Genomic DNA, 288,358 nt, shown 5'->3' with positions numbered 1-288,358 from the left:
ATTGATGGAACGTACCTCAAAATCATAAGAGCTATTTATGACAAACCCACAGCCAATATCATACTGAATGGGCAAAAACTGGAAAAATTCCCTTTGAAAACTGGCACAAGACAGGGATGCCCTCTCTCACCACTCTTATTCAACATAGTGTTGGAAGTTCTGGCTAGGGCAATCAGGCAAGAGAAAGAAATCAAGGGGATTCAGTTAGGAAAAGAAGAAGTCAAATTGTCCCTCTTTGCAGATGACATGATTGTATATTTAGAAAATCCCATTGTCTCAGCCCAAAATCTCCTTAAGCTGATAAGCAACTTCAGCAAAGTCTCAGGATACAAAATTAATGTGGAAAAATCACAAGCATTCGTATACACCAGTAACAGACAAACAGAGAGCCAAATCAGGAATGAACTTCCATTCACAATTGCTTCAAAGAGAATAAAATACCTAGGAATCCAACTTACAAGGGATGTGAAGGACCTCTTCAAGGAGAACTACAAACCACTGCTCAGTGAAATCAAAGAGGACACAAACAAATGGAAGAACATACCATGCTCATGGATAGGAAGAATCAATATCGTGAAAATGGCCATACTGCCCAAGGTTATTTATAGATTCAATGCCATCCCCATCAAGCTACCAATGAGTTTCTTCACAGAATTGGAAAAAACTGCTTTTAAGTTCATATGGAACCAAAAAAGAGCCTGCATCTCCAAGACAATCCTAAGTCAAAAGAACAAAGCTGGAGGCATCACGCTACCTGACTTCAAACTATACTACAAGGCTACAGTAACCAAAACAGCATGGTACTGGTACCAAAACAGAGATATAGATCAATGGAACAGAACAGAGTCCTCAGAAATAATACCACACATCTACAGCCATCTGATCTTTGACAAACCTGAGAGAAACAAGAAATGGGGAAAGGATTCCCTATTTAATAAATGGTGCTGGGAAAATTGGCTAGCCATAAGTAGAAAGCTGAAACTGGATCCTTTCCTTACTCCTTATACAAAAATTAATTCAAGATGGATTAGAGACTTAAATGTTAGACCTAATACCATAAAAACCCTAGAGGAAAACCTAGGTAGTACCCTTCAGGACATAGGCATGGGCAAAGACTTCATGTCTAAAACACCAAAAGCAATGGCAGCAAAAGCCAAAATTGACAAATGGGATCTCATTAAACTAAAGAGCTTCTGCACAGGAAAAGAAACTACCATCAGAGTGAACAGGCAACCTACAGAATGGGAGAAAATTTTTGCAATCTACTCATCTGACAAAGGGCTAATATCCAGAACCTACAAAGAACTCAAACAAATTTACAAGAAAAAAACAAACAACCCCATCAAAAAGTGGGCAAAGGATATGAACAGACATTTCTCAAAAGAAGACATGCATATAGCCAACAGACACATGAAAAAATGCTCATCATCACTGGCCGTCAGAGAAATGCAAATCAACACCACAATGAGGTACCATTTCACACCAGTTAGAATGGCGATCATTCAAAAGTCAGGAAACAACAGGTGCTGGAGAGGATGTGGAGAAATAGGAACACTTTTACACTGTTGGTGGAATTGTAAACTAGTTCAACCATTATGGAAAACAGTATGGCGATTCCTCAAGGATCTAGAACTACATGTACCATATGACCCAGCCATCCCATTACTGGGTATATACCCAAAGGATTCTAAATCATGCTGCTATAAAGACACATGCACACATATGTTTATTGCGGCACTATTCACAATAGCAAAGACTTGGAATCAACCCAAATGTCCATCAGTGACAGACTGGATTAAGAAAATGTGGCACATATACACCTTGGAATACTATGCAGCCATAAAAAAGGATGAGCTTGTGTCCTTTGTAGGGACATGGATGCAGCTGGAAACCATCATTCTTAGCAAACTATCACAAGAACAGAAAACCAAACACTGCATGTTCTCACTCATAGGTGGGAACTGAACAATGAGATCACTTGGACTCGGGAAGGGGAACATCACACACCGGGGCCTATCATGGGGAAGGGGGCGGGGGGAGGGGGGAGGGATTGCATTGGGAGTTATACCTGATGTAAATGACGAGTTGATGGGTGCTGACGAGTTGATGGGTGCAGCACAGCAACATGGCACAAGTATACATATGTAACAAACCTGCACGTTATGCACATGTACCCTAGAACTTAAAGTATAATAATAATAAAAATAAAAAAAAGAAAGAAACAAGAAGGGAAATGATTTCTTGGTTTGCATCTCACTCACCACTTCTCAAGCCCCCACGTTTCACGCCAAAATGTTGTGGTACTTTTCTTCAGTTCAGCTAAAGATAGGGTCCTTGTCACACAGCCGTGAAAGATTAGGCTTGCAGACAATTTGAAGGGTGAGAATAATTGGATATATTGGGCAAAAAGGCCAAAAACAGGGATCAGGAACTCAGCAGAGTGAGAGTTCTTCTAGTATAGGTTTCCCACCTCACAGATTGAATCCCAGGTACCACCCAAGAAGAGGAGGGGCCAGGCTCCTCCCCACTGCAAACGGCACAAACTTCTGTGGCTCCATCCCAGTGCACACTCCTCCCAGTGCGTAGGTCAACTGGAGTTTCTCTGGGTACTCCGTCCCACCTGGCAGTCTCACAACTACTCTGCTCCTGCCTGAACATTTTTCTGAAGAATATATCCCAGAAACAACCCACAGCTCCTCCATTATTGCAGCTGTAGCTGTGATGCCCCACACAATAGGGCTGAGGAAGGGATAAAGGACTTGATTGCTGTGCTTGCACCTGCAACACACTGCAGCCACCATATGGAGAGAGGACAGTCTCTTTTCTGTGAGCTCTCAACCCTCATTCTTCACCAAGAATGGTCCCCAGCTCGGGACCTTCAGCTAAGCATACTCACTGGCAGTGTCACTGCGTTTCTTTGGGAAGGATATTCCAAAGCCAACAAAAAGCCCCATCTCACTGCCATGTTTGTGGTTCCTCCACAGTTCCCTCCATCAGAGGGCGGAACAAAGAGCCTGAGGACTTCACCTGTACATCCACCATGCTAGAGTTGCCATATGGAGAGGAGCCCAGTCTCTCTGTGAGCCGTCAACCTCCTGCTCTTCAAAGATACAAAATCTATGACTAATTGGTGTCCTTGAAAGAGATGGGGAGAAAGCAAGCAACTTGGAACATTGAAACACATATTTCGGCTCTTATCTATAAAAACTTCCCCAACCTCACTAGAGAGGCCAACATACAAATTCAAGAAATGTAGGGAACTCCTGTAAAATACTACACAAGAAGACCATTCCCAAGACACATAATTCTCAGATTCTCCAAGCTTGATAAGAAAGAAAAAATGCTAACAGCAGCTCTAGAGAAGGGGCAGATCACCTAAAATATACACCCCATCAGGCTAAAAACAGACCTTTCAGTAGAAACCCTACAAGCCAAAAGAGACTAGAGGCCTATATTCAGAATACTTAAAGAAAATAATTTTCAACCAATGATTTTATAAACAGCCAAATTAAGCTTTATATGTGAAGAAAGAAATAAGATGTTTTTCAGACTAACAAAGGCTGAAGAAATTTGTAACCTCTAGTATAGCCATACAGGAGGTCCTGAAAGAAGTGCTTAACATGGAAAGGAAAGATGGTTACCAGCCACTAAAAAATCACACTTAAGTACATAGACCATTGTCACCATAAAGCAACCACAGGAACAAGTCTGTATAATAATCATCTAACAACATGATGACAGGATCAAATCCGCACATATACATATTAACCTTGAATGTAAATGGGCTAAATGCCCCAATTAAAAGGCTTTGCACAGAGTGACAAAGCAAGACCAAGTACAGGTATGCTGAATTTAGGAGACCCATCTTACATGCAATGACACCTATAACCTCAAAATAAAGAGATGTAGAAAATCTGCCAAGCAAAAAGATAAAAAGGTTGGGTCGTTATCTTAATTTCAGACAAAAAAGACTTTAAACCAGCAAAGATTAAAAAATATAAAGAAGGCCATTACATAGTGGTAAAGGGTTCAATTCAACAAGAAGACTTAACTATCCTAAATATGTACATACCCAATAGGGAAGTATTTAAATTCATAAAGCAAGTTCTTAGAGATCTATGGAGAATCTTAGATTTTCACATAATAATAGTGTGAGATTTTAACACCCAACTAACAGCACTAGACAGATCACTGAGGCAGAACATTAACAAGATATTCAAGATCTGAAGTTGACACTTGAACAAATGAACCTCATAGGCATCTATAGAACTTTCCACTCAAAAACAACAGAATACACATTCTTCTACTCAACACATGGTGAATACACTAAAATAGACCACATAATTGAACATAAAAAATTATAAACAAATTTTTAAAAACTGATATCACACCAACCACACTTTCAGAAAACAGCACAATAAAAATAAAGAACAATAATAGGGAAAGCACTCAAAACCATACAATTCCATGGAAATTAAACAACCTGCTCCTAAAGGCCTTTGGAGTAAATCATTTAATTAAGGCAGAAAACAAGAAAACCTTTGAAATGAATGAGAACAAAGATACAACATATTAGAATCTCTGGGACACAGATAAGTCAGTCTTAAGAGAAAAACTTATGGCACTAAATGTCCACAACAAAAAATCAGAATAATTGTAAATTAATAACATCATAAGACACATAAAGGAATTAGAGAAACAATAGTAAACCAACCCCCAAACTAGCAGAAGACCAGAAAGCAAAATCAGAGCTGAACTAAAAGACCAGAAAAAACATACAAAAAAAAAAAATACAAAAGATCCACACATCCAGGAATTGATTCTTTGAATGTATTATTAAGAAACATAGACTACTAGCTAGACTACTAAAAAAAGGGAGAAGATCCAAAAAAACTCAATCAGAAAGAAAAAAGAGGACATTACCATTGACCCCACAGGAATTAAAAAAAGAATACAACTCTCAGAGACTACTAAAAACACCTCAATGCACACAAACTTGAAAACCTAGAAGAAATGGGTAAATTTGTGGACACGTACAATCTCCAAAGACTGAACCAGGAAGATATGGAATTCCCGAACAGACCAATAACGAGTTTGAAAATTGAATCAGTAACCAAAAGGCTCCCAACCAAAAAAAGCCCAGGACCAGATGACTGAACAGCTGAATTCTACAAGATGTACAAAGAAGAGCTGGTATCATTCCCACTGAAACTATTCCAAAAAAATGGGGAGGAGGAACTCCTCCTTGACTCATACAATGAGCAAGCATCATCCCAATAACAAAACCTGGCAGAAACACAACAAAAAGAAAACTTCAGGCCAATATTCTTGATGAACATCAATGCAAAAAGAGTTTTAAAAATACTAGCCCACCGAATCAAACAGCACATCAAAAAGCTAATCCACCACAATTAAGTAGGCTTTATTCCTGGGATCCAAAGTGGGTTCAACACATGAAAATCAATAAATGTGTTTCATCACATAAACAAAACTAAAAAATGCAATTATCTAAATAGATGCAAAAAAGCCTTTTGCTAAAATCCAACATTCCTCCATGTTAAAAACCCCCAACCAATAGACATTAAAGGAAGATGCTTCAAAATATTAAGAGGCATCTATGCCAAACCTACAGCCAATATCATATTGAATGGAAAAAAGCTGGAATCATTCCTTTTGAAAACTAGAACAAGACAAAGATGCCATCTCTTACCACTCCTATTTAACATAGTACTTGAAGTCATGGTCAGAGCAATCAGGCAAGAAAAGACATAATAAGAATCCAGTTAAGAAGAGAGGAAGTTTAACTCTTCCTGTTTTCTGATGATATAACTTTATACCTAGAAAATCATATAGTATCTGCCCAAAAGCTCATTGATCTAGTAAATAACTTCAAAAAAGTTTCAGGATACAAAATCAGTGTACAAAAAATAGTAGTATTCCTATACACCAAAAACATCCAAGCTGAGAGCCAAATCAAAAATGCACTTCCATTCACAATTGCCACAAAAGAATAAAATACCTGTGAATACAGCTAATTAAGGAAGTAAAAGATATCTATAATGATAATTAGAAAACATTACTCAAAGAAATCAGAAATGATATAAACAAATAAAAAACATTTTATGATCATGGATAGAAAGAATCAATACTGTTAAAATGGCCATACTGCTCAAAGTAATTTACAGATTCAATGCCATTCCTATCAAACTACCAATGACACTCTTCACAGAATTAGCAAAAACCATGTTAAAATTCGTATGGAAACAATAAGGAGTCTAAATATCCAAGGCAATCCTATGCAAAAGAATAAATCTGTAGGCATCACATTACCTGACTTCAAACTATTCTACATGACTACAGTAACTAAAACAGCCTGGTATTGGTACAAAAACAGACATATAGACCCATGGAGTGAATAGAGAGCCCAGAAATAATATTACATACTTACAAGTATTCTATCTTTGACAAAATGAACAAAAACAAGCAATGGGAAAAGGACTGTAAATTCAATAAATGGTGCTGAGATAATTGACTAGTCACATGCAGAAGATTGAAACTGGATCCCTTTCTTACACTACATATGGAAATCAACTCATGATGAATTAAAGACTTAAAAGTGAAACCTAAAAGAATAAAAACCCTGGAAGATAACCTAGGAAATACCATTTGGTCATAGAACCTAGCAAAGATTTCATTATGAGACAGGAAAAGCAATTGCAATAAAAATAAAAATGGAAAAAATGAGACTTAATTAAACTAAAACTCTTCTGCACAGCAAAAGAAACTATCAACAGAGTAAACAAACAAACTACAGAATGGGAGTAAATATTTGCAAACTAGACATCTGTATCAGTCCATTCTCAAATTGCTATATAGACATACCTGAGACTGGGTAATTCATGAAGAAAGAAGTTCTAATTGACTTACAGTCCCACAGGCTGTACAGGAAGCATAGCTTGAGAAGCCTCAGGGAACTTACAACTATGGTGGAAGGCAAAAGGGAAGCAGGTACATCTTGACATGACAGAGAAGGAAAGGGAGAGTGAAGGGGGAAGTGTTACACACTTTTAAATAACCAGATCTCGTGAGAAATCACTCACTATCACAAGAAGGGCAAGGAGGAAGTTTACCCTCATGATCCACATGATCCAATCACCTTCCACCAGGCCTCTCCTCCAAAATTGAGGATTATAATTTTACATGAGATTTGGGTGGAGACACAGATCCAAACCACATTATTCTGCCTCTGATCCCACCCAAATCTCATGTTCTTCTCACATTTCAAAACACCATCATGCCTCCCTAACAGTCTCCCAAAGTCATAACTCATTCCAGCATTAACTCAAAAGTCCAAGTCCAAGCTCTCATCTGAGACAAAGCAAGTATCTTCTGTCTATGAGCCTGTAAAATAAAAAGAAGTTAGTTACTTCCAAGATACAATGGGGGTACAGGTGTTGGTTAAATATTCCCATTCTAAAAGGGAGCAATTGGCCAAAACACCAAAGCTACAGGCCCCTTGTATGTCCTAAACCCAGCAGGGCAGTCATTTAATCTTAAAACTCCAAAATAATATCTCTTGACTCCATGTCTCACAAAAAAGCCACACTGATGCAAAAGGTGGGCTCCCAAGGCGTTGGGCATTTCTGCCCTTGTGGCTGTACAGGGTACAGCACACTTGGCTGCTTTCATTGGTTGACATTAAGTGCCTGTGGCTTTTCCAGGTGCACCATGTGAGCTGTTTGGTGAATCTAACATTCCAGAAGCTGGAGGACAGTAGCCCTCTTCTCATAGCTCCACCAGACAGTGCCTAGGCAGTGGGATCTGTATGGGGGCTCCAACCCCACATTTCCCCTTCATGCTGCCCTAGTAGATATTTTCCATGAGGGCTCTGCCCCTGCAGTCCAGGTGTTTCTGTACATCTCCTGAAATCTAGGCAGAACCTCCCAAGCCTCAACTCTTGCCCTCTGTGCACCACAGACTTAACACCACTTGCAAGCCTTAGCTGCTTCTGGCTTGCACCTTTTGGAGCAGCAGCCTGAGACATGTCTGGGGCCCTTTTAGCCATGATTGGAGCAGGAGTGACGGGGATGCATAAAGCAATGTCCTGAGGTTGCACAGGACAGTGGGGCCCTGTGTGTGGCCCACAAAACCATACTTCCCTCCAAGGCCTCTGGGCCTGTGATGAGAGTGGTTGCTGCAAAGATCACTGAAATGTCTTGCAGGCATTTCCACCATTGTCTTGGCAATTAATATTCAACGTTACTTTTGCAAATTTCTGCAGCTGGCTTGAATTCCTCCCTTGGAAAATGGGATTTTCTTTTCTACCACATGGCCATCCTGCAAAATTTTCAAGCTTTTATGCTCTGCTTCCCTTTTCAACCTAAGTTTCAGTTTCAGATTATATTTTTGCTCACGAATGTAAGCATGTGCTGTTTGAAGCAGCCAGGTCACATCTTGAATGGTTTGCTGCTTAGAAATAGAAATTTCGTCCACCGGATACCCCAAATTATCTATCTCAAGTTCAAAGTTTCACAGATCTCTAGGACAGGCACAATACGTTGCCAGTCTCTTTGCTAAAGCATAGCAAGAGTGACCGTTACTGCAGTTCCCAATAAGTTTCTCATCTCCATCTGATACCACCTCAGCCTAGACTTCATTGATCATATTACTATCAGCATTTTGATCACAACAATTTAAGAAGTCTCTGGGAAGTTTTGAACTTTCCCACATCTTGCCTTGTTCTGAACTCCCCAAACTGTTCCAACCTCTACCCACTACCCAGGTCCAAATCTGGTTCCAGATTTTCAGGTATCCTTATAACAATGCTCCACTCCTGGTACCAGTTTTATGTATTAGTCTGTTCTTGCAATGCCAAAAAGACATACCTGAGACTTATGAAGAAAAGAGGGTTAATTGACTCACAGTTCTACAACCTGTATATGACACATGGCTGGGGAGGCCTCAGGAAAATTATAATCATGGTAGAAGGCAAAGGGGAAGCAGACACATCTTCACATTGTGGAGCAGGAGAGAGAGAGAAAAGAGGGAAAGTGATATACACTTTTAAATAACCAAATCTTGCGAGAACTCACTCACTGTCATGAGAACAGAAAGGAGGAAGTTTTCCCTCCTGATCCAATCACCTCCCATCAGGCCACTCTTCCAACACTGAAGATTACAACTTGACGTGAGATTTGGGTGGGGACACAGAGCCAAACTGTATCAGCATCTGACAAAGGTTAAATATCCAGAATCTATATTTGTAAATTAAACAAATTTGTAAATTTGTAAATTAAACACATTTGCAAGTAAAACACAACGTCTCTAAAAGGTGGACAAAAGGCATAAAAAAACACATTCGAAAAGAAGACATATGCACAGCCAACAAGCATATAAAAACTTACTCAACATGACTATTTATCAGAGAAATGCAAATCAAAATCACAATGAGATGCCATCTCACAATAGTCAGAATGGCTATTATTAAAAAGTAAAAATTTAACATATGCTTGTGAACTTGCAAAGAAAAATCAATACTTATACACTTTTGGTGACAGGGTCAATTAGTTCAACCATTGTGGAAAGCAGTGTGGCAATTCCTCAAAGAACTAAAGACAGAACTACCATTCAACCCAATAATCCCAATATTGGGTATATACCTAAAGGAATATAAGTTATTCTACCATAAAGATACATGTGTATTGATTTCAGTGCTATTCACAGTATCAAAAACATAGACTCAATGTAAATGCCCATCAGTGGTAGACTGGATTAAAAAATGTGGTACATATACATCATAGAATACCATGCACCCATTAAAAAGAAGAAAGAAATCATGTCCTTGCAGCAACATTGATATAGCTGGAGGTCAATATCCTAAGCAAACTAATGGAGGAACAGAAAACCAAATACCACACATTTTCACTCATAAGTGGGGGCTGAACAATGAGAACACATTGACACAGAAAAGGGAACAGACACAAGGACCTACTCGAGGGTGGAGGGTGGGAAGAGAAAGAGGTTCAAAAAACTACTTATCATGTACTATGGTTATTCCTTGTGTGATGACATAGTCTGTACATCAAACCCTTGTGGCACGCAGTTTACCTCTGTAACAGACCCACACATGTATCCCTGAACCTAGAAACAAAGTTTAAAAAATGCGATGAAAAAGATGATATCACAGCTGATGCCACACAAATACAATGGTTTGCTATAGACTAATATGAGTAACTATATGCCAATATGTTGGGAAACAAAAAAGAAATTGATAAATTATAGATGCATCCAACCAATCAAGATTGAACAATGAAGAAATCCAAAATTTGGAAAGACTAATAACAAGTAATGTGATCAAAGCCGTAATAAAAATTATTCCATCAAAGAAAAACTCAAGACCCAATGGCTTCACTGCCATATTTTACCAAACATATAAGGAGGAACTAATACCAATTGTGCTCAACCTATTCCAAAAATTAGAGGACTACGGAACACTTTCCATCTTATTCCATAGGCCAGGATTACTGTGATAGCAAAACAAAACAAAGACACACATTAACTACAGGTTAATATATCTGATGAATATTGATGCAAAAATTCTCAACAAAATATTAGCAAACCAAATTCAACAGTACATTAAAAAGATCATTCATCATGACCATGTGGGATTTTTTTCAAGGATACAAGGATGGCTCAATTTATGCAAATTAATGTAATACATCATATCAACAGAATGAAGAACAAAAACTATATGATCATTTTAATAAATGCTGAAAAAGCCTATGATAAAACTCAACATCACTTCCTGATAATAACCCTAAAAAAACTGAGTATACAGATATCATAAAACAACACAATAAAACCTATGTAGGATAGACCCACAGCTTGTATCATTTTGAAAGGGAAGCACTAAAAGCCTTTATTCTAAGATCTGGAACATGACAATAATGTCCACTTTAAACACTGTCATTCAACATTGTACCTTAATTTGTATCTAGAGAAAACGTATAATAGAAAGAAATAAAGAGCAGTCAAATTGTAAAGGAAGAATTCCAATTATCTTTGTTTGCAGGTGGTATGATTTTGTATTTGTTAAAACTTAAAGGCTCCACCAAAACACTGTTTAAGAATTGATAAACAAATTCACTGAAGCTAGCAACAAACCTTCTGAAATAGAAGTCAAGAAATATTTCCATTTACAATTGCTACAAATAAAATAAAAAACCTAGGAGTAAACTTAACCAAAAAATAGAAAAATCTCTACAATAAAAATTATAAAACATTGATGAAAGAAATTGAAGAGGACACAAAAAATGGAAAGATATTCCATGTGCATGAATTGGAATAATTAATATTGTTAAAATGTCTATACTACCCAAAATATTCTACAGATTCAGTGCAATCCATATCAAATACCAATGGCTTTCTTCATAAAAGAAGAGAAAATAATCTTAAAAAAAATATGGAACCACAAAAGACCAAAGATAGCTAAAGCCATACTGAGCAAAAAGAACAAAACCATAATATTAACATTACTAAACTTCCAATTTTAATACAGAGGTATAGTAACCAAAACAACATAAGACTGACATACAAACAGACACGTAGACCAATGGAACAAAATAGAGAACCCAGAAATAAATCAATACCTCTACAATAAATTCATTTTCAACAAATGTGTCAGGAACATACACTGGGAAAATGACCATCTCTTTAATAAATGAAACTGGGAAAACTGTGTATCCATATGCAGAAAAACAAAACTAGACCACTATTTCTCATCATATACAAAAGTAAAATGAAAATTGATTTAAAAATTTAACCTAAAGCAACAGACTATGAAAATACTAAAAGAAAACCTTTAGGATACTCTCCAGGACATTGACATGGGTAGATTTCTTGAGTAATACCACAAAAGCACAGCCAGCAAAAGCCAAAATAGGCAAATGAGATTACATCAAGTTAAAAAGCTTCTGCATAACAAAGAAAACAATCAGCAAAATGAAGAGAAAACCCACAGAATGTGAGAAAATATTTGTAAACTATTCATCTGACTAGGGATTAATAACCAGAGTATACACGGAGCACAAACCACTCTATAGAAAAATATCTAATAATCTGATTCAGAAATGGATTAAAGATTTGAACTGACATTCTTCTAAAGAGGACATACAAATGACCAACAGATGTTTAAAAGGGTACCCAAAATATTGATCAGCAGAGAAATGCAAATGAAAACTACAATGAGATATCATCTCACCCCAGTTAAAATGGCTTTTATTCAAAAGACAGGCAGTAAACAATACTAGTGAGGATGTACAGAAAGGGGAACCCTCATGCACTGTTGGTGAGAATATAAATTTGTAAAGCCAGTATAAACAAACATATGGAAGTTTTTCAAAATATAAAAATAGAATTCCCATATGATTTAGCAATTCTATTGCTAGATATGTACTCAAAAGAAAAGACATCAGTAAATTGAAGATATATCTACATTCCCATGTTTATTGCAACCCTATTCACAATAGGTAAGATTTGGAAGCAACCTAAGTGTCCATAAGCAGATGAATGGATAAGAAAAATGTTGTACATATACACAATAAAGTACTATTTAGCCATAAAATACGAGATCTTGTCATTTGCAACATAGATGGAGTTGGAGGTAATTATGTTAAGTTAAATAAGCCAGGCACATAAAGACGAACTTTGCGTGTTCTCACTTATTTGTGGGAGCTAAAAATTAAAACAAATGAACCCATGGATATAGAGAATAGTACGCTGTTTACTAGAAGCTGATATAAATAGTACAGGAGGGAATTTGGAGATGGCTAATGGATAGAAGTATAGCTAGATAGAATATATAAAATATAGCATGTGATAGCACAACAGAGTGACTTCAGTCAATAATAATTTACTGTTCATTTAAAAATAACAAAAATGATATAATTTGAATGCTCATAACACAAAAACTATTAAATTTTTGAGGTGATAGATATCCAATTTACATTGATGTGATTATTAAACATTGTATATCTGTATCAAAATATGAATTCCATAAATACATATACCTACTATGTTTCCATAAAAATTAAAAATAAATAAAACAAACTTTAAAAAAACCAAAAAACACAAATAACTATAAAATAGAATGTTAAATACCTTACTCTGCTTTGTGCTATTTCAAAATTCCAGAGTTGGTAATTTATAAAAAAGAGAAATCTACATTCTCACAGTTGTGGAGGCTGAGAATTTCAAGATCAAGCCCCCGGTATTTGTAGATGGTCTTCTTACTGTGTCCTTCCATAGCAGAAGGTGGGAGGGCAAGAGGAAATGAATGCTGTGTCTTCACATGGCAGAGGAGCAGAAGAGAGCAAATTCACTCCTGTAAGCCCTTCTTATAATGCCATTAACCAATTCATGAGAGTAGGGGCCTCGTGACCTAAACATTTTCCAAATGGTCCCACCTCTAACCACCTCCACAGTAGAAATCATGTTTCAAACACATGCCTTCTGAGGGACACATTCAAATCACAGCATTTTGCCCCTGACCCTCAAAATTTATGTCCTTCTGATCTGCAAAATACATTCATTTATTTCAATTGTCCCAAATATCTTAATTCATTCCAGCATCAACTTAAAATCTAAAGTTGAATCACATCTAAATATCAAATATGGGCGAGACTCAAGACATGCTTCATCCTTAGGCAAATTTCCTTACAGCATTTTGCCCATGAGATCAAACAAGTTACATACTTCCAAAAATACAATGATGGGGCAGGCACAAAACAGATATTTCTAGTCCAAAAAGAAGAAATAGGAAAAAAGGAAAGAGAAAGAGGTACCAAGTAAGTCCAAAACTCAACAGGGCAAACATTAAATCCTTTTTTTAAAGCTTTTATTTTAGGTTCAGGTGTACATATGCAGGTGTGTTATATAGGTAAACTGCATGTCATGAGACTTTGGTTTATCACCCAGGCCATACACATAATACATGATAGGTAGGTTTTTTTTTTTTAATCCTCTCCCACATTCCACCCTCTACCTCTCAAGTAGGTCCTAGTGTCTGTTGTTCCTCTCTGTTGTGTCCATGTATTCTCATTGTTAAGTTTCCACTTTAAGTGAGAACATATAGTATTTGATTTTCTGTTCCATTTTAGTTTGCTTAGGATGATAGACTCCAGTTTCATCCATGTTGCTGCAAAGCACATGATCTTATTTTTTATGGCTATATAGTATTATGTGATGTATATGTACCACATTTTTAAACATTCAGTCTACCATTGGTGGGCATTTACATTGATTCTGTCTTTGCTATTGTGAATAGTGCTGCAATGAACGTACACGTGCATGTGTCTTTATGGTAGAAAGATTTATATTCCTTTGGCTATATACTCAATATTGATATTGCTGGGTTGAATGATAATTCTGCTTTAAGTTCTTTGAGGAATTACCACACTGTTTTCCACAATGGCTGAACTAATTTACATCCCCACCTACAGTGTATAAGAATTCCCTTTTCTCTGTAACTTCCTAAGCATCTGTTATTTTTTGATGTTTTAATAATAGCCATTCTGACTATTGTGAGATGGTATCTCACTGTAGTTTTGATTTGCATTTCTCTAATGATTAGTAATGTTAAACAATTTTTCATGTGCTCGTTGGCCGTGTGTATGTCTTTTTTTCAAAAGTGTCTCTTATGTCCTTTGCCATCTTTTTAATGAGATTTTTTTTTTTTTTTTTTTTTTGCTCATAAATTTGTTTAATTTCCTTATGTAGCCTGGATATTAGACCTTGGTTGGATGCCTAATTTGCAAATATTTTCTCCCATTCTGTAGGTTATCTGTGTAGTCTGTTGATAGTTTCTTTTGCTGTGCAGAAACTTTCATTTAATTAGTCCCCGTTTATTAATTTTTGGTTTCATTGTAATATATTAAATCTTAAGGCTGAATAATTTTTTGACTCTATGCCTAACCTCCTTTAGGCACCTTGGTGTAAGGGTTGGGTCCTCAAGTCTTTTGCCAGCCCTGACCCCAGGGTTTCATCCCATGCTTTAGCACTCGCATATTGAAGTCACATGCCTGAAAGTTTCTCAGGCAGGCATTACAAGCTAGTGGCTCTACAAGTTTGGGGTCTTGGAGCCAGTCCTGCCCCCATGGCTACACTAACTATTGTTCTAGTTCTGCAGTGGCTCCTCTCCTATAGCAGATCCCTGCCTGGGTTCTAATTTTTTGAAATCCATGTGGAGGAAACCATGCTTCTACAGCTTGTGTACTCTGTGTTCCTGTAGAATTAGCACCATATGGAGGTTGCCAGCATTCACTGCTGTGACATGTAGAGTTGCAGCCGGGGCCATATGTGAGTCAAATTGAGCCATAGCTGGGGTAGGTAAGGAACACTGCACCATAATGTGGGGAGAAGAGATCCAAGGCAGCCAAGGGCAGGAAACACCTTCTGCCCCTAAGGCCCCAGCACTCCGGGCCTGTAATGAATATGACAGTCCTGAAGATCTCTGAAAAGCCTTTGAAGTCATTCTCCCATTGAATTGATGAATGACAGCTGGCTTCCTTCTAGCTGTACTAATCTCCTTATCAAGTGACTGATTGTCCACACCCTTGACTTTCTCCCCTAAACACACTTTTTTATTCTTTCACTGCTAGGCTGAGAATTTTCCAAATCTTTATTTTCTGTTTCTCTCTTGATTATAAATTTCATCTCTAAATCATTTCCCTTTTCTTACATTTTACTCTAAGCAATTAAGAGAAGCCACACAGCACTCTGAGCACTTTGCTGCTTAGAGATTTCTTCTGCCATATATTTTAGCTCATCAATCTTAAGTTCTGTCTTTCACAAAATTTTAGGGCAGGAACACAATTCATCCAAATTCTTATGCCACCTTGTAACAAGGATGACCTTTCCTCAATTTTCAATAAGATATTCCTCATTTCCATCTAAGACCTCATAAGAATGGCCTTTATTGTCCATATTTTTACCAACATTTTGTTAATAGCTATGTAAATAATTTCTAAGAAGACTCAGGCTTTCTCTACAGCTTTCCCCTTCTTCTGGACCCTCAGTGGAATCACCCTTAATAGCTCCATTCAAGGAAATTCAGGCTTTATCTAGCTTGTTCCTCCAGATTCTTCCAGCTTTTGCCTGTTACCCAGTTCCAAAACTTTTTCCACAATTTTAGTATTTGTTTTAAGAACACTCCACTTTTCCGGTACCTGTGAATGTTATCTTATTTGGAAACAGGTTATTTGCAGATGTAATGAAGCCTTTTAAGATGAGATGATGCTACAGTTAGGATGTGCCCTATATCCAGCAGTGTCCCTAGGTGAGACAGCAAAGAAGAAAACATAGAGACACAAGGGGGGAAAGGTCATGCAAAGATGAAGGCAGAGATTGGAATAATTCATTGACAAATTGAGGAACATTGAGGATTGTCTGCATTCACCAGAAGCTGGAAGGAAAATTCAAGAAATAAATTGTGCCCTAGAGCCTTTCGAACAAGCATAGTTGTATCAACACTTTGATTTCAGACTTCTAACCTCCAGAACCATGATAAAATACCTTTCGGTTGTTCTAAGCCACCTAGTTTGTGGAACTTTGTTAAAGCAACCCTAGAAAACGTACAGATTTTGGTTATTGGATGTTGTGCGGTATTGTAAAAAATACCCAAAAATGTGAAAGTGGCTTTGACATTGGATAATGGGTAGAGGCTAGAGAAATTTTGAGACACATAATACAACATGTCTAGATTACCCTGAAGAGATTTTTGGTACAAATAGACGTTAAAGAATATGAGATCACTTGGACTCGGGAAGGGGAACATCACACACCGGGGCCTATCACAGGGAGGGGGGAGGGGGGAGGGATTGCATTGGGAGTTATAACTGATGTAAATGACGAGTTGATGGGTGCAGCACACCAACATGGCACAAGTATACATATGTAACAAACCTGCACGTTATGCACATGTACCCTAGAACTTAAAGTATAATAATAATTATAATAATAAAAAGAATATTCAAGTGAGGGATCAGAAAGAAATGAGAAGTATAGAGAAAACTTCTGTCATCTTAAAAAATATATGTCATCATGAACCAAATGTTAGTATGAATGTTAAGGGTGCTTCTGGTGAGGTCTCAGAAGGAAATAAGGAATACATTATTGGAAACTGCAGGAAAGGTGATCCCTGTTATAAAGTGATACAAACATGATTGGATTGTATTCTATCGTTGGGTGGAAAGCAGAGCTTATAAGTGATGAACCTGGTTGTTTAGCTCAAGAGATTTTCAAGCAAAGTGTTTCAACAATAACCTGCTTTCTTCTTGCTGATTCTAGTGAAATGTGAGGAAAAAGAGACATAAATTGAGGAAGAAAGTGTTAAGCAAAAATAAATCAGCACTTGATGTTTTGGGAAATTCATAGGCTATCCAGATTGTGAAAGTTGCTGATATGAAAGGATGTTAGCCAGATGGCAGAATAGGAGTTTCTAGCCCTCAAATCCCCACAGGAACATTGATTTGAGACTCCCTGGTCAAGAAGCATGTGTTGGAAAGAAGGCCTAGAGTGTAGCTGAAACAGCTTTGCTTAAGAAATTATATATATGACACATAGACCCAATGAATACTCTCAACAGAAGCCAGGAGGAGTGATGGAGTTATCCAGGAAGGATCTATGAAGAACTGTCTCATCTAATAGGGTATACCCACTTCACATCCATGGGAGAATAATGAGGTTTTTCAGAAGGTTGTGTCAGCAAAAACTTTGCCAAATTGAACTAAAGAAAAAAGAGAGAAAGAACTAAGTGAAAGAGGGCAACAGGACATCTAAAATTCCTCAAGAAGGAAATGGGCTGACATAGCTGCTCTTCAAGAAAAAGGAAAAAATGACTGAGGACAGAGCCACAGATGCAGAGATAGAAGACAGAGAGGCAAGTTCAAGGACAAGGTGGAGGCAGAGGTTGACTGAGCCCTTTCTGTGGGCCCAGAAGTAGGGGTCAAAAGTGAAGCCACCAACTGGTCCAGAGAACAGAGTCATTACAGGCCCAGATAGTAGAGGACTGAAGTACAGGATTATTTTCAGGCATTGAGACTTGATATAATTTACCTTGCTAGATTTCATGTTTTCCTGTGGATAGTGATATTTTTATTTTTTTCATAACTTTCTTTTTTGGAATGGGAATATCCTTATATCTGCACTATCATTTTGTTCTGACAGTAAACAACTTGTTTTCAAGGTTCACAAGTCCACAGAGGGTGAGAAATTTTGAAAGGCCAAATTCATACTCTTGCCTATACCTGATATAGATTATGTAGAAGGTGATATTTGGGTGAGTTAGAATGTGATATTTAGACTCATTAAAATGTTATCAGCTCAGCTATTAGCTGAGATATTTAGATAAGTTTCGAATTAGAGTGGATGCTGTAGATGAGTTGAGAATTTCCAACATTGGAATTGATTGAACATATTTTGCATTTGCAATACACATAAATTTTAGGGGACAAGGGGGTGGACTATAGCAGATTGAATAGCGACTTCCAAAAGATATGTTCAAGTCCTAATTCCTGGTACTTTTAAACATGACATTATCTGAAAGTGGATATTTTGCAGATGTGATGAAGTTAATGATCTCTACATGAGACAATCCTGGATTCAGGATGAGCCCTATATCCAATCACAGTGTCCCCATAAGAAACAGAAAAGTAGAAGACAGAGACAAACAAGATGGGGAAACCCAAGTGAAGACAAAGGCAGAGACTGGAGTGGTGCATCTATAAGCCAAGAATTACCAATGAATGTTTGCATTATCAGAAGCTGAGTCAAGGACAGATTGTCTCTTAGAGCTTTCAGATAAAGTGGATTCCTGCCAACACTTTGATTTTAAACTTCTAGCCTCCAGAACTCTAAGAAAATGAGTTTCTCTTGCTGTAAGCCACCTAGTTTTTGGTAAGAAATTAATTGCTATGATTTGTGTGTTTGATTCTTCTATATCTCCTGTTGAAATTTGAACCCCAATGTTGGCGTTTGGGCCTAATTGGAGGTGTTTGGGTCATGAGAGCACATGTGGTTTGGGTCTTTGCAGAAATTAATTTAGTTCTTGCTCTATTAGTTCCTGCAAGAACTGATTGTTAAAAAGAGTCTGGCACCTATCTCCCCTCTCTTACTTCCTGCAATGTGATCTTTATGCAGCAGCTCTGCCCTGAGTGGAAGCAGCTTGTGGCTCTCACCAGATGCAGGTGCCAGCACTGTGCTTATTTTACAGCCTGAAAAACCGTGACCCAATTGAAACTTTTTTATTTATAAATTGCCCAGCCATAGGTATTACTTTATAGCAACACAAATGGACTAAGACACTAATAAAATACCTAATTAGCAGGTTTATTGTGGGGATTAAATGAGATAATATATGCAAAATATCTGTACAATAAGCATGTAATAAATAGCAGTGATTATTCCTAGCATGGGAAAATTGATTAATAAACCAAATTATTTATTTAAGTAAGACAATCAATATGATAATTATAAGAGGTGCTAAAAGCATCAGATAAAAGTTATCACTTGTTGCCAATAAAAATGAATATGCGTTAAGAATACAATAAACTTTCTTTACATGGTAAAGAATAACTATTTCCAAAGAAGAGCAGTGATATACTTAATATTGCTTATTTCATGTACAAGTAAGAGACTTGACCAGTGAAAAATAGGAAGATAATACTGTTATTTTAAAAAGTCATTTTCTGAAATATCTGAAATGCTTATTTCAGCAAGTCATGTTGTGTTATTTAACAAATAATTACACATGGGAAACATAGAACTCAAATATGAGGGATTAATTGGGTAATATCAATGATAGTAGTTCTCTGATATATTAGCATAATTCTTCTATCTGCATTGCACAGATGGATCTGCCAAAAGTTTCAAAAAATGACTGTGAGTTTCAGGTCACTTTTCTGTAGCTGAGCATTATTTGTTAGTGATTTGTATAATTTTGGCCAATATTGTGAGCCTTGAAGAAGTATATACATGAAAACGTATTTTTATAGAAGCAACTTGTATGTTTTTATTTGCTGATAGCTTGAATGAGTGACAGAATACCCAAAATAATTATCTAGAAAACTATGTCACTTTGTTATATGGTAACATACATATTCAGAAAATACCAATAAATTCCAACAAAATTTGTTTTAAAACACAATAATATTCTTCTTTACATTAAGTTAAATATGAGCATGTGAGACTTTAAGAGTCAGAAAACACTACAGCAACAGGGGAAATCAACTGCAGAAGATGTTGGACTATAGAAGACTATAGAAATTATATTAATAATTTCAGAGGAAAAGAGATTGTGTTGTCCTAAAAATTGACCTGATTTTATATTGTTTAAGTATGTATTAAAATAAGACATCTCAAAGTAATATACAAATAAATTATTTAATGAAGAGTTTTCAGATAATTGGATAGTATCTTTATGAAAAAAATTGATTTAAAAAATTCTGTTTAGACACATAATTTATATCAATTCCAAATAAAATCAAGAAGAATTAAGAAATTACACATTATGTTATGCCATAGAAAAGCTAGCAGAAAACAGAATAAGTTATATATAAACTCCTTAGATGTCTAAAAACCTTCTACAATTTGAAGTAATGAGAAAAATTTACAAAGGAAGATTGACATATTCAATTATATAAAATGTGAGACAGCTATTCAACAGAACATGAAATGAAAATAAAACAGAAAACTATATACTGGTATCAAGTATGACAGATCAAGGATTAACATTAATAATGAACAAAAAGAGGATCCTAATTCATAGGCATATAATTACTATGCCAATGAATGAAGGAAATGAACAGATGGTAAAATAGAAAATAATAAACAAAGAGAACATAAGAAAAATATTCAGCCTCACTAATAATAAAGCAATGTAACTTGAAACAATAATGAGATGCCATTTACATCTATTAAATTAGAAAAATTGACTGTACTCAAAAAAGGTAAGCCTGTGATTAAATTAGTACACTGTTGCCCTGGCACAGTGTAAACTATCACAACAAGTAAAGCAATTTGGCAATATATATCAAGAGATACAAAATTTTGACCACTTATTTTGCTCTTGGAAATGGAGCCTACGGAAATATTTGTTAGGGCATTATCTATATTAGCAAAGATTGGGAACCCAGATAAATGTCCTGAAATAGTTAAATAAGTAAATTATAGCATAGAAAGTAGGCATTAAATTATATTTGTAAATGTAACAGTATGGAAAACATGTTTGAGGCATTCCTAAGTAAAACTAAGATATCATTTAGAGAACAATAAATACATAAATAAAAATATGAAAGTACATATGTGAATTTAGCAATTATTTATTCTAACAATCTGAATTTTACTCTTGGGAGTTGTGCTTAGTATGCAACTACATATATTGACACTTGTAATCAAGGTATAAAACTAAACAACCAATATTTAGCTTTTAAAAAACTAATTGCATTAAACAGAAGGATAACATATTATCTAACATATCTTCCCTGACATAAGCCACTATTAGCTGTATGCCTAGGCAATGAACATTAGAAATATCTTGAAGAACATATCTAATTCCTTTTAAGCATTAGTGAAAATACTTGCGTAATTGATTTTTCATCATCTTCAACTTAGTGCCTCAACATTTTGTTTACTTTGGTAGTATTAATTAAAACATTATTTCTATGACTTGAAGAACGATTGTATAATCATTAATTGTCGATGTTAGCAATAGTTTAACATAGTTGTTACAATTTGAAATATGCAGTTCATTTAAAATATGTAAATAAGTCTTCACTTTTCTGTCTTTGGAGTATTGATTTCTAACTATGTAAATAAAGTTGGAAACTTAATCAATATGTGCAAAAAAATTCCCGTTAGTGTGGATATAAACACTTAATCTCAAACACAGTGTGGTATAACTTATTTAAAAGGAGACTGTGATAATGTCTAGATATACGCTCTAAGACAAAACATTCAATTGATTGATATGTTTAAACTTTCAAAGATATTAGTTTTCTTTATTTTTAAAATAGAACAACAGAAAAAGTGGCCCAGTTGTAGCTCTTAATCTATGACAACATTTGTGGCAGCTCTGTTACAGTTCTGTGTCAACTACTCTTAGCCTCACAATCTCAGTTGTCCTCAATCTTATTGCTGCAAGTAAAGATGGTGGCAGAGAAGTACATGAAGTAGTTTCAATGTAAGTCTCCTTCAGAGAATAAAGAAATAAGGAAGGTGAGACCATCTTGGCTAACAAGGTGAAACCTCATCTCTACTAAAAATACAAAAAATTAGCCGGGCATGGTGGCAGGCGCCTGTAGTCCCAGCTACTCGGGAGGCTGAGGCAAGAGAATGGCGTAAACCCGGGAGGTGGAGCTTGCAGCAACCGAGATTGCGCCACTGCACTCCAGCCTGGGCGATAGAGCAAGACTCTGCCTCAAAAAAAAAAAAAAAAAAAAAAAAAGGAAGGAAGGAAGGAAGGAAGAATAAGAAAAAAGGAAAGAAGGTAGGAGCATAATATACTCATTAAAGTTACAGATTCTAAAACTATGTTGCTGTAGTGCAAATATTATTTATTTAATTTTGTAGTAATTTACCCTGAGCAAGTTACTGTTTGCACCAATATTTTACAGATTCCATTAAAAAGGTTTCCTCTTTTGCTGCCTGCATCTTCTGCTGTTAGACCTCTTTCATTTTTCTTCTGTGTGAGCCTCAGTTACTTAATAAGCCATAAAAATGTTTGCTACTATCATTAAGGAAAAGTACCAATTCAGATGGATTCTACAATTTTCATAAAAATAATTTTTATTATACAGATATAATTATTTTTAAAATGCTTTTGTTGAGATACAATTGACATACAAAAAATTACAGATATTTAATATATACAACTTGGTGAGTTTGGAGATAAGTACACACCTATGACACCATCATCACAATCAATGCAAGAACCTTATCCATCATTCCAAAAGTGTCCTCCCACATCTTTGTATTTTTTAGTTTAGCTTAGTTTAGTTCTTCCCTTTTGTGGTAAGACCACTTAAAATAAGATCTATCCTTTTAGCAAAATGTTAAGTACACAGTATAGTAATCTTAATCATAGGCCCTATGCTGTATAGTAGATCTCCAAAAATAATTTGTTTTGCGTAATTGAAACTTTGTACCTTTTGACAAAGACCTTCCAGTTTTTGCCAACCTCCAACTTCTGGACACCATTATTTTACTTTATGCTTCTATGAGTTTTGCTATTTTCAATTCGATATATAAGTAAGTTCATGTGGCATTTGTTTTTCTGTGTCTGGCTTATTTCACTTAACATAATGTCTTCCAGGTCCATCTATGTTGTCCTAAATGATAGGATTTTCTTCTTTTTAAAGCCTGTTTTGTATTGTATGCATATATCATATATTTTATCCATTCATCTCTTGATGGTTATTTAGGTTGTTTCCGTATCTTGGCTATTGCGAATAATGCTGGAATCAAAAGGACTGCAGCTATTTCTATGAGATCCAGATTTCAATTACTTTGGATATATACTGACAAGTAGCATTCCTGAATCAAATGGTAAGCAAACTGAATACAACAACACATTAGGATCATATACCATGACCAAGTAGGATTTATCTTTGTGATGCAAGGATGGTTCAAGACACATAAATTAATCAATGTGATAACACCACATTAAAAGAATAAAAGATTACAATCATACAATCATATAATTAGAAGTCATTTGACAAAGTTCAATGCTCTTTCATACAAAAATTTCTCAACAACTTAGGTACAGAAGGAACTTCAACACAATAAAGACCACTTATGAAATCCTGCAGCAAGCATTTTACTTAACAGTGAAAAGCTGAAAGCTTTCACTCTAAGATCTGGAAAAACAGAAGTATGCCTTCTCTCACTTTTTCTGTTCAATATGTTACTGGGAGTTCTACCTAGAGTAGTTAGGCAATGAAAAAAAATAAAAGGAATTACATTATAAAAAGGAAAACACTCTCTGCTTGAAGATGACATAATCTTATATGTAGAAAACCCTAAAAACTCCACAAAGGAAAAAAACGGATAGAACTAATAAGCAAATTTAGTAAAGTCACAGCATACAAAAATCAACATACAAAAATGAGTTGTGTTTCTATACACTAACAATGACCTACTCAAGAAGAAAATTAAGAAAACAGTTTCATTTATAACAATATCAAAGAAGATAAGTTAATTAGGAATAAATTTAAGAAGTGAAAAACTTGTATACTGAGAACTATAACACTGATAAAAGAAATAAACACAAATAAATGGAAGGACATACCTTGGTAGAATAAATATTGATAAAATGTCCATAAATCCCAAAGCACAATCCCAATTTGTATACAGATTTAATGCAATTCTTATCAAAATCTCAATGGCATATTTTACAGAGATAGAAAAAACAATTCTAAAATATAGTTGTGACCACAAGAAAATCCCAGAAAGCCAAAGCAATTGGAAGCAAGAACGAAACTGGAGGTATTAAACTCCCTGATTTCAAAACACATTGCAAAGCTATAGTAAGCAAAAGTCTAATACTGGCATAAAAACAAACATATAGACCAATGTAACAGAATGCAGAGTCTGGAAATAAACCCACACATGTATGGTCACCTGGTCTTCAACAAGCTTGCCAAGAATATGCAATGGGAAAAAACTTGTCTATTCAATAAATGGTGTTGGGAAAATGGAATATCCATATTCAGAAGAAATAAATTGGATCCTTATCTCACACCATGTGTAAAAATCAATTCAAAATGGATTAAAGATTTAAACATAAAACTTCATAAAACTCTTAGAAGAAATCAAGGAACATGCTGCTGGACTTTGTTCTTGGCAATGATTTTATCAATATGAAAAAGCACAAGCAGCAAAAGCAATAATAAACAAGTGGGAATAGGTCAAACTATAGAGCTTCTGCACAACAAAAGGGGCTTTCAAAAAATAATAATAAACAGAAAAAAGTGAAGTCTTTGGTAGTTTCTATCCACTCAGATCCTGGAAGGCAGCAAGGTTTCGTGGATCTAGATTCATTGGGCATGTCTTCCTGTCAGCCAGGCCAAGATCCGGTCTTGCCAAGAGCAGAGGCCCTCCCAGCAACAAGGCTACCACCACTTTGAGGGCTTTGTGTACAGAGGTCTGGGCCAGAAACCTCATAGGCTGCAGAAATCTGGGGCAGCCACCATCAGGAAGCCCCTCTCAGGGGCCAGAACTCCTTTGCTAGCATGGGTTTCTCAAGTCGGAACTGCATAATTAAAGCAGTTGCAGTTTTATTTTTTTTTAACAGCTTTTTTCCCAAAAATGATTTGTAGTTGTGTGTGCAGCACTTTGCCCTGATATGCATGCTCTACAATGAAAACCACATCTAATATAAAAATGGAAGCAATTAAAAGAAAAAGGCAGTTTACAGTATGGGAGAAAATATTTGATGACCATACATCTGATAAGGGATTAATATTTAAAATATATAAGGAATGCCTACAACTCAATAGTAAAACAAACAAACAAACAAACAAAAAAAAAAACAAGAAGAAAAAACAAAATAACCCATTTTAAAAAGGGGTGAAAGACTTGAATGCTTGAATGGGCATTTTTCCGAAGAAGATACAAAAATGGGCAACAGATACACGAAAACATTCTCAAGATCACTAATCATCAAGGAAGTGTAAACCAAACCACAATGAGATATAATCACACACTTGTTAAAATGGCTATTATCAAAAAGACAAGAGATAAAAAGAATTAGTTATGGTTTAGACCACAGAGAACCCTTGTACAATTTTGGTGGAAATGTTAATTGCTATAGTTACAATTATTTTATATGTCTTATTATAAATTATTTTTGACTTTTAGAATTTTAGCAATGTGTTTTTAATTTACAAATGGGTAGTGTTTTGATTATTTCATTGAGATTATAGAACATGATTGTATGATAAAAATTATTTAAATGTTTTGAGATATGCTGTGTGAACTTCCATATGATCAATTTTCCCAAACATTTTATGCATATTTTAGAATATTATGTACTTGACAACTGTTAGAGGCAGGATTTTATATATGTACCTTCTTTTAAGTATGTTAATTGTGTTATTCAAATCTTCTATATAGTTACTATTTTAATTGTCTCTTGACGTATCAATATTTGAGAGAGGTATGATGATTTCTCCTATTATGGAGTAGAATTATTGATTTTTCTTTTAATTCTATCAATTACTACTTTATACATTGAAGGCTATATTATCAGGCACTACGTTTATTTTTATAGTTCTAACTTTATTTTATAATTGATACACTATAATTATACATATTTGTGAGGTACAATGTGTTTTTTTCAATGCATGTGTAAGTTGTATAATGTCCAAATCAAGATAATTAGCATACAGACCACTTTAAACAACGATCATTTCTTTGTGGTGATAGCATTCAAAATTCTCTCAGCTATCTTGAAATATGTAATTCATTGTTATTAGCCATAGTCACCCTATAGTGTCACAAGTTTAGATTTGTGATACTTTCCTGGTAAATAATCCCTTTTATTATGAGTGAATATTCATTAGCCCAAATGAGGTTTTCAACTTTCTATTTTTTGATATTAATATAGCTACCACAGCTCTCTTTTGGTTAGTATTTCCTAGTTTCAGCATTTGCACCCACGACATCCTCAGAATTCGTGTTCTGTTACTATTCATCTCTCAAATTTCAACTCACTGTTCTTTTATGTGTTGCTTGTTTTTGGTTTTGGCCCTTAGGGTTTCATTTAGTGGAGGTTCAAAAATCCATTTAAATAACTTGTGTTTTTATTTATTTAGTATCTAAATATAGTGTTTAGAATATCTTGTCTGCCATTCTACCAAAGTAGAAGTCCTTGCTAGACTTTTGATTCTAGTATTGATCTATATAAGCGATCTTATTTAAATCATATGACCATAGCAGGCATTTTAATCTAGTATGGTATGTATTTCCCTTAATGCTGAAAGCAGCCTAAAATTCCCTTCAGCATATAAATCCATCACCAATAAAATTTTTATTGCATTCTGAAGTATCCCATGGACTTCACGTGTGTTCTGCTTTCTCTTAGTGTGTTCTATACCTTGACTACAATATCCTATAACCTAGAGTGAAAGCAAAGGCCAAGAAAAATTGTATGGCACTCCTCCAAGAGAGCATGATCAAAGATGTACTCCTTGAAAACTATAACATATTTGAATAATTTTTGAACATCCTTAAACAATACTATGTTTTAAACATTTAAGCTATTTATTTAACATGTAACTAAATGTCATAATTTGATGTTGGTGTAGATTTGTGCTGGCTAGCAGCCACTAGCCACATTTGGTTATTGAACACTTGAAATGTGGCTAGTCTGAATTGACATGTGCTGTAATTATAAAATTTCTACCGGATTTTAAAGACGTACTACAATTAAAAGAATGTAAAATAGTCAGCATTAGTCATATTGATCAATATTTTAGATGTACTTCATCAAATAAAAGATATTATCAAAATTAATTTTATGTGTTTTATTTTACTCTTTAATTAATGTGTCTACTTGCTTTTTAAAAATTTTACTTTAAGTTCTGGGATACAAGTGTAGAATGTGTAGGTGTGTTACATAGGTATACATGTGCCATAATGGTTTGCTGCACCTATCAACCCATCATCTAGGTTTTAACCCCACATGTATTAGCTAAAATTACACGATTCACATTGTAGCTCAGATTATACTTTTATTGAACAGTGCTGGGCTAGACCAGAGGTTCTCTATAAAATAATATAAAAATTGGCAACAGTTTTATTAAAGTATAATTTATAACCCTAATATTTACCTGTTGTAAGCATGCAATTCAGTTACTTTTAGAAATAATTATAGAGTCATGAAACCATCACACATTTCAGGTTTATGATATTTCCTTCACCTAAAATTCATGTGCCCATTTGCAAATCAATACCCTACAGCAAATGTTATTGATCTGGGGCTCTTCAATCAGAAATTCCTTGATTTGGATGGGAACAAAATTAGTTCTGTATTTTAATTTACCTCTAAGTGAAACTTAGCATTATGAATGTAGGCCATAAACTGCTATAGTATTAACAGAACCAGTGATGTTGAGCAATAAAAATTAATGACATTTCTATATCATATTATAACTGTTACAAATATCTTGAAATATTTTTGTACTTATTATGAAATTGAAATTATGTCATTTATTATTCTGACTGCTAGATCTTATTATTTACTATATTAATGAATAAGCATATTGTATTAATGTATGACTCACAAATGTGAACCACATTGTATCTCAATTGGATAGAACTAGGCTAGAAAATCATAGCCAAAGTTTACTAGACTGTCTTTTACTTGGGATCAATGAATGGACTTTGGGAAGTCTGTAACCTTCTTTGAAATTCTATGCAAAACTGTGTAAGACTGTGCATATAATAATTTCTATTTCACCAAATATGCGAAGGATTTGAAGACCCACCATTCAACAACAGATTAAGAATAACTATCTTAGATGACAACACTTACTGATTTTGCATTGTCACATACTAAACCATATAATGTTGAAGTTCAAAAATAAATCTTGAAAATTGGTTATAGATTTAAAAAATTCATTCATCAATTTAATTAACATTTATTGCATGTGTACTAGAGTGGCAATGATTATTGTTGCCACTCACTCTAGTAACATATGATTTCATGGCACAAAAAGAACAAGGGGATATAGAAATGAATGGTGGTCAGATTCTGTGTTGTAGTAATAATATGGATATTTTAAGTTTATATATTCACATAATTCATGTTGATGTCATTCAGTCCAGCTGAAAAGTTATATAATATCTAAAAAAGAGAATTCTGCAGCGGTCAGTCTGAGAAGGCCATGGTGCTCAGAGCTTCAGGAATAAGATTCTGAGTTGCACTACCAGATAAGTCACTGAGATCAGCAGAGGTGCTGGCTGAGGATGAGGGGCAGAGGTGTCCTGGCGCTTGCTCACACCAGCAATTAAGAATTCAATTGTTAGTACCACTTCCCAACTCCCCATTCAGTGGTTTTAACTTGGGAGGTTGAATTAAGCCATGGTGGAAGCATTTATACCACAAAAAAATTAGAAAATGCTACAAACCAAGGTTATTAAAAAAATGGATGTTAAACATTGCCACTAAGATGTCCTTTAGTAGGTGAATGAATAAATAAACTGTAGTACACCCAGACAATGCAATATTAATAAGTGCTAAAAGTGAATGAACTATCCAGCCATGAAAAGGTATGCAGGAATTTTAAATGCATATTGCTAAGTGAAAGAAGCTAATATAAAAAGGTTACACTGTATGGTTCAAACTATATGACATTTTGGAAAAGGGAAAACTATGAAGAGAGTAAAAAAAAGAGTAGTGGTTGTTAGGAACTGGGGTTGGCAGGATGAATAGATTAGCAGAGGATTTTTAGGGCAGTGAAACTACTCTGTATAATACTATGGTGGTGGATACACGTCATTTTTCGTTTGTTCAAACTCATAGAATGTGCAACACCAAGAGTGAACCCTTAACATTAACTGTAGTCATTAGAGTATTATGATATATCAATGTAGGTTAATCAATTGTAACAAATGTATGTCTCTAGTGGGGCAAATCATAATGGGGCAGGCTGTGCATGTGTGGAGATATGGGGTATAAGGGAAAACTCTGTACCTTTCTCTCAATGTTACTACGAGCCTAAAATTGCTTTTAAAAATATTTTAGAAAATTACCAGTAGATCACTGATGAGAGAACCCTAAAATAGATAGTAGAAAAGGGTATTGTGTATCAGTTTTGTCCCTGAAACCAACTGTAAGAAAGGGGACAATAGTTCATTGCACTAACTTTTCTTTAAATTTGGAGGAAGTGATGCCCATAAGAATCCTAAAGGTGCTGCTTTAATATTTGACAAGGACGAAAATCTGAGGACTTCAGGGAATGGACTGTGGTGGACAATGTGACTCACTCCTTAGCATCCTCCTTAGAAATGGACTTTTACCCCAACTACTGAGAATGCTTCAAGTACACAGGCACCAGCTGTCATCCTCCAGTTAAGATTGTCTCAGCTGAAGACAGTTGCCTTAACTGAGGTCATGCATAACCCACATTCAGTGACAGATTGATGCAAGGGTATAAAATCCTGGCCCTCTTATTCTAACTTTGATCAACCTTAAAGAGTCATCCTATCCTTAGATTTCCCTTTAGGGTCAGTTGAAGCTTTAATTGAGACTACATTATGGCTCAATCTCTCCCTCTGTTCAATCTTACTTCTTTCCTCTCTTTTCCATAGGTGGTTAATTCGAAGAGCACACCTTTAAAAATTTCCTTGGGTTACTTGTCTGTCTCATAGTCTGCTTCCCAAAAATGTCAACCTGTGAGAGGAAGTTAAAGTAACTACAAATCAAGACATATAAAATAATATGCCCTTCCATTTAAAAAGAAAATGCAGCAGAGAAAAGTTAATACATTAAAACCTTCTTTATCAATTATCTCATGTAGTTTCTACAACCGTGTGAAAGAATAAGAAAAAATGTGTCAGTTTTATGAGAAATTTTGAAGTTTAAGAAGTGAATTTGATGTTCAAATTACATGATTTATCACAGAGATGATCTGGGGTAAAAGCTGATGAGGAACTGTTCTACTCCAACAGCATACTTAATGAGAAAAAGGTGAAAGCATTGCCTCGAATAATTGGAACAAGACAAGGATGTCCACCTTCAACGCTCTTATTCAATATAGTATTGGAAGTCCTCATCGGAGCAATCAGGAAAGAGAAAAAGAATAAAAGGTATCCAATAGGAAAATAGGAAGTGAAATTATCCCTATTATCTAAGAATATGATCCTATATCGAGAAAACCCTAAGCACTCCACCAAAAAGCTCTTAAATTTTATAAATGAATTCAGTAGTTTCAGGATGCAAAATTAAATGCAGAAATCAATAGCTTTACTGTACACCAACAAGGATCAAGCAGAGGAACAAATTAAGAAGGCAATCTTATTTAAAATAGTTACAAAAAATGAAATACTAAGGAATGTACTTAACCAAGGAGGTGAAAGATGTCAATAAGGATAACTACAAAACACTGATGAAACAAATCATATATGACACAAGTAAATGGAAAAATATGCTTATAGATTGAAAGAATCAATATCATGAAAATGACCATAGTGCCCAAAGCAATTTATAGATTCAACACAATTCCTATCAAATTACCAGTGTCACTTTTCATAGAATTAAGAAAACTAATTTGAACATTCATATGGAATCAAAAAAGAGCCCAATAGCCAAGGAAAACCTCAGCAGAAGGAACAAAGCTGGAGTCACAGCATTACCTGACTTAGGACTATACCATAAGTCTACAGTTACCAATATGGCATAGTACTGATACAAAACCAGACACATAGCCCATTGGAAGAGAGTACACAGAAATAAAACAACATACCTACAGCCAACTCATCTTTGACAAAGTAAACAAAAACATAAACTGGGAAAAAGGCACTCTATTAAATAAATGGTGCTGGGAAAACTGGCTAGCCATATACAGAAGAATGAAACTCGACTCCTACCTCTCACCATATGAAAATAATAGTTCAAGATGGATCAAAGACCTAAACATAAGACCTGGAACTATAAAATCTTAGAAGAAAACCTAGGAAACTCTGTTCTGGACATTGGATTAAGCAAACAAATTATGACCAAGTCCTCAAAAGCAAATGCAACAAATACAAAAATAGACAAATGAGACAATTAAACTAAAAAGCTTCAGCACAACAAAAGAAACAATCAACAGAGCAAACACACAACTCCCAGAATGGGAAGAATATTTGCAAACTATGTATCAGACAAAGGGCTCATATCCAGAATCTAGAAGGAACTCAACTCAGCTAGAGAAAACAAATAATCCTGTTAAAAATTGGGGAAAGGACAGGAGCAGATATTTTTCCAAAGAAGACATACAAGCAGCCAAAAACATATGAAAAAAATGCTCAACATCACTAATCATCAGATAAATGCAAATTATAACCACAATGAGATAGAATCTCACACCAGTCAGAATGACTATTATTAAAAAGTGCAAAAGCAACAGATGTTGGTGAAGTTGTGGAGAAAAGGGAACTCTTATACACTGTTGGTGGGAATGTAGATTAGTTCAACCCCTATAGAAAAGTATGGATAATTCTCAAATAACTAAAAATAGAATTACTATTTTATCCAGCAATCCCACTACTGTATATCTATCCCCCCAAAATAAATCATTATATTAAAAAAGATATTTGCATTCGTATGTTTATCACAGCACTATTCACAATAGTAAAGATTTGGAATCAACATGTGTCCATTGATGGTGGACTGGATAAACAAAATGTGGTATACATATATAGCATGGAATACTACTCAGCCTTAACAAAGAAATCATGTCTCTTGCAGCAACATGTATGAAACTGAAGGCCATTATTCCAAGTGAAATAACTCAGCAACAGAAAGTCAGATACTACATGTTCTCACTTATAAGTGGGAGATAAACAATGGGCACAAATGGATATATTTAGTGGAATAATAGACATTGGAGACTACAAAACGTGGGAGGAGGTGAGGGTTGAAAAATCATCTGTTGGGTACAATGTTTACCATTTGGATAATGGGTAAACTAAAAGCCCTGACTTCTCCACTAGGAAATATATGCATGTAAGAAATCTGCACTTGTACCTCTTAAATCTATAAAAACTGAAAAATTTAAAATTTAAAAAAAATGGAAAGAAAGCAGAAAACCAAACCAAAAACCAAAAATCAAAATCATTCTTGAGTGCCCTCTAAATTTCTGATAAATTTTATGGAAGATTAACATGATTTTCAATATTTTATAGATAAAGAGACAGATAAAGAGAGTAAGCAACTTAGTCAGATAACTAGTGATGAAAGATCAAACATCTAGTAAATTGTAGAGCTAGAAATTAAATTCAGGACTGTTTGACTCTGATCCAGTGCTGTTTCCACTAGCCCACAATTAGTTGCTCTCTTTTTGAAAAGAAATGCCTTTGAGATTGAATTTGTTGGCTTTTTAGTTTTATACATTGCTTTATTACAAATTCAATTAGCATTTTCAACATGTGTAACATATGAATTTTTCCTGGGATAACATTTCAACATTAATATTCAATACTATGACACAGTTTTGTGTTTGGTAAATTTAAAAGAACATTATTTTCATAAATGCTATAGAAAATAATGTTTGACACAATTTCCTTGTCTCCTGGAAATATAGAAAAAATACTGCAATGATTGTCTATATATGCATAAGGGGGATGGATATCAGAATTTTCTTTTTCTTTTTCTTTCTTTTTCTTTTTCTTTTCTTTTCTTTTCTTTTCTTTTTTCTTTTTTTTTAAGACAGACTCTCGTTCTGTCACCCAGGCTGGAGTTGGAGTGCAGTGGCATGATCTTGGCTCACTGCAACCTCTGCCTTCGCGGTTCAAGCAATTCTCCTGTCTCAGCCTCCAGAGTAGCTGGAACTACAGGGGCAGGACCACGCTTGGCTAATTTTTGCATTTTTGGTAGAGATGAGGTTTCACCATGTTGGCCAGGCTGGTCTTGAACTCGTAACCTCAGGTGATCCACCTGCCTTGACCTCCCAAAGTGCTTGGATTACAGATGTGAGCCATAGCTCCTGGCCCAGAATTTTCAAACAAAGTCATGAAACTTTATGTTTATTAAGAGAGCAAATGGCTTTCAAAACATTAAGGGATAATGCTCCATTTTAAATAATCTGGCACATCTCACGTGAAAATTTTAAAAGATAAAATTAAATACTGTGTGGACAATTAGTCAAGGTTATAAAATTGTATTTTGTATAACGTGAATTGCATATCTCCTTTACATTCAGATGTTAAATCACTCATTCATCAAATATTCATTTATTTAAGTGTCAGATCCTGGACTAAGTACTGGGGATGCATGAGTTAAGTGATCCATATTTCATGTCATCAAGTCTTCCCTGCACTATATGACACCAATTATGCCTTATATATAAAAATGTTTACAATTAACTTTGATAGTTCAGGGCTATGCTTTTGTCTTCTCTCATATTCCTTGTCTTGTAGTACAAAACCTTTAACTATTGCAACTCTTGGAATTTCCTGTCTCTAGGAATTACTCCATAATTTCTAGAGACAGGAAAGCAGGATTAAGACCTGAAACTAGAAAACTAGTAGAAGAAAGCATAGGGGAAATGCTTCAGCACATTAGCCTAGGCAAATATTTTGTGGGCAAGAATTTAAAAGCCCAGGCAACAAAAATAAAAATGGAAAAATGGTACTATATCAAAATAAAGAGCTTCTGTTGATTTGTTTGTAGGATGCATACTGTGCAAATATTTTCCCTCATTCTTTAGGTTTTCTGTTTATTCTGTTGATTGTTTATTTTGCTGTGCAGAAGCATTTTAGCTTAATTAAGCCTCTTTTATCTCATTTTTTATTGTTGCATTTGCTTTTAGATCTTAGTCATAAATTCTTTGTCTATGCCAACGTACAGAAGAGGTTTTCCTGGGGTTTCTTTTACAATTTTTCTAGTGATTAGGTGCTACATTTGAGTCTTTAATCTACCTTGAGTTAAATGTTGTATGTGGTTAGAAGTAGTAGTACAGTTTCATTCTTCTGCATATGGCTTGTCACTTCTCTCAGCACCATTTGTTGAATAGGGTATCCTTTCCCTATTGTTTATTTTTGTTGATTTTGTTGAAGATCAGTTGGGTGTAGGTATGTGGATTTATTTCTGGGCTCTCTAATCTGTTCCATTAATCTATATGTTTATTTTCTACTAGTGCTATGCTGTTTTAGTTACTGATATGGTTTGGCTCTGTGTCCCCACTCAAATCTCATTTCAAATTGTAATCCCCATAATCCCCATGTGTCAAGGGCAAGACCTGGTGGAAGGTGATTGGATCATGGAATCAGTTTCCCTCATGCTGTTCTTGAGATAGTGAGTGAGTTCTCACTGGATCTGACAGTTTTATAACTGCTTGACAGTTCCTCCTACACACACATTCTCTCTCTTGCTTGCCTCCATGTATGACATGCTTGCTTTGCCTTCCACCATGATTTTAAGTTTCCTGAGGCCTCCCCAGCCATGTTAAACTGTGAGTCAATTAAACCTCTTTCCTCTATAAATTTCCCAGTCTCAGTGGTATTCTTTATAGCAGTGTGAGAACAAACTAATACAGTAAATTGGTACCACAGAGAGTGGGGTACAGTTATGAAGATATTGAAAAATGTGCAAGTGACTTTGGAACTGGGTAACTGCAGAGGTTGATACAGTTTAGAGGACTCAGAAAAGGACAGGAAGATGTGGGAAAGTTTGGAGCATCCTATAGACTTGATGAATGAATTTGACCAAAAATGCTGATAGTGATGTGAACAATAAAGTCTAGGCCGAGGTATTCTCAGATGAAGATGAGGAACTTATTGAGAACTGGAGTAAAGGTCACTCATGCCATGCTTTACCAAAGAGACTGGGGGCATTTTACCCCTGCCGTAGAGATCTGTAGAACCTAGAACTTGAGAGACATGGTCTGAAATTGGAACTTATGTTTAAAATGGAAGAGGAGTATAAAAGTTTGAAAAATTTGCAGCCTGGTGATGACATAGAAAAGAAAAACCCATTTTGGGGGCAGATATTCAAACCAGCTGCAGAAATTTGCCCAAGTGATGAGGATCCAAATGTTAATTGCCAAGACAATGGGGAAAATGTCTCCCAGATATGTCAGAGTTTTTGACAGCAGCCCTTCCCATCACAGGCCCAGAGGCCTAGGAAGAAAAAACGGTTTCATGCTGGGCCCAGGGCCTTGCTGTTTTCTGCAGTCTCAGGACTTGGTACTTTGCATCCCAGCCATGGCTAAAAGTGGCCAATATACAGATCAGGCCATTGCTTCAGAGGGTTCAAGCCCCAAGCCAGTCAAGAATTGAGGTTTGAAAGCCTCCAACTAGATTTCAGAGGATGTATGAAATTGCCTGGATCTCCAGACAGAAGTCTGTTTCAGGGGTGAAGCCCTGATGGAGAACCTCTGCTAGGGTGATGCAAAGGAGAAATGTGGGGTTGGAGCCCCCACACAGAGTTCCCACTGTGGCACTGCCTAGTAGAGCTGTGAGAAGAGGGCCACTGTCCTCCAGACCCCAGAATGATAGATCCACCAACAGCTTGCACCATGGACCTGAAAAAGCTGCAGACACTCAATGCCAGTCCATGAAAGCAGCCAGGAGTGGGGCTGTACCCTGCAAAGCCACAGGGGCAGAACTACCCAAGACCATGGGAGCCCACAGCTTTCATCAGAATTACCTGGATATGAGACATGAAGTCAAAGCAGATTATTTAGGAGCTTTAATGTTTAATGACTACCCCACTGGCACTGGATTTTGAACTTGCATGGGGTGTGTAGCCCCTAAGTTTTGGCCAATTTCTTCCATTTGGAATGGAAGCATTTATCCAATTTCTGTAGCCCCATTGTATCCTGAAAGGAACTAACTCTTGTTTTATTATTTCACAGGCTCATAGGAGGGAGTTGCCTTGTCTCAGATGAACTTTTGGACTGTGGACATTTGAATTAATGGTGAAATAAGCTAAGATGTTGGGGGACTGTTGAGAAGGCATGATTCATTTTGAAATGTGAAACTTGCCACCATGTAAGACTTGTCTGCTTCACCTTCCACCATGATTGTAGTTTCCTGAGACCTCCCCAGTCATGCAGAACTGTGAGTCAATTAAACTTCATTCCTTTATAAATTATGCAGTCTTAGTGGTATTCTTTATAGCAGTGGGAGAACAGATTAATATAGTTACTATAGCCTTGTAATATAGTTTGGAGTCTGGTAATGTGATGCCTCCATCTATTTTTCAATTTGCTTAGGATTACTTTGGTTATTTGGGCTTTTTTTGTTCCACATGAATTTCAGAATTGTTTTCTAGAATTATTTGAAAAATTATGTTGGTAATTTGACAGAAAATAAGTTTAATTTGTAGATTGTTTTGTGAGGCATGGTCATTTTTTTTTTTTAACCCCATTAAAAAGTGATCAAAGAACATGAACAGACATTTCTCAAAAGAAGACATACAAGTGGCCAACAAACATACGAAAAAATGCTTAACATTACTAATTATCAGAGAAATGCAAATTGAAAGATACTGTCTCACACAAGTCTGAATGGCAATTATTAAAATGTCAAAAGTAACAGATGTTGGCAAAGACATAGAGAAAAGGGAATGCTTATTCATTGTTGGTGGGTATGTAAATTAATTCAACCCCTATGAAAAACAGTATCTATATCTCTCAATGAACTAAAAATAGAACTATAATTCATCACAGCAATGCCAGTACTGTGTATCTACCCCAAAGAAATCACTTTATCAGAAAGGCATCTGCACTTGTATGTTTATCACAATACTATTCACAATAGCAAAGTCATGGAATCAACCTGTGTCCCTCTAAGGTTGACTAAACAAAGAAAATGTAGCATATATTTATGTTGGAATACTATGCAGCCATAAGAGGAATGAAATTGAGATCATGTCCTCTGCAGCAACACGGATGGAGCTGGAGGCCATTATCCCAGGTGAAATAACTCAGAAACAGAAAATCAAACATTGCATGTTTTCACTTAGAATTTGGAGCTAAATATGGGTACATGTGGACATAAAGATGGAAACAATAGACACAAGGGCTCCAAAAGTGGGCAAGCTGGAAGTGAGGTGAAGTTGAAAAACTACTTATTGAGTACTATGTTCATTATTTGAGTAATAGTGTTCAATAGTGTTCAGTAGAAGCCCAATTCCTGGCATTACACAATGTAGTCATATAAGAAACTTGCACATGTATCCCCTGAATTTATAATAAAAATTAATTTAAAAAAATTCTGCATAGTAAAGGAAATAATCAAGAGCCTGAAGAGACAAGTTGTACAATGGGAGGAAATATTTGCAAACTATTCATCTGACAAGGGACTAATAATCAGAATATACAACAAACTCAACAGCAAAATCACCCAAATCATCTGATTTAAAATGGGCAGAAGATCTGAATATAAATTTCTCAAGAGAATACATATAAATGGCCAATATGTATATAAAAATGTTCAACATGACTACTTATCAGACAAATACAAATCAAAACCACAATGATATATTTTGTCATCCCACTTAGAATGGTTATTATCAAAAAGACGAAAAATAACTGGTGAAGATGCAGAGACAAGGGAATCCATACATTGTTAGTGGGAATATAAATTAGTATAGCCATTATGAAAAGCAGTGTATAGGGTTCTCTATAAACTGGAAATAGAACTACCATAAGACCCACCAATCCCACTACTGGGTATATATCCAAGAGAAAGAAAATCAATATAGGAAGAGATATCTGCACTCCTGTATTTATTATAGCCTTAGTCACATCAGCCAAGATATGGAATCAATCTAAATGCCCATCAATAAATGAATGGATAAAAAAATGTTCCACACACAAACACACACACACACACACACACACACACACAGAGTAATACTATTCAGACATAAAAAGGATTTTATGCTAAGTTAAATAAATCAGGCACAGAAAGACAAATTACCACATGTTCTCACCCATATGCAGGATATAAAAAAAAGTGAGCTCATTGAAGTGGAGTGTAATATCATGGTTATTAGAGGCTGGAAAGCATAGGGGGAAGGGAGGATGGAGGAGATGGTTTAAAGGACAAAATTCCTCTTAAATAAGAGTAATAAGTTCTAGTGTTCTACAACTCTGTAGAATAAATATAGTTAACAATAATTGATTGTATATTGAACATATACAGGCTAGAAAAGAGGATTTTAGATGGTCCAAACACAAAGAAATTATCAGTTTGAAGTGATGCATATGCTAATTACCCCAATTTGATCATTAAACATTTTATAAATGTATCAAAATATCATTTTGTACCCCATAAATGTGTACAATCATTACGAGTCAACTGAAAATAAAAAAAGAAAAGCAGGGTTAACCAAAATACAAGACAAAATTTTAAATTTTCTATTGCCAGCTAAAAACCCCAAAAAACAATAAAGTCAAACAGCAATGTTCATGGACATCAAGGAGCTGATCTAGAAACAAATTGAAATAAATTACTGAGATTAACAAAAATGGGTAATTACACATCTCTTTTCTGAATTATACATGACCAGTGAAATTACTATTGTTTGATGTAACATGTTAGAAGGTGCTCCTTTTGCTACCAAATAGACTATGAGAATTTTCTTGTATCTTTAAACAAAGATAGTTGTGCGTCCTGACACATAGGATTGGAGATAAAACAGTAATTTTACTACAAAATTGCCTAACTTCCTGTTTATTTTTGGAGTATTCAGAATACATATAATTAGATTTCTGAGCATAGAATTATGTCCAAGGGAGGATGGTAAAAAGATACCCTTCTGCTTTCAGTACATTTGAAGCAAGTATATACATATTGTCACAGAGTTGTGGAGTAGCTTCAGAATGGAAAATTATCTGACAAAAGAATGTGATTAGGCAGGTTGACTCCAGCCATGAATTTGCAGCAACTTGACAATCAGGTATAGCAGTCCTAAATTCAACTTGCAATTGTTCTTAGAGAAATTATTCATTATATCTCATCACGAAAATTTTTGATTCATGCTGGCCTTCATGATTCATGCTGGCCTTCCATGGCCTACTCTTCAATTAGACCATGTTCTAATATTTTTGCCCTCACAGAATATATGTTTAGAGGCTATGAAAATTACTGTTACCCTGTTACTTCTTGAGTTTTCCTAACCTACATTCACTGCCTTTACACTCTTTGACCTTTTGCACATCCTTCCCACACATGGTCAGATGCAATGTTACCAAAGAAACAGAGTAACATAACTTCATTGTACACTGGAGTCAAAGTTCTAACTTTGTCAATATTAACTAGTCAATTTTAATACTAAAATAACATTATATCTAATGTTGACTATGTAGAAAAATATGTTCAGTAATTGGCTCTAGAGATGTATTGGCACTTTGGAAGATTTGGGGTTATATTGAATTTAATTATATTGTAAATGTTTATCATTCATCTAGTTTAAATGCACTTAGATTGCATTTTAGGCTTCAATTGTAACTGATTCACACTTATATATTTTATAAATCTAAAGAGAGAAAGTATCATATACAATCAGTTGTATCATTTTCTCACTTTTTGTCTCTTGGGCTTTTTGTTTTCTGCTCATCTCAATCAAAATTTTACACACTCTCAAAAATTTTATTTTGAAAACACTCCACCCATTTAGGAGTACAGTGTTGAATATTGTCCTTATTTAAGGGAAGGGAACAGAAATAATCAAGAAACTTGAAAAAAAAAAAAAGGCATATAATGCCAGAGTATCAATTGAAGAAATGGCAAATATTTGGGTAGGACTCTAGCTAGGATAGTGGCTAAATGCTATAAAATTATTGGAGTTCAAAGTTAGCTAAGGAGTCAAAAGTTAAGGTTTTCTGGCTGAAACACCAATGAGTAAATGATTGGGTGTTTGGAACAGCCAAAATATTCAAAGACCAAAGTATCATATTTATTTTTTCATTTATTTAATTATTATTTTAAATTTTTGCCTTATAGCACACTTATCATGTACCATGTGCTGTTTTGAGTGCTTTGCAAATATTAACTCGGCAAGTTTTCATACTAATCTTATGAGATAGATATTACTTATCTAGGCACAGAGGTGGTAAGAAAATTGCTTAATTTCATATACCTAATAAGTACAGGAGCCTGGATTTAATTTCATGCTAGAATTAGATTTTCCTGAATGTACTTATTTTTAATTTTTTTTTAATTTTGGCACATGTAAATGTTTTACATATTTAAAATTTAAAAAATTTGTATATATTTTCTATTTTTGTTTATTGAAGTAGTCTAAAACAATATAAAAAATGTGGTCTAGATGGAGACCTCAAAATATTATTTTCTTGGAGAAATAAGGACAGGAAATGTATGAGAAGAGCCTGGGAAACTTTGTCATACCCCACGATTGGGGTGAGATAATATCTTATTGTAGTTTTTATTTGCATTTCCCTGCTGATCAATGATTTTGAGCACTGTTTTAAATAACTGTTGGCCATTTGTATGTACTCTTTGGAGGAATGTCAGTTGAAATATTTAATCCATTTCTGAATCAGGTTATTAGATGTTTCTCTATAGAGTGGTTTGTGCTTCTTGTATATTCTGATTATTAATCCCTAGTCAGATGAATAGTTTACAGTTTATTTAAACAGATCCTACCTGTTGTCAGTAAATAATGAAGTATTTAGAAATAAAGTGATGAGTCAAGCATTTTCTTTAAACACTTCAGAAATAAACAATCAAGCAACAGAATAAATGAATAAATAAATAGTAAAATTGAGTAAAAGTGGAAGAATGTAGAAGAAACAAAATGGACAAAATGTTGATAATCGTTAAACTGGGAAATGTACGTGAGATTTTATTTTACTTTTTGATTCACTTTCATCTATTTCAAAATTCCCATGACACAAATAATCTTCTAAATGTGCTATGAGAGTCAACAATTGTTGATTTGCCTCCTATAGGACTCTTATGCTAGAAAGCAAACATAAAGACCATTCCATTTTATCCTAATCCCATCCTCTATCCGGGCTCCATTTCTGAAGAAGTATGAAATCACAGATAATGAGAGGTAAGGAGGAATGAGAAAACATGAGAGACAAAACACAAACTCTTCTTCCATGGTGGGCTTCTAAACCTGAAAGATCAAGCTAGGGGAAGGAGAAATTTTTAATGTAGATGAAATGTGAAGTTCTGGTAACTCTTAACTAGAAAATTTTATTACTGAAATGATACATCCTGTTCTGAATGAAAGTGGCTGGAAAGGCTGTGGAATCTGCCCAACATTTCATTCATGAGTGTCTCAGGTAAGGTTCTCCACAAAGCAGACTCTAGATTTATTGTAAAGTTCTCTTGGGCACAACATCTCTGGGGGATGAGGAACAACAGAACAGTGGGTAGAGGAAGGATTCAAGTTGCAATGCAATAGTAAGAAAGACCTTAGCTATTCTGATATAAATTTATGAAATTTGGATGGCCCTTGGAAATTCTCCCAAATTGTGACAAGGCAGCTGAGCCTTTGTAACCAAAGCATCACTGATCACTAGACTCAACTGACCTTGGGAAAAGGGTGTGGTTTTGTTCAAGGCAATTCCTTCATTTGTACTTATCTATGAGTCACCAACAGCCTACACTCCTGTCATCTAAAGGAATGAGTACCTCCATCCAGAAGGGAGATTTGGAGAGTACATCACAACATTCTCCTCAAGGACTCAAGGGAAAAACAAGAACAAAAACACTTTTTTGAAAGATTACAGAATTCAGCTCATTTAAGATAATGACTATGTGAATGTACATACATACAATACATGTACATGCATATATCGTTACCTGAGCAGTGAGTACATAAAATAACCTAACCTGACTAAGCTTGGTTAAAACTTGACTCTGTTTTAATTAGTTATGTGAGATTTTCAGTTTCCCATCTAGAAAATTGGAAAGGCACACAGTGGTTTTCTACAAAAGTAGTTTTCAAGCTTTAGGGTGCATCAAATTTATCAGCAAAGCCTGTCAAAACACAGATGTCTTATTCAGCATTTCTGGAGGTGGAGCCTGGAAGTCTGCATTTTTATCATGTACCTCAAGAAAATTTTGAGAAACATTGCTGTAAGAGCCTTTCCAGTTTTGAGTTCATATTTCTATATTTCTGTTACTAATTTGGACCAATATTTAATATTCACTGTTCTGGAAAACACTTTGTAAGTGGTTAACAGAATATCAGAACATACCTCTTCCATTTCCAATACATATTTAAATGTGTGTTTTTTTCTGTCAGTGGTGAAGATAATAAATTAATCACCATAACATCTGTCATAGCAGAATTAACTAAAATAATTTCCATAAGAGCATCAACATACTGAAATTAAAACCCTCATGATACAATAATAATTGTGATATTAGAGACAAAAACTCATGAAGAGTATGTACATAACAGAAGCCATACTTGAATTAAAAGCAAATTATACATAATAAAACTAATACTGTTTCTAAAGATAAGAAAAAGGAATAGCAGGGACGTTTCTGGAAACTCTTTTCTGGATATGGGAAGACACTGAGACTGGGAAGAACAGAATAAAAATAAAAAATAAAAGTCAAAACAGTGTCCAAAACATCAGGTTGACTTTCACTCTTATGAGAGAAAATACCTTACAATAAACCATAAAATCTCAATTGAAAAATGAATAGCATATGTTTTCTGTCTTAAAGCTATGGATGATTGTTCTAAAATAGAAAGTATGTAGCACTGAAACTGATTACATGCATACACAAATTGCGCCAATAAGATATAATATTGCTGTTTTTAAAGTTACTGATTTTAAAAAGTGCTGGTGGTAGCCTAAATGGGCTTTTGATTCAGAGATACTAGAAATTTTTCATCTTGAGTTTTAACTATTATTTCTACCTAGACTACTTTAAAGATTCTTCACTGTTTCAGAAGCCCTTATGGCATTAAAGGGAATACCTTCTAAGTATATATCTCAAGAAACTTTATATCTCCTTCTCTGTCTACCCACCTCTCAGCACTTTTTGTCTGTAGACTAAAATCCCAAAGAAGTGTTTCGCTATGGCTAGTCAGTTGCAATATTCTCCCATACCTAATTCTGAAAGATACAAAATGGTTCAGTTCAAGTAAACCTGTTCTCTCTCTCTCTCTCTCTGTCTAGATAGATAGATAGATAGATAGATAGATAGATAGATAGATAGATAGGTAGATAGATAGATTTCTCACCTTAATATATTTCTCACTTTATATATGAAATATGTTTTTGAAAAGTTATCAAAATATTAGCTAATATTGAATATATAATTGTCCAGATAAATTATTTGACATTAACACACAGTAAGATAATGTTAAGAATACTATGAAACTTTCAAAGTAATACTATAGATGTTTTACTTAATATTTTTCCAATGTTGCATCAATAAATATTTACTGAACCAAAAACTTGAGTTTGGGTGGTAGTTGTTCCACATATTGCCTATGTAATTCTGGGAAGGCATTTAAGTCACTAAAATCATAAGTTTCTGCATGCATAAAATGCAATGAAAAAACCAAAGCCACTCTATTGTTTTAAAACTAAAATACTGTAATGTATATAAAGGCTCCTAGAAGAGAGCCTGGCATATAGCATATAATAAATAAATGCTATTCATTGATATAAATTGTTTAAATTACTAAACAAAAAAATCACAGAAGAATTTAGCTGAATGAAACACAGTAAGTTCAGTTATTCATTTTTTAAGTGTCTTTCCTCAATATTGTATAGCTGTACATATGAGAACTTTGGTTGCTTATTTTCTTAATTTTGTATAGTAGTTCTGGAATTAGCAATTAAAAAGATAAAAGAAAATGGAGGTACCTAGGTAATAGAAAGGACCATTCAATGTGATAATATCAATTATTATATTTTTACTTGAAAACAGTGTGTTATGAAGACATAGAAAAGATACCAAATTGGAATAGTATACAATATTTGGAGAATAGCTACTAAATTCATTAACATAGCACTTTCAAAAAGATCTTGATAACTAAACCAATTAGCCAAAATCAATAAGATCAACCTTTACAAGAATAAGCTTCGGCCAAGATAGCTGATTAGAAGCAGTTACAGTATGTGGAACTCATGGAGAGGAACAAAAGGGGCATGTAAATACAGAACTTTCATCTGAAACAACCAGGTACTCACTTGGGACTGAGCAGGGAAACAACTCAATCCACAGACAATGAAGAAAAGTAGGGCAGGGTGACTTCCCACCTGGGAGTGACATGAAGCCAATGGACCTCCCACCCTCAGCCAAGGGAAGCAATCAGTGATCATGTGAACCTAAGAAACCACACTTCTCCCATGGATTTTTGCTGCAGTCAGCTCAGGAGATCCCCTTGGGAACCCACTCGGCCAGGGCCTTGGGACTGACACACAAAGCTGTGTGGAGTCTTAGCAGAATAGCTGCTCGGGGATGCACAGAGACCCAGGAGATTTACATACCCTGGCCCCAGGATCTCCAGCAAAGGTGACTGTGACTCAGGCAAGGTTGGCAGTCTGTACATACCCCTAGGAAGGGGGCTGAATCCAAGGGCCTGAGCAGTGTTGGTCTGCTGGCTCCACTTTCATGGCATTTCACAAGTTAAAACCTACTGGCTTGGAATTCCAGTCAGTCACTAGCAACAGGGTAGTGCCTACCTGAGACAGAAAGGAGCTCCCAGGAGGAACGGTGGGCTGCCATCTTTGTTGTTTGAATGACTCAGTCATTCTAGCCTGTGGACTTTGTAGAGTCTAAACAGTTTGCACGAGAAAAGGATCCCCCAGGACAGAAAACCTGCTCTACCAAAATGTGGCTGGACTGCTTCTTTAAGTGGGAACCCCATCCATTCCTCCTCACTGAGTGGAACCTCCCAGCCAGGGCCTCCAGTCAACCTTTCCTGCATTCTACAAACAGAGTTCGGATTTCTCCCTGGGATGAAGTGTCCAGGGGAAGGGGCAGGCCACCACCTTTGCTCTTTGGACATCTCAGCTGTTCCAGCCTGTGGGCCTTGGAGAGCCCAAATTGATTGGGGCAGAGGCAGTACTTCAGCATGTCATGGCTGCTTTACTGAGGTGCGGCCAGACTGCATCTTGAAATGGGATCCTGATTCATTCGTCCTCACTGGGCAGGACCCCCCAGGCAGGGTCTCCAGGCAGGACCCCCCAGGCAGGGTCTCCAGCCATCCCTACCCATGTTCTGCGGCCAGCAGAGTTCTAATTTCTTTCTGGGATGGAGTGCCTGTGGGGTGGGGTGGGGCCTTTGCTATTTGGGCACCTCAGCTATTCCAACCTGTGGGCCTTGGAGAGTCCAAACTGATCAGGGCCAGATCGGCTCCCACAACACAGCATAGCTGCTCTACTGACTGTTACTTTAAGTGAGTCCCTGAACCCATTCCTCCTGACTGGGTGAGACCTACCAATTGGGGTCTCTAGCCACCTCCTACAGGTGCATTTGGGCCAGCAATAGGTCCATAAACCCCTGGGATGAAGCTCCCAGAAAAAGGGACAGGCTGCTATCTTTGCTCTTTTGTAGCCTTCACTGGTGATACCTCCAGGTGCTAGAAAATCTGAGGCAGCTAGGATCTGGAGTGGACTCCCAGCAAACTGCAGCAGCGTTACAGAACCAAAGAGAGCCCAAATAGCCAAGGAAATCCTAACCAAAAAGAAATCTGGTGGCATCATGCTGCCTGACTTCACACTCTACTACAGGACCGCAGTAACCAAAAGAGCATGGTACTAGTGCAAGAACAGACCCATAGACCAGTGGAACTGAATAGAGAACTGAGAAATAAGACCACACACCTACAACCATCTGATCTTTGACAAGGCTTACAAAAACAAGCAGTGGAGAAAGGATTTCATATTGAATAAATTCTGCTGGAAGAACTGGCTAGCTATATGCAGAAAATTGAAGCAGGATTCCTTCCTTATGCCATATACAAAAATCAACTCAAGAGGGATTAATGACTTAAATGTAAAACCCCAAATTATACAAACTTTAGAAGAAAACCTAGGCAATACCATTCAGGACATAGGCAAAGGCAAAGACTTCATGAAAATAACACCTAGGGCCGGGTGCGGTGGCTCAAGCCTGTAATCCCAGCACTTTGGGAGGCCGAGACGGGCGGATCACGAGGTCAGGAGATCGAGACCATCCTGGCTAACACAATGAAACCCCGTGTCTACTAAAAATACAAGAAAATTAGCCAGGCGTGGTGGCAGGCGCCTGTAGTCCCAGCTACTCGGGAGACTGAGGCAAGAGAATGGCGTAAACCCGGGAGGCGGAGCTTGCAGTGAGCCGAGATCGCGCCACTGCACTCCAGCCTGGGGCACACAGCAAGACTCCATCTCAAAAAAAAAAAAAAAAAGAAAAAAAAAGAAAATAACACCTAAAGTAATTGCAACCAAAGCAAACATTGACAAACGTGATCTAATTAAACTAAAGGGCTTCTTAATAGCGAAAGAAGCTGTTGACAGAATAAACAGACAACCTACAGAATAGGAGAAAAGTTTTGCAAATTACGCATCTAACAAGGGTTGAATATCCAGAGTCTATCAGGAACTTAAACAATTTTACAAGAAAAAACAAATAACCCCATTAAAAAGTGGGCAAAGGATATGAACAGACACTTTTTACAAAAAGACAAACATCATGACAACAATCATATGAAAAAAAGCTCAACATCACTGATCATTAGAAAAATGCAGATCAAAACCACAACAGGATACCATCTCATGCCAGTCAGAATTATTATTAATAAAAAGTCAAAAAATAATTTATTCTGGCATGATTGTTGAGAAAAGGAATGCTTTTACACTGTTGGTGGGAGTTTAAATCAGTTCAGCCATTGTGGAAGACAGTGTGGCAATTCCTCAAAAACCCACAGACAGAAATACCAACGTATATACCAAAAGGAATATAAATCATTCTATTATAAACATCACTCAACCCAGCAATGCCATTACTAAGTATATACCAAAAGGAATATAAACCATTATATTATAAAGGCACATGCATGCATTCATTGCAGCATTATTCACAATAGCAAAGGCATGGAATCAACATAAATGCTTATTAATCATAGACTAGATAAAGAAAATGTGGTACATATACATCATGGAATACTATGCAACCATAAAAGGAACAGGATCATATCCTTTGCAGGGACTTATGGAGCCGCAGGCCATCATCCTTAGCAGACTAATGCAGAAACAGTAAACCAAATACCACATGTTCTCACTTATAAGTGAAAGCTAAATGAGGAGAACTCCTGGACACATAGAGGAAAACACTGCACACTGGGGACTACCAGAGGGCAGAGGTTGGGAGGAGGGAGAGGATCAGAAAAAAATAACCAATACTAGGCTTAATACCTGGTTGATAAAATAATCTGTAAAGCGAACTCCCTTGACGCATGTTTACCAATGTAACAAGCCTGCACATTCTGCACATGTACTCCTGAACTTAAAATAAAAGTTTAAAAAAAGACAGAAAAACGTTACACTTACATTCAATTTTCAAAATAGCAATAGTGGATTTTTGCTATGGCATTGTCAGAGTAACTGATACCTAACTTGCACTCCTGACATAAACAACTATCGCACTGGGAAAATACATGAAATTACCAATTCCAGCATCAGATAAAAGGTTGTACATGAATGTGATCCCTATAATAAGGGAACTACATGAGTCGTGTGATTACCTCATCTTTTACTCACGTTCTTGACTGTAGCCCAGAGATTGAGAATCCATACAGAGCACAGCGATTTACTGAGTTGAAGAGACTGGGATCTGAGTACGGCAATACCTAGATGTTTGAAATATACTTGAAAGAGTAAAAGAGAGCAAGAAGCTACGTGAGAATAAGTTGTAGAAGTCTGTATGGGGGTTCTCTTGAGTTTTGGATTGAATGCTAAGCTGCACGTGCATGGATTGAAACTTCTTGAGACTGAACAAAGGAAAAACATGAAGAAAGTCACACCAAGGCATATTATAATCAAATTGTTTAAAACAAATGATAATGAGGCCAGGCACTGTGTCTCACACCTAAACTTCTAGTACTTTTGGAGCCTGAGGTGAAAGGATGACTTGAGACCAGGAGTTTGAGGCCAGCCTGTGTAACATTGTGAAACCCTATCTCTACAAAAATTAAAAATAAATTTTAAAAATAAAACAAATGATAATGAGAAAAATCTTAGAAGGTGCCAGAGAGGGAATAAAAGAACATATTACACATGGAGGAAAAAGATGAGAATGACTGCTGGAAGAATATCTTTAACATGCTGAAAGAGAAAACTACTTACCAAAATATCTATATTGGTGGAAATATATATTTTTTTAAATGAAGGTGAAACAATGACTTTTGAAAATGAACTAAGTTATAAAAAGTTGCAGCTCCCTTATCTCTGTAGAACACTGAGATAAAAAGAAGCATATATGATAAAGAGTAAAATGTTAGATAATTTACCTTTTAAGTTAAGAATATAATAATGTAAGTTTATGACATAGGTAGAAATAAAATGTATGAAAACAAAAGAATGGGAGAAAAAATAGAATATATTGTTACAAAACTTTATGTATGTGAAATAGTAAAATATAAAGTATAATGTAATAATTTGAAGAAGCATGCCATAAACTTTAAAATAGCCATTAAAAATTAAAATGAATTCTATTGATATACTAATACATTAGATAAAATAATATGGTACAAAATGCACAATATATTCAAAAGTATGAATTCAAAGATGATTAAATGAACAAAAAATTTTGAGACAAATAAAAATATAGCATTATGGTAGTTTAAATTCAAACATCACTAATTGCATTCAATATAAATAATTAAAAAAGAATGTTAAAGATTATCAGACTATTAAAAAGCAAAATACAACTATAAATTATGTTAAAAATACACATTAATGACATGGGTTAAAAGTAAAACATAGAAAATGCAGCCATGTAAAACCAATCAGAACAGAGCTGGAGTGGCTATGCTGATACGAGAAGGGATAACCTCAGAACAGAAGTCATGAGAGATTAAAAAAGACATTTTATGATAATAAAATGGTCACTTCATCAAAAAGCCATAAAGATCTTAAACAGAGTCATACGGTTTGAATCTGTGTCCTCATCCAAATCTCATGTTGACTTGAAATCCCCAGTGTTGAAGGCAGGGCCCAGTGGGAAGTTACTGCATCATCAGGGTGGTTTCTCTTGGTTTAATGCCCTCCCGCTTCGTGATGTGGCCACATTGAGTTATTGTGAGATCTGGCTGTTTAAAAGTGTGTAGTGGAGGTTGGCAAGATGGCCGAATAGGACCAGATTAGGTCTGCAGCTCCCAGTGAGACCAATGCAGAAGGCCGTTGATTTCTGCATTTCCAACTAAGTGGCATCTGGAACTCCAGCAAGATAGAACCATTCACTCCCCAGGAAAGGGGGCTGAAGCCAGAAAGCCAAGTGGTCTTGCTCAGTGGATCCCACTCCCACAGAGCCCAACAAGCTAAGATTCACTGGCTTGAAATTCTTGCTGCCAGCACAGCAGTCTGAAGTCAACCTGGGATGCTCAAGCTTGGTGAAGAGAGGGACGCCTGCCATTACTGAGGTTTGAGTAGGTGGTTTTCCCCTCATAATGTAAACAAAGCTGCCAGGAAGTTTGAACTGGGCGGAGCCCACCACAGCTCAGCAAAACTGTTGTAGCCAGACTGCCTCTCTAGACTCCTCCTCTCAAGGCAGGGCATCTCTGAAAGAAAGGCAGCAGCCTCAGTCAGAGGCTTATAGATAAAACTCCCATCTCCCTGGGACAGAGCACCTGAGGGAAGGGGTAGCTGTGGGCGCAGATTCAGCAGACTTAAACGTTCCTGCTTACCAGTTCTGAAGAGGGCAGCGGATCTCCCAGCACAGCACTGGAGCTCTGCTGAGGGACAGACTGCCTCTTCAAGTGGGTCCCTGACACCCCTGCCTCTTGACTGGGAGGTACCTCCCAGCAGGGGTCGATAGATACCTCATACAGGAGAGCTCTGACTGGTATCTTGCAAGTACCCCTCTTTGATAAAACTTCCAGAAGAAGGAGCAGGCAGCAGTCTTTGATGTTCTGCAGCCTCTGCTGGCGACACCTAGGTAAACAGGGTCTAGAGTAGACCTCCAGCAAACTCCAGCAAACCTGCAGAGGAGGGGCCTGAATGTTAGAAGGAAAACTAACAAGCAGAAAGCAATAGCATCAACATCAACAAAAAAGATGCCCACGCAAAAACCCAATTCAAAGGTAACCAATATCAAAGACCAAAGGTAGACAAATCCACGAAGATGATGAAAAACCAGCCCAAAAAGGCTGAAAATTCCAAAAACCAGAATGCCTCTTCTCCTCCAAAGGATAACAACTCCTCAAAAGCAAGGGAACAAAACTGGATAGAGAATGAGTTTGATGAATTGACAGAAGTAGGCTTCAGAAAGTGGGTAATAACAAACTCCTCTGAGCTAAAGGGGCATGTTCGAACCCAATGCAATGAAGTGAAGAATGTTCATAAAAAGTTATAGGAACTGTTAGCTAGAATAAGGAATTTAAAGAAGAAAAAAGAAAATGACCTGATGGAGCTTAAAAACACAATACGAGAACTTCATGAAGCATACACAAGTATCGCTAGCCAAATTAATCAAGTGGAAGAAAGGATATCCAAGATTGAAGAACAACCTAATGAAATAAAGCGTGAGGACAAGATTAGAGAACAAAGGATGAAAAGGAACGATCAAAGCCTCCAAGAAATATGGACTATGTGAAAAGACCAAACCTACATTTGATTGGTGTGCCTGAAACTGATGGGGAGAATGGAACCAAGCTGGAAAACACATTTCAGGAACCAAGCTGGAAAACACATTTCAGAATATTATCCAGGAGGAATACCCCAATGTAGCAAGACAGGCCAGCATTAAAATTTAGGAAATACAGAGAACACCACAAAGATACTCCTCGAGAAGAGCAACCCCAAGACTCATAATTGTAAGATTCACAAAGTTTGAAATGAAAGAAAAAATATGAAGGGCAGCCAGAGAGAAAGGTAAGATTACCCAGAAAGGGAAGCCCATCAGACTAACAGCAGATATTTCTGCAGAAACCCTACAAGCCAGAAGATAGTGGGGACCAATACTCAAGATCCTTAAAGAGAAGAATTTTCAACCCAGAATTTCATATCCAGTCAAACTAAGATTCAAAAGTTAAGGAGAAATAAAATCTTTTACAGACAAGCAAATGCTGAGGGATTTTGTTACCACCAGGTCTGCCTTACTAGAGCGCCTGAAGGAAACATTAAATATGGAAAGGAAAAACTGGTACCAGTCACTGAAAAAACATAAAACATAGTATTGAAAGTTCTGGCTAGGGCAATCAGGCAAGAGAAAGAAATAAAGATAATAAAATAGAAAGGGAAGAAGTCAGTTTGTCTCCGTTTGCAGATGACATGATTGTATATTTAGAAAACCCCATTGTCTCAGCCCAAAATCTCCTTAAGCTGATAAGCAACTTCAGCAAAGTCTCAGAATACAAAATCAATGTGCAAAAATCACAAGCATTCCTATACACCAATAACAGACAAACAGAGAGCCAAATCATGAGTGAACTCCCATTCACAATTGCTACTAAGAGAATAAAATACCTAGGAATACGACTTACAAGGGATGTCAAGGAGCTCTTCAAAGAGAGCTAGAAATCACTGCTCATGGAAATAAGAGAGGACACAAATAAATGGAAAAACATTCCATGCTCATGGATAGGAAGAATCAGTATCATGAAAATGGTCATACTGCCCAAAGTAATGTATAGATTCAATGCTATTCCCATCAAGCTACCATTGACTTTCTTCACAGAATTAGAAAGAAAACTACTTTAAATTTTATATGTAACCAAGAAAGAGCCCATATAGGCAAGACAATTCGAAGCAAAAAGAACAAAGCTGGAGTCATCATGTTACTTGACTTCAAACTATACTACAAGGTTACGGTAACCAAAACAGCATGGTACTGGTACCAAAACAGATATTTAGAACAATAGAACAGAACGGAGGCCTCAAAAATAATGCCACACATCTACAACCACCTGATCTTTGACAAACCTGACAAAAACAAGCAATGGGGAAAAGATTCTCTATTTAATAAATGGTGTTGGGAAAATTGGCTAGCCATATGCAGAAAACTGAAACTGGATCCCTTCCTTACACATGCAAAAATTAACTCAAGATGGATTAAATACTTAAATGTAAGACTTAAATTCATAAAAAAACCCTAGAAGAAAACCCAGGCAATACCATTCAGGACATAGGCATAGTCAAAGACTTCATGACTAAAACAACAAAAGTAATGACAATAAAGCCAAAATTGACAAATAGGATGTAATTAAACTAAAGAACTTCTGCACAGCAAAAAAATTATCATCAGAGTGAACAGACAACCCACAAAATGGGAGAAAATTTTTGCAATCTCTCCATCTGACAATGGGCTAATATCCAGAATCTACAAGAAACTTAAACAAATTTAAAAGAAAAAAACCACATCAAAAATTGGGCAAAGGACATGAACAGACACTTCTCAAAAAAAGACGTGTATGTAGCCAACAAACATATGAAATAAAACTCATCGTCACTTGTCATTAGAGAAATGCAAATCAAAACCACAATGAGATACCATCTCACACTCGTTAGAATGACGATCGTTAAAAAGTCAGGAAACAACAGATGCTGGAGAGGATGTGGAGAAACAGGAACACTTTTACACTGTTGGTGGGAGTGTAAATTAGTTCAACCATTGTGGAAGACAGTGTGGCAATTCCTCAAGGATCTAGAACCAAAAATACCATTTGACCCAGCAATCCCATTACTGGGTATATACCCAAAAGATTATAAATTATTTTACTATAAAGGTAGATGCACACGTATGTTTATTGCAGCACAATTAACAATAGTAAAGGCCTGAATCCAACCCAAATCCCCATCAATGATAGGCTGGATAAAGAAAATGTGGCACATATACACCATGGAATACTATGCAGCCATAAAAAAGGATGAGTTCATGTCCTTTGCAGGGACATGGATGAAGCTGGACACCATCATTCTCAGCAAACTAACACAAGAACACAAAACCAAACACTGCATTTTCTCACTCACAAGTGGGAGTTGAACAATAAGAACACATGGACACAGGGGGAGCATCACACACTGGGGCCTGTGAGGGATTGGGTGTCTGGGGGAGGGATAGCATAGGAGAAATACCTAATGTAGATGATGAGTTGATGTGGCAGCAAACCACCATGGCACGTGTATACCTATATAACAAACATGTACATTGTGCGCATGTACTCCAGAACTTAAAGTATAATAATAATAAGTCACAAATTTCTAGGAGTTACCATTATAACATGTGGTTGAGACTACTGGAAATAGATTTACATACCAGGTGTGTAAGAACAGTAAAATGTAGTGTATTCTTTCAGTAAAAGGTTATAAGAAGGCATGAAAATGTAAATTTTTGCCGAGGGTTAAAGGATTGTTTTAAATTACATAAGATAAAACTTAAAGTATAATTAAATTGAAATTAAAATGTTAAGTATAATTAACTTAAAGTATAATTTTTAAAAAGAAATAAAAAAGAAAAAAAGTGTGTAGTTTCTCCCACCTCTTCTATTTTCTCCTGCTCTGGCCATGTAAGATGTGTGTGCCTGCTCCCTTTCATCTTCCACCACGATTGTAAGTTTCCTGAGGCTTCCCCAACCATGCTTTCTGTACAACCTGTGGGACCATAAACCAATTAAGCCTCTTTTATTTATAAATTACCCAGTCTCAAGTATTTCTTTACAGTAATGTGAGAACAGACTGATACATATAGCTATACCTAATAACAGAAATTCAAAATATATAATGGAATAACTAACAGAAATAAAAAAGGTACAAATCCACAATTATTTTGGAGATCTTAGCACCTTTTTCTCAGTAATAGAATAACTAAACTTAAAAAAGATACAAAATTATAGATCTAAATGACATTTATAAAATATTGTATCAGAAAGGGCAGAATAAATATAATATTAAAGGAGACATGAACAATTAACCAAGACAAAGATATGCTAGACCAGAAAATCTTAATAAAGTTAAAATGATATAAATTATAGAGTATATGTCTGCTGACCACAGCAAAATTAAATTAGGAATTAGTAGCAGAAGGATATCTAAGATTTTTTTGAATACTTGTAAATAAAAAAAAAAACACCTTTTAAAATAATCCATGAGTCAAAGAATAATTCACACAGGAAATTTAAAAAATGATTGAAGTGAATGAAATTAAAAATAAAAACATATCAAAATTTATAAAAGGTAGATAACCCAATGCTTAGCAAAAAATTTATAGATTTAAGTGCATACATTTTTTGTTTTTTGTTTTTTGTTTTGAGACGGAGTCTCGCTCTGTCGCCCAGGCTGGAGTGCAGTGGCCGGATCTCAGCTCACTGCAAGCTCCACCTCCCGGGTTCACGCCATTCTCCTGCCTCAGCCTCCCGAGTAGCTGAGACTGCAGGCACCCGCCACCTCGCCTGGCTAGTTTTTTTTTGTATTTTTTTTTTAGTTGAGACAGGGTTTCACTGTGTTAGCCAGGATGGTCTCGATCTCCTGACCTCGTGATCCACCCGTCTCGGCCTCCCAAAGTGCTGGGATTACAGGCCATTTTTTGTTTCTTTTAAATTTTTTATTTTACTTTGAATTCAGAGAATAAATGTGCAGATTTGTTACATGGGCATATTGTGACATCGTTTGGTTTTATATCCCCACCCAAATTCCATCTCAAATTGTAATTCCCACATGTCAAGGAAGAGATCTGGCGGAAGGTAATTGGGTCATGGAGGTGGCTTCCCCCATGCTCTTCTCATGATGGTGTGTAAGTTCTTGCAAGTTCTGATGGTTTTATAAGAGGCTTTTCTTCCTTTGCTTACCACTCTCTTTCACCTGCTGCCATGGAAGATGTGCCTTTTTTCCTTCTTCCATGATTATAAGTTTTTTCAGTCCTCTGCTGCCCTGCAGAACTGTGAGTCAATCAAACTTCTTTTCTTTATAAATTACCTAATCTCAGGTATGTCTTTATAGCAGTGTGAAAAAAAACTAATACAATACATTATGGCATTTTATCCCATAAAAGGAATAAAATTGTCTCCTATTGCAGCAATATGGAAGAGGTTGGAGGCTATTATCCTAAGTGAAATATCTCAGAAAAAAGAAAATCCAGTACTGTATGTTCTTATTTATAAGTGGGAGCTAAACAATGGGTATATGTAAACATAAAGATGGCACTAGTAGACACAGGGAACTCTGAAAGGTGGGAAATTTAGAGGGAGGTGAGGGTTGGTTAGTGTTCACTATTTAAGTAATGCCTACACTAGAAGCCCACATCAGAAAGCTGGAAATATTTCAAATCAACACCATAACATCACAATGAAAGAAACTAGAGAAGCAAGAGCAAACAAACGGCAACGCTAGCAGGAGACAAGAACTAACCAAGATCAGAATGGAACTGAAGCAGATAGAGACATTAAAAGCCTTCAAAAAATCAGCAAATTCAGGAGCTGATTTTTAAACATTAATAAAATAGACCACTAGCTAAATATTGGAGTAAAGAGAGAAGAATGAAATAGATACAATGAAAAAGATAAAGGATATATCACCACTGATCTCACAGAAATACAAAAAACCATCAGAGAACATTATAAACAGCTATATGCACATAAACTAGAAAATCTAGAAAAAAAATAATAAATTGCTGGACACATAAACCCTCCTGAGACTGAACCAGAAAGAAGCTGAATCCCAGAATAGACCAAAAACAAGTTCTGAAGTTGAGACAGTAATAAATAGCTTACCAACCAAAAAAAAAAAAAAAAAAAAACCCTGCTCAGGACCAGATTGATTTACAGCTGAATTCTACTAGAGGTACAAAGAGGACCTGGTACCATTTCTTTCAAAACTCTTCCAAACAATTGACAATTGAAAAGGAAATACTCCTCATTTTATGAGGCCAGCATCATCCAGGTTTTGATACCAAAACCTGGGAGAGAGACAACAAAAAATAAAAACTTCGGACAAATTTTCCTTATTAACGTTAATGCAAAAATTCTCAAAAAAATACTGGCAAACTGAATCCAGCAGCACATCAAAAAGCTTATGTACCACAATCAAGTTGGCTTCATCCCTGGGATGCAAGGCTGGTTTAACATACGCAAATCAATAATTGAAATTCATGAAACATAAACAGATCTAAAGACAAAAACATGATTATCTCAATAGATGCAGAAAATGCCTTCAATAAAATTTAACATCCCTTATGTTAAAACCTCTCAATAAACTAGGTATTGATGGAACATACCTCAAAATAATAAGAGCCATTTATTACAAACCCACAGCCAATATCACATTAAATAGGCAAAAGATGGAAACATTTCCCTTGAAAATTGCCACAAGACAAAGATGCTCTCTCTTACCACTCTGATTCAACATAGTGTTGAAAGTTCTGCATGGGGAAATTGGGCAAGGAAAAACTAAAGTGTATTAAACAGGAAGAGAGGAAGTCAAAGTGTGTCTGTTTGCAGATGACATAATTCTATATCTAGAAAACCCAATCTCATTCAAAATGAGATTTACGTGAGGACATAGAGCAAAACCATATCATTCCATCCCTGTCCCCTCCAAATCTCATGCCCTCACATTTAAAAACCAATCATGTCTTCCCAACCGTCCCCCAAAGTCCTAACTCATTTTGGCATTAACCCAAAAGTCCACAGTCCAAAGTCTCATTTGACATTTGAGACAAAGCAAGTCCCTTTCACCTACAAGCTTGTAAAATCAGAAGCAAGCTAGTTACTTTGTAGGTACAATGAGGGTACAGGCATTGAGTTAACACAGCTGTTCGAAATGGGATAAATTGGCCAAAACACAGTGGTTATAGGGTTCATGCAAGTCCAAAATCCAGCATGGCACTCAAATTTTAAAGCTCCAAAATGATATCCTTTGACTCCAGTTCTCACATCCAGTTCACACTGATGTAAGAGGCAGGTTCCCATGGTCTTGGGCAGCTCCACCGCTGTGGCTTTGCAGGGCACAGCTTCTCTTCTGGATGCTTTCATGTGCTGACATTGAGTGTCTGCAGCTTTTCCAGGTGCACCGTTGAAGCTGCCAGTGAATCTACTATTCTGGGATCTGGAGGATGATGGCCCTCTTCTCACAGCTCCACTAGGTGGTGCCCCGTAGAGACTCTGTTTCGGGGCTCTGAGAAGAGCTTTGCAAGAGCACCATTGCTCCAGTTCCCAACAAGTTTCTCATTTCCATCTGAGACCACCTCAGCCTGGATTTCATTGTCCATATCATTATCAGCATTTTTTATCAAAGCCATTCGACAAATCTCTAGGGAGTTCCAAACTCTCCCAAGTTTTTCTGTCTTCTTCTGAGCCCTCCAAACTGTTCCAGCTTCTGCCTGTTACCCAGTTCCAAAGCTGTTTCCACATTTTCGAGTATATTTTGAGCAATGCCCCACTCTATTGATACCTATTTATTATATTAGTTCAATTTCACACTGTTGATAAAGACATACCTGAGACTGGGAAGAAAAAGCAGTTTAATTGGACTTACAGTTCCACATGGCTGGGGAAGCCTCAGAATCATGTTGGGAGGCAAAGGGCACTTCTTACCTGGTGGCAGCAAGAAAAAGTGAGGAAGATGCAAAAGTGGAAACCTCTGACAAAACCATCAGATCTCATGAGACATATTCACTACCATGAGAACAGTATGGGGGAAATCGGCACCATGACTCAAATTATGTATGGTATTCAGTGGTATTAAGTGCATTCATATTATTGTGTAACCATAATCATCATCAATCTCCAGGATCACTGTTTTCATCTTGCAAAACTGAAACTCTGTACCTAGTAAACAAGACCTCCCTCTTCTATCCTATGCTCCTGGAAGCAACTATTCTACTGTTTCTATAATTTTAACTGCTTTAAGTACCTCATAGAAGTGGAATTACCTAGTATTTGACCTTTTGTGATTGACTTATTTCACTTAATATAATGTTCTCAAGATTCACCCATGTAGCATATGTGATAGTTTTCTTCCTCTTTAAAACTGAATCATATTCTATCACATGTACATGCCACATTTTTATTCATTTATGTTTGGAAACTCAGATTAGTTCCAGATTTAAGCTATTATAAATTATACTGCTATGAACATGAGTGTACACATATCTCTTCAAGAACCTACTTTTAATTCTTTTAGGCATATATCAAGATATGGAATTGCTGCATTACACGGTAATGCTATTTTTTTCACAACTGCCATACTGTTTTTGAAATTGGATGCAACCTCAGGTGCACTTTCCCACCAACAGTGCACAAGGCTTCTAATCTCTCCACATCCTCATCTATATTTTTTATTTTATCACCCCCTTTTTTTGATGGTAGCCATCCTGTTGTATGTGAAGTGGTATCTCATTGTGGTTTTGATTTGCATTTCCCTAACAATTAGTGTTGTTAAGCATTTTTATGTGCATATTGACATATCTTCTTTGGCGAAATGTCTATTCAAATATTTTACCATTGCATTAGTTGGGAATCTGTAAAAAAAGTAATAAGGCAGAAAGCAAATTCAAACTTCCTCGTTATATTCAGGCCTTCAGTAAACCGAATGGTGCCTACGCAGATTGGAGACAGCTATCCGCTTTAGTCAGTTCACCAATTCAAATGTTAATCTTTTCTGGAAACATCCTTACTGACACCCAGAAATAATTTTTAACTAGATATCTGGGCATCCTGTGGTCAAGTCAGTTTGACACATTAAATTAGCCATCACACCCATTTTTGAATCAAGTTGTTGTTTTCTGTTATTGAGTTTCAAGGGCTCTTTATATATTTGAATATTAACTCCTTATCAGTTGTGGGGAAAAGAAAGAGAGAGCAGACTGTTACTGTGTCTATATAGAAAGAAGTAGACATAAGAGACTCCATTTTGTTCTGTATTTGAGATGCTGTTTATCTGCCACCCTACCCCCAACCCGGTCCTTGCAAGAGACATGTGCTGTGGTGACTCAAGGTTTAACGGATTTTGGGCTGTGCAGGATGTGCTTTGTTAAACAAGTGCCTGAAGGCAGCTTGCTGGTTAAAAGTCATCACCATTCTCTTAATCTCAAGTACCCAGGGATGCATACACTGCGGAAGGTCGCAGGGACTTCTGCCTAGGAAAGCTAGGTATTGTCCAAGGTTTCTCCCCATGTGATAGTCTGAAATATGGCCTCGTGGGAAGGGAAAGACTTAATCGTCCCCCAGCCTGACACCCGTGAAGGGTCTGTGCTGAGGAGGAGTAGTATAAGAGGAAAGAAGGCCTCTTGGCAGTTGAGATAGAGAAAAGCATCTGTCTCCTGCCCGTCCCTGGGCAATGGAATATCTCGGTGTAAAACCCGATTGTATGTTCTGTTTACTGAGAAAGGAGAAAATCGCCTTAGGGCTGAAGGTGGGATGTGCTAGCAGCAATGCTGCTCTTTATGCACTAAAAAGGTTTATGGAGATGTTTGCATATGCATATCAAGGCACAGCACTTTTCATTAAACTTATTCATGTCACAGAGATCTTTATTCATATGTCTTACTGCTGACCTTCCATGATCCTATTATCCTGCCACTTCCCTTTTTCTAAGATGGTAAAGATAATGATCAATAAACACTGAGGGAACTCAGAGACCAGTGCCAGCGCGGGTCCTCTGTATGCTGAGCGCTGGACCCCTAGGCCCACTTTTTCTTTCTCTATACTTTGTCTCTGTGTCTCATTTCTTTTCTCAAGTCTCTTGTTCCACATAACAAGAAATGCCCACAGGTGTGGAGGGGCAGGCCACCCCTTCAATCAGTTATACAGTTGGCAAGTATTTTCACCCATTTCATAGGCTGTCCTTTCACTTCTTGACAGTGTCCTTTGATGCATAGAAATTGTTAATTTCCATAAGTTCAATTTATTTATTTTTATTTTTGTTGCCTGTACTTTTGGTGTCATATTCATAAAATTATTGTTAAATCTAATGTGATGAAATTTTGCCTTATGTTTTCTTCTGTAAGTTACATAATTTTAGCTCTTATGTTTAGATATTTCATTCATTTAGAGTTAATATTTTTGCATGATGGCAGGTAAGGGCTCAATGTAATACTTTGGCACCGAGGCATCCAGTTTTCCCAGCATAATTTGTTGGAATTACTGTCCATTATTTATTGCATGGTCTTGACACGTTGTCAAAAATAATTTGACTATATATATAGTGATTTATTTCTGGGTTTTTATTTTTTCTATTCCATGGATCCATATGTCTGTCTTTATGCCAATACCATACAATTTTGATTACTGTGGCTTAGTAATACATTTTGTAATAAGGAATTGTAAGACCTACAACTTTGTCCTTTTTAAAGGTTGTTCTGGCTATTTTAGCCCCCTTGAGATTCCACGTAAGTTTCAGAATAGATTTTTCTATTGATAAAAAAGCATCATTGGCATTTGATAGAGTTTGCATTGAATCTGTAGATTACTTTGTGTTTTATTGACATGCTAACAATATTAAGTCTCTCAATCCATGAACATGAGTTTTCCCTCTATTTATTTATATCTTCTTTAATTTCTTTCAGCATTATTTTATAGTTTTTATTTATAATTGTTTCACCTCTTTCATTGATTCCTGAATATTTTATTCTTTTAGATGCTCTTATAAATGGAGTTGTTTTCTTAATTTTTTTTTGAAGAGCTTGTTATTAATGTATAGAATGCAACTGGTTTTTCAATATGAAAGTATTTTATTTCTTTTTCTAGCCTAATTGAACTTGCTAGGACCTTGGATACCACATTGAATAGAAGTGGCAAAAGTAGGCATCCCTGCATTGCTCCATAACATAGAGGAAAAGCTTGCAATATTTCATGTTTGACTATGATGTTTGCTGCGGGTTTTCTTATAAAGATTTTATTATGTTGAGGTAGTTTTCTTCTATGCATAGTTTGTGTAATGTTTTCATTATGAAAGTGTTGAATTTTGTTAAATGCTTTCTGCATCAATTGAGATGATCTTATGGTTTTTTCTTTTTCCACTCTCTTAATGTGGTGTATTACATTAATCAACTTTTAAATGCTGAACCATTTTGCATTTCAAGAATAAATCCTATTTGTTCATAGTGTGTAAACATTTTAATATGCTGTTGAATTCAGTTTGCTAGTTATTTTAATGATGATTTTTGCAGCGATAGTCATAATGAATGTTGATCTGTAGTTTTCTTTTCTTATTGTGCTGTTGTCTGGTTTTGGCGTCAGGGTAATGCTAACCCAATATAACGAGTTAACAAGCATTCTCTCCTTTCATTTTTGTTTTAGAAAAGTTGGAAGAAGATTGATGTCAATTTTTTTTTAATGATTGGGATAATTCACCAGTGAGGCTATGAAGTCCAGTACTCTTATTTTGGGAAATATTTTTTATTACTGATCCAATATCCTTCTATTCAGATTTTCTACTTTTTTCATAATTTAGACTTGATAACTCATGTTTCTAGGAATTTATACATTTAATTTAGGTTATTGAATTTGTTGGTGTACAATTGCTTGTACTACTTATAATTATTTTTGTTTCTGTAGAATTAATAATAACATACCCACTTTTGTTTCTGATTTTAGTAATTTCACTCTTCTCTCTTTTTTCTTTGTCAAGCTAGGTAATTTGTTAATTTTTGTGTGTGGTTAATATTGTGTCAAATTGATTCAGTTGAAGAATGCAAAGTATTGTTCCTGGGTGTGTTTGTAAGTGTGTTGCTGAAGGAGATTAACATTTGAGTCAGTGGGCTGGGAGAGGTAGAGCCACCCTAAATCTGGGTGGACACCATCTATTCAGCTGCAGGCATGGCTAGAATAAAGCAGGCAGAGGAAAATGGAGACAGCCGACTTACTGAGTCTTTCAGCCTTCATCTTTCTCCCATGCTGGATGCTTCTTGCCCTTGATCATTGGGCTCCAAGTGCTTCACCTTTTGGATTCTTGGACTTACACAAGTGGTTTGCCAGGGGCTCTCTGGCCTTTGGCCACAGATGGAAGGCTGCATTATTGGCTTCTTTATTTTGGGGGTTTTGGGACTCAAACTGGCTTTCTTGCTCCTTAGCTTGCAGATGGCCTATTATGGGAGTTCACCTAATGATCATGAGTCAATACTCCTTAATAAACTCACCTTCATCTAGACATCTATCTTATTAGTTCTGCCCCTCTAGAGAACCCTAACTAATACAATTTTTGAACATTTTTATTTTTAATTGTTATGGATACATAATAGTTGTACATGTTTGTCAGGTAAAGGTGACATTTTGATACAAGCATATAGCATGTAACGATCAAGTTGGAGTAATTGGAATATTTATCACCTCAAGCATTTATCATTTTTTTGTGGTAGGAACTTTCCAATTTTACTCTTTTATTTTATAACATGCAACAAATTATTGTTAACTCTAGTTACCCTGTTGTGAATTCAAATACTAGATCTTATTCTTTCTATCTAACTTTATTTTTGTACCCATTAACCATCCCCACTTTACTCTTTCCTCTTCACTAACCTTCCCAGCCTTGGGTAACCATCGTTCTACAACCATTATCTGAATGATGTAAATAAAACTGGAGGACATTATGTTAAGTGGAGTAAACCTAGCACAGAATGAAAAAAAAGCACATGTTCTTGCTCATATGTGGAAGCTAATAAAAACAAATTGAGTTCATGGAGACAGAGAGTAGAAGGTTTATTGCTTTTTTTTCAAAGAACCAACTTTTAGTTTTATTGATTTTCTCTACTGTTTTTCTGCTCTCTATTTTCTTTATCTCTGTTATATTATGTATAATTTCTTTCCTTTTGCTTGTTAATCATTTTGTTTATTTTTCTTTTTCTAGTTTGTTAAATCACAAAGTTTGGTTGTTGATTTGAGATCTTTCTTTTTTTTTTAATGCAAGTATGTATAGCTTTTAATTTCCCCCTTAACACTGTATTTGCTGCTTCTTATAAGTGTTAGTATGTTGTGTTTTCATTCTCATTCATCTCTGAGTATTTTCTAGTTTCTCTTGTAATTTCTTCTTTAGTTCACTGATTGTTTAACAGCATGTTGTTTAATTTCCACACATTTGTGATTTTCATTTTTTATTCTGTTACTGATTTTTAACTTCATCTCATTGCAGTTAAAAAAAGCTTTTTTGTTGTTTGAGATGTATTTTAAAAATTATTGAGACTTTGTTTGTGGCCTAACATATGGTGTCTTCTCAAAAATGTCCCTGTGCACTTGATAAGAATGTTCTGTTTTTGCTATTTCGTGTACTCTATACCTACTAGATTTAGCTGGTTTACTGTGTTGTAGGAATTATTGACAGTGGGATATTGACCTTTCTGACTATACCTGTAGAAATGTGTATTTCTCCCTCCAAGTCTGTCAATTTTTGCTTTATATATTTTGATGATATGTTATTAAGTATGCAAGTGATTATAAGCTTTATATTTTTTGTGTTGAAATAGGTGTTATTAATAGGTTATGAATAGGTGATATCCTTCTTTGTTGCTTATATATTATTTTTTAATTTAAAGCCCATTTTATCTGCTATTAGTACAGTTATCCCTGCTCTTTTTTGGTTACTCTTTGCCTGGAATATAATTTTCCATTTTTTCACTTTCAACCTGTTAATGTCTTTGAATCTAAAGTGAGTTTCTTTGAATCTAAACTGTTTCTTTTTCATATATATAAATTATTTTTTTAATCCATTGTGCTAATCTCTTTTTTTAATGGAAAGTTTTAATCCATTTACATTTAAGTAATTACTAATAAGAAAGGGCGAGACATCTGTCATTTTGCTATTTGTTTCCTATATGCCTCATAGTTATTCTGTCTCTAATTTCTTGCATTACTATTTCATGTATTTAGTTGACATTTTATAGTAAAACATTGTAATTTGCTCATTAATTTATTTTGTGGATATTCTGTAACTATTTTCTTAGTAGTTACCATCAGGATTACATTTAATATTCTAAAGTTATAACAATCTCATTTGAATTTATATTAGTTTACTTTCATTAACTTACACAAACTTGGCTTATTTTCAGCACGACCTCAGCCTGTTTTAGTTATTCATACCACAAAATTACACATTTGTACATTATGAATTCAAAAACTTAAACCAGTAATTATTTTTAATGCATTGTTCTCTTTTTTTAGCATTAAAAACAGATTCAGGACTGAGTGCAGTGGCTCATGCCTGTAATCCTAGAACTTTGGGAGGCTGAGGCAGGTGGATCACCTGAGGTCAGGAGTTCGAGACCAGCCTAGCCAACATGGTGAAATCTGGTTTCTACTAAAAATACAAAAAAATTATCCGGGCCTGGTGGCAGGCACCTATAATCCCAGCTACTGAGGAGGCTGAGACTGGAGAATCTCTTGAACCATGGAGGTGGAGGTTGCAGTGAGCCGAGATTGCACCAATGCACTCCAGCCTGGGTGACTACAATGAGACTCTGTCTCAAAAAAAAAAAAAAAAAAAAAAAAAAAATCACCAGATTCAGGGGTTACATGTGCTAGATTGTTACATGGGTATATTGTGAAAATAGTGAAAAAAAAAAAAAAAGGAAATATAATTGAATCTCTAAATTGCTTTGGACAGTGTGGCCATTTTGACAACATTAATTTTCCCTCTCCATGAGCATAAAATGTTTTTTTCATTTGTTTGTGTCATCTCTGATTTCTTCGAGCAGTGTTATGTCATTCTCATCGTAGAGATTTTCCACCTCCTTGGTAGCTGTATTCCTAGGGGTTTTATTCATTTTGTGGCTACTGTGAATTGGATTGTGTTCTTGATTTGGCTCTTAGTTTGGCTGTTGTTGGTGTATAGGAATGCTACTGATGTTTGTACATTGATTTTGTATCCTGAAACTTTAAATACGAAGTTATGTATCAGATCATGAAACCTTTGGGCAGAGAGTACAGGGTTTTCCAAGTATAGAATCGTGTTGTCTGCCAAGAGGGATAGTTTGACTTCCTGTCTGCCTATTTGGATGCCTTTTATTTATTTCTCTTGACTGATTGTTCTGGCCAGGATTTCCTTCTAGGGCTTCACTTTTATGTTGAATGAAACTTGTGTGAGAGAGCATCCTTGTCTTGCTCCTGTTGTCAAGGGGAATGCTTCCAGCTTTTGCCTATTCAGTATTATTTTTGCTATGTATTTTTCATAGATGGTTTTTATTATTTTGAAGTATGTCCCTTCAATGCCTAGTTTGTTGAGAATTTTTAACATGAAGTTATATTGAATTTTATCAAAAGACTTTTCTGCACCTATCGAGATGATCATGTAGTTTGTGTTTTTAGTTCTGTTTATGTGATGAATCACATTTGTTGATTTGTGTATGTTGAGTTAATTTTGCATCCCAGGGATAAAGCCTACTTGATTGTGGTGGATTATGTTTTTGACGTGCTGCTGGATTTTGTTTGCTTGTATTTTGTTGAATATTTTTGGCATTTATATTCATCAAGAATATTGGCCTAAAGTTTTCTTTTTTGTTGTGTCTCTGCCTGGTTTTGATATCAGAAGGATTCTGGTCTCATTGAATGAGTTAGAAAGTAGTCCCTCCTCCTCAATTGTTTGCAATAGTTTCAAGAGAATTGTACCAGCTTCTTCTTATACGTTTGGTAGAACTCAGCTCTCAATCTGTGTGGTCCTGGGGTTTTTCTAGTTGACTTTGGATTAATGATTTGATTTCAGAAATTGTTTTTAGTCTGTTTGGGGATTCAGTCTCTCCCTGGTTCAATCTTGGGAAGTTGTATGTTTCCAGGAATGTATCCATTTCTTCTAGGTTTTCTAGTTTGTGTTCATAGAGGTGTTCATAGTAGACCCTGAAGATTTTTGTATCTCTGTGGAGTCAGTGGTGTTATCCCTTCTGTCATTTCTGATTGTGTTTATTTGGATCTTCTCTCTTTTTTGACTTTATTAGTCTCAATGATGATCTATTTCATTAATTCCTTCAAATAACCAGCTCCTGGTTTCATTGATCTTCATATAGGTTTATTGCATCTCAGTTTCCTTCAGTTCAGCTCTGATTTTGATTATTTCTTATCTTCTGCTAGCTTCAGAGTTAGTTTGCTCTTGCTTCTCTATTTCCTCTAGATGTGATGTTAGGTTGTCAATTTGACATCTTTCTTACTTTTTGATGTGTGAATTTTTTGATGTGTGAACTTCCCTCTTAACATGTCTTTGGTTATGTCCCAGAGATTGTGTGATGTTGTATCTTTGTTCTCACTAGTTTCAAATAACTCATTGGTTTCTGCCTTAATTTCAATATTTACCTAGATGTCATTCAGGAGCAGGTTGTTTAATATTCATTTAATTGTATGACTTTGAGTGATTTTCTTAGCAGTGATTTCAATTTTTATTCTATTGTGGTTCAAAGATGTAGTAGGTATAATTATATTTTTTATGTTTGCTGAGGGTTGTTTTATGACCAATTATATAATCAATTTTAGAGTATGTGCTATGTGCAGATGAGAAGAATGTGTGTTCTTTTGTTTTGGGGTAGAGGTTCTATAGATGTCTATTAGGTTCATTTCATCAAGTGTTGAGTTAGAGTCCTGAATATATTATTTTAATTTTTTTCCTCAATGATCTGTCTAATGCTGTCATTGGGGTGTTAAAATCTCCTAGTATTATTGTGCAATTATCTAAATTTCTAGGTCTCTAAGAATTTGCTTTATGTATTGGGGTGCTTCTGTGTTGGGTGCGTATACATTTAGAATAGTTAGTTCTTCTTTGCGAATTGAGTCCTTTATCATTATGTAATGCTTTTCTTTGTCTTTTATGATCTTTGCTAGTTTAAAGGCTGTTTTCTCTGACATTAGAATTGCAACTCTTGCTGTTTTCTGTATTCTATTTGCTTGGTAGATTTCTCTCCATCTCTTTACATTGAGTCTATGTGTGTGAGATGGGTTTCTTTAAGATAACATATCATAGGGTTTGCTTCTTTATGCAACTTGCCACTATATGCCTTTTAATTGGGGCATTTAGCCCATTTATATTCATGGTTAGTATTCATATTTGTGTATTTGATCCTGTTATCGTGATGTCTGCTGGTTACTATGAAGACTTGCGTACGTGGTTCCTTTATAGTGTCACTGGTCTGTGTACTTACGTGTGTTTTTGTAATGGCTCATCATTAATGGTCTTTCTTTTCCATAATTAGCACTCTCTTCAGGGCCTCTTGTGAGGCAGGTCTGAGGTCCCACAGTGATTAATTCTTTTAGCATTTGTTTGTCTGAAAATGATCTTATATTTCCTTTGCTTATAAAGCTTAGTTTAGCTAGATATGAAATTCTTGGCTGAAAATTCTTTACTTTAACAATGCTGAATATAGGTCCCAAGTCTCTTCTGGCTTGTAGGGTTTCTGCTGAAAGATCCGCTGTTAGCCTAATGGAGTCCCCCCCTTTGCAGGTGACCTGTCCCTTTTCTTTAGCTGCCTTTAAAAGTTTTTCTTTCATTTCAACCTTGGAGAATCTGATGACTATGTGTTTTGGGGATTGTCTTCTTCTGTGGTATTTTTCAGGGGTACTCTACATTTCCTTAATTTGAATGTTGGCTTTGCTAGTGAGGTTGGGTAAATTTTTATGGACGATATCATGAAATATTTTTTCCAAGTTGCTTGATTTCTCTCCTTGTCTCTCAGGCACATCAATAAGTCATAGATTTGGTGTCTTTACATAATCCCATATTTTTTGGAGGTTTTGTTTATTCTTTTTTCTATATTTTTCTCTGACTGAGTTATTTTAGAAAGCCAGTGTTCAAGCTCTGAAGTTCTTCCCTCAGATTATCATTTCTACTGCTCATACTTGCTATTGCATTGTGAAATACTTGTAGAGTGTTTATCAGCTCTATCAGATAAGTTTTTCTTTTTCTTATAATGGCCATTTGTCTATCCTCTCCTGTTTGATTTTATTGGTAAACATTAGATTACTCATTTCTTCTTATTTTTTATTTCTTTGTTTTCTACTGTAACTATTTCTTAGGTAATCCTTAGATTGCTTGTATTGGGTTTCAACTATCTCCTGCATGTGAACGAACTTCGTTCCTATCCATATTCTGAATTCTACTTCTGTTACTTCAGCCATCTCAGCCTGGTTAGGAACCATTGCTGGGAATTAGTACAGTTGTTTGGAGGTAAGAAGACACTGGCTTTTTGGGTTGCCAGATTTCTTGCACTGGTTCTTTGTCATCTTTGTGGGCTGATATTCCTTTAATTACTGAAGTTGCTGACATTTGGGGTTTTAAAAATCCTGTTCGATTTCTTTGGGAGTGTTAATGTGGTATGATGTGGGTTCAGTCAACTGGATTCACTTCTGGAGGATTTAGGGGCCAAGGCTTAGCTCAGGACACCTGGATTGTGTACTATTAATCCAGGGGACTGATGTCAAGCCCGTGGCTTTGTTCTTTGGCCCCTAAAGGTTAGGAACCTGCCATGCTGGAGGGGTTGAATTGTTCCTGTACTGCTGGTTACAACATTCCAATAGGTGGTGTCAGCTACAGTGCTTAGCAGGGTGGTGGCCCTGGGATTCATAGATTCATCCTCATTTCCACATGATAGCAGCAGTGGCAGCATGACAGGGTGCGCAGTCACCAATTACAGCAAGATGCTGGCAGGTGCAGGCCTATTGGCCTCTTTGCAGGCATTTGCAGGCTGGTGGTGGCAGCATGGTATGGGGGTAAGGGGTTCGGCCAGTATCCATGTGCATTTGTGCCAGTGGTGGTGTTAACATGGGGACGGGGTGCCAGTGTGAGCAGACTATGTACATCCTTTTCATGCATGTTCACATAGGCAGAGGCTGCCACTGGGGTGTAGGTAGGTCCACTGTTCCCCTTGTGTAGTTTTGGGATGGCATCAGTGTTGATGTTGGGGCAATGAGCTGGTGGACATGAGACTGATGATGTTCATGCCTTTGAACGCTTTGACATCAATGGAGGCAGAATGGGTGGTTGATGGGGCAGTATGCACTCACATGGGGAGCTGTGAGGGCATGGCAGGTGCATACGCACATGTGCACTGTCAGGGAATAGGAGCCAAGTCTACCCGCACCCACACGTACAGACAAAGTGATGTGAAGGGTGGTCATGGGTGAGTGTGTGCAGACAAACCAGCTCCAGGGAGGCTGCTGTGAGTGGAGGGCAAGAGCGGGCTGGTGCACATCCATGGGGGTGCTCAAGTATGATCTGTCAGTGCAGGAGCTGTGATGTACCCCGCCTGGGCATCCAAGGGTACACTACAAACAGGCACAGCTAGGCTGGGACCTTGGGAGAGGCCAGAAGACCAAGGGTTGCTTAGGTCAGACTGGCCCTCTCTCATGGGAAATACCACCCATCACTGTCCAGGTCCAGCAGTTTCACTAAGGCTACAGTCTGCTAAGGGAGAAAGGTGAGCCTTGAAGGATAGGTATCCCTGGCTGTGCTCCATTACAGACACCTCCACACCAAACCCTCTTGGCTTCACACGGGCTGGAATTCTACCCCTACCACTTCTCTAAGAAGTTCTCCCTGCCAGCTTGAGCATCCATGGGTGTTGTGGAGTCTACTGCTGGTAGGTTTCCATAGGCTCCTGGAGAGGTGAGTTGCTCTTTGCCTGCTCAACTCACCCATTCCCAAGGAGTTATTTGCATCTAAGAACAAGTCCTGGTGTGTGGTAGCCCCACGCAGGGTTCTCAGCTTCTTCCTCATTCAGCCCAGCCTCTGTGTCTTGCCTCTGCCCACTCTCAATGCCTTCTCTCTGAAGATGTGCTAGGAGTGCACCAGTCTTCTCAATGTCCCGGTCCCTTGGTGAAGTTTCCCCGAGCTGTATCTAGGCAGCTATCTTGTTTCTGTTCTGATTCAATCTTGCTACTCATTATTGGTATGTTTGGTTTTCAATTTCTTCATGGTTCAGTCTTGGGAGGTTGTATGTTTCCAGAAATTTATCCAGTTCCTCTAAGTTTTCTACTTTGTGAGCATATAGCTGTTCATAATAGTCTCTGATGATCTTTTGTATTTCTGTGTTCAGTTGCTATGCCTTCTTTTTCATTTCTAACGGAGCTAATTTTAACACAGTTTCTATTAGATAAATGACTTTATGTAAACATTTTTAAATCTCTATTATAAAAAGTAGTGGTATAATTAAATGAGAAGGGTTTGCAAGTTGTAGATGTATTTAGAAAAAGGCATTTATATTAATTCTGATCATTATGTCAGTTAGTCTCCATAAGGAAGGTTGGAAGTGAAAGGCGTATTTCCCTTGTTTTAAGAGGGATCCTCAAGTATTTCAAAAATATCTGCTTTTTTCAAGCTATGCTTCCCTTGGATAGTCTGACACATACTTAATACTTCTCCCCTTGTTACTATGGGAACACTGTTCCAGTTACTGATGGGAATGGATCTATCCCGCATATGTGTTGGAACAGAAAGAAAAAAAAATGGCTATGAGTCACTGACCTATGATGATCACTTTTAAATGTTCTTTGGAAAGAAACAGATCTGTGTTTAAGTGATAACTGTGATGCTGTGGAAACTTAACTACATTACCTTCTCCAAAATTTGGTTTTCTTTTCTGTGAATGTAGGTCAATAATATTGATGTAATTTGCAAGATTATTGTGATAATTGAACTTTAAGTGAAATATTTTACACATATTAAGTGCTAAATAAATGCAGTTTTTATCAGCACCATCACCATCACTCAAGCTGCATTTCGTTATGAATGCTTGTTCAGAACCCTCCCACCAATGAAGGGATGAAACTACAAATCAAATTGTTACATGAGAATGTTTACTACTAGTACAAATTCATATGGAGGTTTTTGTGTGAATTTAGTTTTTTATTCATTTGGATGAACACTTAGGGTGATGTTTCTGGGTCTTATGGTAAGCTCATGTTTAGCCATACAAGAAATTTCTACTAGAAAAATGTTTTGAGATGCATTTAATGCATGATAGTTACAGTGGCTCCACATCCTTATATTTGGTATTATCAGATATTTTTTAAGCTATTAAGTTATAATATGTGTGTAGTAATATCTCATTATGGTTTTAACTTATATTTCTCTAATAGCTAATTATGTTAAACATAATTTTATATGTCTATTTTCCATATGTATATCTTATTTTGTAAAGTTTTTTTTTAATATCCTTTGCCCATTTTTGAAATTAGGTTGTTGGGGTTTTTTGTACTATTCAATCTTAAAGATTCTTAATAAATTCTGCATACAAGTTCTTTGTCAGATTTATGCCTTGAAAAGCATTTTCTCTTAGTCTTTCTATTCTTCTAACATTATATTTTGAAAAGTGTGCATTGCTAATTTTGATAAAGTCCAATGTGTCATTTTTTTCTTTCAATGATTGAGCTATCAATGTTGTATCTGATAAATTTTTGCCTAAGTCAAGTTCACAAAAGTTTCTCTTAGTTTTCTTCTATAATTCTATTTTAATTGTTTTTAATTAATTGGATTTTTTAAAAAATGATATATGTATATATATGCACATACATTATATATGTATATATACACACTTATACATGTGTATACACACAAACACATATATATAGATATGTATGAGGTGAATGTGGCCTGTGAGCTGCATTTAATTATCTGTGGTCTAGAGCCTAACCCAAAAACTATCAATAGAAAAAAGAACCCCCCTTATTCTAGGACAGTCAAATGGCACTATGAAAGACAAGTAATTTAAAAGTGGTATAAGTTTTTTTTTTTTTTTTTTTTGAGACAGAGTCTCGCTCTGTCCCCCAGGCTGGAGTGCAGTGGCGCGATCTCGGCTCACTGCAAGCTCCGCCTCCCGGGTTCACGCCATTCTCCTGCCTCAGCCTTCCGAGTAGCTGGGACTACAGGCGCCCGCCACTGCGCCCGGCTAATTTTTTTCTATTTTTTAGTAGAGACGGGGTTTCACCATGGTCTCGATCTCCTGACCTTGTGATCCGCCCGCCTCGGCCTCCCAAAGTGCTGGGATTACAGGCGTGAGCCACCGCGCCCGGCCGAAAGTGGTATAAGTTTTATTATTACCACGAACATTAAATATTTAACCATAAAAAGGATAGAATATGTACTTCTGTTTTACTAATTTGGCCATTGGAAAACAAACATTCAAAGTCAGTAAATATAAACTAAGCTAATTAAATATCAGAAAGCAAATTTATTTCAAATGTAGCTTTCTACTTCAGTTACTTTTCAATACTGTTCAAGTTTTAGTTTTTAATTAGCATTTTAACATGGATTTTGGTAACTTTCTGTGTATTCTCCAAAAAAATTTTAAAATGCAACACAGAGGCCTGGCACAGTGGCTCACGCCTATAATCCCAGCACTTTGGGAGGCCAAGGCAGGCGGATCATGAGGTCAGGACATTGAGACCATCCTGCCTAACACGGTGAAACCCCGTATCTACTAAAACTACAAAAAAAGTAGACAGGCGTGGTGGTAGGGGGCCTGTAGTCCCAGCTACTTGGGAGGCTCAGGCAGGAGAAAGGCGTGAACCTGGGAGGCAGAGCTTTCAGTGAGCCCAGATCGCGCTAGTGCACTCCAGCTTGAGCGACAGAGCCAGACTCCATCTCAAAAAAAAAAAAAAAAAAAAAAAATGCAAAACAGTGTACCCAATTTACATATGTAGGAATCTTCTTTTATGAAACAGATTTAAAAATAATTCACTGAAGGTATCAATCACTACAAAAGTACTGGAAATAATAACGTTTCTGATATTAGTTCTATACCTACATGTTAAACAGGTTTCAAGATTGTAACTACAATTAGGCAATAATTCCATTGTTCATGTTCCCTCCTATGGAGTTTATGACTAGCTTGAGGAGCCATGAAAAATAGAGAGTGAGCGATGTTTAATGATCCAAGTTATTAAATGACTAAAAAGGAACCACAATGTCAGGTATCATTGCCCTCATGAATGTCCACTGCTATAAGAATAACACTTGAAGTTTATTTTTTGCATACATTTTCAAATTAATATACTTTATCCTGTGGGAAAAAATAAAAAATTAATATTTTTGGAGTTCTGATCTGTCTGTTGGCATTTTTGTTCCTCACTTCTAATAAATGAACCAGTTTCACTAGGATTAAAGTGTCATTTTAATAATTAACCTTTAGGTGACACAGCAAAATCAGTAGTGAATTTGAGCCAGGAGAAACTCTACTTTCAAATGTTAGAGGACTAATAATTAATTTTAAATATGTTCCAGAAGTCTGAAAGATATATTTCATTTGAGAGGACAAATAATAAGAAGTTTAAAGTGTAGACATCACAACAGAGAGAGTAATGAATCAGATAGAGGTGGCCATCGAGTCATAATATATGAGTTATTTTCCTTGTCCAAACTTAAATTTTAAGACAGCCTTTACCCTAGGGGAATGAAAGAAACAGTTCTGCCTCAATTTAGACTAGATTTGGAAATGCATAAAAAAGGTAGTCCAGTGTGTTTTGAATGTGACATAATGATCAATATTGTACTTTATGGTTCCAAGAATGGAAAGCTGTGATCTAAATTAGAATCAATAACTTGCTAATATGCATTACATATCACCACTTATACATGAATATTAAAAAATGGCCATATCAAGCAATAGAGAAAGCACATTATATAAACTATATGCTTATTGCTTCCTTAAAAATCAGATCAACCATTGGTGTTATATTAGTTGGCATGGCATTGATTCATTTTACATAGCGTTCCTCTACTCTTATCTTATTTTCTTTTATTATTAAGATTCCATCTGTTTAACTAAAATACTTATAATTTGTAATATTTATTCGAAAAATGCAAGATGGATTTGGAGACAGATGGAGACTGCACAAAAAAACTATAAGGAGAATACATAGTTAATGGGGATGAGCTGACAAATCAAGACCATTCAAATTATTCAAATCAAGGCAAAGAATCAAAGGGATGAAAGTTCTACTTCTTCCTTTGCTAAAATACCTGTATATAATTTAAACATGTTGGATTAAAAATGTAATATTCTTCTTATTTTAAAAGTAGAGGTTACAAAATAATAACAGACTGAGATAATTTATTTTATTAAGGCATTACCAATACACTAAAGTATTTAGATTTGTTATAAACCAAAATAAAGTTATCTCAGAGGCTAAAATATAAAGTTGTGAAAAGTTAAAACATTTAAATATTTCAGGGGCAATCTAAAAACAATTATGAATAGAAAGAAAATTTTAACAATTATTATGTGTCGAGTTCTGTTGTTTATTGGCACTCTATTTATTTGTACAACCTTTAATCCTATAGGTTTTATTGTTCCAGAAATTTTTTTAATACGAAGAAAGTGAGGCTAGAAATGCTAAACAAATTCCTCAAGAGATCTTTTGACGGAAGCATTGGGTTGCAGCCTATATTGTGAGCCAGGTTGAAAACTGCTAAGTCCCCAGAGTGTGAGAGGAGGATTAACTGTCTCCAGGATATATACTCCCACTGGGGAACCTGGAAATCCAGGCCACAGGGGAAGGCCTTAACCCTAACCAGTGCTGGAGCTGATTTAGTGAGTAGTGGGGAGTATATGAGAAGCAGTGTCAGGATGGACTTCACATGCATTCCCAGTCTCCATCAGGGATGGAGGAAAGCCACTCCTGATCCTACCTTACAAGGACCTCATAGAAATTGGTGAGCTAACTTACATGGTGTTCATAGACAGAGAGAAGCTCCTAACTGAGATTTGTGATATGATCTAAAGCGGTGACAAACCTCCTCGGCCAGAACCAAGGGGAGAGTAGGAAGTATGCTGCAGCCATGGGCACAGGAGCTGGATGTTCCTGCCTTGCAACAGACCAGAAGGGTCATGACCTGAAAGCTGTGATGACTGTTTCATCAGGGAAAGCTAATGGCCTGGGGCAGTTTTGAGTTCTGAGTGCAGACTGCCTGGAACCTAGCAAGCTGCTGCTAGTGTAATACGGTGGGGACAAAATCTACCTTGCCAAGTGCATGGGAGCTATGTGGGTGGGTTTTACTGCCACCTGCTGCTCCCCAATACCTGCACAGACTCTTCTATGCAGCAGAGGAAGCTTCAATCCTCCCTGGAACATTACCCCTGTGGCAAGAGAATCACTCTTTCATCCGCACCAGGGCTGCTGATTTTGCCCACTTGTGGAGAAACAGAGCATGAACTTGCCTAACACAGCCCCCACCTGGATTTGCCCCTCCACACACACCGAGTTAGCTCGCTGATTTCTATGAGGTCCCTGTAAGGTAGAATCAGGAATGGCTTTCCTCCATCCCTGATGGAATCTGGGAATGCATGTGAAGTCCGTCCTGACACTGCTTCTCATATACTCCCCACCACTCACTAAATCTGCTTAACACAAGGAAGCTTAACACAAAGGACAGAAGCTTTTCAGAGCTCTATGACCCTCCTCATTGCCTGAGTCACCAGAGTACCTCCCCTGGGTTACATAAGGGCAAGCACAAATCCTAGTGCTACCATTGCAGCTGGTGCTCTTTTGCAAGCACCACCTTCTGGCTGGAGCCCAACTGACACGGTCCATTATAGCATCTGCAAGCACAATAATAGCATGCAGGAAGGAGACAACTTGTGCATGACCGCAGCTATCACCATTGCCTGCATCACCCTGGCTAACTATGAGGTCCTGAGTCTGTCCATGTGTCCAGTTCATTACTACTACAACTAGCGTTTAAAAAAGCCAACACACTAAGGTTGTTTATAACCAAATAATCTCACAGAATCCACATTGCTCCCCTAGCACCCCCATCAGAGCTGGTGTTGGTACCTGCAGCTGGGAGTCTTGAGGACAGGTCACATCATTAGATTTCTTGCAAACATTCTTTATTATTATTATTATTATTATTATACTTTAAGTTCTAGGGTACATGTGCACAATGTGCAGGTTTGTTACATATGTATACATGTGCAATGATGGTTAACATTCTCAAGCACCAGAATGGAGTGAGGCAGCCCCACTGGGTAGCTAGACCCAGAGGAGCAGAAGCACCCATAGTGGTCTGGTGCTTAGGGACTTCTACTCCTAGGGGAAGGGAGAGTGCACCACATCAAGGCATCACTCCATGGGCCAAAAAAGTTTATATGGCAGGCCTCGAGTCCCCCAAATTTCTTCTTGTGAGAAGTTTCTTTCAGCAGAGGTACAGGTGCAAAGCTGTGCTCAGTAGGGTAAGTATGAAGCTTCCCCCCAGCAGTCAGGCAGTCCTGGTGCTTGTGAAGGCTCTTGGAGAGAGATTTCCTCTGCCCCTCATCCACCTCTGCAGACCCAGCTGGGGCTTCTCCCATGAGAGCTCAGCACAGGTGCACCTGGAGGTAGCCCTTCTGGAATACTTCAGGTTACTGCATTCCCACAGGACAAGTGCCCTCTAGGTTCGGGCTTGAAGGAGGAGTAGTCACAATCACTCTCTGCATAAAACATTAGCATTTCTGCAAATGAAAAGAGGTAGGTTGCTAATCTGAACAGCAATTATACTGGATTAGGAGTGTGACTGGGAGGTGAATTGCTTTTCTGCTCTCCCAGCATGGGAGCTGAGGAGACTGCCTAATTTTCCCCTGAAAAGATGTCAGTGTGTTTCACTGAAAGCTTCCCCAGCCACCTCTGTCATGGTGGGACCTTTGCCCACCATTGAGTCCTAAATTTACCCACCTGCTTTAGCCACATCTGGTTTTTACTCGTGGACACCTTCCTTACAGGTATAAAGCCTGAATTGTTCAGACCAGTAAATAAAATACTGGGAATAAATAAACAAATAAGTAAATAAATAAATAAATTTACCTACTGAAGAATGAGATAAGCTTCAAGAGACCTCTGCCATTCCAACCACACATAAGACAGTGAAGTTGTTCATACATCAAGCACATTACTACTATAACCAACATCTGAGAAAGTCATACAAAGACTCTCTACAGCCAAGGAACTCATACAGAGTCCCAACCTTGCAAGCACTAAGAGTAGAATTAAGCTACAATAAACTGTACAAATTAAAACCACATCCTTTGCTGGGGGGGGGGGCAAATATACATTTAACAAAATTCAAAATAAAAAATACATTTAAGAATAATTAGAAGAAAGAGTACCTAAATGAGAAGGAACAAGAAAAATATTTCTGGCAATATGACAAAACAAGATTATATAACACTCCCGAAATATCACAATAATACTCCTGCAATGGATCTAAAACAAGATGAAACACTGGAAATATCAGATTAGGATTTCAAATGGTTGATTATTAAGTTACTCAAGGAAATACAAGGGAAAGGTGAAAACCAACATAAAGAAAAAAAAATTCAGGTTATAAATTTAAAAAAAATCTAAAGAGATAGAAATTTTAAAGAAAAATCAATTATAACTTCTGGAAATAAAAGACACATTTAGGGAATTACAAAATGCAGTGGAAAGTCTAACAATACACAAGACCAAGTAGAAGAAATATTTTGGGAGCTGAAAGACAGGCTTTTAAGTTAACCAAATCTGATAAAAATAAAGAAAAAAGAATTATAAGAAATAAACAACATCTCCAAAGAATATGAGATTATGTCAAATGGCCAATCCTAAGAATCATTGGTATTTCTGAGAAAGAAGCAGCAGCAGAAAGTTTAGAAAACTAATAATTGAGGAAAACTTGCCTGGCCTTGCTAGAGGTTTAGATGTCCTAATATAAGAAGCACAAAGAATCCTGAGGGATTCATTGCAAAAAGGAAATCCCCGAGGCATATATATCAGGGTATCTAAAGTCGATGTGAAGGAAAAAATTCCAAGAGCAGTGAGATAAAAGTGTCAGGTAACCTACAATTGAAAAGCTATCAGACTAATAGCAGACCTCTCAGTAGAAACCATACAAGCCAGATAAAAAAGAGGTCCTAGTCTTAACCTCCTCAAATAGAATAAATTATGGCCAAGAATTTTGTATTCAGCAAAATTGTTTTACAAATGGAGAAAAATAATTTTTTTAGACAAGCAAATGAAATGCTAAAGGAATTTCTCAATACCAGACCATCCCTACAAGAAATGCTAAAGCAGAGTTCTAAAGCTTGAAACAAAAGCTTCAAAATATTGTGGTGCATATTCATATGCACCAGAATAGAACTGCTTTAAAGCATAAAACTCATAGATTTATAAAATAATAACACAATGAAGACAACAAAATATCTAGGTAATGATCAACATGATGACTGCAACAGTACCTCACGTCTCAATATTAACATTGAATGTGAAGAGTCTTAATGCTCCACTGAAAAGAAACAGATTGGTGGAATGGATAAAATATCACAAACCAAATATCTACTGTCTTCAAGAGACTCAACTAATACGTAAGAATCCTTATAGTCTCAAGATCAAAGGGTATATGAAGATATTTCGTGCAAATGGAAGCCAAAGCAAGCAGGAGTAGCTATTCCTATATCAGATAAAGCAGACTTTAAAACAACAATAAAAAAAGACAAAGAAGGCCATTATGTAATGAAAAAAGGTCAATCCAACCAAGAAGACATTAAAATCCTAAATATATATGCACCTAATTCTTTTATATATTATATATTATATAATTTTTTATATATATTGTTTTATAATTCTGGAGCTCCCAGATTTATAAAACAATATTAACTAGGTTTAAGAAAAGAGATAGACAGCAACACAATAATAGTGGAAAACTTCAACACTCCACTGATAGTATTAGACACATCATGGAGGCAGAAAGTCAACAAAGAAACAGTGGACTTAAGCTTCTCTCTAAAACAAAAGGACCTAACAGATATTTACAGAACATTCTACCCCAAAACTACAGAACATATTTTCTTCTTATTAGCACATGGAACGTTCTTTTAGATAGACTAAGTCATGGGCCACAAAACAAATCTGAATAAATTCAAATAAATCAAAATTATATTAGGTATCTTCTAAGATCACAGTAGAATAAAACTATAAATCAACTCCAAAAAGAACTATACAAATACATGGAAATTAAACTATTTACTCCTGAATGCTTTTTGCATTAACAATGAAATCAAGATAGAAATTTAAAAAAATTTAAAGTATATGATTATAGTAACACAATAATGATTTCCCATGAGTAGATAGGCAGTAATGAGATTGCTGGAGCAAATGGTAGTTCTATTTTTAGTTCTTCGAGAAATCTCCATACTGTTTACCATAAATGTTGTACTAATATACATTCCCACCAACGGTGTAAAAGCTTACCCTTTCCTCCACATCCTCACAAATATCTTTTCTGTTTTTTTAATAGCAGCCATCAGAGCAGGGTGAGATGATATCTCTTTGTGGGTTTCATTTGCATTTCCCAGGTGATTAGTGATGGTGAACATTTTTTTCACATACTTATTTGTCATATGTATGTCTTATTTTAAAAAATATCTATTCATGTCCTTTGCCAACTTTTAATGGGATTATTATTTTTTTATTGAGTTGAGTTATTTGCATATTCTGAATATTAGTATCTGGTTAGGTGAATAATTTGCAAATATATTTTTTAATTCTGCACGTTGTCTGTTCACTTTGTTGATTATTTCTTTCTCTTTGCAGAATCCTTTTAGTTTAATTAAGTTTCGCTTGTCTGTTTTGGGGTTTTTTTGGTTGTGTTCTTGAGGTCTTAGCAGCAAATTATTTGCCTAGACAAATGTCCAGAATAGTATTGCCTAGGTTTTCTTGCAGGATTTTCATAGTCTCAGGTCCTATGTATAAGTTTCTAATCCATCTTGATTTTTGTATATGTTGAGGGATAGAAGTCCAGTTTCATTTTTCTGTATATGGTAATCCAATTTTCCCAGCACAATTTGTTGGAAAGGATGTCCTTTCCCCAATAAATATTCTGATAACTTTGTCAAAGATTAGTTGGCTGTTAATATGTAGCTTCACTTCTGGTTCTCTATTCTATTTTAATTATCTACATATCTATTTTTATACAAGCACCATGCTATTTTATCTACTGTACAAAATGGGAGTATAGATCTTTATTTTAGATCTTGATTGCACTTCTTTTGTATATATACCCTGAAGTTGGACTTCTGGATTATATAGTAGTTCTATTTTAAATATATCACCCTTGTAATATAACTTGAAGTCAGGTAATGTGATGTCTTTGGCTTTGCTCTTTTTGGGTAATATTGTTATGTTTATTTGGGTTTTTCTTGGTTCTGTGTGTATATTAGAACTGATTTTTTTCTAGTGCTGTGGAAAATGATGTTATTTTGGTAGAGATTGCATTTAATCTGTTGACTGCTTTTGGTGGTATGATCATATTAACAATATTAATTTTTCTGATTCATGAGAATGTGATATTATTTCATTTGTTTCTATCATCTAAAATTTTCTTTATCAGTGTTTTTTAGTTTCCCTTGTAGAGATTATTCATCTCTTTGGTTAAATTTATTCTTAGGTAATTTTGTTGTAGTTACTTTAAATGCAATTGCCTTCTTGATTTGGTTCCAGCAAAATTATTATTGATATATAGAAATGCTATTAATTTTTATATGTTGATTTTGTATCCTGAAACATTACTAAATTCATTTATCAAATGTAAGAGTTTTTTGGTGGAGTTTTTAGGTTTTACCAGGTATAAGATTATGTCATCAGCAAACAGTGATAATTTGACATCTCTTTTCCAGTTTTGATGCCTTTAATTAATTAATTAATTTATTTATTTATTTAGAGACAGAGTCTCGCTCTGTCACCCAGGCTGGAGTGCAGTGACACGATCTCAGCTCACTACAAGCTCTGCCTCTCAGGTTCACGCCATTCTCCTGCCTCAGCCTCCCAAGTAGCTGGGACTACAGGTGCCCGCCACCACGCCTGGCTACTTTTTTTGTATTTTTAGTAGAGATGGGGTTTCAACGTGTTAGCCAGGATGGTCTCGATCTCCTGACCTTGTGATCTGCCCATCTTGGCCTCCCAAAGTGCTGGGATTACAGGCATGGATGCCTTTTATTTTTCTATCTTGCCTGACTGCTCTGGCTAGGGCTTTCAGTAGTATCTTGAGTAGGAGTGGTGAAAATGGACATCATGGTCTTGTTCCAGTTCCAGGGCCACTTGCTGGCCCCTGAGGTCCAGTCCAGGCCTGGGGGCTTGGGATCCTATCCTGACATGGGTCCTATCCCCCACTAACAGCAGCCAGCACTCAGGGTGGTCCTTGCCAGGCAAGGACATGGAGGAAAGACTTTCACCTTTTACCTATTCAGTGTAATGTTGGCTGTGGGTTTGTCATGTATGGCCTTTATTATTTCGAAATGTGTTTCTTATATGCTGAGTTTGAGGGTTTTTTTTAAAATGAGGGATGCTGAATTCTATCAAATTATTCTTGTGTGTTTATTGAGATGATTATATGGGTTTTGTCCTAAATTTTGTTTATATGTTGAATCATAGTTACTGATTTGCATATGTTAAACCATCCTTGAATCCCTGGAATAAAATCCATATGATCCAATCACCTCCCATCAGGTCCTGCCATTGACATGTGGAGAGTACAATTTGACATGAGATTTGGGTGGACACAGAGCCAAATACTATCACTCACTGGCTCCTGTATTGGGGATTCACTTTTGGTTCCTAGCTGGTCCCAGACACATAAGTTGCACATTCTCCTTTTCCTTCCTAGATATTAGTGTTTTGTGTTGCTTTTCTGTCGATTTCCCTTGTTTTTTTTTTTTTTTTTTTGGATTAATATATTAAAAGTATGATTGTCTACATACTACTTTCGTCCTTCTAAGTGGATGAGGTATTGCTAAAATGCTGTCATCAGCCATCTTTAAAAAATCCTGTATTATTAACTATAGGAATTTATTATAAAGTAGAGCTCTAGAATGTATTAATCTTATATAATCAAAACTGTATATCTTTTCAACAAGTTCTCACCAACCCCTGACCACTACTATTCTTTTTTCTGTTTCTGTAAGATTGACTATTTTGGATGCTTCATATAAGTGAAATCATGTAGTATGTGTTCTTCTGTGATTGACTTACTTCATTTAGCATGTTGTTCTGAAGGTTCATCCACGTTATAGTGGGTGACAGAATTCCCTTTTTAAGGCTGAATAATATTCCCTTATATATACACACATATACGTAAATTTATACATAACACATTTATAGATATATAATACATAGGTGTGTGCATATATATAACATTTTCTTTATTCATTCACCTGTCAACAAACATTTTTGTTGCTTCAACATCTTTGCTATTTTGACTAAAGCTGCCATGAAGATGGGAGTGTAGATCTTTGTTTTAGATCCTGATTGCAGTTCCTTTGTGTATATACCCTGAAGTTGGATTTCCGGATTATATGCTAGTTGTATTTTAAATTTTTTGAAGAACCTTCATTTTGTTTTCTGTTGTGGCTACACCATTTCACATTCTCAACAATGGTGTGCAATTTTTCTCTTTTTTCCACATCCTCACCAACATTTGTCATCTTTGGTTTTATTGAATCATAGACATTGTAACAGGTGTGAGGTAGTATCTTATTGTGGTTTTGATTTGCATTTACCCAATGACTCACAATGTTGGGCACTCTTTCATATACCTATGGGTCATTTGCAAATTTTCTTTCAATAAAAGTCTATTTAAATTACTTGCCCATTTTAAAAATTTATGTTTGATACCCTATAATGGTACTGTTCAAAGGATATAACATGATGTTTTGATACATGTATGAGTTCTGTGATGAGAAAATTTGGGAAATTAACATATCCATTACCTTAAACATTTATCATTTATTTGTGAGGACAACATATAAAAACCTCTTTTAGCTATTTTGAAATATACAATACATTGTTATTAACACTAGTCATCCTACTATGCAATAGACCACAAGAACTTATTCCTTCTATCTAACCATAGCTTTGTATTTATTGACCAATCTTTCATCATCCTCCCCTTTCTCCTCCCCTCCCCATTCTCTGGTAACCACTATTCTACTCTGTTTTTCTATGAGAACAACTTGTAACATTTCATCTGAGTAAGACCATCATATGGTATTTGCAATATTTCTGCTCCTGTCTTTCTCTCATTTTTAATAAGGTTATTTTTTAAAATTTGTTTTTGTTATTATGCTTTTCCTTATATATTTTGGAAATTAACCCCTTATCAGACATACAGTTTGCAAATATTTTCTCCCATTTCCTATGTTGCTTTTCAGTGTGTCGATTGTTTCCTTTTCTGTACCAGAAGCTTCTCAGTTAATATAATCTCACTGTCTATATTTGCTTTTGTCACCTGTGCTTTTAGTGTCAGATTCAATAAATAATTTCAAAAACCAATATCAAGAAGATATTTTTATATATTTTTATCTAGGAGTTTTACAGTTTCAAATCTTATATTTAAGTTTTTAATCTTTTTTGAGTTGATTTTTGTGTATGGTTTAAGTTAAAGGTCCATTTTATTATTTTGTGTGTGACTATCCAGTCTTTTCAACACCATTTATTGAAGAGACTATACTTTCCCATTAAGTATTCTTGATAACTTTGTCAAAGATTTGTTGACTATATATTCATAGGTTTATTTCGGGTCTCCATAATATGTTTCATTGATCTATATGTGTGTCTTTATGCTAGTATCATACTGTTTTAATTACTGTTATGTAATATATTTGAAATCAGGAAATTTAATGCCTCAGCTTTGTTCTACTTTCTCAAGACCACTTTGGCTATTCTATATCTTTTGTTGTTCCATAGGAATTTTATATTATTTATATGTTTTTTTCTATTTCTATAAGAAATGCCATTGGTGTTTTGATGAGGATAACATTGACTCCATAGATTGTTTTGGGTAGTATAAACATTTAAAAAGTATTAATTCTTCCAATCCATGAAACAGGGATGTCTTTCCATTTATTTCTGTCTTTAATTTCTTTCATCGATGTCTTTTACTTTTTGTTGTACAAGTCTTTTACCTTCTTGGTTAAGTATATTCTTAGGTGTTTAATTTTCATTTTTGATACTATTACAAAATAATCTGTCTCTCAATCTCCTTTTAAGATAGTTCATTATTAGTATATAGAAAGAAGTTTTTGTATGTTTATTTTGTGCCCTGCAACTTTACTGACTTCATTTTTTAGTTCTAATTGTTGCTGTGTTTTTTGTGGAGTCTTTAGGATACACTATTTATAAGATCATGCCATCTGCATACAGAGATAATTTTAATTCTTCCTTTCCAATTTTGTTTTCTCTTTTCCTTGCCTAATTGCTCTGGTTAGGACTTCTGGTAGTATTTTTGATACAAGTGACAAGAGTTGCATTTTTTATCTTGTTCCTGATCTTAGAGGAAAAACCTTCATTGTTTCACCATTGAATATAATGTTAGGTGTGGATTTGTTGTATATGGTTTTTATTATGTTCAGGTAAATTTCTTTTATACCTAGTTTCTTGAGCCTTTTTACCATAAAACATAGTTGAATTTGGTCAAGTGCTTTTTCTGCAAATATTAAGATGATCATGTGGTTTTTATCTTTAAATATGTTAATGTGATGTGCCACATTTACTGATTTGCATATATTAGACTATTTTTGTATCCAGTGATAAATCCCACTTGGTCATGGTGTATGATCTTTTAACTATACCACTGAACTCAGTTTGCTAGTAAGGATTTTTGCATGTATGATCATCAGGAATATTGGCCTATAATAGGCTTTTTATGTTTTGTCTTTGTCTGGCTTTGGTATCAGGGAAATGCTGATCTCATACAATGAGTTTGGAAGAGTTTGTGAATGATGGGCATTATTTTTATTTAAATAGTTGGTTAGGTTCACCAGTGAAAGTGCCTGGTCCTGAGCTTTTCTTTGTTGGGAGGTTTTTGATTAGGGTTATTCAATATTCTTTTTTAAATTATTATTATTATACTTTAAGTTCTAGGGTACATGTGCATAATGTGCAGGTTTGTTACATATGTATACTTGTGCCACAATATTCTTACTCATTATTGTTTTTTTCTACTTTTCCATCATTCAGTCTTGCTAGTTCATATGTTTCTGGAGATGTTTTCCTTTCTTGTAGGTTATCCAGTTTTTGATGCATAATTGTTTATGGTAGTCTCTTATAAATTTTATTTTATTTCTGTGGCATCAATTGTAATGTTTCCTTTTTATTTCTAATTGTATTTGAATCTTTTCACTTTTTATTATGTTAGCTAAAAGTGTGTCAGTATTGTTTATCTAAACTTTTAGTCTCTATTTCATTTATTTGTGCTTTTATCTTTGTTATTACTTTCCTTCTGTTAACTTTGAGCTTAGTTTGTTCTTTTTGTCTAGTCCCTTAAATTGTAAAGTTCACTTACTTTATTGCCTTTCGTATTTTTAAATGTAGTTCTTTTTTTTTTTTTTTTTTTTGACACAGGGTCTCACTTTGTCACTGTGTCACCCAGGATGGACTGCTGTGGCATGATCTTGGCTCACCGCAACCTCTGCCTCTTGGGGTCAGGTGATCCTCCCACCTCAGCCTCCTTAGTAGCTGGGGCTACAGGTGCCTGCTACAACACCCAGCTAATTTTTTAAAAAAATAGTTTTGTAGAGACAGGGTTTCACCATGTTGTCCAGGCTAGCGTGCCACCATGTCAGGCTATTTATTTTGTACTTTTAGTAGAGACAAGGTTTTGCCATGTTGGCCAGGCTGGGAAACTCCTGGCTTCAAGTGATCTGCCTGCCTCGACCTCGCAAAGTGCTGAGATTACAGATGTGAGCCACCGCGCCTGGCCTCTTTGTTGATATTCTTAATTCTTTCCATTTTTCCTGATTTTTTTTAGTTGTCTATCTGTGTTCTCTTGTAGTTCACTGAGTTTCTTTAAGACTATTATTTTAAATTATTTGTTAAAAAATTCGTAGATCTCCATTTCTTTAGGATTCATTCCTGGATTTATATTTTATATAAATATAAAATATATATATATTTTTTTTTTGGTAGTGTGATATTTTCCTGATTCTCTGTATGCATTTGCTTTGTGTGTCTGAATATTTGAAGCCGCAATCACCTCTTCTATTCTCTCTAGACTGGCTTCAGCATGCAAAGAACTTCACCAATTATTTCAGTTGGAGATTCTGAGTGTGTCTCTCAAACCGTTTTAATAAATGTGCACATTCCACTTCTTTCCATTCCTTTTTAGGAGAAGTTTCAGGACTTTATGCCTCTTCCCAGTCCCTTGGAGTTTTGCCCAGAACTTAGAATTACTCCTCAGTTTTCCTTAGGGTAGTACACTGATATTTCTATGTCGAATATTATCTTTACTTCCCTTTCTTTCTCCTGAAGAAGAAAACTCTATATTGTGAACCTTCTTCCAATCCCATTGAGCTGCATTGAATACTAAGAGCTGCTCTTTCTTTTTAACCAGAGAAGAGCATTGGGTGACAGAACATTGCGAGTAAGTTCCATTTCTCTTTCCTCCTCTTGAAGGAGAAGTCCCAGAATTGTGTGCCTTCTCTCAGGCCCACAGAACTGGAGTAGCATTTGAGAAGTGCACCCTCTGCCAAGATTTGCACTGTGTGCTGAGATCCATATGTTCTGCTGAGAACCACAACAGCTACTTTGACTTATGCTAGATGTTGGTGGTCATGTTGGCTGTTTGAGGCTGTCCTGGTTCCTGGGGGTCATGTAACTGCTATAATCTGTGCCTGGCAGCTGAGATTAGCATTAGTATTTGCAATCTGCACTGGGTGTCTGGTGCTGTAGTTGCTGTGGTATATTTCAAATTGTGCAATAAATGTTAGCATGCAAATAATTGGAGGAACAAAATGAAAAAAAAATAGTGACAGCTAATCTGTAAATGGAAGTAATGTGAATAATTAACCATGGGGTATACACTTAGTACTATATAAAGTATAATTTGTCTAGACTTTCTACCCTGGTTCCCTTTCAACTTTCTGTCTCGTTGATCTGTCTAAATGACAGTGGGGTGTTAAAGTCTCCCATTATTATTGTGTGGGAGTCTAAGTCTCTTTGTAAGTCTCCATGGACTTGCTTTATGAATCTGGTTGCTCCTGTATTGGGTGCACATATATTTAGCATAGTTAGCTCTTCTTGTTGAATTGATCCCTTTACCATTATGTAATGGCCTTCTTTGTCTCTTTTGATCTTTGTTGGTTTAAAGTCTGTTTTATCAGAGACTAGAATTGCAACCCCTGCCTTTTTTTTGTTTTCCATTTGCTTGGTAGATCTTCCTCCATCTCTTTATTTTGAGCCTATGTGTGTCTCTTCACATGAGATGGTTCTCCTGGATACAGCAAATTGATGGGTCTTGACTGTTTATCCAATTTGTCAGTCTGGGTCTTTTAATTGGATCATTTATCCCATTTACATTTAAGGTTAATATTGTTATGTGTTAACTTGATCCTGTCAATATGATGTTAGCTGGTTATTTTGCTCGTTAGTTGATGTGGTTTCTTCCTAGCATCGATGGTCTTTACATTTTGTCATGTTTTTGCAGTGGCTGGTACCGGTCGTTCCTTTCCATGCTTAGTGCTTCCTTCAGGAGCTCTTGTAGGGCAGGTCTGGCGGTGATAAAATCTCTCAGCATTTGCTTGCCTGTGAAGGATTTTATTTCTCCTTCACTTATGAAACTTAGTTTGGCTGGATATGAAATTCTGGGTTGAAAATTCTTTTCTTTAAGAATGTTGAATATTGATCCCCACTCTCTTCTGGCTTGTAGAGTTTCTGCCAAGAGATCCGCTGTTAGTCTGATGGGCTTCCCTTTGTGGGTAACCCAACCTTTCTCTCTGACTGCCCTTAACATATTTTCCTTCATTTCAACTTTGGTGAATCTGACAATTATGTGTCTTGGAGCTGTGGTGGACTCCACCCAGTTCGAGCATCCGGGCCACTTTGTTTAGCTACTCAAGCCTCAGCAATGGTGGGCGCCCCTCCCCCAGCCTCAGTGCCTCCTTGCAGTTAGATCTTAGACTGCTGTGCTAGCAATGAAGGAGGCTCCATGGGCGTGAGACCCTCCGAGCCTAGTGCGGGATATAATATCCTGGTGTTCTGCTTGCTATGACTCTTGGTAAAGCACAGTATTAGGGTGGGAGTGACCCAATCTTCCAGGTGTTGTGTGTAACGGTTTTCCTTGGCTAGGAAAGGGAATTCCCTTCCCCCTTAAACTTCCTGGGTGAGGCAATTTCTTGCCCTGCTTTGGCTCTAGCTCTTTGGGCTGCACCCACTGTCCTGCAACCACTGTCTGACATGCCCCAGTGATATGAACCTGGTACCTCAGTTGGAAATGCAGAAATCACCCATCTTCTGTGTTGCTCACGCTGGGAGCCGGAGGCTGGAGCTGTTGCTATTCAGCCATCTTGGCACCCGATCCAACCATTTTCAAAAAGTAATTTTTCTTGTGCTTGCCTTTAATTGGGCTATTTACTTTTTACTGTTAAATTTAGAGAGTTTTAAAAAATATTTGGAATATAAGTCATTTGTCAAATATATGATTTGCAAATATTTTCTCCCTGTCTGTGATTTGGCTTTTCAATTATTTATTATTTATTATAATTTATAATTTACTATTATTATTTTAAAAAGAGACTGGTTCACACTATGTTGTCCAACCTGGTCTTGAACTGCTGGACTCAAGCAATCCTAATGCCTCAGCCTTCCAAAGTGCTGGGATTACAGGCTTGAGTCACTGCACCTCGTCAGATTTTTGTTTTTACGTCAATGTATTTCACGGAGCAAAAGTTTTTAATTAAAAATATATTTAAATGTCACTTAAAGTATTTCTTTCCAGTATGATTGTGCCACAACTTGATATTTAATTAGGTTCATTTGTTACTGTTTACTATTCACTTCATGATTTTCTGCTTTTTCATCTAATTTTGTTTTAATTTTGTAAAAATTCGTAGCCTAAAATCCAAACCTGATAAACAAGGGACATAAAGAGATATTTAGATTTTATCTTTCTGTCAAAGCTTCTTTCTACCTATCTCCCACTTTCCCTATATAAATGTATTTTAAAATCTTGTTGTATCATTCTGCACTTTTTAAAATACGTGTGTATTACTATATAATAGATATGAAAAATATATTATGTGCTCTGAAAAAATTAAAAATATTTTTATATTTAACAGCAATTTTAGGCTCACAGAAAAATTGAAAGGAAGGTACAGATATTTTTCATATACTCCTTCCCCATCACACATGCATAGCTTCCCCATTACCAAATTCCCCACCAGAGTGGTACATTTGTTACAATTTATAAAACTGCATTGACACATTAGCATCACTCAGAGTACATAGTTTACATAAGGGTTCACTTTTGCTCTTGCATGTTCTATGGGTTTAGACAAATGTATAATGGCATGTATCACCATTATAGCATCACACAGTGTAGTTTCACTGCTATAAACATTTTCTGTGCTCTGCTTGTTTACCCCCTTTCCCCTCAAATTCTTGAAGCCACTGAACTTTTTAATTCCTCCATAATTTTGCCGTTTACAGAATGTCGTGTAGTTGGAATGATACGGTATATATACTTTTGAGTATGTAGTTACATACATTATATTGCCTTTTCAGATTGACTTCTTTCACTTAGCAATACACCTTAAGTTTTCCCTATGTCTTTTCATAGCTTGATAGCTCATTTACTTTTAGTGCCAAACAATATTCCATTGTCTGGGGAGATCACAGTTTACTTATCCTTTTACGTACTAAGCAACATCTTAGTTATTTGTGAGTTTTGTCCATTATTAACAAAGCTGCTATAAGCATCCATGTGTAGGATTTGTGTGGGTATAAGTTTCCAAATCTTCTGAGTAGATACTAAGAAACTTTATTGCTGCTATAACCTATGTTAAGAGTATTTTAACCTATGTTTAACATTTTAACCTATGTTAAGAGTATTTTCAGTTTTATAAGCAACTGCCAAACTGTTTCCCAAAGTGGCTGTACCATTTTGCATTCCCACCAGCAGTGAATGAGAGTGTCTATGGTTCTACATCCTTACCAGCATTCGGTATTGTCAGTGCATTTTGGCCATTCTAAAAGATGTGTAGGGATATCTCATTTTAATTTTATTTCCCCTAATGACATAATGTGAAGCATCTCTTCACATGCTTATTGCCATCTTTACACCTTCTTTGGTGAGGTGTCTGTTATGCCCATTTGCCCATTATTTTATTGAGTTGTTTGTTTTCTTACTATTAAATTTTAAAGCGATCTTTCTATATTTTATTACAGTCCTGTATCAGATTTTTAAATTGTTTGACAAATAAAAGTGTATATATATTCATGTTTTATAACATGATGTTTTGATTTATGTATATATTGCAAAATGGCTAAATCAAGTTCATTAACATATGCATTACCTCACATACTTACAATTTGCGGTAAGAATACATAAAATCTATACTCTTAGCAATTTTCAAGTGTGCAATAAAGTGTTATTAACCATAGCCACTATGTTAGACAATATATCTCTTGAATTGATTCCTCCTATCCAACTGAAATTTTGTATCTTTTGATCAATATCTCCCAATTCTTCATCCTGTCCCCAGCCTCTGGTAATCACTATTCTACTCTCTGTTCCTATGATTTTTAAAAAAATTTTTTAGATTCCATAAGTAAATGAGACCATGGAGTATTACGTTTCTTTCTATGCCTAGTTTATTTCATGAGTACGACGTCATTCAGGTTCATTCATATTGTCACAAATGACAAGATTACCTCTTTTCATGACTGAATCATATGTGTGTGTATATGTACATATGTGTATGTGTGTGTGTATCACATATTTATTATTCATCCCTCAATGGACACAAGTTGATTATATGTCTTGGCTATTGTGACTAGTGCTACAATAAATAGGAGAGTACAGATATCTCTTCAACATACTGATTTTATTTCTTTTGGATATACACCCATCAGTATGATCACTGGATTATATGTGTATTAGTTTTTTCTCACACTGCTATAAAGAAATACCTGAGACTGGGTAATTTATAAAGAAAAGAGGTTTAATTGACTCACAGTTTCACATGGCCAGGGAGCCCTCAGGAAACTTTCAATCATGGTGGAAGTCACCTCTTTACAGGGTGGCCAGAGAGGGAATAAGTGCAAGCATGGTAAATACTAGATGCTTATAAAACCATCAGATCTCATGAGACTTACTCATTATCATGAGAACAGCATGGGGGAAACTACTCCCATAATTAAATTACCTCCCACTGTGTCCCTCCCATGACATGTGGATATTATGGCACCTACAATTCGAGATGAGATTTGCATGGAGACACACCCAAATTGTATCATTCTTCCCCTGGCCCCTCCCAAATCTCATGTCCTCACATTTCAAAATACAATCATGCTTTCCCAACAGTCCTTCAAAGTATTAACTCATTCCAGCATTAACTCAAAAGCCCAAGTTCAAAGTCTATCTGAAACAAGGCAAGTCTCTTCTGCCTATGAGCTGGTAAACTCAAACACAAGTTAGTTCCTTCCAAGATGCAATGGGGGTACCAGCTTTGGGTAAATACATCCATTTGAAGTGAGAGAAATTGGCCAAAACAAAGGGACTACAGGCCCCATGGAAGTCTGAAATTCAACAGGGCAATCATTAAATCTTAAAGCTCCAAAATGATATCCGTTAACTCCATGTCTCATGTCTAGTTCCCACTGATGCAAGAGGTGGGCTCCCAAGGACAGTTCTGACTCTGTGACTTTGCAGCATACAGCCCCGCTCTGGGCTGCTTTCATGGGCTAGCATTGAGTGGCTGCAGCTTTTCCAGACACACAGTGCTAGCTGTTGGTGAATCTACCATTCTGGTTTCTGCTTATTATAGCTCCACTAGGTAGTGCTCCAGTGGGGCCTCTGTGTAGGGGCTCCAACCCAATATTTCCCTTCTGCACTGCCCTAGCAGAAGTTCTCCATGAGAGCTTCCCACTTGCAGCAAACTTCTGCCTGGACATCCAGGCATTTCCATACATTCTCTAAAATCTAGGTGGTGGTTCCCCAACTTCATTTCTTGACTTCTGTGCACCTGCAAGTCCAACACCATGTGTAAGCTGCCAAGGCTTGGGGCTTGCACCCTCTGAAGTAATGGCCTGAGCTGTATCTTGGTCCGTTTTAGCCACAGCTGGAGCTGAAACAGCTGGGACACAGGGTACCATGTCCTGAGGCTGCATAGAGCCAGGGAGCCCTGGGTCCAGCCCATGAAACCATCTTTCCCTTCTAGGCCTCTGGGCCTGTGATTGGTGGGATGCTGTGAAGGTCTCTAACATGCCCTGGATACATTTTCACATTGTCTTGGTGATTAACATGTGGTTCCTTGTTACTTACACAAATATCTGAAGCAGGCTGGAATTTCTCCCCAGAAAATGGGTTTTTCTTTTCTATCGCATTATTAGGTTTCACATTTTCCAAACTTTTATGCTCTGCTTCCTCTTGAGTGCTTTGCTGCTTAGAAAGTTTTTCTGCCAGATACCTAAATCATTTCTCACAAGTTCAAAGTTCCAAAGACCTCTAGGGCAGGGGCAAAATGCCACCAGTCTCTTTGCTAAAGTGTAGCAAAAGTGACCCTTACTCCAGTTCCCAACAAGTTTCTTATCTCCATCTGAGACCATCTCAGTCTAGACTTCATTGTCCATATCACTATCAGCATTTTGATCAAAGCCATTCAATGAGTCTTTAGGAAGTTCCTAACTTATCCACATTTTCCTGTCTTCTGAGCCCTCTAAACTGTTTCAACCTCTGCCTGTTACCCAGTTCCAAAGTCACTTCCACATTTTCAGGTATCTTTAGAGCAGTACTCCACTATCTCAGTACCAAATTACTGTATTGGTTGGTTCTCACACTGCTATGGAGAAATACTTGAGACTGGGAAGTTTATCAAGAAAAGCAGTTTAACTGACTCACAGTTCCACATTGGCTGAAGAGGCCTCAGGAATCTTAGAATCATAGCAGAAGGCACCTCTTCACAGGATGGCAGGAGAGAGAATGAGTACAAGCAGGGGAAATGCCAGATGCTTATAAAACAATCATATCTTAACACACTCGCTCATTATCATGAGAACAGCATGAGGCAAACTGCCTCCATGATCCAATTACTTCCCACCAGGTTCCTCCCATGACACGTGGGGATAATGGGAACTGCAATTCAAGATGAGATTTGGGTAGGGACACAGCCAAATCCTATCAATATATGAGTTCTAGTTCTAATTTTTTGAGAAATTGCCACTTTGTTTTTCCATGATGACTGTACTAATTTGCATTGCTACCAACAGTGTACAGAGTATGCTTTTATCCACATCCTTGCCAACACACTCTCTTTTGTCATTGTGATAATAATGACTCTAACAGGTGTGAGGTGATACCCCATTGTGGTTTTGATTTGCATTACTGTGATGATTAGTAATGTTGAGGATTTTTTTCAAATGCCTGTTGATAATTTATATGTTTCTTTTGAGAAAAGTCTATTCAGATCATTTGCTCATTTTTTAAAAAAATTGGGTTATTTGTTTCCTTGCTATTGAGTTGTTTGAGTTTCTTAATATGTTGAATATTAACCCCTGATCAGATATATGGTCTGTCAATTTTTATCCCGTTTTGTAGGTTGTCTCTTCACTCTGTTGATTGTTTCATTTGCTGTGCAGAAACATTGTAGTTTGATAAAATCCAATTTGTTTATTTTTGCTTTTGTTGCCTGTACTTTTAGTATTGTATTCGAAAAATGCATTGCCCAGGCCAATGTTAAGATGCATTTTTCTATATTTTTTTCTAGTAGTTTTACAGTTTCAAGTTTTAAGTTTCAGTTTTTAATAGCTTTAAGTTGATTTTTGTTCTTGTGGGAGATAAGGGTCTTATTTCTTTTTTCCTATGTGGATATTCAGTTTCCTTGACACAACTTATTGAAAAGACTTTTCTTTCCTTATTGTGTTTTGGCACCTTTATTAAAGATCAAGTGACCATAAATATGCCGATTTATTTCTGGGCACTCTATTCTGCTTCATTGATCTTTATGTCTGCTGAGGCAGGCTGACCTGAAGCCTGGATCTGGATCCTGGGTCCATAGGTGCCAGCCTGGTGCTGGAGTCCATTGGGGTGGGCCTAGATCCTGGGTTCATGGGGGATGATTCAGTGCGAGGGTCTATAGAGTGGGCCTGGACCTTGGGTCTGCTGGTGTGGAACTGGATACTAGGTTTTCTGGAGCAGGCCTAGACCCTCGATCTAATGGAGCTCAGAATCACAGGGACAGACCTTGACATGGGGCCATGGGATTCAGCCTGGTGCTACAGCAGGCTTGGAGCCAGGATTTATTGGGGCAGACCTTGTGCTGAGGTTCATGATGAAGTCTGGTGCTCACTTCCTTCTTCTTTCTCTCTATGAGATATAATTCATATGCCGTAAATCCACCATTCTAAAGGGTACAACTCAGTCATTTTTAGTATATACACAAAATTGTGCAGCCATAAATACTATCTGGTTTCAGAACATTATCATCACTCTGAATAGAAACACTGTACCCATAGCAGTTACTCCTCATTAGCAACTCTTACCATTTTTTCGTCTCTTTATATCTGGGAAAACACTAATCTACTCTCTCTGCATATAAATTAATCTATTCTGAACATTTCAGAGAGTCTTTTGTGTCTGGATTTTTAAACTTTTATTACTTAGATAATACCTTTAGGGTTTATCCACCTTATAGTGCTGAAGAATAAAAGTGATGAACAGAATAATAGTTAAACTATTACTGACACTGTTATTTTGAAGCCAAATCTATTTTACAGTTTTAGTAGTGTCCTTTGCGGGTATGTTTATTGGGAGCTAGGATTCTTAAAGTCTAATTTTTAGCCCAGGTAACATTTCCTTCATACCAGTTATAGATTTTATGCTCAATCTTTATAATGTGTTAATCATGGATTATATTTGCCTCATGGAGGGAAGTAAATGAATGAAATGGGAAAAACACTATCATTTATTGAGGACATATTATTTCCAAGGACTTGTACATACATGATTGTATTTAATGTCATATAAATGCGAGATAGGTAGTAAGTGTATTTTTATTTTTATAAAACTATGCCCATTTTGCACAATAAGTAAATGGGGGTTTTAAATTCAAGTTTCCCAGAATACGTGCTGCATTCACTATAGCACACTTTAATCAGAATTGTTTAAAAGGAACAATGACATTACTGATAATAAGATTAAAATATAACAAACAGTAGCATAAATATAACACGAATAACAATATCATTAATAATATAAATTAATTCCCACATTTCTTGATAGTTTTCACTACTTAATTATGTATGTCAGTTATAAAATATTTATGCCTAGTTCATTTAAATAATTATAATATTAAATTCACCTAAGGCATGTGCTCTTGCAAAATATTAATAGTTAAATAAATCCTCTTATTCTTTGTATTCCTGTAAAGGATTTACTGCAAACACTCACATTTCCCAATGTAACTTCGAAACTTAGTTAAGACTTCTACATAACACCCTTGCTTATTCAGGGCATGGCCAGACAGATCATCCAAATTCTCAATTTTGCCACATACATTATTAACTGAACTGTTTGTCTCCACTGATTAATGGAAAAAAAATAATTTTTAACTTGTCTTGACCAAAATGTAAGCTTCTCTTCCCCTACCAGACTCTTAAGTTTGATGCATCCTTAGCCTAAGCCAACATTAAAATGTGAAATAGCTCCTTGTACTAGAGTTTTTCACAGGAACAGAATAAATAGGATGTTTGTATATATAGGAATAAAAGATTTATTTTAAAGAATTGGCTCATGCAATTATGGAAGTGGGAAAGTTCAAAATCTTCAGAGTGGGCCAGCAGACTAGAGATCTAGGGAAGAGCCAATGTTGTAGTTCAAGCCAAAAGGCACTCAGGCTGAAGACCAAAGAGAGTCAATGGTGAAGTTCAAGTCCAAAAGCCATTTGCTGGCAGAGCTAGATCTTTCTTGTATGAGGTCAGTCTTTTATTCTATTTAGCCCTTCAACTGATGAAATAAACCCAGCCACATTATCAAAGGCAATCTACTCAAAGTCCAATGACTTAAATGTTAATATCATCCTTAAACATCCTCACAGAAACATCCAGATTAATGTTTGACATAATATTTGGGCACTATGGCCCAGCTGGGAGAAAAGAAAAAGCAGTCTGAGTAATGTGAGGTATTAAAAATTTATCAGACCCAGGGAGACATGAGTATGGAACTTCAGTCACTCACTAATCCCCCTACACAACCAAGCCCAGGTGCAATTGTTTGAAAGCATTTTGTTTCTGAGTAGCTGCCTAATCCGTTATCTTCATGTTTCTGGAATTTGTGCATAAAAGAACAATGTACTACTAACCAATAGCTTATGTCACTTTAATGTGAATTATTGCTAAAGAACTTAGAAACTGCCTCTTCTTTTTTTCTTAAAAACCCACTTGTAACCGATGCTAATTGGAGTGTATATTTAGGGAATCTTGAATCTATGCTCCCAGGTGACCATGCTCAAGCTTTGGGCTCAAATAAACTTTGTCCTTAATCGTATTTTTGAATTCCGTTATTTAAGATTGACACTTTGGTGATGCCTGTGGGACCCAAAGTGGGGCTCCAGCAATCCCTATCACTTCACTGACAATTGAAGCCTTGGTACTATCATGAATGACTTTCATTGACCTGATCTCGCCAATGTCAACAGGGATCACTTGGCAGGCCCCTCTCAGGATCTGCATATTTCTAGCTTGGCTGAGAATTCAGACTTTATTTGGGCCATACACATTCCTAACTTGAGAAGTTTGGAATTGAAGTCTACTCTAAGGCATAAATTTTGTTTGTTATACTCTAGAGATTGCAGAGTTGTGATTTTCACTTTTCTCTGATGTTAAGGTTTTGTGTTGAATTACTCATTAGAGTTTGTATAACCTTTTCTCTCATTCAAATCTTGGTCAGGGAGAAAAATAGATTTTCTCCCTTAAAAGAAGAAGTGGATATTTGTCCTTAAGCAAAATTTGTAATCTTTAAAACTGGCCAGATTCTGAAACTTGAATCAATTGATGAATCTAAACTCTTTTGACTGACCAAAATTCCTCACTCTGGGTCTTTTTGGCCATTCAAAGGAATAATCTAAACTATGGTGAGTCATACTTCTCTAACTGGGACTTCTTCCTTAAAAAGAGATCCAGGGACAGAGCAAGATGGCAGAATAGAAGCCTACACTCCTCATTTCCACCCCCACCAGAGGAATACCAAATTTTAACAAGTATCTGCACATAGAAAAGCACTGTCACAAGAACCAAAATCAGGTGAGCCATCACAGTGCCTTGTTTTAACTTCATATTACTGAAGGAGAATTATTGAAGAGAATAGGAGAGAAAATCTGGATCACTTATGCAAGCACTTCCCTATTCCCCAGCAGCAGCCTTACAGCACAAAGAGAGCGTCTGTGTACCTGGGGAAGTGAGGGCGCAATGACTGGAGGACTTTACTTTGAACTCAGGGCTGCCCTGTAATAGCGAATAGAAAAGCTGTGCTGGACTCAGCCAGTGCCTCCGCAGGTAGGGAGTATTTGGACCAGCCCTAGCCAGAGGGGAATTGTCTATTCTAGTAATCAGAACCTGAGTTTCTTGGCGAGTCTTGCCACTGCTGAACAAAGTGCTCTGGTGTCCTAGGTAAACTTGAAAGCAGTCTAGGACACAAGGACGGCAATTCACAGGTAACTTGTAGTGCTGAGACGGGCTCAGAGCCAGGGGACTAGGGTGGTATGTGACCTACAGAGATATGAGACAGGGTGGCTCAGGGAGTGCTTACACCACTCCTCCCACAACCCCCCATTGCACAATCCACAGAAATGAAAGTAAATGCTTCCTTCTTAATGAGAAGAGAGTGAAATGTAAAGAGGTCTTTGTCTTATATCTTGGATACCAATGCAGCCACAGTAGAATAGGGCACCAGATGGAGTTGTGAGGTCCACATTCCAGGCCCTAGCTCAGAGACATGTCTAGACACACCTTTGGCCAAAAGGAAACCCTTACTTTGAAGGGAAGGACCCAGTCCTGGCAGGATTTGTCACCTGCAGACTGAAAAGCTCTTGGGCCCTGAATAACCAACAGCGATAACCAGGTAGCACACTATGGACCTTGGACTCTGAGACATACTGGCTTCAGAGAAAAACCAACACATTCCCAGCTGTGGTAGCTGTGGTGAAAGACTCCATCTGTCTGAGAAAAGCGGAGGGAAAACTAAAGGGGACTTTGTCTTGCACCTTAGGTATCAGCTTGGCCACAGTGAGGTAGAGCAACAAGAAGGCTCTTGGGGGGTCCCTGATTCTAGAAAGTGGCTCTTGAACAGCATTTGGCCCTCTTCCTTGTGCCAAAAGGAAGCCCACTGCCCTGAAAAGTGTGTCCCACACCTGGTAGCCTTCATCACAAACTGACAAAGAAAACTTGTACTTTAAGTGAACATTGGCAATATCCTAGCAGAACCCTCTATGGGCCAGTGGTGGTGATGGGCACAGGGAGATGCTCCTCTGCCTAGGAAAAGGGAGGGAAGAGCAAGAGGCACGTTGTATTGTGGTTTGAGTGCCAGCCTAGCTAAAGTAGAATTCAGCATCAGGCAAATTACTGATTTTAGCTCTAATCCTTGTCTCACAGACAGCATCTCTGGACACACCTGGGGCTTGGGGGAACTTATCACTCTGAAGAGAAGGAGAAGGACACGAATATGGTGGCTTCATCACCTGCTGATTATAGAGCCAGGAGGCATTGATTGAACATAGGGGTCCAGAGGAATTAGACAAGAGAAAAAATAAAGGACATCCAAATCAGTAAAGAGGATGTCAAACTGTCAGTGCTTGCTGATAATATGACTGCATACATAGAAAACCCTAAAGACTGTTCCGAAAAGCTCCTAGAACTGATAAATGAATTCAGCAAAATTTCAGGATATAGAGTTAATGTACACAAATCAGTAGCTCTGCTATACATCAACAGTGATCAACCTGATAATCAAGAACTCAACACCTTTTACAATAGCTGCAAAAAAATAAAAGATAAAATACTTAGGAATATACCTAACCAAAGAGGTGGAAGACCTGTAGAAGGAAAATTACAAAATGCTGCTGATAGAAATCATAGACAACACAAACAAATGGAAACACATCCCATGCTTATGGATGGGTAGAATCAATATTGTGATAATAACCATACTGCCAAAAGCAATCTACAAATTGTATGCACTTTTCATGAAAATATCAACATCATCCATCACAGAACTAGAAAAAACAATTCTAAAATTTATATGGAACAAAAAAAAGAGCCCACATAGCCAAAGCAAGACTAAGCCAAAAGAACAAATCTGGAGGCATCACATTACTTGACTTCAAACTATACTACCATGCTGTAGTCACCAAAAGTAGTATAAAATACTGGTATAAAAATATGCACATGGATGAAGGGTACAGAATAGAAAACCCAAAAATAAAACCAAATACTTACAGACAACTGATCTTTGACAAAAAAATGAAGGGAGAAAGGACACCCTATTCAACAAATGGTGCTGGGATAATTAGCAAGCCACGTGTAGAAAAATTCAAACTGGATCCTCATCTCTCATATTATACAAAAGTCAACTCAAGATGGATCAAAGACTTAAATCTAAGATCTGAAACCATGAGAAAATCAAAAAATAAAAAAAAATAGATGTTGGCATGGATGTGGTGAAAAGGAAAGACTTTTACATTGCTGGTGGGAATGTAAACTAGTAGAACCACTATGGAAAACAGTGTGGACATTTCTTAAAGAAGTAAACGTAGAACTACCATTTGATCCAGCAATTCTGTGACTGGGTATCTACCCAAAGGAAAAACAGTCATTATACAAAAAGATATGTGAGCATGCATGTTTATAGCAGCACAATGCACAATTGCAAAAATATGGAACCAGCCCAGATGCCCATCAGTCAATGAGTAGATAAATAAATTGTGGTATATATATACCATGGAACACTACTCAGCCCTAAAAAGGAATTAAATAATGGCATTTGCAGTAACCTGAATGATATTGGAGACCATTATTCTAAGTGAAGTAATTCAGGAATGGAAAACGAGATAGTGTATGCTATCACGTGGGAGCTAAGCTATGAGAATGCAAAGGCATATGAATAATACAATGGACTTCAGGGACTTGGGGAAAATGGTGGGAGGGGGCTGAGGGATAAAAGACCATGAATTGGGTACAGTGTATACTGCTCAGGTGATGGGTGCACCAAAATCTCAGAAATCACCACTAAAGAACTTATTTGTGTAACCAAACACCACCTGTTTCCCTAAAAACCTATTGAAATAAAATAAATACACGAATAAGAAAGTTTATTTTGCACGTCTGAGGATGTGTCCATGACACAGCCTCAGGACATCCTGAAGGCATGTGCTCAAGGTGGTCAGGACACAGTTTGGTTATATACATTTTAGGGAGACATGAATCATCAATCAATATATGTATAATGTACATTGGTTTGGTCCAGAAAGGTGGGACAACTGGAAGCCGGGAGAAGACTTCCAGGTCATAGGTAGATAAGAGATAAAGTGTTGCTTTTTTTTTTTTTTTTATAGTTTCTAATCAGCCTTTCACTAAATGCACAATTTACAGGAATAGGCACATGTCTTAGACTGGCTTAGTGAAACAATAGAGCAAAGAAAGCAATCAGATATGCATTTGTCTCCTGTGAGCAGAGGGATGACTTTGAGTTCTGCCTTTCCTTTGTCCACAAAGAATTTCCTTGTGGGCAAATTGAGAGAAAGGTAAGTAGCTTTTTTTTTTTTTTTAATCTTAGTAGCTATCTTATTTAGGAATAGAAAGGGAGGCAGGTTTGCTGGATACACTTCTTAGCTTCACTTTTCTCTTTGGCTTAGTGATGTTTGGGAGATTTATTTTCCTTTCACAAGTGGAATCCTTGATTTTTGAAGATCTAGATATGTCACCTTCCAGCTGTGACTACTTTTCACATATTAAATATTAGGCCCTGGCCCTGGAACATGCGAATGTGCTTTTTCCCCTATTCGTTAAAAGGCTCCACTCTGAAGTCAGTAAACTCATAACTACAAGTTAAATTGAAAAGACCAACTATCTACTCAGATAGGTCTCCAAAATATGCCTTTTGGACATTTAGCTGGCTGTTTTGAAATGCTTTGTAAAAGAAATTTATATCTATAAATTAAATCTCCATTTGTAAGGGTGTCTGCCTTACTGTAACTAAACTGCTAGAAACATTTAAGTTGAGGAACACATTGCGTAACAAACTTCACCTTTATTTAAGGTACTTTTCCTAGAAATCTTGTCTTGACTAGGCCTTTTCCTATGCCTTTCTTTGGCTCAGCAAATACTACTGTATAGATCTAAGTTCTGTGCCTTTGGGATGTAAATTTTCACCTAACATTCATGTCTTTGGAGGGGTGAATTTATGGCCACCTAGCTAACAATTGTTTATGGCTTGGTAGTCTAAAGAGAGAAGAGAAACTCTTTGAAAACTGGCCAATGAAGTACCTTATAAAGCTATCAAATCTTCTTCTGTCTGTGTGTCTGTATGTCTACATTGTCAATCAAGAAAAATGAACGAGACAAGTCTCAATCATTTTAGGTTTATTTGCCAAAGTTGAAGACGCATGCCCAGGAGATAGGTCTATGCCTTTCTACAAAGATGATTTTGAGGGTTTCTATATTTAAAGCGGAAAGTTTGAGATATTGAAAAGTACACAGTTTTCATGTTAGAGGGGGGTAGAAAAATTAGGCATTCATGCCTTTGTCTGGCTCAGTGAATCTGCATTTTGTTTTTTTTTTTTTGAGACTAGTCTCGCTCTATCGCCCAGGCTGGAGGTAGGTGGCGCGATTTCGGCTCACTGCAAGCTCCGCCTCCCCGGTTCACGCCATTCTCCTGCGTCAGCCTCCGGAGTAGCTGGGACTACAAGCACCCGCCACCAGGGCCCGGCTAATTTTTTGTAGTTTGAGTAGAGACGGGTTTTCACCGTGTTAGCCAGGATGGTCTCCATCTCCTGACCGCATGACCCACCCGCCTCGGCCTCCCAAAGTGCAGGGATTACAAGCGTGAGCCACCGCGCCCGGTCGTGAATCTGCATTTTTACACAACATAAGGAAGATAACAGGGCAGAGGAAACAGTCAGCTATGCATTCGTCTCAGGTGGGTGGAGGGATGACCTTGAGTCCTGTCGTATGTCCCTGCACCTGTAAAGATAAGCTATCAATTTACATTGCCATGGTGAACTTTAACAGAAATGCTTTATAGTAAAGATCTTGAGGCCCACAAAGAATTTCCTTGTGAGCAAAATGTGAGGGAAATACGTAACGTTTCATCTTTGTAGCCATCTTATTTGGGAACCAAAATGGGAGGCAGGTTTGTGTGACCCACTTCCCAGCTTGATTTTTCCCTTTGGCTTAGTGAGTTTGGGGTCCCAAGGTTTATTTTCCTTTCACAATATGTTTATATGAATCATGTGTATATTATATGTAACTACCAAATTATATGAGTCTAATTAACTGGCTTGAAGAAAAAGAAACCACATACATCAAATATTTTATTAGGAAAACAGAAACTAACTCAAATGCCATTTAGTTCACATGACTTGGGTGATCTTTCATAAATAAGACTTGTTTAATATTGCTGGTTTGATGAAAACAGTTATATATTCTGATCAGCAAAATACCCATGTATTTACCTATAGAGTTCTTGCTTAAATGGTAACTACCTATTAATAACATTCACATACTGTTAAAATGTTTATCAAAAAAACTTGAGATGAAGACTAGCTTAATTTAATGAACAATTAAGGTATAATTGTTAAGAATGAATGAACTAAACAAATATAAATGGAATAAATGTTTATAAATTGTCCATTGTTTAAAAATCATATTCGGTAACTTAATATTAAAGTCATATTATGTTAAATTAAATAATATGTAATCAAGTGTCTGAGTTGCTCATATGGTGTAGAAAAGAGAAACATTTATATTTCTTAATAAACAAAAAAGATTTTTCTAAAAATTTTGAAATAGTTTTTAACTACAAATACTTATATAAAACAGTTCCAAATTACTTATTTCCTAGATTTTTCCCAGAAAATTAGGGTTTATAATAGTTAAAATTATAGTTAATATGAACCCCCAAAATCTGAGACAGGTCTCAGTTAACTTAGAAAGTTTATTTTGCTAAGGTTGAGGACATGTGCCTGTGACACAGCCTTAGGGGGTCCTGCCAACATGTGCCCAAAGTGGAACAGGCACAGCTTGGTTTTATACATTTTAGGGAGATATGAGTCATTAATCAGTATGTGTAAGGTGTACTTTGGCACAGTCTGGAAAGGTGGGGCAACTCGAAGCAAGGAGGGAGCTTCCAGTTCACAGGTCGATGGGACGGTTGCATTCTTTTGAGTTTCTGATTAGCCTCTCCAAATGAGGCAATCAGTTATGCATTTATCTCAGTGAACAGAGGGGTGACTTTGAATAGCATGGGAGGCAGATTTGTCCTAAGCTGTTTCCAGCATGACTTTTCCCTTTAGCTTAGTGATTTGGGGGCTTCAAGATTTATTTTCCTTTCACATTTATATATGTAATTAAGACTAGTAGATGTATGAGATACAACTCAATATACAAGTTATGTGAAGAAAGTAAGATATATTTTTGGTAAAATAAGATGAAAGGCGATAGTAATTTTTGTGTGTGTTTGGCAGAAGAAAGACTTTGTGTGGTCAAACTGATAAGGGATAAAGGAAAGTACATTTTTATTCTATGATAGAATGACAATTTGTTTTAAAAAGGTGTAGGATAAAATTGGAGGTTAAAACCGGTTACATAAGGTTTGTGGAAAATTAAGCTCATGAAAGGAATTTTATCTGTGATTGAATGGGCTAAAATTAGAAGAAAATTATTTATAAGGTTTTTATAACAATTGAGCATTGATATAAAAAACACATTAATTTAAGGCCAGAGTCTGGGCCCCTGTGTCAGAGCAACAATTTTCTTAGAACATTGATCTGTTCCTTAATAGAAAATTGTAAGAGGTTATAAAACATTTATGGAAATCTTATCTTACATGGTCAAAGTTGACTGAGATTGGATGAATTTGGTATTAAGGTTTTATTAAAATTAGCTTTAGTATTGGTAATACAGTAATATAAAAGTAAATTTTCTTTTTTTCCTTTGAACAAGATTTTATGTAGTATTAATGAGAGATAGTATAAGATTTGTTTACCTCTTGAGTAAACTACAGAAAAAAAGGGAAGAGTTTACTTCATGCTGTCATTATTAGGTCTCTTGATTGGGAACTGAGTCTCCTCTCTATCAAAGAGTAAAATTTTTGCTATTTGAAGTAGTAATATTTGAATTATTATATTGGCTAAATAAATGACTATTATTTTACAGTGATGTGTTGTGGCAGGCCAGGTTTCACTAACAGTTGAACAGGCAGGCCTCCATGACAACTCTTTCAGCACTGATTGAATGGTTAAGTTAAATATTAGGAGCTGATAGAGCCAGTGCCCTTATACAAAGGCTGAAATGTAACAAAAGCCCACCAAGAGTTTTGCCTAGGCCTTTCCTGGGCCTTGAAGCATGATGAGATAATGAAGAAATTCTTAACAGGACCCGTTTAGGATTAAACAAGTAGTATTGGGGCTCTGAAGAAATTCCCCAGACTTCCACAAACAAATTTTATTGGGGATGTAAAGGAACTCCCCAAACCTCCATGATTTAGCAGGAGACAAGATAAGGGTAATCATCCCTGGCACCTGGACCCATCTAGATTAAGTAAATTTACTGAGGTGCCAGAGGAAGGTCTTCAGGACTCAGAACTTAGTTATAGATTAGAAGTTAATCACTTATGTCTTTAGATGAATGCACACTTACACTTAGACATATGGCTCCAAAGGTATATAAGCTCTGTACAACGTTGTAATTTTGAGCTGGCCTGGTGATATTTTCCTGGCCTTCTCCCTGTACCTAGTTACAGAAACAAACTCTCTTCTTTCCCAGTTCATCTGTGTCTCGTTATTTGGCAACGAGAATAAGCAGCACGACCGTCATTTCAGTCTGGGAACACTGTGATCCTAATTTACTATGTGTTTTAAACCTTGTTTATTTTAATATCAAGGTTTTTAAACTTTTAATGTTTGACATTCTTCAAATTACATTTTAAATTCTGAAGTTATCTTTCTGACCCAAACTGACGAAGATAATTAATAAAAACTGTGGAAATCCAAGAGAGACATATTAAACTTCTTTCATACAGAAAGAAATGTCAAATAAGAAATTGTGTTTAAGTTTCTTAGAGTTATATTTGTATAAATGTGTTATTAATGTGTGTTTCAAAATTGTAAAAGATGTCTAAAATTATATCTTGGAATACATTATCAGTCAAAATTATGATTATGTTAAACTGTTGTATACCACAAAAAATAGCCAATTTTTTGTCAATTGCGTATTCAACTATGATATGGTTGGGATGTGTGTCCACCCAAATCTTACCTGAATTATAGCTCCCATAATCCAGCCATGTCATGGGAGGGACCCAGTGGGAGATAATTGAATCATGGTGGTGGATCTTTCCCATGCTGTTCTCATGATAGTGAGTAAGTCGCAGGAGATCTGATGGTTTTATAAAGGGCAGTTCTCCTGCACATGCTCTTGCCTGACACCATGTAAGATTTGCCTCTGCTCCTCCTTCACCTTCAGCCATGATTGTGAGGCCTCCCCAGCCATGTGGAACTGTGAGTCAATTAAATCTTTTTTCTTTATAAATTACCCAGTCTTGGGTATTTCTTCATAGCAGTATAAAAACAGACTAATACAAACCATGACAACTCAACGCTTTTTGTCATTCATGGACAGTTATTGTTTTACTTTGATTCTTCTCGAAAAGTGGTTTATGATCAACTGCTGCCTAAAATTGGTTTCTTCTGAAAGGAAATTCATGGAAGAGGATCCTGACAAGTACTCTTGAGTACAGGTTTCTGATAACTTTAGAGATAATACCGTTGGACTAAGTAAAAACTTCTAGAACTCTAACAAAAACTGATGTATTCATGAAGATTGTCAACCCAACATTTTTGTTCCAATTTTTGTTTTAAGTTCAGGGGTACATGTGCAGGATGTGCAAGTTTGTTACATAGGTAAACATGTGCCATGTTGGTTTAGTGTACAAATCATTCCATCACCCAAGTATTAAGCCCAGCATCCATTACCTGTTCTTCCTGATGTTCTCCCTTTCCTCACACTCCTCCTCACAGCTGCCCAGTGTGTGTTGTTTTCTCCCATGTATCCATGTATTCTCATAAATCAGCTCCCACTTATAAGTGAGAACATGCAGTGTCTGGTTTTTCATTCCTGCGGTGAACCCAATGTTAAGCAGAAAAGTAACTACTTACATGGGACTAAGCAGATAGAGAACTAAAATTATTTTTATGGCATTTTTGTTTGAGCCATTGTTGATTCTTTTTAAATTTTGCTTTTCAGAGTTAAGGAAACAGGTTTTTTTTAGCCATTTATAGCTTACAGAAATTGGGTATAGTATAATTTTGTGAACAAAACTGAAACAGTTACCCTTCCTTCTATGTGGTTTCTCCAAAATTTGAAAACTATTCATGAGCATTCTTATTTTATGGCAATATAGTTTATTTCATAATTTCAATAAAAAGATGCTTTCTTTTCTAACAGAATACATTGGAGACATTGGTGATTTTACCAATGTTTTGTCTGGAATAGTATTATTTTCAGATATAACCAGTATGTTTTGAGAAATTAAAGCCACATGGAAAGAATGGCCTGGAACCTAGTTTACACAGTTTCCTTACAACGTTCCAGATCTTGTAGTAAATAATGAATATCACTTTCTGACAGGCTCAGGAAACTCAAGATATTTGGGGACTACAAGGAGAGAGAAATTCACTCAATTTGTACAGGTATTGTAAGTACCATTTTATGGTGACTCTTTGCCTTTGCTTCTTAGCCTTGAGATAATTTTAAAAGTCTAATATGAGTCTTCTAATGAAAAATTTCCAGGAACGCCAACTTAAAAGAGCCTGCATGACCAGTCCTATTCTTGTGAATATTTATGCAATAATCAGACCAAGTATAATACTAAAATTTATTTTACAATTAAATTGGTCCTACTACTATTTATCTTTGCTGGAAATGGAAAATTGGAGAGAGAAAAAAATATGATTCAGAAGAAAACTATAGCACACTTGTTATTAGATTCCAGCCCTGACTATTATTTTTGAGTTTTTATTATTTTCCTGTAACTCAGACTAAATTCTGAAGTATTTCCTGGCTACAAGACTCTAAAGAAAAACTGGGTGTTAATTTTTTTTTATTATGTTTTTAGTTGAGTCCTCAATAGAACAGTTGTTTTGTTGTTGTTGTTCTGGTACACAATTTTTAAAATTATAATCCTTATGTGTGTTATAATTCTGCTATGTATTTCCTGTTGTTTGACTTCTTTTAAGAAAACTAAACACATGATATTCTAAAGACTAAAGATGATTCAACAAGTGACAGCAGCTATGTAAATCAGTGACTTGACTGTTCTTATTTTGGTGAACCTATGAGGCCATCCCAATTTGGATTTTGATGCTCTTAGAATTCCTCAGTGAGACATATCCTCTCCCACCAACCATGTGAGATAGAGCCATCTGGGAATGAGCCTTACTAGCAATGCAGGACTGAGATTCTCAACATAAAAAGAGCCAAAAGCATTTGAGTTTATCTATGATGCTTTCTTCAAAAGATATTTATGAAAAGAGGGGAATGAGAAAAGAAAAATAGCTCAGGGCAGTGTCAGCTATGTAAGGTATGCAAAATTTATCAGGCCCAGGAAGACATGAGTATGGGACTTCAGTCATGCCCACCTCTGCTTCCCCATGCCCTGGGACAATTGTTTGCAGGTATTTTTGTTCCTGTCTTATTGCCTCATCCATTATCTTCATGTTCCTGGAATTTGTGAGGCAAAGAACAATGTATGGCCAATCGACACCTTATGTTATTTCATTATAAATTCTTGGTAAAGAACTTAGTAACTGCCTCTTCTTTTTTTCTTGAAAACCCAGTCATAACTGCTACTACTCAAGATTATATATTCAGGACAGCTTCTTTAATTTATGCTCCTGGTTGACCATCCTCAAGCTTCAGGTTCAAGTAAGCTCTATACTTAATAATATTTTCTGAATCTCATTACTTATGGTTGACACAGACAAGTTAATACATAAAATCAACCATCACACCTCTCCTTAAGTACCCCTCCTAAAAATTATCTGGCCACATAGAGAGATATTCCCTGAACAACTATTGAATCTCACTCCTTTCTAGCCTCTTTTTCTCCTCTTTAAATATCCTTTTCTGTCTGACCTTTGAGAAACTTACAGATCTTATGGTCAGAGCATTTTCCTTTATTATTACAATCCTCCTTTTCCTACTGCAAAAGTGTTTTTGAGTAAAGTCTCTCCTTACCTATGTCCACATTTGTTTATTTGATAGTTACATGTAGCACAGCAAAAGTGTGAGATTTAAATTAATAACATAATTGTGATTCTCTTTTACTTTGGTAATCTCTGAATATGCATCCAAAGTAGGTAGCCCTTTTATTGATTAAACACAATTGCAAAATAGTAGATGAGTGAGTAGAAGTCAAAAGTTGTAATGATTTTTTGAGCTGAGTTACAAATAACTTCTGACTAGACATGTACAATAAAGTTCTTTTTGAAATTCTGCTGATAGAAAAATGAATATAAACTAGAATTAGCAATTTTAAGACCTCTCCTGAGATTTATTCTTTGACAGTTGACAGAAATACTGAGAAATTAGCATTTTGGTAAAACCTTTATTTGTTTAAGATGCCATTTAGCCAAAGCGACTGTCTGTACAAAAGGATTAACCTATTGACAATAGCTTTCTAAATCCAAACCCATTGAATAACAAGTATTGAATGTGTTTACTCTTTTAATGCACCACAATTTACTATGTAGCTGGCTTTCTTGAAAAGGTCGAAATGTATGAAGGGCTGAATTTCAATAGGAAGGCATACAAAAATTTGAAGCTGAATAGAATCTGATTTGTTAAATATAAGTAGAAAGTAAATTATGTGAATGTGGTTTATCTAAATAAATGTCCCCCTCCCCCCCAAATAAAGAAAAACATGTCTTTTAGACTATTCTATTTATTTGGCAAGGCATTTGCTCACTGTCAAGCTTCTTACCTATCCTTTCAAATAAAATTACTATATATTGTCTGAAAGGTCTCAATAAATTTGTTGCTATTCTTGCAAACCAAGTTTTAAAACATCACTGTGTGAAAAGACCAATAGATCCTTTATTTATTGGTCATTTCCAGCTATATTCTGATATTCACTATAGAGCAATACTACTTTTTAACGGGTTGGCCAAGAAAAATAAAGATTGGTGAACTTGCAGAATTTGATTTTGGCTTTTTCTTGCACAACTCCTTTCCTTACCTGATTTCTGTGGCTCAGCTAAAACTGATTTTCAGTTTAGTTACAGACATACATTTTTGTTATAGTGCATTATGACTATTGATATAGTACATACAAATAGATGTTTATGAAGACTGGTCACTTAGGCACATAGTGGACATTTTAAAACTAGGAAAAGTGGGCAATTTTAAATTTCTGTAACCTGCTTCTGATATAAAAAGATTGGCTCTTCTTAGAAAAAAAAAGGCATTTCAGGAACAAATTTCTGTAACCTGTTTCTGATATAAAAAGATTGGCTCTTCTTAGGGAAAAAAAGGCATTTCAGGAACTATAAACATGTCTTATTCCTGTGATGGTTAAAAAGGCCTTGTAGTGCTTTTCCAACTCGGTGGTAACTGACATAGTGCTTACACAATAAGACCCAGATTTCTGTCTTTGGATAATAATTCATTAAAACTTTACAAAAATCAGACCCATTTTTCTCTCTTAATAGACTCAATTGTGGAACTATACTGTGAGTTGCATTATAGATCTAGTAAATGCAATTCTTTCTTCTCTATTGGATGCCTCATTTTGGATAGCACAGAGCTTATGTTCTAGTATATAAAATAAAAACAGTAGGCCGGGAGTGGTGGCTCACTCCTGTAATCCCAGCACTTTGGGAGGCCGAGGCGGGCAGATCACGAAGTCAAGAGATCAAGACCATCCTGGCCAACATGGTGAAACCTCATCTCTACTAAAAATACAAAAAAATTAGCTGGGCGTGGTGGCATGCTCCTGTCATCCCGGCTACTTGGGAGGCTGAGGCAGAAGAATCGCTTGAACCTGGGAGGCAGAGGATGCAGTGAGCCAAGATCGCGCCACTGCACTCCAGCCTGGGTGACAGAGTGAGACTCCGTCTCAAAATAAATAAATAAGTAACAAATATTAATAATAAAAATAAAAACAGTAAAACTAAAGACAATGAAGGTTATATGTCATATACTAATCAAGTTATATATACTGCCCATCACATATAGAAATAGTATTACTGAACCTCCATCACTAAAGTGTGCACTTTGAATTATTTTCCAAGTATGGAGATACGCTTACACAGAGCCTTCCTTTGTGAACATAACACATGATTTTGAACCAGCTTCATAGTATGAAGGGTGAAGTCTGTAATACTGGAACAGGAATTTCTTTTAATGTGAAAGCAAACCAGCTCACACAGAGAACAAGTGCAGAATCTTGGTTTATTTGACACTATGCTGGAGAAAGTTGAGTTAACTGTTTCAGACCATGATGATCAGGGACCAAAAAATCATCTTGTAGGCTTTTGTTTATGTGTTGGTATTTTAAAAAATTAACTGCCTTTCTAGGTATGCCTTACCAATATTCTATAGTTTTTTTTGCATTTTAATATTTTAAATGACATGACATCTTTTATAAATTATAAAATATGTATATGTGCTTTTCTAATTATTAAATCAGTGTTTCGTACTTCACACAATCATGCAACTTCAGAATTATCAATTGAATTTCAATGATAAACCATATTTAAGATATGCAATAATACACTAACACACTCACAAACAAAACCCAGTGTCTTAGGTTTTTTACCTGGTAAAATTGGCTAGTGGAGAACTGACTAATATAGTTACCTCTCAACTGTTCTCATGCATCCAACTCCAGCCAAGTGTTTTGTCCACATTGTGACCTATTGTGCTTAAAGGGGTAATAAATATGTAGTAATACAGTGCACAAACTTGTCCTTCTGTGGCTCATATTCTATAGAAGAATATGTAGCATTTCTTGCTGCATTGTTGAAGTCAGTGGCAGTTTTGCTGACAAATCATCAGACAACACCAGCAGCTTGTAAGTCTCTGACAGTATATCAAACATACATGAAATACACTATGTCAGTAAAACTTTTGCAAAAAAATAAAATATTCTTCATTTTAGCAATAAAGAAATAGACATATGTCAGGTAAAAATTGGCAGTCAAATTCCTTTTGACCTATTCATAATGACCTAAAAGTTATTTTTATACTTTCATGTATACATATATAAATATAATTTCTTAAATTAGATCATGTGGAATGATAATCACAGTTCTCTTTTTATTTTGAGCATGTAAATTTTCTGTTCATTTTGGTATTTTCTTATTATGGGCCAAGCGTGGTCACTCAAGCCTGTAATCCCGGCACTTTGGGAGGCCGAGGTGGGTGGATCACTTGATGTTAGGAGTCTGAGACCAGCCTGGGCAACATGGTGAAACCACGTCTCTACTAAAAATACAAAAATTACCTGGGTGTGGTGGCTTATGCCTGTGGTTACACCTACTCAGGAGGATGAGATGGGAGGATCGCTTGGACCTGAAAGGTGTAGGTTGCAGTGAGCCGAGATCATGCCACTGCACTGCAGCCTGGGTGACACAGTGAGACCCTGTCTCAAAAAAATAATAATAAAAATGAAAGATATGTTCTATTATGAAACACTGACCAGTCTGTCACATTGGTCTGGCTTATAATAACTATGTAAGTGCAAACTATTATAATATGAGATAAAACACTAAAATGCATGCAGTAGAAAATTTTAAAACTATTCTTTAAAATGCTAGAACATATAGGTGTAATCATAAGTCCTTTCAGCCCTCTTAAAACACTAGGAATTGTTATACCAGAAATAAGAAAACGATGTGCCGTAACACAAAATGTGCTGAACTTCAGATGGCAGGTATTTCAAAGCAAAATGCCATAGTTACTGCCCATTAGTTTAAGAGAACTATCTTTATCATCATTCCAACCAACACATTTATTTTAGAGTACAAAATTGATCTATTCAAGCTTAGTGGAAAAGGACTGGCACATGTGATTCCTTCAAGGTTATTAGATTCTAAGACACAATCATCTCTAAATGAATATTATCATCACAGTTATTTATAACCATAAATGATAGAATTTACCATTACACTCAAAACTATTTGTTGAATGACTTCTGTGGTTATGGGTCCAAATTTTGGCTCACTTTTGGCAGTCAGTTACTTTAGAATCTCTGCAAATTTTTTTCTTCGAGATAAATAATCTATTTGTGATAACAAAATTACATCAAAATTTTAAATTTAAAATTATTCATAGGCTAGTTGGTAACCTCTTGGCTCCAAGGTATAGCACACAAAAGGTGTAAAAAATGAATAAGAATTATTCAGTTATTAAATATCCAGCGTGACATTTAATAACAGGTGTATAACATGCTCAAAAGGAATATCATTTTTCTGTGACATGATAAAAAGGAAAGCTCACTGAGAGGCAGGGACCTCGGTCCTAGTCCTGTCCTACTATGTCCAACCTCCCTGGGAATTTTGTACCGAATCACTTATGTCTTTATCTTAAGAGTGATTCAGAGGCTGTGGCCAGCATGCACTTTTATAATTGATTGTTTCCATGTTAAATTTAATTAGACCCGAAAAGAAGGGCTCTTCTGGATTGCATGATATTCCATGTGATGTTCCCTATCTGAGGTACATCAGATAAGTTTTGTTAGAGAAATCCTCAAAAATAAAGTATGACCTTTTCGTTTTATTTTTTTCTCTTCCAAATTTACTTTAGTTTCAGGGGATACTTGTGCAGGTTTGTAACATGGATAAATTGTGGGTCCCTTGGGTTTGGTGTGCAAGAGATTTCATCACCTAGGTAGTAAGAATTGCACCCAATAGGTAGCTTTTTGACCCACATTTACCTTCCATACTCTACCTTCAAGTAACTCCCAATGTCTATTATTCTCCTCTTTGTGTTCATGTGTACTGAATGTTTAGCTCACACTTATGAGTGAGAACACATGGTATATTAGTCCATTTTCATACGCTATGAAGAAATACCTGAGACTAGGTAATTTATAAAGAAAAAGAGGTTTATTGGACTCAATTCCACATGGCTAGGGAGGCCTCGCAATCATGGCAGAAGGTAAAGGAGGAGCAAAGGCACATCTTACATGGTGGCATGCAAGAGAGCATGTGCAGGGGAACTCCCCTTTATAAAACCATCAGATCTCATGAGACTTATTCACTATCATGAGAACAGCATGGGAAAAACCTGCCCCCATGATCCAGTTACCTCTAACTGGGTCTGTACCATGACACGTGGAGATTATGGGAGCTAAAATTCAAGATGAGGCTTGGGTGAGGACACAGCCAAAGCATATCACACAGTGTTTGGTTTTCTGTTCCTGTGTTAATTTGCTTAGGTCTCCAGCTCCATCAAAGTTACTGCAAAAGACATGACTTTCTTTTCTTTTTTTAACTTTTATTTAAGTTCAGGCTTAAATGTGCAGGTCTGTTACAGATAAACTTGTGTCATGGGAGTTTGTTGTATAGATTATTTTATCACCCAGGTATTAAGCCTAGCACCCATTAGTTATTTTTCCTGACTCTTTCCCTCCTCCCACCATCCAGTCTCTAATAGGCCCCAGTGTGTGTTGTTCCCCTCTGTGTGTCCACATGTTCTTATGGTTTAGCTCCCACTTATATGTGAGAATAGGAGGTATTTAGTTTTCTTTTTCTGTGTTAGTTTGATAAGGATAATGTCCTCTAGCTCCATCCATGTTCCTGCAAAGAACATGTTCTCATTCTTTTCTGTGGCTGCACAGTATTCCATGATGTACATGCACCACATTTTCATTATCCAGTTTACCATTAATGGACATTTAGGTAATTCCATGTCTTTGCTATTGTGCGTAGTGCTGCAATGAGCATACACATGCTTGGGTCTTTACGATAGAATTATTTATATTCCTTTGGGTGTATACTTAGTAATGGAATTGTTGTGAGGGGGCAAGTAGTATTTCTGTCTTTAGATCTTTGAGGAATTGCCATACTGACTTCCCCAATGGTTGAACTAATTTACACTCTCACTCACAGTGTATGAGTGTTCCTTTTCTCTATAACCTTGCCATGATCTGTTATATTTTGACTTATAATAATAGCTATTCTGACTAGTATGAGATGGTATCTCATTGTGGTTTAGATTTGAATTTTAAAACTAATGAAACTATCAACAAAGTAAATGGACAGCCTACAGAGTGGGAGAAAATATTTTCAAATTTTATTCAACAAAGATCTAATATCCAAAATCTATAAGGAACTGAAACAAGTCAACAAGCATAAAAACAAACAACCCTATTAAAAATGGGCAAAGGTCATGAGTTTATATATAACAAACCTACACACGTACCCCTGAACTTAATCATCAAAATTAATCATCACTAATGATCAGTGATGTTCAGCTTTTTAAAATATACTTTTTGGCCACAAGAATATGATTTTATATTCTTTATGACTGTGTAGTATTCTATGGTATATATGTGCCACAGTTTCTTCATCCAATCCACTGTTGATGGGCACCTAGGTTGATCCCATGTCTTTGCTATTGTGAGAAGTGCTGGAATGAACATATGTATGCATGTGCCTTTGTAGTGAAATGATGCATATTCCTTGGGGAATATACTCAGTAATGGGATTGCTGGGTCGAATGGTAGTTCTGTTTTAAGTTATTTGAGAAATCACCAAACTAATTTCCACAGTAGTTGAACTAATTTATGTTCCCAACAACAGTGTATAAGCATTTCCTTTTCTCATCAATATTGCTAGCATCTGTTATTTTTAAAATTTTTGACAATAGCTATTCTGACTGGTGTGAGAAGGTATTTCACTGTGGTTTTGATTTGCATTTCTCTAATAATTAGTCATGTTGAGCATTTTTTTTTCACATGCTTATTGGCCGCATGTATATCTTATTTTAGGAAATGTCTGTTCATGTACTTTGCCCATTTTTTAAAGGGGTTGTTTGCTTTTTTGCTTGTTTACTTGTTTCAGTTCTTTATAGATTCTGGATATTAGACCTTTGTTGAATGAAGTTTGCAAATATTCTTTTCTACTCTTTATGTTGTCCATTTATTCTGTTGATAGTTTGACTGTGCAGAAAATATTTAGTTTAGTTCAGTCCCACTTGTCAGTTATGTTTCCAATTACTTTTAGAGTTTTTATTATGAAATCTTTGCCTTTGGAGTCTTTATCATGAAATTTTTGTCAATGCCTATGTCGAGGATTGTATTCCCTAGGTTTTCTTCTAGGGTTTTTTTTAAAGTTTTAGGTTGTATGTTTAAGTATTTAATCAAACTTGAGTTGATTTTTGTGTATAGTGAAAGGAAGGAGTCCAGTTTCAATCTTCTGCATATGATTGGCCAGTTATTCCAGCATTGTTTATTAAGTAGAGAGTCCTTTCCCCATTGTTTGCCCTTGTTAACATTGCCAAAGACCAGATGGTTGTGGGTGTGCAGCTTTATTTCTGGGTTTGCTAACCTGTTCCATTGGTCTATGTGTGTCTATTTGCACACTAGAACCATGTTGTTTTGGTTACTGTAGACTTGTAGTGTACTGTGAAGTTGGGTAGTATGATGCCTTCAGCTTTGTTTCTTTTGCTTAGGATTTCATTAGTTAGGTGGGCCCTTTTTTGGTTCCATATGAATTTTAGAATAGCATTTTATAGTACTGTGGAAAGTGACATTGGTAGTTTGATAAGAATTATGCTTAATCTATAAATTGCTTTTGGCAATATGATAATTTTATGAATATTGATTCTTCCTATTCATAAGCAGGAACTGCCTTTCCATTTGTTTGTGTCATCTCTGATTTCTTTCAGCAGTGTTTTGTAATTCTCATTGAAGAGATCTTTCACCTCCCTGATTAGCTCTCTTCCTAGGTATTTTGTTCTTTTTGTGGCTATTGTGAATAAAGTTGAGTTCTTGATTTGGTTATCAACTTGGACATTCTTGGTGTATAGAAATGCTACTAATTTTTCTACATTCATTCGGTATCCTGAAACTTTACAGAAGTTGTTTATCAGTCCTAGGAGCCTTTGCACAGAGACTATGGGGCTTTCTAGGTATAGAATCATATCATCTGTAAAGAGATAATTGTACTTCCTCTCTTTCTATTTGGATGTCTTTTATTTATTTCTCTTGTGCGTTCGCTCTGGCTAGGATATCCAACACTATGTTGCATAGAAGTGGTGAGAGTTGGTATCCTTGTATTTTAATGGTCCTCAAGTGGAATGCTTCCAGCCTTTGCCCATACAGTAGGTGGTTGTGCATTTTACATTTATGGCTTTTGTTATTTTGAGGTATATTCCTTCAATGTCTAGTTTGAGGAGGGTTTTTAACATACAGGTATGTTGAATTTTGTTGAAAGCCTTTTCTGCATCTATTGAGATGATCATGTAGTTTTCATTTTTAGTTCTATTTGTGTGATGAATCACATGTATTGATTATGTGTATGTTGAACCATCCTTACACCCCAGGGATAAAGCCTACTTGACTGTGGTAGATTAACTTTACGATATGCTGCTGAATCATATTTGCTAGTATTTTTTTTGAGAATTTTTTGCATCTAAATTCATTAAGAATACTGGTCTGAAGATTTCCTTTTTCATTGTGTCTCTGCCAGATTTTCATATCAGAATAATGCTGGCTACATAGAATGAGACCTCAATTTTTTGAAATAGTTTCAATAGTATTGGAACCAGCTCTCCCTTTATACTTCTGGTAGAATTTGGTTGTAAATCCATCTGGTCCTGGTCTTTTACTGGTTGATATGTTTTTATATTACTGATTTCATTTTAGAGCTTGTTATTGGCCTGTTCAGGGATATAATTTCTTCCTGATTCAATCTTGGGCAGTTTTATGTTTCTGGATTCATTCATTTTTTTTCTAGGTTTTCTAGTTTGCTTGCACAGAGGTGTTTCATAATGGTTTCTGTGAGTGTTTTTATTTCTGTGGGGATTGTGGTAATATCGTCTTTGCCATTTCTGCTTGTGCTTATTGGATCTTATTTTTTTCTTTATTACTCTAGCCTGTGATCTGTCAATCTTATTTATTCTTTCAAACAAGAAACTTTTGGCTTAATTGATATTTGGTATGGGTTTTTGTGTCTCAGTTTTGTTCAGTTCAGCTCTGATTTTGGTTATTTCTTCTCTTCTCCTAGGTTTGGTTTTGATTTGCTCTGATATTTCTTGCTTCCATGTGCATGATGTTAGGTTGTTAATTTTAGTTCTTCCAATTTTTTGATATTAATGGTTAGCACTATAAACTTCCCTCTTAACACTACCTTAGCTGTGTCACAGATATTTTGTTATGTTTTATCTTTGTTCTCATTATTTTCAAAGAATTTCTTGATTTCTGCCTTAATTTCATTGCTTCATCAAAAGTCACTCAAAATCGGGTTGTTTAATTTCCATGCATTTGTATGGCTTTGAGATTGTCTTTTGATATTGATTTGTATTTTTTTGCACTGTTCTCTGAGTGTGTTCTTGGTATACTTTATACTTTTGGGTTTTTTAAAATTTGTTGAGAATTGCTTTATGGTTAATTGTGGGATCAATTCTAGATTATGTGCCATGTGAAGATGAGATAAATGTATATTCTCTAGTTACAGAGTAGAACTTTCTATAGATCTCTGTTAGGTAAATTTTGTCAAGTGTCAAGTTTGGATCCCAAATATCTTTGTTAGTTTTCTGCCTTGATGATCTGCTGAACATTGTCAGTGGGGTGTTGAAGTCTCTCACTATTATTGCGTGATTGTCTGAGTCTTTTCATAGGTCTCTAAGAACTTTTTAAGTGATTCTTTGGGTGCTGCAGTGTTGGGTGCATATATATTTAAGATAGTTAAGACTTCTTGTTGAATTTAAGTCTTTATCATTATGTAATGGTCTTCTTTGTCCTTTTTGAATGTTGTTGCTTTAAAGTCTGTTTTGCCTGAAATAAGAAGAGTAACCTCTGCTGTGTTTTGTTTTCCGTTTGCTTGATAGATCTTTCTCCATCCACTTACTTTGAGCCTATGGGTGTCATTGCATGTGAGATGTGTCTCTTGAAGACAGCAAACAGTTGGGTCTTGCTCTTTATCTAACTTGTCACTCTGTGTGGCTTTTAGCCTGTTTAAGTTCAAGGTTAATATTGATATGTGAGGAATAGATCCTTTTATCATGTTGTTAGCTGCTTGTTAAGTAGAATTGATTGAATAGTTACTTTATACTGTCAGTGGGCTATGTATGCAAGTTTTTTTGTGTCATGGCAGGTAACAGTCTTTGTTTCCTCATTTATCACTCCTTTAAAGACATCTTTGAAGGCTGTGGTAATTAATTCACTTAACATTTTTTTGCCTAATGAGAATAATTTTTCTTCACTTATGAAGCTCAGTTTGACTTGATATGGAATTCTTTGTTTGATTTTAAAAATTTTTTATTTTAGGATGCTGAATATGGGCCTCTGTCTATTCTGACTTGTAAGGTTTCTGCTGAATGTATTAGGTTAGTCAGATGTAGCTCCCTTTGTACATGGCTTGCCCCTTCTCTCTAGCTGCCTTTAATATTTTTTTCCTTAACATTAGCTTTGGGGAATTTGATGCCTGTATGCCTTGGGTATGATCATCTTATACAGTAACTTACAGTTATTCTTTGAATTTTCCTAATTTGTAGGTTGACCCCTCTAGCAAGTTTGGGGATATTGATGTGGACAGTATCCTGAAATATATTTTTCAAGCTATTTCCCTTCTCTCACTCTGTTTCTGGGATACCAGTGCATTATAGGTTTCCTCTCCTTACATAATCTAATATTTCTTGAAGGTTTTTTTTTTAAATATCTTTTTCCTTATTTCTTTGACTAATTTGATTTGAAAAAGTCATCTTCAAGCTCTGAGATTCTTTCTTCCACTTGGTATTTTCTGATATACTTCTGATTGTATTATGAAATTATTGTAGTGAGTTTTTCGGCTCTAACAGATTAGTTTAGTTTTTTCTTAAAATGACTGTTTTATTGTTCAGCTCTTGAATCGTTTGACTGGATCCCTTACATTCCTTGGATTAAGTTTCAACTTTCTCCTGAATCCTGATGATCGTCATTGCCATTGAGATTCTTAATTGTGTGTCTGTTATTTTGGTCATTTCAGTCAGCTTATGAACCATTGCTAAAAAGCTATTGCAGTTGTTTGGAGGTAAGAAGACACTCTGGCTTTGATAATTTTCAGAGTTCTTACACTAGTTCTTTCTCATCTGTGTGAACTGATGTTTCTTTAATGTTTGAAGCTTCTATACTTTTTGTTTGTTTGCTTTTATCCTCTTTAATGCCCTTGAAGGTTTTACTGTGACATAAGATGGGCTTAGACAATTGGGTTTCTTTCTGGATGATTTCAGGAGTTCAAGGTTCAGCTCAGCACTCCTGGGCTGTATTCTCTAACTCTGAGGGCATGGGACCAGGGCCATGGCTTTTTCCTGTGGACATTTGAGGTTAAGCATCTGCTGCCCTGGAGGGGCCATGGTGTTTTTGGTCTGCTTGCAACAATACTCTGATAGGGGCTGCCAGCTTAACACGTTGGCAGGGCAGCAGCAGGGCAGTGGACAGTCCCACACATGTGCATGTGCCAATGAAGCAGTAAGGGGAGGCTCTAGGCAAGTGAACTCTGGTGGAGGATGGGTCTGGGCAGGTGCACACTGGCAGAAGCCTGACTGCAATAGCTCTCCAGCTGCTATTTTGGGTCTGTGGCAAAAGAGACATGGTGGTGGCTGCTGGCCAGTTCCTGTGCTGTGCAGCAGAGGCCACACTGCAAGTGGGTGCAGGCAGGCAGGGACCTTGGGATAGGCCAGCAGACAGGGACTCACTCACGTAATTCAGGTGCTGTCCCATGGCAAGATATTCCTGCTCTGTCTGGGTGTGGCAGCCAACAAATGCTAAAGTTACCTAGAGGAGTATCTGAACCTTGGGAGATGGTCACTTAAGTGGGTATCTGAACCTTAGGCGATAGTTGCCCATGGCTGTGCTCCACTGTAGCCCTTACTGCATCAAACCCTCTAGACTCTGTGCAAGCTGGTGTACTGTCTCTGCCAGCTTTTTATGCAGTTCTCCCTGTCAGCTCAAATGTACCTGGGGATTCTGGGGTCTCCTGCAGCTATGATTCTGTAAGTCCATTGTGAAAGTGTGCCAATTCATGCCTATTTTACTTACCCCTTCCCCAGGAGTTGGTTGGGACCAGAAATAAGTCTTGATGCTTGGCAACCATGTGCAGGGTTCCCAGCTTCCTTGTCTTTCAGAACAGGGTCTGTGTCCTCCCTCTATCCACTGTCAATGCCTTATCTGTGAACATCTGTTTTGGAAGTATGCTCTGGTCTCTCAGTGGGAGAAGCTCTTCCTGTCTGCATCATCAGCCATCTTGGCTCCCCCTCCATCCCCCCACAAAAACCAGTAAGGCCTTTTCTACATTTTTCTGAGACCATTCCTGTGAAAATCAAACTAACCACCTAAGGTTGGTCCCAACCTGAAGTTAAGGTAGAAAAATATAATTTTATTTCTTCTTGATATAGTTTTATTCTGACATATTTGCCAAAGGTTCACATAAAATAGCCAAAAGTTCAATTTCAGAACATGAACAAATCATCTTTTACCATAATAAATTAAGCAGACAGTGACTATCTGAAATTTGCTTGTCATAGCAGATAATATGATGAATAAATAACATTTATTATTTGAAATATTCACCATCTATTTAACATATCCACAAAGAACTAAAACACAAAGCATGATTAACATTTATACTCAGGCAAAAAAATAAGTTTGACTTAAAAAAGTAATTCCAGCATTAGAACTTCCATTTTGATTTTTTACCCTGGTAGTAAAAATACACAAAACACATTTTCACTCTTCCACCCATACTACCTTAGCACATCTCCATGCCATGCTCCTAATTCTCTTTCAATAACTCAATTTATGGAGTAGGTCTACCGACTGTTAGAAAGACATAATAGATACTATAGGGTATTAAAATAAAATTCAATAGATAATTTGATATATATATGTTTGGAAGCTTGCAATGCAATCATTAAGATACAATGAAACAGACTCTCTCTCTCTCTTTCTCTCTCTCTCTGTCTCTCTCACACACACGTAAAAGACTCATAAAAATTGGTTACAGAGATGGAGACATGAGTCATATATGACACTTTGTCAACATTAAAGTATTCTGAGAAAATACCTGCAGGTAATCAGCTAATCTAAACTTCTGCTAAAGTATTGTCATTAAGAAATGCCACTTGTGAGCTTACGTAAGACCTATCATATATTGGTGACAGGTATTATTTTGTAAGACTATTGACTAATAGAAATGCAAATTGTGAAATTCTAACATTCTTGTGGAATTCAAACAGATTATCATTCACTAAAAGTCATTACTGAATGTAATAAAAATTTTTGAAACAAGTAAATGATTTAAGTTGACAGAAAGGGTGAAAGCAAGGCCTGAATTGATGAATTTGATAATTGGTCTTTCCTACTTGGATCTTTGTCCACCCTGTCATGCATTTAAGTGGTGAGAGGTTATTGTTGTCATTGGGATGATTATAAGGTTTCAAGAAGAGATTAAGTGTAGTAATTAGTTTTAAACAAGGAAGAAACATGGAAAAAGAGATATTATAATAGGGAAAAATGCTTCAGCTGGGGAGTCCATTTGTAATGTGTAAGAGAAGAAAAGTAGTTTCATTTTATGCAGAGAATATGAGCAAACAGATGCTAAAACAGGGTAACATTGACTATGTGCTATTTAAAATATTTTGCTTATCTACATAATCCTTGCACACTCATTTTGATAATGAAAACCATACAGCTAACCACAATTAAAGAGAAGCATAACGGTTTATTCTCACTCCAAGTATCCACCCCACCACCACTGTTCCAAGGTAACCAATGATAATGCATTTTGTATGACCTCTATCTTTTGCCCTGTGACAAAATACATATACACATTTTTAGTTTGCTTTGTAATACAATCAGATTATGTTATTTTGATACTTTCCTTTTTATTCACTCAAGATGTACTGGATATCACCGGGGAAAATTCTTACTGATATAGCTAAATCCATAGAATGGATATACTGTGCCCTTTTAATGTTATCACATTCTCTGGAAGAGTGTTAGGACTACTTAAGGTGGTGGTAGACGTTAATGTAGAATCTGGTTGAGATAATTTTGATGTTGGCAAAGTAGATGATGGTTTTGCCACCAAAAATGCATCAGATGATAACACATGCTTCAGGGCGATATTTGGCCTGTCACTGGTACTCCTGGTGTGGCAACATAGAAGTGGTCATAATCTATGGTGTTTCCCCAACTAATTGTTGGCAATATAGAGATTGCTATTTTTTATTTGAAGCTAAAATTCCAAGCTGATATTGTAAGAAAATGTATGAAGACTTTCAATGATGTGAAAATGGAATGGTCCAAATGGTCATAAAATATGAAAGCATTTCTTTGAATGAGAAAAATACCAAATAATGACATGATTTACTGAAATGATATCTGTGATTGAACCTGAAATTCAAATCACCAAGGCTTAAATATTCAGAAATTACAGGAATATAATTTGGAAAACAGAATGGAAAGCATTGGAAAGGGGCTAATACAGTATGAATGCTATGTAGTTTACAATTGGTCTAATGTTGCCCTAAAAACTTCTACTAAATGAAACACTTTTTAGAAATTAAAGCTGATACAAAGAATGAAATTGACTATGTGATTTCAAATGATATAACATTCTTATCTTTGATTTCTGAATGAATAGCAACTGATTATACCTACAGATTTCACTTTTAAGAATACTAATGTTACTTTGCAATATTTGAATGGACTTCTCTTTCAACCATATATAATTAAAAATGAAACTTGAATACTAAAAATAATAAAAACCACCACCTGACTTTACCAATACAATAGAAAGAAAACAAATATGCCTTTAACTCTTTGATATAGCACATTTTCTTTATTAGTTCTAACAGAATTAAAGGTTTCTAGCTTATTATTGGCAAACCAATTTAAAATCATTATGGGATCACAGTATTTAATATCTCCATTGCCAACAATAATACCCCAACTATCATGTTATTATAAATAAACCACAAAACTCACAAATCCACAGAAAAATTACAAAAACAATTCAACTTTCATGAAGATAGGGAAATCAAAGCTCCTGTAATAAATAGTAAACATCACAAAAAAGATTTCTTTATTGATTCTACAAAGATCAAGCAGGAAAAAGTATGACTATTTCAAGTATGACTATTTCAATGTCACTTTAATTATACATTCACCAAACCCAGTAAGTAATGGATCACTGTTAGCTGATGTGAAAATTTTTTTAAACATTTCTTGCCTTCAAGAAGTTGCAGATTAGTATGCAAAAAATACATAAGAAAACATGCAATAAATAAAATACAGTATAGAATGCAAACACCATCAAGGCAGAGGATCAAATGAAATCCCAAGAGGAGGGACAGTGATGGCAGCAGCAGTCCATCTGGAGAGGCTGCTGCAAAGTTACGGGCTGCAGTGGGGAGGTGTGACTGGGGCTGTGCCCTCCACAAAGCAGGCAACAGCCCCACCCTCCTGGGTGCAACTGCAGCCTCCCAAACTGCAGCTATGAGCCTGGGCATCCCTGTGCTCTTAGGGGCTGGGGGCGGGTCGTAGCCCCACCCTCCCGGGTGCAGCTGCAGCCACCCAAGCCATGGCTGTGGGCACAGGCATCTCTGTACTGTTGGGAGCCCAGGGAAGGCCCTCCTGCCCCCACAGGCTTGAAAATGCCTGCTCTCACTGCCTGGCCTCTCCTTGCTCCTGGAACCCACTCTGCAGGCTCAGAAATGCCTGCTCTCACTGCCTGGCCTCTCTCAGCTCCCAGAACCCACTCTGATCTTGGAGCAAAGTTGAGGCCGAGTCTGGGCATGTCAGCTCGGAGCAGAGCTGACACACCAGCACCCTGCTGCATGGCCCCCTCCTGACTTTGGGTGCCAATGAGCATGGGAGGGAGGGCAAGGGGGTACTGAGGGCAGTTTGGCACCGGCCTGCAGGCACCCCTCAGTATGAACAGCCTGGGCACCATGAACAGCAGCAGAAGGCAGACAGGTTCCAGGGGGGAAGGGGTGGATACCTAGTGAAGCCCCAACTTCAAGCCGGACTAGGGGTTGGGATGCCCGTCCTGTGGACTAGAGTGGGAAATTATGGTGCTTTTTCTGTGCCCATCCATGGCTACCCATGGACCAATCAGCATGCACTTCTTCCCCTCTGAAACCCATAAAAACCGTGTACTCAGCAAGACTCAAGGAGACAACAGGGTGACCAGCTGTGGAGAGTAGCTGCCCACTCCAGGGTTTCCTCTCTGCCAAGAGCTGAGCACTCAACTAGACCACCTGCCCATGGAGAGGAGCTACCCAACCCATGGTCTTCCCTCTGCTGAGAGCTGAAAAGAAGACAAGATGACCAGCTAAAGAGAGGAGCTACCCACTCCAGGGTCCTTTCTCTGCTGAGAGCTGAACATTTGATGGATGACCAGCTGTGGAGAGGAATTACTCACTGCAGGGTTTCCTCTCTGCTGAAAGGTGAACACTTGACAGGACACCCTGCCTGTGGAAAGGAGCTACCCACTGCAGTTCTCCTCTGAGCTGTTCTGTCACTCAATAAAGCTCCTCTTTGCCTTGCTCACCCTCCACTTGTCTGTGTACCTCATTCTTCCTGGTTACAGGCCAAGAACTCAAGACCCACCAAATGGTGTGGCTAAAAGAGCTGTAACAGAAACAAGGCTGAAACACGCCCATTACTCACCACGTTGTGGATAAAAAGTAGGAGAGGAGAGAGATAGAGAGAAGAGCTGCTGCCTTTTTGGGAGCCCAGACCTATCCATTCCCCAAGCCAGGGCTGTGACACCCTCTTTGGAGTTTTGCAGTTCCTGGCATCTCTAAGCTTCCAGGCATCACCTCATTCCTCCGTGCCAACTTTGGAAGCTGCTTGCATTATGCCTGGTCTAGCTGCAGCCTTGCAAGGAGCCGATGCCTGTGCTGGTGCCTGGAGCTGCCCACCCTGCCACAGCTGGTTTGCCTGACTGTGCACAGTGGCCAGACCCCACCCTCACTTGCTCACACACCTGCTCTGCACCTGGCTCACCCTTGGCAGGCATAGGATCCAGACCAGCAACACAAGCTAAGCACAGCTTCCAGGCTGAGTGGGCGAAATGAGCCCAGCAGGCCCAAGCAAAACTCAGGCAAAGGCGTCACTGGCCATAGAGGTTTCCAGCTGGATAAGCAACACACCAAGGATCCCGTAACAATAGTACTTCCAGCTGATTGAACACTGGGCTCTTTGGAAAGCAGTCTCTGAGTCAAAGAATATTGTGCTGTAATTCTATTAAGAGGATTTCTCAGAATTAAATCTGTTGAGAGAAAGGAAGGAAACAGGATTGGGCAGAGGAAGAAATTGAGCAGCAAAAGTTGCTGAGAACCAGAGCCTCAGCTGATCTCACCATGGGCTCTGAAAGTGGGATGGCTCTTCAGAATTGTTCTGGTCTTTGATGTGGGGGCTGAGTACTTATATCTCTATATCTAGAAATAATTGGATGCAGGGATATGGCCTCATGTGAATAGACTCTTTTCAGATAAGAACAATTTTTGAATGAGAAGGTTAGCCGCAGTACTTATGGCAGAGATGTGGGGTTGGAGGTGGATGTAGGAGCACAGTACAATGTCCACAACATAGCTGAAGAGGTCAAAGTATTCCACTTATAGGAATTTTGTTAATCATTGATTATCTCATCCAATCTAATTACTTTTACTTGATAAAACAGCAAAGTTAAATTCTTTGTTCAAGATCACAGAGCTAGAAATAAAATGTAAACTTGAGCTCACTTATTCTTGCCATTACTTATTTTATTACATCTAAAGCTCTCACTATGCAGAGTCAAAATCAGCAAAAGCAAACAGAAAACTAAAGCTGAGGTATTCAACACATATACTGTAAGGCTATAGTTACCCAAACAGCATCATACTGGCATAAAGATAGGCATGTAGACCAATGAAATAGAATAGAGAACCTATAAAAATAAAGCCAAATACTTACAGCTAACTGATCTTTGACAAAGCATATAAAAATATGAATTAGGGAAAGGATACCCTATTTAATAAATGGTGTTGGGAAACCTGGAAAGTCACATGTAGAAGAATAAAACTAGACTCTTATCTCTCACCCTGTACAAAAATCAACTCAAGACGGATCAAAGACTTAAATCTGAGACCTGAAACCATAAAAACTCTAGAAGATAACATAGGAAAAACTCTTCTAGACATTGGCTTAGGTAAATAATTAATGACCATGACTCCAAAAGCAAATGCAACAAAACCAAAAATAAATAAATGTGACCTCATTAAACTAAAAAGCTTCTGAACAACAAAAGAAATAATCAGCAAACAGACAACACACAGAATGGGATAAAATATCCACAAACTATGCAATAAATCCACAACTATGCAATAAAATATCCACAAATTTCCCAAGAGGGAAGACAAAGGAATAATATCTGGAATCTACAGGGATCTCAAACAAATTGGCAAGAAACAAACAAATAATTCAATCAAAAAGTGGGTAAAGTACATGAATAGACAATTCTCGAAAGATATACAAACAGCCAATGAACATATGAAAAAATACTCAGTATCACTAATTATTGGGGAAATGTGAATCCAAACCACAATGAGATATCACCCTACTCCTGCAAGAATAGTCATAATTAAAAAGTCAAAATATAGATGTTGGCATGCATGTGGTGAAAAGGGAACACTTTTACACTGCTGGTTGGAATGTAAAGTAGTACAACCACTACGAAAAACAGTAAGGAGATTCCTTAAAGAACTAAAAATAGAGCTATCATTCGATCCAGCTATCCCACTACTGGGTATCTACCAAATGAAAATAAGTCATTATATGAAAAAGACACCTGCACACACGTTTGTAGCAGCACAATTCATAATTGCAAAGATATGCAACCAACCTAAGTGCCCATTAATCGCAAATGGATAAAAATGTGGTATATGTACACCATGGAATGCTACTCATCCATAAAAACTGATAAAATACTGTCTTTTGCAGCAAATTGGAGGGAGCTGAAGGCCATTATTCTAAGTGAAATAACTCTGGAATGGAGAACCAAATATTGTATGTTCTTACTTACAACTGGGACCTAAGCTATGAGGATGCAAAGGAATAAGAATTATATAATGAACTTTGGGGATTCTGGGGAAGGGTGGAAAGGGGTGAGGGATAAAAGACTACACATTGGGTACAGTGTACACTGCTCAGATGATGTGTGCACCACAATATCAGAAATCACCACTAAATAAATTATTCGTGTAACCAAAAACCACCTGTACCCCAAAGCTATTTAAATAAAAATAAAAATGTAAAAAAGAACAGAAAAACTACTTTTGAATTTAAGTAGCCAATTGCTTTTTAAGTAAATCCCTTGAAAATATGGCTTAAGTGTAAACAACTTTAAAAAAATAAATGTATGTAACACTAGTTATATATGTCAAAAATACGAAAGTTGGTGAATGAAAATAATGCAATTAAGAAGGCAAGATGGATGACTAGACACAGCCAGGTGGAGCAGCTGCCACTGAAGGACCCAGATGACTGGCACACTCCTAATAGTTGTTCAGAGGGAAGACACTGAGAGGGGACAGAGGGAAGACACAGAAACTGAGCTGAAGTGGGAGGAAGCTGGGAATCCTGCATGGGGCTACCATGCACCAGCACTCATTCTTGCTCTCCAGTGTCTCTGACGGAACGGGTGAGTTGAACTGGCAAGGAGCAGCTCATTTTCATCATGGGCCTCTGGAATCCCCACAGGAGGCAACCCCTTGACCACAACAGATATTCTAGTAGGCAGGGAAATCTGCTTAGAGAAGTAGTGGGGCAGCAAGCCAGCTAATGTGGAGCCCAGAGGGATTGGCATAGGAGCATCTGTAGTGAAGCATGGCCAGGAACAACCATCCCCTAAGGTTCAACTTGCTCCCATAGGAGACTTTAGCCCTAGGCGAAATGTCAGACCTGAACTCTGCTGGGTGGTCTTGCTCATCAGACAGGGTAGGTTCGACCTGGGCACCCTTTTGTCTCTGGGGCCCCAGCCTGGCCATGCCTTCTTGCAGGGCAGCCTCGAGTACCTTGGGAGCATGTGTCATAGCTTCTGCACTGGTGGGCTGTGCCTGACCAAAGGAGGGCTCCAGTGGAGCAGCCCCCACAGCCATGCACAAGCCCACTTGCTCCCTTTGCACACTGCAGCTTCCCCTCGGCCCAGGGCAACCCTTCACATCACTTTGATGACATGTGTGTCCATAGGTGGTTTATGCTTTCTTTGTCCCTACAGTGTGCATGTGTCAGTGAACCTTGCTGTGCCACTGCTGCGACAGGAGTACAGCCCACCCTTCCTCCCACTGCCGACTGCCATTGCATTCAGAGCCTTTGTGGGCATAGAACCAGCCCACCTCACCCCACCAGTGTCCTGCCCTTGCCACCTATTTTCTGGTCACTGGTTTAGAAATGCAAAGTTCACCTGGTTTCAAAGCTTATGGTCCTGGCAGCTGTGGAAGAAGATCTACGGAATTTCTAGAGGCACAGAGTTTTGTTGGAAATATTTAACTAAGCCAAGTAGTTTTCAATATGTGAAGATGATCAACCAATCTGCAACCAAGCGAATGTTTAAATTCTACCGCCAGTGTATCCTCAACAAATTCTTTGAAGATGTGTCACATGTAATTGAGAGATTATTTAAAATGTAGAATTTAGGAATAGAAATACAATGGTATCCAAGAACTTGCAGGTATTCTCTGATATAATTTGTGCCCAAATTTTATAAATCTGGTCAGATGGATTCTGAAATCTGGCAGCACAGCTATCCCTCTTCTGCAACACTGTGTCTTTACCACTTCAAGTTGAATTGAATATCTAACCAGGTTTGATGATAATTTAAGAAACTATTTTTTTCACACACTTTCTTGAAGAGCTATACACCATTTACTGCATTAAAACCTGGTGCCATGAAAACTCACATTGTATTTTTACCATTGCCAAAAAAATAGAATTGTAATTTTTTTCTGTGCATTTATAAATAATGTGGAACTTCTGGGAAGATGGTCAATGAACTGCTAACCATAAATTATAACCTTCCCTCAGATATCAACTAAAATGATCAAATAAAGCAACATTCCTAACCTGAACAAAACAAAACCCAGAAAGCTCCATGAAAATACCTATATTTTTGGCTCAAGAAGTAATGAAGAGAAGAAGTAATAGTCAGAGAGAGTGCCATAAGCTGCTGTTTGTGTTACTTCTATTCATTGGTTTGATCCAACCCCCAGGCAACCTCATAGAGGTGGCAAGAGAGACACCGTGGAAACCCACTTGGTTCAAAACTGAGAGGGAAAGCTATTCTATTAAAATGTCTTGTTTCTCACTTATTGCCCTCTACTGTTTGGCCCTAGAAGCGGGCAGCATTGTAAAGTGTGTGGCCCAGTAGGGTAAATAAAGCCCCAGTTTTTTGGATGCAGGGCCCAAATGGGAAGCCTCAGTAACGCATTGCATGCCAAAAATATTACAGAGAGGGAGAAACATGGAAAAGTGACCCCATAAAGATGTTCATCAAATCCTGGACTCATCAATGAGCTTCACATTAACTAGATCCCATTCAGAATATCAAAGACTTTGAGACTTTAAGTAACAAATAGAAGTTGCAGACTGATCACTAAGTAGCTCACACATGAGACACATCCAAATAAATGGAAGAATCTTGACAAATTCCAAGGCATGTCAAGTTAAAAGAGGCTTATCCCAGACATATTATAATTAGATTGCTGAAAACTAAGCAAAAAATATCTTGAAAGAAGCCAGATAAAACTGACATAAATTGTGTTTCCCAAAAACCTACATGTTAAAACACTAACCCCCTAGTTCCTCAGAATGTGAATGTATTTGGAGACAGGGTCATTAAAGAGGTAATTAAGTTAAAATGTGATCATTACAACGGGGTTTATTCCAATATGAGTGGTGTACTTATGAGAAGAAGAGATATGGACACAGACACATACAGAGAAAAGACCATGTGAAAATACAGGAAGAGGATGACTATATTAGGTTGTTTTTACATTTCTGTAAAGAAATACCTGAGATTGGGTAATTTATTTAAAAAGAGATTTAATTTGCTTAATGTTCTGCAGGCTTCACAGAAAGTATTGTGCTGGCATCTGCTTGGCTTCTGGGGAGGCCTCAGGAAGCTTACAATTATGGTGGAAGATGAAAGAGGAACAGGCATATCACCTACGAGAAAGAGCAAGAGCAAGAGTGGAAAGGGCAGGTGTCACATGCTTTTAAATAAACAGATCTCATGAGAACTCACTCAGTATTGTAAGGACAGCACCAGCCATGAGGGATCCATCCCCATGACTGACCTAGACACCTCCATCACGTTCCAGTTTCAACACTGGCGATTACATCTCAACATGAGATTTAAAGCAGACATCCAAACTAAATCAATGACCAATAAGCCAAAGAGACCTCAGAAGAATTTAACCCTGCCAACACCTTGATCTCAGACCTCTAGCCTATAGAACTGTGGAAAAATACATTTCTGTTCGTTAATCCACCAAATCTGGGATATTTTCTTATGGCAGCCCCAGCAAACTAATGAAATGAATGATAATTTTAATAACTGGATTTCTTGTCAGAAACGTGGACACCAACGAAAAGGGGCATAAAATTTTTCAAACTGCTAGAAGAAAAAAACTTTCAGATAGAATTCCATCTTTCAGGAATGAAGGTGAAATAAATAAATAATAAGATGAAGAAAAAATAAGAAAAGTGATTATCAGAAGCCTCTCTCTAGAAGATTTGCTAATGAAATATCTTCAGGCCAAAAGTACATGATACCAAATAAAACTTTGGAAAATCAGGAAAGAAGGAAGAGCAATATAAATTGTAAATATGAGGGTAAATGTAATAGAGTACTTTTTATCTTCTTGAGTTTTAAAAAATACATTTGACATTTGCAAGAAAATATATAATATTTCTGATGGTGTTTTGATACATGTAGAAAAAATAAGTAAAGTGAAATATAATTGAGGAAGAGTAAAATAACCTATTTGATAAGATTTCTGTATTCTGATTGAAGTGGTAAAATATTAATTCTAAATAGTGGAAAGCTAAGTATGCACATTTTACTTTCTAGAACAATGATTAAAAAGCTATATAGTCAAAATTATAATTGATAAATTTTTTAAAATGCTGAAAATATTCAAATAACCAAAAAGACAGCAGGACGGGGAAAAAGAAGAAGGAAGAACAGGAGAAGCAAATAGAAAAAAAGTATAAGATGATAGCATATCAATAATAACATTAAATTTCTCAAAAAGCTAAACATGGTTTCCAAATAACAAAGCAATTCCATACTTGGGTATGTGCTGAAGACAATTGAAACCAGGCGTTCAAACAATAACTTGTACATAAATATCCATAGCAACATTATGCGTATTAGTCTAAAAGTGGAAACAACCCAAATGTCCATCACCTAATTAATGAATAAATAATGTGTGGTATATCCGTACAATGAAATACTATTCAGCAATACAAAGGAATAAAGTACTGATATATGCTAGAACATAATGAACTTTGAAAACATGCTAATAGAAACAATCCAGTCACAAAAGCTTACATACTGTATGATACCACTTACGTATATTGTGCAAAATAGTCAAATCCATAGTGACAGAAAGTAGACTAATGGCTACCTAACACTGGGGGAATTGAGAGGAGTTGAGGAAGTAACTACTAAAGGTACAGAATTCCTTTTTGAGTTTATGAAAGTAATCTAAAATTGATTGTGGGTGTTGCCGCACAATTTATTAAATATACAAAAAACCATTAACTTTTATATCTTAAATGGCATTTGTGTGGTATACAAATATATAACTAAGAAAATTGCTTTAAAACAAAGCCATCAGTTAAAGTGTAGAGGTTGTTAAGTTAAACTTTGTTTTAAAAAAGCACATCCTAATTTTATACCATCTACAAGAAACTCACTTCAAATATAATGATACAGATCGATTGAAAGTAAATGGATGGAAGAGATAAACTAAGTAACACCAAACAATAGAAATCAAGAGTGGCTATGTTAGCATTGGACAAAGTAGAATTTGGCAGAAATAAAATTTTCTGGGACAAATGATAATATTATCTAATAAGAATATGGTGAATTCACAAAGGCACAACAGTTTTAAATATGTATATCCAACAACACACATTCAAAATAAATGAAGCAAAAACTTACAGAACTGAAAACTATAATGAACAATCACAATTATAGTTAAAGATATCAGTAGTCTCCTCAAAATAATAGATAGACTGGTAGATAGAAAATCAGCAATTATATAGAAGGTTGAATAATAGCATCTTCAAATGGAATCAAATTGGTATCTCTTGAACATTCTACACAATACAGCAGAATACTCAGTTTTTTCAAGTGCATGTGGAACACTCAGCAAGACAGATCATATTCTTGGCCATGAAACCAATCACAAGATATAAATTAATCAAAATGATACATGTATTTTCTTCAGTAATAATGGAACTAAAATAGAAATCAATAGCCAAAAAAAAAAAAAAAAAAAAAAAAAGAAAAACCAGAAATACCTTTGAACACTTGGAAATTTAAAAACACACTTCTAAATAATGTCTATGTCAAAGGAAAAGTCAAAGAAAAATTTAAAAATCTTTTTCAGCTGAACAAAATTGAAAATGCAATGTATAAAAATTTGCAGGATGCTGCTAAAACAGTGCTTCCAGGAAAATTAATAGCATCAATTATTTTTATTAGAAAAGAAGACTGGTCTCAAATAATACATCTAAATTCCTATCTCAAGAGACTACAAAAATAAGAGCAAAATAATTACAAAGCAAGCAGAAGGAAGGGAGTTATGAAGATAAGAGCAGAAAACAACAAAATTGAAAGGAGAAAAACAATAGAGAAATTGAAACTAATAGCTGGTGCTTTGAAAAGATCAATAAATTTGATAAATCTCTGGAAATAGTGACAATGAATAAAAAAGAGAGATCATGGATTATCAATATCAGAAATTACAGGGATTATCACTACAGACATTACAAATATTAAAAGGGTAATAATAAAATGCTGTGAATAATTATATGTATATGATTTAGTTATCTTAGAGAAAACACCCTAATTCCTCAAAAACAATAAAATGTCAAAACTTGACCAATATGAAATAAGTAATCTGAATAGTCCTATAACCATTAAAGCAAGTAAATTTATAATTACAAACATTCTGGTAAAAAAGTTTCCGAGGCCCAGCTGGTTTTACTGGACAGTACAAGGGGGGACATACTACAAAGAAATATTTATTATGTATAAAGACACAAAAATATTATAATAGCAAACCAAGTTCAACAATATATATAAAAACATAATGTATGATGTCCAAGTGAGGTTTTCCCTAGTATGCTGGGCTTTCTCGATATTGGAAATTCAATCAATGCAATCAATCATATTAACAGACTAGAGATGAGAAACAATGCATTAACCACCATTATTGCATGAAATATTGACAAAATTCACATTTATGGATATTAATTATCTGCAATGTCTAAACCATTTACACAAATCTTAATGAACATAATGCTCACTGACAGAGTGAATGCTTTTCCCCACTTTTGAGAAGAAGGTGAGGATGGCCATTCTCACCAGCCTTAGTCAACACTTTATGGGAGGGGCAATACAGCAAGAAAAATAAATAAATAGGAGATATGTAAATTGAAAAGAAAAAAATAAAATTGCTTCTGTTGCCAAATGATATGTTGGTATATGTAGAAAATTCTAAAGAACCTACAAAAAATCTTCTAGAACTAAGAGGTGTTATAGATTGAGAAAAACATATTTGCAAAGCACATATATGGCAAAGAATTTGCATTCAGGATATCAAATCTCACAAAACACAACAGTAATAAAATAAAGAACACCATTAAAGTGAGCAAAAAACATGAAGAGACATGTAAACATGATATAAGTATGACAAGTAATCAAGCACATGGATTGATGTTCAATATGATTAGCTATTATGCAAATGCAAATTAAAATTGTTAAGATATACCAGGACACATCTATTAGTATGGCTCATAAAAACTGACAGTACCAAATGCTGCAGAGGATATTGAGCTTTGGAAACACTCATACATGAGAATACAAAATGGCACAGTCAATGTAGAAACAGCTAGGCAGTTTCTTATGAATTTAAAAATACATTTACTATGCAGGTCAATAATTAGATTCCTTAGTATTTACCCTTGATAAATGAAAATTGATGTTCATATACAAATCTGTACGAAAATGTTTATAGCAGCTGGACTCATAATTGCCCAAATTTGGAAAAAATGAAAATGTTTACCAATGTGTAAAAAAATTGTGGTACATCCATACAATGAAAGGCCACCGAGCAATATGAAAGAATAAACTATAGGCCGGGCACGGTGGCTCAAGCCTATAATCCCAGCACTTTGGGAGGCCGAGACGGGTGGATCACGAGGTCAGGAGATCGAGACCATCCTGCCTAACACGGTGAAACCCCGTCTCTACTAAAAATACAAAAAACTAGCTGGGCGAGGTGGCAGGCGCCTGTAGTCCCAGTTACTCGGGAGGCTGAGGCAGGAGAATGGCGGAAACCCGGGAGGCGGAGCTTGCAGTGAGCTGAGATCCGGCCACTGCACTCCAGCCTGGGCGACTGAGCGAGACTCCGTCTCACAAAAAAAAAAAAAAAAAAAAAAAAAAAAGAATAAACTATAAACATATGCAACAACTTGGATGGATCTCAAAAGCATTAAAGTAATTGAAAGAGGCCAGTCTGAAAAGGTTATACATGATTCCATTTATATGACCTTCTCTAAAAGACAGAGTTATAGTGCTGGGAATAGAACAGTGTTTGCTAGTGGTTAGGGGTGAGAGAATGTGTAACTGTAAAAGGATATCAAGAGAGAGTTTGGGGAGATGATGGAATGCTTCTGTATCTGATTGTGGCACTGATTTCACAAATCCATGCACATACACTGAAAAAGAGCAGGAGTAGCTATACTTATGTCAGACAGTAAATTTCAAGACAAAATATGCAAGATGAGAAAAAGAGAGTCACTATATAATGATAAAGGGGTCAATTGAGCAGGGGGATATAGTAATATGTACTCAACATTGGAACACCCAGATACATAAAGCAAATACTATTTCAGCTAAAGAGAGGGATAGACTATGATACAATAATAGCTAGAGATTTCAATACCCAACTTTCAGCATTTGACAAATCTTTATAGTTTCCATTGGTATGGAATTTTTTTTCCATCCCTTTTTTTTCAGTGTATGTGCATTTTTATATTTGAAGTGTGTTCTTGTAGGCAACAGATCAAGGAGTCTGGTTTTTTATCTATTCAGTCACTTTATGTCTTTTTATTAGAGAGTTTAGTCAATTTACATTAAATGTTATTGTTGATAAGAAAGAACTTACATATGCCATTTTGTTATTTATTTTTTGGTTGTTTTGTGGTTTTCTCTTTCTTTTTTTCTTCCTGTATTAGTCTGTTCTCATGCTGCTAATAAACACATACCCAAGACTGGGTAATTTGTAAAGAAAAGGAGGTTTAATAGACTCACAGTTTCACATGGCTGGGGAAGCCTCACAATCATAGTGAAAGGCAGAGGAGGAGCAAAGGCATATCTTATATGGTGGCAGGCAAGAGAGCTTGGGCAGGAGAACTGCACTTTATAAAACCATCAGATCTCGGGACACTTATTCACTGTCATGAGTACAGCACAGGAAAAACTTGTCCCCATGATTGAATTATCTTTACCTTGTCCCTCCCATGATAGGTTGGGATTATGGGAATTACAATTCAAGATGAGATTTGGGTAGAGACACAGCCAACCCATATCGTTCCATCCATGCCCCTGCCAAATCTCATGTCCTCACAATTTAAAACACAATTATGTCCAGGCAGAAGTTTGCTGCCAGGGAGAGGTCTCATGTAGAACTTCTGCTCGGGCAGTGCAGAAGGGAAATGTGGGGTTGGAGCCCCCACACAGAGTCCCTACTGTGACACTGCCCAGTGGAGCTGTGAGAAGAGGGCCACCATCCTCTAGACCCCAGAATGGTAGATCCACCAACAGCTTGCACTATGCACCTGAAAAAGCCACAGACAGTCAATGCCAGCCTGTGAAAGCAGCCAGGAGGGGGGCCACACCCTGCAAAGCCACAAAGGCAGAGCTTCCCAAGACTGTGGGAACCTACCTCTTGCATCAGCATGATCTGGATGTAAGACACGGAATCAAAGGAGATCATCTTGGAGCTTTGAGATTTGACTTCCCTGATGAATTTTGGACTTGTATGGAGCCTGTAGCCCCCTTGTTTTGGCTAATTTCACCCATTTGAAATTGCTGTATTTACCCAATGCCTGTACCCCCATTGTATCTAGGAAGTAACTAAATTGCTTTTGATTTTACATGCTCATGGAAGGACTTGCCTTTTCTCAGATGAGACTTTGGACTATGGGCTTTATAGTTAATCCTGAAATAAGTTAAGAGTTTGGGGGAGACTTTGGGGAATTGCTAGGACGGCATGATTGCTTTTGAAATGAGAGGACTTGAGATTTGGGAGGGCCCAGTGGCAGAATAATATGGTTTGTCTGTGTCCCCAGCCAAGTCTCATCTTGAATTCCCACGTGTTGTGGGAGGGACCTGGTAGGAGGTAACTGAATCATGGAAGCAGGTCTTCCCCGTGCTGTTCTCATGATAGTGAATAAGTCTCATGAGATCTGGTGGGTTTATAAGGGGGAGTTTCCCTGCACAAGTGCTCTCTCTTTGCCTGCTGCCATTTATGTTAGACGTGACTTGCTCCTCCTTGCCTTCCACCATGATAGTGAGGCTTCCCCAGCCACGTGGAATTGTAAGTTCAATTAAACCTTTTTTTTTTTTTTTTTAAATTTCCCATTCTCAGGAATGTCTTTATCAGCAGCATGAAACCGGACTAATACACCAGGTCATATGGTAACTCTATGTATAACTTTTTGAGAAACTGCCAGACTCTTTTCCACAGTGGCTGTGCCATTTTACATTCCTGCCAGCAGTATATGAAGGTTCTGATTTCTCTACAGTTTTACCACTGCTTATCATCTTTTTGTTTTAACTATAGCCAATCTTGTGTGTGTGACATGGAATCTAATTGTGATATCTTTTTTTAATATTTGATAATGGCCACATATGTATTGTTAATTACGAAAGTCCTTATGTTTATAAAAGCAAAACAATGTGACAGAGGTATCCTGGAACTTGAAATAAATATTGACCTCTCTTTATACAGTGCCTTAAATCACATCTCATGCAGACTTGAGCAGTCTTAAAGGGACATATTTATAGTCACAGATATGCAAATGTATGTGAGGGAAAATGACATTGCAGATTTCAATGATGTTCTCTGATGTTTTATTAAGGAAGTTGGCAGTCCTTAAATTAATTTTTCAGTGCCTCTATTAGCACTTCACATTTCTATGCAATTTTAAAATGCATTTTCAGAGATTAAGGATTATCCTAAAGAAATCTAATTTTAAATGATTTTTTTGCCTCCAACCTTTGATTTTTCTTTCTTTCTTTAATTCATTTCATGTTTAGCACCAAATTGTCTAACATTTTAGGCATACAAGCCCACTATATCATATTTTTTAAAATCAAGTATCATTGTCTTGCTTACTTTACCCCGAATTTATAGAAAGAGAACAGAGTCAGGGGTTATATGATGCAGATTATACAACGATAGTAAATCCAAATAAGTACTTGAATTGCTATCCAATTCAATATCTTGTAAAGAAATAGTTGATGCAAGTATATTATCTATTTATCATTCTACCTATCAATCAAATAGCCTATTGTCTAAAATTTCCAGGGACTACTGAGATCAGTGTATGCCAGATTTTATGTCAATATAAAATTTTATTGATCAGTATTTTCTTCGTTATAGTATATACTGTCAATAAATTCATCTGAGAGTTTTGAAATATAAAAAAAGAGGGAGGCACTTTAAAGTTACTATAGGTCTGTTTTATCTATTGGTATAAGCAACTTCAAATGAACTTCAATGAAAATAGTTTATTCTGTTTAGGAAGTATCCAAAGGGGCCTTTTAGTTATACATACACAAAGCAGGTGTACTTTCAAATGTTCTTAAGGAGACTGTAAAGTCTTGGTAATGTAGATGGTGAATATTTGAACTTGGTTATGTAAGTTGCAGCATATGCTTAAAATTATGTAGAATTAAATGGCTTGGTTTTTGAAGAGATGATAAAAGTGGGGAAAATAATTTTCTGTGTGCAGATAAATAACAAAGTGCTTTTATAGTTGTTTATTTTTATGGAGAGAATGATACTTTGGGAGCACTGGGAGACAACACTCTGACATGGACACTGGATTGGCCATAGTGTGTCCTTTCAGAAAAGCCTCAAGGTCTGAAAACATTGAGTTGGGGGGAATTGGAGCAGAAAAGGAAGTATATTGTAGGCACTCTTAAAGGGCAGACTGTGACATCTAGGTACCCTTTGGGGGACATGTAGAAATAATTAATACAGTAAGGGTGAAGTGACTGAAGTATTCCAACAAATATGATGGCATTGTTTAGAGTTGTGTGGTCAAATAAAAATCTTGTGATAATGAAAATACACTAAATTTGTGTTGTCCAATACAGTCTAGTAAGTACTAGACATAGTTGGCTTTTGAACATTTAAAATGTACCTGTTGTGATACAGGAGCCATTTTTTTAAGTTTGTGAGTACATAGCAAGTGTGCATATTAATTGGTTACATGAGATTTATTGATATAGTCATTCAATGCATAAGAATTACATCAGGGTAAATGGGGTATCCATCACCTCAACCATTTATCCTTTATATTGCAAATAATCCAATTATACAATTTTAGAATTATTGTTGACTATAGTCACCCTGCTGTGCTATTAAATGCTAGACATATTCATTGTTTCTAACTATTATTTTGTACCTGTTAACCATCCTACTTCCCCCCATACCACTATCCTTCCTAACCTCTAGTAACCATCATTCTACTCTATCTCTGTGAGTTCAGTTGTTTTAATTTTCACTCTCACAAATGAGTGAGAACATGCAAAGTTTGGTTTTCTGTGCCTGGCTTATTTTACTTAACATAATATCTTCAAGTTCCATCCATGTTTTTGCAAATGACAGGATCTCATTCTATTTCATGATTGAATACTACTCCACGGATAGTTACCACATTTTGTTTATCCATCTGTCTGTTGATAGACATTTAGGTTGTTTCCAACTCTTGGCTATTGTGTAGAGTAATGCAATAAACACAAGAGTGCAGCTATCTTTTGGTATACTGATTTCCATTTTGAGGGGTATATACCTAGCAGTTGGGTTGCAAGATAATGTGGTAGTTCTAATTTCAGGTTTTTGAGGAAATTCCAAACTGTTCTTTATAGTGGTTGTACTAATTTGCATTCCCCAAAATAGTGTATGAGGGGTCCCTTTTCTTCATATCCTTACCAATATTTGTTATTGCCTGTCTTTGGATATAAACTATTTTAACTGAGGTGACATGATATCTCATTGTAATTTTAATTTGCATTTCTCTAATGGCCAAGGATGTTGTGCACCTATTCTTTTACCTATTGGCCATTTGTGTGTCTTCTTGCCAATTTTTAAATCACAATTTTAGATTTTATCCTATCAAGTTGTTTAAGCTCATTATATATTCTGGTTATTAATCAGTTGTCAGATGGATAGTTTGCAAATATTCTTTCCCATTCTGTGTGTTGTTTTTCACTTTTTTTGTTTTCTTTGCTGGGCACGAGTTTTTAAATTTGGCATATTCTTGTCTATTTTTACTTTGGTTGTCTGTGCTTGTAGGATATTACTCAAGAAATTTTTGTACAGACCAACGTACTAGAGAGTTTACCCAATGTTTCATTAGTAGTTGTATAATTTCAGGTCATAGATTTAAGTTTTTAACCTATTTTGAATTAATTTTTGTATATGGTGAAAGATAGGGGTCTACATTCTTTTTTCTGCATATGGATATCCGGTTTTCCCAGCACCATATATCGAAGAGGCTGTTATTTCCCCAATACATGTTCTTGGCACCTTTGTTGAAAATGAGTTAACTGTCGGTACATGGATGTGTTTCTTAGTTTTCTATTCTGTTCTATTGTTTCATACTTCTGTTATTTTTTGGTCAGTACCATGCCATTTTGGTTATTATAGCCTTATAGTTTAATTTGAGGGAATGTAATGTGATTCTTCATTTTTATTTATTATTATTATATTATTTTTTGCTCAGAGTAAAGTTGGACATTTTGGGTCTTTTATGATTTCATATAAATTTTAGAATTATTTTTTCTATTTCTGTGTAGAACATCATTGATGTTTTTATAGGGATTGCATTGAATCTATAGATTGCTTTGTGTAATATAGACACTTTAATGTTATTGATTCTTCTAATCCATGAACACTGAGCATGTTTCCATTTTGTGATGTCCTCTTAAATTTCTTGCACAAATATTTTATAGTTTTCATTGTAGAGGTCTTTAACATTTTTGTTTAGTTTCTATTTATTTAATTTTACTTGTAGTTATTGTAAGTGGGATTGCTTTTTAATTTAATTTTCAGATTGCTCACTATTGGCATATAAAAATGTTACTTATGTTTTTTGTATTTATTTTATATCCTACAACTCGATTTAATTTGTTTATTATTTCTCATAATTTTTAGTAGTCTCTAGGTTTTGCCAAATATAGGATCTGCAAACAAAGATAATTTGATTCCACCATTCTATGAATCCAGCTACTTCAGGATCATGGGTAACATTGTAAGACCAATGAATTCCATGAGCATGAGCCCACTGCTGCACTTCTTTATCCATAAAGCGAGTGCCTTGGTCAGAGGCAATGCTGTGTGGAATATTATGACAATGGATAAGGCATTTTGTGAGTGCATGGATAGTAGTCTTGGCAGAAGCATTGCATGCAGGATAGGCAAATCCATATCCAGAGTAATTGTCTATTACAGTGAGGACAAACTTTTTTCCTTTCCATGATAAAACAGATTCAATATAATCAACCTGCCACGAGGTAGCTGACTGATTACCCCAAAGAATAGTGCCATATTGAGGACAGTGTTGGCCTCTGCTGCTGGCAAAATGGGCACTCAGAAGTGACAGTAGCCAGGTCAGCCTTGGTGAGTGGAAGTTCATATTTTTGAACCGGTGCATAACCTCCATCCCTGCCACAGTGTCCATTTTGTTTATGGGCCCATTGGGTGATGACAGGGGTAGGCTGGGGAAAGAGGCTGAGTGGTGTCCACAGAACAGGTCATCCTATCCATTTGATTATTAAAATCCTCCTCTGCTGATGTTGAGCGGTTTTGATTGAGTTTCTTAATCCTGAGTTCCAGTTTGATTGCACTGTGGTCTGAGAGACAGTTTGTTATAATTTCTGTTCTTTTACATTTGCTGAGTGCTTTACTTCCAACTATGTGGTCAATTTTGGAATAAGTGCGATGTGATGCTGAGAAGAATGTATATTCTGTTGATTTGGGGCGGAGAGTTCTGTAGATGTCTATTAGGTTTGCTTGGTGCAGAGTTGAGTTCAATTCCTGGATATCCTTGTTAACTTTCTCTCTTGTTGATCTGTCTAATGTTGACAGTGGGGTGTTAAAGTCTCCCATTATTATTGTATGGGAGTCTAAGTCTCTTTTTAAGTCTCTAAGGACTTGCTTTATGAATCTGGGTGCTCCTGTATTGGGTGCATATATATTTAGGATAGTTAGCTCTTCCTGATGAATTGATCCCTTTGTCATTATGTAATGGCCTTCTTTGTCTCTAGAAAAACAGAACTAATGGGAGCTATTAGTTTATTAAGTATTAACTTACACGATAGCAAGTTCCCACATAGACTGTCTGCAAGCTTGAGGAGCAAAGAGAGCCAGTTCAAGTCTCAAAACTGAAGAACTTGGAGTCCGATGTTCAAGGGCAGGAAGCATCCAACAAGGGAGAAAGATATTGACTGAGAGACTAGGCCAGTCTCCCCTCTTCTTGTTTTTCTGCCTGCTTTATATTCGCTGGGAGCTGATTAGATTGTGCCCACCAGATTAAGGGTAGGTCTGGCTTCCACAGCCCAGTGACTCACATCTTAATTTCCTTTGGCAACACTCGCACAGACACAACCACAATGCAATACTTTGCATCCTTCAATCCAGTCAAATTGCCACTCAGTATTAACCATCACCTTCTGAATGCCCTTTATTTCTTTCTTTTGTCTGATTGATGTACCTAGGACTTCCAGTGCTGTGTTGATTGACAGTGGTGAATGTAGGCATCCTTGTCATGGTCTGGATCTTAGAGGGAATGATTTCAGTTTTTCCTCATTCAGTATGGTACTAGCTTTGGACCTACATTATATGACTTTGTTAAGTTGAGGTAGGTTCCTTCTATAACTAGTTTTTTGAGGGTTTTCCCTGTTTTCCTCAAGCAGAAGGAATCTCTGTCTGTATTCACCAAGTTCAGACTATGTTGGGTTGCACCTGAAGCCAGCATAGCTCTTAGTCTCACCCAAGGCTCATGGTGAGTACTGCCTGGCTACTACTGCTGATTATTCAGGGCCAAAGGGCTCTTTAGGTAGCAAGTGATGAATCCTGCCAGGACTAGGTTCTTCCCTTTAAAACAGTGATATCCTTTCTGGGCCAGAGTGTGTCTAGAAATGTCATCTGGGAGCTAGGGCCTGAAATGGGGTCCTTAGGATGCTACGTGTTACCCTATCCCACTGCAGCTGAGCTTGTATCCAAGTTGGAAGACAATGTCCTCTTTACTCTTCCCTCTCCTCCCCTCAAACAGAAGGAAAGGGTCTTTCCTAGAACTGTGAACTGCAATGCCTGTGGTTGGAGGAGGTGTGAAACAAGCACTCTCTTGGCTGCCTAGGCTAGTGTCTCACTAGATCATTTGCATTACTTCCCTGGCTTTGAACCCAGCACAACATGAGGACTTGCCTAGAAATTGCAGTTCTTGTGGCCTGGATTGCTTTTTAGGTTTATTTTGGGGTCCTAGAACACTTTAGCCTGTGGTGGTGCGGCTTGGTTTAACTCAGGTTCCAACTCCTATGATAGACTATTTGCCTCTGGCTAAGCCTTGCCTAAATGCTCCCTCCATGGGTGCCAGATGAGTTCTGCCCCTTGTTGGTTTCCACTCTTACTGGGCGTCACTGAGTTCCAATGCAAAGTCCTACAATAAACTTAACTCTTCTTCCCCAAATAACATAGATTCTCCTTCTATATCACTAGACTGCTGCTGGGATATGGGGCAGTGGTGGTGTAGGTGATTCTAGACTGTCTTTTCTACCCTCTTCCTTGCCTCTTTCCTTGATATGATGTTAAAACCAGATACTGTGACTACTCACCTAATTTTTGATTCTTACAAAGTTACATTTTTTTGTGTGGCAAATTGTTCAATTTGGTGTTCTTGTGGTGGAGTGGAGTGGGGGACAATTGCTGGAGGCTTCTATTTAGCCATCTTGTTGTGCCCTCTTCCTTGAGGAGCCAATTAAAAAAAATTGACTTAATTTAATTTAAATAGCTACATGTGACTAATTGCTACTGTTTTATACAGCACAGGTCTAGGATATTAAAATAAATGTGACATAATATACTCAAAAGCAGTAGAAACATGAACATTTCAAGTTTATATTTCATATTGAATAACGAATTGAAAATGTATTTTTATAGTATAGCAACTGGTAAACATTTTTTAAAATGTATGTAATTCTCCACTCCTTATGAAATAAAATTGAAAATATTTAGCCGAACATAGTAGACTTTCCCAAACTCATCTTATGTCACTTTTCTCACCTTAAGTCAGATAATCTTCTAATATAAATCCCCTGTTGCTGAAATCAAATGGGACTATTTGCCACTTCTGAAGGAATGAGGAAACAGGTCTAGAGAGGTTATATTAATTAGCATCACGTCACAGAGGTGGTAGATGTTCAAATATAGGCAGTGTAATTTCAGATTTCTCTTATCACTACACAAATTTTCTTATCTATAAAATAAACATAATAATGGTGCCTACTTCTTAAGGTCAATAATTAAATTAGTTATATGAGAAGCTTGACTTTTACCTGGTACAGAACAAGTGCTAACTGAAAATTAGCTATGGTTGATGCTGAATTGGCAAGGCAGCTTATAATACTTATTAATTTCAGTATAATAACTCAGAAAGAAACAGGAAAAAATGTTCATTTTGAAGACAAATGAACTATTTTTTGTGACATATATTGTCTTGACATAGTATTATGACATTTACAGAGATCTTAAATAAAAATGAGTTCATGGATTAGCTTTTTACCACTCTGGAAAAGTTCCATCATGCCGAAGCCACCTGAATTCTAAAGAAATAAAATGGTTTATCAAAGTGCCATGATACTGAAATAATGTTATTCAAAAAGTGAATTTGTGCATAAACCAAAAAACGGAATAAGCAAAGAATAGTCAATCACTGAAAGGCATAGTGGACTATGAACAAAAATGATATTCAAAAGAACCATTCCTCATACCTATTTATCATGGAAAAGACAAAATGTAGAAAGGAGAAAATGAAATGTATTTGCAAGAAGCCAGACAGGTAAGGTTATTCAGCTTATATCTTTATCAGAAGTACAATAGCCTAACTATGCTTTGGCATATGCACAGTAAAGTTATTATTTTATTTCAGAGGGTATGTATCACTGACCATAAGAAGCTGCAACATAAATATAGACTTTTCTATGAACTATAATTTTGGAATATTGTCTTCAGTTTGGATATGAAACATTATATTTTTTTCCTGCTAAAAAGAAAGGATTTAAGAAAAAAATAAAGTTTTTATTGTGAGATTTTTTTGTGTTCACACTATTTGGAGGGGAAATTTTTTATAAAACATGAAAACATAAAGAATAATATTTAAAATCAATAGTTTCTACTATTCACTAATTATTTTGAATGTTCCATATATGTCTTAGAAAATTGAGGCAATACTTATGAGATTGTGCTATATGAATATTGATTGTTCTAATAGTATACTACAAAATCTTAAGATGTTCAGTAAATAAGATCTAAAAAAATAAATAAATGAAATCTAAAAACAACATGCTTTGAATGTATGTTATGACCTTTTTTCCACAGAGGTTTTATTTTTCTTTACCAATCAGTATAAGGAATTTTATTTCTCTCAGATTATTACAAAAAGTATTAATAAGACTTTCAGAGCTAGACACAAAAGTCAATGAATTCATTTTAATCAAAATTAAATAAAATGTCTTATGCTAATGTTAGTTTAATATTCTATGTATTATAAAATAGCAATATTTTCTGATTTTGCCTGCAGTAGATTTTTGAATAGATAGTATCAGAGGAATTGTTTGACCTTTGCTTTGTTTTGCAAAATTATATTATATAAGCATTTAGATTAAATCAACACAATACTTTATGGATTATTAATTGGCTATCTTGAACTTTTACTTCTAATTTTTTAGAGTAGAAATACTATTTTATTTATTAGTATGGAATTATAAAGCAAAAAGAATGAAAAGCTTTTTTCTTTGGGAGAATTTATATTTCTATATATTATTTAAAAGCCTCAAGCTATATGACTTTTTCTTTATGATCTTATTTCTTTTTTTACAAAATCTTTCTTCAAGTCTTCCAGAAGCCTCTTAAAGATAAATCAAAGGATAATCTAAAGGTAGTCAGTCAGTGCTTTTGACCTTCTGACTACTGAAACTGCAGATATAAAAAATTTGTTACAATGATGCATTTAGATCAGGTCAAAAAGGTAATGTGGTTCAATGTGTTTATTTTTCTTTGCAGTTGTGATATGGTTGAATGTTTCTCTTTATGCTCTCTTTTTTCACATCATATAGTTGAGAGGATTCAGGATTTTCAGTACTGAAGGTCAGACACTACTAAGGACTGAAAATCTTTATTTCACTGAACAGAGAAAGGAGAAAAATATCCAAGTTTAGTTCAGACATTTGTGACCTCACTGTAGATCCTATTTTTATGTTAAATTCAAATGTGATAAATCTAAAATCAAAGCAGTATACTTTGTTCTGCTGTGGATTGACGTAGGTTGTGCTGGACCTGATTTATAATAGATTTTAATATATGTCTCATATCATACTACCTTCTGCTAATAATTAAGTGTCTATTGTTCTTTACCACTGCAACTAATAAACACTATTATTATAGGAAATATAGTCCTAATATAAGGCAAACTGACTTTCGTGCTCATCATAAAAATTGTTTAATATGAGCCTGCTATGTCCACAATCAACTCTTCTATTCTAAGGAAAAACAAGAAAGATGATAAATTGGTGCACAGAAGTCTTTGTGACACTAAATGACTCAAAGTAATGAGATATTATAATTCAAGGCACAAAAGTAGCCTGTTTGAAATGCTGTATTATACTATATTAAATTTTTAGTTATCTGCTGTTGGTTTGGATATTATCTAAGATTCAGAGTTAGCAGTCATAAGAAAACACCCAAGCATACAAATCTTAAAAAAAATAGAACTGCAACAGTACAAGTTGATTTCCCAAGAATGCAAAGAGAATAATTTTCTACAGATGAAGCATACCTTTATGTACTCTATTGAAAATTAGGCATAGTGTTATACATTCATGATACATCTTGTAGCTTCTCAAGTACAGAGTGGGTTAGAACCAAAGTGTAAATCATATGCTTGTTTTTGAATTGCTTTATCTAATCCTTTATACATATATTAGTCCCATTGTAAAATAGGGATATGATTTTCCTTTCACAAGTCTAACTAAATCTTCACATTATGCAAATACACATCTGTTCAAACAACAAAGCTAAAGAAACAATCTACATTTACTACAAAACAACAAAGATTTCAAGGATATTGGAGTATAATTTTGTTCTTGCTTTATTTGTTTCAGCTGCATCAAGGTCTAATGGTGATGTACTGTTCTTCAAACAATAAAAAATTTTCTTTAGAATATATTGGCCATAATATAAGCAACATACTTAAAGATAGTTACTTTAGGCAAACAATCCTTCAAGGCAAACTAAGTATATTTTAAATACTGCTAACCTATGTAAAAGGAAGAGTTAACGGAAGAAAAAGAGATTGAAGTTTCACCCCTAGCCAAGTGACTTTAACAGTTCTTACTCTCATCAATAGTGATTTCAATGATTAATGCTGTTTATCAGTAGGACTATTTAAAATTAGGCCCTCAGAATATTCCACTGCAAGCTTGTTTTGCCTTGGGTAGTGTTTAAATCCTTGTCTCCACAACCCTCCTACTGTTATTAAAAATGTTAATTTTTAACTTACATGTTTCATTTTTTTTCACCTGAGTAATTTAGTTTAGTGGCAGGTACCTTGATTAATAAAACAATCAACATATTTTTGTGCTTATTATGACTAAGGCACTGTGTTCAAAGAAGACAAGGTAAATCATTTTATCAGAGTCCAAACTAAGAGAAAAAGGAAGACACATGGGGATTGAAATGCACCTGAAAAAATTAGTAAGAAGTGAACTTTGTAGTGAATGATCCTATTTCCTTGGAAAATGCTTGTATAATGAGGAAACATTGGGTTTTATTATCAAAAGGTAACTTCTTTATTATAGGATTACTTTTCTTCCTGGGAACAGTTAAGAAAGCAATGATATGGATCTGATCAATTGTGTTCTCTATCATTCATTCAACAAGTATTTATCAGATGCAGCACTGCACTAATCCTTAATTTTATCTTTCAAACTTTAGCACCATTTACTCAATTTGCTATGAAATGTTACTTAGCATACATAAATTGTGGATAAAGCTAGTCTAAAAAATGAATTATCTGACAATGTGGCAAAAATTATTCTGCTTTTTGATTTTCCAAAATAAGTCAGAAATCTCAATACATGCAGAATACTTCTACCAGATGGCCAAGAAAAGGTTTTTAATAACAAAATTCTATTAAATATTCAACATCCAACTTTAAGAAGAACAAGAAAAACCCAGGCTTATAAAATATTAGATGCTAATTGGGCATATTACAGAAGGGTGCTTCAACTTCACACAATAATACAGTGTAGAATTCACATAGACCATGCACTGAATGTGCCTATTGTACCATTATCCTCCCTTTCAGTAGTAAAACTTCTGTGTTAAGCAAGACACACCAGTATCTAACTTTTGATTTAGGTGAAACCCAGACTAACTTCCTACGCTATGGAAGAAATATTGTTTAAGTGTTTCTGATAGTGCTAATTTAACTTTAACACTTAGTGCAAGAGAGCATGTTCTGTTTTAGTTTGATTCTGATTTGTTGCAATTTCTTCATTCTAGTGAGCATCACATATATGTGTTACATAATTTGTCAGCTTTAAGGTAAAACAGAAAGATTGAGTCCTTTGAGAAACACCACTTAAATATATTTGCATCATTTTTGCTAATGGTATTTCCATGCATAGCAGCATCCTTTTCATTTTGAAACACAACATTTCTATTTTATACACACAACAGTCCAATAAAAAAGTATTCTAGTAGAGACACAGAGACACAGAAATTTGATGAGAATGTTGTTTCTCATGCTCATGAGTTAGAAATTACTACACGTACACCTACAGCTCTGGTGCTTATGAGCCATGTGTGTCTCTGAGATTAAAACAGTCTTCTCTGATGACTAATTGCAAAAGTGACAGTAGCCAAGGTTGTCCAGTGTTTTTTTTTTTTTTTTAAATCCACTATTGGAACCACTAGGGGCATGTCTGTCCCTTAATGTAAAGATCAACAATTGACCTTAGAGGCCAAGTAAATATAATTTTAATTTCAATGAGAGAGAAATTTCTATATTGTAATAGATTTAGTTTAGTCTAATTTATCTTAGACACTTCCCGCCTCAAATGTTAGGCCAGGCATATTTTTATGCACAAAAAATGGGATAGATGAAAAAATAGTTTTCATCTTAACAGGTTTCTTAGTAGTAGTTGCTCAGAAAAGGCACACATTTTATCTAATATGGAAAGTATTTATTCAACAGAATGTTGCATTTTCTTTATTGTATCTAGACAAAATACATGTATATTTTACAAGTGCGAAAGACTAACTCTCTTTGTTTTTCACTTTAGAGTGTTTGATTTGGAAAGAATAAGAACTATAAGTCATTTAACATTGTTTTAATTTTTTTGGAAATAAAATTAGCGAGATGAAGGTTGGTGCACATTCAAAATACAACAGTAGCAACCAAAAACAAAAGAACAACATTTAGTCAAAATTTTACCAACCACTTGTTTGATATTTATTGTTTCCTAATAATTTATACTGAGTACACTTTTCCTGATAATTCTTATAGAAATTATTTTAATCATATTATTTCTTTCCTCTTTTTTATAGGTGTGAATATTTTTAAATAGTGTTGCTAATTCTTTGTACTTCAGATGCTTACAGATCCTTGGACCGAAAACAAAGAGGCCTCAAAAATAATGGCCTGGGGATGTGAGGCTGAAAGGGGGTAGAGTAAGAGAAATAGTAGGCCAAAGTGCAGAAGTTGCTTTTTATATTGATCAATATGTATATTGACTTGTACTTACAATTTGGGATATTCTGACCTGTTTGCTACGAAATATTTCTACATAATCTCTGATTGTCACTTTTGTATAAATGACTTGTAAAATCTTTGGAGTAAGTGATATAATTTATGGTGGCTGTTCAACCTCATTCCAGATTCTATGTTCTTTCATTTTACTTCAAGTTAACTGGCCAATATAAGTTAGAATTCATAATGTTGGCCTTATTAGTACCACATTCCTAATATGTTAGACCTGTGATACTCAACTGTGGTCCAAAATCTGTAGTTATCAGCATCACCTGGGAGCTTGTTAGACATGCAAATTTTTGTACCCCACTCCAGATTTGCTGAATTAGAAACTTTATTTTAACAAGTTTGGCAGGCTATTTGTAAGCACATTAGAGTTTGAGAAGTGCTTTTTTTTTTCCATTTGCATCCATGATCATAATATTTTATTCAAGAGAGTGCTATTTTATACAATTTGACTGGAAAAATCTGTCCCTACTTGTTAAAAGTTTGTAAATATAATGCTGAGAACTCCTTTTCATGACCTGTTAAACTTACATGTCTTTTACTTGGTATTTAAAATAAACTTGTGAAAGTATTATATATAATTCTAATATGATGTTTCCATTTTAAAATTAGTTTAAAACACACCTCCACTATTTTGATTTCTATTATGTATTTTGTTTTTTATTATTAAAGCTATAAAGTAGAGAAAATGCACAACACTTTATTGCTTATTGAGGGTTATTTAATTTGTAGCTTCTCATGAGGTCTAAGGGCACACTTAATCATTGTGTAGAATGAATAGTACAGAACTTCAACTACAATTTGCCTTGAGGTTTATTTTCAACTGTAAGTCCATCTGTAATACTAATGGCAGTAGAATTATTTGTCTGTGCCTTAAAATCAACCAAACAAACTCACAGCCTCATTAATTAATGCCATCTATATTAATGCTGATGGATTCCCCAGAAATTATACTTTTTTTGGGAAAAACGTAAAAGTTCAAACTCCATTATAATCACCACTGTATCTCAACTTTCGTTTTTGCTCCCCCAAACTTGACCTATTATTAACTTGCTAATCACTAGCTGTTACTTTTTTGTTACTTGTAGTCTATTTCTAATTAAATAACACTATCAGTCTTTTTGTCAACCTAGAAAACTTTCTCCACTTCATATTTCTGACTATAAAATGGCATTTTAACTTTCCTATTTAAGGTGTTTTAAAGTATATTTCTTTATGTAATTTTCTTAGTGGTTGCTCTAGCTATTACCACATATATACATGCTTTATCACAGTCTACTGGATTTGATGTCTTAACATTTCAAGTAAAGCGAAGAAACTTAACTTCCACTTAGATCTTTACACTTTCTCCACTTTTTAAATATAATTGTCTTAAGTATTTCCTCTGTATACATTGAGTACCACATAAGATGGTATGATCATTTTTATTCAATCATAAAGGATAATAAAAGAAATTAATCAGGTGACGTATAATCTCTTACGTTTTCCTGTAGTTTTTACCCAGTCCATTGTTCGTTCTTTTCTGAAAGATCAAGTCTTCATCTATTATCATTATTTTTCTATTTAAAATTCTTTTAACCATTCTTCAAGGGTAGGCCTGATAGCAACAAATTGTTAGTTTTTCTTCAATTGAGGATGTCTTTATTTTCTCTTAATTCTTTACGGATACTTTCACAGGATATATCGTTCACTGTTAACAGTTTTTATATTTCAGTGCTGAAAAAATAGTTGTTCTACTTCCTTGTTAACTATGATTTCAGATGTAAAAATCCTTTGTTATTCAAATTGTTTTCCCATTTAGGTGTGCATTATTTCTCTCTGGATGCTTTCAAATATTTATTATGATTTTATTTTTAAATTTATCGTTAAAAATTAGATGAAATTAATGCAACATAAAATTAACTATTTTAAAGTGAACAATTCAGTGGCACTTAATACATTCATAACATTGTGAAACTACCACCTCTATTTAATTCCAAAATATTTTCATCATGTTAAAAAGAAACTCCATGCCCATAAGCAGCTACTCCCCATTTTTTCCCTCACCATAGCCCTTAGCAAATATAAATCTGCTTTGTGTTTGTATGGATTCACCTATTCTTGATATTTCATATAAATAGAATGATAATATACGTGAGCTGTTCTGTCTCATTTTATACATTGTTGGGAGACAATCTTCTATATTGACAGGATTGTTATTTCCACAACTGCATACACCTAGAACTTGGCTGTGATTCCACGATTATTGAAATAAGACACACTTGAAAGAATTTAGTCAAGGACAGCACATTTCATCTCCAGGTGCTTAAGTAGTTGGCATTCTAAACCCATTGAGCCCTCCTTTATGATCTCCTCCCTAAACTATAGCATTCCAAATTCCATCTACTCTATCATCTTGGCCTTCTGCCGGTGTGAATGAAAATACTCTGTAACAGCAAAATAATACTTTAATAGATAAATGTAAAACAAAAATGCTGCTGTCTAGAAGAAATATAATTTTGTATTCTCATTCAAATTAACAAAAGCTACTCTGCTTTTCTTGTTTTATTCACTCTACATGAAACATGAACTAGTGTGTTCTTAGTAGTACTTTTAGCTTTTGACTTCCCAGTCATGATTAAAAGTGGTAATACTTGGGTACGTGTGCCCTTCTGTAAGCATTGCAGTTCACGTCAAATTCTGCACAGGTTTTTGTATTATGCAAGTGGATATTTATGCCATGATTCTACATCAGTTTCTAGAAAAATCGCTTATATATGCAAATTATTGACAAAGAAGTTGTTATATACAATTTATATTTTCTAAATTAAGAAAATGTACAATTTGTTCTAATGTTATGAAAAAGACAATTTGTTTCAAGGGGAACATCACACACCGGGGCCTATCATGGGGAGGGGGGAGGGAGGAGGGGGGAGGGATTGCATTGGGAGTTATACCTGATATAAATGACGAGTTGATGGGTGCTGACGAGTTGATGGGTGCAGCACACCAACATGGCACAAGTATACATATGTAACAAACATGCACGTTATGCACATGTACCCTAGAACTTAAAGTATAATAATAAATTTGAAAAAATCAATAATGATTATATATAAAATATACCAACTCTTTTCCCCTTTATTAACTAACTAGAATATAAAGAAAAGAAACATTTAAAATTAATTAAAAAGGTCATTAGCATCATCCCAATTTTTTTGCCAGTCACTTTTATGTTATAAAATCTGAATTTTAATTAAAGTAGTATTAGAGAATGTTCCAGGTTATGAAAATGGAAACAAATGAATTTTTTATAAGAATAAGACAAATGCCCACTAAAGAAGATTTGATACACCCTAATGGCAAATGTCAATTTCCAGGGTCTTTTAAATGACCATAAAATCAGTACTCATTTGACTTGAATTACTTGTAACTTTTTTGTTTTTCTTTTTGTTTTTGAGGCAGTGTCTCACACTGTTGCTCAGTCAGGAATGCAGTGGCATGATCTCGGCTCACTGAAACGTCCTTCTCCCAGGCTGAAGCATCCTCCCATCTCAGCCTCTCACGTAGCTGGGACTACAGACATGAGCCACCATGCCCAGCTAATTATTGTGTTTTTTGTAGAGACGGGGTTTCACCATGTTGCCCAGGCTGGTCATGAACTCTTGAGCTTAAGTTATCCACCTGCCTCGGCCTCCCAAAGTACTGGGATTACAGGCGTGAGCTACCACGCCCAGCCTACTTGTAAGTTCTATATGCATAGTACAGTCAGCATTTAGTATTACAGTCAGTACTATGAGGTATTGTGTCACTCTAAAGTGCCTTGTGAATGATGTTTAATTTATATTTGGTTTAGTATTAATCTTAAGCTTTCTAATCTTATTGATTATATACTTTGCTGGGAAAATAGTAGAATTGTGAAGGTGCCCAGAATCTCCTCTCTGAGTCTCATTTAAAAAACCGATGTGAAAAAAAACTTTTATGTATTCTCATAGGGTTGAAAAAATTAGAAACTTATTTCTGATTCTGCCAAAAATTGATATAATCTTTTTCTTCTGATACATTGGATTCATTTTTTTCCCCTCTGGATACTATAGTCATTTCTTACACCTCCTAAAGTAATTCAGATTTATACCCAGGACTACTTTATTGTCTATGATAATAGCACTTCAGTGCTACTTTACCAACAAAAAGCTATACTGTGAAGCTTGCATTGCCTCAGAATTTTTCAGACAGTGTGGATAAGCCCCTAATTAGCACTCTTTTTTATATAAAAAATGAGATTCTACTTATAAAGTATGTTTCCAATGGACCATATCCAAATGCACCTTTAAATTGCTTAGCAAATTTGAATACAGGCTCACGCCTACAGGAAATAACTAGCATTTTTTTGAATTATTGCTATGCACCAATCTATGCATGCTACAGGAAACCTGCCTTGATAGCAATAAATAGCATACTTGAAATTAAAGAAAATTGAATCAGTGTTGTAAAGGATAAACTTTATAAGCAATAAAAGAATACATAGAAAATGAACAAAGGAGAAAAATGAAGAATAGATAAAGCATATAGAAGGTTGGTTATAGAGGTTCAACTGCCAATTAGTAGGTATTACTGGAGAAGAGAGAAAAATAGATAAAACCAAATAATTAGAACATAAAACTGTTATTGCCTGTTTTCACACATAAGGTAAACAAAATTAATGCACAATGATCTATATTATTAAGGTATGTTTCCAGCATAATGTTGAAGAATAGTTCAGTAATGGACACAAAGTGTACTGGAAACAAAGGAGAAACTAAGTGTGTGGAAAAGGGTAGATAGTAGGAAGGTAGTAGCATGGTTACAGTGGACTATGTGGACAGCGATTTTAAGGATGAAATCAGAGATCAAGTGTGTAGATGGAGATAAAGCATGTATATTGAGTTCAGCTTGGCCAAATATGGAGTCTAAATGTGCACATAAGGAAGCACACAGCATGGAAAAATTACTATTTTAGGAATAAGGGATTCCCAGATTTAAAAATAATGTCACCTTCACTGGCTACCAATGAAACCTTAGAAGTTTACTTAACTTCTCTAGACTTCAGCCTAGACTTCTGATTATATATCTATAAAATGGAGAAAATAATGGGGTAGCAGCAATTTTGAAGATCAAAGTCAGCATTACAGGTGTGAGTATCTGGTTCTGCATGCAGCAGAGAGGAATTTTACCCAGGATTATGTTTGTCTGTTTTAACTTGTCTAGTGGTTCCTTAAAGAATTAATGCAATGCATCTGCCTTTGTTTCACCTAACTTGAAACTCCCTTTACGCAGAAAAGTAGGTAAGAAGAGGACATTCCTTGAATGTGTTGAAAAGCAAATGAACAATCAGCTTCCACTTTTGGCAAAAGACTACAATAGTAGGAAATAACAGATATAATGAAAACCTAGTAGAAATACTTGGGGCAATAGCTGCTTTGAAGAATAAGGGCTTTGAAAAGTTCTTATGTGTAAGGGAACGTAGAAAGCCAGTACAATGCCCAGGGAAGGAAGAATTGTCAGAGAAGACCTGGGATGACTCTAAGCTTTCATCAATGGCTGATTTAGGCTCATTGCAAGCAAGAAGTGAAGACTAATGAAGAGTCGTTTAAAAATATGGCTAAGACTTGAAGGAGTACTCAAAAACAAAACAACAAAAAAGAGGCATTCTGTAAAGGTCAGAAATTATTTCTTGTTTTTTGCTCCTCCTTTTTGTCTTTTTCCTTTTCTTCTTCCTTCCCTTTCTCCTTATCTTCCTCGTTTTCCTCCTCCTCCTCCTTTATCTCTTTATTTAAGTAAATCTATTTTAAACCACTACCCAACCACAAGCTGAAGGGAAAAAGACTTCAAATATCAAACACAATAAGAATACAGTATTTAAAATATAGTTATAAAAGTTATTAAAGAATCAACTACAAGTCACAGCAAGCAACAACAAACACTAAGGAGAGGGAAGTTTCAAATTTCCAGAGGTAACAAATTATAATATTCAAATCTCTAGTTCCCAATAAAGTTGTGAGATATGCAAATAAACAAGATAGTATACATTCTTTCATAAACAACATTGAGGTTTGCTACAGTAGACCTGCTGTACCAGAAATGAAAGGACACTAGATAGTAACTCAAAGCCAAATGAAGAAATAAAGAATACTGGTAAACATAAAACAAGGATTATTATAGGTTTTGCTTATAGTTCTTCTTTATTTCTTATGTGATTTGAAAGATAAATTCATACAACTATAAATATACATAGATGCTAATGGTAAACAGTGTACAAAGATGTAATTTCTGACAATAACAAAGTAATGTGGAAGATATGTAGGAATATAATTTTTGTATACTATTAAAGCTAAGTTGGTATTAATTTAATACTTTGTTATAAGTTTAAGATGTTAATTATAATATTAATGTATCAACTAGGAAAACAGCTAAAAATATAGATAAAATAAAATGAGAAGAGATTCAAAACATTACACTAAAACCATCAATTAAACACAAAATAAGGGAGAAATGGAAAACTTGAGGAACAAAAGTGATGTAGAGAAAATGAGTAGCAAAATGGCAAAATGGAAGAAGAATGTCTTTCTTTATCAGTAATTACTTTAAATATAACGGGATGAAATAAAAAATGAAATGTATTAGCAGACTGAAGTAAATAAACTTTAGATCCAAAGACACAAATAGCTTGAAAATGAAAGGATAGAAAAAGATATTCTATGCACATAGTGACCAAAAAGGAGCTGGGGTATTTATACTAATACAAGATACAATTGACTTTAAGTGAAAAAAAATGGTTATGAGGGACAAAAATGTACATTACATATCAAGGGTCATGTCACCAATAATGTAAATATTTATAAGCATATACACACCAAACAACAGAGTCCCCAAATATAAGAAACAAATATTGACAGAATTGAAAGGAGAAAATAAAGGACTTGAACAACACTATAAATCAAGCAGACCTAATAGACATAAGGAGAACACACTAACACAAATAAGCAGAAAACACATTCTTCTTCAGTGCACATGGAACATTCTGAAGAATAGACCATATGTTACGTCAAAAAACAAGTCTTAATACATTTTTAAAACATTAAAATCACACCAATTATTTTCTGTAGCCACAAAGAAATGAGTCTATTAATAACAAAAAAGGCAAAATCACAAAAAATGAAAATTAAACAATACATTCTTAAACAACCAATGGATCAAAGAAGTGATCACATAGGAAATTTAAAAATACATAAAAGCACAACATACCAAAACTTATAGGAGATAACAACAGCAGTTCTCAGGGAGAAATGTATTGTTATGAACATCCACATTAAAAAAGAAAAAAATCCAAATTAATAACTCTATACCTGAGGCACTAGAAAAATAAGAGTAGACTAAATCCAAGACTAACAGCAAGGAGGAAGTAACAATTAGCAGGAAGATAAACAAAATAAAGAAATAACAAACAATAGCATTTTATTTGATTAAATAAAAGGTGGTACTTTGAATATATTAACAAAACTGATAAAAACTTAGCTAAAAGGAATGCATTTAAAAAGAGAAGACACAAATAACTAAAGGAAAGAATAAAAGTGGGGCATTACTACTAACCTTATTGAAATAAAAACTGCAAATATTTGTACACCAACAAATTAGATAAATATAAAAATTAACAGAAAAATAGAAGAGAAGGGAATACTTCATAACACATTCAACGAAGTAAACATTACACCAATACCCACAGCAAGCAAAGATGTCACAAGAAAATAATTATATAGAACAAAATTCTTTATGAATATTGATGCAAAAAATCCTCAAGAAATACCAGCAAAGCAAATCTGGACGCTATGTCATGCCCAGGTTGGATTTATCCCAGGAATATAAGTGTGTTTCAACATAAGAAAATCAGTCAATGGAATTTTCCACATTAACAGAATGAAGTAAAGAAAGCACATGATCATGTCAATTGATGCAAAAAGCATACTTAACAAAATGCAACATTTTATAAAAACACTCAACAAACTAGAAATAGTTTCTCAAAGTGATGAAGTATATACTTAACAAACCCATCACTGACATAAGACTTAATGGTGAAAGACTTAAAACTTTCCCCCTTGTATCTTGAAGAAGATAAGGATGCCAACTCTTACCACTTCTCTTCAACAGGTTATGAGAAGTTATAGCCAAAGCATTCAAACAAGAAAAAAATGTTAGAATCATTCAAATAGAAAAGGAAGAATTAAGACTATCTCTATTCACCTTTATTCACAGATGACATGATCATTTATAGAAAGAATCTTGAAGTATACACACACACCCCCACAAACTATTAGCATTAATAAACAAATTCCACAAAGTTGTGGTGTACAAAATCAACACACAAAATGCAGTGGTAATTCTACAAACTAGCAATGAAAAATCCAAAAGTAAAATTTAAAAGTCCCTTTAGTATAGTATCAAAAATATAAAATAATAAGAATAAATGTAACCAAGGAAGTGCAAGACTTACACATTTCAGACTATAAAACTCTGCTGAAATAAATTAAAGAACAACTAAATAAAAAAGAAGGCATCCCATGTTTATGGATTGACAGACAATATCATAAAGATGGCATTACTCTCCAAAGACACATATAGATTCAATGCTAACTTCTTCAAAATCACAAATGTCTTCTGACAAAAATAGAAAAGTTCATACTGAAGTTCATGTAGATTTGCAAGGGATACTGACTAGCTGTATTAGTCCATTCTCATGCTGCTACAAGGACATACCCAAGACTATGTAATTTATTATATAAAGAAAAGGAGTTTAATAGATGCACAGTTCTGCGTGGCTGGGGAGGCGCCAGGAAACTTACAATCATGGTGGAAGGCACCTCTTCACAGGGCGGCAGGCAAGAGAATTGAGTGCCAGCTGGCGAACTGCCAGACACCTATAAAACCATCAGATTTTGTGAGAACTCACTCACTATCATGAGAACAGCATGGGGATTTAATTACCTCCAACTGGGTCCCTTCCGATGCTATATGGGTATTATAGAAACTACAATACAAGATGAGATTTGGGTGGGGACACAGTTAAGCCATATTACTAGTCAACACAATTTTGAAAAAGAATAATGAACTTGGAGGACCCACACTTCTGATTTTAAAGCTTATAAGTAAGATTCAATATTAAAAACAGTGTGGTTTTGGCATAAGTAAACAAATATACACCCAGGGAATAGAATGGACAGTCAAGAAATAAACCTATACATCTATGGCAAATTGATTTTAGAATAAGCCACCAAGATTGTGTCATGCGGGAAGGATATTATCTTCAATAAATAGTGCTAGGAGAACTGTATATCCAAATACAAAATAATGAATTTGGATTCCTATCTCACAATATATACAATATTAAAGTAAATCAAAACTAAATGTAAGTGCTAAACCTCTAATGCTCTTAGAAGAAAATCTAGCATGAAATCCTCATAACCTTGTATTTGGTATTAATTCTCAGAATATGATACCAAAAACATAAGCAACAAAATAAAAAATAGAGAAATTAGACTTCATCAAAATAAAGAACTTCTGTGCATCAAGTGACACTATTACAGAAATGAAAAGACAAATATTTTCTCCCATTCTGTAGGTTGTCTCTTCACTTTGTTGATTGTTTTCTTTGCTGTGCAGAAGCATTTTTAGCTTGATGTGATACCATTGGTCAATTTTTGCTTCGATTGGCTGTACTTTGAGGTCTTACTCGATAAATCTTTGCACAGACCAATGTTCTGGAGAGTTTCCTCAATGTTTTCTTCTAGTAGTTTTACAGTTTTAGGTCTTAAATTAGAGTCTTTAACCCATTTTCATTAGACTTTTATGTATGGTGAGAGATAGGGGTCTAGTTTCATTCTTCTGCATATAGATATCCAGTTTTCCCATACCATCTATTGGAAAGACTGTTCTTTTCTCAATGTATGCTCATAGTGCTTTTGTCGAAAATGAATGGAGTGTAATTGCACAAGTTTATTTCCAGGCTCTTTATGCTATTCCATTGGTCTAGTGTCTGTTTTTATGCAAGTACCATGCAGTTTTGTTTCGCAAACTATTAAACTGACAATAGATTAATGACCAGAGTATATAAGGAACTCAGATGGTAAAAAAAAATCTGATTAAAAATGGACTAAAGATATGAATAGACTTTAAAAAAAATAACTAACTAGAAATGGAATGCTGGAATGTTCTCAGCACAAAGAAGTGATAATTATTTGAAGTGCTGGGTGTCCTAACTACCCAGGTTTGATAATTATGAATTGCATGCTTGTTTCAAAATCTCCCATGTGCCCCATGAATATGTACAACTCTTATGTATCTATAAACATTAAAAATGAAAAAGTGAACAAGACAACTTAATGGGAGAAAACATTTTCAAGTCTTGTGTAGGATAAGTCTCTGGTATCCAGAATATATAAAAGACTATTATAGCTCAACAATAAAAAGAGAAATAACCCAATTAAAAATAAGCAAAGTATGTGAATAAACATGTGTCTAAAGAAGATACACAAATGACCAACAAATACATGAAAAAATTTTCAACATCATCATTCATTCAGTTAATGCACGTCAAAACTACTTTGAGATTCAACTTCATACCTACTAGGATGCTGTAATCAAAAATATAGAAAATAATCATATGCTCAGGATGTGAAGAAGTTATAATTCTTGGTGGGAATACAAAATGATTTAGCTAAAACTGACAACAATCGAGCTCTTCTTCAAAAAGTTAAACAGAATTACCAAAAGCCCAAGCATATGGTATACTCTTAAGTACATACCCCATTCCTCCAAACTGAAAACAAGTACTCAAACAAATAAATGTCCACATATGTGTTTAGCAGCACTGTTCACAATAGTTACAAGGTGAAAACAGCTCAAATGTCCATCAATGAATGAATGGATATACAAATGTTAGCACATAGATTCAATAGAATACTATTCAGCCATGAAAACTATTGCATTATTGATGCATGTAAGGACACTGGTTTATCTTGTAAACTCTAGATGAAGTGAAAGAAGCCAGACAAAATAGATTACATATTGTATGATTTCATTTTTGTGAAATATCTAGAATAAGCACATCCATAATGACAGAGGGCAGATTAATGGTAGTCGAGGGTTTGAGGAGGGGAGAATTGGGAGTGACTGCTAATGAGTATAGAGTCTCTTTTGTGGGTAAAATATTATTTGGAAACTAGATATAAGTGATTATTGGATAAAGTTGTGAATGTGCTAAATGCCACTGAGTTTACACTTTAACTTGGTTGATTTTATATTATGTAAATTTCACCTCAATAAAAATATGAGGATAACAATACTTATACTGAGTTGTGGTGTGAAAAAGTACATAAACTGCATAGCATATACACATAAATACTTAAATACATAAATATAAGCTATTGATGATGAACATAAAGATGATTTAAAGAGAAAATGGATGATTTGTAGGTTAAACTATACTTACATTTGGGACATTTCAGGAAATCTACAAGAGTTGTGAAAAAGTAGAAGCAAAATACCCCCGAAATTACAGCTTGCAAGAATAAAAATAAGTAAAATTAAGTTATCTGCCTGATGTAAGTGACAGAGATTCCAGTTCCTTCCTAAACTTCTGCAGGAGTAGATTCTCAAATTTTTGGCACCCAAGATCCTTGGGCAGCAATGGGAGTTGATAAATTAACTGGTAATCCCAGAGATGTTGTCAAAGATGCTGCTATTAGAAAATGTATGGAGTTACTTGACATTTTTGTATTTGACCCAATATAGTTATGTTGATTTTAAAACATTGTTGGCTAGGAGTGATGGTTTTTGAAACAATGCCTAACTGGCCCCCTTTGACCCTTGGAGAATAGCAGAATATCTTGAACATACCTAGATGCCCATTCCAAAATTCCTTGTTTGGACAAGGACTAAAAAGCATCAAAACACTCTCTACTGGAATGTTTACTTGTGAAGGAAAAATGAAGCCTCTAATAAGAAATTATAGAAGAAAAATAACTTATAATAAAGGAATAAAAATATAGTTAGCCTCTGCATTTAGTACTATAACTATAAACGCCAAGAGACCATCATAATGCCAGCACTTTCTGCAGGAAAAGTATTATGGCCCATGTGGTCATTCACATGTGACTGAAAATAAAGGAAGGAAAGAAGAATGGAAATGGGGTATTTAGTGAGTAATTAGTATACATTGGGTAATGTGGTAGGCACCTTACATTTAACTCACAGTATTTTCCCAATAATACTGTAAGTTAGATCTTATTTCTATTTTGAAAGTGAAGAAACAAAAACTTGGATAATTTAAAAAAATTCTCAAGGTTACCAGCTTACAACTTATTCTAAAATCAAACCTTCTTTCAGAGACTACTAACCAAATAGGCAAGGTCTGAGAAAATGCCCCACCACTTCCTGAAGATTTTTTAAAAAATTAAGAATATAAAAATGTACACTAGGTCACCAAGAGGTGAATCAAAATAAAATGTCAAAAGAAGAAAGTATTGAACATTGAAATACACTGAAGATTACTAAACCATTGTACAAAAATACTCAAGTTCATGGAGCATATATTCAAACTGAAATATCTAAATAAATACTGTAATGTGGTAACAAATAAAGTGGAAGGAAGAAAAAAAGAGGAGAAGAATAGAGTTTTTATTTTCACTTTTTAGTTATGGGAGTTTTCGACCAACTATTTAATAAATATAAGAAAGAGGGTTGGGGTAGGAAGGGGCTGGAAAATGTTACAGATATTTTCTTTACTACAAGTGGGAAACAAATGTTATTCAATTTTGAAACTATATATATATATATATATATATGAAGGCTAAACAGTGTTTTTAAAAACTCAAGGTGAGGACTCATAGAATTGTCATCGAAATGTCTACCTTGAATGCCATAGAGAAAGATAGAAACAAATAAAATGTAGGCTAACAAGAGCCATCAAACTCAAAAGATAGCAAGGGCACAGAAAAAACAGAAAGCAAACAAGTGAATACAGATAATAGAAACCTAAAGAGGAATGCTTGATTTCAATTGAAAGATCTAATTCAGGTTTCCCAACTTTCATTGTTAGTATAGAATTTTGCAGTAATGCCAGTCAAGAGCAAAATAAGAAGGGAGAAGACTGAACTTCTTTAAAGTGGCGATTATTGCATCTCTCTCTCTCTTTTATTGCCCTACAATTTTATTTGCAAGGAAAACATAAAGGAGACATGAAGTCCTAATGGATGAGGTCACACAAAAATACATTTCCTGAAGTTTAACAAATTCCAAAGTGGACACAGTCTATGAAGTTGCTTTAACTTGTGGCTATTTTCATTGACTTTGTTTATTTTTATTGAATTTATATATATCTCTATATATGATCTTATGAAGATATACATATATATGATCTTATGATAGAAGTTTTTATGCTATTTAGCTTAATTTTATAATAAACATCTGTGAGCTCATCAAGAATAAAATTATTTCAGGACTAAAATATCACCAATTGCTTCTACATCCATGTTCCCTACCCTATCCTTCTGCTTTCTTTTCCATACTCAATCACAGATAATCACTAATTTGAAGTTTGAATTCATCTTTCAATTATTGTTTCTAAAATACATTTATCACATATGAAAGATTGACCTAAAATATATTACATAACTTAGCTTTCTTGAGAGCTTCATAAAAATAGCATAATAATACTCCAGTTACATTCACAACCCAATGGCCCATCAATTTCATTCCTATTTAAACTATAAAATGTTTATCTATGCACAGAAAGATTTATAGCAGCATTGTTTCCTATAGCACAAAACTTGAAGAAACTCAAATGATTGTCAGGAGAATGGATAAAAAATATAGCATAGTATAGCTATATAATGTAAAATTATACACTAGTGATAAAGTATAAACTACAATTACTGGCAGCATGAATAAATTTTAGAAATAAAATATACTGGGTGAAAAAAACAAGTTCCCTTAAATTTTGTTCACTTATTGGATATGGTTGTGACAGTTGAATTGATGGTCAGAATCTTGGTTAGTCATCTTCTGATTTGGGCTGTTTCTTGTCAGATAGGGGTCCTATCTTTTCCTTCTGTAACAGACACTATTGATTGCTGCTCAAAATTTGCATTCATACTCTTTTCTTACTGGCAGTGTCTCATATTGAGAGGAGTTAGCTAGCTTGCCTTAAATAGACAGCACGGGAAGGGTCCCTGGAGAGCCACCGACCCATGGGTCAGTGCCTCATTCCCACACAACACAAAAAGCAGCATGGCGTAATAAAATCAAGCTGTGGGCACTGATAAAGGAACTAGCACAGGGGGTTGTGGCTGGTGACATGCCCGTGGCTGCATAGATAGTAGAATCTCCAGCCCATTGAGATAAAAACTTGCACAAACCTCTGGCTCGCTCAGATAAGGGAAAGATGCCTGACATAGAAATGCCTTTTTCCTTTGTATAATCAGCAGGCTCCCAGGAAAAAATTTCTTCTCCTTTTGTGGGCATGAACCTGGTGGGTTCCAGTGGGTTCCTGTGGACACTTTCGTTTCCCTTTTAGTCTGTGAGCCCAGCCTTTATGAATCATCACTTCAGCCCCTGATTGGTCCCAGGCCAAGGTCCGGGGTCAAGCTTTCACTTCAGCTTCTGATAGGTTCCAGGTCAAGCTGAGTAGCCCCTATGAATCATCACTTCAGCTCCTGATTGGTCCTGGACCAAGCTGAATCATGGTTTCTCCAAAACAGCCTACAGACTAAGCACATTCCTTCCCCTTCCCCAGTCGATAAAAACCCCTGACCCCAGCCTCATAGTGAGCAACCCATTAAGGCCCCATCTTCACTGGCAAAGAGCTTTCTTCTTTTGCTTATTAAACTTTTGCTCCAACCTTACCCTTTTGTCTGAACTTTTTAATTCTCTTGGATGTGAGACAAAGAACTCTGGGTACTATCTCAGAGAACGAGAGACTGCTACATTTTGGTGCATTGGCGAGTTCAGTATTAACCTTCATCCACAGGGCCATGTATTTTCACTAAGCCAATTATAGTTAATTCAATTCCATTTACCAAAGATTCATTTAGGAATTAAGCATATCATACAATTCTGGCCAGTACTATGTGAAGGGAAGTATACTGAGAATATGTGCATTTGGGAATTCTTGGGGAAAGAATCTGAAAGTGATCCAAAGGATAAAATAACTACTCTGCTCAAGCCTTATGTTTTGATAACATCCTGAAAGTATGAAAAGAGCTAGCCAAGGGACAAAGTCAATACACTATAGATGACACAAAAAGATGTAAAATAACTTGAATCAATGACATAATTGAATTATGCCCTTTCCCCAATATATATTTTGGCACCTTTGTTGAAAATGAGTTTACTGCATATATATGGATTTATTCTGGGTTCGCTGTTCTGTTCCATTGTCAGTGTCGAAGATTGCATGCCAGTTTTATGCTGTTTTGGTTACTATATCTCTGTAGCATAATTTGAAGTTGGGTAATGTGGTTCCTCCATTTTTGTTCTTTTTGCTCAGGATAGCTTTGGCTATTCTGGTGTGTGTGTGTGTGTGTGTGTGTGTGTGTGTGTCCATATAAATTTTAGGATTGCTTTTCTATTTATGTGAAGAGTGTCATTAGTATTTTGACAAAATTGCATTAAATCTGTAGATTACTTTGGGTCATATGGATATTTTAATAATATTGATTTCTGCAATAAATGAACTTGGAATTTTTTTCATTTTTTGGTTTCCATTTTATTTTTATTAATGAATAAGTAACAGCTTTCATTGTAAAAGTCTTTATGTCTTTGATTAATTCCTAAATATATGTATTTAATTTTGTTGCTCTGGTAAATAGGATTTTGTTTATTTTTTTTTCAGATTGTTCACTGTTGGCATATAGAAATGCTTCTGATTTTTGTGTGTTAATTTTGTATCTTGCAACTTCATTGAATTTGTTTTTCAGTTCTCATAGTTTTCTACTGGAGTCTTTAGGTTTTTCAAAATATAATATCATATCATATGCAAACAAGGATAATTTGATTTCTTCCATTCCAATTTTGGCTGCTGTTTCTTTCTTTCTCTTGTCTGATTGCTGTAGTGAGGTCTTCTGGTACTGTATTGAAACACAGTGATAAAAGTGGGTATCTTTGTTTTGTTCTAGATCTTAGATAAAAGATTTTCAGTTTTTGCCCATTTAGTCTGATGCTGGCTGTGGGTCTGGGACATATGGCTTTTATTGTGTTCAGGTAAGTTCCTTCTATAGCAAGTTTTTGAAGGTATTTAATCATTAAGGATGTTGAATTTTATCTAAGGCTTTTTCAGTATCAATTGAAATGATCTTATGATCTTGGTCCTTCATTGTATTGATATTATGTATCACATTGTTTGTTTTGTATATGTTGAAACACCCTTGCAGGATGAATGACGTTTTAAAATGTGTTGTTGAATTTGGTTTGCTAGTATTTTGTTGAGAATTGATGATGTTCATAAGGGATATTGACTGGTAGCTATTTTTTCTTTTTGATGTGTCTTTTTTCTGGTTTTGGTATCAAGGTAATACTTGCTTTATAGAATAAGTTTGGAAGTATTCCCTTCTCTATTGATTGAAATACTTTGAGTAGGATTGGTATTAGTTCTTCTTAAGGTTTGGTATAATTCAGCAGTGAAAACATCAGGTCTTGGGCTTTTATTTACTTGGAAGCATTTTATTATGGCTTTGATCTCATTACTTGTTATTTTTCTGCTCATGTTTTGGATTTCTTAATGGTTCAATCATGGTAGGTTGTATGGGTGTAGGAATTTATCTATTTCTTTTCAGTTTTACCATTTATTGGCATGTAGCTGTTCACAGTAGCCACTAATGATCCTTGAATTTCTGTGGTACCATTTATAATATCTCCTTTTCTGTCTCTAATTTTATTTATATGGGTCTTGTCTTTTTTTTAATCTTTTACAAAAATCAACTTTTTTGTTTTCTTGATCTTTTGTATTATTACTCTGTTACAATTTTATTTATTTCTGCTATGATGTTTATTATTTATTCTGCTAATTTAGGATTTGGTTTGCTCTTGCTTTTCTCATACTTTATGATGCATTGATAATTTTTTATTTGAAGTTTATCATTTTTTTGATGTAAGCACTTATATCTATAAACTTTCCTATTGGTAATGTTTTTGTTGTATCCCATAGATTTTGGTACATTGTGTTTTCATTATTATTTATTTCTAAAAACTTTCGATTTTCTTCTTAATTTATTCATTGACCCACTGGTCATTCAGGAGCATATTATTTAATTTCTGTATTTCTACATAGTTTCCAAAATTCCTTTCATTGTTGATTTCTAGTTTTATTCCATTGTGGTCAGAAAAGATACTTAATATAATTTTAATTTTTTTGAATTTTTAACATTTTTTTTGCTCTAACATATGGTCTATCTTTTGAGAATGATCCATGTGCTGTGAAGAATAGTTAATTTGCAGTTGTTGGATGAAACGTTCTAAAAATGGTTATTAAAAACCATAAAAACCCTAGAAGAAAACCTAGACAATACCATTCAGGACATAGGCATGGGCAAAGACTTCATGACTAAAACACCAAAAGCAACAGCAACAAAGGCCAAAATAGACAATTGGGTTCTAATTAAACTAAAGAGCTTCTGCACAGCAAAATAAACGATTATCAGAGTGAACAGGCGACCTACAGAATGGGAGAAATTTTTTGCAATGTATCCATCTGACAAAGGGCTAATACCCAGAATCTACAAAGAACTTAAACAAATTTACAAGAAAAAACAACCCCATCAAAAAGTGGGCAAAGGATATGAACAGACATTTCTCAAAAGAAGACATTTGTGCAGCCAACAGATATATGAAAAATGCTCATCATCACTAGTCATCAGAGAAATGCAAATCAAAGCCATAATGAGATATCATCTCATGCCAGTTAGAATGGCAATCATTAAAATGTCAGGAAACAATGAATGCTGGAATGGATGTGGAGAAATAGAAACACTTTTACACTGTTGGTGGGAAGGTAAATTAGTTCAACCATTGTGGAAGACAATGTGGTGATTCCTCCAGGGTCTAGAACTAGAAATACCATTTGACCCAGTGATCCCATTACTGGGTATGTACCCAAAGGATCATAAGTCATGCTACTATAAAGACACATGCACACGCATGTTTATTGCGGCACTATTCACAATAGCAAAGTCTTGAAACCAACCCAAATGTCCAACAATGATAGACTGGATTAGGAAATTGTGGCACATATACACCATGGAATACTATGCAGTCATAAAAAAGAATGTGTTCATGTCCTTTGCAGGGACATGGATGAAGCTGGAAACCATCATTCTCGGCAAACTATCACAAGGACAGAAAGCCAAACACTGCATGTTCTCACTCATAGGTGGGAACTGAACAGTGAGGACACATGGACACAGGGTGGGTAACATCACACACTGGAGCCTGTTTGGGGATGGGGGACTGGGGGAGAGAAAGCATTAGGAGAAATACCTAATGTAAATGACTTACTCCTACTACTTTTTAATTTGTTTTCTGGTTGTTTTGTGGTCTTCTCTTACTTTTTTTTCTTCCTGTCTTCCTTTTAATGAAAATGATTTTCTCTGGTTATATGTTTTAATTTCTTGTTTTTTATTTTTTTCTGTATCTAATATATGTATGCTGATTTGAGGTTACCATGAGGCTTGCAAAAAATATTTTATAAGCCATTTCCTAAACTGATGAAAATTTAACACTGATTTTATAAACAAACAAGCTAAGAGAAAATTTATTAAAACTTCCACTTAAACTTAATCTTCCTTCTTTTTAATATTTTGTGTTCTATTTATATTTTATTGTACTATCCATGTCTTAAAATGTTTCTGTTTTTTTTTTTTTTTTATTGGTTCATCTTTTAGATTTCTACTCAAGATACAAGTAGTTTACACACCACAGTTACAGTCATAGTATTCCATCTTTTCCTGTGTAGTTATTTTATCAGTGAGTTTTGGACCTTCAGATGATTACTTCTTGCTAATTCACATCATTTTCTTTCAGACTGAATAACTCTCTTTAGCATTTCTTGTGGTATGAATCTGGTGTTAGTGAAATCCCTCAGCTTTTGTTTTTCTGTGAAAATCTTTATTGTTCCTTCCTGTTTGAAGGCTATTTTAGCTGGGTATATACTCTTCTTGGATAAAAGTTTTTTCCTTCAGCATTTTAAATGTGATATGTCACTATCTTTTGGTATGTAAGTTTTCCACTAAGAAGTCTGCAGCCAAATGTTTTGGAATGTACTTGTATGATATTTATTTCTTTTATTTTACTCCCTTTCAATATTTTTTGTAAATTTTTGAGTTTTGTGTTTCATTATTAAATGGCTTAAAGTCGTCTTATTTGGCTTAACTCTGCTTGGTGTCTAAAACCTTCTTGCAGTTAAACATTGATATCTTCTGTAAGTTTGGGAAATTCTCAGTTATTATTTCTTTTATTAAACTTTATACCCCTATCTCTCTCTTTCTCTCTTCTCTCTCTCTGTCTCCTCTTTAAGGCCAATACATCTTAGATGTGCCCCTTGACAATATTTTCTAGATCTCATAGTCAAGCTTCATTCTCTTTTATACATTTTTCTTTTATCTCCTCTGTTTTTTTCAAATAGCCTATCTTCAAATTCACTAATCTTTTCTTCTGCTTATTCAATTCTGCTATTAAAAGACTCTGATGTACTCTTCACTATGCCAATTGCATTTTTTACCTTCAGGATTTCTGCTTTATTCTTTTTTAATTATTTCAATCTCTTTGTTAAATTTACCTAATAGAATCCTGGATTCCTTCTCTGTGTTATCTTGAATTTCTTTGTGTTTCCTCTAAACAGCTGTTTTTAATTCTCTGTCTAAAAATTTACATATCTCCATCTCTCCAGGATTGGTCTCTGATTGATTATTTAGGAGATTTAATGAGGTTGTGTTTTTCTGGATGGTGTTGATGCTAGTAGATGTTCATCAGTGTCTGGGCATTGAAGCATTAGGTATTTGTTGCAGTCTTCATGGCCTGGGTTTGTTTATACTCATCCTTCTTGAGAAGGCTCTTTAAGTATTTGAAGGGACTTCAGTGTTGTGATTTATGTTTTTGGTCACTGTGGTCATATCTGCATTATGGGGCATCATGGGCCCAGAAACACTGTGATTCCTGCAGACTTGTAGAAGTAAAACCTTGATTTTCTTAGATGAGATCTGGAAGAATTATCTGGATTACCAGGCAGATAACCTTGTTCTCTTTCCTTACTTTCTCTCCACAAAATTGAGTCTCTCTCTCTCTCTTTATGCTGAGCTTCCTGCAACTGTGCTGAGTTGCATGGAGCACCCCTGTGTCCACCCCCACTGGGACTGTGCTGGGTCACACCTGAAGCTAGCACAGCACTGGGTCTTGCCCATGGTCCATGGTAACCATTACCTTGCTATCATCTATGTTTATTTATGGCCCTAGGGCTCTGCAATCAGCAGGTAGTGAAGCTAGCCATGCTGGTATCCTTCTCTTCAGGGTGGTAAGTTCACCATAGTACCAGGTGGGTCAAGAAGTGCTGTCTAGGAGACAGGGCCTGGTGTTGGAAGCATTAATAATCTACTTTGTGCTCTATTCTACTGTGGCTGAGCTAGCATCTAAGCCACAAGCCAAAGTCCTTCCCCTTTTTTTCTCCAGTTTTCACAAGCAGAGGAGTCTCTTCCAGTAACACCAGTAACAGGCACATAGCAATTATTACCTGACTACTGCTAATATTTTTTCATGCAGCAAGTACTCTTCAGTCTACCTGTGGTCAGTGTTTCCAGGCTGTGGACTTTCCCTTGAGGGTAGTAACCTTTCCTCTTGCCCAGGGCATGTCCAGAAATGCCATCCAAGAGCCAAGGCCTGGCTTCAGTTACCCTAAGTTCTTGCTTGGTGCTTCCCCACTGTGGCCAAGCTGGTACCTAGGCTTAGAGACAAAGTCCCTTTTACTCTTCCTTCTCCTTTTCTCAGGCAGAAGGAGTCTCCCTGTAGGCACTACAGCTGGAAATGTGCAGGGTGACAGCTAAAGCCAGCATATCTCTGAGTCTCACCCAGTTCCCATGGCAAGAACTGCTTGGCTACATTGCTACTACTTAGGGTCCAATGACTCTTTAGTGAGCCGTTGTTGAATCCTGCTAGGACTGGGTTCTGTTCTTCATGTTAGTGGGTTCCCCTCTGGCCCACGCCATTTCTAGAAATGCTGTCTTGGTGTTAGGGCCTGGAATGGGGGCCTCGGGACTCTGCCAGGTGCCTTATTCTACTGTGGCTATGCTGGCATTTAAGTTGCAAGACAAAGTCCTCTTTACTCTTCCCTCTCCTCTCCTCTCCTCAAACAGAAAGAAGGAATCTTTCCTGGAGCTGTGAGCTGCACTGGTGTTGAGGGAAAGGTAACAAAATCACTCTTCTGGTCACCCTGACTGGTGTTTCACTGGGTTGCATGCCCCACAAGTCCACTGGCTCTGAGACCAACACCACCCCTGTAGTTGCCCAGGAATTGCAATTCTTGTGGCCTAAACTACTTTTCAGGTTTGTTCAGGACCCCATAGCACCTTCGCCTGAGGTGGCAAGGCTTGCCAGAACTAAGGTTCCAACCACTGGGCTGGGTGATTGTTTTTTGGCTAGGGTTAGTCTAAATGTTCCCTTCATGGATGCACACAGAGTTCTGCCTGATTCTTTTTCTACAGTGACAAAGCAAAACTGAGTTCCAATGCAATATCTCACAATCACTGATCTCTTCCTCCCTGAAGTGCACATATTTTCTCTCTGTGCCACATGGCCATTGCTAGAGGATGTTGGATGGGTGACATCGGCACCTCTTCAGTGCCTCTTTCACCAATATGTGGTTGAAACCAGGTACCATGATCACTTAACTAATATTTGTTTTTAAGAAGGTGCTTTTTCGTGTGGATGGTAGTTCAATTTGGTGTTCTTGTGAGGAGGATGTTCAGAAGAGGCTTCTATTTAACCATCTTGCTCAGCCTCCTCCAATTTTAACAAATTTTTATTTTTACCAAAGTATTACATGCTTGTAGTTTTAAAACATAATCTATACAGAAATGTTTACAATAAAAACCTGGAACAAATTCTCACATGTCTCAGTTATGCCTTCTACTCTCTCTTATGGGATTAACTTTTACATTTATAAACTATATACTTTTCAAATATTTTAATGTCTCCATTATAGATATTAAATGTTTTTTCATTTAAGATCAGGAAGGCTTAGTACTATTAAATTATTTCACCCTCTTTCTACCCTTTCTGTTCTACCCATTCTCCCAGTACATCACCTCTTTCTATCATGTCATCATTTAATGTTTATATTTTATGCATATTTTAAAGCAATTCACTCACTGCTGATCCAAACATTGTACTATGATTTTAACTTTGTTGGAGCAACCTAAAAATATCACTGGATTTAAATATTGTCTTTTCTATTGCTAAATTATCTGCATACCTATGAGTTATACTAAAATGCTTCAACAAAAATGTAAAGTTCCTGCCATGCCTAAGAAATAATCAGTTTTATTACTTAACTTACCAGTTTCATCTATTTTTTTCTGAATACCTACCTTCTGTTGTCCTCTGTCTCTCTGTTCCAGTCTGTACTATTTGCTATCTAAGACTCCTGCTTAGCTCTTGTACAGGAACCTCTATTTACCTTTGACTTGAAAATCATCTTTACTGCCCTAAAGGAACTCTGCAGTTTGTGACAACCAAATCTCTTGAAAATTGCTTTTCCACTTTGATAGTTTCCCAACGTTGCCTTTTACATTTAGAATTTAAAACAAATTTTGGTTTCCCGTTTTTACCAGAGTGTAGTCATGCGACTAGTTTCCACTGAGAAGGCACAGCTGAGTGATATTTGGAATGTGGACGTAAACAGCTGAGGCTGTGTGGCTCTACTTACAAGCAGGGACACCACAACCATCAACATTTTGCTAGATTTGGCAGTTTGGGCCAACCTAGCAGTGACAAATGGTGGGAAAATGTCATAGCGATCTGTTTCCATTATTTCCCATGGTAAATATTTCATGGTTTTAGAGACTCCTTATTTCTATTAAATTATGCTCTTACAGCATCTTGTCACACTCACATTTATGTATTTGTTACCATTCAAATTAAACATCACTTCTGTCCCTCTTTGTCCTGTTTTAAAAATGTTCTTTATTGAGCAGTATCTTTAGTCTCCCAATATAGAAATAATTCAGAAGGGCTATACTTTGTTGACTGGAAAAGTAAAAGTTTTACATCCTTGAAATGGTCATTTTATGTCATGGCTTTTGCATTCTATTTAATATATGACTTGCTTCAGAAATATTACTTCCATTTAGGAGAGTTACCCTTCATCTGTTTCTACATTGCTCTCTTCATGGTTTGCATTTCCTTTATCCCAAAATACTCAACTTTTTTTCCCGGTTATTCTCAAGGAATTTTTTGTCCAAGTAACAAATTTAGAAACACTTGTGTTGAACTGCTCTGGACATTTATGGTTATTGTTTACTTATTTTGTAAATTATTCAAGGTGTAAGATGGAAGAAAAAGAATAATCTTTAACAGGCCATCCTAAATAAAATAATTCATAGAGAAATAGGTCAAAGATAGTTTGTTTCAGAAAGGTATTCAATTCTACCTACCCCATTCCTCAAACATACAATATATCTGGATTTGAAAGACCTTAGTTAAAGCTAAAACTCTGTCTCACTAAAGACAAGCATATTATTATCTTTAGAGAAATCTTTTGCAGTTATAATTACGAGGGTCTCTGACCCTTCACATAAGAATATACTTTGTATATAAAGTGACAGCCTAGTTTGGCTAGAGTAAGTCTCTGTGTAAGCTAATTATATGTGATAATTTTGCCTGAAAGGAGACTGACTTGAAAGCGAATCCAATTTAACGGTGAGGAGATTGTTATAAGAAACATTTCATTGTGGGCTAGGAAGCCACTTAAAGTGCTAATTTTTCACTTGAATAACCATATTGCTATAGTGAAGATTTTTCAAATTACTTAATATTTGTGAGATATTATTTGAACTAACGAAAAATAAAGACAAATAGTGAAGATTTTTTATTTTATAGGAACAATTTAGGATTCTATTATTCATTCACATTAAAATCAGTCCCTATTTCCCTCTTCCCACTTGTCCTTAAGATATGGTGGACCACCTTGCTCCACTGAAAAACGAAGTTAATTCCTGAATTATACATTTAAATAAGAAGTGGCAAATTTTGTCCAGTGTATCAGTCTTTCTGACTTCTGTTTTTTAAGAATATAATCTCCTCTCTCAGGCATTTTTATACTTATATCTCAGAAAATAATTACGTGCAGCTAGCAGTCATTGTGTGGTGAGTGGAAATATGGCAACCACAACAAGAAAGGGAAGAAAAAATGGTTTACGAGGATCCTAAAATATGGCTTTAAGCACTGTTATCTGGCTGTGGATAGCTAAGCAAAGGAGCCCTTTGGAGCACAGTAATCAAGACCAGGGCCTTTTTCCAGCAAACACTTCCAAGTCAAATCCAGTACAAAAGCCTGCAAATGAAACCTACAGCCTGACATTATACTTTACATAATATTGGGGTTTGTACAGTTTACAAAGTTGGTGAATCACTGGTCAGCTTCAAACCTGAGCCGAATATTTCATCTTGTGTGAAAATCATCAAGTACACATCCTGCTCTAAAATTCTTTTTACTTTCAAGGTACCTCACTTCTCAAAATAACCATCATAAATTATGCCATTGTGTTAAATTTTAAAACTTCCAGAATGTCCATGTAAAATTGCAAATATGTTTTGGGAAATTATAGTGAGTGCCATGCAGATTGCCCATGTCTACCCTTCAGGAAGAGGCAGTTTGGGCCCTGGCTATAGGGAATGTTTGTGACTAATGAATCTCACCTGAATTCCATTCTGCAAATTGCCCTCTAACAAAAGATAGTTGTCTTACTGAAGTTCATATCACCTTCCTAGGGTCACCCAATATGGAATGACTGGTCAATAATGAAGCATAAAGGCGCAGACCTCTTGCCTTAAGGCAGGGGAACTCTGAAGAACCATTGCATTCCAGAGATCCCCATAGGATTAGCTGGGACCTCAGCTGCAACTTCCCAGCAATCCTATTTCTCCCTCTGCCCAATCCTGCTTCCCTCCCTCACCATGAGTATTGCTATCCAGTAAACCTCCTGCATGCAGCTCTGAGAGTCTCAGAATCTGGTTTTTGAGGAACCCAACATACTACAGTTGGCAGTTGGAAGCTTCCTGGGAACATATTCTAAAATGTGATGGGTAAGTGTTAGCAGATGAATAACTGACAGCCCCCCCGGCTTGTGACTTTGTATAATAATTAGCATTTTCATTAATAATGAACTTGGATAAAATACTGAAGGAAGTGAATGCCCTGAAAGGTATATGTCAGGCGTTTGAACGTTTTATTTTTGGGGGGGCGGGAAATAATGAGAGAGACTAATTCTAAGAACTTTTGAACCTGATGGCTGTGTTAAGGATAATTTATGCACTGGAAAAAGACAATGAAAGGCTGAGAGTGATTAATAAGCAATATAATTTGAATATGAAAGCCAGAAGGTTTCTTTGGCAGCATATAAAGATACTATCATCTCCTGAAGTTAGAGGATAGAAAATGGTAATAATCAGACCCTGTACTTAATTATAAGAGTATCAGCACTCCAGAGAAGGTTCAATTCTCATCCACGGCAAATCTGAAATGCCAAAGTCAGGGCCCTGATTGGGAATTTCAGGCCCTGATTGGGATTTCAGGACTTGGGATGGAGACATCTGCACTGATGCAATTGAAAATTCAATCTCTGTATTACCTTTAACCCTCTAGATATACAAAAATTGCCTAGTCTTCCACTTTGAAGGCTATTTTGCCACCTTGCTTAAAGGCAATGTAGAGGACTCTCCTTTCTTTTTTTTAAAATTATTTTTATTATTATACTTTAAGTTCTAGGGTACATGTGCACAACGTGCAGGTTTGTTACATATGTATACATGTGCCATGTTGGTGTGCTGTACCCATTAACTCGTCATTTACATTAGGTATATCTCCTAATGCTATCCACCTCCCTCCCCACAATAGGTCCTGGTGTGTGATGTTCCCCTTCCTGTGTCCAAGTGATCTCATTGTTCAGTTCCCACCTACGAGTGAGAACATGTGGTGTTTGGTTTTCTGTTCTTGCGATAGTTTGCTGAGAATGATGGTTTCCAGCTGCATCCATGTCCCTACAAAGGACAGAAACTCATCCTTTTTTATGGCTGCATAAGCAGGGTGAGCCATCGCCTCACCTGGGCAGTGCAACGGGAAGGGAATTCCTTTTCCTAGCTAAGGGAAATTGAGACACACAACACCTGGAAAATCGGGTAACTCCCATCCTAATACAGTGCTTTGCCAAAGGTCTTAGCAAACTGCACACCAGGAGATTATATCCCACACCTGACCCAGAGGGTTCCACACCCACGGAGCCTCCCTCATTGCTAGCACAGCAGTCGGAGATCTAACTGCAAGGCGACAGTGAGGCTGGGGGAGGGACGCCCACCATTGCTGAGGCTTAAGTAGATAAACAAACCTGCCAGGAAGCTTGAATTGGGTGGAGCCCACCACAGCTCAAGGAGGCCTGCCTGCCTCTGTAGACTCCACCTCTGGGGACAGGGCCTAGCTAAACAAAAAGCAGCTGAAACCTCTGCAGATGTAAAAGTCCCTGTCTGACAGCTTTGAAGAGAGCAGTGGTTCTCCCAGCACGGAGGTTGATATCTGAGAAAGGACAGACTGCCTGCTCAAGTGGGTCCGTGACCCCTGAGTAGCCTAACTGGAGACATCCCCCACTAGGTGCAGACCGACACCTCACACCTCACACGGCTGGGTACACCCTGAGACGAAGCTTCCAGAGCAAGAATCAGATAGCAACACTCGCTGTTCAGCAATATTCTATCTTCTGCAGCCTCTGCTGCTGATACCCAGGCAAACAGGGTCTGGAGTGGACCTCAAGCAATCTCCAACAGACCTGCAGCTGAGGGTCCTGACTGTTAGAAGGAAAACTAAGAAACAGAAAGGACACCCACACCAAAACCCCATCAATACATCACCATCATCAAAGGACTCTCCTTTCAAAAGCAATACCTGCCCCCTGTGGATCTACATTCATACTTCATGGCTAACAAATCAATAATTACACTCATGTTACAATATAAACTGGTCAAAGAAGTGCTGAGTCTTCTAAATAAGAAAAGGAGCTATACAGCAAAACTGCTGCAAGATCTGGCCAACATGTACCAGAAGTAACTCAGAATGTATATACATATATTGTATCTGAGTCTGGATCCCATCGATGCTGTTTCAAACAGCACAGAATATAAATTTAGATGAGGAAAATTAGTATAAGAACACTCTCCTGGAATACAGAATTTAATACCTTAGAAAAGACTGTTGGAGATGGTGCTAATACACTGCTAAGTTGTCTCTTGTAGGCTTGAAAAAAAGTAGTGGTTCTCACAAAGTGATGTAGAAATGCCAGGACTTAACCTGGGATGGATGAAAAAAATCAAAGGCTCAGAGATGTGCAATCAAAAAGAAAATTGCCCAATGTATACCACAAAGAAGAATCAAAGTGAAGTGGATGATTGTGAGCGGAGGGAAGCTGTCTCAATAAAGTTGTGACCCCATGCCTAGCTTTGGAAAGAGCCAGTTCTTGGGCCCAAACCCATTGACTGAAGAGGATGCCAGGTATTCATGAGGAAGAACTCTGAGACAGCATGGCAAGTGCTTGTTGTATTGATTCTCCAGTGCTTATACAAAGGGACCTATGACCATTGGCTTGTGTAGTTGTATATTGGGAAAAGTGAAATATCGAACAATTCTAGGACCATTGGATTCAGGATATGAGTTGACAGTTGTACTCGAGGATACAAGTATTATCATAGATTGCTGTTTAGAGTGAGGGATAGATAGAGGCCAGGTAAGGATGAATTTCTATTTCATGTCTGGATCATAGTAAGTCTACTGGGCCCACATACTCACTTGGCCATTTTTTGATCTTTAAATTTATTATTACAATGGAAAAACATTGGAGTTGTCAGAACCTTGACATTTGTTCCTTGGCTTGTCAAGTAAGGGCTAACATAATTCTGATACAATATGCTTTTACTGTTCTTAAGTTTCAGAAACATTTTGAGAACTTAATTACATAGAAAATGGACAATGAAAATGGAAATGGTAAGCATGATGGGCTAATACTTTGTGTTAGAACAAGTAATTTTCCTCTATATCCTTAATTCTAAGTTTAAAGATATGCCAAACCTATCCATGCCTTTTTAAACAAATTCATAACACACTAGGTATTAGTTATCCAAGAACATATTTGTTAATTCTTTCTTTCACTGGACCAACTATTTACTGAGAACTCTTAAGCAGTGTGTTAGATGTTAGAAAAAATGGAGAATAAAAACATATCTAAACCCTTCTTTGGTTTGATTATAATTCCAGATAATGTTGCATTTCTGGGTAAATTTATTTAAATAACTCCTTCAAGCTTTAAAAGGGAACTTATACATTTAGTATTCAGACTTTACTGGATCAAAAGAAGCTCACTCTATCCAAATATAATTTTAAAAAATTTCTTTCTGTAAATTATAAGAAAAAAATAAATTTGTTTTTATATTGTTGCAATAGAAGTCACATTAACTGTGTATAAATATGTTGCTTTGCCTCTGCCTCTTCTGGAAATAGTGATCTGATAAGATGAAATTGATGAATGGTCAGAAGGGAACAAAAAAATCTACTTTTGGATTTACGAGGAAAATCATTTCACAAAATGATTAATTACAAACTAAAACATTTGCAGAGTAAAAACACAGCTGTTTCATTAGGATCAGCAACAATGTGTGCATTTATTTCCATGAAATCCTTCTCCTGTCCTATTCACAGTTAGTAGAATATCTCATTTGACTTTTATTATACAATTTACATGACATTCTTTTACTAAGATCTTCTCATATGACAGAGTGAAACAATTTACAATTAGTAAGCATTACAGTTATACAATTTGGTCATTTAACATGAAAAATATTTAAGTTGTTAGTATTTATATTATAAAATTGTTAATAACATTTAGTATATAGATTTATTTATTTACATGTAATATATACCATATATTAAACTGTGCATTGGTAAATGAAGTCATCACTATTAGATGACTCCATTCTCATTTGCAGTCATAAAACTGAGTCATTTCAAGTAATTTTTCATCTAATTGAATGAAGGTTTCCCTGTGTCTATTTAGCATTTAATGTCTAAGTGTGGTTCCCTTGTCTTAGAAACTGAAACATAGACATATTTTTTTTTGTTCTCAAAGAAAGCACAACCCATGCTAATTTAATTAAAGTAACAATATTTTTCTTATTAAATACTCACATAGGACTGACAAAGACACATTTGTTTATGCACTTCTAAGCAGAGCTAGCCACTTCTTCCTCAGTGCCACCATGACAGATACTCTATTGGCATACTCTTCGTGCACTTTCATAATTTTTACTTGTTGCTCTTTCTCCCATGGGACTGTAGGCTTTTTTCTCAAGGGTAGAGATCTCGTAGTAGTCATCTCTGGTTCGTTAGTATCTAGAATAGGAATTTCTTATTTTTAATTTAGTATCCCTTTACTGAATACAATTTCAGTAGATTGGTAGAAACCATTTTTCCTACTTTTATAAAAAGAGTGTCCTGGCCGGGCACAGTGACTCACGCCTATAATCCCAGAACTTTGGGAGGCCAGAGGTGGGTGAATCACCTGAGGTCAGGAGTTCGATACCAGCCTGACCAATATGGAGAAACCCCGTCTCTACTAAAAGTACAAAATTAGCTGGGCATGGTGGCGCATGCCTGTAATCCCAGCTACTCGGGAGGCTGGGATTTTAAATTGCCTTTCTATAAGCTATGTGATCATTACTTCAAAATGCTTGTTAGTTTTTCAGTATAACCTATGCTTTGGGTAGAAAAGAACATGCTTAATAAGAAATTTTACTACAGTTATAACAAATGAAAAGTACTCTATAAGGAAAATAATTGATTTTGAACAAACATCAATTGAGAGCCTATTATGTTATTACATACCAAGTTCTGTGCTAACTTTTCTGAATACAAAGCAAAATTTCATTCAGTTCCTGTCTTCAAGTAGTTCATGGTCTAGTGTGGAAACACAGAAGTAAGAAGAGAATAATGAAATTTATTTATTTGTTTTTATTTATTATTATTATTATTATTTGTGATGGAGTCTCGCTCTGTCTCCCAGGCTGGAGTGCAGTGGCACAATCTTGGCTCACTGCAACCTCTGTCTCCCAGGTTCAAGCAATTCTCCTGCCTCAGCCTCCTGAGTAGCTGGGACTACAGGCATGTGCCACCACGCCTGGCTAATTTTTTTGTATTTTTAGTAGAGATGGGGTTTCACCATGTTGGTCAGGCTGGTCATGAACTCCTGACCTCAAATGATCTGCCAACCTTGGCCTCCCAAAGTGCTGGGATTGCAGATGTGAGCCACTGTGCCTGGTCTGAAATTTATAATAGAGATATGCTTGGTATTCGACAATACTACAAATGTGTCTGCGACTTAACTACTATTCACTTCATACTTATTCTTAAATTACTTTGCATTATTTCATGATTTTTATGAGACTGCTGTTTTGCCAAAGACATGTTATATTCGGTGAGGTCAAGGATTTCATTATATGCTGGTAGTCCCCTACCTGTGCTAGTGAAGCCCAGTGTACAGAGCAAGTAAGTTGTGGGGCCTTTGATGTAGTAGCAATGTAGTGGACTTAGAAAGAGAAGATTACAGTGTGAGTCCAACTCTACTTTCTTTAACTGGTTATATATTACTTTGATCATCTTATGAGCATAATTTCTTAAAACGATGGAAAAAAATTTTTCTTTCCAGGTCTTTATGGGCGTTAAATAAAATAAATATTTGGAAGCAGATAGTGGCTACTTATAAATACCCTTCTTTTAATAAGTATTAATTAAACACAATTAGGCTATGAACTTAGAAAAAACCCACAAAACAGCTAAAGTTTCTTAAAATATGGTTGGCCATGGTTTTGACTGTCAAGAATCAAAATTTTGTCTTAGGATCATCTTCTCTAAACATTATACTATTTATTTTTCTCCTTTAGTCATCCAATGTTTATCTTCTCCTCTTTGCTAGGTGAATACTTATTGTAGTTAGAATAATTCTGAGGTGACTCTTAACATTCCTGCCCTCTGGTAGACATGCCATGTATAATCCCCTTTCTTTGAATTATAAAGGACTGGAAATGTGATGGATTTTACTCTTGTGATTAAGTCATGTTATATAATAAATGTGAAGGGATTTTGCTGATATAATTAATTCACCAATTTAGTTGACTTTTTCGTTAATCAAAAGGAAGATTTTCCTGATTGGCCCTGACTCAATGAGGCGAGGCTATAAAAGGGACTGTGCCCTTCTTGAAAGTAGATTTGAAGCATGTGAGGTTTTTTTTTTTTTTTTCCTGACCTTGAGGAAATAAACCTCTGTTGTAGTCTGTCTGCTCCTTAGCTCAGCTAGGTCTGAGTTCTTGCCTCACAATCAGGAAGAATTAGGCACACGGACACAAGAGAGTGAGTGGAGCGTAATTTATTAAGTGAAAGGAAAGTTTTCAGCAAAGAGAGGATGTGGGGTTGATCCCCCTACCCAAAGGCAGGAAAGTTCTCCCATGAGGCTGAGTTTGACGACTTTTATGGACTCGGAATGGGGAGTGTGTGCTGATTGGTTTGTGAATATGCAAAATGTTTAAAGCGAAGAAAACACTCAAAGGTGGGCATGAGAGAGTAGAAAATCAATTAGGAAAGGGTAGGTATATGTAAAATAGGTGAAGGGTGGGGACCAATCAGAGGAAAGCATGCCAAACAGGAAGATAAGTTCTCAATCTGGTCAAAGGATTTAACTTGTAGCTTGGCTTTCAGGCTTTAAACTGTCTTCAGCTTGGAGGCGGGGTTTCACCAGAGACTCACCCCATCTGCCTAGGCATTTGGCTGCCTCCTGCCACTCTCACTGATGTGTTGTGAAGACATCCATGCAGCAGAGAATGGCTGGTACTTTAAAGGATATAACAATGACCCCACTCCAACTGACAACCAGAAAGAAAGAAAATTAGAATTTTAGTCTTAAAATCCCAAGTAACTAAATTCATATAAAAGCCATGTGAGTTTGGAAGAGGACCTCAAGCTTCAGACGGGATTGCAGTCCTTTGCCAACATCTTGATTTAAGCCTGATGAGTCTTTATGCAGAGCTAACCCAACTAATTCAGAATTCTGACTTATGGGAACTGTAAGATAATACATGTATATTGTTTTAAGCCAGGAAATTTGTGGTAATGTGTTATGCAACAGAAATGAATACATTTACTTAATCTGATGAGACTCTGATTTAGGATACTCATTAGTGATGATAGTTTTGTGTCACTCCTCCTAAGTAATGTATCTTAAGACAAGAAAAACAGAAAAGTGGGAATAACAGTTGGTAGAAAAGGTTTAAGGAGGCAACCTGTCAACACTTCTCATTATCTGGGGAATTGGAATACCAGATATTTCAATCTTCAAGGCTAAAAGAGTTTTTGTTTGTTTGTTTAAATTAGCATAGGTATCAAAGGTGGAAGAGAGATTTAACAGTTCACAAAGATACATAAAAATGGGGAAGACAGCTTGATACAGTGGACTGAGGGGCAGGAGATACAACCAAGAGTCACGATATTATCTTTAACTTGCCATTAACTTGAGAAGATCTGTGAGATTCAGCCTTTTTCCTGGTAAATGCAAAGGATGGGACTACATGGTTTCTATATATTTTTTCTGACAGAAAATGCTGTGAAACTTATGAATAATGAGATCTGCAGTAGAAGAAATTTGATTTAATTACAAAGAAAGTTTTTCAGAGCATAGGAGATTGAGAAAGTTTGAGGGATGTTACATAGTGATAAATTGTACCGAAAGAGTAATATAGTTGAGACATGTGACAGGTATAATACACTTATATGTGTAATATAAAACATTTATACATATAATTATATGTATGTTACATATACATGGGTAATATAACATAATATTAATTACAGTAATACCAAAAAAGATTTTATGTACCACAGAATTTCAGAGTAGGAAGCACTTAGAACCATCTCTCTGAGTTCTTTACCTAAAAATTTTAATTATCTCAAATATATAAACCCTGAAATTCTGTGATGTATAATTTTTTTTTATTGAAACCCAAGACTCTCTGATTCAGCAGAGAATTCTCACAGCAGTGAATGTCCTGTATCTTCTCCAAAGTGCCTTATAACCTGCTGTACCCTGGGAGATGGTTGTCCCCCTCTTACCAGCTGCTATTTTCTAATCTTCTGATATTTAAAGAGTGAATAAAAAATATAGGAGCAGTTTATTTATGAAAATAATCTAGTCCTTGTTACAGCAAAATGAGAACAAAGTGATTATTTTCACCAGAAATAAAAAACAATGAGACTTGAAACTAGGAACAATATTTAGTTTTGTTCAATAACACCTCATTACTGAGGTTTTGTTGACAGAATATAAATATACTTGACAGAATCATACTCCATCCACTCTGCTTTTTAAGAGATAGTTATCTTAATTATAATTAACATACTAAAAGTACATTTAAAATGACATTATGCTAGAAACAAATCTGTGAAAGCAAATAAATTCAAGAATGAAGCTAATATTTTATTCTTTAACTATATTGTTAAAGCTTAACTAATGGAGGCATTAGAGCTGGTCATCTCCAATTAGGTCAGAAAGTCTTTTTCTCAAAACAGGAAAAGAAGTAAATGGTGGAATGCCATCTGTTATCCTCATACATAATATAAAACAAATGAACTATTCAAAGTTATTTTAAAGTAGAGTATTCTAGTGAATACTCTGGGTTTCAATTACGATCGGGCAGTTTGAAAAGTAATACACAATTCAAAAAAGGTTATATGCTGAAAATATTACAAGTTTTCCCAAAGTCTGGTCCTAGAAAAATACTATGAAATAAACCAAAGTGTCCACTCTGATTGCTTTTACCAGTCTTCTCCCTTTCTCCCTACAGTATTCTATCCAAGTTTCTCTAATTGCTCTGTGGTTTTTATAAACAACTACTCATCAATTTTAATAAAAAACACAAGTTTTATTTTAATTTTAAATGGTCAAAATGATTGTAATTCATTCTTAGTCTTATGAATTTGGTGAATGTAGAATAAATATGCATGTGTGTATGTGCATATGTGCATAAGAAAGACCATTGCTTGATGGACTGCACTCTTGGTTTAAACAGTTTTAATTGATCCTTGGACAGAATATTTGCAAATTTAGGAAACTAGGTCATTTAGAAAACTTCATGGTTTCTTAGACTATCTGCAAGGACAGGATGTGTGATAGACTAACAATTTCTTTCTGGCTAATCAAAACTGACAGTAGTGATTTGCACCCTCATGGCTGGAAGTGTGTTAATTATAAGTTAAGTGTGTTCACTTTGAGTGTAAACTGTTTGTATATTAGGCAAAATTTTACAAGGGAAGACGTATCTTATAAACAATATTTCTGAATTTTATAATTTTGAAAGCATATTAGTAAAAATAATATATTAATTGCAATATAATCATTTCATAAGATTTTTTTCTGAACAAAAGTACAAATAAGATTAAATAAACTTGAGTCTGGAGAGAGAACAGTATGTAACAGAACAGGAATTCATTTCTGAGTAAAAAAAAAATTTATTTAGAATGTATGCAGAATATTATTTCAGACAACAAGATGTTCCATTGAATTGAGTTTTTATATAAAATGTATTTGAAATATAATACACTCAGGGAAATATCAGTCATTGTATAAGTTATTACTAAATTTTCAAAGTGTTATTATTTAAAAAATAGAGTTAAAAATCCAATGCCATTATACCTAGAAAATAAATGCAAAATGGAAAGGGAACAAGTTACTAAATAATGCATCAGTTAAAGAGGTTTTCGATGGAATGTTCACTGCCTATAAAGAGTGCAGACTGTATAAATAAATAAATTCCTAGGTGTGATTGTACCCTTTGCTTAGTGGTACGAAGAGTGAACTCACCCTGACTCACCCTGGTGAAAGGGTATGAAAGCAGTAATGCATGTCTCTTCAGAAAAAAATCACATAGGGAGTGCAAATATTTCAGATGAGCAAAGATTGTTTTGACCGATTTTCAGTATCTTTGTCAAATAATATTATCCAAAAAAGGGTACTTGGTACCATAAGTATTACAAGGATAGAAATTAACAAAAGCAACTGTCATTTTCTTCCAAATTTTATTTATAGTTTGGGGTAATTTGTCATAATGAACTTCAATCATTTAGGTAAGCTTTCCAATCTCATATATATAGCATGTTTACCCTACTGCTATTAAGATGTTGTAAGCATATTTACAGTTACATGCTGTCTGGAGCACAATTAGCCACCAGTACTCTGTAGTTAAAATGAGGAAATTTTCTTCAGTGTCCCTGATCTGGTTTATTTTTATTTATTTTTAAACTAATATTATTTTTAATTGGCAAATCATAGTTGTATACATTCATAGGTATAATGTGATGTTTTCATATATGTTTGTAATGTGAAATCATTAAATCAAGCTAAATAACATATTCAGTGCCTCACTTATTTTTTGTGGTGAGGCATTTGAGATTTACTCTCTTGTTTTGAATTATACAATACATTTTTATTGACAATAGTTACTCTGTTGTGCAATACATCTCAAAACTTATTCCTCCTGTATAACTGAAACTTTATACCCTTTGGCCTACAATCCCCCCATTTATTCCCTCACCCTGGGTTCTGGTAACCACCATCCTACTTTCCACTCTTATGAGTTCAACTTCTTTAGATTCCACATATAAGTGAGAGCACATGGTATTTGTCTTTCATTTCATTTTCACATTTTCTTTATCCACTCATTGGTTGATGAATATTTAGGCTAATTTCATATTTTGCAATTGTGAATTTTGCTGTTATAAACATGCATGTGCAAGTGTCATTTTCATATAATGACTTCTTTTCCTCTGGATAGATACCCAGTAATGGGATTGCTGGATCAAATGGTAGTTCTACTTTTAGCTCTTTAAGAATTTTCCATATTGTTTTTTATGGTGATTCTACTAGTTTACATTACCACCAGCAGTGTAAAAGTGTTCCCTTTCACCACACCCACACCAACATCTATAATTTTTTGATTTTTAAATTATGGACATTATTGCAAGAGTAAGGTGGTATCACATTGTGGTTTTGATTTGCATTTCCTGGATAATTAGTGATGTTGAGCATTTATTCATATGTTTGCTGGATATTTGTATATCTTCTTTTGAGAATTGTCTATTCTTGTTCTTAGCCCACTTTTCGATGGAATTATTATTATTTTTTCTTGCTAATTTGTTAAGGTTCCTTGTGGATTCTAGATGTTAGTCTTTTGTTGAATGCATAGTTTATGGATTTTTCTCCCACTCTGTGGGTTGTCTGTTTACTCTGCTGATTATTTCTTTTGCTGTACAGAAGCTGTTTAGTTTAAACTTATGCCTAGTGTTCCATTATTAGAATGTTAAGCATCTGGGAGTTATTTATATTCTACTGATCAAGTTATTTATATTCTACTGATCAAGACCAAGAAGATTCTACAAGAACTACTGATCAAATTCTACTGATGTTCATCACCAAGGTCTGATAGCAAAAATTCAAAAAATTGCAACCTCAGGCATAAATCGATTAATTACGTCCCATCTATTTATCTTTGTTTTTGTTGCATTTGCTTTTGGGTTCTTGGTCATGAACTTTTTGCCTAGGCCAATGTCTAGAAGAGTTTTTCCAATGTTACCTTCTAGAATTGTTATGGTCAGGTCTTAGATTTAAGTCTTTGATCCATCTTGAGTTGATATTTGTATGAGGTGAGAGATGAGGATGCAGTTTCAATTCTTCTACATGTGGCATGCCAATTATCCCAGCAACATTTGTTGAAGAGTTTTTTCTTTCCACACTTTATGTTTTTGTTTGCTTCATTGATGATCAGCTAGATACAAGTATTTGGCTTTATTTCTGGGTTCTCTGTTCTGTTCCGTTGGTCTATATGCCTGTTTTTATACCAGTAGTGTGCTGTTTTGGTAACTATAGCCTTGTGGTATAGTTTGAAGTCAGGTAATGTGATACCTCCAGATTTGTTCTTTTTGTTTAGTCTCTCTTTGGCTATGTGAGCTCTTTTTATTGGTTCCATATGAATTTTAGGCTTGCTTTTTCTAGTTCTGTGAAGAATGATGATGGTATTTTGATGGGAATTTCATTGAATTTGTAGATTGCTTTTGGTAGTACTATTGTAGTCTCACCAATGCACTTTAATGTAGGAGTTTCTCATTGTCTGAACTAGTATCCTGGGTTCTTTGTCCTACATCCAAGAAAATTAAGGAAAGCAGACACAAAGGTGGAGTTGGAGCAAAAGTTTAACAATTGAAACAAAAACAAAAACAAAAAGCTCTCCACAGTAGAGAGGAGAGTCCGAGTGGATTGCTGGGTTACAGCTCAATTCAAAAGTTCTTATAAGAAGCTGCTCTTCTCTCTGTAGCAGTTTGAGTAACTTCTCTTATCAGTAAAGCTATCTGTACAACTCCCCTTATCTCATGCAGCTGTGGGTAAGTCTCTAGGCAAGCACAAAGAGTCATTTCTCTTGTTTGTATAATGGTGGGTTGTGTTAGATAAGCCCCCCTCCTCTCTGTGTAAGTTCCCACCATGTATATTCCTGAAAAGGGGAGAAAACTTTTTCCTGGGAGCTCGCTAATTAGAAAAAGAAGTGTCTGTGTTGGACCCTGTTTTGCTTATCTATCCAGGTGCGGCCTGAGTTGTGTTTTTTTTTGTTTTTGTTTTTTTTTCCAGGTTGTTTTATTTTTGTCTGTTGCTGTCACTTTCCAGACAGTCTGCTTCTGTAGTCTTAATTTTCCCCAAATACTTGTTTTCCTTCCTTCTTCCTGTTCCCCTCCTTAGGAGTGAAAATCCTAACTGTTGTTAGGGGGGTAGAGCATTGATCTTTCTATCTACTTCCTGCTGGAGAGGGGCATTGTGTAGGGAGCAGCAGCTAGGATTCCTCCAGGGGCTGGTTTAAGTGTCCTCAGTTGAAAGGCATCTGTATGCATGGTTCCATTTGCATTGCCATTTGGAGCTTGATAGCCTCTAGGTGGAAAGAAACAATTTGGGTTATTAGTGATTATGTATTAAAACGAGGCACAGAGGCGGTAAGGACAACTTAAAAACTCTGAGTCTGCTGACATGCCCTGATAACTGGTGGCTATAATTAGCCCGTTAAGATTTGGGTGCATTGGGCTTAGCTTTGTTTAGCTTCCCTGGTCTTACTTTCCCAAAAAGGTAACCTCAGGGTTAGAGGTTACCTGGCAGGATTTGTAGACTAGTTGCCCAGAACTAGAACATTGTTCCGGATTTTTTATATTACCCATCCCTTTCTGTTTCCTCTGAGCTGCAGCCAGAGATTACTGGTTGGCTTGTAGGAATAAGCAGGGTTAGTTTAAAATGTAGGCAAGAACTTAGAAATAACTAATAAGACTAGAAGTCAATGACAGATGTGTGATAAGTTTGGAACATAATTTCCCTCTTTTTAGTCCTCATTTCTGTTAAAAAAATATGATAGGACTATTTTGTTTCCAAAATCAACTTTAGTTTTAAACTTGATCTGATTATTTGCATGAAATGCAGCAAGAATAATTATTTTTACATAGGCCTTTTAAATTGGCTTTGATGGAACTTTATTCCACAAGGAATCTCATATAGGACTTTTTAAAGCTGAGCCCAGACATGGTTTTATGCCCTCAAATACTTGTGAGTTGGGTAAACTTCTTTCTTCTTGATGTTCCAGGAGCATGGGTTTCCTAGGCCTGCTAGAAAGTGACATTCTTTAACACCACAAGTCAGGAGCCCTGTGCAGGGGCTCTGTAGACAAAGTCTAAGGCTAGTTTTGCCAAGGGACTTTTATTGGTTCTGCAAGTCAATCTTGATTCTTCAAAGGGGAGCACAGGGAACACACCCTTTCAGTCAAAGCCTTAGTAAAACAACCAGTCTTTCCAATTGTGTCCTGTTGTAAAATAAAATGGATTCTTATTGCACTGATGCAAACAAGTATATTGTTATAAGCTAAGAATACTCAGAACCAGTTTCTGAATTTTAGAGGAACCCGGCAGAGAGAAACAAACATGTTCCAAACCATACTTACAGGAGTATACCTTACGCAGCTGTTAAAGGCTGTAGCTAGCTTAAGACAAGTTTCCTTGACTCAGAAAAAGAAAATAAAAATCAGCAATATTCCAAGCATAAGTTAAAAAAATTGCTTTAGTTTTCTATTAATTTAGTCTATTCCATTAACTCTTGTTCTGCTTGATATTAGTAAACATTTCAGCTTTTTATGAGTCCTGTATGTTTTTTTGTTATCAGAAATCTGTATTTGAGAGCACCTGTTAAAGTTTCACAGCTGATTATAAACTATTTTTTTTTAAAGAAGAAGATTAAAACAAGACAACAATTATCTGTGAATGACAAAATATCCAGGATTGTTACAGGTAGAAACATGATTGACAAATTTGGTTATTTTCCTGGCTTACAATAACCCAATATAACAAGCTTAATTGTAATTAATAGCACATATTCAGACACTAGAACCTTAGACATCCCATACATTTTTGGAGCATATGTTAATATTATTCCCTACGTTGTAACCTGAAGAGTGTTAGACATCATTTTACCAATTCCATGTACCTAAACATGTCAAATAATCCTGTTTGCTTCTCTTCTGGATGCTTCAGGGGCCCTCTGTAGCTCCCGAAAGCTAGGGGTCAGGAAAGACAACCTTGAGACCAAAGTTTGATTTGGGGAAGTCTGTTAAATATGTTCAAAATTTAAAACACTTGATATTATGAAATAGAATTTTAGATTATCATAAGTTATTTGTTTTGCCAAAATGATGAGGCAAAAATTTGAAAAAGCGAAAAGCATTCATCAGTCCTTAATATTGCATGAAAATCCTGTTCAAGAGAGAAAGTTAAATTTCACCCTTGCATTAGCTTACTATTAATGTTAAACCCAATTTTTAATAAAACTGTATAGACAATCCTATTTTAATTTTACCAGTTTCACCATGAGGTGAGATTTTCACAAACCTTTGATAACTCCCTAAAAATTTTGCTGAAGAGCAGATTGGCATCTTAAGAAAACCTTGTGCTTTTATTTTAATTTTTAATTTAAAGAAAAAACATATAATGCCCTTTTGAATGTAGTTAATATGTTCACACACAGAGCTTCTTTTGCAAGATTAATTTTTACAATCTTGTCACAATTTGCTTAAACCTTTTACTTTATTTAATGCAAGACGATTCTTTCTATCTAGGCAAAATGTACATTTCCATGCCTACTTATAATATTTAATCAATAACACCTTTTACTGTTTTTACACACCTTGCATGCAAATCCATGTTCAGTAGTTTCAGTTACATGTTATAATGGTAACTCTTAGCAATGTTTAACTTTAATGTAAAACCTAGTAGGTTGTCTTGATTATGTGCTAGATGAAGATAAAATTTGACTCCTCTTAGCATAGTTAGGGATATGGTTACTTCCATATGTTACCAGGCTTTACCAATAGTGAAGCAGGAAAGCTAACAGTTTTTAAAGGCTAAAGAAGCAGTTTACAACCTTAAAACATTTAGCAAACCTATTGTCTGACCTGCATAATTTAGACCACATTTTTACACTTTGAAGACATTTGTATTTTACCAAGAATTCCTAAGACTGTTTATATTTTAAAAGATTAAAGTTACATGAACTGAAAGGTACCACAGCTTTTGCATTTTTCTTAAAAATATTTGATTTAAGTGCTTATTTTTATGCCAATGAATTAGTTTTTTATAGACATCACATACATATCATATATAAGACTACACAGACAGACAAAAGAAGATGCAACAGCTCAGGATAGAGCCCTTTTAAGAGCAGGGTGGAGAACAGAGTTCCCAGGGCCTAGTAAACGAGCATAGCTAGAAGACAAACACAGATTTTGAGAGGGACTTATCCACCTCTAATTCTAGGGGTTCCATGAGGAAAACAGAGATTTCTCCAAAAATGGGATCTGTGGTGCCTTGTCTGTTTTCCCAAGGAGTCCCAGGCCACCGGAAGTTATTCTACGTTCTTCCATGGATGCACCAACAATGGCAAGTAATTTAGTCTACTGAGAAAACAAAAACAAAAACAAAAACCTTTTCCAGGAAAACAAGATCTATGAAGAAAAAAACATAAAGGGCTTTTAAATATATGTATAACTTAGATATCCACTTTCAATTAAGCTGAGTGCTCTTTAAGAAAATTACTTTTATTAATTAAAACTTTACAGAGAATGTAAACAGTGATTATATTTCTTTTACCAGTTTGCTTAACTGCATGTTCACAATTATGTTCAGGTTCTCCAGTTTCCTCTGAGAGAAAGTGGCTCAGGCAAGGGCAGGTTTTCAACTGGACTGCAGATCCCTCTAGCAGCAAAGCTTGATACTTGAGGAGGCAATTGCTTGTTGGCCAGAGCCTTTCCTCAGAAGACTGCAGTACTGCTATATTGTGTGAGATGTAAACAGTTAAGTTATTCCCCATGTTTAACCCAGTGGCCTCTGGCACCAGCAAAGCCAGAACTACAGCTGCTTGGAGGCAGGTTGACCATCCTTTAGCCACCAAGTTAAATTCCTTGCTTAAATAACCCAGTGACTGTGGATCCAGACCTCAAGCCTTAGTTAAAACTTCTAGGGCCATTTCCTTCCTTTATGACACATAGAGACTGGATGCTTTCCCTCTGGGAAGACTGAAGGATGGTGTTTTAAGTAAGACTTGCTTTAACTGGTTAAAGTCTTTTTGAGCCTCAAGTTCCCAAGTTGGGGGTGGTGAGTTTTAACTGTTTGAGTTTCTCTTATGAGGTGGTATAAAGGGTGAGGCATTTTCCTGTACCCAGGTACTTACAGTCTACAAAGTCCAGTAATGCCTAAGAATCCCCTCAACTGTTAAAACAAATGGACTTAATCCCTTCCTTACCTGGTGCTCTAGTCCCTTCTGATAAGACCGAACCTAGGTACATTACTAAAGTTTGACAGAGCTGAGGTTTAGATTTTGAGACCTTATATTCCCTTTCAGCTACGAAATGGAGGAGAGTCTTAGTGCCTTACTGAGACCTCCTTGGTTGGGGCACAGAGGATAGTGTCATTTATATACTGCAAAGTTCCAACTCGAGAGTGAGAAAAACTAGAAAGATTTTTAGACAGGGCTTGTTTCAGCATCTTTCTTCCAATATTAGGGGCTGCCTGCGTAATGAACCTGTTCTTTATTGAATTGGGAGACAGAGAGGTGTGTTTTATTGAAGCTTCTATTAGCCTTTTCAAAAAGGCAGGGGGATTTTCATCTGGTTTCTGGTTTAACAAGGATAGTTTAGAGTAATTAAGAGGTTTGGTTCTGGTTCTTTGCAAGCCTTTTATAATGCACATCAGAAAGTGTTTTCTTTTCCACTAGTTTATGGGATTAATAGGGCTCAAATTAGGATTTTTAAAGGGGCACTGTTTCTTTCTCTTGGCAATGGAGATTCTGTTTCTCTTTTACTTTTTTTCTTTAGACTTTTGCCTTTCAACACTTTTAGACTGGCTATAGGAGAAATGCTGTTTCTCTCCAAATGTTTCTGCTGGCTGTAAGGCTGCCTGTTTTGCTGTAACAGTTAGGGTTTGACTTAAAAGTAGCACAGCATCTCTCCATGTAATATTGAACACTTGGATTAAATTTTGGAAAGTCTCTATATATTTATCAGGGTTATCAGAGAACCTTCCCTTTTATTTGTCTAAGGTCCTGCAATAATAAGAAGGGAACTTGAGGTGGTCCCAAATGATGGGGATTCTCAGATGGTTCCTCTGGAAGTTGCTTTTTCTAATTCTGGGGAATTATTCTCTATGGGCCTGCCTGATATGACTGATAAAAAAGCTGAGTGGACCTTACAGTGCTTGCAAAGGTTTAGTAAAAATACCATGCCCATGTGCAAAATAAAATGACTTGCTTTTCTCTTTAAATTCCTGTGGTCAAAGACGTTCCAGTGTTGCAGAGAGCACTCCAGAAGGGTGCAAGCTGAAGTTGGTCTGTTATCTGTCTAGAAAAAGAGACAGAAAAGAGGCATTCCTCAGTTTTATTGTTCTTTTCAGTGCGACCCAGGGTGGAGGGAAAGACAGTGGGAGCGTCCCCTGTTCAGTCTTCGGTTCCTGGGTCCCAACACCGTATGTGCCACACCATGGGTGCAGGCATGACCCTCAAACCATGGTACCAGAGGAGCTTAGCAATGGATCTAGTCATGCTTACCAAGGTGACGTTAGTCTGCTGCTCGATAGTTAGATAATTACCCTTTGACTTCCTAGACATCTGTGGTCTGTGTGACTCCATGATGAATGGATCTTGGGAGAGACTACATAACAATTGCATTTAGGCAAGGCCCCTTAATGGAGGGAGTGTACTGGATTGAGCTTTATACTCTGCTATTATGGACTAGACTAGAGAATTTATTCTTAGGTGGTGGCTCTGGTTAACTTCCAAACATAAAATCCGCTTTCTATTTAGATGCCATTCTAGTCATAGGCTGAATAGATGTCTCAAGAAAACATAAGGGTCAAGTGGTGGCCTTCCTGCTGATGGAGGAGTATTGAGATGAAAATTTGTTTTTCATGGACATTTTTCTCCTCACTGCTGAAAGCAGAATTATCTTGCTTGCAGAGAGGGCATAAAGTTTGGTCTCTAGCAGAGGTATGTTAAAGGGAGAAGAACTGGAAAGCTGGAGGTTTTTGTCAAAGGGCAGACAAGATTCCCCATGGAACAGATTCCGATTCCAGCAGGTGGTGCTGTAAGCCTTTAAATACCGGGCAGTAACTTTGCTTCTATATCCTCTCTAAACAGAGGATGGACAGAGAGGTCTAACATGTGGCAAGCTGTCCCCACAGCATGCCTCCCAGCAGAAGGAAATTACTTCATCTCATGAAGCAATTGTTTAAATTTATTGGGCAGTGCTGGGCCTTTACGTGGAGGGAAGAAACAACCCAAATGGAGAGGGAAACAATCCAAATAGAGAGGGAAGAGGATATTCACTTGGGGTGAAATATCCCCCTATACAGTGCCATGAATGTCTATGACTGGGGACAAAAAGCCCTCCCTAGGTGAAAATTTAGACTGGAATCTTGAAGTCCCCTGTCTTAAAGGAATCACAACGTCAGCAATTCTTTAAGTTACATTCCCGATTACTAAGACACCAACTAACTCTAACCAGCAAGATTATATCTCTAGGTTGCAAAACACCCACAACATCGTATATACAAAGAAGGGATAGGAGATGTGATAGCCAGAAGAGGAGAGAGGAAAATGCAATAGGAAAGGACTTGAGGCCCTTGTGCCAACACCTTGATGAGCTGTTGGGGACTGGAGTTAGTCTAAGGGCCTTCAGATAACACTGGGGTGTAGCTGCAGCCAGAAATCTTCAGTTGTCCTAGGACCTCCTTCAAATCCCACACTATGGCTTAGAGCTTCCGTGAAAGGAAACTAGATTGGAATAGACTAGAAGTCTCAGAAATGAAAGTAAAGAGTTAAAGTAAAACATCTGCTCTTACTCACCTTTCTGATGAATTCTCTTTTTTCTAGCCAAATGCACCAAGTATATGTTGCAGTCTTACCAACACACCATAATGTAGCAGTTTCTCATTGTCCAAACTAGTACCACAGGTTCTTTGTCTTACATCCAAGAAAATTAAGGAACACAGACACAAAGGTGTGACTGAAGTGAAAGTTTAGTAAGTGAAATAAAAAAAGCTCTCGGCAGCAGAGAGGGGAGTCTGAGTGGATTGCCAGGTGTCATCTAAATTCAGAAGGTTTTATAAGAAACTCCTCTCATCTCTGTAGCAGTTTGAGTAACTTCTCTTATTAGTAAAGCTGTCTGTGCAACTCCCGTTACCTCATGCAGCTGTGAGTATGTCTCCAGGCAAGCACAAAGTGCCACTTTTCTTGTTTGTATAACTGTGGGTTATTTTTGATAAGCCCCACTCCTCCTGAGCAAGTTCCCCCCACGTATATGACTGAAAAGGGGAGAAAACTTTTCCCTGGGAGCTCGCTAATTAGAAAAAGAAGAAAGAATGTCTGTGTTGGACCCTGTTTTGCTTATCTGTCCAGGAGCAGCCTGAGTTTTCTTTTCCCCAGATTGTTTTATTTTTGTCTGTTGCTGTGACTTTTCAGGCAGGTTGTTTCTGCAGACTGAATTTTTCCCAATTGATTTTTTTCTTTCCTTCTCCCTCAGTATGACCATTTTCACAATATTGATTCTACCCATTCATGAGCATGGGATGTATTTCCATGTTTCTGTCATTTATGATTTCTGTCAGCAGTGTTTTGTAGTTTTCTTTGTGGAGATCTCTTATCTCTTTGGTTAGGTATATTCCTAAGTATTTCTTTTTTTGCAGCTATTGTAATAGGCGTTGAGTTCTTGGTTTGATTCTCAGCTTGGTTGCTGTTGGTGTATAGCAGTGCTACTTGTTTGTGTACATTGATTTTGTATCCTGAAACTTAACTAAATTTATTTATCAGATTCAGGAGGTTTTTGGATGAGTGTTTAAGGTTTTCTAGGTATGCAATTATATCAGCGGTGAACAGTAACAGTTTGACTTCCTCATTACGAGTTTGGATGCCTTTTACTTCTTTCTCCTGCCTGATTGCTCTGGCTAGAACTTCCAGTACTATCTTGAATAGAAGTGGTGAAAGTGGGCATCCTTGTCTTGTTCCAGTTCTCAGGGAAAAATGCTTTCAACTTTTTCCTGTTCAGTATGACGTTGGCTGTGGGTTTGTCATAGATGGCTTTTATTATCTTAAGATCTGTCTCTTTTCATACCTGTTTTGCTGAAGGTTTTAATGAGAAAGTGATGCTGGATTTTGTCAAATGCTTTTTCTTCATAATTGAGATGAATATGTGATTTTTCTTTTTTTTTGAAATGGAGTTTCACTCTTGTTGCCCTGGCTAGAATGCAACGGTGTGATCTTGGCTCACTGCAACCTCCGCCTCCTGGGTTCAAGCGATTCTCCTGTCTCAGCCTCCCGAGTACCTGGGGTTACAGGCATATGCCACTACACCTGGCTAATTTTTGTATTTTTAGTAGAGATAGAGTTTCATCATATTGGTCAGACTGGTCTCAAATTCCTGACCTCAAGTGATCCGCCCATCTCAGCCTCCCAAAGTGCTGGGTTTGCAGGTATGAGCCACCATACCTGGCCGATTTTTGTTTTTACTTCTGTCTATGTGTTATATCACATTTATTGACTTGCATATATACCAACTCTGCATTCCTGGTATGAAACCCACTCAATAATGGTGTATTTTCTTTTTGATATGCTGTTGACTTCAGTTAGCTGGGATTTTATTGAGGATTTTTGCATCTATGTTAATCAGGGATATTGGTCTATGGTTTTCTTTTTTCTTTTTTTTTTTTTTTTTTTTTTTAGTGTCCTTTCCTGGTTTGGTATTAGGGAAATGCTGGCTTCATATAATGATTTAGGAAGGATTCCTTCTTTCTCTATCTTTTGAAATAATTTCAGTAGGATTGATACCAGTTATTCTTTGCATATTTGATAGAATTCCACTGTGAATCTATCTGGTATTGGACTTTTTTTGTTAGCAATTTTATTACTGTTTCAATCTTCCTACTTGTTATTGGTCTTTTGAGAGTTTCTATTTCTTTCTGATTTAATCTAGGATGGTGATATATTCATAGGAATTTATCCATCTCGTCTTGGTTTTCTAGTTTGTGTGCACAAAGGTGTTCATAGTATCCTTGAATGTTCTTTTGTATTTCTGTGGTATCAGTTGTAATAGCTCCCATTTTATTTCTAATTGAACTTATTTAGATTTTCTCTCTTTTTTATTGGTTAATCTTGTTAATGATCTATTGATTATATTTATCTTTTCAAAGAACCAGCTTTTTGTTTCATTTATCTTCTGTATTTTTTTGTTCTGATTTTATTTAGTTCTCCTCTGATCTTTTTTCCTAATATGGTTTAGATCTGTTTCCCTACCCAAATCTTATGTTAAATTGTAATCCCAATATTGGAGATGGGGCCTGGTGGGAGGTTATTGGATAATGGGGGCAATTTTTCATCAATGGTTTGGTACCATTTCTTTTGGTCATAAAAGTGAGTGAGTTCTTGTGAGATCTGGTTGTTTAAAAGTGTGTGGCACCTCCTCACTCTCTCTCTCTTCTGCTTCTGTAAGTAAGAGGAGGGAAAATTTGGAACTTCCTAGAGACTTATTTAACGGTTGTGACCAAAATGCTGATAGTAATTTGGGCAATGAAGTGCAGGCTGAAGAGGTCTCAGATGGAAATGAGGAAATTATTGGAACTGGAATAAAGGTCACTTTTGCTATGGTTTAGCAAATAACCTGGGTGCATTGTGCCCCTGCTCTAGGGATCTGTGGAACCTTGAACATGAAAGTGACGATTTAGGGTATCTGGCAGAAGAAATTTCTAAGAAAAGTGTCCAAGATGTTGTCTGGTTGTTCCTAACAACCTATGCTCATATGGATGCGTTAAGAAATGATCTGAAACTGGAGGTTATATTTAAAAGGAAAGCAGAGTGTAAAAGCTTCTAGGATTTGCAGCCTGATCATTTGGTAGAAAAGAAAAGTTCATTGGGTTGGTTAACATTAATTGTCAACTTTATTGGATTGAAGGATGCAAAGTATTGTTTCTGCATGTGTCTGGGAGGGTGTTGCTAGAGGAGATTAACATTTGAGTTAGTGGACTGGGAGAGGCAGACCCATGCTTAATCTGAGTGGGTACCATCCAGTCAGCTGCCAACATGGCTAGAAAAAGCAGGCAGAAGAAGGTGGAATGAGTAGACTTGCTGAGTCTTCTAGGCCTCATCTTTCTTCTGTGCTGGATGCTTCCTACCCTTGAACATCAGGTTCCAAATTATTTGGCTTTTGGACTTAACCAGTGGTGTGGAAGGGGCTCTCAGGCCTTCCTCCACAGACTTAAGGCTGCACTATCTGCTTCCTTACTTTTGAGGTTTTGGGACGCAGACTGAGGCACTGCTGGATTCCTTGCTCCTCAGCTTTCAGACAGCATGTCATGAGACTTCACCTTGTGATCATATGAATCAATTCTCCTTAATACACTCCTATTCATATATTCATATATCCTATTAGTTCTGCCCCTCTAGAGAACCCTAACTAATACACACATTTTCAGGGGAGAAATTCAGCAAGCTGTAGAAATTTGCATAAGTAAAGATAAGCCGAATGTTGATAGCCAAAATAATGAGGAAAATGCTTCAAAGGCATTTCAGAGACTTTTGCAGCAGCCTCTCTCATCACAGGCCAAGAGACCTAGGAGGAATTAATGGTTTTATGAGCCATACCCAGGGTCCCACTGCCCTGTGCAGCCTCAGGACACTGCTTTCTGCATCCCAACTGACCCAACTTTAAGCATAGCTGAAAGGGGCCCAGGTAGAGCTGGGACTGCTGCTTCACAGGACACAAGCTGTAAGCCTTGGCAGCTTCCAAATGATGTTAAGCCTGAAGGGACACAGAGTGCAACAGTTGAGGCTTGGGAGCCTCCACCTAGATGTCAGAGGATGTCTGGAGAAACCTGGATGTTCCCACAGAAGCCTGCTACAGCAGTGGAACCCTCATTTGCAACCTCTACTAGGGCAATTCAGAGGGGAAATGTGAGATTGGAGCCCCCACATGGAGTTCCCACTAGGACACTACCTACTGGAGTGAGAACACGGGGGCCACCATCCTGCAAATCTCAGAATTTTAGATTCAATATCAGCTTGCATCCTCAGCGTGAAAAAGCTGCAGGCACTCAATGCTAGCCTGTGAGAGCAGACATGGGTGCTGACCCCTGCAAAGCCACAGTGGTGGAGCTTCCCAAGGCCTTGGGAGTCCACTCCTTGTACCAGTATGCCTGGCTGTGGGACATGGAGTCAAAGGAGATTATTTTGGAGCATTAAGATTTAATAACTGCACTGCTAGAATTTGGAATTGCAAGAGGCCTGTAGCCCCCTTTCTTTGGGCCAGTTTGTTCCTTTTGGAACACAAGTATTTACTCAATGTCTGTCACCACATTATATCTTGGAAGTAACTAACTTGTTCTTGATTTTACATGCTCATAAGCAGAAGGGATTAGCCTTGTCTCACCACTTATATTCTGCACAGTACTAGAAGTCCTAGCCAGAGCAATTAGGCAAGAGAAATTAATTAAAGGCATCCAAATAGGAGAAGAAGCCAAACTATCATTCTTTTATGACAATATGAGTCTATACTTAGAAAATCCTAAAGACTCTGCCAAAAGACTCCTAGAAACGATAAACTACTTCAGTAAACTTTCAGGATATAAAATTATTGTACAAAAGTCAGTAGCACTTCTACACACCTATAATTTTCTAGCTGAGAACCAAATACATAACACAATTTCACTTATAGTAGCCACACACACAAATAAAATACTTAGGAATATATCAAATTAAAGAGGTTAAAGATCTCTACAAGGAGAACTACAAAACACTGCTGAAAAAAATTAGAGATGACACAAATAAATGGAAAAATATTCCATACACATGGATTGCAATAACTAATATAGCTGGAATGGCCATCCTGCCCAAAGTGATTTATATATTGAATGCTATTTCTAAAAACTACCAATATCATTTTTTACAGAGTTTTCATGGAGAAAGCTATACTAAGATTCATATGAAACTAAAAAGAGCCCAAACAGTCAAAGCAATCCTTAGCAAAAAGAACAAATCTGGAGGCATCACATTACTTGACTTCAAACTACACCACAAATCCATAGTAACTAAAACAGCATGGTAGTAGTTCAAAAACAGACTCATAGACCAATGGAACAGAAGAGAACTCAGAATTAAAGCTGTACATTTACCACCACCTGTTCTTTGACAAGCTTGACCAAAAAAAGCAATAGGGAAAGGACTCCCTATTCAGTAAATAGTGAGGGGATAACTGGCTATTCAAATGTAGAAGAATAAAACTGGACTCCTACCTATAACCATATAAAAAAATAAGGTGGATTATAGACTTAAATGTAAGACCTCAAACTATAAAAATTCCAGAAGAAAACCTAGGAAATACCTTTCTCAATATCAAAGGAGGCAAATAATTTATGCTAAGTTTCCAAAATCAATTGTGGCAAAAACCAATTTGCTAAATGAAATCTAATTAAATTAAAGAGCTTCTGCACAGCAAAAGAAACTATCAACAGAGCAACAAAAAACATACAGAATGAGAGAAAATATTCACAAACTATGTATCCAACAAAAGTCTAATATCTAGAATCTGCAAAGAAACTTAAACAATTCAAGAAGCCAGTAGCAAATAACCCCATTAAAAAGTGGGCTAAAGACATGAATAAACACTCCTCAAAAGAAGACATACAAGTGGCTAACAAACACATGAAAAAGCTCTATGTCACCAATCATAAGGGAAATGCAAATCAAGCTCACAATGAGATACCATTGCAAATCAGTCAGAATGGCTTTTGTTAAAAAGTAAAAACAGGCTGGGCACGGTGGCTCACACCTGTAATCCCAGCACTTTGGGAGGCCAAGGCAGGTGGATCACAAGGTCAGGAGTTCGAGACCAGCCTGGCCGGCATGGTGAAACCCCATCTCTACTTAAAAAACAAAAAATTAGTCAGGCATGGTGGCACGCACCTGTAGTCCTAGCTACTCGGGAGGCTGAGGCAGGAGAATTGCTTGAACCTAGCAGGTGGAGGTTGCAGTGAGCTGAGATCACGCCATTGCACTCCAGCCTGGGTGACGGAGCGAGAATTCATCTCAAAAAGAAGAAAAAAAAAAGTAAAAAACGGGTGCTGGCAGGGCTGTGGAAAAAGGGGGACACTTATACACTGTTGGACAGAATATAAATTAGTCCAGCCACTAAGAAATGGAATTTTAAGATTTCTCAAAGAACTAAGAGTGGAACTACCATTTGACCCAGTAATCTCATTACTGAGTATATGTTCAAAAGAAGGTAAATATTTCTACCACAAGGACACATGCACGTGTATATTCATCACAGTGCTATTCACAATAGCAAAAACATGGAAACATCCCAGGTGCACATAAATGGAGGATTGGATAGAGAAAATGTGGTACATATACAGATGGAATACTATGCAGCCATAAAAAAAAGAACAAAATCATGTCCTCTGCAGCAACATGGATGCAGCTGGAGGCCATTATCCTAAGCAAACTAATGTAGAAACTGAAACAACAAATACCGCATGTTGTCACTTATGAGAGGAAGCTAAACAATGGGTACATATGGGCATATGTATGGGAACAATAAACATTAGGGACTACTAGAGAGGGGAGGTAGGGATGGGGAAGGGGTTGCAAAACTACTGAGTACTATGCTCACTACCTGGGTGATGGGTTCAATTGTACCCCGAACCTCAGCATCACACAATACAACTCTGTAACAGTCCTGCACATGTACTTCCTTATTCTAAAATAAAAGTTGAAAAAGAAAAAAGTACATTTATATGATGAAAGATTGCACAATCTTAGTGTAAAATGTAAATAGAAAATATAAAAATAACAATATATAACACAAAAAAGACTCGTCTTTTTAAAAAGTATATCATTATGGAGTAAAAAATGCTTGTTTGGAAGATCAATTTTCTTATTGGAAGAAACTCTTACAAAGAAAAGTTGGAAAATTTTTAACCAAAAACTTTCAGCTGACTTTGGGGTTATAAGAAAGGAAGTTATAAAACAGGTCGGTTCCTGTCTATTGGTTTGGTAAATCTTCAGACTACCTATTCCACTGATGATATTGGACCTATGGCTCTAACTTTTATTCAGAACCAGCAAAAGGTTTGCTTTCCAAATATCTTTAGTGTATGAAAGTATGTTTTAAGTGCCCTGTGGATATCCAGAATTACAATCTGAATTCAGAGGAATACAAAGATATAGGCTATAACAAAGGTAAAGATATTTTCCAAATTACGTGGACATTGGAAGCAAAGTTTGGCAAAAATCCCAGAACTATTTTTATTACTGTTTTGTTCAGGAAAAGAAAAATTTGTATAAAGGCTATAAATATGAGAACATGAAGCTCAAAAATGTACTGAGCCAACTATGTAGAAGCTGGAAGACAAGAATAAGATTAAAAGACAAAGAGGCATGGTAAGTGATGGCTGAAAAGAAGAGTCTGTCATCAAGTTTCAAACAGTATTTAGGTCTTCCAATGGAAGAAGTGTTTTTATATGGAGTCAAATGATGAACAATCCTCCAGAAAATGACATTAAATGGAGATGAGGAATAAGTTTTCTCTTAATGAATCACCAAACTACTGACATAGAGACATACTTACTTTCGAAAGGGTTCTAGTCACTTTTAGGTTAAATGTATAAGAGTACAATTATGAAATCTGGAACTTACTTTACAGTAACCCTCTTTTTTTCCACCTCTATGAATAGCCATGCCTCAAACACCCTATATAACTATTATTGAATTCTGTCTCTCTCCCTCCCTCCCCCCCTCCCTCCCTCTCTCTCTCTGTCTCTGCCTCGCTCTCTTTCTCTCTCTCTCTCTCTCTCACACACACACGTACACATCAGGATGGATATATATATCCTGATAAAAATTACCTATATATGAAACAATTGCTTCACACAGAAAGTTTATCTATATGTGAAGAACAATAAGATTATTTTACTATTTACTGTATTTAAAAAGATCTATAATTTTAAGGAAAATATTGCATCATAATGTTAGCATAAAATGTAAATTGGTTTAGACAATACAAGAACTAATTCATTACTAACAATCAGTATTAAGTAACTCAATCCTTACCTTCTCCTTCTTCCCCCAATGCTATCCAAACACAATACATAAATTTTGATTAAATAGTTTATATAATTTATTTAAGATTAAAAAATACCACCCTCAAGCTTACGCTCTAAGATAAATAGTATGGCTTTGGACATGCACACACTAGAAGACAGGAAACAATCATGATACATTTTAATTTGAAAAGCTTCATGTTCTGGGGTCAAATTTGCATATACAGAGTGGGACTTCAGTTGTTTTTGTTTATTTGCTTGTAACAGCATATTAAAAATATTAAGAAAATAATCTAATATATTGCCAGTAGCAAAACTGTTAGTAATATGTATATTTTGTGTGATTTCCAATTTTATATAATGAACATCTTTAGTAAAAAAATACATTTAATTTTTGAAGTATATTTAAAATTTTTGATGTGATTCAAAAATGCCATGTTTTGAGAAAGAATAATGAAAGGTAAATAGAAATAAAAAGAAAGAAACTAGAAAAAAATCTGAACAAATAAGAAAGGGTGGATCCTACTGAAGAAGAAAAAAAAACAAACAGTGATGGAATTTCAAGAAGAAGAGTGCTACCAGGTGTTAAATCCTCCACTAATCTCTGCAGGAAAACAAGGGGACTCAGAGTCATTAAGAAAACTAAGGGGATCCTCTGTGTAGTAGACTAATTGTTCCTTTTAAGGGGCTTCCTATTTAGTTGGCGATGTACATTTGAGACTAAAGAGTTATGGCTAAACATTTACCAAACAACCGACCATTTTTAGTCCAAAAAAAAGACAGCATACAGTATGCCAGTATTGAGAGAATACACAGGGAAGATGTAAAGAAAAATGACTAGAGGGTTAGGATATGGAGACAGATTTTTAAGGAAGGAAGGCACATAGATTGGTAGAGATGAAGAGTGAAGAAATTTTAACTGGAGAATAGAGCATACAAAAACACAAATTTGGGAATAGATAAGATGTGCTGGAGGTATAGTGAAATGGTAGTAGATGATGCAAAAACGCTCTTACTTCGATATCTCTTACTTGAAGTTACTGTGAGTGGTAATGGTGAAAAACAGAGAGGTCTTATGAGTTGAATGATAGTGATTTCAAACAAAGATATTTGCATGTGTTCATGTATTTATGCATTGAAGAAACATTTATTAACAGCCACTATGTGTCAAACACCCTTAAAGGCATTGGAGTTAAAGGAATTAATAAGAGAAAAATAAATTTGTGCTCTAGTTTGTTTAGGTTCCAAAGAGAGTAGACAAGCAAATATATAATTAAAATATGTAGTATGTCAGATTTTTTAACATCATTAAAAACAGGAACATAATCGTACCATGGGGTCTCATATAATATGCTAGCCATTGCCACTTCTTGGTGGATAGTATCATTTAAGAGATTTTAATAAAATATGTCACATATGAGCCTTGCCTTAAAATACTGGGCCTTAATGCCTTGTATTGTGTATAAGACAAGAAAGAGTCTGTTACCAAGACGATCTGTTACTAATTGGAATAATGAACACTAGAAATACGATTTACTTTTGTGTGTCAAAACAAAGGGAACAACATGATGTCAGAGATGTCAAAACAGCAAGACATTATTTATTCTTATTCTCTTCACATCTTTGGCTTGTTGAAATTGAGCTTTTCAAATTTGGGGAACTGAATACAATTAATCTGTGGGCTTCCTGAAATTGTAGAAATGAATACCAATAATCTATAGAATTGCTCTCCTCCCAGGAATACAGTTAAGGTGTTTGTTGGGAGTGGGGGCAGGCAATGATACAGGAAGGTGTTTGTGAATCACATTCAATTTGATTGAAATTAGCCCATTAGCATTTCAAATATCAGTTGCTATTAGCATTTCCTTGTAGTTCTATGCACACATCTGGATATGAATCTCTCAGGCTATACTCAGAAGTGAGTGACTGTATGGAGGGAAGTACACAACTCTTCTATGTAACCTACACAAAAATCAATTTCCATTAACAAGATTCTTGTCTTCGTGTACTATAGGGAGTGTGAAGTTGCTATATGAAAAATTTGTTCACTTTTTAAAACATTTCCAAGATAGAACTAAAAATAATATCATGAACATGACCAAAAGTAGAGGCATTCAAACAAAAATACCATCCTAATTTTAAAAATTGGTTTTCAAGACAAGATAGATGAAAAATTGAAACATCTTTTAGGCAGACTATTCAAGAAAATCTTGACAGTGGCAGCATGTGGAGGTTTATCTTTTCAAAGGATAAATTGATTTTCCCTACGATGTAGACTAGGATGAAGCATCCTCTTCTTCAACATTACCCATCCAGGCTATTTTGTTCTCTTTAGACTTTTGGAAATAGAGGGATACATACAGGTACATAAACAAAAGACTTTTCTGTGTTTTGGAAAATCCTGGGGCACTTATTAGGCTGCCAAAGGAGAACATGCTGAGTACTGATACACTTTTGTCTATTTCATCAACTCATCTGGCAACATATTTTCATTTAGAACTCTTTTATACTGACTTTCTTCACCCAAATTTTAAAGATCATTTTTTAAGGATCCTGCTTATTGCCTATAATTGCTAATAAATAATTTTTTAAATCTCATTTTTTGATTGGTTTTAGTGTTCCAATTCAGGATGCATTCTGTTTATTTCCAGTGTGTATTGTACAGGTTATAATCTAATTCTGAATTAGACTTAATGGTAAAGTTAGCTGGTTTATTTCAACACATATTAGAGATACCTAGGTAATACTGACTGGTACACGCTATATATGTAAATAATATGTGTTAAAGGATGCTGTACTTACCAAAAATAAATTTACAATATTATTACTAAATCAGAAGTATTCAAAAATTATTACTATTCATGTAGCAGATCTATTTCAGCACAGTTACCAAAAAACTTTCTCTGTTTATTATATTGTGTGCTGCATTAATAATTACAAGGTGAAAAAAACATTGAAATAGAGGAAATTCCAGTTAAACTTATGTGCCTTTGAAATATTCATGGCGTTTTCTCTTCAACAGTATTTCCCTTCTAAATCATAGTTTCCTTAAGAGGCCATTAATTTTACTCACTGGAGCAAAGTAGAATTTGAATTCCCATTCATTAATTCATTTACTTCTTATTAGGCACCTAGTTTGTGCCAGGGCCCTTAATGTGTACTGAGAATATAATATGAATGAAACAGTCTTTACACTTGTGATGCTCACATTCTAGTTGAGGTGACAGATATAAAAATAAATAACCAAACAATGTGGTAACTGAAGTAATATAGGTATACACACTTCTTCTACCATCCCCCAACAAAATAGACCATGGTATATAGTGGTAAATTCTTTAAGGTGGGTGGGAGTTGAGAAGGTTCTTTAGAGAACAAATTATATGAACTTTACCTTAAATAATACATACACTTGCTAGTTTGAAAAGGAATTTGTGAAAAAGTGCTGTACGTCACTAATCATTAGAGAAATGCAAATCAAAACCACAATGAAATACCATCTTACACCAGTCAAAATGGTTATTATTAAAAAGTGAAAAAATAACGGATTCTGGCAAAGTTGTGGAGAAAAGAGAACACTTACACACTGCTGGTTATAATGTAGGTTAATTTAGCCATGTGGAAAGCAGTGTGGCAATTTCTCAAAGAACAGAAATACTATTTGACCCAGTATTCCCCTTATTGGACAGATACTAAAAGGAATATAAATTGTTCTACCATAAAGACATATGAATACATATGTTTATAGCACTATTCACAATAGCAGAGTCATGGAATCAACCCAAATGCCCATCAGTGGTAGACTGGATAAAGAAAATGTGGTATGCGTATACTATGGAATACTATGCCGCCACAAATAAAAAATGAGATTATGTCATTTGCAGGGACATGGATGGAGCTGAAAGCCATAATCCTAAGTGAACTAACAGAAGAAACCAAGACAAAATACCACATATTGTTACTTATAGGTGGAAGCTAAACACTGAGTACAGATGGACACAAAGAGGAGAACAACAGACACCAGGGGCTACCTGAGGATGGAGAGTGAGAAGAGATAGAGGATTGAAAAACTACCCTATGGAGTAATATGCTTATTATTTTGGTGGCAAAATAATATGTACACCAAGCCCTCAGGACATGCATTTTACTTATGTAATGAACCTGTGCATAACAAATCTGTACTCCTGAACCTAAAATAAAAGTTTAAAACAAAGAAAAAAAGGAAATGGCAACAAAGCATTTAGAATGTTACATAAACGTAGTTGATAAAGCAGCAGTATGGTTTGAGAGGATTGTCTGCAATTTTGAAAGAAGTTCTATTGTGGGTAAATGCTATCAAACATCATCAAATGCTACAGAGAAATCTTTAGTAAAAGGTAGAGTCAATCGATGCAGCAATCTTCATTGTTATCTTAAGAAATTGCCACAGCCACTCCAAACTTCAGCAATCACCACCCTGATCAGTAACAAGCCATCCACCAGCAGAAAGATTAAGACTTAATGAAGGCTCAGGTTATCATTAAATTTTTTAGCAATAAAGTATTTTTGAATTAAGGCATGTACTTTTTAAATACATAATGCTATTGTACTCTTAATGTACTATAATATAGTATAAGCATAACTCCCAAATCCCTGGGGTTACAAATATGAACCACTAAACCTGACTTTGTCTGATTCACTTTATTGTGATATTTGCTTTATTGCTGTGGTCTGGAATGGAATCCACAATATCTTTGATACATGCATGTATAAAATTTAATATTATACTCTCTCTTCTGTTTAGAATATTTTTAAAATGTATTTCTGCATAGACTGGATGCTGGACTGAAAGGTTTCCATGTTCATTTTAGCTCAAATGTCTGTAAGTCACAAAATTTTATCCTACAAGCTGACTATAGCAAGTCCATCTATGAAAAGAACCAAGCAGTAAGGGCTGGTCAGAATTTCATTCTCAAATGCTATTGGAAATAATATAGGAATACATATTCATCCCTTCTGAGTACTCCAGTGAGCTAATAAAAGAGCTAATAAATGGACTATGGTAATCAAGAGGCTATGTTGCAATAATATCCCATTACCACCATTCCATAAAAGAGGAAGAGATTGCCTAAAATGGGAGGTTAGTATGGAGATTGACAAATGTATTTGGTGGTTTAGAAAGTTAATTACAAACTATGCTTTGAGTGAGCTTCAGGTGAGTTGGACACTCACTTTTCTTGAAATCTTAAAGTAAAGCGAGAAGGGGGTTCTTTTTCCTAGGATTATTTCTTAGAACATTATCTAGAAAGAGAAGTGTAACAAGAAAATAGGAAGAGCTCATACACAAATAAAATTTCACTATAATATAATTTATTTGCACATCATCTCTTTGTCTAAAGCCTTATTGTAATGTTTTCTTGGAACTGTGTCATTCTCTTAAGGTAGAAGTAGTCCTCTGTTGTTGAACACATAGAAGCATAGTGTGGGGTGGTGGTTACCAGAGGCAGAGGGATGGGAGAATTGGGGAGATATTGGTCAAAGGATAAAAGCTTTCAGTTAGGTAAGAAGAGTAAGTTCAAGAGATCTATTGGATATCATGGTGATGATAGTTAAAATCAATATATTGTATACTTGAAAATTGCCAAAAGAGTAGATTTTATGTTCTCCCTACAAAAAAGATGAGATAATGTATATATGAATTATCTTGACTTAGTCATTTTACAATGTATACATGTATGAAAATATCATGTATACCATAAATATATACATTTTTATCTGTCAATTAAAAATTTTTTAAATAAAATAGATAATAAAGAAAAAGTTTGAAGTGATATGAGAGATATTTCAAGTAGAGAAAATATAATAAGTATGAAAATGGATAGAACATTCAAAAATAGAGAGGAATATCAGAGAGAAGTAATATGATATAATAGTCTGAGAGCTGCAGGGAAGGGCCAATGTGAAATATTGTTCTTGTGGGATGCACAGGAAGATATTTGAATCCTGATGTGTGTGTGTGTGTGTGTGTGTGTGTGTGTACCTACATGCATGCTGCGTTTGTGAGAATTCATGAATAAGTAGACGGTGATACATACGTAACTTAACCCTATTTCATATGTTCTGTGTTATAGATGTATCCATGTTTTCTCTTTTATACTGAATTTATGCTCGGATATTAAGAAATACCATTACATGTAATTTGCTTTTTAAATGAAGAGAAGTATTTAAATTGGATATTCTAGAAATAGAAGGATGAGAATTATTTCATGGATGGACTTAATTTCATGCGTGCACTTTTCCACTAGTGGAACTATCCACGCTAGGTATGTTTCACTTTTAAAAATAAACTATTTGCTAATGCTACCAATATATTCTAAAGTGTTTTGAAATAAAGAACAATATATTCTAAGGTGTTTTGAAAAAGTAAATATGAACTCATATTATTGGGAGACTCTTGTATTTTGGTTAGACATTTAGAAATTTAAATATATTTTCTGTTGTGGACTATGAGGGTGAATACCATTGATGTGAAGAACGACTCTCCCCCTACTGTTTCCATGTCTCCCATAAAATGCACTTTAGCCCTTGTACTGCTGAATGACAACATTTTACACTTCATAAGCTATATCCTGAAAATTCAGGCTATGACATTTGTTATGATGTCACTAATGCCACAGATTGATATCCTGGGTTCTTTTCAACCATGATTCCAATTGCTTGCAAGTGATAAGCCTAAATAATGCTTGCTCCTAAGTCAATTATTTGAAAATAGAACCCATAATGTGAGATTTACTATGATACTCTTAACTTTGTAGTGAATTGAAGTGTTTGTAGCATCAGTAAAATTGACTGATAGTTTCTTATACCGCCAGAACTTCTACAGAGAATAAGACTTTTATGTTCAGAAAAGCAGCAAGGTCAAATAACTACAAAAGGTGGATGGGAAATGCTACTTTTGATTTTATAAAAATACTGAAAGTAGATTACACAAATGCTTTGCTTCAAGGAAGTGAATGTATGGGAAGGAAAATGCTGACAGAAAGAGAAGAAGATAAGGCAAAACAGATTCATGGGGCACTGGTTTGAAAAGTAAATAGATGAAAATTGGTTCAGATAATCTAGTTAATGTCTTATAATATTTTATTTGGGGGATGAATTTATTGCTTTATATGCTCCTTTTTGGAAGGTGCAAATATACACTACCATACCTAAGGAAGAAATCACACAGCCAGCAATAGTCAAAGGAGGAAAAAATAACACTCTTTGAATCTATTCAGTCTGTTCCTTCATTCTATAAAATGGACACTAATTTGTCAAATTTGCATAAGGAAGTACTTCATGTGAGGACTGGAGAGTAGTTTTTTCCTCCTCCTACCACCATATATAAATTATTAAAGTAGTTTTCTCCCATGCATAACTTTGGTAGAATGCATTATTTTCCCCTGTGAGAATGAAAGAGCTGAACCCTGCTATAGGCTTCTTTCTTCCAACACAAATATATATTCTACAGTATCAAAGCCCAATACTAACATGTAGCACAATGATTTTATATTTCATGTGAGTTTACTACTTTTCAAAAAAAAGTTGGAATTCATTCCCCTAAGCATATCCTTTTTGTAAATAATTCCTCACTTTCTCTCTTCAGTTTTCAAAAGTCTTTAGGTGATCTAGTAACTCCTCCTTACTAATATTCTCCCTCAATCTTATCAGGTAGTCACTAATTATATAGAAGGCTATAATTCCTGACAGAGAAATTTGTCCATTTACTTGATTCTGATTCCCATGATATTCCAATAATTGCATTGCACATTAGTAAGATTCTAGGCAGGTCTGTGGGGCTCTTCTACTGAGAGTCTTAATTAAACTTGCTCTAAATTGAAACAGCCTTTGCTAAGACTCTTGTCAGACCAGCTTTACAGGCTTGCCTGAGACACAGGAGGCAATGCCACTATCAATGGAAGTATGACAGAGATCAGGACCTACGCATTGGACTTGATGATTCACTGGAATATAATTTATTATACCTACTAGACCTGCTAATATGATGGAAGACAAGCAGGGAGGTAGGAAGATTAGGAAATAATATATAATATTGGGACAAAGAATAAAGTTATATAATCTCATAGTGCCACTACATGTTTTCCCCAAAACAAAATGGAAACAAAAGCTTTTTTTTTTTACAGTACAAAGAAACTGGAAGAACAATTAAACATCTAGTGAATCTCCTAGGTTTTAATTTATTGAGGTTAGCACTGGTCCTTGTCTTCAAAGCCCAATCCACATTTTAAAAAATTATCTGTTGACCCCTCATTATTTAATAATGCCAGTTAATGACTAAATTCTTTCTATAATTCAATGACCTCATGTTCTCTTCATTCAATACTTAACTCAGGAAAACTGTTCTCCAAAAATGAACTAATTAATTAAGTTACACTAATGTATAAATATATTAAGTTTTAAATTATCATGTTTTCAGAGTTATTTATATTTTGACTGAAAGGAAAACCCCTGCTTAGTTTAATACCAAACTATGTATCTGGAAATATGAAATTTCAAATTTGGTTTGCTTTATTGGAACAACGTTTTCTTCTGAAATATCTTGTTCTGTTTATGGATCAAATTTTTCATCATAGTAGTTCATGCCTATACATAAATTTTATTTAGTTGCAATCTACTAGATTATTTAACGGGCAGTCATATTCCTCTGAACTGTGTGAAGTTTTTGTATAGAAAAACAGGAATGACAATAACAACAGCAACAATAATTAATTTTGCTTTTGCATTAGTTAAGGTTCTCTAGAGGGACAGAACTAATAGAATAACATATATATATATAAAATATACATATATATCCAAATATATATAACACACACATATATCTATATCTCCAAATATATATATATATATATAAAGGGGAGTTTATTAAGTAGTATTAACTCACATGATCACAAGGTCCCACAGTACTCCATCTGCAAGCTGAGGAGCAAGGAAGCCAGTCCGGATTTGGAGTCCGATGTTTGAGGGCAGGAAGCATCCAAGCATCAAACTAGCATCAAACCAGCACAGAATAAAGATGTAGGCTGGGGGATGGCTAAGCCAGTTTAGCCTTTTCACGTAATTAATTAAAACTCCATTAATTACCTGACCTCTGTAGCCCCTACTTTAACTGGAAGACCACAATGACATTCTGCATCCCAAGGAATCAACATTAGTTCAGAGCCAGTGTCCAGTAGTCCCAGAAACGTCTGATAATTTCCCCTTCCCCAATGCACAGTTACCCTGGTAAAAGGTCAGAGGTTTCTTTGGGGAAGGATGGGAAAAAGATTCACTGCATAAATTGTCAGTTATGTATTGTGGTCTTTTCTTAAGGGGACCCAGACTCCCCTTCATTCAAGAGGTTCTGGGTTTATAAACTGGCTCAAGTCTGGAAATTGATTGAGGGGCCATGATTCTCTGTTTTTATAATTTAAATTAGTCTTTTGTCCATTCAACCTGGAAATGTTCTGCTTATGTAAATTAAGTAGAAATGCAGTAGGCTTTCTATTAATTTCACTTCTAGAAACACCATGATTAATTAGCCAATGCCAGAACTCTACACAAACCAGACTATTCTGATTGCCACTTTGCCTCTGATGTCCGTTACCGTAGCCATGCCCACTTTGCCTTTGACTATCAAGTGCTGCCGCTTGGGCCCTGCCACTCCAGGATCCAGTTATTCCCATTGTATTTAAATCTTGTAGTTGAGCCACTGCAGTGTCCACTGTTAGATCTGACATACAGAGAAGAGCAATTACAGGGCTCTTCAAATACACAGGTGCTGCCTTCACAAATCTGTTTCACAAGCGTCGTTCAAGGGTATATCTTCTGAACCCTCCCAGCTGGGATGAATAGGTGTAAAGTGACTAATCCACACCACCATCCCAATCTTCCTCAGCTTTTGGATCCCTTCCTCTACATTAACCCATGGGAAATCAGGCATTTCCAGCTCACTCACAGTGGGCCGTCTTTTAATCCATATTTCAGCTAACCAAGCAAATAAACTATTAGAACTTTTTTAAAATCCCTGAGCTGCAACATTGAATTTGGAATTCATACTAAGTGGACCTGAATCAATTAATTCAGCCTAATCCAACTTAATGTTCTTTCCACCATTATCCCATACCCTTAATATCCATTCCCAAGCAGTTCTTTTCAAGTGTGGTGCACCTCCTCATGGGTGACACTCAGAACTTCACCTGTAGGAGGCCACCAAGACTTTAGTCTAATTATAGGTCTGGAAGCAAACAGACGTGTAGGGGGTAGCTCCTGAGGAGAATCGACCTTATTTTGCCTGGCAACTGCCTCAGGGGAGGCCATCACTGTTGCCTCAGGCAGTGCAGAGTTTATCTCCTCAGACAAAGGTGGAAAAACTGATGGCAGCATGGGTCGGGAAGGGGATGTTGCCACTACTAGAATAAGGAAGCTGTTTTTTGCTTTTGCTCTTGGTTTTTTGTTTTTTTTTTTTTTTATTATTATACTTTAAGTTGTAGGGTACATGTGCTTAACGTGCAGGTTTGTTACATATGTATACTTGTGCCATGTTGGTGTGCTGCACCCATCAACTCGTCATTTACATCAGGTATAACTCCCAATGCAATCCCTCCCCCCTCCCCCCTCCCCATGATAGGCCCCGGTGTGTGATGTTCCCCTTCCCGAGTCCAAGTGATCTCATTGTTCAGTTCCCACCTATGAGTGAGAACATGCGGTGTTTGGTTTTCTGTTCTTGTGATAGTTTGCTAAGAATGATGGTTTCCAGCTGCATCCATGTCCCTACAAAGGACACAAACTCATCCTTTTTTATGGCTGCATAGTATTCCATGGTGTATATGTGCCACATTTTCTTAATCCAATCTGTCACTGATGGACATTTGGGTTGATTCCAAGTCTTTGCTATTGTGAATAGTGCCGCAATAAACATACGTGTGCATGTGTCTTTATAGCAGCATAATTTATAATCCTTTGGGTATATACCCAGTAATGGGATGGCTGGGTCATATGGTACATCTAGTTCTAGATCCTTGAGGAATCGCCATACTGTTTTCCATAATGGTTGAACTAGTTTACAATCCCACCAACAGTGTAAAAGTGTTCCTATTTCTCCACAAGAAAGGTTCATCAGAGTGTACAAGCTCAGTGTCCCCAGCTTAATCAGGGTCCTTACACATATTCCCATTCCAAGTTCCAGGCTTATATTCTTTTTCAATCAATGCCCTCATTTTAACAGTAGACACCTGGCAAGGCTGGGTATGCACCTTTCATTGCAGATAAGCCACTCGCATGATAAGAGCTTGTGTCTGATTTTCCACAATTTCATGTCTTTCTCTACAGGAGATAAGACTCTCACTCAGGGCAATCTTAGCAGATTTGAGGGAACATCCTCACAGATAACACCCAGGATCAACATAATCAAGTTGACACTCAATATTAGCCATCACAGCTTTTCATCCAGAACTGTATAAGTAAGAAAGAATGATATACTTCTGTTGACAGGTAAAATATTTTTGAAATACCTTCTAAATTAAATTTATTTATTGGTAGGCCAATATCTCCCTTCAAAACTTTTCAGTAAGTCATAGCCATTATATTGGTTTAGGAAAAAACAATATATAATATTGAGCACGTGCAAAACGTGAAACTTGTCCCATTTGATCCAGGAATACTGGCAAAAAGTACTAGATAGACAGAAAGTAGAATTCCTCTTTTCATATCTGGGAGGATTCTGGAGAAAACAAGATAGAGTCATTTGAATAAAGTCAGATATCAGGATTCGTATCCACATTCTCAACCCCCAACTCCAAATTGATTCTGAACTCCATGGTGTGTGTGTGTGCCTGTGTGTGTCTGTGTGTGTGTATTATGGTCGGTGTCTCCAGGGATATCTAAGTATGTATAGAAGAGATTTAAGATAGTAAGCTTAGTGTCTCATTTTCTCAAGTATAGTAGGTAATATGGACTGAATTGTGTCTTCCCCAGATTTATTTGTTGAAGCCCTCACCCCCAATGTGATTGTATGTGGAGATAAGATTTTCAAAAGGTTATTCAAATTGAATTAGGTCATAAATGTGACATCCTCATCCCATAGAGCTGGTGACCTTATGAGAAGAGGAAGAGAAAGAGAAAGAAATTCATTTCCACCCCCAACCCCTGCACACAGAGAAAAAAAGTCAATGTGAAGACACAGCTAGAAAGAAGCTGGTTTTTTGTTTGTTTGTTTGTTTTGAGACGGAGTCTTGCTCTGTAATCCAGGCTGGAGTGCAATGGCACGATCTCAGCTCACTTCAACCTCTGCCTTCTGGGCTAGAGTGATTCTCCTGCCTCAGCCTCCTGAGTAGCTGGGATTACAGGTGCATGCCCAGGTAATTTTTGTATTTTTAGTAGAGACGGGGTTTCACCATGTTGGTCAGGCTGGTCTCGAACTCCTGACCTCATGATCCACCCGCCTCGGCCTCCCAAAGTGCTGGGATTACAGGCTTGAGCCACCACACCTGGCCGAAAGCAGCTGGAAGCCAGGAATAGAACACTCACCAGGTATCAAATAGGATGGAACTTGATCTTCGATACCCAAGACTGCAGAACTGTAAGAAAATAAATATCTGCTGTTTATGCATCCTGGTCTATGGTGTTTTGTTGTGGCAACCTGCACTAACTGAGACAGTGGGGTAGGCTGGTAAGTCTCTAACAGTCCCACCCACTGTTTTTTTCAACATGGTAAGAGATAAATTGGTGGGTGCCACATATGTAGATGAGCCTGAAGCAGTGTTCTTGGTTCCCCAAATGTACACAAATACAAAGGAGTCAGAAGTTGTACTGTACTTCAGTAAGGTGCCTTGGAAGTGCTAAGAGTTTAGGTGGATAACCCAAGGAATGTATTCAGAAAAATGAAATGGTTTTTGATGATGACACTGAGTCTTTGAATAAGTGACTGAACCATTAGCTGTCTAAGTAAGACACAGCCCATCACTCCAAAAACCAAATGTGATTTATCTTATTTTAGAACTCACCAGTACAGAGATCAAATAAGTCTAGCCGCTCTTCAGCAGGGATCTGCAAAAATCCAGAGACCAATCACCACAATTAATTAAATTGCATGAGCATACTTTTCCTTGAACTATCAGGATTCCATCTTGTAAGAGATAATTGGAGGAAGTCTTAAAGACTAAGAACTTAACTCAGTCTATTATTATAAAGTCAGTAATATCAAGTAAATGCTTAACTTATTTAATTGCTCTCACACTTAGTTTGGCAGAAAAATGATTTACTAGTTTTCTCTTCATTTATGTCTGATCCTGTTGTCCAATGGATGGGAGTCTCTCAGAAATACTGGATTGTTAATTTCTGGAGAAAATAAAGAAGTTACATTGTATTTGCACACTTTAAAATACTGTGAATAAATTTTTAAATTGCAATACATTTTTTCCTTGAGGTTCTAATTTCCCTGTGGTTAAATAAATAAATAAATAAATAAATAAAATAAAATTCCTATTAAGGATCCTAAGGATCACCTCTAAGCAATTGGTAGTTGCTGGTTGAAGTGCTGGGCTAAAAAAGATTCTATAGCTTCATCTTTGCTCAGAGGAAATAAATGCCATTGTTGATAATGGGTGTTTGCCCTAGAAATGGCATGGTGTAACAGAAGTGCACTTCCTAAGTGGTGACAATGGCTTTTGCTAACGTGATGTAGTTGGTCTCCACGTAGAAAGACTTTTCTCAACCCAACAGTTGACATTTCTTTAAGGTGCTGTTAGGTCCCTCGATATGAGTGAAATGCTGCACCTACCTCTTTATTCTAGGTGGAAGACATATTGCATTTTCAGTTAACTGTTCTTTTATTTGGGAAAATGTCTTGATGACACTTTATGAACATCCTCGATTGTTGAAGGACCTTATTTGCTCACAGTAGTGTTTAAGTCAGGTAAACAGGGTTTTCAGGAAATATAAATTCTGCATCAGAGGTGACCCAAACAGTTTCTTTTCTTTCTTTTTTTTTATTGCTGTGTTTTTGCTTTTTATCATGAGAATTATCCATTCTAGATATCAACTACCTCATTCTTTTTGCTTTATTTTAAATATTTCAACTTTTATTTTAGATATAGGGGGTACATGTGCAGAGTTGTTCATGGGAATGTTGCATGACGCTGAGGTTTCTAGTATGGATCCCATCACCCAAGTAGTGAGCATAGTACCTGATAGGTAGTTTTTTAACCCACCTCTCCTTCCACTCTCTAGTCATCCACAGTGTCTATTGTTCCCACATATGTATCCACATGTGCTCAATGTGTAGCTCCCACTTATACGTGAGAATATGTGGTATTTGGTTCTCTGTTCCTGCATTAATTTGCTTAGGAATACGGCATCCCTCTTCATCCATGTTGCTGCAAAGGTCCTTATTTCATTATTTCTTAATAGCTACGTGGTAGTGTTCAATAGTGTATATGTACCACATTTTCTTCACCCAGTTTACCATTGAGGGGCACCTAGGATGATTCTATTTCTTAACTGTTGTGAATAGCATGGTAATGAATATATGAGTGCATGTGTCTTTTGGGTAGAATGACTTACGTTCTTTTGGGTATATACCCAGTAATGGGATTGCTTGATGGAATGGTAACTCTGTTTCAAATTTTTTTAGAAATCTCCAGACTGCTTTCCACAATGGCTAGACTGATTTACTTTCTGACTAACAGTGTATAAGCAGTCCCTTTTCTCTGCAGCCTCACCAGCATCTGTTGTTTTTTGACTTTTTATTAATAGCTATTCTGATTGCTGGGAGATGGTGTCTCATTGTGGTTTTAATTTGCACTTTTCAATATTAATGATGATGAGTATTTTGTATATGTTTTTGGGCACTTGTATGTCTTCCAGAAGGGTTCATGCCCTTTGCCCATTTTTAATGGGGTTGTTTCTTAGTTTATTGATATATTTAAGTTCCCTATAGATTCTCAATATTAGGCCTTTGTCAGATACATAGTTTGCAAATATCTTCTCCCATTCTATAGGTTGTTTGTCTGTTGATAGTTTCTTTTGCTGTGCAGAAGCTGCTTAGTTTAATTAGGTTCCATTTGTCTATTTTTGTTTTAGTTGCAAATGCTTTGGGGAAATTAACTAAAAATTCTTGGCAAAAGCTGATGTTGAGCAGGGTATTTCCTAGGTTGCCTTCTAGGATTTTTTATAGTTTAAGGTCTTACATTTAAATCTTCAATCTGTTTTGAGTTTATTTTTGTATATGGTGAAAGGTCATTGTCCGGTGTCAACCTTCCAGATATGGTTAGCCAGTTATCCCAGGACCATTTATTTAATAGAGTCCTTTTCCCATTGCTTGTTTTTGTCAATATTGTTTTAAGATCAAATGGTTGTAGGTGTGCAGCTTTTATTCTGAGTGTTCTGTTCTGTTCCACTAGTCTATGTGTCTGTTTTTGTATCTGTATCATGCTGTTTTGTTTACTGTAGCTTTATAGTGTAGTTTGTAGTTGGGTAGTGTGGTGCCTCCAGGTTTTTTTTTTTTTTTTTTTTTTTTTTTTGCCTAGGATTGCTTTGGCTATTCAGACTCTTTTTAGTTCCATATAAATTTTAGAATATTTTTTTTCTAATTCTGTGAAGAATGATATTGATAATTTGATAGAAATAGCATTGCATTTGTAAATTGCTTTGGCAGCATGGTCATTTCCATGATATTAATTCTTCTAATCAATGAGAATAGAATGTTTTTCCATTTATTTGTGTTGTCTCTGATATAGTAAGGATTTGTAGTTTTCCTTGTAGAGATCTTTCACTTCCCTGATTAGTTGTATATCTAGGTATTTTATTCTTTTTGTGGCTATTGAAGTGGGATTGTGTTCTTTATTTCATTCTCACATAGATGTTGTTGGTATATAGAAATGCTACAGAATTTTGTACATAGATTTTGTATCCTGGACTTTACTGAGAACATTTATCAATTCTAGGAGCCTTTAGTCAGAACCTTTAGGATTTTCTAGCTCTAGAATCCTATTGTCAGTAAAGAGAGAAGGAGTTTGACTTCTTTTTTTTTTTTCTATTTGGATGCCTTTTATTTCTTTCTCTTGTGTGATTTCTCTGTCTAGGACATCTAGTACTATGTTGAGTAGAGGTGATGAGAGTGGGTATCCTTGTCTTGTACTTTTCAAAGGGAATGTTTTGAGATTTTGCTCATTCAGTATGATGTTGGCTGTGGGTTTGTCATAGATTGCTCTTATTATTTTTAGGTATGTTCCTGCATTAGTCTGTTTACACACTGATGATAAAGACATATCTGAGACTGGGTAATTTACACAGGAAAAGGGGTTTAATGGACTTACAGTTCTGCATGGCTGGGGAAGCCTCACAGTCATGGTGGAAGGTGAAAGGCACATCTTACATAGATGGCAGTAGGCAAAGGCAGAGTGAGCTTGTTCAGGGAAACTCCCATTTATAAAACCATCAGATCTTGTGAGACTTATTCACTATCATAATAATAGCACAAGAAAGACTTGCCCCGATGAGTCAATTACGTCTCACCAGGTTCCTCCCATAACATGTAAGAATTGTGGGAGTTACCCTTCAAGATGAGGTTTGTGTAGTGACACAGCCAAACCATATCATTCTGCCCCTGGCCCCTCCAAAATTTCAGGTCCTCACGTTTCAAAACCAATCATGCCCTCCAAACAGTGCCCTAAAGTCTCAACTCATTTCAACATTAACTCAAAAGTCCACAGTCTAATGTCTCATCTGAGACAAAGCAAGTCCCTTCTGCCTGTGAGCCTGTAAAATCAAAAGCAAGTTAGTTACTTCCTATATACAATGGAGGTACAGGCATTGGGTAAATACAGCCATTTCAAATGGGAGAAATTGGCCAAACAAAGGGGCTACAGGCCCCATGCAAGTCTGAAATCCAGCAGGGCAGTCAAATCTGAAAGCTCCAAAATGATCTTCTTTCACTCCATGTCTCACATCCAGGTTATGCTGATGCAAGAGGTGGGTTCTCATGGTATTGGACAGCTCTGCCCATGTGGCTTTCCAGGGTACAACCCACCTCCTGGCTGCTTTCATAGACTGGCATTGGGTGTCTGAGACTTTTCCAGGTACATGATGCAAGCTGCCAGTGGATCTACTATTCTGGGGTCTAGAGGATGGTGACCTTCTTCTCACAGCTCCACAAGGCAGTGCCCCAGTAGGGACTCTGTGTGGCAGCTCTGACGCCACATTTCCCTTCCTCACTGCCCTAGCAGAGGTTCTCCGTTAGAGCCCTGCTTGTATAGCCAACTTCTCCCTGGATGTCCAGGTGTTTCCATACATCTTCTGAAATCTAGGCAGAGGTTTCTAAACCTCAATTCTTGACTTCTATGCACCTGCAGGCTCAACACCATGTGGAAGCTGCCAAGACTTAGGACTTCTGTCATCTGAAGCAACAGCCCAAGCTGTACCTTGGCCGCTTTTAGTCACAGCTAGAGCAGCTGGAACACAGGGCACTGAGTCTTTAGACTGCATATAACAGAGGGACCCTGAATGCAGCCCATGAAACCATTATTTCCTACTAAATCTCCTGACCTGTGATGGGAGGGGCTGCCACAAAGGTCTCTGACCTTCTCTAAAGACATCTTCCCCATTGTCTTGGTGATTAACATTTGGCTTCTTGTTACTTATGTAAATTTCTGTAACCGGCTTGAATTTTTTCTCAGAAAATGGGATTTTCTTTCTTTCTTTCTTTCTTTTTGAGACATAGTCTTGCTCTGTCACCCAGGCTGGAGTACAGTGGCACCGTCTCAGCTCACTGCAACCTCCACCTCCTAGGTTCAAGCGATTCTCCTGCCCCAATCTCCTGGGTATCTGGGACTGCAGGTGTATGCCTCCACACCCAGCTAATGTTTTGTATTTTTTTAGTAGAGACGGGGTTTCACCATATTAGCCAGGATGGTCTCAATCTCCTGATCTTGTGATCCACCCACCTCAGTCTCCCGAAGTGCTGGGATTACAGGTGGGAGCCACCGTGCCCAGCCCTGGATTTTCTTTTCTATTGCATTGTCAACCTGCAAATTTTCAAATTTTTTATCCTCTCTTTTCCTTTTAAAACTGAATATCTTTAACAGCACATAAGTCACCTCTTGAATGCTTTGCTTCTTAGAAATTTCTTCTGCTAGGTACCCTAAATCATCTCTCTCAAATTCAAAGTTCCACAAATCTCTAGGGAAGGGGCAAAATGCCACCACTCTCTTTGCTAAGATATAAAAAGAGTCACCTTTGCTTCAGTTCCCAACAAGTTCCTCATTTCTATTTGAGACCTCTTCAGCCTGAACTTTGTTGTCCATATCACTATCAGCATTTTGGGGAAAGCCATTCAACAAATCTCTGAGGAGTTATAAACTTTCTCATATTTTCCTGTCTTCTTCTGAGCCCCCCAAACTATTCCAATCTCTGCCTGTTATGCAGTTCCAAACTTGCTTCCACATTTCCAGTATCTTTTCAGCAACGCCCCACTCTACTAGTACCAGTTTACTGTATTACTCCATTTTCACACGGCTGATAAACACATACCTGAGACTGGGTAATTTATAGAGAAAAAAGTGTTTAATGGACTTACATTTTCACGTTGCTGGGGAAGCCTCACAATCATGGTGAAAAGCAAAAGGCACATCTTACATGGATGGCAGCAAGCAAAGAAAGAAAGAGAGCTTATGCAGAGAAACTCTCAAAACCATCATATCTTGTGAGACTTATTCACTATCATGAGAACAGCATGGGAAAGACCCACTCCCATGATTCAACTACCTCCCACCAGGTTCCTCACATGACACATAGCAATTGTGGGAGTTACAATTCAAGATGAGATTTAGGTGGGGCCACAACCAAACAATATTGGTTCATTTGATGCCTAGTCTGTTGAAGGTGTTTTTGTCACAAAGGGATATTGGATTTTATAGAAAGCTTTATCTTTGTTTTTTGATGATCATATGGGTTTTGGTTTTGATTCTGTTTATGCGGTGAATCATATTTATTGATTTGCATATGTTGAACCATCCTCACATTCCATGAATAAAGCTTACTTGATCAAGCTGCATTATCTTTTGATGTGCTGCTATGTTTAGTTTGCTAGTATTGTGTTGAAGATTTTTGCATTTATGTTCATGGTGGATATTGATCTAATTTTTTTTTTGATTGTATTTTTTTTTCTTGATTGTATCTCTGCCAGTTTGGGGTATCAGGCTGATGTTAGCTTAATTGAATAAATTATGGAAGAGTTCTTCCACCTCGAATTTTAGGAATATTTTCAGTACTACTGGTATCTGTTCTTCTTTGTATGCCTGGTAGAATTTAGCTGTGAATCCACCTTGTCCAAGGCTTTTTGTGGATGGCAGGTTTTTTATTACTAGTTCAATTTCAGAAATTGATATTGTTTTATTCAGGTTTTCAATCTGTTCTGGATTCAATCTTGTGAGACTGTTTGCTTCGAGAAATTTATACATTTTTCTCTAGGTTTTCTATTTTTTGTGCATAAGTTGTTCAATGCTGTCTCCGAACATCTTTTGTAATTCTGTGGTATCAGTTGTAATAGAGGCTTTGTTGTTTCTGATTGTGATTATTTAGATCTTATCTTTCTTTGTTAATCTAGCTAGGGGGTCTATCAATCTTATTTATTTCTTGTTTTTGAAGAACCAGTTTTTATTTCATTGATATTTTTCATGGATTTTTGTGTCTCAATTTCATTTAGTCATTTTCTAATTTTAGGTGTTTCATTTCTTCAGCTAACTTTGGGCTTGTTCTTTTTTCTAGTTTCTTAGGGTGAAAAGTTAGATTGTTAATTTAAGGTCTTTCTTACTTCTTGATGAAAGCATGTAAAGATACAAACTTTCCTCTTAATACTGCTTTGGCTGCATCCCAGAGATTTTAATAATTTATGTCCCTATTTACATAAATTTCCAAGAATTATTTGATTGCTGCCTTAATTCTGATGTTCACTCAGGAGTTATTCAGGAGTAAGTTGTTTAATTTTCATGTATTTGTGTAGTTTTGGGAGATCTTAGTATTGATTTTTATTCTTATTGCAATGTGTTTCAAGAGTGTACTTGGTGTGACTCCAATTTTTTGAATTTACTGATGCTTGCTTTATGACCTAGCATGTGGTTAATCTTAGAATATGTTTCATGTGCAGAACAGAAGAAGGGAGATTCTGTGGTTATTGAGTGGAATGTTCTGTATATGTCTATTAAGTCCAATTGATCAAGTGTTTATTTTAAGTCCAGAGTTGTTTTGTTAGAGTTTTGCCTGTCTAACACTCTCAGTGGGGTGTTAAAGTTTGCCACTGTTGTGTGGTTGTCTATGTCTTTTCATAGACCAAGAAAAACTTGCTTTATGCATGTGAGTACTTCAGTGTTGGGTGCATGTATATTTAGAATAGTTAGGACTTCTGGGTAGATTGTATTGTTTTTCATTAAGCAATGCCTTTCATTGTCTTCTTAATTTTGTTGTTGTTGTTTGTTTAAAGGCTGTGTTATCTGATATAAGAATAGTGACTTCTGGACATTTTTGTTATTTGTTTGTATGTTAGATCTTACTCCAACCTTTTACTTTGAGCCTGTGAGTGTCATTACATGTGAGATGCATCTCTTGAAGACAACAGAAGTTGAGTCTTGTATTTTCATCTAGCCTACTACTCTGTGTCTGTTAAGTGGGAGCATTTAGTCTATTTAGATTTTATGTTAATATTGATATGTGTGATTTTGATTCTGTCATCACTATCATTTTGTTAGCTGGTAGTTATACAGAGTTGATTACATAGTTACTTTATAGTGCCTGTGGGCTATGTCCTTAAGTGTGCTTTTTTGGTACCAGGTGTCATTCTTTTTAGTGCATATTTAGCACTCTGTTAAGGACTTCTTGCAAGATTTGTCTTGTTAAAACATATTCCCTCAGCATTTTGCTTGTCAGAGAAGTATTTTATTTTTCCTTCACTCATGAAGCTTAGTTTGGCAGAATATAAAATTATTGGTTGAAATTTATTTTCTTTAAAAACACGGACAATAGGCCTCTAATCTCTTTGGGTTTGTAAGGCTTCTGCTGAGAGGTCTGCTGCTAGCCTGATGAGGTTCTGTCTGTAGGTTACCTGCCCCTTCTCTCTAGCTGCCTTTAAGATTTTTTATTTTGCATTGTCCTTAGTGAATTGATGACTGTGTTCTTTGCAGATGATCATCTTGTATAGTATCTGTCTGGGGTTCTCTGTAATTCTCCAATTTACATGTCAGCCTCTAGAGAGATTAGGAAAATTTGGGGGGACTATATCATCAAATTTATTTTCCAAGTTGCTATTATCTCTATCTCTTAGGATTGTCAGTGAGTTATAAATTTGGTCTCTTTACATAATCCCATATTTCTCAAAGGTTTTGTTTATTTTTCTTAATTATTTTTTTGTTTGTTTGTTGTTATTTTTGTCTAACTGAGTTGATTGGAAGAACCAGTTTTGAGCTCTGATATTCTTTCCTGAGCTTGGTCTATTTTGCTGTTACCACTTTTGATCATATTATAAAATTCTTGTAGTGAATTTTTCAGCTCAAGAAGTTCAGTTTCAGTCTTTCTTTTTCTTTTTGTTTTTTTTTTGTTTTGAGACGGAGTCTCGCTCTGTCGCCCAGGCTGGAGTGCAGTGGCCGGATCTCAGCTCACTGCAAGCTCCACCTCCCGGGTTTACACCATTCTCCTGCCTCAGCCTCCCGAGTAGCTGGGACTACAGGCGCCCGCCACCTCGCCCGGCTAGTTTTTTGTATTTTTTAGTAGAGACAAAGTTTCACCGGGTTAGCCAGGATGGTCTCGATCTCCTGACCTCGTGATCCGCCCGTCTCGGCCTCCCAAAGTGCTGGGATTACAGGCTTGAGCCACCGTGCCCGGCCTAGTTTCAGTCTTTCTTAACATGACTATTTTGTCTTTCATGTCTTGAATTGTTTTACTGGGTTGCTTGGCCTTTTTGAATTGAGTTTCAACATTTTCCTTGAGCTCAATGAACTTCATTGATATCTCAGTTCTTAAATTCCATGTCTGACATTTTAGAAAATTTAGACTGGTTAAGAATTATTGCCGGGGTGTTATTGGCTCATTTGCAGGTAAGAGGACACTCTCTGGCTTTTTGAATTGCTAGAATTCTTGTGCTGATTCTTTCTCATTTAGGAGGGCTGGTATTCCTTTAACTGTGATGTAAATTAAGTCCATTGTCTTAATTTCAGCATGTTATCAGAGAGCTAAGTCTCTGTACAGGGTCTTTGTTGTTGAATTCTTGCTCTTGGTTTTGCAGAATGAGGATGGAGGGAGGATTTAGTAAAGTGATTTTTGGTGTTGTAGTTTGGACTTCAATTCAGTAGATGGTACTTGAGAGCAATGGGCAGTGAATGGGACCGTAGCCATTCAGTTTCTTTTTGTGTACTTGTGTTTGCAACTGTGTTTTGTGGTACAAGGGGGAGAGAGGTGAGCCCCACAAAAGATCTGCTCATGGGCCTTAGGGAACCATTTTCAATTAATGGCACTGTGCACACGATTTTTGTTGTTGTCACTAGGTATTTCAGGCTGCAGGAGTCCTTTGGGGAGAGGTCTGGTAGGGAAATAGGGCACACTCTTACCAGACTAGTACTGTGGAGGGAGGCATGTCTAGGTCCCACACCAGCCTGTGAACCTTTGTGATTTACTCCTCTCAATTTTCTGAGAGTGTGGGCCATTAAAGTGCTTATCACAGCTCACAGCACCCAGGTTGGCACTCCTGAGCTCCATGCCACAGCCCTGAGGTGCCAGAACCTGCTTGTGGCTCCCTATTCTGGACTCTTGGGGTGGTGTTTCTGGTGTGACAGGGTATCTGAAGGGCTCCCAGGTTTCTGTAATTCACTCAGGTGGAACAATGCAGCTAGGCCTGGCATCCAGGGCTTCACTATACATAATCCTATGAGGTGATATGAGGTGACCAAGCAGGGGTCCTGGGAAGGGCTGGAAGGCAGACAGACTTGCAGGACATATGTGCTCCAGTCCTGTGGTGCAAGCAGGCCTTGCTTTCTCCTTAGCAGGTAGCTGGGTGCAGAGCCTTTCAGAGGGAGATGGGCAGCCCTGGAGCGTAGGCATTGATGACCAAGATGCATTGGAGCTGACTTGTGCTGAAAGGTCCCCAGCTCTGTGCCTGCTGCAGCTCTGTGTTTAATCTCTATGCAGATTACCCCTGAGAGCTCACACATCCTTGAGGTTCTGGGTTTCCCTGCAGCAGCTAGTGAGACAGCCAGCTGAAAGGGGTCCCTGGAGAAACTCTAACCAGCCTGCCCACTGGGGTGGAGCCTCAGGAAGTTCACGCTCTTTGTAGCAGGGAGGAACCTGGCTCCTCCTCTTCCTGTGTGGAACCTGGGATCCAAGCTGCCAGGCAGGAAGCACTCTAAGGGAGTGCTTTTCTATTTTGCCCTTTGTTCCCTTTTCACCCAATAAAACCCTGCTTTACTCACCCTTTAAACCATCTGGGAGCCTAAAGTTTTGTGGCCATGGGACAGACAAGAACCCCGTCTTTAGCTGAACTAAGGAAAAGTCCTGCAACACTAGGATTCCACAGGTCTGTGGTGGGAATGAGCAGTCTCCCAGTCCCTTCATTCACCCCTTCTCCAGGTGTTATTCATGGCTAGGAACCAGCCATAATGTTCAGGCACTCTATATTGGGCCTCAGCTTTCTTTACCTTCAGCCTCAGCATTTAATTCTTTTCTCCATCTGCATTTGGCATTTTTCTCTCTGAAGATCTATTTAGATTATGTTGGTATAGTCAAAACTGTGGTCCCTTTCTTTGGAAATGGCACTTCCCAGCTGCATCTAGTTGGTCATCTTGGGAGAAGTCCTAATCTGATTTAAAAATATATGACAAGATCATTAAGGCATCCTCACAGAAACTTAGACTTCCACATAATAATTGTGGAAGTCTTCAACACCCCATTTATAGTATTAGACACATCATTGTGGCAAAAAGTTAACAAAGTGCAGCAGGCCTTTAGCTGAGATGTTCTTATGTTGCCTAATTGAGTAACAGCCATTGGTGGGACTTTTACTCACTGAAGATGATGGCTAAAAGATACTTAGTGCAAACAAATCACACTTAATGTACTTATAAAGACAGCTGTGCCTTTCTTACTGATTTCTTAAATGATTCTGAAAGAAGTTCCATATTTATCTTCTTAATGTCATAATCAGATGCCACAGTTGGTGACTTGTTCAAAAATTGCTAAGAGATCTTATCATGAATAGTGCTATTATTCCTGTAATTGTTATTTATAAATAGGACCTAACCAAGATTATATAAAATGGACTCTTCACTCAATTTGTGATTGTTGTAAAGTAACTTAAATCAACAGGATTTTAAAAATCCTCTTAACATTAGGAAGAAAAATGTACAAGACAGGCAATGCAGAACAAGGCAGGAAAACATAGAAGGATAAAGAAAAATAATGCAATTGTCTGGCTTTTATTATTTCATTGCTTCTTCAAGCAAGGTCACTGTTTTAGATAAAAGTAAATGATTGCCTATTTCTTTGCACACAGTAGGTGTGATGGTTAATATTGAATGTCAAGTTGATTGGTTTGAAGGATGCAAGGTATTGTTCCTGGATTTCTCTGTGAGGGTGTTGCCAAAGGAGATTAACATTTGAGTCAGTGGACTTGGAGAGGCAGACCTAATCTGGGTGGGCAATACCTAATCAGCTGCCAGCACGGCTGGAATAAAGCAGGCAGAAGAATGTGGAAGGACTTGACTTGCTGAGTCTTCTGGCCTTCATTTTTCTCCTATGCTGGATGCTTCTTGTCCTCAAATATTGGACTCCAAGTTTTTCAGCTTTTGGACTCTTGGACTTACACCACTGGTTTGCCAGGGACTCTGAGGCCTTTGGCCACATGCTGAAGTCTACATTGTTGGCTTCCCTACTTTTGAGGTTTGGGGACTCGGACTGTTCTAACACTGGCTTCTTTGCTTCTCAACTTGCAGATGGCCTATTGCGGATTCACCTTGAGATAATGTGAGTCAATTCTCCTTAATAAACTCCCTTTCATACATACATATATCCTATTACTTCTGTCCCTCTACAGAACCCTGACTAATGCAGGAGGCATTCAGTTCATTTAAAACATTCTCAGAGTACATTGCAATGGGAATAAAATAATTTCATTCTATTTGACAGTCCGATACTTTGAAAATGAGTTTGATCATTCAGACACTTAAACCAAATAGCAATAGGAACATATACTATATTGCCATGTCTTTATACTTACTCTATTATTATACATGTTAGCGTATGATCAATACATATGTATCTTTTTACCCTACCAGACCATGACTGCTTTGTAAGAGTCATTATTTTATTATCTCTCTGTCACCAACAGTTTCTTATGCAGAGTAGGTACTCAGCAAATATGTGTTGAATAAATAATAATGACTGTAATGACAGTAATTTTATTTTCATTTTTATAAAGATGAGGAGAGTTGTTGTTCCTACAATTATGCATACTTCTGTAATCATGAAAGATAAAAGTAGAGCAGCCATCCATTAAAAACCTGATTATCTGTACATCAAGTAGCAGCATAATAATAATGCTTTTATCTCCATCATTAAATTGTATATAATTACTTTCAAGACTGCACATGTCTAATAAGATTCTCCTACTTAGGGGACCCTTAACTCTGCCAGAATGTCATGAAAATAGATTCGTACATGTTCTTTCCAGATTATTTCAACAAGTTATATATATAACTAATGTTTCTCTTATAATTGAAAAAATATAACTACAGTGACTATGAACTTACTAATCAACTTTACAAATGTTTCACTCTTTATCATAAATGAGACCTGCAAAATTTTGTAAAAGAAAACAACACAAGTAAATTAATAAGTAGTTACAGGGTGCATTGCACAAACATTAGTAAATCAAACTGATGTTCTATCACTTAAATATGGTAGTAACTTCATAAGCAAAGGAGAAATAAAATATGTTTCAGACAAGCAAATGCCAAAGGAGTTCTTTACCACCAGATTTGCCCTACAAGAGCTCCTGAAAGAAGCACTAAATATTTAGAGACTTTGACCAGGCACTACAAAAACACACTTTAGTACACCAACCAGTGTCATTATAAAGCAACCAGATAAACAAGTTTACATAATAACCAGGTAACATCATGATTACACAATCAAGTCCACACATTTCAATGCTAACCTTGAATGTAAACAGGCTTTATGTCCCAATTAAAAGACACAGGGTGGCAAGCTGGAAAAGAAACAAACAAACAAACAAAACAAAACAAAAAAAAGAAACACAAGACCCAATTGTATGCTGTCTTCAAGAGACTCATCTCACATACAATAACACCCATAGGCTCAAAATAAAGGGATGGTGGAAAATCTACCAAGCAAATGAAAAACAGAAAAAAGCAGGGGTTGCAATCCTGGTTTGTGACAAAACAGACTTTAAACCAACAAAGATAAAAAAACACAAAGTAGGGCATTACATAATGGTAAAGGGTTCAATTCAAAAAGAAGACATAACTATCTTAAATACATATTCACCCAACACACAAGCACCCAGATTCATAAAGCAAGCTTTTCGAGACCTTCACAGAAATTTAGACTTCCACATCATAATTGTGGAAGTCTTCAGTACCCAATTAACAGTGTTAGAAGATCATCGTGGCAAAAAATTAACAAAGATATTCGGGCCTGAACTCAGCCCTGGATCAAATGAACCTGATGGACATCTACAGAACTCTTCACCCCCAGTACAACAGAACATACATTGTTCTCATTGACACATGGCACATACTCTAAAATTGAGCACATAACTGGGCGTAAAACACTCCTCAGCAAGTGTAAAAAACTGAAATCATAACAACCACTCTCTTGAATTGTAGCACAATTACAATAGAATTCAAGACTAAGAAAATGCTCAAAACCATACAATTACATGAAAATTGAATAACCTGCTCCTGAATGACTTTGGTGGTAAATAATAAAATTAAGAAAGATATCAAGAAGTTCTTTGAGACTAATGAGAATAAAGATATAATATACCAGAATTTTGGGGATACAGCTAAGGCAGTGTTAACAGGGAAATTTATAGCACTAAATGCCCACATCAGAAAGTTAGAAAGATCTCTATTTAACAACCTAAAATGACAACTGAAAGAACTAGGGACCCAAGAGCAAACCAAACTATCTATCATAAATAGATAGACCACTAGCTAGACTAAAAAAGAAGAAGAGAGAGAAGATCCAAATAAGCACAATTAGAAATGACAAAGGGGTTATTACCACTGATGCTACAGAAATACAAACAGACATCAGAGAATATTATGAACGTGTATGTGCACACAAACTAGCATATCTAGAAAAGCAGAATACATTCCTCAACAAATACACTCTCTGAAGACTGAAACAGGAAGAGATTGTGTCTCTGAACAGACCAATAGTGAGTTCAGAAATTGAAGCAGTAATAAATAGCCTACAAACAAACAAAGAAGTCCAGGACCAGATAGATTCACAGCCAAATTCTACCAGTTGTACAAAGAAGAGCTGGTGTCATTCCTACTGAAACTTTTCTAAACAATTGAGGAGGAGGAATTCTTTCATAACTTATTCCATGAGACCAGCATCATCCTAACACAAAAACCCAGCAGGGACACAACATAAAAAAGAAAACTTCAGGCCAATATCCTTGATGAACGTTGATGCAAAAATTCTTCACAAAATACTGGCAAACCAATTTCAGCAACACATCAAAAAGCTTATGCACCATGAACAAATATGCTTTATCCTTGTGATGCAAGATGGTTCAATATATGCAAATCAATAAATGTGATTTATCACATAAACAGAGCTAAAGACAAAAGAAAACACATATGATTATCTCAATAGATGCAAAAAAGGCTTTTGATACAATTCAACACCCTGTCATGTTAAAAACTCTCAATAAACTAGGTATTGAAGAAACAAACTTCAAAATAATAAGAGCCATCTATGACAAACTCATAGCCAACATCATATTGAATGTGCAATAGCTAGAAGCATTCCCTTTGACAACCAGCACAAGACAAGGATGTTTTTTTTCTCACCACTCCTATTGAACATAGTATTGCAAGTCCTGGCCAGAGCAATCAGGCAAAAGAAATAAGAGCATCCAAATAGGAAGAGAGAAACTCAAATTATCCCTGTTTGGAGATGACATGATTCTACATCTGCAAAATCCTGTAGTCTTGGTTCAAAAGCTCTTTAAGCTGATAAATAACGTCAGCAAAGTCTCAGGATACAAAATCAATGTACAAAAATCACGAGCATTCCTATAAACCAACTACAGACAAGCCAAGAGCCAAATAAGGAGTGCAATCTCATTCAAAATTACCATATAAAAAAATAAAATAACTAGGAATACAGATAGCAAAGGGATGAAAAATCTCTAAAATGGGAACTGCAAAGCACTGCTCAAATAAATCAGAGATGACACAAACAAATGGAAAAACATTCCATATTTTTGGATAGGAAGAATCAACATTGTTAAAATGGACATACTGTCCAAAACAATTTATAGAGTCAATGCTATTCCTAAGAAACTACCAATGACATTTTTCAGAGAACTAGAAAAAAATCTATTTTAAAATTCATATGAAACAAAATAGAAGACTGAATAGCCAAAAAAAAAAAAAAAAAAAAAAAATCCTAAGCCAAAAGAACAAAGCTGGAGGAATCATGATATCCAGCTTTTCAAACTATACTACAGGGCTGCAGTAACCAAAACAGCATCGTAGTGGTACAAAAACAAACACATAGACCAATGGAACAGCTAACAGAGGTCCCAGAAATAAGGCCACACACAACAATTATGTAATCTTTGAGAAAACTGACAAAAAGATGGGGAAAGGACTCCCTATTTAACAAATGGTGTTGGAATAATTGTCTAGTCAAATGCAGAGGACTGAAACTGGACCCCTCATTTACGCCATACAAAAAAATTAATTCAAGATGGACTGGGGACTTAAATGTAAAACTCAAAACTATAAACGCCCCAGAAGACGACCTAGGCAATACCATTCTGGACATAGGAAGAGACAAAGATATCGTGATGAAGATGCCGAAAGCAATTGCAACAAAAGCAAAAATTGACAAATGGGATCTAATTAAACTGGAGACATTCTGCACAGCAAAAGAAACTATAAGCAGGGAAAAGAGACAACCTACAGAATGGGAGAAAATTTTTGCAAACTATTGATCTGAAAAAGCTCTAATATCCAGAATCTATAAGGAACTTAAAGAAATTCACAAGAAAAAAGGCAAGCAATCTCCTTAAACAGTGAAAAAAGGACAATTATGAGAACACATGGACACATAGAGGGCAACAACAGACACTGGAGCCTACCAGAGAATGGATGTGGGTAGGAGGGAGTGGATCAGGAAAAATAACTGTTGGTTACTAAAGCTTAATATCTTGGGGACAAAATAATCTGTACAATAAACCCCCATGACATGGTTTTACCTATGTGAGAAACCTGCACATGTACCCCTGTACCTAAAATAAAAGTTTAAACAAAATTAGGCCTACAATTCAAATTATATAGTCATAATGTCTTTCTTTTTTTCTAAAATTTATTATTTCTATAATTATTTGTGCTCATTCACATCACAACATATACTTTCAGTTCTCCAGTTAGGTTTATAAAGAAAGCGCTGTGTTTATTTTTCTGAATAGGGATAATTACATTTGTAGTCACAATAATTGTATAACTGTGAAGCAGAAAAAAACCCAATAAACACAAATTATCACCACTTTATGGTGGCCTTTGGCATAACTACATAAGAAAAGTGCATGAGGGTGTACTATGATAGAGCACCAATATAATTTATGTTAACAAATGCTGCATATAAAAATGATAATATCTTTTTACCTATATTCAATAATTATGTTACTTCAATGAAATCTTTGAACAATTGTGAATATTATTTCTCAGGAGTCAATGGGCAATACTGAAGATGCTCAATAACATCAGAAAATATAGAGTTTTGTCTGAAAACCAATATGTACACTGTAATATATTACATTCAATTTGTTATAATAAAAACTGGACAAACTGCTCATTTTCTTCTCAAAATTGAGAGAAACTGATGCAACCCTAATCATAAACATTTTATAGAAATACAATGCTTGGACGTAATAAAATATCAGAAAGAATTCTGTCTTTGGCTTCAGAATGAAAAAAGTATATATGTTGGTAGAAGTTGATAGGAGAATAAATTAATCTCATCTCTTAGTTTCTCAACTAAAATATTTTTTAACATTTATATTTATTATGGCAAATATCTATACATACAAGAAAAAGATGCCAAAATTATGAATTCATCAATATAATGAACATAGATATGTATAATTGTCATTTGACCTTTATGTAGCTGCAGGCCAAAATTGTAGCATCTTACACATTGCCTAATCCATGCCTATTATTTCTTTGAACCAGAAAGCTTTCTCTAATGAAAATTAATGCTCAAAGATTTGCTTTATATTTCCTCTCACTTATGAATACTTTGTTCTCTTTTTTACAAGTTAAAATTATTTTTAAATGCGTATGCATTTCCACAGACAGATAAGAACCCTGTGAGCAGGAAATATCCAGTGTGATGTGGCTGTATAAAACAGTAACTCAATAAATGCTTAATAAATAAGCATCTATTAATAGCTTTAAAGAACATGTGGTCATCATAATTTTCCCTTTATGAGAAATATTGTCTTTGAAAGATATCTATGCATTCTTAATTTCACCAAGCTTCACTAAACTTCAGGGTCAAAACTGAAGTTTTAGTGAATAATATATAATGTTGGATGAATAATATGTAATGAAAGATATGGCATAGTACACAGACTGGATTATGTAAAGTCTTATATTATCCACTTTAGCAGTAAAACCTCGTCATAGAGAGTAGAACTTGTATGATCAACTAGTAAAGCAAGGTGCTAATAAAGACAAGTTTTTTGATTTGGTACCCAACTGTCCAAGCTAATCATATAATAACATACATTTTTTTTCTTGGCCACACATTATGCATTTCTTTTTATTCAGTTATTTTAAAAGTAATCATGAAAGAAACTTAAAAAAATGTTTGTGGATAGTTCACTGCAGTCCATTGTGAGCACTGATTAAGACTCAGTAGCATCAGCAGAAATATGCAGGACTTGAGGGTGAAGACATCTCTTGAATTCATAAGGCATCTTTCCGTGAAGTAAACATAACATCCTTCCACTCTTGTAAAAACTCTGAGTTGTGTATCTGCTTTTATTTGTGACAATTTCATTCCAACTAATAATTTTTTATAGTTAAATTTGACATTTTTAGCAAGAATGACAACATGAATGATCCCCATGTTCTCCATAGATTCTAACTTCACCCCATCAAGGAACTTGAAATAATTTAAAAATACTGTTCTTCAAAATGACTGATTTTATCAAACAAGTCTCAGTTAGCTTGCAACTTTCTTGATTCCTCAGCTCATCACTATTCAGCATATTCGCTATATTGTCAGATCATCTCCCTATGATTAAGTGATCAAAAACAATGACAACCATAAAAGCATAAGTTGCAAAAACTCCATTGCCTTTAGTATTTTTTTACAATGCACATTTCCTTGAACAAGTGAACATATGTGAAGTAATAAATCTACGAAAACTGTTTAAGAGATATTGCAAATATCAAATTGTAAGTCACAGTTTATGTGTATAATGATCGATGTTCACTAAAGTTTTACTTTGTTTTGTCTTTTGGGAGTAGTGGTAGTTTTAATTTTTTTGTTTTGATTTATATTTTAAAAAAACAAAGAACATGTTTCTTGGTTAGAGGTTTGCTTTTGGTGCAGAAAAATACTAACATTAACACTGGGGTTAGATTAATCCCCAGTAACTGACCATGAAATGGAATATTTTGGAGAGCTGAGTAGGCAACTGACGCCACTAGAGAAATTAGAGTTGTGGGGAGTGAATTAAGTTCCTAGAGATAAATGAATACATTATATTTAAAAATGTGTTATCCAGTATAACTACTGGCAACATGTTGGTATTGAAGACTAGAGTTGTACCTAGTCCAAACTAAGATATCCTGCCCGAGTGAAGTACACAGATTTAAATATTTAGTATGAGCAAAAGAATGTAAAATATCTCATAATAGGCATATAATAGGTTATGGTTGAGACTGCAAATTGTTCACTCAATATCTATTCTCTCATTTCTCTGTAATAATAAAAACGTACCTGGGTAGCTAAATGTTGCCATGCAGCCTGGTTCCTACCAATGTAATGTAAATGGAAGTGATATATTCAACCCCATTAAAATAAAATAAAAATGTCCTCCACTTGTCTCTTTTTCTTCCTGCAAGCAAGAACTTTGACAAGTGGGGACAATGTGATAGCCATCTTAGGCCACAAGCTAGAAGATGCATTTTCAGGGTGCAAAGTAAAATGATAGAATGAGCCTGAGTCCTAAAAACCATGGAGTTATGTCAGCTTTCGAACACTTATGCTAGGACCATTTTGTGACAGTTAAGGTAAATTCTATCTTATCTAATTTATTTTAAATTAGTGCATAATACTCTATGATGAATATGCAACTACCGTAGGTTTTATATCCACTTTTGGAGTAATGGACACTCAGGTTGATTCCTGCTTACTACCATCACATATAACACTGCAATGGTATCCCCATATAGATCTATGTGAAGATTTCTTTGGGAATTGCCCATAAAAAGGATGGGTTCTAAATAGAGTTTTCATATATTCCATTTGTCTAAGTAGTGTAATTTTTTTTACAATAGTTGCACCAATTCATATTCCATCAAACAAGTACTTTTGGGCTAGAGCAGGTGGTGAGACACATTGCAATCAATAGTAATATACTACATTTGGGTGGCCAGAACTGAAAAGGGAAAAATCAGCCTCACAAAAGCTTCATGAGGGAAGAAATGGTGCCTATTTTTTTCCTCCGTTATAGACCCAGTGAGTGGCACATAATTGTAGCTGTATAAATTGTTGTTAAAGATAGACGGCAATATATGGACCCAACAAAAATAAGTTGTAAATTCACTGAAAAAAAAAATTAGACCTTGTGGACCTGAATCACACTTATTAGAGAAGGCCTGATGGGGTACACATTTCTGCTTCAAACACATTTCTCTCAGGTCTTTGCGTTGCTTGCTCCTTCATTCAGGTCTCTGCTCAAACGTTTTCTTTTCAGGGAAGACATTTCTGATTATCCTATCTAGAAGAGCACCTCAGCCCCTTCATTGATTATACTAAATTCCCTTCCATTGTTTCATTTTCATTCAATTACTAAAACTACATAAATTTTATATATAATATATATGTATGTATGTACACACACACATATATTCTGTCTTCCCTATTTGGAATACGTTCCATGAGGGTAAGGGCTATATTCTCAGTTCCTAGAACAGTACAGTAAATGACATAGAGTGGGTACTCAATATATTTGCCATAAGAATGAATGAACTATCCTTTAATCAATCACAATCATTATGTATTAAATTACTCCATGTACGGTAACCATGCTAGGCACTGTGAAAAAACTAAGAAGCATCAAACAACTCTATGCTTTCAAACTGCTTGAATCTGGTGAAGCAGAAAAAGGCAATGCCTACAAAAACTTACTAATGATACCAAACTGTTTGATACTTGTACTAATAAGTAGGAATAGCTTAACTAATAAGTAGGTTACAGAAACTCATAGTCTGGAAAAACTATATGTAGGTTTCACTGAGAAGAGGAACTTGAGTTAGTACTTAAGTGGGCAAAATGGGAGGTACAGGGTCTCTAGAAGAAAGGACCTGCATAAGCTTAAATATAACTGAGCTTAAAATAAGAACCACAAAGAAAATATTTCCTCAAATCTGCATACAGCTTTCTAGGTCACAAAGCATTTTCACGCATATTTTATCATTTAATCCTCACAATCATTTTTGAGGTTGGTAGAGAAGAGATTGATGTCCGAATTTACTTTTGAGGAAATTCTGTTTTTGAGGCTCAGGTACTATGTGCTTAAGGCTAGAGATGGAAGCCAAATTCAGGTTTTATAATTCTTAATCCAGAGCTCTGTCCTCAATAGATGATATAAAGGGGCAGAACTATTATACAGCTGGGATGTTGTCTATAAATATAATTACAAGGTGTACTCATGGACATGTTTGGATAGTTGTGACTGATTTTGTTATCATTACCTGTGTTTATTTGTATTTGCCTTATCTCCCCATTAGATTAAGTACATCCACAAGAGTTGGGTTATGACCTCTACTTCTTTTGTAATTTCCACAGAATATCCTACAGTTGAGAGGTGTGGATTAATCTTTCTCTATTGTAAGCAATCTTACAAGAAAGGAAAACAAAACAATTTTCTTAAAAAATGTGTTAAAATTACTTGTAGATTAAACTACAGAGATGCATACAAACAGAAACACATAGCCTACATAATTTCATCAAAGGAGATGATTGTCTACTTCCAGTGCCTACTCAGATCCTTAAATACATCTATTTACAAATTTTCCTCCTCAAAGATTAAAGGTCAGGGAAACTCTCTCAGTTGCAGATTTTTACAAACCCAAAAAAATCTGCCATTTTTATTATGTTAATCAGACACTAAATTACTTAGTACCCCTCTAAACAGAAAATGAATTATTTTAAAAAGTCAGAACACATTGTTTTTATATGAAAAAAAGAATGAAAAGAAAAAAAGAAGAAAAAAAGAAAAAAAAAAAAAGAAGAGAAGATGAGACTACAGTATTCTCCCTCTGCCACGTGAGGACAAGATGCCAGCCAACCTATAAGCCAGGAAGGGAGCCCTCATCAGGAACCGAAGCAGCACCACCTTGATCTGCAGCTTCTATCCTCCAGAACTATGAGAAAATAAATTTCTGTTGTTTAAGCCAAAAAAAAAAAATTTTGCTTAAGATACTGCTATATAAGTAACTAGGCCCTACCACACTTGAAAACAAATAAGAGAAACAAGTGTTTTTGTTTCAATCCATGTCTACAATGCTTCTCCTTTTTCTCCCTTTCCTTTTCTTTTGGCAGATTAGTGACATAAATTATTCCTGTATTTTAGACATTATAATAAGTGTTATGGTCATATTATGTAATATTTTAAAATTAAGAATAAAATAAAATTGAAATATGATTTAAAAGTAATGTAAAAATATAAGCCACACCATGGATAGAGCTATAACATTAATACTTAATTAAACATTTGTCCACTACTCTAAAACAGTTTTTGAAGCTTGAATGAAGACAAAAAAATGGCTATAGGTATTATTAGAAAACTAGAAATTACTTCTATATTAGATTTTCTTTATATATTTTTCTTTTCCTTTCTTCAGAAACTTTAGGCACAGAGAATTGAGGTATTCATGGCACACTCTCATCATCAATCTATATACAAAGCAACTTGGCAATTCTCTTTTTTATTTCCCTTATTCATTGTTGATCTCCATTTCCATTACCCTCAAAAACTCCCACTCTAATTTGTTTGATACATACCTTTGAATATGTGTGTAATTTTCTAAAATATTAGCATCATTAGTGTCTGTGTGTGTTTAATACACATAAATAGTACTGTGTTATAGAGCTCATTTTATTTCTTGATTTTTAAAATTCACCCATTCTTTTTAATTTTGTGAGATACATAGTATCTTCTTTTATTTTTCAACCTTTTAATTATTATATTGAAATTATTTCAACATTTTCTTATTGTTACTTTATTATATTATAAATAATTAGAAATACACTAGTAATTTTCAACCATAAATCAGTTGATTAAGTTTTAGAGTGAACATTTGCATACACACAACCTAGATTTCATCAGTAATATTTTATTATCATTGGTTTATCACATGTCTATCTATCTTTTCAAGCTATTTCATCTATTCCCATCTATTACACACCCATTGTACTTTTAGAATATTTTAAAATAACTGACAGACAGTAGTACACTTCACCTTGACTATTTCAGGATGCATATCAGCTAGGGATGAATATTTATTAACATATTTTCTATTTAAAATTTATACAAAATGTATACAAATAAAATGCCCAAACCTTAAATGTATGTTTTATGAGTTAAGAAAAATTTATACACTTTTGTAATCCAACCGCATTCAAAATACAAAACATTACCACTACCCTGAATTTTCCCTCATGCCCTTTGCACATAAATCTGTACTCCCAATGCCCAAGACTACAATTACTCTTATTTTTTGAAATGCAAATTGTTTAGCCTGTTGTATAACTTCATATAAATTGAATCACATAGTATGTAGTCTTGTCTGAGGCTTATTCATTTCTTTTGAAAAATAGCTAGGAGCAGAATAAATGAATCATAATGTAGATGTGTGTGTAGAGGAAACAACCAGGCCTATTTCCAAAGTAGCTATATGATTTTACATTCCCACTAAAAAGCCTGAGAAATCAACTTGCTTCCACATCACTGACAGCTAGCGATGTCGGTCATTTTAACTATAGCAGACTTGAGAGTCAGTAGTAGTATTTTGTGGCTTTTATTTGAGTTTTCCTAATGGCAAATGATGTGATTAATAACCATTCATATAGCTTCTGTTGTCAAGTATATATATGAAGTTTTGTCCTTTTTTTTATTGGATTGTTTTCTTTATATTATTGACTTGTACCATGTATTTATTTATCCTGCATACTAGCCCTTTTTAAAATATATGGTTTGTGACTTTTTTCTCCCATATTGTGACTTATTTATTTATTTTTAATTGTGTCTTTTTGAGGAACAGAAGTTTTATGTTTTGGCAAATCTATGTTATTACTTTTTTTCCATATGGTTATTATTTTCTATATGATTACTACTACTATTACTACTACTAGTGCTAGTAGTATGGAGCATGAAGTAGGTGTCAATGTTCATTTTTTCTATGTAAATATCCAGTTATTTCAATTTAAGTTGTGGAAAACTTTTCTTTGTTCCATTGGATTGCCTTTGACAAAAATCAGATTATTATAAATGTGTGTGTCTATTTCCAAGCTTTCTATTTTATTCCAGTGATCTATTTGTTGATCCTTATGGCAAAACCACATTTTGAGTATTGTAGCTTTACACTAAATCTTGAAACAATAACTAAACCTTCCAGCTGTATCATTCTTAATCAAGATCGCCTTAGATTTGCATATCCATATAAAATTTAGAATCTACTTGTTACTTTCTGCAAATAACCTGCTTGGATTTTTATTGAGATTGTGTTTAATCTACAGATAAATTTGAAACGAATTGACAACTTATCACTCTTTGTTCTTAAGTCCATAAATATATGTTATTGCACCACTTATTTATGCCTTCTTTATCTCAGCTATTAAATTTTCTTATTTTTTAGTGATGAAATCTTTTACATGTTTTTGTTACATTTTTGTAAATACATTATGCATTCTGATGCTATTGCAAGCAAAATTTCTTTTTTCATTATCATTTTCCAATTGTTTGCTATGAATAAATAAAATACAATTAAGATTTGTGTATTAAATTGATATTCCAAAGCTTTGCTAAATTTAGCTATTGTTTTTAGTATCTGTTTTGTGGATTTATTAAGATTAATTATATAAAACAATCCATGAATAGAGATAGTTTTACTCCTTCCTTTCTAAGCTTTGTCTTTAATTTTTAGTTTTTTTTTGCATTGGCTAAAATATACAGTTCAATGTTGATCAAAATTGGTGACGGAAGGCATCCTTTTATTGTCCCAAACTTAAAGATGACAAATTCAGTTTTGTACCATTTAGTGGGACATAAAATGCAGATTTCACATAGTGCTTTTTATCAAGTTGAAGATGTTACCTCCTATTTAAACATTGTTGAGGGTTTTTATCATGCATAGTTGTCGACTTTTGTCAAATGTTTTTTCTGCATTTGTAGAGGTGATCGTACTTTTTCTCTTTATTCTATTTATATGGTGAACTGCACTAGTGTATCTTCTAATAAAAAACATGACTAAGTAATATTTGTTCTAGGAACACTACTAGAACAAATACTACTTAGTCATGAAGATATATTGTTGGATTTAATTTGTTAAGATTTTAAATATTTTTCATCTATGTTCATGAGGGGTGATGTTTCTTATTATTTTGCAATGCCTTTGTCAGGTTTTGGTATCAATGTGTCTGGCCTCCTCCACATAATAATAGATATGTGACTATTAAGCTATTTGTTTTAATTTATGTCAACTTTGATACATTGTATGTTTCAAATAATCTGTTCATTTTACCTAAATTGTCAGATTTATTGGCATAAAATTGACAACATTGTCTTATTATCCTTTTAATTTCTGTAATATCTTTAGTGATGTTTCCTCTTACATTTATGATATTGGCAATTTGATTTTTTCTGTTTGTTTGTTCCTGGACAATCTAGCTATAGGTTTATTAAATTTCTTGCTATTTTCACTGAAATAACTGTAGACTTTGCTATTATTCTCTATTTTCAACAATTTATATTTCCTTAATATCTGCTCTAATTTTCCTTTTTTTTTTTGAGACAGGGTCTCAGTCTGTCGCCCAGGCTGGAGTCCACTGCAACTTCCGCCTTCCGGGTTCAAGTGATTCTCCTGCCTCAGCCACCCAAGTAGGTGGGATTACAGGCATGCACAACCACAGCTTGGCTAATTTTTGAATTTTTGGTAGAAACGGGGTTTTGCCCTGTTGACCAGGCTGGTCTTGAACTCCTGACCTCAATTGATCTGCTCACCTTGGACTCCCAAAGTGCTGGGATTACAAGCATGAGCCACCACGACCTACCTGCTCCTATTTTTATGACTTACTTTCTTCTACTTAATTTGCTTAATTCTTGTTTTTCTAACTTCTTAAGTGGAATCTTAGGTCATTGATTTTAAAACTTTCTTTTCATTCTAACATATAAATTTAGAGTTATAAATTTTTCTCTAAGCACTACTTTAGCTGCAACAAAACATTGTTATATTTTTATTATTATTTGTTTCAAAATATTTTTTAATTTCCCATGGGATTTTTAATTTGACTTATGGATTACTTAGAATTATTTTGTTTAATACCACAGTTTTTAGGGGTTTTTCTTGATACATTAATTTTATTTCCAATTTAATTCCTTTTTTTGCATCATACATGGTACTCTGTATAATTTCACTCATTTTAAATTCATTGAGAAAATTTTTAATGTACCCGTGTAGGATATATCTTGGTGAGCATACATGTTTCTTTAAAACAATATGTGATCAGTAGTTGTGGAGTAATGCTCTATTAATATCAATTAGGTCAAGATAGTTGGTAGTGTTAAGATAATCTATATTTCTGTCTAATTCTGTAGGGTACTAAGATTTAAATTTAAATTTTCAACTATTCTCATCAATTCTGTCAATTTCTGCCTTATGTATTTTGTAGATTTGTTATTAAGTACATGCATTATTATGACTATTATGCCTTTCTGATGAACTGACCTTTATTATCTCTGGTAGTGATTTTTTACTTGAAGATTTTTTTTTTGTCTGATTTTATTTTGAACAGTTCAGCTTTCTGATGTTTATGGTTTGTAAGATATATCTGTTCTATCTATTTACTTTATTTATGTGTTTATATGTAAAGTGTTTCTTATAGACCACATGTAGTTTGGTCTTATTATCTTATTCCATTTGAAAATCTCTTTTACTTGGATTGTTTATTTCATTAAAATTTAATATAATTATTGATATTATTGGATTTATGTCTACAGTTTCATTGGTTTTGTGTTTACCCATTTTTTGTTTGTTTCTTGGGTCCTCATTACCAGATTTTGGTTGAATTATTTGTATTTTTTTTGTTCCAAATCTATTTTAATTTATCTTTTGACTTTTAGGTAGACTGCCAATTTTTTGTGTGTGTGTGCGATTGTTCTGTGGATTACAATACACATCCTAAATGTTTTGGTCTTCTTAAATTCAGTATCATATTACTTCACATAAAATAAAGAACTTTGCAAACTATGGGCCCATATACACTCTTTTATTCTTTGTGATCTAATGTGTTGTCTCTTGAAAATATATAAACCTGTATAATATATTATAATTAATGTTTGCACCAAATAATCTTATGCATTTTTTATGAAAAAATAGCCATTTATATTTACTGAGTTATTTCTCATATCCAATGCCTTTATGAAGATGTGAGTTTCCATCTGTTATCATTCCCTTTTGCCTAAATAAATTTATTTAACATTTGTATAATACAGGTCTGTTTGTGGAAAATTATCTTGGTTTTCTTTTGTCTGAATATTTTTATTTAATTTATATACTTGAAGTATATAATTTTTCAATATAAAATTCTGGATTAACAGTATTTATTTTGTTACATGTTTTAAAGATGCTGATCTACTTTATTCTGTCTTCCATAGTTTCTAAGAAGTCATTCAAATTGCTGTTCAGTTGAAATTAATAAATAACTTTTTTCCAGCTACTTTTAGTACTTCATCTTTCATTTTAAGCAGCTTGGTTATGCGAGGTTTATTTATATAAATGTTTCTTGAGATCACTGAATTTGGTGGTCCTGTTTTTAGGAATTATTCTGCTTTGGGCTCATACAGCTTCTTGAATTACTAAATGTATGCCTTTTGCAAAATTTGCAAAATTTTAAGCCATTATATTTTCAAATACATTTTTCACAGTCTGTCTCTACTCTCCTTTCAGGACTCTAATTACACATGTGCTTGATATGGATCTACAAATCCCTGTGAGTATTTTAATGTGGATGTTTCACTTTCTTTTCCTTTTCTCCATTATGGAGAATAACTTCTATTGATATACCTTCAAGTTATCTGCTTTTTCCTTAGTCATGACCATTCTTTTGAGCCCATTCTTTAAAGTAACTTCTGAAATTGTAATTTTCAGTTGTAGAATTTCTATTTGGTGTTTTTTTTTTTTTTTCAAATTTTCTGTCCTTTAATTTATAGTACTTATATTTTCCAATTACTCAATAAGCTTAGCTAAAATGCCTTCTTTATGTCCTTGTTTGCATATTCAAATATCTGGGTTATCTTAGGATTGGTCTCCAGTGACTGTCTTTTTTCTTGAGATTTGATCGAGTAATTTTGACTTGTATTCTCAACATTGTAAATGTAATACTGAAGAGACTCTGGATCCTGTTTTACAACTCTGAGGAACTGATGTCTTATCAAACAATTAACTTGGTTGAACTCAAGTAGCAAACTCTGTCTCTTGGTTGTGAGCTCAAATCTCAGTTCATTCTTTGATCTTTATCTGGGCTACTTGTATTCTGCTCTGTACATGCATAACTCTGGGACCAACCAGAGATTTGGGCAGAATTTATACATAGAATATGGGGCTCCCTTTCTATGTTTATTTATTTTATAGATTTTCCCCATTACTTTCTAGTGGTTGTGGTTGCCCCAAACTCTGTCCTGTGGGTCATGAAGCAAGGAAAACAATAGGCTTATTAGCGCAGTTTTAACTACTAAGGATGTAATGATAAATATTTAATAATTTGATGTCTGAAAAAATAAGAATGAAACAACGTTAGCATTTTTTATTACCACGATGTAAATACTCAGAGCATAGCCAACTTTAAGCTGCATGTGTCATTGAAAATTGAGTTGAGAAGTGACACCCACAAAGAGCTCTCCTGAGCCAGTGTGAATTGGTTCCAGTACATCATTGTAAACACCTCACAGGGTGTTTATAGCTCTGTTAAAAAATAAATTATCCTAAGGATAAAATCCATAAAAATAGGATACTCATGCTTATGACCCTTTTTCCAAGGTCAACTCACCTTCAAATTTCAGAATCTGACTTTTTATTACTTTCTATACATATGTTTTGTTAGTGTTTCTTGATGCTATGTTGTTTTTATTCCTGTGCTATTTTGTGTTTTTAAAAAATATTTTGTTCATTACTGGTAATTGTTACTTATTGGAGGGTAGGTTCCAGGAAGAACATCATTTGATTATACCATAAGTGAAAATCTAACATGCTTTTTGAGATCTAAGCTTATTTCTTAACCTGTATCTGGTTCATTGCTGTAACTACTACTTAGTAGTCCAAGTATGTATTTCACTCTGTTCCTCTTGTGATTATTCCAGGGCTGCCTGTAAAGCCCCAAATCCACAAATAATGCTATAAATATATCATTATGTGTGTCCTTATACATGTATTCTTATGGACTTATTTGAAGCTTTCTCTAGGGTCCACACTAAAAAGTGGGCCATGGTACATATTCCTAGTTTCACAAAGTTATATCCAATTATTCTCAAGAATGGCTGTCTTATTTTCACTTCCACCAGCTGTGCATTAGGTGTACCAGTTCCTCACATCTTTTCTAATGCTTGTTATATCAAAGTGATACATTTTTGTTGATCATAAATTGGCATAAATTAATTACTTTAATTCACGTTTCTCTAATTAACAATAAAAACATCTCAGTATATACTTAACAATCAATCAAGCTTCTCCTTCCATCTATTAGATCTAACTATTCTTTGTTCATTTTGCTATTGTATTTTTCCTTTTTTTGTTGAAAGATAAAACTTTCTTGTATATTCTAGATATTAATTACTTGCCCTTTCTAGATGTTGAACACATTGTATTACTATCTGACTCCTGATATTTACTTTTGAACACAAATTCTTAAGGATTATATAAATAAATCCATCAGTTTTTGTGTCTTGTTATTTTTGCTTTATGAGTCTCATTATGCACCCCTTTTCAACTCAAGGCCACAAAAGTTTTCTGCAAATTATCTTCTTTTAGCATTATAATGTTACCAGTTGTTTCCATGCTTAATAAATAATATAAATAGAAAAATATGATAAAATAAGAAGCTCAAAAATTCCTGGGCTTTATCGTAGACCTACTTCATCAGAACCACTAGGGCTGAAACCTTGGAATTTGCATTTTTATAAGCACCTCTAATACAGCCAGTTCTTTGAGGTATTTGGGAACCCCTAAATTGTATGATATTCATAGTTATTTGCAAATTTGGAATTCATGAATAGTCTATCAACATTTAGGTTTTTGGTTTAAATTTTTTTTTTTTTTTTTTTTTTTTTTTTTTTTTTTTGAGACGGAGTCTTGCTCAGTCGCCCAGGCTGGAGTGCGGTGGCGCGATCTCGGCTCACTACAAGCTCCGCCTCCTGGGTTCATGCCATTCTCCTGCCTCGGCCTCCGGAGTAGATGGGACTACAGGCGCCCGCCACTACGCCCGGCTAGTTTTCTTTGTATTTTTAGTAGAGACGGGTTTTCACCGTGTTAGCCAGGATGGTCTTGATCTCCTGACCTCGTGATCCGCCGGTCTCAGCCTCCCAAAGTGCTGGGATTACAGGCGTGAATCACTGCGTCCGGCCTGGTTTAATTTTTAATACAAATAATGATAGTATGTATCTCTGGTGTACAACGTGGTATTGTAATGCATGTATATATTGTGTAATGATCAAATAGGATAGTTAGCATAGCCATCACCTAAAATACTTATCATTTCTTTGTGCTGAGAATATTTTTGTTAATTATACTCATCATACTGTACAATAGAACATCGAAGCTTATTCTGTCTTTCTAACTGTACCTTTGTACCAAATGACCAATATCTCCCCTTTCCCCATCCACAACCCACCTTTCATGACCAGCCTCTGGTAATCAGTATTTAACTGTCTAGGGTTTTTTTTTTTTTTTTAGTTTCTGTGAGTTTGAATTTTTTTTAGATTACACATGTAAGTGAGATTATACAGTACTTGTTGCCCTGTATCTGACTTATTTCATTTAGCGTAATGTCCTCCAGGTTCATCCATGTTGTCACAATGGCAAAATTTCCTGTTTTCTAAATGGCTGTATAGTATCCTATTTTGTACATAAACGACATTTTAAAAATTATTCATCCATTGGTGGGCACTTTGGTTATTTTCATATCTTGGCTATTGTGAATTATGGCACAATCAACATGGGAGTGCAGATATCTCTTTGATATACTAATATCAATTTCTTTAAATATATACACTATTCTAGGTGCTCTGGCTCACCCCTGTAATCCCAGCACTTTGGGAGGCAAAGGTGAGTGGATCACCTGAGGTCAGGTGTTCAAGACCAGCCTGGCCAACCTGGTAAAACCCTTTGTCTGCTAAAAATATAACAATTATCCAGGTGTGGTGGCAAGTGCCTGCAATTCCAGCTAGTTACAAGGTTGAGGCAGGAGAATTGCTTGAACCCAAGAGGTGGAGGTTACAGTGAGCCATGATCACACCACTGCACTCCAGCCTGGGTGACAGAGTGAGACTCCATCTCAAAAAATAAAATAAATAAAATAAAATGAATAAATAAATACATAGATGTGCAATTTCTGGATCATATGCTAATTCAACTTTTAGTTTTTTAAGAAAACTTCGTACTCTTTTTCAAAATGGCTGCACTAATTTACAATAACAACAGTGTGCAAGAGTTCCATTTTCTGCATATCCTGTCCAACATTTGTTATTTTTTGTCATCTTGATAATAACCCATCTTACACCTTTGAAGTGATACATCATTGTGGCTATAATTTGCATTTCTCTGATGATAAGATATGTTCAGCTTTTTTCAAATACTTGTTGGCCATTTGTATATCTTCTTTTGAAAAATCTCCTTTCTTGTCTCTTTTTTTTTAGTAGTTTAAGTTCCTTGTATATTTTGTATATTAGCCTCTCATACAATGTACGATTTGTAAATATTTTCTCCAAATCTGTGGGTTGCCTCCTCAACCCATTGTTTCCTTTGCTGTGAGAAGCTTTTTAGTTTGATGGAATTCCATTTGCCTAATTTGCTTTTGTTTCCTGTGGTTGTGGGTTCATATCCAGGATATCAGCACTGCCCACATCAATGTCATGGAGATTTTCCCTCTATTTTATCCCGGTAGTTTTACAGTTTCAGATCTTATGTTTAAGATCTGAAATGGTTGATTTAATCAACCATTTTGAGTTGACTCTTTTATAAGGAGTGAGAGAAACATCAATTTTCATTTTTCAACATGTGGGTATCCAGTTGTTTTAACATCATTTATTGAAGAGACTGTCCTTTTCTTATTGGGTGTTCTTGGTAACTTTGTTGCAAATCAATTGACTGTAGATGTGTGGATTTATTTCTGAGCTCTTTATCCTATTCCATTGATTAATGTGTCTGTTTTTATGCCAGTACCATGCTGTTTTAATTGCTACAGTCTTGCAATAAATTTTGAAATCCAGTAGTGTGATGCCTCCAGCTTTATCTTTTCTGGTCAAGATTGCTTTGACTATCTGGGGTCTTTTAAACTTCTGTAAAAAAATTAACATTTTTAAATATTTCTATGAAAAATGACATCAAATTTTGATAGAGATTGCATTGAATCTATAGATTTGGTTATTATGGCCATTTTAACAATAGGAATTCTTCCAGTCCATGACTGTGGAATAGCTTTCTATTTAGGTATGTCATCTTTAATTTGTTTAATCAATATTTTACTCTTTCCAATGTATAGATCTTTCACTTCTTTGGTTACTTTCACCCTAAGTATCTTACTTTACTGGATGCTATTATAAATGAGACTGTTTTCTTAATTTCTTTTTAAGATAGTTCATGGTTAACAGATAGAAACACTACTGATTTTTGTATGTGGATACCAATGCTCACCAATTCTTTTTAACATAGTACTGGAATTCCTAGGCAATTAGACAAGAAAAAGAAATAAGTGCATTCTAATAGGAAAGGAAGAAGTGAAATTGTTTGCTGGTAACGTCTTATACATAGAAAACAATAAAGACCCCCCCGCCAATGGTAATAATTGACAAACTAATTCAGTAAAGTTGCAGGACACAATAATCAAAATTTAGTTTAAAAAACTAAGCATCTTTAATATATGACACTAATATAGTTTGGATTTGTGTCCCTGCCCAAATCTCATGTCAAATTGTAATCCATAATATTGGAGGAGGGGCCTGGTAGGAGGTGATTTGATCATGGGGCCAGACTTCTTCCTTACTGTTCTCATGATAGAGTGAGTTCTCACAAGATCTGGTTTTTAAAAGTTTGTAACGCTTCTCCCTTTGCTCTCTCTCTCTCCTGTTGGCCATGTGAAAATGTGCTTGCTTCCCCTTCTGCCGTGATTGTAAGTTTCCTGAAGCCTCTCCAGCCATGCTTTCTGTACAGCCTGCAGAACCATAAGCCAATAAAACCTCTTTTCTTTATAAATTACCCTATTTATTTATTTATTTATTTATTTTTGACATGGAATTTTGCTCTTGTTGCCCAGGCTGGAGTGCAATGGTGCTATCTCAGCTCACTGCAACCTCCGCTTCCCGGGTTCAAGCTATTCTCCTCCCTCAGCCTCCCTAGTAGCTGAGATTGCAGGCATATGCCACCACGCCTGGCTAATTTTGTATTTTTAGTACAAACAGGGTTTCTCCATGTTGGTCAGGCTGGTCTCGAACTCTCCACCTCAGGTTATCCACCTGTCTAAGCCTCCCAAAGTGCTGGAATTATAGGCATGAGCCACCACACCGCACCCGGCCTCGTTTTTTTTTTTTTTTTCTCCTATAGCATGTGAGAACAGACTGATACACTTTACTGTTCTGCAAGAACATCCAACTCAGTTGTCTTATTTCAACCCCAGAAGTTGAAAAGGTTTACAATTAACATTGGGAATGAAATATCTCCTTTTTAATGAAATTATTTGAATTTAATTCATTCAACAAACATTTATGAAATATCTACTGGGAGCCAGATTACTAGACTAATATGATAAAGTCTACACTTCATCTCTATTAATAGTAGTATTCATATAGAGAGAGTATATTTTATGGATCTTTAGACACTGCTTATAAGATAACTTCCTTGTGCCCCTTGTAGGCTGAGGTAACAAAACTGGCATATAAAACCTTTACGGAGGAAGAATACAAGCCACCTGGCAACCAGACATGTCTTTGCATCATACATAACTACAACTCATGTAGGGGTGAATGTCAAAACATAACAATGCCTGTTATCACATATTAATGTGAATAGGCTTCCAACGTATGCTGATTTATAAAATTAGAGATTAAATAATTTTATATTGCCTTAGAACTTCATTTTTAAATTAATCAATACATTCGTATAATTGTGAGGGAAATGCATTGTACAGATTCTTCTCATTCTATTTGAATGCAGTCTTCTCTTGATCCTGAACTTACTGAAGAACTAAGAATATAATGTAGTCACCATTTCTTCTTCCAAATTTCAATATTTTCTAAAACTTTTTATGAGGAAGACTACCATGTGGTATTATCTAAGAAAAAGTAGGTCAAAATGAGTCTCTGAAATGACTTCTAAGTAAAAAATTTGCCTTGTTTTATTTTCTTTTTCTCTGCTCATCATCATTGCTTGTAAGGAATTGTTTCAAGAAATGTACAGCAATCTTACTATTCTGATGTAAATGAAGCCATGTCAAACCATCAAGGATTTCTTGTCATGAAATTTCACTTAAACAGTTTCTAGCATCAACTGGTAATTATCTTATCTTATTCCAAAATATAAGTCCCTGTTCAGTCTCCTGGGGAACCTATAACAGGTATATATAGGCTTAGATCTTGCCATAAGCACTATATTTCATAATAGCTCTTTAGCTTTAAACTGAAAAGGCACCTCATTACAAAATTTGTCACTGAAAATCTATTGTATTTAGAGAAAGTTTATTGACTCTTGAAGTTTTACTAAGAATGTGATTTTTCTTTTCCCTGTTCCTCCTGTGTTATGTAAAATTTAGTTAAAATGGTGTTAAATATTTGACAACCTCTAACCAAGTGAACTTCACTTGCATAAATTTACTTCTAGGAGTCTAACATTAGTTTTCATCTTCCATAACAGTAATATTTGTCTATATAGCATTGTTTGTACATGTATAAAATCTGTGTACAACATATGCACATGGAGTTTATGTGCATACAAATATTTTATCAGATTTTAAATACAGTTTTTTCTTAGCACTAGTTTGAAGAAAATGTAGTTCAAATTTTCCATTGCACTCATGTTTCTCACTGAATATCAAACACAATGTACATTTCCCCTTTCTCTTTAAGTCAACCCACATTTGGGGTAAATGATTTTTTTTTTTCCCATTTGTTTTACTGTGAATGGAATACAACCTTTCCAATCCTTAACATGGATAAATACATTCTACTTATAAATTGCAGTGATTTTAGAGACAAAAACTAGAGAGAAAAAACCAACAAGCATGTTTTACAGTTTTGAATGTCTATATATTCAGTGTCTTCCTGACTTAAATATTTCTCTCTCTCTGACTTGCCTCCATTATCTAAAATTATCTGATTCTCTGACTAGTCTTAATTTCTTCTCCTTTTTAGACAGAGTCTCCCTCTTTCATGGAGGCTGGAGTGCAGTGGTGCAATCTCAACTCACTGTAACCTCCACCTCCGGGACTTAAGAGATTCTCTTACCTTAGTCTGCCATGTAGCTGGGATTACATGCATGTGCCATCACACTTGGCTGAATTTTTTTCTTTGGTGGTAGAGATAGGGTCTCACTATATTGCCCAGGCTCATCTCTAAGTTCTGAGCTCAAGCAATCCATTCATCTCAGCTTCCCAAAGTGCTAGGATTACAGGCCTGAGCCTCCAGGCCCAAACTTAGTCTCAATTCCTTGCTTGTTGAGGTGGTATATGGTATCCAGAAGTTTGAATAGTACCTTGAATTTTCACAAATGTAAGATCGGGGTCGTAGAAGAATTCATCTTAAAAGTATATCTTGGAATTAACGTAACAGGTTGATAAAGAGCATAGGCTTTCTAAGCCTAATAAACTAGGGTTTGAAGTCTGACTCTGTCACTTAATAATAGCAGTGACCTTGGGCAAGTCACTTTACTATCTGAGTCTCAGTCTCTTCATGAATAAAATGATGATAGTAATATTTGCCTCTCAAGTATATTTTTAATAACAAAATGTAATAATATGTATATTAAATGTAAAGTATAGTGCCTTGCATATAATAAGCAGTTAATCATTGTTTTATACATTGGGTGGGGTTATAGTAATCCTCCACTACATATGACTTGTGTTCAGTTCAGCTTAGTTCACCAAACATTAAGTATGTACAAAACAACAGACTCCTGCTAAGTTAACCGTAGTGATAAAAATATAAGTAAGACATGGTTTCTGTCTTCAAACATCTCACAGTCGATAATAATACAGACAACAAAATAGACAGTTCTAACACATAAGGATGTATGCAATGGCAGAGATATACGTATTTTATAGGATCAGAGAAGAAGTGGTAGATTGAGGAAGGCAAAGGAGGACTTCTGGGTGGAGGGAGAACACCCTACCAGAATCTTAACTATTTAAGCTCTGGAAGGTGATGAGATTAATCTGAAGCTGTAAAGTAGCTGTTCCTGACAGAATGTAACCTAGCAGATAAGCATACTGTCTCTGAAGCCAGACTGTCTGGGTTCCATTCCACCGCTTAGGGAAAATCACTGAACCTCCTTGTCCCTCACTTTATCCATCAATAAAATGGAGAAAACAACAGTTCCAAACTCACAGGGTTGGAAGTATTAAGAGTGCTTAAAAAACACCTTGATAAATAGTAAGCATCATACAATGTTATCTTAGCTCTTTCTGCGATAATATTTTTTAAAGATGAAATAACAAAAATGTAATCATTCAAATTTACATATATCTGGGCTGACAGAAATAAAAGTGGATTGAAAATTGCCTACTATATTAGCATGTAATTATATCTAATTTACTAGCGATACATTATATCAGCAATCAGGACACAGTTACATTTACTACTTGATTCTAAAAAATAAAAAGGACTTTAAAAATGAGAAGTACCAGTGTTAAAGAATATCTGTTTTTATACATGTTGTCAAAGTACTGATTATAACTTAACCTTATTATAAAAACAAAACTATACAACCTAAACATAATTATAATAGAAATGTACCTTTTTAACCAGTGATTCTTAAACTGTACTCAGGTTATTTGGTAATGCCTCAGAAGCACTGCAACAAATAAGCACTTTCTGCTAAATACTGAATTTGTATTGCCCATTCATTGCTTTACCCTAAATGATAAATAAGGGAGTTTCTAGAAACCCATTTAGGATTTTATTTCAAAACTTTAAAAATATTATTTTCGTCTTTTAAAACATTTTATAATCACTTAATACTTTTAGATATCAATTTTATTGCCCTTAAACCTTGCTATTGATTGTATCATTGTATAAAATATATCGTGACTTACATTGACAACAGGATAATGCTTTTTCGGAACTCCTTTCTACTGATTAAAACAAAAAAAACATAAAATGAACCTTCTATCAAGACTTGTATGAATATTTTTTCTTCCAAGATGGCAGATTAGAGGCTTTTAGCAAATATCGGTCACTTAGAAATGGAAAAGTAGTGAATGAAGATCAACTCTGTGAGCTTTAATTCAAGAAGGAAAATGGGAATCCACTGGAATAGTGAAGGACGTCCCAGATCCCAGGGAAACGTAAGTGAGCAAACAGCACCCATGATGGAATTTGGCTGATCAAAAGAGCGAAGCTCTAATATATGAGAGGGGAAGAGAGTTGCCCATGGGGACTCTTCTTTCCACTAAGGGATCCATGAAGCTAAGGCCAAGGGAGAGCACTTTGTTCTTCTAAACCCTGGAGCTAATTTTGGGAGAGGCTTGGAGACTCTGAGAGGTCAAGATAACAGACAAAGTTGCTGGCATTTCCCCAGACCTGAGACCAAGCTGAGGAAACAATTTTCAATCCAGGCTTTTATAAAGTCAGTCATTCTTCAGTGACCCATCAGTGTGACCATGCAGACATTTCCATCTCAAGCTACAGATTGGAGTGCATGCTCTGGAGTTGTGTAAGGGCTTCCAAAGCCAGAATTGAATGACAAGTGTGGAAAGCACCCCCACGGTAGGTGCTGGAATTGTTATCTCACCTATTACAGGTCTGGAGTCAAATGAGAGTTTCTGCAGCCATGGTTTCTCCTGGACAGTGAGACTTGCAGCCAGAGCCAGTTTGGCAATTTGGAAACCGTCTGCATGTGTCATTCCTGGGTGCCTTAGCTTCCTCTCTTGAGATTGTGGCTCAGCGGGCCACTCTCTGCTTCACCCCCAGGCATATCTTCAGGCATTTGAAGTGCCCAATCACAAGTTAGCAGCCTGAGCCCCCCTACCCTTCCTGAGCAGAGACCTTTCTGTATTGGGACCCTTTCCACTCCATACCAGTCATAACGCCAGGCATTTGGAGCACTGCTTCCTTGGATTAGCAACTTAAATTTCCTCACCCTTCCTGTTTAGAGATACTAGCGTGTGTGTGTGTGCCATCTTTACTTCACACCCAGGCATGTCTGCACAAATTGGGAGTGACTGCTCATTGGGATGAGCAGCTTGAGCCACACCACTATTCCTGTACAGAGACTGTGGTGCAGCAGGGAAATGACAGATGTAGAATTCAGAATTTAGTAGACAAAAAAACTCAATGAGATCTAAGGGAAAGTTCCAATCTAACACAAAGGAAACAGAAAAATAGTCCAAGATTTGAAAGATAGGATAGCTGTATTAATAAAGAACCAAAAAGAACTGCTGGAATTGAAAATATCACTGTAAGAATTTCAAAATACACATGGAAGCCTTAACAACAGACTAAATTAAGCAGAAGAAAGAATTTTAGAGCTTAAAAATAGTCATTCAAATCAAACCAGTCAGACAAAAAGAAAGAAAAGAGAATTTATAAAAATCCACAGAGGCTTTAAGAAATATATAATTTTGTAAAGCCACCAAATGTATGACTTATTGGCATTCTTGAGAGAGAAAGAGAGAAAGTAAGCAACTTAGAAAATGTATTTGCGGAAGAAATACAGAAAACTCTCTTGAGATTTGGTACAAGATGATCATCCTCAAGGCACACAGATGTCAGACTGTCAGTGTAAAAGAAAAAAAAATCTTAAAGGCATCTATAATAACTGTAAAGGGAAACCCATCAAACTAACAGTAGAATTTTCAGCAGAAACCTTATGAGCCAGAAAAGATTAGGGGTCCATTTTTAGCATTGGTAAAGTAAAGAAATGCTAGCCAAGAATTTCATATCCTATCAAGCTAAGCTTCATAAACAAAGGAGAAATAGTCTTTCGTAGACAATATATCTCTAAGGGAATTCATCACCACCAGACTGCACCTACAAGAGATGCATAAGTGATTTCTAGCCATGGTAACAAAAGATCAATACTTACTATCCCAAAACACACAAGCACATAGCCCACAGACCTTATAATGCAAATACACAATCAAGACTACAAAACAACTTGCTAACAACAATATGACAGGAATAAAACCTCACATATCAATATTAACCTTGAACAAAAATGGCCTAAATGCCCCATATAGAAGACATGGAGTGGCAAATTAGATTTAAAAAAAATAAAAACAAGACCCATCTTTTTTCTTTCTACAAGAAACCCATCTCTCGTGTAATGACACTCATAAGCTCAAAGTAAAGAAATGGGGAGAGATCTATTTTGCAATGGAAAACAAAGAGAGCAAGAGTCACTATTCTTGCATTAGATAAAATAAAGTTTAAACCAACAACATTAAAAAAGGACAAAGAAGGGCATTACATACTAACAAATGGGTTAATTCAATAAGAAGATTTAACTCTTCTAAATATGTATACACCTAAGATTGGAGCACCCAGATTTATGAAACAATTACTTCTAGACATAAGTAAAGAATTTTAACAGCCACACAATTAAAGTGGAGGACTTCAACGTCCCACTGACAGCATTAGCCAAATCACTGAGGCAGAAAACTAACAAAAAACACTGGACTTAAATTCAACACTTGACTAATTGTACCTAAAAGACATCTCCATAATATTTCACCTAACAAACAAAGAATATACCTTCTCCTCATCTGCACATGGACTATACTTGAAGACTGACCATGTGTTCAGTCACAAAAAAAGTCTCAACAAATTCAAAAAATCAAAATCACACCAGACATATTTTCACACCATAATGGAATAAAAATAGGAATCAATATTAAGAGGAACTCTCAAAACCACACAAATACATTAAAACCAAAAAACTTACTCCTGAATGACTTTTGGGTAAACAATGAAATTAAGACAGACATGAAAAAGTTATTTGAAATACACAAAAAAGTAGAGACATGACATACCAAAACCTCTGGAATACAGCAAAAGTAGTATTAAGAGGAAATTTTATAGCACTGAATGCCTACACCAAGAAGACAGATCTCAAATTAATAACCTAACATTGCACCTCAAGGAACTAGATAAACAAGAACAAAAAAAAATCCCCCAACACTAGCAAAAGAAAATAAATAACTAAATTAGAGCTGAATTAAGTAAAACCAAGACCCCCAGAATCATACAGAGGATCACTGAAACAAAAACGTGTTTTTTTTTTTTTGAAATGATAAACAAAGTTGATACACTGTTAGCTAAATTAGCAAAGTAAAAAAGAGAGAAAATCCAAATAAGCACAATCAGCTATAACAAAGATTATATCGCAATAGATCCTGCAGAAACGCATAAGATCTTCAGACTACTATGAATTTCTCTATGCATACAAATCAGAAAATCTAGAAGAAATTGATACAGTCCTGGAAAAAAAGACAACCTCCCAATATTGAACCAGACATGAACAGATATCCTAAATATACCAATAAAGAGTAATGAAATTGAATCAGTAATAAAAGCTTACCTATCACCAAAAGTGTTGGACCAGATGGATTCACAACTGAATTCTATCAGACATATAATATAAGCTGTATACAATATAATATACAATATAAGCTTATACAATATAAGTTGTTACAATCTTACTGAAACCATTCAAAAATTCAAGGAGGAGGAAATTCTCCCTCCCTCATTCTGTGAAAGCAGTATGATCTTGATACTAAAATCTGGCAGAGACACAACAAAAATGGAAAACTACAGGCCAATATCCTTGATGATTATACATGTGAAAATCCTCAAAAAAATACTAGCAAATCAAATCTGGCAACACATCAGATAGTTAATTCACTACAACTAAGTGGACTTTATTGTTGAGATGCAAAGATAGTTCAACATATATAAATCAATGAATGTGATTCACCAGATAAACAAAAGACATAGGATCATATCAATAGATGCAGAAAAAGCATTTGATAAACCCTAACCTGCCTGCATGATCAAAACCCTCAACAAACTAGGCATTAAAGGAACATACCTCAAAATAATAAGTGCCATTTATGACAGACTGGCAGTCAACATCATACTGAATAGGAAAAAGCTGGAAAAACGGTCTTTAAGAACTGTACTAAGACAAGAATTTCCACTCTCACCACTCTTATTCAACATAGTAATGGAAGTTCTAGCCAGACCAATCAAGCAAGATAAAGAAATAAAATACATCCAAATAGTAAAAGAGTAAGTCAAATTATCTGTTTTTACTGATGATACAACTCTTTACCTAGAAAACCCTGATGATTCCACCAAGACTCCTAGATCTGATAAATGACTTCAGCAAAGTTTCTAGATGCAAAATCAATTTACAAAAATAATTTGAATTTCTATACACCAACAACATTCCGACTGCTAACCAAATGAAGAACTAAATCTTATTTACAATAGACATACAAATTATAAAATACCTAGGAATATATTTAACAAAGGAGGTGAAAGATCTCTATGAGGAGAACTAAAAAATTCAGCTTAAAGAAATCATAGATGAAAAAATAAATAGAAAAGCATCCCATACTCATGACTTAGAAGAATCAATATCGTTAAAATATTCATACAGCCCAAAGCAATCTACAGATTCAATGAATCTACCAATTTCATTTTCACAGAATTAGAAAAAAAAAAACTATTTTAAAATTTATATGTAATTGAAAAAGAGTTCAAGGGCTCTTTAGTCAGAGGTGATGAATCCTGCCAGGACTGGATCCTTCCCTTCAAGGCCAGGAAGGGTAGTGGTGGGTGAGGTAGGGAGCAAGAGAGGATGATTTATGGCTACCAAAAAATTAGTTAGAAAGAATGAATAAGATCTAGCATTTGATAGTCCAACAGGGTGACTATATTCAATAATAATTTTATTGTACATTTTAAAGTAACTAAAATAGTATATTTCCATTGTAATGCAAAGGATTAAAGCTTGAGGAGATGGATATTTCATTTACCCTGATGTAATTGTTACCCATTGTATGCCTGTTTCAAAATATCCCATATACACCACAAATACATACCCCTATTATGTACCCACAAAAATCAAAAATAAGACATTGAAAAAGTATCCAAATTGCCAAAGCAATCTGCATAAAAAGAAAAAAGCTGGAGGCATCACATTACCTGACTTTGAATTATACTTCAAGGCTACAGTAACTGAAACATTATGGTATTGGTACAAATATAGACACATAGACAAGTGAAAAGAATAGAGACCTCTGAGATAAAGCTACACAACTATAACTAACTCATCTTCAACAAAGTCCACAAAAATAAACATTTCAATAAACTATCCAATAAAATATGCTGGGAAAACTGGCTAACCAAATGCAGAAAAATGAAACTGGACCTCTACCTTTCAGTATATATAAAACATTAATTAAGATGTATTAAAGACTTAAATAAAGTCTTTACACTATAAAAATTCTGAACAAAAACCTAGGAAAAATTCTAAACAAAAAACCTAGACATTTGCCTTGACAAAGAATTTATGTGGGTCCCAAAGGGATATTCAACAAAATAAAAAATAGACAAATGAGACCTAATTAAACTAAAGAGATTCTGCACAAAATATAAAACTCTCAAAAAAAGTAAACAACCTACAGAATGGTAGAAAATATTTGAAAACTATTCATCCAACAAAGGACTGATATCCAGAATCTATACAGAACCTAAATGAATCATCGAGAAAAAAAGTAATACCATTAAAAAGTGGGCAAAAGACATGAATAGATGCTTCTCCATAGAAGACGTACAAGCAGCCAAGAAACACATGAAAAATGCTCAATGTTACTAATTATCAGAGAAATGCAAATCAAAACCACAGTGGGTTACCATTGCACATCAATCAGAATGGCTACTATTAGCATGTAAAAAAAGTAACAGATATTGGCGAGGTCGTAGAGAAACGGAATGCTTATATTCTGTGGCTGGGAATGTAAAGTAGTTTAGCCACTGTGGAAAGCAGTATGGTGATTCCTCAAAGAACTCAAAACAGAGCTATCATTCAACCCAGGAATCCTATTACTGGCTGGATATGTACACAAAGGACAATAAATAATTCTACCAAAAAGGTCCATGAACTTGTTTCTTCATTGCAGCACTGTTCACAATAGCAATGACATGTAATCAACCTAGATACTCATTGGTGATGGATTGGATAAAAATAATATGATACATATACATCATGAAATACCACAGAGCAATAAAAAACAAAATCATGTCCTTTGCAGCATCATGGATGTAGCTGGTGGCCATTATCCTAAGCAAACTAATGCAGGAATAGAAAAGCAAATATTGTATGTTCTCACTTATAAGTAAGAGCTAAATCACGAGTTCATATGAACATAAAGATGAGAATGATAGACACTAGGGGCTGCATAAGGAGGGAATAATGGGGGCAAGGACTGAAACACTTCCTGTTGGGTACGATGTTCTCACTATCTTGGGAGTATAATGAAACTTTGAGAGTGCTTCTGATGCCTTCTATTTCTAGTTCAGTGAAAAAGCTGGAGTAAAGTAAATATTATTATTAAGACTCCATTATCTAGTAGAGTCAACCCAAAATTTCTGTAATGATGCTATCATTCAATATTTATTAGTACACAAAGTATGGTTAACTAATAAAAAAGAATTTGCAACATTGTGTTCATTGTTCTCACCAAGTTTAACTAGAAGGTACTTAATGGTCTTAGAAAGTTCAGTTCTTCAACACAAATAGAACAGTATAACCTTCCAGTGCTACTCAAGCACTTTTTGCTTTAAGGCCTATAATTTATATGCCATGGAGAAGAATATTGTAGCAACCAGGTTGGCCTGCTACTAATAGCATGTGGCCAATTTATAGCAAAGAAATGAAAATCAATGCTAAGTTCAAATCACAACTGTTAGCTACTAACGTTTTCTGTTGTAGATGAATATCACTGGGCTTAGCATGGCTCATTTATTTTCAGTACTTCCAGTCCTCTTGTCATGAGGTCTGTTTTATATTGTTCTGTTTTCTTAGTCCTCAAGTACATAACTGTTCTGAATTAGGGGTTGTGGCAGATAAATACATTATTTAAATTATTCACTTCATAAAGCAATCATATGACAGATCTAGAACAGAATTGATATTTTATGTTGAGGAATTTTATTAAGTTTTGTTTGAAAGCTTTCTGTTATACCATATATTCAGTTATGTTGCAGGTCAATGTATTGCTCATGTGCACATAATGGTGTGTGAGAACATATTCCTTTATTACAAAGATATGTCCCTGACACTAGAAGTTATAATGAGATTCAGTGTCTGAAATTGACCAGTGTAATAAGGAAATTGGGGTTATCAATGAACACGTTTAAAGGAGAGTTAAACAATTCTTTTAACCCTTGTTGAAAAACAGTTTAAATATTAGTTTAATTCTATACCTTTGCAGTTAAACAACCATAATGGAATTGCTGATTTAGAGCCTTGCAAGGGCTCAAAGGTCATTATTGTTTTTAACAAGACAGTGGAGCTAGATATATAAAATGGATATATAAAAATGGAAAGACACTAGGTGACTTTTAGATGAACCAGAACCTACATGAACGGTTCCTTGAATAGGTCTGTTAGCAAATACACACAGACTTACACTGCTCTTACTTTTTAAAACTATAAAGCTAATTAAAGGTACACTTCAAATCTGCAGAGCACACATGTAAGTATGAATATAACTCATGTTTCTTTTGTTGGCATGGAGGGAAGTTTCTTTGATAAAATAAATCATTAAATATAATTTATTTAGGGCTTTCAGGCTACTATCATCTCTATTCTAATAGCCAGATAAAAGGAAGCCTGATAGACAGTATAGTGCATATTCTAACTTCTTGTTTTAGTTATAAAGGAAAAAATTGGCTTTTGGAAAAATACAGGAGCATTTGACAAATTAATGGCCCACTAGAGAACACTTAGGGCCTACTTCATAGCAGCAGAACTCCCTGCAGAATAAATCATAATAAATCTTTTTAAATGTAAGCCAAGAAGAGGGCATGCAGTAACTTTAGCAAATGAAAAATAGTATAAGTAAGATAAAAATTTAAAGCACAAGAATGCTACATTAACATCAAATATTATGAATGTCATGGAAAAATAATATACTTGGGAGACTCAGAATACATCAAGTGATACTTTAAGGAGTTAAGAAAAATTGCATAAGAGATTAGATTACCTGACTTTCCTCCCTGCCACAAGGCAAAGGTATCAGATGCTTCATACACCTGTGGAAGAAGACAACAGTGTTATCTATACTATCGTTTCCCTTGAAGTTAAGTGTATTCAAAATGTAAGCTTCACTATGCAAGAAACAACTGAATACCTGATCAACATCTTTTTCATTATTCCCCCTCTGTGGTCTCAGAAAAAGCTATTATATACTTCAGTAAGTCCAGAAATGAACAAGAATTATTTTGACAAAACTATTTCACCTTGCTATGGTTGGATATGGTTTGTCCCCAAAAAAATCGTGTTGAAACTTGATCCTCGATGAAACAGTATTGGGAGCTGGGACCTAATGGCAGGTGTCAGGTGAAGGCGGATTCTTCATAAATGGCTTGGTGCCATTTTCATGGTACTGAGTAAGTTCTCACTCTAGCAAGACTGGATTAGTTTTCACAGGAATGGATTATTTCCCATGAGAGTGGATTGTTATAAAGTCAAGATACCTCTCCGGTTTTGCTTTTCTGCACATGTCTGCTTCCTGTTTGACCTTCTGCCATGTTGTGACAGAGAATGAAAGACAACCAGAAGCTGAACAGATGCTGACACCATGCTTCTTGAACTTCTCAGTCGGCAGAATCATGAGCTAAATAAACATTTTTTTTTTTTTTTTTTTTCAAAACACTCACCCTACGGTATTCTGTTCCAGCAACACTGTACAGATTAAGAGATTATACCGTATGTCAGGGAATCATACCAGTATGCCTTTATATAACAAAATATTGCCTATGTTAGAGACTTATGAAGCATCCTAGAGTTATTCATCTTTAGTCAGTGATATAAATCTATTTATTCCTTCTTTTTCTAACAGTAGTTGCCTAGTGTCCTAACTCTCTGATTACTCCACTGTTTTTTTTTCATATAGACATATATTTTATATTAATATTGGATTTATTCAATAATAATTGGATTTATTTTTCTAGAGCTTTGGCTCATCTGACTCTATGCTCATTTTGACCTTATTTTTTCCTACGACATCAATTAACATTTATGTGCTAATGCCTCCAAAGTTTATATATTCAGCCCAAACCTCTTGAGTTCTATACATCCGCATCCAACTGCCTATTGAACGTATCCACCTGGGTGTCTCACAGGAATAGCAAACTGATCACGTCAAAAACTGAATCCAACTCTGACTTTAAATGTGTTCCTCTTCCAATTTTCCTGGCTTCAGTGAGTGGAAAAACTATCATTCATCTGAGCCAAACATTGGCGATCATTTTAAATAAAATTTTCTCAACCATGTTATAAGAAAAAAATAATACACTATGAGATAAGCACTTTAAAATACAGGATATATTTTGTCATTCAATAATCTACCTCTAGGTAATCTACCCCTAGGTACTACCTAAGAATGAATGATGGCTAAATGTAATTACAGTCACTCTACACATAAACACATAGATACTCTTTTTTCTAATCTTCACATTAATGTGTTCGTCTCTTTGATGGAGGCTTATCCATAATACATAGATAGTCTTGATTTTCTTTATTTTTGAAGGAAAAAATGCTAGATCTAGAAGTCTTATTTGATATTTTCTTCTTTTCATCCGTTCGAATGTGTCACCTCATTGTTTTCTGGACAATTTATTTTCTAATATTTCATTTGTAAATTTTATTAAGGGTTTCTTTTATGTGATAAGTTGCTACTCCACTGCTGCATTCAAGATTTTCTGTCTTTTGACAGTTGATTATGATATATCTTGGGTAGAACTTTTTGAATTTGTCTTAATTGAAATTCACTGAATTTCTTGGATATGTAGATTGTTTCTAATCAAGTTTGGGGAGATTTTAAAAATTATTATTTCAAATATTATTTCTCTTTTTCCTGTAATTCTGTGACCCTCATTATACATATGCTAGCATTCTTGAGGAGGTTCCACATTGCTTTGAGGTTCTGTTTATTTTTATTTAATTTAAAATTTTTTCTCTTCCTCATACTGGATAAACTCAATTGACTTATCTTTATGTGAACTCATTTGTCTATCTGCTCAAATTTGTCCTTAAACCACCATATTGAAATTTTTCATTTCATTGTCCTTTTTAATTTCAGAATTTCTATTTGATTTTATATTTCTATTGATATTCTATTTTTTTATGATATAGTACTCTCATAACTTCCTTTGGTGTTTTAGACATAACTTCATTTAGTTTTTCAAGATATTAAAAATACCAAATTTAAAGTAGTTGCCAACTTAAGTCCAATATCTGGAATTACTGAGAAAGTTTCTGTTTAATGTTTTGTCCCCTGTGTAATGGTTATGCATTATTGTTTATTTTCATGGCTCATGTTTTGTTGTTGAACACTACACATTTTATATTATATAATTAGACAATTCTACAAATGAGATTCTCATTCATCCAATAATTTGTTGCTGCTGTTGCTTGTTGTAATTGTTGTTTTTGTTAGTGAGTTTTCTGAATACATTTTTAAAAGTCTGTATTCTTTATTGTGTCTGGCCACTGAAGACAATACTAACACAGCTTACTGGACGTCTAATGATTTGACAGAAATTATCTTAGATATAGAGGACCAATAAGTCTCCCAGTCCTTGTCAAGGGGCTCTGTATATTTTGTTAAATGCCTTCAACAGTCTACCAGTTAGTTGACAATTCTGATGTAGCCTTCCCTTTTTGCTAGCACAGAGATTCAAGGTCAGTCAGCAGTAAGAGGTTAAGACTTCTCAATGCATTCTGGAGTAGGTGCACTATCTTAGCCATTTGCACAACAACTGGCATGCATGTCAGTTTCATGATTCCCGGAAATATGTTGGAGCTGTACTTTTTAAAATTTTATTTTAAATTATTGTGGATACATATTAGGTGTCTATATTTATGGGATACCTGAGATGTTTTAATACAGACATGCAAAGTGTAATCATCACATTTTGAAAAATAAGGTATCTATTTCTTCAAGCATTTATCCTTTTTGTTACAAACAATCTGATTATACTCTCTTAGTTTTATAATGTACAATTAAATTATTGTTGACTGTAGTCACTCTGTTGTGCTATCAAATACTAATTCTTTTTCATTATTTCTATGTATTGTACACATCAACCATGTCCACCTCTACCCCCTAACCCCCATTACTCATTACAGCCTCTGGTAAAGGTTCTTCTATTCTGTATCTCCATGAGTTCAATTGTTTTCATCTTTACTTCCCCAAAATAAGTGAAAACATGTGATGTTTGTCTTTTTTGTGCCTGGCTTATTTAACTTAACATAATGATCTCCAGTTCTAACCACGTTGTTGCAAATGACAGGATCTCATTCTTTTTATGGCTGAATAGTATTCCATTGTGTACAATTACTACTTTTTTTATCCATCCATCTGTTGATGAACACTTAGTGTGCTTCCACATTTTGGCTATTGTGAACAGCGCTGCAAAAAACATGGGAGTCCATATATATGCTGGTTTCCTTTGAGTTTATAGTCAGCAGTGGGATTGCTGGATCATATGGTCCCTCTATTTTTTTTTTTTTTTTTTTTTGTGGAACCTCTAACTGTTCCTCATAGTGGTTGTACTAATTTACATTCCCACCAACAGTGTACGAGGGTTCTATTTTCTCCACAACCTCACCAGCATTTATAATTGCCTGTTGTTTGGATATATGCCCTTTTAACTGGAATGAGATGATATTTCATAGTAGTTTTGATTTGCAATTATCTGATAATCAGTGATATTGAGAACCTTTTTGTATGCCTGTTTACCATTTGTATGTCTTTTGAGAAATGCCTATTCATATTGTTTATTTTTTATGAGATTATTACATTTTTCCCTATAGAGTTGTTTGAGCTCCTTATATATTCTGGTTATTAAACACTTGTCATATGTGTTATTTGCAAATATTTTGTCCCATTCTATGGGTTGTCTCTTCATATTGTTGTTCCTTTCCTTTGTTGTGCAGAAGCTTTTTAACTTGGTGTGATCCCATTTGTCCATTTTTGCTTTGGTTGCTTGTTCTTGTGGGGTACTAAAGAAATTTTTGCCCAGGCCATTGCCCTGGAGAGTTTCCCCAGTGTATTCTTGCAGTAGTTTCACAATTTGAGATCTTATATTTAAGAACTTACTCCACTTTTATTTTATTTTTGTATATGGTTAGAGACAGTGGTCTAGTTTCAGTTTTCTGCTTATGGATATCTGTTTTTCCCAGCATCATTTATTGAAGAGACTGTTGTCATTTTCCCAGTGTATGTTCTTGCCCCTTTTGTAGAAAATGAGTGCAGTATAGGTATGTGGATTTGTTTATTGGTTCTCTATTCTGTTCTATCGGTCTGTGTATCTGTTTTATTAACAGTACCATGCTTTTTTTGGTTACTACAGATCTGTAGTATAATTTGAAGTCAGGCAATGTGATTTCACTAGTAATATTCTTTTTGTTTAGACCGCCTTTGGTTATTTTGAGTCTTTGTTATTCCATATAAATTCTATGACTGTTTTTTCTATTTCTATGAAGAATGTCATTGATGTTTTGAGAAGAATTGCATTAATTCTGTAGATTGCTTTGGGTATTATGGACATTTTAACAATATTGATTCTTCCAATCCCAAAACATGGAATACCTTTACATTTTCTTGTATCTTCTTCAGTTTCTCTAATCAGTGTTTATAATTTTCATTACAGAAATCGTTCACTTATTTGGCTGTTCATTCTTAAGTATCTAATTTTATTTGTGGTTGTTGTGAATGGGATAACATTTTTATTTCTTTTTCAAAATTTTTGTTATTTACTTGTAGAAATACTACTAGTTCTTGTATGTTGATTTTTTATCCTGCAACTTAATTAAATTTGTTTATCAGTTTTAGTAGTATTTTGGTGGAGTCTTCAGGTTGTTCCCAATAAATAATCACATCATCTGCAAACAATGATAATTGAACTTCTTCCTTTCCAATATGGATGCCCTTCATTTCGTTCACTGTTCTGACTGCTCTAGCTAGAACTTTTAATACTATGTAGAATAAAGTGGAGAAAGTAGCCATCCTTGTCATGCTCCAGATTTCAGAGGAAGGCTTTCAGGGTTTTTTTCCCATTCATTATGATATTAGCTGTATGTTTTGTCATATATGGCTTTTATTATTTTGAGATATGTTCCTTTTACACACAGTATTTTAAGGGTTTTTATCATGATGTTGAATTTTATCTAATGCTTTTTCAGCATCAATTGAAATAATCATATAGTTTTTGTCCTTTATTCTGTTGATGTGATGTATCACACTGATTGATTTGCATATGTTGAACCATTCTTGCATCCCTAGGATAAACCTTGCTTGGTCATGATGCATGATCTCTTTAAAGTATTGTTGAATTTGGTTTGCTAGTTTTTTTTTTTTTTTTTCCTTGTTTGTTTGTTTTTTGTTTAGTTTTGTTTTGAGATGGAGTTTCACTCTTGTTGCCCAGGCTAGAGTGTAATGACACAATCTCAGCTCACTGTAACCTCTGGGTTGCCCAGGCTAGAGTGTAATGACACAATCTCAGCTCACTGTAACCTCCGCCTCCTGGATTCAAGTGATTCTCGTGCCTCAGCCTCCCGAGTAGGTGGGATTACAGGTGTCCACCACCACACCTGGTTAACTTTTGTATTTTTAGTAGAGAGATAGGGTTTCACCATGTTGGCCAGGCTGGTCTCAAATTCCTGGCTTCAGGTGATCCACCCGCCTTGGCCTACCGAAGTGCTGGGATTGCAGGCGTGAGCCACTGCACCCAGCTGGCTTGCTAGTATTTTGATGAGAATTTTTGCATCAATATCCATCATTGATACTGGCCTATAGGTTTTTTTTAATGTTGCTTTTTATGTTTTTGGTATGAGGATAACACTGGCCTCATAGAATGAGTTTGAAAATATTCCCTCCTCCTCTCCTTTTTGTAATGTCTTCTTTTTTGTCTCTGATGTTATTTATTTGAACTATATATTGTTTTCTTCATTTCAATGTCTTTTATTTGTAGTCTGATTTTTCTTCTACTAATTTTGGATTTAGTTTGCTGTTGCTTTTCTATTTCTTTAAGATGAATTCTTTGGTAGTTTATTTGAAGTTTTGTCTTATTTTTTGATGTAGGCGTGTATAGCTATAAACTTCCTTCTTACTGCTGCTTTGGCTGTATACCATAGGTTTTGGTATGCTGTGTTTTCTTTATAATTTGTTTCAAGACATTTTTTAATTTCCTTCTTAAATTTTTCATTGCTCCGTGATCATTCAGTAGCATATTGTCGAATTTCCATGTATTTGTATAGTTTTCAAAATTCCTCTTTTTATTGATTTCTAACTTTTTCCATTGTGGTCAGGGAAGATGCTTGATATTATTTCAAAATTTTGGAAGTTTTACAACTTGTTTTGTGACCTAATATATGGTCTATCTTTGACAATAATCCATATGCTGAGGAGAAGGATGTGTATTCTTTGGCAGTGGGATGAAATGTTCTGTCAATGTGTATTAGGCCCATTTGGTCTATACTGCAGGTTGATTTGATGCTTATTTGCTGAAATTTTCTCCAGATGATCTCCCTAATACTAAAAGTGGAGTACTGAAGTCGCCAGCTATTACTGTATTTGGGTCTATCTCTATCTTTAGTCATTAGCTTGAATAATATTTGCTTTATATATATGGATGCTCCAGTTTTGGGAGCATATATACTTATAATTGCTATATCATCTTGCTGGAAATCTTTATCATTATATAGTAACCTTCTTTGTCTCTTCTTACAGTATTTGTACTAAAATCTACCTTTTCTGATGTAAGTATATGTATTCCTGCTCTTTTTGGTTTCCATTGGCATAGAATATGTTTTTCCATCCCCCTTTTTTTTTAGCCTATGTGTGTCTTTATAGGTGAATCATATTTCTTATAGCAGATCATTAGATTTTTTTGTCTTTTTTTCATTCAATAACTCTATGTCTTTTGATAAAAGAGTTTAGTCCATTTACATACAATGTTATTATTGATAAGTACGGTCTTACTCTTGCCATTTTGTTATTTTTTTAAACTGTTTTTGTCCTCTCTTCCATCTTAATTTTCTTTCTTTATTCTTCGAAAGTGATTTTCTCTCATGGTAAAATTTCTTTTCTTGCTTTTTATTTTTTGTGTATTCATTGTATTTTGTTTGTTTGAGTTTGCCATGAGGCTTGCAAATACTCTTATAATCCATTATTTTAACCTGATAACAGCTTAACTCTGTGTGCATTAAAAACAAACAAACAAAAGAATTCTAATAAAAACTCTACACTCTAATCTCATATTCTTGCTTTTTAACTTTTTGTTGTTTCTCTTTATATCTTATTAAACTCTATGTTTTGCAAAATAGCTGTGGTTATTATTCTTAATTGGTTCATCATTTAGTCTTTCTATGTAACATAAGAGTAGTTAACACATCATGGTTACTGTGTTATAATATTCTGTGTTTTTCTTTGTACTTACTGTTACCAGTGAGTTTTCTACTGTCAGATAATTTTTATTGCTTATTAATGTCCTTTTCTTTCTGACTAAATTACTCTCCTTAGCATTTCTTGTAGAACAGTTCTAGAGTTGATAAAAGGACAGTTCTGGAGTTCATAAAATATTTTGTTTGTCTGGAAAGTCTATTACTCCAAGTTGGAAAGATATTTTTCCTGGATATACTATTCAAGGTTAACCTTTTTTTTTCTTCAGTACTTTAAATATGTCATGCCATTCTCTCCTGGTCTGTAAGGTTTCCACTAAAAAGTCAGCTGCAAGATGTATTGGAGCTTCATTGTATGTTATTGTTTTATTTTTTTCTTGCTACTTTTAGGAACCTTTATTTATCTTTGACCTTTGCAAGTTTAATTATTAAATGCCTTGAGGTAGTCTTCTTTGGATTAAATCTGGTTGGTGTTCTATATTCCTTTTTGTACATGGATATTGATATTTTTCTCTAGGTTTGGGAAGTTATTTTTTATTATAATTTTGAGTAAACTTTCTACCCCTATCTGTTTCTCTATATCCTCTTAAGACCAATAACTCTCAGATTTCTCTTCTGAAGGCTATTTTCTTGATGTCGTAGGTGTGCTTCATTCTTTTTATTCTTTTTTTTCCTTGTGTCTCCTCTATGTATTTTCAAATAGCCTGTCTTTAAGTTCACTAATACTTTCTTCTGCTTGATCAAGTCCACAGTTAAAATACTCTGATGAATTCTTCAGTATTCCAGTTACATTATTCAGCTCCAGAGTTTCTGCTTCATTCTTTTTTAACTATTTTAATCTCTTTGTTAAATTTATCTAATAGAATTTTGTATTTCTTTCCTATGTTGTATTAACATTTTTTGAGTTCTCTCAACACACCTGTTTTGAATTATGTGTCTGAAAGGTCACATATTTATTTCATTTGGTAAGGATATGATTTCTTGTTCGTCTTGATATTTGTAGATATTCATCTTTGTGCATTTAAATAGTTAGTTATTTATTATGGTCTTCACAGTCTTGGATTGTTTGTCCTTCTCTTTGTGAAGCCTTTTCATGTATTTGAAATTACTTGAGTGTTGTGCTCCAGCTGTGTCTGTTTTAGAAGGCACCCCAAGCCCAGTAATGCTATGGTTCTTGCACACTCATAGATATACCACCTTGATCGTCTTGGATAAGATCCAGGAGAATTCTTTGGATTATTAAACAGAAACTCTTGTTCTCTTCCCTTACTTTCTGCCAAACATATGCAGTCTTCCTATTTTGAGCCACCTGAATCTGGGGGTGGGGTGATACAAGCTCCCTTGTGGTCACCAACACTAGGACTGCACTGGGCCAGACTGGATGCCAATTCTGCACTGGATATTGCCCAAAGCCTACTGTAACCACTCCTGGGCTACTGTCTATGTTCATTCAAGGCCCTGGGGTTTTACAATCAGCAGGATGTGAAGCCAGCCAGGCCTTTGTTTTTCCCTTCAGGATGGCAAGTTTCCCTAGGCACCAGGCAGGTTCAGAGGTGCCATCTGAAAGCTAGGAACTATTGTAAAAACCACAGAAGTATATACCTGGTGCTCTAATATACTGTGGCTTAGCTGGTACTCAAAATGCAAGATGCAGTCCTTTCCACTCTCTCTCCCCTTTACAAACGCAGAGAAAGCTCACCTCATGGCCACCTCAACACAGGCCCATGGACAGTACTGCCAGACTACCTCTAATGTTTTCTGAAAGGCCCAAGAGCTCTTCAGTCACTTGTAGTGAATACTGCCTGGTCTTGGACTCACCCTTCAAAGCAGTGGGCCCCCCTCTGGCCCAAGGAAGGTCCAGAAATGCCATCCAGAAGTCAAGTCCTGGAAGCAAGGATCCAAAGAACCATGGTACTCTATCCTACTGTGGCTGAGCTGGTACCTAGTGTGCAGCTCAAAGTCCCCTTCATTTTTCTCTCCACTTTTTTCAATCAGAAAGAGGCTTGTCCCATAGCCACAACAGCTGGTAATGTGCTGAGTCTCAGCTGAAACAGTCAAGTCTTAGAGTCTAACCCAAGGTCCTTGGTGTAGTATCTGGGTATTTCAGGGGCCAAGGGCTCTTCAGTTAGCAGATGACAAATTCTGCCAAGACTAAGTCCTTCCCTTCAAGAAAGCGGGCTTCTTTCTGGCCCAGGGTGTGTCTAGAAATGTCTCCCCCAAGCTAGGTCCTGGAATAGGGGCCTCACAACTCTGACCAATGCCCTATCTTGTGTGGATAAACTGACATCTACAATGCAAGACAAAGCCCTCCCCACTATTTCCTTTCCTCTCCTCAAGCAGAAGAAAGGGCTCTCTTTTGGTGTCACAATTTGTGCAACCTTGGGTTAGGTGAGGGGGAATTCCAGCCCTTATTTAGATACCCTAGCTGGTGTCCCAGTAGATTGCATACCACCCACCCCAGTCTTCCGGTTCTTGGCCCAGCTCAGCAGTAGGTCACTCCTACGAAATGTAGTGTTTGTGGCCTAGACTGCCTTTCAAATTTATTATGTGACCCAGAGCTTTTTAGCTCACTGTGGTAAGGCTTCCAGGAACTCAGTTATGACTGCTGCTATTGACGATTCCACTCTGGCTAAGGATGATTTAAATGCTCCCTCTGTGGATGCATGTCAACTGGCTCTAGTCCAATTTTTCTTTCTGCTATAACAGGGCAGTAGTTGTTTCAATGCCTCACAATTGTTATGCTCTCCTCCCCAGAGCACAGGAATGCCCTCTGTGGCATGCAGGCTAAGAACTTGTCCCAGACCATGAGCCGCCTCATTGATAAAGCAAACTGACTCACAGTTTTTCGGCATCTCAGGGAGCCTGCAGGGGTAGGCCAATTCCTTCACAGGGTCTGTGGATTCTCTCAGCTTTCCTGGTATGTTCCTGTTGTAGTTCCTGGAGCAAAAGTTCACGATTTGAGTCTCCACATGCTGCTTTCTCCATTTGAGCAGTAGCTGCAAGCTTGTTCTGCCTCCTATCTGCCATCTTAATCTTCACAGATCTTTCTACCTTGTTGATGAAAGTGTTTAGGACTATAAACATTTATTTTAACACTGATTCTACTGCATCCTAGAAATTTTGCTACATTGTGTTTCTATTTTCATAAATTTCAAAGAATTGTTTTGTTTCTGCCTTTATTTTAAGGCTCAGCCAGGAATTAGTTGGGAAAAAGTGGTTTAATTTCCATGTATTTGTGTAGTTTTGAGAGATCTTTTTGTATTTATTTTTATTGCAATGTGGTCCAAGAGTATACTTTGTATAATTACAACTTTTTAAAATTTATTCAGGCTTTCTTCCTTTATGACCAAGCATGTGTTCAATCTTATAATGTGTTTCATGTGCCAATGAGAAGAATGCATATTCTCCTGTATTTGAGTGGAGTGTTCTGTAGAGTTCCAATTGGTAATGTGTTGAGTTTAAGTCCAGAGAGTTTTTTTTTTGTATGTTAGTTAGTTTGTTTGTTTTAGCTTTTTGCCCTGATGGCCTGTCTAACGCTATCAGTGTGGTACTGAAGTCTCCCACACCTGGTATGTGGTTCTCTAAGTCACTTCATAAGCCAAGAACTTTTTATGAATTTGGGTGCTCTAATCTTTGATGCATATATATTTAGGATAGTTAAGCTTTTCTTGTTGAATTGTACCCTTTATTATTATGTAATCCCCTTTGTTGTTCTTAATTTTTATTGGCTTATAGGCTGTTTTATCAATATCAGAATAGTGACTAATGGTCTTTTTAGTTTTCTGTTTGCATAGTAGATTTTACTCAACTCTTTTACTTGAGCCTCTTGGTTTTGTTACATGTGATATGGGTCTCTTGAACACCAAAGATGGCTGAATCATGCTTTTTCATCCAGCTTACCACTTTGTGTCTTTTAAGTGGGGGCATTTATAGAGTTGATTACATAGTTGCTTTATAGTACCTGTGGGCTATGTCCTTAAGTGTGTTTTTCTGGTATCAGGTATCATCCTTTTTTGTCTATGTTTAGCAGTCCTTTAAGGACTTCTTGTAAGATTTGTCTTGTTAAAACGTATTCCCTCAGTATATTGCTTGTCAGAGAAGGATTTTATTTCTCCTTCACTTATGAAGCTTAGTTTACCACAATATAAAATACTTGGCTGGAATTTATTTTCTTTAAAGACACTGACAATAGGCATCCAGTCTCTTTGGGCTTGTAAGGTTTCTGCTGAGATGTCTGCTACTAGCCTGATGGGGTTCCCTCCGTAGGTGACCTGCCCCTTCTCTCTAGCTGCCTTTAAGATATTTTCTTTTGCATTTTTCTTGGTGAATTAATGACTATATTCCTTGTGGATGGTCATCTTGCTTAGTATCTGTCTGGGGTTTTCTGTAATTTTCCAGTTTGCATGTAAGCTTCTAGAGAGATTAGAAAAATTTTGGGGGACTATATCATCAAATATATTTTCCAAGTTGCTATCATCTCTTCTCTCTTAGGACTGTCAATGAGATATAAATTTGGTCTCTTCACATAATTCCATATTTCTCAAAGGTTTTGCTCACTTTTCTTAATTTTTTTTGGTTATTTTTATCTGACTGAGTTGATTTGAAGAATGAGTTTTGAACTCTGAGATTATTTCCTGGGCTTCACCTATTTTTCCATTAACACTTTTTATTGTATTATGAAATTATTGTAATGAATTTTTCATCTCAAGAAGTTGCATTTCAGTCTTTCTTAATGTGACTATTTTGTCTTTCAGGTCTTGAATTGTTTTACTGGGTTGCTTGGCTTTTTTGAATTGTGTAGTTGCTTTATAGAGCATTTAGGTTATGTTCTTAAATGTGCTTTTGTGGTAACAGGTGTCGTTCTTCCCAGTAAATTTTTAACACTCCTAGAAGCACCTCTTGTAAGACTTGTCTAATTTAAACATATTCCCTCAGCATTTGATTTTCAGAGAAGGATTCTATTTCTTCTTTTCTGTGATTTATGGTGTAAGGTGGAGAGAGATGACCCCCTCACAAGGTCCATTCCTGGGTCTTGGAAAAGCTACCTCCAATCACTTGCACTGTACCCAAAATTTTTTTGCCAGATGACCATTGTCAAAGAAGGCACACCTATGTGCAACACCAACCCACAATCCTGTGTGATTCAGCCATCTCATTTTGCTGAAAGTCTGGGATCCTACCCTAGTCAAGTGCCAAGCACAGATTCTGGCTCAGCACTCTCAATCTTTGGGTACCAGCCCATCAGGATTTGATCACAGCTACTTCCTCCAGACTCTTGGGGTTGGGTTCCAAGTGTGGTGGGGGATCTGAAGGGCTCCCAGGCTGCCAGACTGCACTCAGGTGTACCAAAGCATGCAGGCAGTGAAGTACATGCTTCCCTCTGCACCCACTCCTTTGGGACAGCCAGGCAGGAGCCCTGGGAGGCACAGATGTGCAGGGGGCATGCAAATCAGATGTGCCCCAGTTCTGTGGGGCAGCTGACTCTGCTTTCTCCCCAGTGATTACCTAAGGCCTCTCAAAGAGAGCTGGAGAGGCTTGGGAGATGGGGGCTCATGGATGGGATCTGACAGAGCAGTCCCAAGCACAATGGTCCCTGGCTCCGTGCTGGCCACAACTCCATCTTTGTTTAATTTTCAAGGAAATCCAACCATCAGTTCAAACATTTGTGGGGGATGTGGGTTCCCCTGCAGCTGAGATTCCAGAGGTCCAAAGTGAGAAGGGGCAGTTCCCCAGTCCTTTCTCTTTTCCCTTCCCCAGGAGCCATCTGGGGCCAAGAACCAATTGAAGCATTCAGTCATCCTATGCAGAGTTCCCAGCTTCCTCGCTTTTCAGTCTCAGTGTCTACATTTTTTCTTCATCCGTATTTGATGTTTCCTCTCCAATGATCTGTTCAAATTTAGTTGATTTTTGAATTCCAGCTCTGTCCACGGTAGCAGCACTTTCACTGCATCTAGGCAGCCATCCTGAGACCCATCTCCAGAGTGTTTTCTGGGTGATATGAGCCCCATGAGATATTTTAAAAAGGCAAAATAATGTGGTCTATAGTAAGAAAGGGTAAAAGTAGAGACATTTTACATTTAACTGTACATCACAATTAAAGTTGACTATACCTATAATTTTTTTTTTTAAATTTATTTATTATTATTATGCTTTAAGTTGTAGGGTGCATGTGCATAATGTGCAGGTTTGTTACATATGTATACTTGTGCCATGTTGGTGTGCTGCACCCATCAACTCGTCATTTACATCAGGTATAACTCCCAATGCAATCCCTCCCCCCTCCCCCCTCCCCATGATAGGCCCCAGTGTGTGATGTTCCCCTTCCCGAGTCCAAGTGATCTCATTGTTCAGTTCCCACCTATGAGTGAGAACATGCGGTGTTTGGTTTTCTGTTCTTGTGATAGTTTGCTAAGAATGATGGTTTCCAGCTGCATCCATGTCCCTACAAAGGACACAAACTCATCCTTTTTTATGGCTGCCTAGTATTCCATGGTGTATATGTGCCACATTTTCTTAATCCAATCTGTCACTGATGGACATTTGGGTTGATTCCAAGTCTTTGCTATTGTGAATAGTGCCGCAATAAACATACGTGTGCATGTGTCTTTATAGCAGCATAATTTATAATCCTTTGGGTATATATCCAGTAATGGGATGGCTGGGTCATATGGTACATCTAGTTCTAGATCCTTGAGGAATCGCCATACTGTTTTCCATAATGGTTGAACTAGTTTACAATCCCACCAACAGTGTAAAAGTGTTCCTATTTCTCCACATCCTCTCCAGCACCTGTTGTTTCCTGACTTTTTAATGATCGCCATTCTAACTGGTGTGAGATGGTATCTCATTGTGGTTTTGATTTGCATTTCTCTGATGGCCAGTGATGATGAGCATTTTTTCATGTGTCTGTTGGCTGTATGAATGTCTTCTTTTGAGAACTGTCTGTTCATATCCTTTGCCCACTTTTTGATGGGGTTGTTTGTTTTTTTCTTGTAAATGTGTTTGAGTTCTTTGTAGGTTCTGGATATTAGCCCTTTGTCAGATGAGTAGATTGCAAAAATTTTTTCCCATTCTGTAGGTTGCCTGTTCACTCTGATGGTAGTTTCTTTTGCTGTGCAGAAGCTCTTTAGTTTAATGAGATCCCATTTGTCAATTTTTGCTTTTGCTGCTGTTGCTTTTGGTGTTTTAGACATGAAGTCTTTGCCCATGACTATACCTATAATTTTTATGTAATATATACTGAAATTTATATAATACATTATTTGAACAATTTACTATGTATGTCCATCATATTTCCAAAAAAAGGTTTAAAGAGGCACACAAACATTACATATGCTACTGAATAAAACCAGAAATTTGTGGATGTCAGAGTTAAGAAAAACTAATAGGAGAGAAATATAAACCAGACAAAGTAAATAAAAGAGAAGAAGGAATAGCTGTATTAATATAGGTAAGTATATTTCAATTCTGAATGCTTTTAGGAGAACAAAGGGATTTTAGGTAATATTAAAACATACAATCTACAAAGTAAATATGTACCAGACTTTCATGCAATAAATAATGTAGTAATGAAGATTATAAAGCAAATGTCTTAGGAATCTAGGGAGAATTATATATTTTAAATATGCTATGATAGTGAAATACATCACTCTATCATTTTCAGAATTTGACAGATAAAACTGATGAGAAATAAATAATATAGAGGATGAACATTCCAATGAATAAGTAGAAATTAACCAATACATATTTATAATTATAAATCCTATGAACAGATAACATATTCTTTTCTAAGATGCAAGAAGACTTCAAACAAAAAAAAAAATCAGTTGTACATATAACAAAGAAAATCTTAATAAATTACCGAAAAGTAGAGGTATGTAGAAATTATATTATCTGATTTTTGTCTTAAAAACAGAAAACCAGAAATTAGCAATAAAAAATGTACAAAATTAAGAAACAGTTGGAGGAATAGAAAGGGACATTTTTAAAATAATTCCAACTTTAGTTTAATTCTGGAGGGGAAATGTGTAGATTTGTTTTATGGGTGTATTTTGTGATGTTGAGATTTGGGGTATGAGTGATCCTGTCACCCAAGTAAGGACCATAGTATCCAATAGTTTTTCCACCTTTGCCTCTCTCTCTAGTTCCTCCTGTAGTACTCACCAGTGTCTACTGTTGTCACCTTTATGTACATGTGTACCCAATATTTAGCTCCTACTCATAAGTAAAAACCTTAATTTACTTAGGATAATTGCCTCCAACTGCATCCATGTTGCTGCAAAGAACATAATTTCATTCTTTTCGATTGCTATGGAGTACATGTACTACATTTTCTTTATCCAGTTCACTGTTGATGGGCATCTAAGTTGATTTTATCTCTTTGCTATTGTGAACATTGCTGCAATGAACAAATGAGTACATGGAGTACATATGTTTTAGTAAGAAGGATTTATATTCTTATGAATATATATCTAGTAATGGAATTGCTGGGTTGAATAATAATTCTATTAATTATTCAATAAATCTCCAAACTGCTTTTCACAGAGGTTGAATTGATTTGCATTTCCACCAATATTGTAAGAAATTCCTTTTATTCCACAACTTTGGCAATGCCAGTTGTTTTCTCACTTTTTAATAATAGCCATTCTGACTGGTGTTAAATGGTATTTTGTTGTGGTTTTTATTTGTATTTCCATGAAGATTAATGATATTGATCATTTTTTCATATGTTTGTAGGGCACTTGTATGTCTGCTTTTGAGAAGTGTTTGTACATGTCTTTTGCCAGCTTTTAATGGGACAATTAGGGTTTTTCTTGTTGAATTATTAACTTCTTTATGGATCCAGGATATTCAGTCTTTGCTCAGATGCATAGTTTTCTTATCTTTCCCATTGTGTAGTTTATTTATTTATTTACTTACTTTGTCGATAGTTTATTTTCCTGTGCAGAAGCTCTTTAGTTTAATTAGATCCCACCTGTCAACTTCTGTTTTTTGTGACAATTGCTTTTGAAGACTTAGTCATAAATTATTTCCCAAGGCCAATGTCCAGAATTGTATTTCCTACGTTTTCTTCTAGGATGCTTATAGTTTGAGGACTTACATTTAAGTTTTTAATCTGTCTTATGTTAACTTTTGTATATGGTGAAAACTACAGGTTCAGATTCATTCTTCTGCATATGACTAGCCGGCTATCCCAACACTATTTATTGAATAGGGAGTCCTTTCTCCATTGCTAATTTTTGTCAGCTTAACATTTTTTGAATTTGTTGAGATTTGCTTCATGGCCTAATGTGTTGTTGGTGTTAGAGTATGTTCCCCAGTTGAGATGAGAAAAATGTATATTTTCTTTGATGGGTGGATTATGTTGTAGATGTCTATTAGGTCTCATTGGTCAGGTGTTGTATTTAAGTCCAGAATTTTGCTCTGCCTCAATAATCTCTCTAATGGTGTCAGTGGGGTATTGAAGTCTCCCACCATTATTGTGTGGCTGTCTATGTCTTTTTGTAGGTCTAGATATACTAGTTTTATAAATCTGGGTGCTTCAATATTGGAATATTTAAGCCTTCTTTATGAATTGGATTGAACCCTTTTTTCATTATGTAATGCCCTTCTTTTGTCATTTCTTACTGTTTTTGGTTTACACTCCATTTTATCTGATATAAGAATAGCGACCCCTGAACTTTTTAGTGTGGTAGATCTTTCTCCAATCCTTTACTTTCAGCTTATATATGTCATTACATGTGAGATACGTCTCTTGAAGAGAACAGACTGATGACTATTTTTATTCACCTTGTCACTCTATGCCTTTTCAGGGGGTCATTTAGACTATTTATATTGAAGGTTAATATTGATATGTGGGATTTTTAACACACTGAAGTTTTTAGCTGGTTACTTTGTAGTTTCTATTGTATGGTTGCTTTATACTGTCTATGGGCTATGTCCTTCAAAATATTTTAGAACTCATTTGTTCCCATGTAGAATTCCCATAAAGATCTCTTGTAAGCTTCATCTACTGGTATTAAATTCCCTTAACACTTGGTTGTCTGAAAAATATTTTTGTTTCCCCTTCAGTTATGAAGCTTAGTTCAATAGAATATAAAATTTTTGGTGGGAATCTTTTTTTTTTGTTTTTGAGAATACCAAAAATAGTTCTCTCCTGGCTAATAAGATTTCTGCTCAGAAACCCATGGTTAGCCTGATGGAGCTCTCTTATGGGTTACCTCTCCATTTTCTGTATGTGTCTTTAAGACTTTTTTCTTTTGTGTTAACCTTGACAGTATAATGACTATATGTTTTGGTAATTGACTTTGTATAGTATCTTGACGGTGTTCTCTGATTTTGTTTTTGTATCTAAATGTCTACCTTTCTAGCAAGATTAGAAAATATTTCTTGAATTATTTCTTCAAAGATGTATTCTAGGTTGCTTATTTTTTATTCTTCTATCTCAGGAATGCCCAAAATTCATACATGTGGTTGGTTGCTTTACATAATCCCATATTTTTCAAACATTTTCCATTTTATAAAATTCTGCTTTTGTTTTTACTGTTGTCTGTGTTAGTTCTAATGAGCAATTTTCAATCTCTGAAACTCTTTCCTCTGCTCAATCGTTTATTAATAAAGCTTTCAATTGCATATTTAAATTCCTTAAGTAAGTTTTCATTTCCAGAGTATCTGAATGGTTTACTTTTAAGATGCTTGTCTTTTCCTTTATTTTCTGGATTGCTTTATAAGTTTCTTTGTGTTTATTTTCCACCTTGTCTTTAATCTCATGGAGCTTCTTTGAATTTCATGTTTTGAATTCTTTTTTTTTTTTAAATTTATTTATTATTATTAAACTTCAAGTTGTAGGGTACATGTGCACAACGTGCAGGTTTGCTACATATGTATACTTGTACCATGTTGGTGTGCTGCACCCATCAACTCGTCATTTACATCAGGTATAACTCCCAATGCAATCCCTCCCCCCTCCCCCCTCCCCATGATAGGCCCCCGTGTGTGATGTTCCCCTTCCCGAGTCCAATCTTTTATCTCTGGATTTGCATTTTGGTTAAAAACCTTGACTGCAGATCAGGTGTGATCCTTTGGTGCTTTCAATACATTTAGATTTTTCATAGTGTCTAAATTTTTGTGCTTGTTTCTTCTCATATGGAGATAAGGTTGCTTCTAGTTTTTGCAGGTAATATTTTTTCTTTCCATATATATATATATATGTATGTATTTTTTAAAATTTTCTTTCATTCCCCTACCTATGGTGTGTGGCTGTAGAGAATGCTGGGCAAGGTCTTTTGTCTTTGCTTTTATATCCCTATGCACTTATATCAGCCGGCTTTCTATTGGGCTGTGTGGTTCATCCTGCAAACCATTAAATGGTGCTTATGGGTAAGAGCTGACTACAGCCAACATGAAGTTATAGCTCTCTGTTGCATTAGTCATGGAGCTGATGCCTGGAGTCCACAATTGTCTGAGCTTCCTGTTTAGCCCCAGGTGAGTGGTGGGAGGCTATATGGGCCGGACTGGACTAAACAGGCCCACCTACAGTTTCCTCAATGGCAGGCAGAAGCACCAGCATTGATAAAGAATCCAGTGGGCAGCCACTAAGCTCCCAGAGGTGTGCCTAGATGTGGAGCTGGAGAATCTCCTTGGCCCTAAGTTCTCTTAGAGGCAGGGGGAACAGCAGTGGCCTAAAACTCTAATCCAGGAGAGTGGGTTCTCTAGATGTCCGAAGATCTGCCTGTGTGTGGAGTGTACAGAACACCACTTGACCACAGTCTTTGCACAGAATGGGTGAGGCAGCTCAGGCCGCTAATCTGGGCAAGTGGGTGCTCCCAATGTCTGGAGATCTGTATTGGTAATGAACTGGAGAGGGCCTCACTTTACCACACACTCTGCACAGATGCAAAAGGGTGAGAATTAAAATAATTTTAAGAAAATCTTCTTTGATATGGCAGAATATATTTTGGTACATATATTAATCAGAGTTTTTCAGAGAAACAAAACCAATAAGATATTTGTATTTGTGTGTGTGTGTGTGTGTGTGTGTGTGTGTATACATAGTGATAAAAGAGAGACAGATTTACAGAAAAAGACTTATTTAAAGAAATTGGCTCATGTAGTTGTAGATTTTGGCAAGTCTAGTATCTACAGGCCAGGCCAACTAGAAATTACCACAGGAGTTGATGTTGCAGTCTTGAGTTGTAAGGCAATCTGAAGGTAGAATTCTTTCCTCTCCTAGTGGCCTCAGTCTTTTCTCTTAAGGTCTTCAACTGATTAGAAAACACCCATCCACATTATGGAAAATAATCTGCTTTACACAATGTCTACTGATTTAGTGGCTAATTATATCTAAGATAGATCTTCACAAGAACATCTAGATTGATGTTTCACTAAACAGTGGGATGTCATACATTAGCCATGTTTACACCCCAAATTAACCATCACATCTATTTTACAAAATTATATGAAACCATAAAAAATGTAGCAGATTAATCTAATATGCATTTTCTTGGATAAAAGTCTATGATATATTTCTACTTGAGAAAAAGGAAGTCATCCAACTATATTGTATTATATCATTTATATACCCTATATGTATAAATATATGCACCATTGTTAATGCATATGTATCTGTTTCTCATTCTCTTTGAATATATAATTTTATAAATGTATAGAAAAAATGTATGGTAATCTGAGGAGGGCATAAAGGAGGACTTCTACTTATTTCCCTTCATGTTTCTGTACTTTTCTGGTGTAGCTCCTTGTCTTTCAGATCACAAAGTTCATTAGTGTCTTTCAGATCACAAAGTTCACAAAGTTCATTAGAGTGTGTCTAAGTCTTCAAAATAGGGTAGTAGATCAGCTTTCTGGAGGAAGTTGAGAAAAGAGTCTCAAAAATTGTCATTGAGGTAAATGGATGGGTGTAGCTCATAAGATTGCTATGGATAATAATAACTTTGTAAGGCTAGATAAGAGGTATAATTCCAGTATGATTATAGCTTAATTAATGCCATCATGGGAGGAAGTTTACCTCAATTTAGATCCTATAAGGAAATTTAGGAAGTAAGAGAACTACATACAATCTTAGACTTTGCTCTTATGAATCTTCATAAACTGCAACCTTCCTAGAACAGCATATTGTTTTTTTTAGGTCCCGAATGAATGGAAAAGGCTGGCCTGATTTACTTTCTCAGAGGATATCTTGAAGTTTCATGGTTGTTGAGACAGGTCTTTCTTAGTCTTGCCCTTCTGTGTTAACTCAGATTATCCAGTAACTGTCTTCAAAAATTGAGTCACTCTGCAGAAATACAGATTATATTCCCTCCTCCCCATAGTTATAATTCTGTCATTCCTTTATCCTCAAAAAGAATATATAGGTTCCAGGAGAGGCAGTACATAATAGTAAATTACACGAACTGCTTAATATGACAGCTGTTCTGATAGTGCGCAAGCCTGATTGATGCATGCCCTATACTATTTTGCTAAATATTTTGAATATCAGCTTTGCTACAAGACTGATGAAAAGTGAGATAAACCAAATGGGAATATATTAAAATTAGGGCAAATTATGTATTATTATTTTTCATAAATATTATAGAAATAGTATTTGGCATTTAACATTATCTGTTTTCCTTTTAAAGTTAAGCCTGAGCTCTCATGTATTCAAGGAATAAATTAGAGACTATGAGTTTTGTTACAAGATGTTCCTCATTTAAAGCCTGGATAGTTTGAGTTTTTAGGATGTAGTGTGGTTTTCTTGCTATATGAACAGAGAAAAAGTCATTTTCCTGGAGTAGATCAACTAGTAGGTCTCTGTATTCATCATGGTGAAATTTTTGATGAGTAATCTTTATGGCTAAATAAGCTGTTCATTCTGGGACTCAGAGCAGGTTTTACTGAGGCAGTTTAGAGGAAGGAAATTTTTTCCTGTTTATGATGTGTCCTATCCCTACGAATCTTACCTCTATGGTCTCAGATTTTATTTATTATAAAATCAAGTCATAATAAGGATAAATCAAAAAGTAAACATAAACAAAAGGATATTATTAAATTTAATTGAAATTTAAAAATTAAGAACACAATAAGAATTTAAAAATATTAAAAATAAATGTTTCAAACATTTTGTTTCTCTTCTCCCTCAGAAACATCTATGATTCTTAGGTTTGGCTGTTTTATATAAGACCATACTTCTTGGAGACTTTTTTCATTTTCTTTAATCCCTTTTTCTTAGTTTTTGTCTGATTGGGTTAATTCAAAAGCCTTGTCTTCAAGCTCTGCTTTTTTCTCTTTTACTTGGTGTAGTCTGTTGTTAAAACTGCCCACTGCATTTTGTAATTTCCTAAATGTGTCTTTCATTTCCAAAAGTTCTGATTGGATATATTATCTATCTATCTATCTATCTATCTATCTATCTATCTATCTATCTATATAGACAGATAGATAGATAGATATATCTTTAGAAAATTTTTCATTCATATCCTGAATTATTTTTAAAATTTATTTATGTTGTTTTTCACTTTTCTCATGTGTCTCCTTGAGTAATTTAATAATCAACCTTTGGATTCTTTATTTGGTATTTGAAAGATTTTATCTTCATTTAGATTAATTCCTGAAGAGTTAGTATGCTATTTTAGGGGTTTTATAGAACTTCATTTTTTCACATTGCCCGAATTATTTTTCTGGTTTCTTCTCATTTGGACAGACTATTTCTTCTAATTATTTCATAATTTATTTTTGATTTGACTGTTTTTTCCCTCTTGAGAATGTGACATAAATATTTTATTGTAACCTAGTTCCAGCTCTGGGTGCTTTCAGTGGTGAAAACTCTGTATGAGTTCCTTGGTTATAGAGTATTTTTGTGTGATGGCTTTCTCAGATGCTGGTGGTAGTGGCAATATGCTCGGTTTGTGAGCAAGTTCTTTGTCTCCTGTGGAGCCTGAATGGCAGAGGTTTCATGAAGCTTATCCTCATTCCCCAGTGGGGTGTACTTTTTAAATTTTCCCCCCAGTATTTTATTCACCTTTAATAGTTCGGGCTTCAGGTTATTAGGAGCTGCTCACAGGTAAAAACCAATTGTGGCTAAAGCAGATGGGTAAATACAATACCCAATGGTGGGCAAAGGTCCCAGGTTTGATAGTGGTGCCTTGGGGAGCGCTCAGTAAAATGCATTGAAGTCTTTTCAGGGGGAAGGTAGGGAATGACTTTGGCTCCTCTACCAGGCCAGCAGGAAAGCAATCCACCTCCAGTCATTTCTGATCCAGTGTTACAGCTACTCAGATCAGATAGGCACCTGTTTTCATCAGCAGAAATGCTGATTTTCCAAATAGAGAAGTATTGGGGTTATATCCCTTGTGCAAGCCTGAACCTGGGGGGCATTCCTCCCATAGGGATGCAATCACCCTGAGGTGTTCCACCATAAAGGAAGCCTCAGTTGTGTCCACAGTCGTGGGTGAGAGAGAGAAGTCATGTTTTCCAAGACTCTTCATGATCACCAGAACTTCCTGACTGTTAGAGTAGAGCTGCAGATTTTCCAAACTGAGCCCAGCACTACACCTGTGCCTCTGCTGAAAGAAACTTCCCACAAACAGAAAGTTCTAAAACTCAAGGCCAGTAGTTTGTTTTATTTCATCCCACAGGTTGCTCCATTTATGTGGTGCACTTCTCCTTCTCCTAGGAGTAGGAGTCCCTGAGGACCAGACTATTGTGAATTGTGGTGCAGCTGTGGGTCTAGCTGCCCAATCAGTCTGCCAAACTCCAGGCTTGTCCTGGGGAATGTCTGCAAGGTATCAAGTGATGTGACCTTTCTCTTGTTTCCTAGCAATTGGTACCAGCATGAGCTCTTATGGTAGTGGCAGGGGAGTGACATAGACACTGAGATTTCCTTGGTTATAAAATAGTTTTAGTATGTTGGCTTTCTCAAATTCCAGCTGTGGTAGTAATGTACTGGTTGTGTGGATAGACTCAAGACCTCCTGATTAGCCACGGTGATGCTAAACTAGATAAATAAGAACAAATGAAACTCAAAGCTAGCAGAAGAAAACAAATGACCAAAATCAGAACAGAGAAAAATGAAATTGAAAAAAATATAAAATATAAATGAATTAAAAAGTTAGTTCCTTAAAAGGATAAACAAAACTGATAGACCAGTAGCAAGGTTAGCTGAGAATAGAGAAAATTTAAATAAGCTCAATAAGAAATGAAAATGGAGACATTGCAACCAATACCATAGAAATACAAAAGATCATTTGAGATTTCTATGAACATCTCTATGCACACAAACTAGGAAATCTAGGGGAAATGGATAAATTCCTAGAAACATACAATATCCTAACTTGAATTGGGAAAAAAATAAAAACCTTAAATAACCAAAAACAAGTACCAAAATTGAATCAGTAGTTTTTTAAAATGCCGGAAAAAAAAAGAGGCCAGGACCAGATGGATTCACAGCCAAATTCTACCAGACATTCCAAGAAAAATTTTTACCAATACTACTGAAACTATTCTAAATGGTTAAGAAAGAGGGACTCCTCTCTAATTCATTCTATAAAGCCAATATCACCCCAATAACGAAGCCAGGAAAGACCATAACAAAAAAAAAAGAAAACTACAGATCAATATCTTTGATGAACATAGATGGAAAAATCCTCAACAAAATACTGGCAAACTGTTCCTATTTGGCCATCTTGCTCCACCCCCGGTGAGGATGTGGAGAAATAGGAACACTTTTATACTGTTAGTGGGATTGTAAACTAGTTCAACTATTATGGAAAACAGTATGGCGATTCCTCAAGGATCTAGAACTAGAAGTACCATATGACCCAGCCATCCCATTACTGGGTATATACCCAAAGGATTATAAATCATACTGCTATAAAGACACATGCACACATATGTTTATTGCGGCACTATTCACAATAGCAAAGACTTGGAATCAACCCATATGTCCATCAGTGACAGACTGGATTAAGAAAATGTGGCACATATACACCATGGAATACTATGCAGCCATAAAAAAGGATGAGTTTGTGTCTTTTGTAGGGACATGGATGCAGCTAGAAACCATCATTCTCAGCAAACTATCGCAAGAACAGAAAACCAAACACCGCATGTTCTCACTCACAGGTGGGAACTGAACAGTGAGATCACTTGGACTCGGAAAGGGGAACATCACACACCAGGGCCTATCACGGGGAGAGCGGAGGGGGGAGGGATTGCATTGGGAGTTATACCTGATGTAAATGACGAGTTGATGGGTGCTGACGAGTTGATGGGTGCAGCACGCCAACATGGCACAGGTATACATATGTAAGAAACCTGCACGTTATCCACATGTACCCTAGAACTTAAAGTATAATAAAAAAAAAGAAAAAGAAAAAAGAAAAATACTGGCAAACTGAATCCAACAGCACTTTAAAAAAATCACCATTATCAAGTGTGTTTCATCCCAGGGATGAAGGGATGGTTCAACATATACAAGACAATAAATTTGATACATCACATAAACAGAATTTTAAGAAAAAGATTAGCTCAATGGATGCCAAACAAAGCATTTGATAAAACCCAGAGTCACTTTATAATGAAACCTTTTAACAAACTAGGCATAGAAGGGACATATATCCAAATAATAAAATCCATGTATAAGAAACCCACAACCAAGATCACACTGAATGGGAAATGTTGAAAACATTTTACCTGTTAACTTTAACAAGACAAAGATACCTACTTTCACCACTTTTATTTGACATAATACTAAAATCCATAGCCAGAGAATCAGGCAAAATAAAGAAATAAAGGGCATCTAAATGGAAAAAGAGGAAGTCAAACTATCTCTGTTTTCTAATGATATTCTCTCACACATAGAAAATCGTACAGGCTCCTCCAAAAGAAACCTAGATTTGATAATTGAATTTGGTAAATCTCAGGTTAAAAAAAAATAAATGTATACAAATCAGTACAGTGCTATAATCTAAGAGCAACCAAGCTGAGAATCAAAACAATAATTTAATCATTTTTACAATAGCTATTACAATAGCTACAAAGAAAAATAAAATACCTATGAATATATGTTACCAAGAAGGGGAAAGATCGCTAAAAGGAGAACTACAGAACACTGCTGAAATAAATCATAAATGACACGAGTAAATGGAAATATATCTCATGCTCATGGATTTGATGAATCAATATTGTGAAAATGACAATACTGCCCAAAGCAATCTACAGATTCAATGTAATCCTTATCAAAATACCAACATTATTTTTCACATAATTACAAACAACAATCCTAAAATTTATACAGAACCAAAAAAAAAAAAAAAAAAAAAAGAGTCTGAATACCAAACGCAATCCTAAGCAAAAAGAACAAATCTAGGGACATCACATTACTTTACTTCAAATTATACTAAAAGGTTATAGTAGCCAAACCAGCATGTTACTGGTATAAAAGTAGATATAGAGACCAATAGACGAAAATAGAGAACTCGGGGAAAAAGTCAAATACTTACAACCAACTGTTTTTTGACAAAGCATACAAAAACATAAATTGAGAAAAGGACACCCAATTCAATAAATGGTGCTGGGAAAAGTGGGTGGCCACATGTAGAAGAGTG

General features: G+C 35.8%; 1 long non-coding RNA gene across 1 annotated transcript; it reads left to right on the top strand.

The window, feature by feature from the left end:
* Window positions 1-102,681: 102,681 nt before the first annotated feature.
* LOC140710740 (uncharacterized) lies at window positions 102,682-207,802 on the top strand. Its single transcript, XR_012091837.1, has 3 exons — window positions 102,682-102,929; window positions 107,639-107,700; window positions 207,756-207,802. It is a non-coding gene; the product is annotated as an uncharacterized lncRNA (long non-coding RNA).
* Window positions 207,803-288,358: the final 80,556 nt, after the last annotated feature.

This window comes from Chlorocebus sabaeus, chromosome X, assembly GCF_047675955.1.
Source record: "Chlorocebus sabaeus isolate Y175 chromosome X, mChlSab1.0.hap1, whole genome shotgun sequence".
Taxonomy (NCBI): domain Eukaryota; kingdom Metazoa; phylum Chordata; class Mammalia; order Primates; family Cercopithecidae; genus Chlorocebus; species Chlorocebus sabaeus.
Note: the sequence above shows the minus strand (reverse complement) of the source record. Positions and strands in the feature narration are given on the sequence as shown.